This window comes from Chlamydotis macqueenii, chromosome W (assembly GCF_036417535.1).
Source record: "Chlamydotis macqueenii isolate bChlMac1 chromosome W, bChlMac1.mat, whole genome shotgun sequence".
NCBI classification, from domain to species: domain Eukaryota; kingdom Metazoa; phylum Chordata; class Aves; order Otidiformes; family Otididae; genus Chlamydotis; species Chlamydotis macqueenii.
This window is the reverse complement of record NC_141592.1, coordinates 46984651-47273008: the sequence shown is the minus strand read 5'-3', so window position 1 is coordinate 47273008 and position 288358 is coordinate 46984651. Positions and strand designations below refer to the sequence as shown.

Genomic DNA, 288358 nt, shown 5'->3' with positions numbered 1-288358 from the left:
TCATAGAATCATAGAATGGTTAGGGTTGGAAGGGACCTTCAAAGGTCATCTAGTCCAACCCCCCTGCAAGGAGCAGGGACAACTCCAACTAGATCAGGTTGCTCAGAGCCTCATCCAGCCTGGCCTTGAACATTTCCAAGGATGGGGCTTCCACCACCTTTCTGGGCAACCTGTTCCAGTGTTCTATAACTCACATTGTAAAAATTTTTTTCCTACTATCCAATCTAAATCTACCCCCCTCTATTTTAAAACCATTACCCCTTGTCCTATTGCAACAGGCCCTGCTGAACAGCCTCTCCCCATCTTTCTTGTAGGCCCCCTTGAGGTACTGGAAGACCACTATCAGGTCTCCCCAGAGCCTTCTCTTCTCCAGGCTGAACAGCCCCTACTCTCTCAGCCTGTCCTCATAAGAGAGGTGCTCCAGCCCTTTTATCATCTTCGTGGCCCTCCTCTGGACCTTCTCCAACTGGTCCATGTCCTTCTTGTGTTGGGGGCTCCAGAATGGGACACAGTACTCCAGGTGGGGTTTCACCAGGGCAGAGTAGAGGGGGAGAATCACCTCCCTCGACCTGCTGGCCACACTTCTCTTGACGCAGTCCAGGATGCAGTTGGCCTTCTGGGCCGCAAGGGCAAATTGCCTGCTCATGTTGAGCTTCTCATCTGCCAGCACTCCCAAGTCCTTCTCCTCAGGGCTGCTCTCAATCCGTTCTCCGCCTAGCCTGTATTTGTGCCTGGGATTGCCATGACCCAGGTGCAGGACCTTGCACTTGGCCTGGTTGAACTCCATGAGGTTGGCATGGGCCCACCTCTCCAGCCTGTCAAAGTCCCTCTGGATGGCATCCTTCCCTTCCAGCATGTTGACAGCACCACACAACTTGGTGTCATCGGCGAACTTGCTGAAGGTGTGCACTCTATCCCACTGTCCATGTCGCTGACAAAGATGTTGAACAGGGCTGGGCCCAACACAGACCCCTGAGGGACGCCACTCGTGACCGGTCTCCACATGGACATTGAGCCGTTGACCACCACTCTCTGAGTGCGGCCATCCAGCCAACTCCTTATCCACCAAGTGGTCCGTCCATCAAACCCATGTCTCTCTAGTTTAGAGAGAAGGATGTCGTGCGGGACAGTGTCAAAAGCTTTGCACAAGTCCAGGTAGATGATGTCTGTTGCTCGTCCCTTGTCCACCAATACTGTTACCCCATCATAGAAGGCCACCAAATTGGTCAGGCACGATCTGCCCTTGGTGAAGCCATGTTGGCTGTCACCAACCACCTCCTTGCTCTCCATGTGCCTTAGCATGGTTTCCAGGAGAATCTGCTCCATGACCTTGCCAGGCACAGAGGTGAGGCTGACTGGCCTGTAGTTGCCCGGGTCTTCCTTGTTCCCCTTTTTAAAAATTGGGGTTATGTTCCCTCTCTTCCAGTCATTGGGGACCTCACCAGACCGCCACGATTTCTCAAATACGATGGCCAGTGGCTTGGCAACTTCATCCGCCAGTTCCCTCAGGACCCGTGGATGGATCTCATCAGGTCCCATGGACTTGTGCACCTTTAAGTTCCTCAGATGATCCCGAACCTGCTCTTCGAGTACAGTGGGCGGTTCTTCATCCTCACAGTCCCTGCTTGTGCCTTCTACAGCTTGGGTGGCAGGACAAGAACTCTTATGGGTGAAGACTGAGGCAAAAAAGTCATTGAGTACCTCATCCTTTTCCATGTCCTGGGTAACCAGGACACCAGTTCCCTTCCGGAGGGGGCCTACATTTTCCTTGGACTTTCTTTTGTCCCCTACATACCTATAGAAGCTCTTCTTGTTGCATTTTATATCCCTGGCCAGATTCAGTTCTGCCAGGGCTTTGGCCTTCCTCACCTGATCCCTGGCCACTCGCACAGCCTCTTTGTAGTCCTCCCAGGCTCCCTGTCTGCACTTCCACCCTCTATAGGCTTCCTTTTTTACTTTCAGTTGGTCCAGGAGCTCCTTGCTCATCCACGCCGGCCTCCTGGCCTTTTTGCCCGACTTGTTCTTCGTCGGGATGCACCTCTGCTGAGCTTGGAGGAGGTGATCCTTGAATACGGACCAACTTTCCTGGGCCCCTCTTCCCTCCAGGGCTGCCTCCCATGGCACTTTGCCCATCAGGTCCCTGAAGAGGCTGAAGTCCGCCCTCTTGAAGTCTAGGGCAGAGAGCTTGCCATGTAGTTTCCTTGCTGCCCCGTGGATCTTGAACTCCACCGTGTCGTTGTTGCAGCAGCCAAGGCTGTCTTTCAGTTTCACATCCCCCACCAGTCCCTCCCTGTTGTTGAGAACAAGGTCGAGCATGGCACCCCTCCTTGTTGGCTCCTCTATCGCCTGCAGGAGGAAGTTGTCATCCACACATTCCAGGAACCTCCTGGACTGCCTGTGCCCTGCCATGTTGTCTCTCCAACCGATGTTGGGGTGGTTGAAGTCCCCCATGAGGACCAGGGCCTGTGACCGTGAGGCTGCTCCTATCTGCCTATAGAGCGCTTCGTCTGCTCTGTCTTCCTGGCCAGGCGGCCTGTAACAGACCCCCACCGTAATGTCCCCTGTCCGTCCCCATCCTCTAATCTTGACCCATAAGCTCTCTGTCAGCTCCTCCTCCATCCCCAGGCGGAGCTCCATGCACTCCAGCCGGTTGCTGACGTAGAGAGCGACACCCCCTCCTTGTCTCCCCTTTCTGTCCTTGGTAGATGATTGAGAGGGATCCTGCCGTAACATCTGCTAGCTCCTTCAGTACTCTGGGATGAATCCCATCAGGCCCCATGGACTTAGGAACATTCAGCTGCTACAGCTGATGCCTTACAATTTCAGTGTCTGCAAATGGAAAGTTACTGTTCCCGCAGTCGTGGTCCTCCAACTCAGAGGACCAGGCAACCCAAGATCTATCGGTATTATGAAAGACTGAGGCAATAAAAACCCCATTGAATGCCTCTGCTTTATCTTCATCCCTATTAGTCAGATGACCATCTTCAACAAGTATCGGTCCAATGTTTTCCTTGGACCTCATCTTGCTCTTAACATACTGTCGTAGTTTAGCCCTGCTCGGGACCAAGCTACGCAGACTCTCTCTCACTCCCCCCACCCTCCGAGGGAATAGGGAGAGATAATATAAGAAAAAAGTCTCGAGGTTTGAGATAAGAACAGGGAGAGATCCTTAAAGTTACCGTTATGGGCAAAACAGACTCGACCTGGGGAAAACTATTCATTTATTACTAAAAAACAAAGCTGGATAATGAGACAGAGAACAAGATAATCTCCCCCCACCCCTCCCTCTTCCCAGGCTTAACTTTATGTTCAATTATCTCTACCTCCTTCCCCTCCCAGAGCGGCACAGGGGGGAAGATGGAATGGGGGTTACGGTCAGTTCATCACTTGTCGCTTTATGCCACTCCTTCTTCCTCGGGGGAAGAACTCCTCACATTCCTCCCCTGCTCCAGCATGGGGTCCCTCCCACAGGCTACAGTCCTTGATGAACTGCTCCGTCATGGGTCATTTTTCCACTGGGTGCAGTCCCTCTGGAACGGCTGCCCCAGTGTGGGTCCTCCATGGGCCACAGCCTCCTTCAGGCATCCACCTGCCCCAGTGTGGGGTCCTCCACAGGCTGCAGGTGGATCTCTGCTCCTCTGTGGGCCTCCATGGGCTGCAGGGGGACAACCTGCTTCACCATGGTCTTCACCACGGGCTGCAGGGGAATTTTGGCCAGGAGCAGCATTACTCCTCCCCCTCCTTCTTCACTGACCTTGGCATCTGCAGCCGTTCCTCTCACAAGAGATTCTTCACTATCGGCTCAGACAGACACCTCTCAGGTTCTTTTCACATCTTCTTGCAGCCAGGCTGGGCCAAATTGGGCCCAGAGGGCTGCCTGGCAGGAGGCCCCAGAGGGTGAGGACTGCAAGGCCCACAAGGCTTGCACCTCCCCCTCTCTGCCCCTGTTTCAGCTTCTTCACATCATCTTTTTTTTTTTTTTTTTTTTACTGATGATTGCTTTGTTCTTTAAATGTCTTTCAGTAGCACCTAGTATGATCTTCTCCATAATTTTCCCAGGTACTGAGGTCAGACTAACAGGTCTGTAGTTTCAAGGGTCTTCCCTCACACCCTTATAACTTGAAGTAACGTTGGCTAGCTTCCAGTCAACAGGGACCTCCCCAGACTCTCAAGATCTTTGGTAGATGATTGAGAGGGATCCTGCCGTAACATCTGCTAGCTCCTTCAGTACTCTGGGATGAATCCCATCAGACCTCATGGACTTGTGAACATTCAGCTGATACAAATCGTCTGAGGCAAAAAAAAAAAAGCATTGAATGTTTCTGCTTTATCTTCATTTCTATTTGTCAGGTGACCATCTTCAACAAATATCGGTACAATGTTTTCTTTGGACCTCCTCTTAACCTCCTCCTTAACATACATTAAAAAAAATCCTTTCTTGTCTGATGCAACACTGGCCAGTTTCAACTCTAGTTGAGCTTTGACCTTTCGTGTCTTCTCCCTGCATATATGAGCCATGTCTCTGTAATCTTCCTGCAAAGCCTGACCTTGCTTCCAGAGACTGTACATTTTTTTTTTCCCTTTGAGTTCCAAGAGGAGCTCCCTGTTCACTTCAAGAATTTCCCAGACTTGCTCGTCACAGCAGTATGATATTCCCAGTTGATGCCTGGAAAGTTGAAATCTCCCATAAGGACAAGGGCTACCGATCCAGAGATTTCTCCTTGTTGCCTATAGAATAATGCATCAGTGCTATCATCCTGGCTGGGCGATTGATAGTAGACACCCACTATGACATCTGCTTTGTTTTCCATCCTCCTAATCCTCACCCAGAGTCTCTCAACCACATCATCCCTAACTGTAAGGGCTGTACAGTCTAACCTCTCCCTTACACAGTGCAACTCCTCCACCTCACCTGCCCTTCCTTTCCTTCCTAAACAGCCTATAGCCCTCCACCCCAGCACTCCAATCGCGGGACTCATACCAATGACATCAGAGATCTGGGAACTGACCAACACTTCCAGTTCATCCTGTTTGTTTCTCATACTGCATGCACAGATGTACAAGCATTTCAGAAGTGCTCCTAAGCCCTCAGTGCTCGCTGGAGCAGCATAAATATTCCCATTAGCATTGGCACCCTCAGGCGATTCCATGTCGATCCTTGGCTTACCTTCAGAGTTCCAGATGGTATCCCTTTCTGTTCTGAGTGTGGGGTAACGTTAGCAGGGCTGCATGTATGCAGGAGGGGCAGTCCGCGGTGATTCACACACTGGGCACGGATAAGTCCATGAGTGCAGGGGGCAGGTGTGTCCATGTACGTGGTGGGCACGGATAAGTCCATGAGTGCAGGGGGCAGGTGCGTCCATGTACGTGGTAGGCACGGATAAGTCCATGAGTGTAGGGGTAGGTGCGTGGCAGGCATAGATGGGTCCATGGGCACAGGGGGGTGGGTGTGTTCGCGTGCGTAGCGGGTGTACGGGTATTTAACCCTGTATTGTGCAGCATTAAATTGAAGGCTTAGCTTGACGGTATCCGTGTGATGCCCTGCTTTTGCCGGGGCGGGGCTCCGGTGCGTCCTGGGTTGGTTTGCTGGCAAGAGAGCTGGCACTGAGTATGTCTGACACGTGGCTGGGGGGAGTAGGGGAGGCCCTCCCGTTAAGTTACAAGGTTCAGAAAGGACCCCCTTGCTTTCTAAACTCCTTCTCAGAGAGGAGTCTAGATGCAGCTAGGTCCGGTCTTAGTTCCAGACTTGGTTAATGGACTGATGTTTGAACCAGCTGCAAGCTATTCCCACTGAAAATAGGGAAATGGGATGTTTTGAACTGTTGGTTTTATTTCAGCATTAGGTAAAATTAGTGTCTGTAATGGTGCAGGATATAAACTGAGCTAGAGGAAAATTTTTTAAAAAGATATAATAAAATTGATCAATATTTGCCCGTCAGAGCCCTGTCAAGGACTTTCTCTGAGACAGCTTTGCAAAGTTGAAAAGATAGATGATTTATTAAGGCAATAGATATAACAAATTTGGAGTTGCCATTGATAAATACACTTACTGCAAAAATCGAGCTCGAGATAATAATTCAGTGCTTTTGTTAACGATACTTTCCCAGGGATCTTTCTGGTTTTACTGAAGCAACATCGGGCTGCAAGGCCTTTGCCTCCCCCTAGACATCACTCAGTCAATTTGAGCATTAGACTGTGACCTACCATGTTTGTTTTTGCAAGATAAGCATGTTGTTCAAGTCTAACCATTGTTCAGATCTTACCCTGCTGTGGGGTAACGTTATCAGGGCTGCATGTATGCAGGAGGGACAGTCTGCAGTGATTCGTGCGCTAGGCGCGGATAGGTCCATGGGCGCAGGGGGCAGGTGCGTCCACGTATGTGGTGGGCACGGATAAGTCCATGGGCGCAGGGGCAGGTGCGTGGTGGGCACGGATAGATTCATGGGTGCAGGGGGCGGGTGTGTTCGCGTGTGTAGCGGGTGTACGGGTATTTAACCCTGTGTTGCGCAGCATTAAATTGAAGGCTTGGCTTGACGGTATCCGTGTGATGCCCTGCTTTCCCCGGAGCGGGGCTCTGGTGCGTGCAGGGTAGGTTAGCTGGCAAGAGAGCTGGCAAGTGGTGACCCTGACGTGTGACAGGTCCGGACGGTTTTGAGCTGGGGCCGCGCGGCAGTCGTGCCTGCCTGCTGTTAGGATGGCATCCATCTTTGATACAGTGAAGGCATTAAAGGCGTTGGGTAAAGATGTGAATTGTCCGGTGCACAGGGCACCGTTGACGGAGTTCATCCTATGGATGCAGAAAAGGGGCTTGATTAACAAGCCGGGAGAGGTGATGGACGTGGCGCGGTTACAGGCGGCGGGGAAAGAGTTACTGGAAGAAGGAGGGGTCGGAATGAAGGGTGTGGCGACGCGGCTGGAGATGTCAGGTTTGGTGAAAAGACTGCTGGCTAAGGCTCTTGAGGCACGCGAAGTGTGGGTTGCGGCTTTAACTGCAATCAAAGGAGAAGGGTGGCCCTCGGAAGGGGAGGGGGACAAAGGGACTCGAGACGGCGCGGAGGGGACGGGGGGTGGCGCTCTGGTGGTCTGCCTGGTTTGACCGGGAGCCTCTGATGGTGGTAAAGGGACGATGGAATTTGGGTGTACTCCCCCGTGTATCACGCCTTCCTTACCGGAGGAGCCTGACCCGAAAGAACAACCCCCCCAAATACGAGGACACAGAAATGCCCTCTGTCTCTCTTTCTGCCCCATCGGCTCCACCGCTTGTAAATTCGCGGAGGGGTGATAGTGAGGCGGGAGCCAGTTTCGAGGTGGCACCCGAGGACTCACAGGACGCTGAGCGGGGTCCTAGTGCTTTCTCGGTGGGGAAAAGAGCCGCGGTCCCCGAGACCAAGGATTGTTGACGCGGAAGTAACGGACACTGCTGACGACCAATATGATCAAGCAAATGCCAATTTATTGTTGATACATCCCGGTTAATATAGCCCTTCTAATTCCGTATCATGCGCAAGCTCTCTACTAATTGGTTAACTATATCATGCACGCGCTCCTAGCTAAAATATGATTCGTTAAGTCTCTATGTTCACGTGCACGGCTCTCTCCACCTGCACCCTGTATCACGTTCAGCCCCCAGTCACGTATGCCAGCTGTTTTCCTTCTTCTCAAGGTTGCTTCCTTTACTTTCTCACAGGGAGCTTCATTACTTTCTCACAGACGGCCTCATTATTTTCTCACAGGTGGCTTCAGTATTTTTCTTACAGGCAGCTTCAGTACTTTCTCACAAGCGGCCTTGTCGATGTCCTTGAGGCCTGCTACTCAAAAACAAAACAATTCCATTCGGTCTGGATTGTTCACTAAGTGCCCCTGGCTCTCCAGGTATCCAACAAATCCCCCTTTTTGTTCTTGAACAATCCAGACCCCAGTCATCATACGTTCCATAGCTTTCACAAAGCATTTTAAAATACACCCCAATATCATTAGTGCCAACAGCAAAGCCACTAATATTACCAGCCCATGTACTATCAAATCTTTTAGCCAACCTGTGACTCCCAATGATTTCAGCCAGTCCGAAAGTCCATTTTCCACTTGTATTGCATGCATGTTCCGGCGTAACTCTGCCAACTGATAGTGTATTGATTTAGAGTGAACAGAAACATTCATGCAACACATACCTTCAAAATCTTCACATCCATGTCCATGCGCTAATAACAAAAAATCAACGGCTGCCCGATTCTGCAAAATAGCATGACGCATACTATCCATGTCTTCTAACAATCCCGATAACATGCTAGAGGTTAAATTCATTTGCTTTTGTGCCCAACAAGCTAATCTATTTAAGCTAGCTAAAGCTTTTGCGGATGCCGCCCAAGGAACAAATATAGATAATGCTATACGCTCAGCTGTACCCAATAGGGTTAAATTGCCATCACAGTTGGGAGCTAATACTTTTAGTGATCTCCTTGCTCGAGTACGATTTCGCAATACTTTCATAGATGGAGCAAACATTATCAATTTTCCAAAATAACACGGTCCTCCTATAGCCCCTTTTGGCACTCCCGAACAGGCCCGATCCCCACAAATTAAGAAGTATCCCGGGGGTATGGCCTTGGCCGTGTCATTCACCCAAAGAGGCATCTTTGAACCTTTGATTTCTGCTCCCACTGCTCCATTACAATAATCTCCTGAGCTGTTTTGATAAGTATACACAGGTTTTCCTTGGGCGTCAGTCATTTTACTAGTTACATCAGTCCATTGGTTCCTGTTCCATGCTGTATTTACCCCCTTTTCTGTAAAAAGGGGACCTCCCAGCATAAAACAAGACCCTGAACCATTTAAGGATCCCATTAGATCTAACTCTTGTGGATCCCAAGGCAAACTGTGATTTAAATGCCTAATCACCAATGCTGCAGCTATTCCAATTTGATTGCTATTCCCAGAACAACACACCGGTTTCTGTCCAGGGCGGAGGCTGGCGCACTCCATCTTTGCGTGGCATGTTTGATTCACCACCGTCTCATTCAAAACAGTGTGATTATTGACCCATCCTTTCCAGTCATCCGGATTCCAATAGGGAGTACCAATCAGACACGTACGAAAAGGATCAGCAGGAGTAGCCATTGACACACAAAACGATGATTGGTTTGTAATGTTGGCAAATGTCAGCCACATGTTTGGTCTGGGGTCAATACGATGTAAGTCTACAGTCTCACCAACACACCCAGTTACCAGCATCAGGAGGACGATGATGATGCATCCTGCTGTCCCAGGTCTTCCTTCCAAGGTTTCACCCATCGACTTGGAACCCATCGTGGTCCTTCGTCTGTCAAAACACAAACATAACCTCGACCGGTCATTTTCACTTCTGCCGGACCTCTCCATTCCCCAGTTTTTAAATCCCGGTACTGCACCTTCACCGAATCACTTTTCTGCAGTCCAGATTGCAATGACATATGATGAATTACAATTGGAGGAGATTCACGGTCTCCTGTTAATCTCAGATAATTTAGCACATAAAGCGCTTTTGCAAGCCTTTCAGAGGGTGCCGGCTCTCCCCCTTTTTGTTTTTGCAAAAGCGATTTTAAGGTGGCATGTGCACGCTCTACAATGGCTTGGCCTGTAGGGGAGTGAGGAATACCTGTTACTCTGCAAATACCCCACAGTTGACAAAAGTGTACAAACGTTTGCGAAACATATGCAGGGCCATTGTCAGTTTTGATTTCTTGAGGAGCTCCTAGTGCAGCAATGGCAGCATGCATATGCTTCAGAACATGTTTGGCTGTTTCCCCTGTTTGAGCAGTGGCCCATATCGCATGCGAGTAAGTGTCAATACTGACATGCACATACTTCTGACGTCCGAATTCTGCAATATGAGTAACATCCATTTGCCATAATTGCAAGGCACCTAAACCTCGAGGGTTGACCCCAAGGCCTAGACCAACTCCCGATTTTTGACAAGCAGGGCAGGACTGCACTATTCCTCGAGCGTCTGAGAATTTTAAATCAAATTGTTTCACTAGCACTTTAGCAGATTGATGTAAGAAATTATGAGATAAACGAGCCTGCTCAAACAGGTTAACTGTTTGATTTTTCCATGCAGCAGCGACTAGCTTGTCTACTATGTTGTTTCCTATAGACAAGCCTTGGTTAAACTGATGACTACGAATGTGTGTTATAAAATAAGGTTCTCTGCGTTGATTTAGCAAAAACAACAGCTGCATCAATAACATATACAAAGTATTATTTTTTACTGTTTTTATCATGGCACGTTCTAAACGCTGTGTCGTGCCCACCACATATAATGAATCTGAAACAACATTTAGAGGCTCATCATGCCACTGTTGAAAGGCCCACACCACTGCTCTCAGTTCGAGCGTCTGCAGGGAGTCCGTGATGTAACCTGTAAGAATTTGATGATTCCATTGGTTATTACTGTACCAAGCGATGGCAGCTCGTTTAGATTTCCTCCCAGCATCTGTAAATACTGTGAGTCCTTCTACTGGCACTTCCGACCTGCGAGGGGCTTCTTCAAAGTCTTGATTTTGCAACAGTGACAAAAGTTTGGCTGAAGGATAATGATTAGTTACAGCACCTGGGTAGTCAGCTAAAGCGACTTGAAGCATCTCTGAAGTTGCTAACAGCCAGTCCAAATAATTTTGAGCTATTGGTACAAATAGCCTTGTAGGTTCTTGAGCTGACAGTTCCAAAATCCTTCTTCTGCCTTTTATAATCATGTTAGCTAACAGCTCGACCCTTGTACAAACTGTGGTTTTGGGTTGGTAAGATAGAAATACCCATTCCAAAATTCTAATGTGCTGTTCTTCTGCTTGCACTATGAGCCCTATTAAATGTTGTCGCTTGGGTGACAAATTAACAATCAAAAACTGTAAAGGTAAATCATTAATTTTTCTTTGTGTGGTAGCTGTTAGAATTTTTTCTACAATCTGGTCTAACACCTGTTTCTGTTCTACTGATAAAGTTCGCCGTTCATTTGGTTTGGTCGTAGTTCCCAGCAGGGGCATTAAAGGAGCTAAATCATCATTAGTGATTCCAGTGATGGATCTTACCCACTGTATGTCTCCCAACAATTTCTGAACATCTGAGAGGTTCTTAATGTCTGTATGAATTTGTATTTTTTGCGGTCGCACCGTGCTTCCAGTAATTACCCAGCCTAAATATTGCCATGGGCCTTTACGCTGTACTTTTTCAGGGGCAATTTTTAGTCCTTTTGGCTCTAAAATTTTTATTAACTCTTGTAATATTTTTTCTGCATTCATTTTTTCGCCTGCTATTAAGATGTCATCCATATAATGATAGATTAACAAAGACTGATGCTCTTGCCGAAATGGCTGCAGAGCCCATGCGACAAAATTCTGACACATTGTGGGGGAATTTTTCATGCCTTGGGGTAGCACCACCCATTGATACCTTTTAGCAGGTTCCTGCTTGTTAACTGCTGGTACCGTGAAAGCAAATTTTTCTGCGTCATCTGGATGTAAAGGAATGGTGAAAAAACAATCTTTTAAATCAATAATAAGTAAATCCCAATTTTCAGGGATCATTACAGGGGAAGGTAATCCCGACTGTAAAGTTTCCATATCCTGCATTACAGCGTTTACTGCACGTAAATCATGCAGCAGTCGCCATCTACCCGATTTCTTTGGAATAGTAAAAACGGGGGTGTTCCAAGGGCTTATGGATGGCACAATATGACCTGCTTCCAATTGCTCATGTACTAGGTTCTGTAATATTTGCAGCCTATCCTGCTTTAGCGGCCACTGGTCTACCCACACTGGGGTTGCCGCCGTCCAGGTGAGTTTTAAAATAGGCTGCTTGACCATGGCCGCCCCTAAAAAGGCTGGGTTACAAGCTGGGCTTTCATTTGGGACAGCACGTCTCGACCTAAAAGAGCTATAGGCATGTGCATTACATACGGCCTCGTGGTAACTACTGTACCATCTTGAAAATTAAATGACACTATTGATTTACTGATCATCGTGCACTGTGCGCCTCCCACCCCTACCACAGTGGTAACTGCCGGTACCAATGGCCAATTACAGGGCCACTTTGTTGCAGGAATAATGGTAACATCTGCACCCGTGTCAATTAGCATCGACAGCGCCAAGGATTGTCCATTAGGATGTTTAATTGTGACCTTTTCTTCTGGCTTTCCCCTGGCAATATCGATTGCCAATAAGACATTTGGCGCGCCGGTGGACCCAAAGCCTCCCCGGCCGCGGACGACCGAGTGTGCCCGAGGAACACATGCGCGAAACGGTACCAATTGTGCTATCTTTGATTGTGCTGGTATGGTAAGGGGTGGTGTTAGTGTATACACCATAATCTTTATAGTCCTGCAATAATCTGCATCAATAATTCCAGGCACTATAAATATGCCTTTTCGAGACACTGATGAACGGCCTATAAGTAATGCACTTAACCCATGCCCTAACGCTCCTTGCTGATCAGAATCAACTAGTTGAACCTCTGAAGTTGTTAATGTCACATCTACTGCTGTTGCCAAGTCCACTCCGGCACTGCCGACTGTGGCGGCCACGCAGCGGTCCAAGCACCCTGTACTTGTGTCGTTGCGCGTGGGTGGAACGCGCTCCGTGCCCTGTTTCCCGATCGCAAACAGTCCTTAGTGAAATGACCCAATTTGCCACAACTAAAACACCTTTTGTTCTTTCTCTTTGCCTGCTTTTTTGGAACCAAGGGTTTAACTGCTGCACCTATGACAGCAGCCATGACTGTAGGCTTTTCTTTTTATATATGTATTTTGATCTGTATTCCGTGTGTGTTGAAATATGTGCAGATTTTAATAGATAAAGCGTTGAAACAAGCCTCTTCTCATAAACAAAGAAGGGGGAGATGTGGGTATTTCTTGAGCCAGTACGGTGTCAGTGAAAGCAAACTGACCTTGGGGGAGGGATACAATCCTGCTCGCTGGAAGAAAGCCATGGAATGAGAAGGGAAGCTTTAAGATCCAAACCACTGTTAGCAGAATTTATGGCTTGTTTCAACAGAGGCTTGCAAAAAACTAGTCACTGGCCTTGTAGATAAGAAAGTTACTGGAGTTGTTACGTTTGTAATAGTAGAAGAATGCTATAGCAGAAAATTACTAGAAGGTAGTGAAACTTAGTTTTGGTTAGCAGTCATGAATATGTATAACGTGTGATCAGTAATTTTGTTGGCTAAGCTTGTGTGTGGCATAACTGGGTGGTTGCTATCCTTGGTTAAAATTGGAATTGTGATATAGGCATCATACTAGGTATAATCATTAATATTCCGTGCTTGGTCACCTGCCTACAAAAGTGATACAGAGAATACTACATCAGGGCGCGCACGCCATACGACGTCAGTTCCGACTGCCCATCTCACAGGCTCGGGCTATAGTTGCAGCGTGTCCAGCATGTCAAGCAGCAAAGCTGAACCAAGCCTTATACTACCCAGGCATTAACCCCGGGGGTATGCTCCGAACCAGGTATGGCAAGTGGATATCACAGAGTATGCGCCATTTGGCTGTCTCAAATACATTCATGTTGCAGTCGACACTTGCTCCCGAGCTCTCTTCGTGTCCATTCACGACGTCCACGACACAGAAATCCATCCTACACCGGAACCGGGCTTTTGCCTGCCTAGGGGTACCTCGGGAGATAAAGACCGACAATGGGCCGAATTATCGATCACGGGTATTTCGCCACTTCCTGCAGACGTGGGGAGTCCGTCATACGTTTGGCATTCCTCTGAACAGCACCGGGCAAGCGATTGTAGAATGCGCACACAAAACCCTGAAAGCACAGCTAACGTGCTTAAGAGAGGGGGGAGAGGGGTTCGCTGGGGGTCTTGGTCGGTGAAGCGCTTGTGGTACTGAATCATATGTCCTTTGCTGACCCCCAATCTGTTTCCCCTATCCAAAACCATTTTTCCTCGTGTCAGCTGCTGTTTGGGGGCAAGGCGCTCCTGGGGGTCCGGTACCACCTGCCGGAAGACCCACGTTGGGAAGGTCCTGCTGATCTGCTAATAGGGGGACGAGGGTATGCTTGTATCTCCACAGGTGCGGGGAACTGATGGATCCCGGCCCGTACAGCCATGGCTGGAGGCTCGGCAGAGTAACCGAGCGGCGCGGTGCTCTCCAGCTCACCCTAGTGGGATTGATCCTGATTGTGAGTCTTCCAATGCCAGTGGTAACGACTAATTTCTGGGAGCAGTTCTCGCATTACACAAACTCTACTCAGGTTTGCATAGCGCGTGGCCTGTTGGGCTCTTAAAAATGCCAACCGCACAGCCCTCACCATATCTGAACTGGCGACTGCTTTAGCAGCACACGACGAAGGACTGACACAAATGCAGTTGGCATTAGATTATGCCCTTGCGAGGCCTGGCATCAATTGCAGCGACCTAGAGGGAGTCCTAGGTCTCCAGGGTTACTGCTGTTTGGACTTCAGCAAGAACGCCTCCTCGGCCTTGGAGAAGACGCGTGCACATGCTGCCCAGTCAGTATTCAACGTCAAAGCCCTAAAGGACTGGGGGTAGTTTTCAGACCTGTTCGGTTTACCTAAATGGCTAAGAAATATTGTGTCTATAGGTCTGACGATCCTAGCAGTTGCTTTGATAATGCTTTGTTTGTTTCTGTTATTGTTACGTTTCTTGCATGCTGTGATTAAGGGGTCACTAGGCAACTATCCATGATCAACTGTGTTATGGCGGCATCCGCCCCAGGGTACCAGCCATTAGACCAGGATGATTTAGCATAGAGGGAGGGAATTGTGGGGTAACGTTAGCAGGGCTGCACGTATGCAGGAGGGGCAGTCTGCAGTGATTCGCGCGCTAGGCGCGGATAGGTCCATGGGCGCAGGGGGCAGGTGCGTCCACGTAAGTGGTGGGCACAGATAAGTCCATGGGCGCAGGGGCAGGTTCGTGGCGGGCGCAGATAGATTCATGGGCGCAGGGGGCGGGTGCGTTCGCGTGTGTAGCGGGTGTACAGGTATTTAACCCTGTGTTGCGCAGCATTAAATTGAAGGCTTGGCTTGACGGTATCCGTGTGATGCCCTGCTTTCCCCGGAGCGGGGCTCCGGTGCGTGCGGGGTAGGTTAGCTGGCAAGAGAGCCGGCACCCTGCTACTTCCTGCTGACTCACAGCGATGTTTGCATTTGGCACCAACAAGTCTGGACAAGGTCGGTGTCCCACACCTCCTCCGCATCGAGGAGTTTAAAGCCCTCTCAATCATTCCTGAAAGCTTACAAGCAAAGATGCATTTCCCCCATCAGGACAGGTGGATCCCATCAGACCTCAGCATTCCTTGTGTTTCAAAGACTTTTCCATGGTTATAAAGAACAAAGTTCTGGTGGAGGCACCAGTTCTGGAGCCAAGTATTGATGTTTTTCTTGGGCACGCCTGTTTCTTCCAAAGTCTCTACCCACTACTGGGAGGACTGAGGAAAATACTACCTGTGCTCCTGAATCTTTTAGCATTCTTCCCAAGGCCCTGAAATCTCTTTTGATCGAACTCGGACTTCTTGTTGCAACATCATTAGTACCCATGTGAAAGAGCAGGAGTGGATAACAGTTTGAAGGTTATACTAAGCTTGTCAGTCATCTGGTTACACCCCTGATACGAGCCCCAGGGAGGCAGCAAACTTCTCTGTGAAGAAGTAGCCACCTACTCCTGAAGCTCAACCACCAGGCAGAGCAGTTAATCTACCTGGGCACACTTCTCACAGATATACTTGCTATCACTGTTCATCTCCCAGAGTATCCCCACACACATCGTGCAGTCTGAAGCCTGTGTGATTGCTTGCTCTGGCAGGAGCTCTGTCTGTGTGGTTGCATTTGTTCTACTAGGTGCTAGGATAAGCAGAGGATGTAGCTTTTTGCTGGGTAGTCACCATGCTGCCACGTACCTGCCCACTGGGAAATATATATACACGTCCATTGCAATTAGCTGGGCTGATTGTTTTAGCCTGTTTAAATCACTTGTGCTGCCAGGTGCATGCTCCGCCTCTTGCTGGCACGTTCAATGAGTGGGTCCAGGCTCAGCCACTCGCAGGATGCCCCTTGTTCAGCCGTAGTCTCTTCCTGTCCTCCTATAACCCTCACCGGTGCCTGCTGCTGCCGCTGCTGGTGCTCCTAACACTGCTCCCGTGTCTGGTAATCGAGGGTTCAGGAAATGCTTGTCTCTGCCTGGAACAGGAGGATCAAGCCACCTGTTCTTTCAAGATAAGCTTTTGTTAAATTTTGGACTAGTGCAAGGCATTGACACTCTCCCGCACGACATCCTTCTCTCTAAACTAGAGAGGCATGGGTTTGATGGACGGACCACTCAGTGGGTAAGGAGTTGGCTGGATGGCCGCACTCAGAGTGTGGTGGTCAACGGCTCAATGTCCATGTGGAGACCGGTCACGAGTGGTGTCCCTCAGGGGTCCGTGCTGGGCCCGGCCCTGTTCAACATCTTTGTCGGCGACATGGACAGTGGGATAGAGTGCACCCTCAGCAAGTTCGCCGATGACACCAAGTTGTGTGTTGCCGTCGACACGCTGGAAGGGAGGGATGCCATCCAGAGGGACCTTGACAGGCTGGAGAGGTGGGCCCGTGCCAACCTCATGAAGTTCAACCAGGCCAAGTGCAAGGCCCTGCACGTGAGTTGGGGCAATCCCAGGCTGGGTGGAGAATGGATTGAGAGCAGCCCTGAGGAGAAGGACTTGGGAGTGCTGGTGGATGAGAAGCTCAACATGAGATGGCAACGTGCCCTTGCAGCCCAGAAGGCCAACCACATCCTGGGTTGCATCAAGAGAAGCGTGGCCAGCAGTTCGAGGGAGGTGATTCTCCCCCTCTACTCTGCCCTGGTGAGACCCCACCTGGAGTACTGTGTTCAGTTCTGGAGCCCCCAGCACAAGAAGGACATGGACCAGTTGGAGAAGGTCCAGAGGAGGGCCACGAAGATAAGAGGGCTGGAGCACCTCTCCTATGAGGACAGGCTGAGAGAGTTGGGGCTGTTCAGCCTGGAGAAGAGGAGGCTCCAGGGAGACCTGATAGCAGTCTTCCAGTACCTCAAGGGGGCCTACAGGAAAGACAAGGAGAAACTCTTCAGTAGGGCCTGTTGTGAAAGGTCTAGGGGTAACGGTTTCAAAATAGAGGAAGGTAGATTTAGATTGGATATCAGGAAAAAATTTTTTACAGTGAGGATGGTAGAACACTGGAACAGGTTGCCCAGAAAGGTGGTGGATGCCCCATCCCTGGAAACATTCAAAGCCAGGCTGGATGAGGCTCTGAGCAACCTGATCTAGTCAGGGATGTCCCTGCTCCTTGCAGGGGGGTTGGACTAGATGACCTTTGAAGGTCCCTTCTAACCCTAACCATCCTATGATTCTATGATCAATTTGGCCCGGCCCTCAGAGGTAAAAAGCCCCAAAACGGTGGAACTCCCACACAAAAAGTGCCAGTACTGAAAGATCTTTCAGCTCTTCACCATCCCTTGTTAGTGCATCTACAGGCCCTCAAACACTGGGGCTCTGCGCTTTCCTGGAAGACTAGTGCTCCAACATTCACCATAAACTGGATCCTAGTTTTGACAGGGATGGAGTTAATTTTCCTCTCAGTAGTCAGTGTGGTTTTAATTCCGTATATGAAGAGTGTTGATAAAAACACACTGATGATATGAGTTGTTGCTAATGAGACCGAGGACACTGTCCTGCTTTCCAAGTCTCGTTGATGTGCGGATGCAGGAAGCTGGGAGAAAGACAGACAGAATAATTGACCCAAGCTGGCCAAAGAGTGTATTCCATGCCATAAACATCATGCTCAGTATATAAGTGGGGGTTGCCCATGGAGGGGACATCCTATTCTTCTTGTCTCATTTTCTAGCTTGCTAGCATTGTTCCCTCTACCTTGCTGGCTCACTTTCACTCCTTTGCTTGCTGCTCATTTTTGTTTCCGTGTTCACTGCTCGGGATGGGCTGTATCGGTTATTCAGACATTGGGTGGTGAGAAATTGTACACTGTTCATTTTGTATATATTGATGTCCTTATATTCTGTTAGTTTCTATTTGCTGTTTTAGTAAACTGTCTTTATCTCAACCCACGTGTTCCTTTCTTCCCAATTTCTCTCCCCCATCCCACTGCGTAGGGAGAGGGTGAGAGAGAAACTGTGTGATGACGAGCGCTACACCACCACAGTCTTTTTGGTGCTCAACTTGGGGCTCAAATGGGCCTCACTAGGTCAGTCATGAGATCATCAGACTTCAATCTGAGGATCCAAGGTTTGAGCCCCTGGTCAGTTCCAAAGGGTTGAGATAAGGACAGGTTTGAACACAGTACGTTGAAACCAGATATGTTACAAGCGTTCATTATGTCGGTTTGGTCATCGCTAGTCACAGTGCTGTTTTAGTTGTTCTTGGAGTCTTTTTTAGAGCTGTATTGGGCAGCACCCTACTCGCTGCTTCTTGTTGGTGTTTATGCATGGCTTCTCTTTTCTGGGATTAAAGGTATCGCTTTGCTGTGCTATGTAGCACTGGCTAGTTTGGTGAGATCACTGGTAAAAGGACTGATTTTCTATTTGTATTCAATGGCGGTGGGCAGTGCACAGAGCGAGGAGGCAGAGGCAGCTCCACCCGGGTATTTCGGGAGCCATCTTGTGGGTGTTGTTTGGAACTATACCTGTTGTTTTGTTCTGGGAAGCCAGGCCGCAGGGGGAACATCTGTTTACAGCTTTCCCCACCTCACCAAGCTAATTTCAACAGCTTTTGAGAATTTTGAATACCCTTTGGATACCCCTACCATTGTGTTCATGTTGGCAGCTTTCTTGCAGCTATCTCAGATCTTGATCTCGATATTGATTAAGTTTAAACAGCTGTTTAAGAATACTGTGGCTGCCACAACCCCAGCAGAAGGCACTGCGGATGCCCCAACCCCAGCAACAGGAACTGCAGCTATTCCAAACCCCAGCAACAGACACTGTGGCTACTGCAACCCCTGCTGCAGATGCTGCAGTCTATTCAGCCCCTACGGCAGGCACCGCAGCTACCCCAGTCCCCACTACAGGCACTGCGATTACTTCAACCCCCACGACAGGCACTGTGGATACTCAAACCTCGGCAAGCAGTACCACAGATAAACAAAAAAAACCAACCTGAACCAGTATCAGTTGCCCCTGTACAGAAGAAATAGACAAAAAAAATCAGTTTGCATAGTGAAAGATGATGATGAACCAGGGCCATCACATGATCAGGGAGAGGCAAAAGGAGAGGTGGTTAGCCGATCCCTATCCCTGAGTGAGCTGTGAGATATGCGAAAAGATTTCAGCTGTAAACAAGGTGAGCAACTCGTCACCTGGTTACTCTGATGCTGGGACAGTGGAGCTAGTAGCCTGGAATTAGAAGGCAGGGAAGCCAGGCAGCTGGGATCTCTGTCTAAGGAAGTGGCCATTGACAAGGTGATCGGAAGAGAGTCAGAAGCTCACAGTCTCTAGAGGCGACTCTTGTCAGGAGTGAGGGACAGGTATGTAAGGAAGATATTGTATGCCAAGATATTGTAAGCAAGTGGACCACCATGGAGAGAGGCATACAGTTTCTGAGGGAATTAGCTGTTCGTGATTTATCATAACCTGGATGACCCACGGACATCCACAGATCCAGATGAAATTGAATGTTCCCGACCCATGGGGTGGAAGTTTGTACAGAGTGCACCATCCTCGTTTGCCAAGTCATTGGCAGTAATGAGTTAGAAAGATGATGAGGTACCACCAGTACATGCAGTGGCTAACCAACTCTGACAATATAAAGGCAATCTCTCTTCCCTGATACAGGCCTGTGTCTCAACTGTGGAAAGACTAACTGAAAAATCCAAAAGCCTATTCGAAAAACTGTTTGAAAAACTATCTGAGGGTTTTCAGAAACTTGAAGAGGATAGGTCTTACTCCCCACCTGCACAGACCAATATCTCAGCTGTTAGAAGACCTCCTCCTGCCCAAGGGAGATGGTACACGCGACGAGGTGACCTGTGGTTTACCTTGCATGACCAAGGAGAGGACATGAAGAAGTGGGATGGAAGGCCTACCACAGCCCTAGAGGCACGTGTATGTGAGCTGTGAGGAAAAACAATCACAAAGGGAGGTTCTTCCAGGAAAATTGATGCTCCAGTCTCCAGTGGGCAGTTCCCCAGACAGTGTAGAAGGGCTGATCTCACCTCTGATCCTATGGAAGGGACTTCTGATTCATATTCACAGAAAGTGAATAGAAAATATAAACAGGACTAGAGGGCCCTGCCTCCAGCCAGGCGGAGGAGAGGGACAACAGAGTTTACTGGACTGTATGGATTAAATGGCCTGGCACATCAGACCCACAAAAGTATAAAGCTCTAGTAGACACTGGTGCACTGTTCTGCTTTTTTTTAGTGAGGGGGGCTATGGTGGTAGCTTCTGGAAGAAGCTTCTAGAAGTAGTTTTCCCTTTGTCTAGCGGACTTGACTGGGCCTAGGGCGGACCCATTGCTGGCCAGGGCCAAGCCAATTGGTGACAGAATGTTCCCTGATAACGCCTCTGCGATAATGTATTTAAGAAGGGGAAAAACAGAAAAAAAAAAAAAAAAAAAAAAAAAAAAAGGGAAGAAGATGTGAAGACACTGAGCAGGGGCAGAGAGGGGCAGGTGCAAGCCCTGTGGTCCTTGTGGCCCTCATCCTCTGGCCTCCCGCTGGGCAGCTGTCTAGGCTCAACTCGGCCCAGCCCGGCTGCAAGAAGTGGAGAGGAGATGAGATGTGAAGAGAACCTGAGAGACGTCTGCCTGTCTGTTGTGAAGAATTTCTTGTGAGAGGAACGGCTGCAGATACCAAGGTCAGTGAAGAAGGAGGGGGAGGAGTAATGCTGCTCCCGGCTGTGATTCCCCTGCAGCCTGTGGTGAAGACCATGGTGAAGCAGATTTTCCCCCTGCAGCCCATGGAGGTCCACAGAGGAGCAGAGATCCACCTGCAGCCCGTGGAGGACCCCACACTGGGGCAGGTGGATGCCTGAAGGAGGCTATGGCCTGTGGAGGGCCTGCTGGGGCAGCTGTTCCAGAGGGACTGCACCCTGTGGAAGAGATTACCCATGCCGGAACAGTTTGAAGAAGGACTGTAGCCCATGGGTGGGACCCCACAATGGAGCAGGTGATGAATGTGAGGAGTTCTTCCCCCAATGAGGGAGCAGTGGCATAAAACAATGTGTGATGAACTGACCATAACCATCATTCTCTCTTCCCCTGCTGTGCCGCTCGGGAGGGGAAGGTGGTAGATATAATGTTAAGCCCGGGAAGAGGGAGAATGTTAAAGCCTATTGCCATGTTGTTGCTGCTAACTGAATTTGGAATACAGGTTCTCAGCTAAGTCCCCTGTACAGCCCTTAACGAGGCCTTCGCAAGACTGATCAAAGCTAATCAGTAGATAAATAGATAGACAATAGTTGATAAATTAATCCCTACAGGTGTGTTTGCAGACAATAGTTGATAAATTAATCTATATAGATGGGCTTGTGGTGCTAATGAATAGGGAAATAATCAATAGATCCATGCTTGAGTAAGTGTATTTTGAGTTTTACAGACCACAGGCCTTCAAAAAGAAAGATCATGGGACGTGGTGACCTGATGATAACTTCTTTGAAGCAGAGCAGGAACAAGACAGGAGAAGTTGTGCTGAGGATGTGAATTCTGTGTACATTAAGACTGATGAGTTCTAAGAACTGAAAAGGCCAGGTGGAAACTTCTGCAAATGATTAAACCTTATGTAATCATATAGAAATAGTATATAAGAAGATTGAGTATGTAGCGGATTTTGTCACTCACTGCGGTGGTGGCCCAACTTGGAGTTGTTGTGATTAAATAGCATACCTAGTGTTACCCTGCGTTTGAAATTTCCTTTTACAGATGGGTGGGGGGAAGTTATCTTGTTCTCGTTCTCATTATCCTGCTTTGGTTTTAGTAAAAAATGAATAGTTTTCCCCAAGTCGAGTCTGTTTTGCCCATAATGGTAACTTTAAGGATCTCTCCCTGTTCTTATCTCAAACCTTGAGCCTTTTTTTTTTTCTTACATTATCTCCCCCTATTCTCTTGGAGGGTGTGGGGAACGAGAGAGAGACTGTGTAGTCTGGTCCCGATCGGGGCTAAACTACACCATGCACATTGTACCCTAATACCATCAAGCTATAAAGGGACAGAACCCATTTGTATTTCTGGAGAGACAGGAGGATCCCAACAGCAAACTGTGCTGGAGGCCGAAGTGAGTCTAACAGGGAATGACTGGCAAAAGCACCCCATAGTGACTGGCCCAGATGCTCCATGCATTCTTGGTATAGATTACCTCAGGAGTGGGTATTTCAAGGACCCGAAAGTGCTTTTGGTATAGCCACTGTGGAGACGGAGGAGAATAAACAGCTGGCCACCTTGCCCAATCTCTCGAAGGACCCTTCTGTTGTGGGGTTGCTGAAGGTTGAGGAACAACAGGTACCAAGTGCTACCACCATGGTGCACTGGCAGCAATATTGCACCAACTGAGACTCCATAATCCCCATCCTCAAGCTGATTCATCAACTGGAGAGCCAATAAGTGATCAAAAAGACTCACTCACCCTTTAACAGTCCCATATGGCCAGTGAGAAAATCCAGTGGCGAGTGGAGACTAACAGAAGACTATCGCGGCCTAAATGAAGTTACGCCACCACTGAGTGCTGCTGTGCCAGACATGCTAGAACTTCAATATGAACTGGAGTCAAAGGCAGCCAAGTGGTACGTCACCATTGACATCGCTGATGCATTCTTCTCCATCCCTTTGGAACCAGAATGCAAGCCATAGTTTGCTTTCACTTGGAGAGGTGTCCAGTACACCTGGAATCAACTGCCCCAGGGGTGGGAACACAGCCCCACCATTTGCCATGGATTGATCCAGACTGCACTGGAAAAGGGTGAAGCTCTGGAACACCTGCAATGACATCATTGTATGGGGCAACACAGCAGCAGAAGTTTTTGAGAAAGGGGAGAAAATAATCCAAATACTTCTGAAAGCCTGTTTTGCCATAAAACAAAGCAAGGCCAAGGGGCCTGCACAAGAGATCCAGTTTTTAGGAGTAAAATGGCAAGCTGGACATCGTCACATTCCAATAGATGTAGTCAACAAAATAACAACTGTGGCTCCACCAACTAACAAAAAGGAAACTGTCGTAGTTCAGCCCCGATCAGGACCAGACTACGCAGTCTGTCTCTCGCTCCCCCCACCCTCCGAGAGAATAGGGGGAGATGATATAAGAAAAACAGCTCAAGGTTTGAGATAAGGACAGGGAGAAATCCTTAAAGTTACCGTCACGGGCAAAACAGACTCGACTTGGGGAAAACTATTAATTTATTTCTAAAATTAGCAGGAGAATGAGACAGGGAACAAGATAACCTCCCCCCACCCTTCCCTCTTCCCGGGCTTAACATTATCTCTACTACCTTCCCCTCCCGAGCGGCACGGGGGGGGGGGGGGGGGGGGGGAAGGGAATGGGGGTCGTGGTCAGTTCATCACATGTTGTTTTACACTGCTGTATCATCATCAGGGGAAGAACTCCTCGCATTCCTCCTCTGCTCCAGCGTGGGGTCCCTCCCACAGGCCACAGTCCTTCATGAAACTGCTCCAGCGTGGGTCATTTCTTCCACGGGGTGCAGTCCCTCTAGAACAGCTGTCCCAGCGGGCCCTCCATGGGCCACAGCCTCCTTCAGGCCTCCACCTGCTCTGGCGTGGGGTCCTCCACAGGCTGCAGGTGGATCTCTGCCCCTCTGTGGACCTCCATGGGCTGCAGGGGGACAACCTCCTCCACCATGGTCGTCACCACAGGCTGCAGGGGAATCTTGGCCAGAAGCCGCATTACTCCTCCCCCTCCTTCTTCACTGACCTTGGCATCTGCAGCCGTTCCTCACAACAGGCTGGCAGACACCTCTCAGGATCCTTTTTACATCTTATTCACTTCTCATCTCCTCTCCACTTCTTGCAGCCGGGCCGGGACGAGTTGGGCCCAGTCGGCTGCCCGGCGGGAGGCCAGAGGGTGAGGCCTGCAAGGCCCATGAGGCTCGCGCCTCCCCCTCCCAGCTGCTTCACATCTTCTCCTCCTCTTTTTCCTGTTTTCCCCTACTTAAATACGTTATCACAGAGGCATTATCACAGGACATTCTGCTACCAATTGGCTTGGCCAGCAGCAGGTCTGCCCTAGGCCCGGCCGAGTCCACTAAACAAAGGGGAGCAACTTCTAGCAGTTTCCTACAGAAGCTACCACCTTAGGCCCCCCCTCACTAAACAAAACCATGACATTCCACCCCTCGCCTCTGCAAATTACGTATTTAAGTATTATAAGTAAAATACACACACGTCAACAGAAGAAAATAGAATTCCCTGCACAAAAATCAAAATAATATCCTCACAACACCAACAGTGGGTAGACAATTAACAAACAATTCACCACTTATCCCTTCACCACAATCAGAACATAAATTCCCCATAATCATTTTGCTTTTTTGTCAAGTTCAATCCCTGTTTTACCCGTTACTGCTCCCAATTAAACTCAATCCTTATCTCAAATTCCTCAAGCCCCACGTTGGGCGCCAAAATAACTGTCATAGTTCAGCCCCAACGGGGACCAGACTACACAGTCTCTCTCTCACTCCCCCCACTCTCCGAGAGAATAGGAGGAGATTTGACAAACAAAAGAAAACCAGGAAAAAAAAACCAAACACGTAGGTTGAGATTGAACAAAAAGTAAATTTAACAGTAATGACAGAATAAAACAAGACAGTGATGGAACACAAATACAGTACAATAGCTCACAACAGATCTCCACAGCCAGTCTCTTCTAACTAGGAGGGCCTCCCTTCAGCACCCTCCTCACTTATATACTGAGCATGATGTCAGATGGGATGGAATAGCCCTTTGGCTAATTTGGGTAAATTAACCCCAGCTGTTAGCTAATTAGTTAACTATCCCAGCCATAGGGGCTACCAGCTTCAGTTCTCCACCCAGCTCAGGTAAATATTAACTCTATCCTGGCCAGAACCAGGACAGAAACACAAACCTTCTTAGGCATTGTGGGCTTCTGGAGAATGCATATTCCAAATTACAGTATGATTTTAAGCCCTCTATATGAAGTGACCCGAAAGAGGAAGGATTTTAAATGGGGCCCTGAGCAACGACAAGCCTTTGAACAAATTAAACAGGAGATGGTTCATGCAGTAGCTCTTGGGCCAGTCAGGACAGGGAAAGATGTTAAAAATATCCTCTACATTGCAGCCAGGGAGAATGGCCCTACCTGGAGTCTTTGGCAGAAAGCACCAGGGGAGACTTGTGATTGACCCCTAGGCTTTTGGAGCCGAGGATATAGAGGATCTGAGGCCCACTATATTCCAACTGAAAAAGAAATACTGACAGCATATGAAGGAAGGGGGAAGGGGATAAAGCCAGGCCTGCTAGAGATTGGCCTGGGGAAGTGGTATTGGGATTAGGAGAGAGGCGAGGGACTCAGCTGAGGTGCGTCTACACTAATGCATGCAGCATGGGGAACAAGCAAGAAGAGTTGGAAGCCATAGTGCGGCAGGCAAACTATGACCTAGTTGCCATAACAGAAACGTGGTGGGATTGCTCCCATGACTGGAGCGCTGCAATGGATGGCTACAAACTCTTCAGGAGGGACAGGCAAGGAAGGAGGGGTGGTGGTGTGGCCCTCTATGTTAGGGAATCCTTTTCTGCTACTGAGATTGTGACTGGGGATGATAACATTGAATCCCTATGGGTAAAGATCAGAGGAAGGGCTGACAAGGCAGACATCCTGGTGGGCGTCTGTTATAGACAGATGAGGTATTCTACAAGCAGCTGGCACGAGCTGCACGGTCGTCAGCCCTTGTCCTCATGGGGGACTTCAACTTCCCTGACATATGCTGGGAGTACAGCACAGCACAGAAGAAGCAGTCTAGGAGGTTTTTGGAGTGCATAGAGGATGCCTTCCTAATGCAGTTGGTCAGAGAGCCCACGAGAGGAACTGCCCCGCTAGACCTGCTGTTCGCAAACAGGGAAGGTCTGGTGGGAGATGTGGAGGTTGGGGGCTGCCTTGGACAGAGTGACCATGAAATGATAAATTTCTCAATTCATGGTGGAGCTTGGAGGGGGAATAGTAAAACTGCTACCTTGGACTTCCGGAGGGCGGACTTTGAATTGTTCAAGAGACTAGTAGGGGGAGTCCCCTGGCATTCAGTCTTAGCGAACAAAGGGGTCCAAGAGAGCTGGTTGCCCTTCAAGAAGGGAGTCTTAAGGGCGCAGGAGCAGGCGGTCCCCCTGAGCCACAAAATGAGCCGGCGGGGAAGAAGACCGGCGTGGATGAATAGGGAGCTATTCTTGAGGCTCCGGGAGAAAAAGAGAATCTACCGCCTGTGGAAGGAGGGACGGGCAACTGAGAATGAATACAAGGAAGTCGTTAGGATGTGTAGAGGTGAAATCAGAAAGGCAAAAGCCCAGCTTGAATTTAACCTGGCCACTGGGGTGAAAAGGAATAAGAAACTCTTTTATAAATACATTAACAGTAAGAGGAGGACAAAGGAGAATATCCACTCTTTGCTGGATGAGGCTGGGAATGTGACCACTGAGGATAAGGAAAAGGCGGAGGTTCTGAATGCCTTCTTTACGTCTGTCTTTAAAGGTCAGACCAGTTATCCTCAGGGTACTCCTCTCTCTGACCTGGTAGTCTCGGCTGGGGAGCACGCTAACCCCCCTGTGATTCTGGAAGAAACGGTCAGAGACTTACTACTCCAACTGGACTGCCACAAGTCCATGGGGCCGGATGAGATCCACCCAAGAGTGCTGAGGGAACAGGCGGAGGTGATAGCCGAGCCGCTTTCCATCATCTATCAGCGCTCCTTGTTGACTGGTGAGGTCCCGGAAGACTGGAGGATTGCCAACGTGACTCCCATTTACAAGAAAGGTTGTAAGGAGGATCCGGGGAACTACAGGCCTGTTAGCCTGACCTCGGTTACAGGGAAGGTTATGGAACAGATAGTCTTGAGGGAGATCATGCGGCATGTGCGGGATGGCCGGGGGATCAGGCCTAGCCAGCATGGGTTCATGAAGGGCAGGTCCTGTTTGACCAACCTGATCTCCTTTTATGATCAAGTGACCCATCTGCTGGATGAGGGAAAGGCTGTTGATGTGGTCTACCTAGACTTCAGCAAAGCCTTTGACACTGTCTCCCACGGTATTCTCCTGCAGAAGCTGGCAGCCCATGGCTTGGATGGGTACACTCTTGGCTGGGTAAGGAGCTGGCTGGAGGGCCGGGCTCAGAGAGTGGTGGTGAATGGAGTTAAATCCAGCTGGCTACCGGTCACAAGTGGTGTTCCCCAGGGGTCGGTGCTGGGGCCTGTCCTCTTCAATATCTTTATTGATGATCTGGATGAGGGCATTGAGTGCACCCTCAGTAAGTTCGCAGATGACACCAAATTGGCTGGGAGTGTGGATCTGCCTGGGGGTAGCGAGGCCCTACAGAGGGATCTGGACAGGCTGGAGAGCTGGGCTGAAGCCAATGGGATGAGGTTCAACAAGACCAAATGCCGAGTCCTGCACTTTGGCCACAACAACCCCAGGCAGCGCTGTAGGCTTGGGGCGGAGTGGCTGGAGGACTGTGTGGAGGAAACGGACCTGGGGGTACTGATTGATGCTCGGCTGAGCATGAGCCGACAGTGTGCCCGGGTGGCCAAGAAGGCCAACGGCATCCTGGCTTGCATCAAAAACAGTGTTACTAGCAGGAACAGGGAGGTAATTGTCCCCCTGTACTCGGCACTGGTGAGGCCGCACCTCGAGTACTGTGTTCAGTTTTGGGCCCCTCACTGCAAGAAAGACATTGAGGCCCTGGAACATGTTCAGAGGAGGGCTACAAAGCTGGTGAGGGGTCTGGAGCACAGGCCTTATGAGGAGCGGCTGAGGGAGCTGGGATTGTTCAGTCTGGAGAAGAGGAGGCTCAGGGGAGACCTTATAGCTCTCTATAACTTCCTGAAGGGAGGTTGTAGTGAGCTAGGGGTCGGCCTTTTCTCTCGTGTAGACAGTGATAGAACTAGAGGCAATGGTTTCAAGCTGCACCAGGGGAGATTCAGGCTGGACATTAGGAAATATTACTGTCCTGGTTTCAGCAGGGATGGAGTTAATTTTCTTCTCAGTAGCCGGTGTGTTTTGGACTTTGTGTGTGAAGAATGTTGATAAAAACATTCTGATGATACGAGTTGTTGTTAATGAGACCAAGGACACTGTCTGGCTTTCCAAGTCTCGTTAAGGTCTCGTTGTGATGGTTTAGCCCAAATCACCACACAGCTTCTCGCTCACTCTCCCCCTCCCCAGGGGGATGGGGGAGAGAATTGGGAAGGAAGGAGAACTCGTGGGTTGAGATGAAGACAATTTACTAAAATAAAAGGGAAAACTACAATAATAACAGAATATAAGGATATTAAAAATATACAAAGTGAACAATATGTGTTTTCTCACCACCCGATGTCCCAATGACCGATACAGCCCGTCCCGAGCAGCGATCACGGAAACAAACCCGAGCAGCAAGCAAAGGAGCAAAAGGGAGCCAGCAAGGTAGGGGGAACGATGCCAGCAAAAACAAGCAGGAAGGATGGATGCCAGGAAGGCAGATACCCACCCTCGCCTGCCCCCACTTATATACTGAGCATGACGTTTATGGCATGGAATACTCTCTTTGGCCAGTTTGGATCAATTATGCTGTCTGTCTTTCTCCCAGCTTCCTGCATCTGCAAATTAGCGAGACTTGGAAAGCAGGACGGTGTCCTTGGTCTCATTCACAACAACTGGTATCATCAGGGTGTTTATGAACATTCTTCACACACAAAATCCAAAACATACCAGCTACTGAGAGGAAAAATTAACTCCATCCCTGCCAAAACCAGGACACTCGTTAACGTGCAGATGCAGGAAGCTGGGCGAAAGACAGACAGAATAATTGATCCAAACTGGCCAAAGAGAGTATTCCGTGCCATAAACGTCATGCTCAGTATATAAGTGGGGGTTGCCCATGGGAGGGGGCATCATTTTCGGGTATTCCTTTTCTTTTCGGACATTCTTGTCGGGTATCCATTCGGGCACCCTTGGCATTCTTTTCTTCTCTCTTGCTTGCTGGCATCGTTCCCTCTATCTTGCTAGCTTGCTCTCCCCGCTTTGCTTGCTGCTTGGTGTTGTTCCTGTGATCGCTGCTCGGGACGGGCTGCGTCGGTCATTCGGACATCGGGTGGTGAGAAATTGTACATTGTTCATTTTGTATATTTTGTAGATATTAATATCCTTATATCCTGTTAGCTTTGTAGTTTTTAGTATTTTTAGTAAACTGTTTTTATCTCAACCCACGAGTTTTCCTTTCTTCCCAATTTCTCTCCCCTGTCCCACTGGGTAGGGGGAGGGTGAATAAGAAACTGTGTGGTGATCCGGGCTAAACCACCACAATTACTTCTCGGAAAGGGTAGTCAGGCACTGGAATGCACTGCCCAGGAAGGTGGTGGAGTCACCGACCATGGGGGTGTTCAAGAAACGTTTGGATGTTGTGTTGAGGGATATGATTTAGCTGAGAAGTATTGGTGATGGTTGGACTGGATGATCTTTTAGGTCTTTTCCAATCTTGATGATTCTGTGATTCTGTGAGTTTGAGATGACTCAGAAGTGATTGGTACCGAAGCACAGCTCCTCTTGGCACCCCGACTGCCAGTGCTGGGCTGGATGATCAAAGGGAAGGTCCCTTCTACACACCATACAACTGGTGCTACATGGAGTAAATGGGTTGCACTGATCACACAGCGAGCCCAAATAGGAAACCCCAGTCATCCAGGAATCTTAGAAATAATCACAGATTGGCCAGAAAGTAAAGATTTTGGAATTCCACCAGAGGAAGAGGTGACACATGCTGAAGAAGCCCCACCTTACAATAACCTGCCAGAAAATGAGAGGCGATATGCTCTGTTCACTGATGGGTCCTGTCGTATTGTAGGGAAACATTGGGAGTGGAAACCTGCTGTGTGGAGTCCTACAAGATGAGTTGAAGAAGCCACTGAAGGCCAAGGCGAATCAAGTCAGTTTGCAGAGGTGAAAGCCATCCAGCTGGCTTTAGACATCGTTGAACGGGAAAAATGGCCTGTGCTCTATCTCTACACCAACTCATGGATGGTGGCAAATGCTCTGTGGGAGTGGTTAAAGCAATGGAAACAGAGCAACTGGCAGTGCAGAGGCAAGCCCATCTGGGCTGACACATTGTGGCAAGATATTGCTGCCCGGTTAGAGAATCTGGTTATAAAACTACGTCATGTAGATGCCCACGTACCCAAGAGTTGAGCCATGGAAGAACATCAAAACACTCAGCGGGTGGATCAAGCTGCTAAGATTAAAGTTTCCCAAGTGGACCTAGACTGGCAACACAGAAGTGAACTGTTTTTAGCTCAGTGGGCCCATGATACCTCAGGCCATCAAGGAAGAGATGCAACATACAAATGGGCTCGTGATCGAGGGGTGGATTTAACCATGGACACTATTGCACAGGTTATCCACGACTGTGAGACATGCACTGCAATTAAGCAAGCCAAGCGGTTAAAGCCTCTGTGGTATGGAGGACGATGGCTGAAATATAAATATGGAGAGTCCTGGCAGATTGATTACATCACACTCCCACAAACCTGCCAAGGCAAGCGCCATGTACTTACAATGGTGGAAGCAACCACTGGGTGGCTAGAGACATATCCCATGGGTATATGTCCCATGGGATCCCATCCCATGCCACTGCCTGAAACACCATCCTGGGCCTTGAGAAGCAAGTTCTCTGGCGACATGGCACTACAGAAAGAATAGAGTCAGACAATGGGACCTATTTCCAAAACAACCTCATAGACACTTGGGCCAAAGAGCATGGCATTGAGTGGGTATATCACACCCCCTATCATGCACCAGCCTCTGGAAAAATTGAACGGTACAATGGACTGCTGAAAAATACACTGAAAGCAATGGGTGGTGGGACCATCAAAAACTTGGACTAACATCTAGCAAAAGCCACCTGGTTAGTCAACACTCAGGGATCCATCAATCGAGCTGACCCTGCCCAATCAGAACTTCTACGTACTGTAGAAGGGGATAAAGTCCCTGTGGTGCATCTAAGGAATATGTTAGGAAAGACAGTCTGGGTTATTCCTCCCCTGGGCAAAGGCAAACCCACTCGTGGGATTGCTTTTGCTCAAGGTCCTGGATGTACCTGGTGGGTGATGTGGGAGGATGGCGAAGTCAGATGTGTACCTCAAGGACATATGGTTCTAGGTGAATATAGCCAATAATTTGAACTGTATGGCATAATTTCTGTAGTTCTTATATGTCCTATCAAAGGTGTTGCAGCAAGAATCACCCTCATCAGTGAAGGATGAGCTTCGATGAAACCGAGAGATGTGCAGCAGTGATGGAACTAGAACTGGTGCCCAACAACTTCCTCGAGATCAACATCTTCAACTTGCAGACCATGGATGTGATACACCAGCTGCACCAGAGGTACCAGCTACGAATTCCAGGTGCAGTATGTAACAACCCCACACTACATACCATCTCTCCTGCTCTGAAAGAGCAGAGATCTGGCTCTATAGCCAGATAGGAGCAGCCTCACGGTCACAGGCCTTGGTCCTCATGGGGGACTTCAACCACCCCAACATCTGTTGGAGAGATAACACGGCAGGGCACAGGCAGTCCAGGAGGTTCCTGGAATGTATGGATGAGAACTTCCTCCTGCAGGTGATAGAGGAGCCGACAAGGAGGGGTGCCATGCTTGACCTTGTGGAGGGAGGGACTGGTGGGGGATGTGAAACTCAAGGACAGCCTTGGCTGCAGCGACCACGACATGGTGGAGTTCAAGATCCACGAGGCAGCAAGGAAACTACATGGCAAGCTCTCTGCCCTAGACTTCAAGAGGGCGGACTTCAGCCTCTTCAGGGACCTGATGGGCAAAGTGCCATGGGAGGCGGAAAGTTGGTCCACATTCAAGGATCACCTCCTCCAAGCTCAGCAGAGGTGCATCCCAATGAAGAACAAGTCAGGCAAAAAGGACGGGAGGCCTGTGTGGATGAGCAAGGAGCTCCCGGACCAACTGAAAGTAAAGAAGGAAGCCCACAGAGGGTGGAAACGGAGACAGGTAGCCTGAAAGGTCTACAAAGAGGCTGCGCGAGTGGCCAGGGATCAGGTGAGGAAGGCCAAAGCCCTGGCAGAACTGAATCTGGCCAGGGATATAAAATGCAACAAGAAGAGCTTCTATAGGTATGTAGGGGACAAAAGAAAGTCCAAGGAAAATGTAGGCCCCCTCCGGAAGGGAACTGGTGTCCTGGTTACCCGGGACATGGAGAAGGCTGAGGTACTCAATGACTTTTTTGCCTCAGTCTTCACCCATAAGGGCTCTTGTCCCGCCACCCAAGCTGTAGAAGGCGCAAGCAAGGACTGCGAGGATGAAGAACCGCCCACTGTACTCGAAGGGCAGGTTCGGGATCATCTGAGGAACTTAAAGGTGCACAAGCCCATGGGACCTGATGAGATCCATCTGTGGGTCCTGAGGGAACTGGCAGATGAAGTTGCCAAGCCACGGGCCATCATTTGAGAAATCGTGGCGGTCTGGTGAGGTCTCCGATGACTGGAAGAGAGGGAACATTTTTGAAAAGGGGAACAAGGAAGACCCGGGTAACTACAGCCCGGTCAGCCTCACCTCTGTGCCTGGCAAGGTCATGGAGCAGATTCTCCTGGAAACCATGCTAAGGCACATGGAGAGCAAGGAGGTGGTTGGTGATAGCCAACATGGCTTCACCAAGGGCAGATCGTGCCTGACCAATTTGGTGGCCTTCTATGACGGGGTGACAGCATTGGTGGACAAGGGACGAGCAACAGATATCATCTACCTGGACTTGTGCAAAGCTTTTGACACTGTCCCGCACGACATCCTTCTCTCTAAACTAGAGAGACATGGGTTTGATGAACAGACTACTCGGTGGATAAGGAGTTGGCTGGATGGCTGCACTCAGAGAGTGGTGGTTAACGGCTCAATGTCCATGTGGAGACCAGTCATGAGTGGTGTCCCTCAGGTGTCTGTGTTGGGCCCAGCCCTGTTCAACATCTTTGTCGGCGACATGGACAGTGGGATAGAGTGCACCCTCAGCAAGTTCGCCGATGACACCAAGTTGTGTGTTGCCGTCGACACGCTGGAAGGGAGGGATGCCATCCAGAGGGACCTTGACAGGCTGAAGAGGTGGGCCCATGCCAACCTCATGAAGTTCAACCAGGCCAAGTGCAAGGTCCTGCACCTGGGTCATGGCAATCCCAGGCACAAATACAGGCTGGGCAGAGAATGGATTGAGAGCAGCCCTGAGGAGAAGGACTTGGGAGTGCTGGTGGATGAGAAGCTCAACATGAGCAGGCAATGCGCCCTTGCGGCCCAGAAGGCCAACCGCATCATGGGTTGCATCAAGAGGAACGTGGCCAGTAGGTCGAGGGAGGTGATTCTCCCCCTCTACTCTGCCCTGGTGAGACCCCACCTGGAGTACTGTGTCCAGATCTGGAGCCCCCAACACAAGAAGGACATGGACCAGTTGGAGAAGGTCCAGAGGAGGGCCATGAAGATGATCAGAGGGCTGGAGCAGCTCTCCTATGAGGATAGGCTGAGAGAGTTGGGGCTGTTCAGCCTGGAGAAGAGGAGGCTCCAGGGAGACCTGATAGCGGTCTTCCAGTACCTCACGGGGGCCTACAGGAAAGATGGGGAGAGGCTGTTCAGTAGGGCCTGTTGCGATAGGACAAGGAGTAATGGTTTTAAAATAGAGGGGGGTAGATTTAGATTGGATATTAGGAAAATTTTTTTTCACAATGAGGGTTGTAGAGCACTGGCCCAGGTTGCCGAGAGAGGTGGTGGAAGCCCCATCCCTGGAAATGTTCAAGGCCAGGCTGGATGAGGCTGTGAGCAACCTGATCTAGTTGGGGATGTCCCTGCTCTTTGCGGGGGGGGGGGTTGGACTAGATGACCTTTGAAGGTCCCTTCCAACTCTAACCATTCTATGATTCTATGAAAGACTGTTACAGCAGATGGAGTCCAAAAGTCATGGACTAAATGAACTCCAACAGACTTTGGAGAGATAGCCCAATCATTGATGGAATGATATCTGTGCGTATATGTATAAGCATTGTGTAAATGGTATGGAATAAGGAGTGGATATTGTCCTGGTTTCGGCAGGGATGGAGTTAACTTTCCTCTCAGTAGCCAGTGTGTTTTTAATTCCGTATGTGAAGAATGTTGCTAAAAACACACTGATGATACGAGTTGTTGTTAATGAGACCAAGGATGCTGTCTGGCTTTCCAAGTCTCGCTGATGTGTAGATGCAGGAAGACAGACAGAATAATTGACCCAAACTAGCCAAAGAGTGTATATCATGCCAGAAATGTCATGTCCAGTATATAAGTGGAGGTTGCCCATGGGCATCCTATTCTTCGTCTCGTTTTCTTGCTTGAATCATAGAATCATAGAATCACATGGTTGGATGGGACCTATAAGATCATCTAGTCCAACCGTCTTCCCACTACCATTGCTGCCACAGCTACTAAACCATATCCTGTAGCTTCTCATCAAGCTGCCTCTTGAACACTGCCAGGGACGGAGACTCCACCACCTCCCTGGGCAGGCCATTCCAGTGCCTTACCAGTCTTTGAGAGAAAAAGTTTTTCCTCAAGTCCAATCTAAACCTCCTCTGGTACAACTTGTGGCCATTTCCTCGGGTCCTGCTTGTTGCCTGGAAGAAGAGGCCAAACCCCTGTTCATCACAACCTGCCTTCAGGAAGCTATAGAGTGCAATGAGGTCTCCCCTGAGCCTCCTCTTCTTCAGACTAAACAATCCCAACTCTCTCAGCCGCTCCTCATAAGACTTGTGCTCCAGACCCCTCACCAGCTTTGTTGCCCTTCTCTGGACACTTGCTTGCTGGCATCATTCCTTCTACCTTGCTGGTTCGCTGTCGCTCCTTTGCTTGCTGCTCATTTTTGTTTCCATGCTCATTGCTTGGGACAGGCTGTATCAGTCATTTGGACATTGGGTGGTGAGAAATCGTACACTGTTCTTATATACACTTCTATATATTAATGTCCTTATATTCTGTTATTACTCTAGTTTTCCTTTGCTATTTTAGTAAACTGTCTTTATCTCAACCCACGAGTTTTCCTTTCTTCCCAATTTCTCTCCCCAATCCCATTGGGTAGGGGGACGGTAAGTGAGAAACTGTGCGGTGACAATGGCTAAACCACCACAACTGAGCCAGGCCGCGCGGAGAAAAAAAGGCCGCAAAATGGAGGAAGTTAGATGATTGCTCCCACATGAGAAGTGCCAGCACTGAAAGCTCTTGCTGCTCATCACCAGCCCTTGGTAGCGCATCTACAGGCCCACAAACACTGGGGCTCTACAGTTTACTGGACGACTAGCGCTCCGACATTTATCATAAACTGGGCCCAACAGCACAGAGGAAAAAAGGACCCTAAACTGCAAACGTCGGATGATTGAACCCACATGATCATTGCCAGCACTGAAAGCCCTTGCCAGTCCATCTATAGGCCCACAAACATTGGGCCTCTCTGCTTTCCTGGATGACTAGCACTCTGATGTTTACCATTAGTTGGCCCCAGTCCCCCAAAAGAAAAAAGATCCCAAAACAGCGAACATCAAATGATTGCTCCTACACGAGAAGTGCCAGCACTGAAAGCTCTTGCTGCTCCTCAACAGCCCGTGCCAGTGCATCTACAGACCCAGAAACACTGGGACTCTGTGCTTTCCTGGATGACACGCACTCCAACGTTTACCATCAAATGGGCCTGGCTGCCAAGAGGAAAATAGACCCCAAAAAGGCAAACGGCAGACGATTGCTCCCACACAAGAAGTTCCAGCACTGAAAGCTCTTGCTGCTCGTCACCGTCCCTTGCCAGCACATCTACAGGACCACAACCATTGGGAGTCTCTGCTTTCCTGGACAATTAGCCCTCTGACATTTACCATCAATTGGCTTCGGCTGCCTTGAGGAAAGCAGGCCCCAAAAAGGGTGTCACAGTCCACTGGTGACTTGTGATGGTTCTTTTACTGCAATCTTGAAGTGCAAAATTAAGGCGAATACAACAATGGGGTTGGCTTCAATCAAAACAGTACAAACTTTATTACTTTGCCCATGAAGTGGCACACGATAGATAAAAGGGAGTGGAAAGGAAAGATAAGTAAAGATAGGAAAGAGGATTATAGCTACCACTGCGGATCCAAGGTGTCCTTATGGTCCCAGATCCAGGCAGCATCCCGTCGCTCTTCACGGTCAATGTCGGTCCTTGGCGGGGAGCGCTCCCTCGGGGGTCTCGTTGTTAGGGGTCGACCTTAGGGATCTCCGCCTTTCTCAGATTTCGTTATCCTGAGCAAAGGTCCGAGATGGCCGTTGCACTCCATCTTCTTTGATAGCAGCTATGCTGTTATCTTAGCAGCTCAGGTCCTTCCCTGACAACAGAGAATGCACAGTCCACTCAGTCCCCGCTCCAGGAGTGCTGCACCTCATTCAGTCCCTGTTCCAGGAGCGTTATGCCTCTGGCTTCCACAGAAACCGCACTCCACCCATGGAAGCAGAAACTGAGGCTTACAGCAACTCATCCATGGAAACTGCATTCCACTCATGGGAGCAGCAACTGCGTCTCAGGCAGACTGCTTGCAGCAACTCATGTCAAGGTGTGAGCCTAACTTTTGGGCCACATCAAATCCATAGTCCAACTGGAGAAGCCATGTGCCGTGTCTCCGAGGTGCTGTGTCTGTTGACGCACGACAACTAACCGACCCCCCTACTGGGATCCCATCCCGGGGAGACAGACACAGACACAGATGCCATGGAGTCAGCTCTCAATTTACTGCTGCGTCACATTGCAATATATACCCGTACACCTGCTACACAAGCCCGTACACCCGCTACGCACATGAACGCACCCGCCCCCTACGCCCATGTACCTATCCGTGCCTAGCACGAGGCATTGTGTCAGCAAGCGCACGAATCGTTGCGGACCGCCTTTCCTGTGTATGTGCAGCCCCACTCGTAGCCTTGTACCTACCTTGCAGGGCCCCACATCTCCCCCCTCCCTTTGCTCTTTACAATTGTCCCCGACATCCTGCTGCTGAAGGGGCTGATACCCCTGGGTGGATGCTGTCATAGTGAGATTGACTGTGAATATTCGTCTAGCGACCCCATCAACAATGCTGTGTAGATAAGCCATAACAATAGCGGAAACAAGCAGAGTGCTATTAAAGCAACAACTGTGATAGTTAAACCCATAAACACGATATTTCCCAGCCAATGGGGCAAAGCGAACAGCCCTGAGAACCACCCCCAGTCCTTTAGGACCCTGATGTTGAATACTGACTGGGCAGCATGCGCACGTGTCTTCTCCAAGGCCGAGGTGGCGTTCTTGCTGAAGTCCAAACAGCAATAGTCCTGAGTGGAGTTGGTGTAGTTAGTGAACTGCTCCCAGGAATTAGTCATTATCACTGGCATTGGAAGACTCACAATCAGGATCAATCCCACTAGGGTGAGCTGGAGAGCGCCGCGCCGCTCGATCACCCTGCCGATCCTCCAGCCACGGCTGTACCAACCAGGCTGGGATCCATCGGGTCCCCGCACCTGTGGAGATACAAGCATACCCTCGTCCCCATGTCAGCAAATCAGTGAGACCTTCCCAATGTGGGGTTTCTGGCAGGCGGTACCGGACCTTTGGGAGTGCCTTGCCCCCAAACAGCAGCTGACACGAGGAAAAATGGTTTTGGATAGGGGAAACGGATTGGGGGTCAGTGAAAGACATATGATTCAGTACCACAAGCGCTTTATCGACTAAGACCTCTGGCAAACCCCTCTCTCCCCCCTCTCTTAGGCGTGTTAGCTGTGCTTTCAGGGTTCTGTGCGCGCGTCCTACAGTCGCCTGCCTGGTGCTGTTCAGAGGAATGCCAAACGTATGGCGGATTCCCCACGTCTGCAGGAAGTGGCAAAACACCTGTGATCGATAATTCGGCCCATTGTCGGTCTTTATCTCCCGAGGTACCCCTAGGCAGGCAAAAGCCCGGTTCCGGTGTAGGATGGATTTCTGCGCCGTGGACCTCGTGAATGGACGCGCGAAAAGAGCTCGGGAGCAAGTGTTGACCGCAACATGAATGTATTTGAGACAGCCAAATGGCGCATACTCTGTGATATCCACTTGCCATACCTGGTTCGGAGCATACCCCCGGGGTTAATGCCTGCGTAGTATAAGGGCTGGTTCGGCTTTGCTGCTTGACATGCTGGACACGCTGCCACTATAGCCCGAGCCTGTAAGATGGGCAGTCGGAACTGACGTCATATGGCATGCGCGCCCTGATGTAGTATTGTCTGTATCATTTTTTGTAGGCAGGTGACCAAGCACGGAATGTTAATAATTATACCTAGTATGATGCCTAGTATCACAATTCTGATTTTAGCCAAGGATAGCAACCACCCAGTTATGCCACACACAAGCTTAGCCAATAAAGTTACTGATCACACATTATACATATTCATGACTGCTAAGCAAAACTAAGTTTCACTGCCTTCTAGTAATTTTCTACTATAGCATTCTTCTACTATTACAGTCATAACAACTCCAGTGACTTTCTTATCTACAAGGCCAGTGACTAGTTTTTTGCAAGCCTCTGTTGAAACAAGCCATAAATTCCGCTAACAATGTTTTGTGTCTTAAAGCTTCCCTTCTCATTCCATGGCTTTCTTCCAGCGAGCAGGATTGTATCCCTCTCCCAAGGTCAGTTTGCTTTCACTGACACCGTACTGGCTCGAGAAATAACCACATCTCTCTCTTCTTTGTTTATGAGAAGAGGCTTGTTTCAACACTTTATCTATTAAAGTCTTCACATATTTCAACACACACACGGAATACAGATCAAAATACATATATATAAAAAGAATGAATAAGCATCCTACAGCTATTTGTAATAAGCTTATATCAATCCACCAAAAAGATTTCTGAATATATCAAAACCATCACTTTGTTGCTGTTTTTGTACTCCTTTTTGCAAGTTTTGAATACTTTTGTGAATAGATTCCGAATGATCAGACAGATTCATGCAGCAAAGCCCATCAAAATCCTGACAACCATGATTTTGTGCTAATAATAAAAAATCTACTACTGGTCTGTTCTGTTACCAACCCGACTACGCCAAAGACACCGCTGAGCAAGAGGATGATTATCAGCCGGGTCAGAGCAGAGAAAGGAGGCAAGCACAGCACCTTCAGGGCGTCCCCTGTTGTTAATAGAGTGTGCTCTGAGTCCCTCCTCTCCCCTTCGCTCCGAGCCACCTTTGTTTATACCCTCAGCAGATTCAGTGGAAGAGTACTGACTAGATGTTGCTGCATGCGTGGCCAGCGCATACAACAAGGCCTGACCAGACGTTGCTGCACGCGTGGCCAGCGCATGCAACAAGGCCTGTCAAATATGTGCTTTGCAGGCTAACAGCGGTTCTGTTTTGTAAAGTAGCGTAGAGTATAGAATCTACATCACTTAGCAGCACTGATAGTACCGATACAGTTGCCAACAGTCCAATTTATTTAGCGTAGCTAACGCCTGGGCACTTGCCACATCAGGTGCAAAGACTGCAGCAGCAATAATTTCACTTGGTTTCCAAAACTCTATATTATCTTAGCAATCAGATTCAAAACTATGTGTACTTTTTTTAGGTCTTTTATGCTGTCTGGATTTTGATGTGTTAGTGCTTGCATGATTACACCATGCTGTATCGTTGCAATGTATAGGTCTTAAAGCATTTACAATCATTACCCCTCTAGAAACATTAGCTCTTGAATAGTTAAAAAAAAAAAAAATAGACAGAAGTCTATCTTTACGGATCCCAAAAGTTCCATCTCTTGTGGTTCATCACTCAGCATTCGTGGCTGCTGTTGTTTTACACAGAGTTGTCGTCCCACCAGTATCTGGCAGGTCAACCAAGCGTGTTCTGAAATGGTCACTTGCAGATGACACAGACAGACAAATATCGCTCCGCCCCGTGGCACCAGCCATAGTTACCCACACGTTTGTTCCCTCCGTGACCAATGTCCATGGGGCTGCCACACAGCTTGTTAACAGTCTGATGAATGCAAGGCAGCCTGGAGCGCTGGTCGTACCCATCGTGCAGGGATCCACTTGTTCACTGCTCCTGTAGAGACACAAACATATCCTTTCCCCCACGTCATAAGAGGAAATGGTCCTTCCCAATTACCTGTTTCCAGATTCTTAACCATCACCGGAGCTTGCCCTCGGATGGCATCATGTACAGTAGATGACCCAAAATGTTTCTGTATTGGGGAAGAATTGACACTCCATCGATTTAGAAAACTGAGCACATACATTGCTTTTGCTAACTTTTTGTTTGTAGATTTTCCTTCCATTTCCCTTTTTTTTTTTTTATTTTAACAGCATATTTTTAAGTGTACCATGGGCACATTCAATGACTGCCCATCTAGTGGGGTTATGTGGGATACAGTAACATGCTCGATGCCCCAAAGAGCAAGGAAGGTTTGGACTGCGCGAGAAGCATATGCTGGCTCATTATCTGTTTTTATATGCATGGGAACCCCCATGAAAGCAAACGCTGACGTCCAATGTTGGCAAACATCTCGAGCACGTTCTCCTGTATGAGCAGAGGCAAACAATAAGCTGGAATGGGTATCAGTAGTTATATGTACATATTTGTGTCGGCCTAATGGTGGGACATGAGTTATATCAGATTGCCATAATTCTTGAGACCACAAACCGCGCAGATTAACCCCATATAAAGATGGCATAGTTATGTTTTGGCAGCTGCTATAGGAACGCACAATTGCCCGAGCTTGTTCCCATGTCAGCTTAAATTGTCATTGAAGGGCTGTAGAGTTTTGGTGATAAAATTCATGGGATAACTTAGCTTGCATGAGTGTGTTTGCAATGAGGGCCGCATTAGTGAGAACATCTGCTCTTGTGTTACATTCTGTGACAGGTCCTGGAAGTGAAGTGTGAGCTCTCAGATGTACAATACAGTAAGGATGATCCCGCACATGGAACACCGACAATAGCTGTTGAAACTGATCATACAACAAAGAATTATTAATTTCCTTTAACATTTCCCATTCAACGCGTTGTATCACATTGACCACATAGGCAGATTCGGAGACAATATTGAGGGGTTCATCTTTCCATTTATACAAAGCTCGTAACACCACTGCAAGTTCTACAATTTGGGTTGAACCTTCTACCAATTGTACGTCATGATGCCACTTACCATTTTTCTTTCACACAATCACGGATTTGTGCGTTATTCCTGATCCATCTGTAAATATTGTTAAGGCCTTTTCTATGGGAGTGTAACTTAGATGAGTTGCTGGATACAACATTAATTCTCCTAAAAATTTCAGCAGTGGTTGCTTGGGCCAATGAATGGAAATCTGTAGCAAAACTGTTTGTAATGCAGTTTGTGCTTCTGGAGTCAGTCTCCTAGGGGAGGTTAAATCTGAGTCTCCTTTAAGTATTTGGAATAGTGGAGAAAGCAATTCTGTAGAGAGGCCTAATACCAGGCGTACCCAGTTGATAGCTCCCAGCAATTTCTGCAAATCGTTTAAGGTAAACACTGTTTGAGGGATTTTTAACTTCGGCAGCCTAATTGTTCTTTCCATAATTTGTCAGCCAAGATACTGCTAGGGACATACTTTTTGAATTTTTTCTTGAGCAATAACCAATTTAAATCGGGATAATGCACTGGTGATATCATCAAGAACTCTGTCCACCAGAGAATCATTGGGTGCTGCAATTAAGATATCATTCATATAATGATAAATGAGGCTATTCCTATGCAAGTGCCTTACTGGTGCTATGGCTTGTGTGACGTACCATTGGCAGATGGTTGGGCTATTTTTCATACCCTGCGGAAGTACCATCCAGTGATATCGCTGATTAGGTTCTCCTGCATTGATTGAAGACACAGAAAATGCGAATCGTGGAGCATCTTCAGGATGTAAAGGTATAGTGAAAACAAACAAACAAAACCCCAATCTTTTAAATCAATAATGATAATATTCCAATCTCAAGATATCATTGAAGGAGATGGTAACCCTTGTTGCAAAGGTCCCATATCCTCAATTACTGAATTTACTGCCCTTAAATCCTGTAAGAGTCGTCATTTACCCGATTTGTCTGTATTACAAACACAGGTGTATTCCAGGGACTGTCTGTTGGCTTTGTGAGATATGTTCACCTGATTCGTGTTAATGTGAAGCAATACTAGGGTTGCATGGTGAAATGTGACCCTCTCTGTATATGCAATCTTTGATTATCCTGTTTGTTCTTATATAGCCACAGGTTTAGGGGAAACAGGAAGATATGTACACAGTTCTATAAGTTTTGTTTGAAGTTATAAACGTCTTTGGGAGGTTTATTTAAGTTATTAAAAATGTGTTTGGCAGGATTCACTCCTGCCTTAGTAGTTTGACATAATTAAGGATGTTACCTGCTTAACAGCGCTGTTTGCATAAGAAGGACACTTGACAATGGAGCAAACAAAAGGCGGGAAAGGCGGGCTGGGGGCTGATGACCACGGGCACGTAAACAACCCCAAATATGGGACCAGCCGCTTCTGTACTTTTAGCCAATTAACACCTGTATAGTGGCTAGTGATACGCTCTTGGCCAATCAGTACCTGCCGCGAACGGTGTGAGTAACCAATGGAATGTAGATTGTGAGCTCCCAAAAAGGAGACAGGCACGATGGGGGAACCGGGAGAGGTTATAAATACTGTAATTGTAAACAAAGGGGTGTGCGTCTTGGTGGAGCGAAGACTCCCAGCGCACCCAGCGCTGTTTGCTTGTTTCTATTCAATAAATTGGAAACTATAATTGGAATCCTGTTTTGGGACGCAACTCATTTATAACAGCTTTATGTCCTAGTTGTAATCGCTCGTCAACTCACTCATTCAAATGTTGCAGCTTTTCTCTTGCTAAAGGCCACTGGTCAACTCAGACGGGAGTATCCGTAACCATGGCAGGTTTTGGGTAAGCTGTCCCCGCCCCGCCGGATGGGGGGGGGGGGGCGGGTGGTAGTGTGGGCACCTGGCGGCGGCCGCGGCGAGAAATCCTTAAAGCCACCGTCACAGGCAAAACAGACTCGACCCGGGGAAAACCACTCACCTGTTACCAAAACCAAAGCAGGACAATGAGAAAGGGAACAAGACAACCTACTCCCCACCCCTCCCTCTGCCCGGGCTCAACACCATCTCGACCTCCTTCCCCTGCCCCCTGAGCGGGACAGGGTGTGGGGGGGAAGGGGCGGGAAGAGGGAATGGGGACCACGGTCAGCCAATCACACGTTACCTTATGCTGCAGTTTACTAAGAGGAAACCTACAACAGAAGAACAAAACAATGTAGAAGAACATTAATATATACAAAATGAACAGTGTACAATTTCTCACCACTCGATGTCCAAATGAACGATACTCTGTCTGTTTTGGGTTTTTTTGGTTGGTTTTTTTTGTTTGTTTGTTTGGTTTTTTTTTTTGGCCCAGCTTCCTGCACCTGCTCGTTAACGAGACTTGGAAAGCCAGACAGTGTCCTTGGTCTCATTAACAACAACTCTTATCATCAGAGCATTCTTATCAACATTCTTCACGTACAAAACCCAAAACTACTGAGAGGAAAACTAACTCCATCCCTGCTGAAACCAAGACAGTATTCATCCCTTATTTCACACCATTTACTTCATGCTTATATGCACACACACACAAACACGCCACCTCTATAACAAGGAAGCTCCAAAGACTGAAGTCTCCTTTTCTGGATCTATGGGACCTGGATCAAAGGGATTTTCCGGCTCGCTGTTAGTCTTTGTTTCCATGGACGAAGGAGTGGACGGGGTAACGGGTGCTCCGACATTTACCATAAACTGGTCCCAACCGCACAGAGGAAAAAAGGACCCTAAGCTGCCTCAAAATGACAAACGTCAGACGATTGCTCCCACTCGAGATGTGCCAGAACTGTCAGCTCCTGCTGCTCCTCACCGTCCCTTGTCTTGCTTTTACAGGCTGTTCTGGTTTTGTTAGTGAGGGGGGGCCTAAGGTGGTAGCTTCTGTAGGAAACTGCTAGAAGTCGCTCCCCTTTGTTCAGTGGACTCGGCCGGGCTTAGGGCGGACCCGCTGCTGGCCAAGGCCGAGCCAATTGGTAGCAGAATGTCCCATGATAACGCCTCTGCGATAACGTATTTAAGTAGGGGAAAACAGGAAAAAGAGGAGGAGAAGATGTGAAGCAGCTGAGCGGGGGGCAGAGAGGGGGAGGCGCGAGCCTCATGGGCCTTGCAGGCCTCACCCTCTGGCCTCCCGCCGGGCAGCCGACTGGGCCCAACTCGGCCCGGCCCGGCTGCAAGAAGTGGAGAGGAGATGAGAAGTGAATAAGATGTAAAAAGGATCCTGAGAGGCGTCTGCCAGCCTGTTGTGAGGAACGGCTGCAGACGCCAAGGTCAGTGAAGAAGGAGGGGGAGGAGTAATATGGCTCCTGGCCAAGATTCCTCTGCAACTCGTGGTGAAGACCATGGTGGAGCAGGTTGTCCCCCTGCAGCCCATGGAGGTCCACGGACGGGCAGAGATCCACCTGCAGCCCGTGGAGGACCCCACACTGGGGCAGGTGGAGGCCTGAAGGAGGCTGTGGCCTGTGGAGGGCCCGCTGGGACAGCTGTTCTAGAGGGACTGCACCCCGTGGAAGAGATGACCCACGCCGGAGCAGTTTCACGAAGGACTGTGGCCCGTGGGAGGGACCCCACGCTGGAGCAGAGGAGGAATGCGAGGAGTTCTTCCCCTGACGATGATACAGCGGCGTAAAACAACGCGTGATGAACTGACTGCGACCCCCATTCCCTTTTCCCCCCCCGTGCCGCTCGGGAGGGGAAGGTAGTAGAGATAATGTTAAGCCCGGGAAGAGGGAGGGGTGGGGGGAGGTTATCTTGTTCCCTGTCTCATTCTCCTGCTAATTTTAGAAATAAATGAATAGTTTTCCCCAAGTCGAGTCTGTTTTGCCCGTGACGGTAACTTTAAGGATTTCTCCCTGTCCTTATCTCAAACCTTGAGCTGTTTTTTCTTATATCATCTCCCCCTATTCTCTCGGAGGGTGGGGGGAGCGAGAGACAGACTGCGTAGTCTGGTCCTGATCAGGGCTGAACTACGACACAGGCCCACAAACATGGGGGCTCTGTGCTTTCCTGGACGACTAGCGATTTGACGTTTACCATTCTCTGAGTCAAACTTCCCAGACCCCTAGACTGCGAACATTGGACAATTGCTCCCACTCAAGAAGTTCCAGCACTGAAAGCTCTTGCTGCTCGTCACCGTCCCTTGCCAGCACATCTACAGGCCCACAAATTTTGGGGCTCTGCACTTTCCTGCACAATGAGCGCTCCGACATTTACCATAAACTGGACCTGGCTGCCCAGAGGAAAAAAGGCCCCAAAATGAGCGCTCCGACATTTACCATAAACTGGACCTGGCTGCCCAGAGGAAAAAAGGCCCCAAAATGACGGAAGTCAGACAATTGCTCCCATATGAGAATTGCCAACACTGAAAGATGTTTGCTGCTCCTCACTGACCCTTGCCAATGCATCTACAGGCCCACAAACACTGGGACTCTGCACTTTCCTAGACGAGTAGTGCTCCAAGGTTTACAATCAATCGTTTTTGGCCGCCTTGAGGAAAACAAGCCTCAAAAAGGGGAACGTAGGACGATTGCTCCCACACGAAAAGTGCCAGTACTGAAAGCTGTTTCAGCTCTTCACCGTCTCTTGTCAATGCATCTACAGGCCCACAAACATTGGTGCTCTTAGCATTCCTGGATGGCTAGTGCTCCGACATTTGCCATAAACTGGGCCAGGTTGCGTGGAGGAAAAAATGCCCCAAGACAGCGAACGTCAGGTGATTGCTCCCACTCGAGATGTGCCAGCACTGAAAGCTCTTTGCTACTCTTATCTCTTGCCAGTGCATCTACAGGCCCACAAACATTGGGGCCTTGCATTTACCTGGATGACTTGTGCTCCAACTTTTACCATCAAGTGGGCCTGGCCTCCTAGAAGAAAATAGACCCCAAAAAGCCAAATGTTGGATGTTTTCTCCCACATGAGAAGTGCCAGCAATGTAAGCTCTTGCTGCTCCTCACTGTCCCTTCCCAGTGCATGTACAGGCCCACAAACATTGAGGCTCTCGGCTTTCCTGGGCAACTACCACTCTGAATTTTACAATCAGCTGGCCCCAGACGCCCAAAGGAAAAAAGGCCCTAAAACAGTGAACGTGGGACAATTGCTCCCACACGAGAAATGCCAACACTGTCAGCTCTTGCTGCTCCTCAGCATTCCTTTTCTCGCTTTTACAGGCCCACAAACACTGGGGCTCTGCGCTTTCCTGGACAACTAGCGTTCCAACATTTACCATCAATTGGCTTCAACTGCCTTGAGGAAAAAAGCCCCAAAAAGGCGAACGTGGCACGATTGCTCCCACATGAGAAGTGCCAACACTGAAAGCTCTTGCTGCCTCTCACCATTCATTCCCAGAGAATCTACAGGCTGAAAAACATTGGGGCTCTTAGCGTTCCTGAACAACTAGTGCTCCAACATTTACCGTAAACTGGGCCAGTACGCAAAAAGGAAAAAATTTTCTAAGATGGCGAACGTGGGACTATTTCTCCCACATGAGAAGGGCCAGATTTTGCGTCTCCTCACCATCTGTTGCCAGCGCATCTACAGGCTCAAAAATATTGGGGCTTTTCACTTTCCTGGACGACTAGTCCTCCGACATTTACCGTCAAATGGGCCTGGTCATCTTGAGGAAAAAAGACCCCAAAAAGGGGAACACTGGACGATTGCTCCCACATGAGAAGTGCCAGATCTGAAAGCACTTGCTGCTTCTCACAAGCCCTTGACAGCACATCTTCAGGCCCACAAACACTGGGGCTCTGCGCTTTCCTGGATGACTTGCGCTCTGAGGTTTACCATCAGTTGGTCCCAGCTGCTCAGAGGAAAGTAAGCCCCAAAACGTTGAACGTCAGACCACTGTTCCCACATGAGAAGTGCCGGCACTGAAAGCTCTTCCTGCTCCTCACTGTCTCTTGCCAGGTAAAAAAAAATTGGAGCTCTGTGCTTTTCAGGACAAGTCGCACTCCGACGTTTACCATAAGTTGAGCCTGGCCACTCAGAGATAAAAAAAAAAACCAAAATGGTGAAAGTGGGACAATTGCTCCCACAGGAGAAGTTCCAGCAGTGAAAGCTCTTGCTGCTCCTCACTCTCTCTTGTCAGCGCACCTTCAGGCCCACCAACATTGCAGCTCTGTGCTTTCCTGGAAGAATAGCGCTCCCACCTTTACCAGGGCCTTGGCCGCCCTGAGGAAAACAGCCCCCAAAACTGCAAACGTTGGGTGATTTCTCCCATACGAGAAGTACCAACACTGAAAGCTCTTGCTGCTCCTCACCAGCCCTTGCCAGCGCACCTACAGGCCCACAAACATGGGGGCTCTGTGCTGTCCTGGACGACTAGCACTCTGAATTTTACCATCAGCTGGCCCCAGTCACCCAAAGGAAAAAGATCCCAAAACACCAAATGTCGGACGATTGCTCCCACACGAGAAGTGCCATCACTGAAAGTAATTTGTGCTCCTCACCATTTCGTGCCAGCGCATCTACAGGCTCAAAAATATTGGAGCTCTGCACTTTCCTGGATGACTAGCACTCCGACCTTCACCATCAATTGGCTTCGATCGCCCTGAGGAAAAAAGGCCCCAAAAAGGGGAATGCTGTAGGATTGCTCCCACAAAAGAACTGCCAGCACTGAAAGCTCTTGCTGCACCTCACCGTCTGTGGGGTAGCATTAGCAAACTGGTGGGTGTTGCAGGGCAGAACTTACAGCCTAGCAACAAGGCTACGAGCGGGAATGGGCTGCACGTGCGCAGGAAGGGCTGCGAGCTGGGCTGCACGTATGCAGGAAGGGCGGTCTGTGGTGATTCACGCGCTAGGTGAGGATAGGTCCATGGGCGCAGGGGGCGGGTGCGTTCACGTGCCTGGCGGGTGTACGGGTATTTAACCCTGTGTTGCGCAGCATTAAATTGAAGGCTTGGCTTGACGGTATCCATGTGACGCCCTGCTTTCCCCGGGGCGGGGCTCCGATGCGTCCTGGGTTGGTTTGCTGGCAAGAGAGCCAGCAAGTGGTGACCCCAACGTGATACAGGTCCGAATGGTTTGAGCTGAGGCTGCGTGGCGGTCATGCCTGCCTGCTGTTAGGATGGCATCCATCCCAGATACAGTGAAGGTATTAAAGGCGTTGGGTAAAGATGTGAATTGTCCAGTGCATAGGGCACCGTTGATGGAGTTCATCCAATGGATGCAGAAAAGGGGCTTGATTAACAATCCGGGAGAAGTGATGGATGTGGTGCAGTTACAGGAGGCGGGGAAAGAGTTGTCGGAAGAAGGGGAGGTCGGAACGAAGGGTGTGGCGACACGGCTGGAGACGTTAGGTTCGGTGAAAAGACTGCTGGCTAAGGCTCGTGAGGCATGCGAAGTGTGGGTTGCGGCTTTAACTGTAATCAAAGAAGGGTGGCCCTCGGAAGGGGAGGGGGACAAACGGGGTCGAGACGGCATGGAGGGGATGGGGGGTGGCGCTCCGGTGGTCTGCCTGGTTTGGCTGGGAGCCTCTGATGGTGGTAAAGGGACGATGGAATTTGGGTGTACTCCCCCGTGTATCACGCCTTCCTTGCTGGAGGAGCCTGAACCGAAGGAGCAAGCCCCAAATACGAGGACACAGAAATGCCCTCTGTCTCTCCTTCTGCCCTGTTGGCTCCACCGCTTGTAAATTCGCGGAGGGGCGAGACCGGCTTACCACCTCTCCCTGAGGATTCATGGGTTGCAGACAAGGGAGGGGGCAGCAAAGTGGGAGTAGTGGACGCTTTAATCCGAAGGTTCGAGCGGTTGGCGGCGGATGTAGAAAAGACATTGAGTCAAGTAGAGGGGTCAGCGCGGAAGATGGAGGCAGCGGCTGAACCGGGGACGGGTCGTGGATTTATGGATTGGACATTGATTGCTAAAAATTGCATATTGGAAGGGGTATCTCTAGGGCCATCAGACGGAGATGGGGGTATAATGGTGTGCCCGGTGACACAGGGGCAGCAGGGTCGGCAGTGGAGCCCGTTGGATTACAAGTTGCTCAGAGAGTGGCAGAAGGCAGTGAAGGAGGAAGGTGTTAATGGGGTGGCGACTCGAGCGATTTTGGATGTGATCTGGGCAGCAAACCCGCTTCCTTTCGACTGTAGGCAGCTGGCTAGAGTGGTTTTTACAGCCCCCCAAATGGTGCTGTGGGAGGCTGCGTTAAAGGAAGAAGCGGACGAGGTGGTTTTAGAAGCTTTAGATCCGAATCACCCCTTGCACGGGATTAGTATGGAGAGGTTTCTAGGGTCGGGTAATTTTGCTGATCCGGCCGCACAGGCTAATATGCGGGGCAGGGACATCAACGCCGCCGCACAGGCGGCACGGGTGGTGTTTGCAAAAATGGGTAAATATGAGGGCAAGAAGCGGCCGTACACTCAGGTGAGGCAGGGCGTAGGAGAGTCGTATACCTCTTTCTTGGAAAGGCTACAGAAGGCGATTGAGAATTCTGATTTGCCAGAGGATGTGAAACCTATATTGGTGAAAGAACTAGCTAAACAGAATGCAAATGAGGTAACTCAACAAGTTTTAGCGCAATTGCCTGGGGATGCAGGTGTGGCGCAGATGATTAAGCAGGTTATGGAGGCAGAAGCGTTGCAGCAAGCAAAACTGCTCATTGCAGCAGTTTCCACTATGCGATCACCCCCCGTGAGCCCCACCTGCTTTGGTTGTGGGGGTTCCTGCTCTGAAACAAGCCCAATTATCTCATCAGTTCTTCCATCAAGGGGCTCGAGCGCTGGCCAGAACTTTTGGGGTGTCCTTAGCGGATGCGCGAGCAATTATCGCTGCTTGCCCTAGCTGCAAATCCACCTCTTCCATAGTGATGGGTATTAACCCGTGGGGCCTTCAGGCAAACCAGATCTGGCAGCAAGATATTACAGAATATCCCCCCTTCGGACGGTTTAAATATCTCCATGTAAGCATGGACACTTGTAGCGGCTGCATCCATGCTACCGCGGAAACCAAAAGTAATGCGCGTGCTGCTATCCGACATTGTTGTGCTGCGTTTGCTGCATTGGGGGTGCCTCAACAGATAAAAACAGATAATGGGCCTTGCTATAAAAGCAGCTTGTTCAACAATTTCTTACAGAACTGGGGAGTGGAACACCGTACTGGCATCTCGGGCAATAGTGGCGGCCAGGCCATAGTGGAACAGGCACATCAGACACTCAAGCGTCAGCTTGATCAGGTTAGAGGCGGGGAGAAGGTGTCCCCTGGGGAGCATCATGAGTTCCTAGCAAGAGCCCTGGTAGTAATCAATCAAATGGCCGGAGCAGAGATATCCCCAATTTCCCAGCATTTTTCGACTACATTGTCTTCCCGCTTAGCGGGAGCTCAGGTGTGCTTCCATGACCCAGACACCTTAGAATGGCGCGGGCCGGTACCACTACTGCAGGTGGGCCGAGGTTATGCGTGTGTGCAAACTGCAAGTGGTCCTCAGTGAGTGCCAGCTAAATGGATTCGTCCAGTAGTAAAGGGTTTGGACGCATGTCCGATGCCCAAGTGAATCTTCCCTGCGCGGGGATATCCTACTGAACATGTGTTAAGCTTCTTTTTCAAATCACTAACACGGGGACGAGAGCATGTTTTTATCTCGACAGGTGCAGGCCAGGGAAGGCTGGAGCAGAGACGGCACCTATTCACCCTGGTGGGGTTGATCCCGATTGTGGCTATTCTGACACCAGTGGTAACAACAAACTTCTGGGAGCAGTTCACGCATTACACAAACTCTACTCAGGTTTGCATAGCGCATGGCCTGTTGGGCTCTTAAGAATGCCAACCGCACAGCCCTCACCATATCTGAACTGGCGACTGCTTTAGCAGCACACGACGAAGGACTGACACAAATGAAGTTGGCATTAGATTATGCCCTTGCGAGGCCTGGCATCGGTTGCAGCGACCTAGAGGGAGTCCTAGGTCTCCAGGGTTACTGCTGTTTGGATTTCAGCAGTAACACCACGTCGGCCATCGAGAAGGCGCGTCAACATGCCACGGAAATAGCCCAGTCGGTATTCAACATCAAAGTCCTAAAGGACTGGGGGTGGTTTTCAGGCCTGTTCAGTTTACCTAGATGGCTAGGAAATATTGTGTCTATAGGTTTGACGATCCTAGCAGTTGCTTTGATAATGCTTTGTTTGTTTCTGTTATTGTTACGTTTCTTGCATGCTATGATTGAGGGGTCACTAGGTGACTATCCATGATCAACTATGTTATGGCGGCATCCGCCCCAGAGTACCAGCCATTAGACCAGGATGATTTAGCATAGAGGGGGGAAATTGTGGGGTAACGTTAGCAAACTGGTGGGTGTTGCAGGGCAGAACTTACAGCCTAGCAACAAGGCTACGAGCGGGAATGGGCTGCACGTGCGCGGGGAGGGCTGCGAGCGGGGCTGCACATATGCAGGAAGGGCGGTCCGTGGTGATTCGCGCACTAGGTGAGGATAGGTCCATGGGCGCAGGGGGCAGGTGTGTTCGTGTGCCTGGCGGGTGTACGGGTATTTAACCCTGTGTTGCGCAGCATTAAATTGAAGGCTTGGCTTGACGGTATCCATGTGACGCCCTGCTTTCCCCAGAGCAGGGCTCCGGTGCATCCTGGGTTGGTTTGCTGGCAAGAGAGCCGGCAACCGTCCATTGCCATTGCATCTATAGGCCAACAAACATGGGAGCTCTGCCCTTTCCTGGACAACTAGCGCTTCGACATTTACCATAAACTTGATCTGGCCGCCCAGAGAAAAAAAAAAAACAAAACAGCAAACGTGGACGATTACTCCCACATTAGAAGTGCCAGCACTGAAAGCTCTTCCTGCTCCTCATCGTCCATTCCCAGGGCATCTACAGGCCCACAAAAATTGGGGCTTATAGCATTCCTGGGCGGCTAGTGCTCCGACATTTACCATAAACTCGACCAGGCCACCCAGAGGAAAAAAACTCTGAAAACGCAAACATGGGACGATTGCTCCCATATGAGATGTGCCAGCACTGAAAGCTTGTGCTGTTCCTCACCATCCATTGACAGCGCATCTTCAAGCCCAGAAACATTGGGGTTCTGCGCTTTCCTGGAAGACTAGCTCTCTAACATTTTCCATCAATTGGCCTCGGCCGCCCAGAGGAAAACAGGCCCCAAAACAACAAACGTTTGGCGATTGCTCCTGTACGAGATGAAAGCTGTTGCTGCTCCTCACCGTCTCTTGCAAGTAAACCTATAGGACCAGAAACATTGGGACTCTGTGTTTTCCTGGATGACTAGCACTTCGACATTTACCATAAACTGAGCCCTGCCGCCCAGAGGAAAAAATGCCTCAAAACAGTGAACGTCACACGACTACTCCCACATGATAAGTGCCAGCACTGAAAACTCTTGCTGCTCCTCATCATTCTTTGCTAGCGCATCTACAGGCCCACTAACGTTGGGGCTCTGTGCTTTCCTGGATGACTAGTGCTCTAACATTACCATAAACTGAGCCCACGCTCCCAGAGGAAAAAATGCCCCAGAACGGCGAATGTCGGACAATTGGTCCCACGTGAGAATTGCCAGCACTGAAAGCTCTTGCTGCTCCTCACCATCCCTTGACAGCACATCTACAGGCCCAAAAATAGTGAGACTCTGCGTTTTCCTGGACGACTAGCACTCCGAGGTTTACCAGCAATTGGCTTCGGCCGCCTTGAGAAAATAAAGCCCCAAAAAGGGAAATGTCACACGATTGCTCCCACACGAGAAGTGCCAGCACTGAAAGCACGTGTTGCTCCTCATTGTCTCTTGCCAGCGCATTTCCAGGACCACAACACTGGGTCTGTGCATTTTCCTGGGTGACTAGTGCTCCTATATTTACCATCCACCATTACTGTTGCCAAGGCAAGAGCTTCAGTGCTGGCATGATCCGCAGCGCCATGTCGCAGTGCAGCGCACAGAGGGGATTCCCTAACTGAGGAACCTCAAGGGGGAGACGAGAGAGGCGCCATTGTTACATGACATAAACATTGAAAATTAAATATCAATATGAGGTGATTCTTGCTAACTGTAGAACTGTAGTCACATAGGTTAAATTTTATATGAAATCTATTTGTCCTTAGAGGGAATGGGAATCTTAGAGATATTATAATACCTCGTTTGTTAGAAGTTAGTCTAGCATGTCTGGGGTAGTTAAGAGGAGTGGTAGAACAATGATAGGTCCCAAACACCACCTGTAAAAATAGGCCCTGAGCCATCATTTTGGAGCCAGAAAACTCAAGGACAACACGACCTTGTGCTCAAGACCATATATGGAGATTTCAAGGAGGAGTTTGACCAGCGAATTCGAGGAGGGGGCATTTTGACGACCACCAAGACCACCAAAAGACCCTAGACTCAAAAGACTGAGCATGCGCAAGTGGGAGGGGAATATTATAATGATTTCTCTGAAAGTTGATGTTTATGTGTAATATTTCTCAGAAATTTAGTGATTATGTATAATTAATGTGTATTTAACCTGTGCTGTTGATTGAACAGGTGTGCACGCTAGGTGGAGTGATCCTCCTTGCGCCCAGCGCTGCAATAAAGAAGTGCCTGCTTCTTAACTTCTCATTGCTGTTAAGGAGTTTTGTTCCGGATTTCGGTAACACCATGAGCCCCCAGGAGCCCGCAGCTCGCGCGACAGCGGATGATGAGACCTGGGCAGAGCAAGGAAACACCAGCAGTCCAGCCCTTCTCCACGTATAAAGCAGGCCCTAGGGAGCACCAGTGACCAGGAGCGCCGTGAACAGGGCAGACAAACAGGGTGTGGTAGGTCAGCAAGGGAGTGGCGCTGCAGTTTGTGCGGCAGTTCGTGAGGGCAGGGCGCGCAGGGAGGGCGCCGACCCAGGGCAATTGCCATACCAACTCTCAAGGCAACATGGTGAACGCTCGCCTGAGAGCAAAGGCTACAGCTCCGGCCAGGAGGCCTGCACCAGCTATCCCAGTGGTGGACGATGCCTCTGTGCAGATGGAGCAGCTGAAGGGAGAGGCTGCAGGCAGTGCCTGGACCCTACTCCTGGGGCAGGAACAGGTGGCAGCCCTACCTGCAGAAGGTGTGCCCAGGTGGAGGAGCTCCTGCAGCAGGTGGCTGAGCTGAAGGAGGCAGTCAGGAAGCTGTGCAACATCAGGGAGGCTGAGAGGGAGCTGGATACTTGGTTTCAAGCACGATCTGCACCAGAACCACAGTGCCTGATCAATCACACAAAAACTCCCCCACCCGACACACACAGTAAGTAAGCAGGCAAACAATACAGAAGAATGGAAGCTCCCGAAGGCAAGGCACAGCAGGAGGAAGAGGCTTCCCCCGAACCCTGAGGTGCCCCTGCAGAACCGCTTTGCCACTCTGCAGGCCAAAGAAGTAAGACCTAGCACCTTGGGAGAAGCACTGGAGCTGAGCAAGGTAGCCCGACTGGCTTGCGTGATAACTAGTGCTACCAAGAAAAGGAGACGCGTGGTAGTAGTGGGTGACTCTCTCCTGAAAGGTACAGAGGCACCCATCTGCCGACCCAACGCGCTCTCTAGGGAGGTGTGCTGTCTTCCAGGGGCTCATATCAGGGATTTTACTAAGAGAGTAACAAACCCGATACAGTTCACGGACTACTATCCACTGCTGGTGTTTCACGTGGGTGCCAGCAGGGTACAGGGGACATTACGGTGGGGGTGTGCTACAGGCCACTTGGCCAGGAGGACAGAGCAGACGAGGCCCTCTACAGGCAGATAGGAGCAGCCTCGTGGTCACAAGCCCTGGTCCTCATGGGGGATTTCAACCACCCTGACATCTGTTGGAAGGACAACACAGCAGGGCACAGACAGTCCAGGAGGTTCCTGGAATGCGTGGATGACAACTTCCTCCTGCAGGCGATAGAGGAGCCAATGAGGAGGGGTGCCATGCTCGACCTTGTTCTCACCAACAGGGAGAGGCTGGTGGGGGATTTGAAATTCAAGTGCAGCCTTGGCTGCTGTGACAACGACACGGTGGAGTTCAAGATCCACGGGGCAGCGAGGAAACTATGCAGCAAGATCTCTGCCCTGGACTTCAGGAGGGCGGACTTTGGTCTCTTCAGGGACCTGATGGGCCAAGTGCCATGGGAGGCGGCCCTGGAGGGAAGAGGGGCCCAGGAAAGTTGGTCCATACTCAAGGAGCACCTCCTCCAACCTCAGGAGGGATGCATCCCAATGAAGAGCAAGTCGGGAAAAAAGGACAGGAGGCCCACGTGGATGAGCAAGGAGCTCCTGGACCAACTGAAAGTAAAGAAGGAAGCCTATAGAGGGTGGAAGCCAGGACAGGCAACCTGGGAGGAATACAGAGAGGCTGTGTGAGCGGCCAGGGAATCAGGTGAGGCAGGCTAAAACCCTGACGGAATTGAATCTGGCCAGGGATGTCAAAAGCAACAAGAAAGGATTCTCTAGGTACATTGGGGACAAAAGGAGGTCCAGGGAGAATGTAGGTCCCCTCTGGAAGGAAACGGATGTCCTGGTTTCCTGGGACATGGACAAGGCTGAGGTGCTTAACGACTTTTTTGCCTCAGTCTTCACCGATAAGGGCTCTTGTCTCTCCACCCAACTTGTGGAAGGCACAAGCAGGGACTGCGAGGATGAAGAACCGCCCACTGTACTGGAAGAGCAGGTTCGGGAACATCTGAGGAACCTGAAGGTGCACAAGTCCATGGCACCCTATGAGATGCATCCATGGGTCCTGCCCAGCCGCTGGCCATTGTATTTGAGAAATCATGGTGGTCTGGTGAGGTCCCCAATGACTGGAAGAGAGGGAACATAACCCCCATTTTTAAAAAGGGGAACAAGGAAGACCCGGGTAACTACAGGCAACTACAGCCTCACCTCTGTGCCTGGCAAGGTCATGGAGCAGATTCTCCTGGAAACCATGCTAAGGCACATGGAGAGCAAGGAGGTGGTTGGTGACAGCCAACATGGCTTCACCAAGGGCAGATTGTGCCTGACCAATTTGGTGGCCTTCTGTGATGGTGTTAAAGCATCAGTGGACAAGGGACGAGCAATGCATATCAACTACCTGGACTTGTGCAAGGCATTTGACACTGTCCCGCATGACATCCTTCTCTCTAAACTAGAGAGACATGGGTTTGATGGACGGACCACTCGGTGGATAAGGAGTTGGCTGGATGGCCGCACTCAGAGAGTGGTGGTCAACAGCTCAATGTCCAAGTGGAGACTGGTGACAATTGGTGTTCCTCAGGGGTCCGTGTTGGGCCCGGCCCTGTTCAACATCTTTGTTGGCGACATGGACAGTGGGATAGAGTGCACACCTTCAGCAACTTCGCCGACGACACCAAGTTGTGTGGTGCTGTCAACACGCTGGAGGGGAGGGATGCCATCCAAAGGGACCTTGACAGGCTGGAGAGGTGGGCCCGTTGAAACCTTCAACGAGGCCAAATGCAAGGTCCTGCACCTGGGTCATAGCAATCCCAGGCACAAATACAGGCTGGGTGGAGAATGGATTGAGAGCAGCCCTGAGGAGAGGGACTTGGGAGTGATGGTGGATGAGAAGCTCAACATGAGCCGGCAGTGCGCCCTTGCAGCACAGAAGGCCAACCACATCCTCGGCTGCATCGAGAGAAGTGTGGCCAACAGGTCGAGAGAGGGGATTCTCCCCCTCTACTCTGCCCTGGTGAGACCTCACCTCGAGTATTGTGTCCAGTTCTGGAGCCCCCTGCAGGCTTCTCTTGCCGGCTCACCTACCCCGCACGCACCGAAGCCCCGCTCCAGGGAAAGCAGGGCATCACACGGATACCGTCAAGCCAAGCCTTCAATTTAATGCTGCGCAATACAGGGTTAAATACCCGTACACCCGCTACACACGCGAACGCACCCGCCCCCCTGCACCCATGGACCCATCCATGCCCGCCACGCACCTACCCCTACTACACTCATGGACTTATCCATGCCTACCATGTACGTGGACGCACCTGCCCCCTGCACTCATGGATTCATCCGCGTCCAGTGCGTGAGTCGCCACGGACCGCCCCTCCAGCGTACGTGCATCCCTTTTAACGTTACCCCACACCCCCAACACAAGAAGGACATGGACCAGTTGGAGAGGGTCCAGAGGAGGGCCACGAAGCTGATAAAAGGGCTGGAGCACCTCTCTTATGAGGACAGGCTGAGAGAGTTGGGGCTGTTCAGCCTGGAGAAGAGGAGGCTCCGGGGAGACCTGATAGCCGTCTTCCAGTACCTCAAGGGGGCCTACAGGAAAGACAAGGAGAAACTCTTCAGTAGGGCCTGTTGCAATAGGACAAGGGGTAATGGTTTTAAAATAGAGGGTGATAGATTTAGATTGGATATTAGGAAAAATTTTTTACAATGAGAGTTGTAGAGCACTGGCCCAGGTTGCCCAGAGAGGTGGTGGATGCCCTGTCCCTGGAAACATTCAAAGCCAGGTTGGATGAGGCTCTGAGCAACCTGATCTAGTTGGGGATGTCCCTGCTCCTTGCAGGGGGGTTGGACTAGATGACCTTTGAAGGTCCCTTCCAACCCTAACCATTCTATGATTCCCCCAAGAGAACTCTCCCCACCAGGGATCATCATCAATTGTGAAGACCGGCAGGACGGTGCCTGGATCTGGGACCATAGGGGCGTGTTGGACTCGCGGTGGTAGCTATAATCCTCTTTCCTCTCTTTACTTATCTTCCCTTTCACTTCCTTTCATCTATCGTGTTCCGCTTTATGGGCAAAATAGTAAAGTTTGTGCTGTTTGATTGAAACCAACCCCTTTGGCGTGTTTGCCTTAATTTTGCAGTTTGAGATGGCAGTAAAAGAACCATCACGAGTCCCGAGTGGACCGTGACATTTTTAAAGTGGTGTCACGGACAGGATCCTGAAAGACAGAGGGGTGCAGATTGTGTGTGTTCTGTAACAGGAGAAGGACGGTCCGGTCCAGCCGCACCTAGCCCTACATCCATTCGGATGAGAGGTGTCTAGAAAGCAAGGGGGCTGATCCGAATTTCCCGCACACCTCACACACCTAATGGACTTGGTGCACTCGAACTCAAGCTGAGATTTGGACTCTGTCTAACAGGAGTTAATAATAAGATCTCTTAGTGCAAAAGGGGGATCTGTCATCATATGAATGAGGTTGACTACTCGGGGAAGTGAAGGGCAACTGCAGAGAGTCTACATTTGTGGAAACAGAGTTTGGCCTCCCCGTACTAGATTTTGGTCCCTTCAACCACTCGGGGAAGAAAAGGGGGACGCAGGGGAACTGCATGTGTGGAAACTAAGTTTAGCCTCTCCGAAGTGGGTTTGGTTCCTTCGTAATGGCAGAAAAAGTTGATGATCCGTACCCTTTGTTAGTGAAAAATCGAGACTCGCTCTATGAGCTCTTGACACAGCATGGTGCCCGGTGTAACCGGTTCGTAGGTTTCCTATGCACATAAATCACCCAACACAGGATATTTATAAGCACAACAGTATTTATTGCTCTATTATAGCCTTGCATAAGCAGTTACCAGCATAAGCAGTTACAGTTCCTAGCATAAGCAGTTACTAGCGTATTTTTCTCCCTTTATGAGAGTCTTACCAACCCAACTATGCCCGAGACACTGCCAAGCAGGAGGATGATGATCAGCGGGGTCAGAGCAGAGAAGGGAGGTAGGCGCAGCACCTTCAGGGCGGCCCCTGTTGTTAATAGAGTGTGCTCTGGGTCCTTTCTCTCTCTTTTCCACTCTGAGCCGCCTCTGTTTATACCCTCAGCAGATTCAGTGGAAGAGTACTGACCAGGTGTTGATGCACGCGTGGCCAGCGCATGTAACAAGGCCTGCCAAGTACGTGCCCTGCTGGCTAACAGCGGTTCCCGGATAGCAGCAACATCCTGCTCCATAACAACCCTCCTAGTTCCCCTCTCTGAGATAACAACCCTCCTGGCTCCCCTCTCCAAGGTCGCGTTCTCACAGCTGTGTGCAGCTTGTAATTTTCCATAGTGGCCCTACATGGACCATCACTGAAATACCTCACACACCCAGCCGTCCCTAACTGGGCAAGATTGGACTCGAGATAACTGGACAAATTTGCAGAGCGTAGTAGATTGAGTGAATTCCTTGCAGAAGGGGGCGAAGGTAAAATCTGGCAAAGCAAAGCCATAGTTTGTGCTGTTCTGGGTGCAAGTCTGGTAGCGGCAGTAGAGGACCACCTTAAGTGGCGAGACCAGGAGCCACAGATTATTGAGTCGCTCCAGCGTTTGGTGTAGGCCCTTCAGGGGACATTATCTAACCTCCAAGAGCAGTTGGAGAAAGAAAAAGAATAAAATCTTTTGCTAAAAACTCTCTTGAGGGAAGAACATCCAAAGAATTCAGAATTGGTGAGTGAGATAGATCTGAAGCTTGAGGAGAGAGGTAGTCAACAGATAAGCCCGATATACCCTCAGAAGGAATTAGAGGAAGTGAGGGATTGCTTCAGGGATCACCTTCGGGTGAGGCCTTTGATTAAAACAGAATATTTTTATGTGAATGATGAGGATAGCGACCCACAGATAACAACTAAGGAGTCACCGTATACCACCACTGAGCTTGCCAAACTGAAGCGGGAGTATGGGTATCTTGCCAAAGAATCCGAGACGGAGTATGTGTGGCGTGTGTCTCTAACTGGGGGGAGATCAAATTCAGTTAAGTGAAAAGGAGGCTGAGGGATGTTGGGGTCCTGGAGTCTTTTTGACCACAGGAGATAATTGTGCCCCATGGTCCTTAACTCAGTGGGCTGCTTATTGGGCTGGGGGGTTGAACCCTTTGGAGAGAGGGGATCCCCTGGCAATCACCGGCACGGTTGATCATTTGGTGGAAAGTGTCCAAAAAGCTGCTTGTTTGCAAATGATGAAGGAAAGAAAATTAACTCCTAGATGTGAATCCCCAATGATGCTGCCAGTTAACCCTGAGAGCATGACTCCCTTAATAAGGGGACTTCCAGAGTCGCTTAAATCTATGGGGATTCAACTTCAAAAGACCATTGAGGCACTTGGTCCCTTAGAAAGATTGGAGGGCTTTATGAGAGGCTGTGGAAATGCAACTGATACTCCCACGAACATGCCGCCCCCCCGATCTCAGTCCAGCTCAGTCCCTGTTAGGTGATAAAGCAAAGGTGTGGGCCTGGGGAGAGGTAGCACAGGAACTGATAAATTATGGAAGAAAATATGGTCCAGTAAAACTCCCAGAGGACAGACCAAAAGGAATCCATCAGATAGGAATTAGAAACTCACCCCGTGTCATCAGTCAATTTGGCCCTCGTTTTAAAACAGTGGGGGGAGGACAGCCCATGACCCGTCAACAATGGTGGCTTTTGGGAAATAAAAAGGGAGTTCCAAGGGATGTAATGGATGGTTTACCCCTTGAAAAGCTGAGCAAGGTGGTATCAAAATGGTCTAACCAGAAACGATACCCACCTAAAGGAAAAGAAATCTCACCCATCACACCCACAGCCCCACCTTTGGGAGACACAGGCAACAGAAACAGTGGGATTTTTTTCCCAGAAGCAGGGAAAATGCACCGAATCAGCACCCGATGGATAATATCCTCCTTTTAACTAACCCTGCCGGTTGCATCCTCAACCGAGCATGTTTCTCTTCTTTTCTCTTCCACAGGAATTCAGAATGAGCTGCACATGGATAACAATTTGGAAGCCTAAACACTAAAAATGACCAATCGTTTAATTGCATTTATGATTGGACTTATAATATTTTTCTGCATCTTACCACTAACCTGTAAACAACAGAACACAGAATGGCCATGGTCCCAAGCTCTCGTTTGGCATAAAAGTCTTACAGGACGTTATTCCAACGATGGCCACCCAAATTTAGCTACCGTAGTAATGCATGACACTGATGCGTACCACCCCCTTGAGTGGTACTCACCAGAGTGAGTTGTACTTTTATTGGCCTGGCTTGGTAATTTTTCATCAATAGGAGGGGCGTTTTATCTCCTGCCACCGCGCAGTTATTCAGCACACGCATGGCGGTGGGCAGATGATCTACCCATCGCATGCATTTTGTACCTCCTAATCTACACAGTTGCTGTTTCAATAGACCATTAAGGCGTTCCACCAATCCTGCACCCTGTGGGTGGTAAGGTAAATGTCACACCCACTGTATCTCTCTTTCAGTGGCCCAATTTGCTACTTTATGATTTTTAAAATGAGAACCGTTGTCTGATTATATTTCGATTGGTGTTCCATAGTATGTTTCAATCATATCCAGACAGCAAATAGTAGTAGAAGTATTTGCATATCTAGTAGCCACAGCCACTATTACTCCGGAAAAGGTGTCTGCATCCACACACACATGCTGCTGTCGCCTGTGTTCGGGCAGTGGGCCTATGTAATCGATTTGCCGTACTTCTGCCGGACATAGGCCACGCTTTATGAGACCAGTAGGTTGTATGAAAACCAATTCCTTCGACTGAGAGCACACATTGGTGTATAACGTCTGTGACCACATCTTGCAGCAAATGAACGCCACGTTGTCGGGCCCACGCTAGTATAACATCCCGGCCTGCATGCCTCGCTTGGTCATGAGCCCATTGCGCTAGCAGCCTCTGCTCGTCGCTGCCACACATAGCGGCTTTTACTCTCAATCGTGCTATCTGATCTACCTCAGCATTCATTGTCCTTTGACATGTGCATCCACGTGGAAAACTCGTACTTCTCGGGTTTGCAACAATTCCCAAGTTTTTATCCAGTAGTCTTTCCCCCATACTTCTTTGCTACCAATATGCCATCCATCTGCATGCCATTTGCCTAGCCAATTTACCAGTCCCTGGGCTACTGCCCAGGAATCTGTATATAGATAGCAAATGGTGTTCTCTGGAGTGGCATCTATGGCTTGCCACACGGTGACCAATTCAGCTAGCTGCCTTCACTCCCTTCCATAACCAATTGCATTTTAGAACTAGGCTGTAAGGCAACTGTGCACCACATGGGTTTGCCTTGTTTTGTTCCAGCACTACCATCTGTGAACCAGGCATGCTTCTTTTGACTTTCAGTTAGCTGTTCATAGGGTACTCCCCAGCGTCCAATCTGATAATTGTATAGAACATGTTTTTTCTCTGCTTCTCCCGTTAGGCTCTGACCTACTAATTCGTGCAATTGGTGTACACCTCACATCCCAGGTTTTGCTCGCTCTTGGATGTACCACTTCATCTTGACTATAGTAGACTCTCGGGCGTGTCCTATTTTGTGACTCTCTGTGGGTGCCAAGGCCCATGAAACTATAGGTCCTGCTGATCGCACTAATACCTCATGTCCCACTGTCCTGTCTTCTGTATCTAGCAAGGCCCAATAAACCGCTAACAATGCCTTTTCAAAGGCGGTATACCGCTCTTCGGCTCCTGTAAGGCGTCGTGACCAGAATCCTAGAGGCCGTCTCCGCCCCTCTTGTGACTGCCACAGGCTCCAGAGGGCCGCGTTCTACTCCAGCGTTACTTGGAGTTCTACCAGACCCACCTGGATAGGGTGTAGTTCCATGTGATGTTGGATAAGCTCATGAACTTGTTCAAAAGCCTGCTGGTGTATATCGGCCCACTCAAAGTGCGCCTTCTTTTGAGTGATTCTATACAGTGGTTTTAACAATACTGCCAGCCCTGGAACATAGGACTGCCAATATCCTAATGCGCCCAGAAACCTTTGCACTCCTTTTTTTATCTTCAGGTCTGTCCTGGTTCTGGCTAGGACAGAGTTAATATTCACCTGAGCTGGGAGTAGAACCTGAGCTGGTGGCCCCTATGGCTGGAGCACCCAGCTGGGATAGGTTACTAATTATCCCACAGCTGGGGTAAGTTTACCCAAATTAGCCAAAGGGCTGTTCCATCCTATCTGACATCATGCTCAGTACAGAAGTGAGGAGGGTGCTAAGCAGAGCCTCCTGCTACATGGGAAGAAACTGGGTGTTGATATTTGTTGTGAGCCATTGTACTGTATTTGTTTTCCATCACTGTTTTGTTTTCTTCTGTTGTCTTTCTTAAATTTACTTTTTGTTTCATCTTAACCCATGTGGTTTTTTGCTGCCTTTTGTTTACCAGTTCTTCCTTCTGTCCCACTGGAGGGTGGGGGGAGTGAGAGGGAGACTGTGTAGTCTGGTCCCGATCAGGGCTAAACTACGACAAGGCCGCGGCCAGTTCCTAATGGTATCCAGAGCTTTGTCGGGAATGCATTGTATCCCGTGACTCCAGACAATGCCTAAATATTTGACTTCTTGTGCCGGGCCTTGTATCTTCTGAGGGTTGACAGCCCATCCTTTCTGACGCAACAATTTTAGTATCTGTCGTAGTTCAGCCCCGATCGGGACCAGACTACACAGTCTCTCTCTCACTCCCCCCACCCTCCGAGAGAATAGGGGGAGATAACATAAGGAAAAACGGCTCAAGGATTGAGATAAGGACAGGGAGAAAATCCTTAAAGTTACCGTTACGGGCAAAACAGACTCGTCTTGGGGAAAACTATTCATTTATTACTACAAACAGCAGGATAATGAGACAGAGAATAAGATAAAGAAGAAGATGAATAACAAGTCAGGCAAAAAGGCCAGGAGGCCGGCGTGGATGAACAAGGAGCTCCTGGACCAACTGAAAGTAAAAAAGGAGGCCTATAGAGGGTGGAAACGGAGACAGGTAGCCTGGGAGGTCTACAGAGAGGCTGTGCGAGTGGCCAGGGATAAGGTAAGGTAAGGAAGGCCAAAGCCCTGGCAGAACTGAATCTGGCCAGGGATGTAAAATGCAACAAGGAGAGCTTTTATAGGTACGTAGGGGACAAAAGAAAGTCCAGGGAAAATGTAGGCCCCCTCCGGAAGGGAACTGGTGTCCTGGTTACCCGGGACATGGAGAAGGCTGAGGTACTCAATGACTTTTTTGCCTCAGTCTTCATCGACAAGAGCTCTTGTCCCACCACCCAAGCTGTAGAAGGTGCAAGCAGGGACTGCGAGAATGAAGAACCGCCCACTGTACTCGAAGAGCAGGTTCGGGATCATCTGAGGAACTTAAAGGTGCACAAGTCCATGGGACCTGATGAGATCCATCTGCGGGTCCTGAGGGAACTGGCGGATGAAGTTGCCAAGCCACTGGCTATTGTATTTGAGAAGTCGTGGTGGTCTGGTGAGGTGCCCAATGACTGGAAGAGAGGGAACATAACCCCAATTTTTAAAAAGGGGAACAAGGAAGACCCGGGTAACTACAGGCTGGTCAGCCTCACCTCTGTGCCTGGCAAGGTCACGGAGCAGATTCTCCTGGAAACCATGCTAAGGCACATGGAGAGCAAGGAGGTGGTTGGTGACAGCCAATATGGCTTCACCAAGGGCAGATCATGCTTGACCAATTTGGTGGCCTTCTATGATGGGGTGACAGCATCGGTGGACAAGGGACGAGCAACAGACATCATCTACCTGGACTTGTGCAAGGCTTTTGACACTGTCCCGCATGGCATCCTTCTCTCTAAACTAGAGAGACATGGGTTTGATGGACGGACCACTCGGTGGGTAAGGAGTTGGCTGGATGGCCGCACTCAGAGAGTGGTAGTCAATGGCTCAATGTCCATGTGGAGACCGGTCACGAGTGGCGTCCCTCAGGGGTCCGTGCTGGGCCCGGCCCTGTTCAACATCTTTGTCGGCGACATGGACAGTGGGATAGAGTGCACCCTCAGCAAGTTCGCCGATGACACCAAGTTGTGTGGTGCCATCGACACGCTAGAATGGAGGGATGCCATCCAGAGGGACCTTGACAGGCTGGAGAGGTGGGCCCGTGCCAACCTCATGAAGTTCAACCAGGCAAAGTGCAAGGTCCTGCACCTGGGTCATGGCAATCCCAGGCACAAATACAGGCTGGGCGGGGAATGGATTGAGAGCAGCCCTGAGGAGAAGGACTTGGGAGTGCTGGTGGATGAGAAGCTCAACATGAGCAGGCAATGCGCCCTTGCGGCCCAGAAGGCCAACCGCATCCTGGACTGCGTCAAGAGAAGTGTGGCCAGCAGGTCGAGGGAGGTGATTCTCCCCCTCTACTGTGCCCTGGTGAGACCCCACCTGGAGTACTGTGTCCAGTTCTGGAGCCTCCAACACAAGAAGGACATGGACCAGTTGGAGAAGGTCCAGAGGAGGGCTATGAAGATGATAAAAGGGCTGGAGCACCTCTCTTATGAGGACAGGCTGAGAGAGTTGGGGCTGTTCAGCCTGGAGAAGAGGAGGCTCCGGGGAGACCTGATAGCCGTCTTCCAGTACCTCAAGGGGGCCTACAAGAAAGATGGGGAAAGACTGTTTAGTAGAGCCTGTTGCAATAGGATGAGGGGTAATGGTTTTAAAATAGATGGGGGTAGATTTAGATTGGAAATTAGGAAAAATTTTTTACAATGAGAGTTGTAGAGCACTGGCCCAGGTTGCCGAGAGAGGTGGTGGATGCCCTGTCCCTGGAAACGTTCAAGGCCAGGCTGGATGAGGCTCTGAGCAACCTGATCTAGTTGGGGATGTCCCTGCTCCATGCAGGGGGGTTGGACTAGATGACTTTTGAAGGTCCCTTCCAAGTCTAACCATTCTATGATTCTATGATTCTATAACCTCCCTCCACCCCTCCCTCTTCCCAAGCTTAACATTATCTCTACCACCTTCCCCTCCCGAGCGGCACGGGGGTAGGGGGGGTGGGGAAGAGGGAATGGGGGTTGCGGTCAGTTCATCACGCGTTGTTTCACGCCGCTGCTTCATGGTCGGGGGAAGACCTCCTCACATTCCTCCCCTGCTCCATCGTGGGGTCCCTCCCACAGGCCACAGTCCTTCCTGAAACTGCTCCGGCATGGGTCATCTCTTCCACGGGGTGTAGTCCCTCCAGAACGGCTGTCCCAGCGGGCCCTCCATGGGCCACAGCCGCCTTCAGGCATCCACCTCCCCCAGTACGGGGTCCTTCACGGGCTCCAAGTGGATCTCTGCTCCTCCGTGGACCTCCATGGGCTGCAGGGGGACAACCTTCTCCACCATGGTCATCACCACAGGCTGCAGGGGTATCTTGGCCAGGAGTCACATTACTCCTCCCCCTCCTTCTTCACTGACCTTGGTGTCTGCAGCTGTTCCTCTCACAAGAAAAGTTCTTCACAACAGGCTGGCAGACGCCTCTCAGAATCTCTTCACATCATCCAGCTCATCTCCTCTCCACTTCTTGCAGCTGGGCCGGGCCGAGTTGGGCCCAGTTGGCTGCCTGGCAAGAGGCCAGAGGGTGAGGCCTGCAAGGCCCATGAGGCCTGCGCCTCCCCCTCTGCGCCTCTGCCCCTGCTCAGCTTCTTCACATCTTCTCCTCTCTCCTTTTTTTTTTCTGTTTTCCCCTTCTTAAATACGTTATCGCAGAGGCGTTATCACGGAACATTCTGCTACCAATCGGTTCGGCCTTGGCCAGCAGCAGGTCCGCCCTAGGCCCGGCCGAGTCCACTGAACAAAGGGGAGCGACTTCTAGCAGTTTCCTGCAGAAGCTACCACCTTAGGCCCCCCCTCACTAAACAAAACCACAACAGTATCACATTTAGGTGGTGTTTTACATGATCAAAACTGCTACTTTGTATTAGTACATCATCAATATACTGCACAAGTTGCACGCTAGCCTCCATGTGATGCTTTTTTAAAGTCCGATGTATAGCCTGGTGACAAAAGGTCGGGCTGTGTTTATACCCCTGTGGCAATCTGGTAAAAGTATACTGATTGCCATCCCATGTAAAAGCAAATTGTTCTTGTGTTTCAGGGGAAATGGGTATGGTAAAGAATGCGTTAGCCACATCTATTACTGTGTTCCAGGTGCCCTTGTGTGTCTGGATCTGGTGTACCAAAGTAGCTACCTCTGGCACTGCTGCTGTTATGGGTGGAGTATGTTTATTGACTGCTCTGTAATCTACTGTCATTCTCCAACTACCATCAGGTTTCTTCACCGGCCAAATCGGGCTATTAAATGGTGAATGAGTATATCGAACATCTCCGGCTAATAGTAAATCATTAATAGTATCCTGTATTTCTTTCATTCCTCCAAGTATCTTATATTGCTTTGTATTTACTATTTGGGAAGTAATAAGAATTGCAGCGCGGGCCTGGATTTTTCCCACAGTAATCACCTGGGCATAGAGCCACCGGGTTGACCCAAAGGCCCATAACGTCCCTTCTATCATCATGGTTGCCCCCTTCAACACATCCATCCCTATGATATATTCCCCAATCTCAGCTACTAATACCTGATACATATGGGGGTCCCAATCACCAATCTGCAACTTTAATTTTGTCAATGTTCCCACCACTGGCTGGTCCCCTAGCCCCCATACAGGACTAGTAGCCCCTCGCATCTTGCGTGGATTTCCATGTATGATAGTGACCTCTGCCCCCGTATCGACTAATGCTTTGACCCCTTGTTTGTTGGTGGACGACCACCAGATAATACAGCGGGTAAAGGGTCGAGGGTCATAGTGCAATACATGGCAATCCAATGCGGGGACTTGGTCTAATCCCTAATCCTCTTTAAGGCGCCGCTGCACCTTCCTAGCATCGGTCCACAGATACATGGAATTTTCAAACTCTGGGCGTGCAGATGGTTGTGTGTGCCCGAATGATGGAATGTCTGGTTGTCCCAAGGACAGCTCCTGGGTTTTATGTGTAAGGGGTGCTATGGAACTCATATTTTGCTCATCACAGGCAATCTTTTGTATCCGTTTCTGGTGGATTTCTTGTGCCATGCGCCGCAGCACCTGGAGTGGCTTGTCATCTATCTCTCTCCTATCAACGCCCCTGTCTAAAAGCAAGCAAAACAATTTAGCACGCTCCCCTGGCTCCCCGTCTTCTCTCCACAATCGTGTATTCTGCTTATCTCCTTCTATGTCCCCAGTAGAGGACTCCAAACCAGGCAAATCTCCCAGTTGGCTTAATTTTTCAGTAATTTGGTCAGTGAGATTCCCTTGCTCTGCTAACAAAATGGGAATTAAACATGGTTTCCAGCCCTTTGGGCAGCCCTCTAGGAGTGTATTTCGTATTTCTGGAGTTAGCAGTTGGCTCGTGTAGAGTTCGGGAGATCCCATCATTACTGCCAGCTTCATGCCTTCTGTTTTTAAAAGAGTACAGGCTTGTCGTAGGGTTACCCACTCCCGAGGGCCAACTGGCCAGGCCCCATCGTTAGTATACTGATCTGACAAGCCTTCTGCCACCACCGCAACCATATTTAACCAAGCTGCCACCGAGGCGTCGCAGTGCAGATTGACCATAGAGATCGGAAGTGAGGGCCATAAATTTCTTGGCGTCCATCCCATCTAGCAACACAGTGTCTGCCCCTTCTTCCATTAATCATACTAGCCAATTCTGCGGCCGCTCCCCAGGACATTGCTTATACTTGTCTAGTAAACTTTTAATTTTGTCCGGACTATAATCCGTTAAGTCATCTGTTTGCACTGCCTGTCCATTTCTGCCCAAAACTAGCCGGCGCTTAAATACTGGGGCTGCTCGAGCCCCTTTGTCCATAGGGATCTTAACTTCTTTCCCTTCATCATCACTAGTTTCCTCTCCTTTGCTCGTGCTCCATATGTTCCCATCCCATGTCTCAGGATCCCAAATGGGGTCTTTCACTATTGCCCTCACTCGCGGTCTCACGTCTCGAGTCTTATTGTCCTTTTTGCACTGCCGTCTCATGGCCCGTACAGCGTGCTTCTGTGCCAACGCTGCACATTTTCCTTCCAACTGTTCCTGCCACTGTTCCCCCTACTTTACTGCCGTCATGAATGTTTGCCTTTGCAGCAATATTTCAGCCTTTAAGTGCTCATTCTCCTGGGTGACATCCTGTACTCTTTGCTTCAATTCTCCTACTCAATCTGCCATAATCTTATAGGCAAACAACAAGCAACCAGTCATGCGTCCAGCGTGTGTAAGCCGGTCTCGGGAAGGCATATGGGAAGTTTGTATAAATTCCTCCCAATACTTCAATACCTCCATAGATTCCACAGCCCCCCATGGTTCGGGTCCCACACGAGTACACGTCTCTAATTTGTCCCAAAAAGTATACCAGGGTTCTGTTGTCCAGCCAGGTCTATCAACTGGAGGGACGTTTGCACCCCCTGTTTCTTTCCGCTTAAACATCTTATAAATTGATGTGACGCCTTGCACAGCAACAATACCAAACTGGATGTATCACTTGTTCCAATGGGGTTGACCTGTGACACTGCACACACCAGAACACTAAGCTATAGTGCAAATATAAATCAGATGGAATAAGCTTACGACCACACCAACAACACTGAGCGGTAACTAAAGTATGACACTATCGACACAAAGGATACACAAACACACCACCTCTATCACGGAGAGTCAAAGCTCCAAAGGTTGAGGGCTCCTTGCCCCCCACACACAGGACAGCGTACTCTTGGTGCAGCTGTGCACTCCACTGACCAAGCCCTGTCCACTCCCTGGGTCATTTGTGCTACAGGAATCCCATCCTTGTCGCTAATTTATGTAACCAGTTTTTAGGATTCCTATGCACAAAATTCACCCAGCACATGATATTTTAAAAACACAACAGTATTTATTGCTCTGTTATAGCCTTGCATAAGCAGTTACTAGCATATTGTTTTACCTTTATGAGAGTGTTACCAACCCGACTACTCCGGAGACACCGCTGAGCGGGAGGATGATGATCAGCGGGGTCAGAGCAGAGAAGTGAGGTAGGCACAGCACCTTCAGGGCGCCCCCTGTTGTTCGTAGAGTGTGCTCTGGGTCTTCTCTCTCTCCCTCTGCTCCGAGCTGCCTCTGTTTATACCCTCAGCAGAATCAGTGGAAGAGTACTGACTAGGTGTTGATGCATGCAACAAGGCCTGCCAAGGACGTGCTCTACTGGCAAACAGCGGTTTCTGGATTGCAACGACATATTGCTCAATAATAACCCTCCTACTTCCCCACTCCGAGATCACGTTCTCACAGCTATGTTCAGTGTGTAATTTTCCATACTGGCCCTACATGGACCATCATCTGAAATCCCTCATAGACCAGCACTTAAAAGCTCTTGTTGCTCCTCACTGTGTCTTCCCAACACATCTACAGGCTCACAAACAATGGGGCTCTCCACTTTTCTGGACGACTAGCACTCTGACGTTTACCATCAAATGAGTCTGGCTGCCTAGAGGAAAATAGCCCCCAAAAAGCCGAACGTTGGCTAATTGATCCCGTACGAGAAGTGCCAGCACTGAAAGCTCTTGCTGCTCCTCACCACACCTTGCCAGCACATCTACAGGCCCAAAAATATTAGGGCTCTGTGCTTTCCTGGACAACTATTGCTCTGACGTTTACCATCAACTGGCTTCAGCTGTGTTAAGGAAAAAAGGGGAACATTGGACTATTGCTCTCACATGAGAAGGGCCAGCACTGAAAGCTCTTGCAGCTTCTCACCGTCCCTTTTCTGTCCATCTACAGACCCACAAACATTGGGGCTCTTGCACTTTCCTGGACGACTAGCACTCTGACGTTTACCACAAACAGGGCCAAGGTGCCCAGAAGAAAAAAACATCCCAAAAAAGTGCATGTCGGACAATTGCTCCCACACGAGAAGGGCCAGCACTGAAAGCTCTTGCTGCTCCTCATCGTCCCTTGCCAGTGCTTCTACAGGCCCATAAACATTGCAGCTCTGTGCTTTACTGGACGAGCAGTGTTTCAAAGTTTACCATCAGCTGGTCCTGGCCGCCCAGAGAAAAAACACCCCAAAACAGCGAATGTGAGACAATTGATCCCACATGACAGGTACCAGCACTTAACACTCTGCTGCTCCTCACCAACTCTTGCCAGTGCATCTACAGACCCAGAAATATTGCTACTTTGCGCTTTCCTGGACGAGTAGTGCTCCAAAATTTCCTGTTATTTGGGCCCGGCTGCACAGAGGAAAAATATCTCAAACTGCGAACATGGGACAATTGCGCCCATACAAGACTGTGGGTATTTCTCGAGCCAGTTTGACAGTGTCAGTGAACAGAGACCGACCTTGGGAGAAGGATACAATCATGCTCGTTGGAAGGAAGCCATGGGAATGAGAAGGGAAGCTTTAAGATATGGAACATTGTTAGCAGAATTTATGATTTGTTTCAACAGATGTTCACAGAAAGACTAGTCAGTGGCCTTGTAGATAAGAAAGTTGCTAAAGTCACTATGTCTGTAATAGTAGAAGAATGCTGCAGTGGAAAATTACTAAGAAGTATTGAAACTTAGTTTTGCTAAGCAATCATGAATATGTATAGCGTGTGATCAGTGATTTTATTGGGTAAGTTTACGCATGACATAACTGTTGATTGGGCAAGAATGAAATGAGGAAGTTAATGCTTAAGAAGAGAAACATATAAAAACCCACTTGTAAAAACAAACTTGGTCTTGCTTACTCCACAAGTCAAGTCCGTGTGTCAATACGCCACACGAGATGTGCCAGCACTGAAAGCTCTTCCTACTTCTCACTGGACCTTGCCAGTGCATCTACAGGCCCACAAACATTGCGACTGTTCACTGTCCTGGACGACTAGTGCTCCAACGTTTACCATCAGGCTGGCAATGGCACCCAGAGGAACAAAGGCCCCAAAACGGCGAACGTCAGACCATTGCTCCCACACGAGAAGTGCCAGCACTGAAACCTCTTGCTGCTCCTCAACATCTCTTGCCAGAGCATCTACAGGCCCCAACAATATTGGGGCTTTGCACTTTCCTGAATGACTAGTGCTCCGAAGCTTAACCATTCAATATGACCTGGACACCCAGAGGAAAAAAGGCCCTTAAACTGCGAATGTTGGATGACTGCTCCTCTACACGAAGTGCCAGCACTGAAAGCTCCTGCTGCTCCCACCATCCCTTGCCAGTGCATCTACATGCCCTCAAACATGGGGGCTCTGTGCTTTCCTGGAAGACTAGCGCTTTGACGTTTACCATAAACTGGACCTGGCCGCCGAGATATAAAAGGCCCCAAAACGGCGAACGTGGGACACTTGGTCCCACACGAGAAGTACCACTACTGAACACTCTCTGCTACTCCTCACTAACTCTTGCCAGCGCATCTACAGGCCCCAACAATACTGGGGCTCTGTGCTTTCCTGGATGACTAGCACTCCGACTTTTACCATCAAGCCACCAACGCCACCCCAGAGGAACAAAGGCCCTAAAATGGCGAAAGTCCAACCATTGCTCCCACACGTTTAGTGCCAGCCCTGAACACTCTTTGCTGCTCCTCACCTCCATTGACAGTCCATCTACAGGGCCACAAACATTGGGGCTCTCCAGTCTCCTGGATGACTAGCACTCTGACATTTACCATCAGCTGGCCCCAGTCGCCCAAATAAAAAAAGGTCCCGAAACATTGGATGATTGCTCCCACACGAGAAGTGCCAGCACTGAAAGCTTTTGTTACTCCTCACTGATCCTTGCCAGTGCAAGAGCGCTTTGACATTTACCATTCTCTGAGGCAGACCGCCCTGCGGAAAAAAGACTCCTAAATTGCAAACATTGGATGATTGCTCCCGCACAAGCAGTATCAGTGTTGAAATCTCTTGCTGCTCCTCACCGTCCCTTCCAGCGCATCTACAGGCCCACAAACATTGCGACTGTGCACTTTCCTGGACGACTAGTGCTCTGACGTTTACAATCAAGCTGACAATGACACCCAGAGGAACAAAGGCCCCCAAATGGTAAACATATGGCCATTGTTCCATCAATAACCACCTTTAATGCTTTATTTCAAAATTAGTTGTGTCAGTTTTTCCATTCTGGTAGTAGGGGTGCCTCCTCTGAGAGACCAAACCCACTTGATGGTAAATGTCAGCGCTGTATTCATCCAGAAAAGTGCAGAGCCACAGTGTTTTTGGGCCTGTAGATGCGCTGGCAAGGGATAGTGAGGAGCAGCAAGAGCATTCAGTGCTGGCACTTTTAATGTGGGAGGAGTTGTCCGACTTTCGCTGTTTTGGGGTCTGTTTTCCTATGGGCGACCGGACCCAGTTTATGGTAAATGTCGGAGCGCTAATCGTCCAGGAAAGCGCAGAGCCCTAATGATTGTGGCTGTGTAGATGCGCAGGCAAGCGACGGTGAGGAGCAGCAAGAGCTTTCAGTGTTGACCTTTCTCATGTGGAACAATCATCCCATGTTCGCTATTTTGAGATCTTTTTTCTTATGGGCGACTGGGGCCAGCTGATGGTAAATATCAGAGTGCTAGTCATCTGGAAAAGTGCAAAGCCCCAGTGTTTGTGGACCTGTAGATGGACTGTCAATGGACGGTGAGGAGCAGCCAGAGCTTTCAGTGCTGACACTTCACATGTGGGAGCCATCGGCTGACGTTCGCCATTTTGGGGCTTTTTTCCTCTAGTTGGCCAGGTCCAGTTGATGGTAAACATCGGAGCACTAGTTGTCCAGGAAAGTGGAGAGTCCCAGTGTTTGTGGGCCTGTAGATTCACTGGGAAGGGCTGTTGAGGAGCAGCAAGAGCTTTCAGTGCTGGCACTTCTCATGTGGGAACAATTGTCCCACGTTCGCTGCTTAGGGTTTTTTTTTCCTCTGCGTGGCCAAGCTCAGTTTATCATAAATGTCGGAGCGTTAGTCATTCAGGAAATAGCAAGGCCCCAATATTTGTGAGCCTGTAGATGCGCTGGCAAGGGACAGTGAGGAGAAGCAAGAGGTTTCAGTGCTGGCACTTCTCATGTGGGAGTACTTGTCAGACTATTCGGGACTGAGGGAGTTAATGTGTGTTGATGTCTCAAACATTGTTGTGGCTGTGTTGAAGGGTGCAATCTGCATAGGGGTGATAGGAGGCTGGTAACACAGGAGGTGGAGGTGAAGGCTGCATGGGGGATGTGCAGTTCCCCAGGCCCCTGTTATCAACTTGCCAAATATGGCCAGGGATCACACCGGAGGTCATCTGAGGAAGGGGCTTCTGACCACCCCTCACATTTAGCGCTCGCTTCGCGCCTGCGCAGAGGACTCTGAGGAACTTAAAGGTACACAAGTCCATGGGACCTGACGAGATCCATCCGCGGGTCCTGAGGGAACTGGCAGATGAAGTTGCTAAGCCACTGGCTATCGTATTTGAGAAATCGTGGCGGTCTGGTGAGGTCCCCGATGACTGGAAGAGAGGGAACATAACCCCAATTTTTAAAAAGGAGAATAAGGAAGACCCGGGTAACTACAGGCTGGTCAGCCTTGTGGAGTAACGTTAGCAGGGCTGCATGTATGCAGGAGCGGCAGCCTGCGGTGATTCGCGCGCTAGGCACGGATAAGTCCATGGGCGCAGGGGCAGGTGCGTGGCACGGATAGATTCACGGGCGCAGGGGGCGGGTGCATTCGCCTGCGTAGCGGGTGTACGGGTATTTAACCCTGTGTTGCGCAGCATTAAATTGAAGGCTTGGCTTGACGGTATCCGTGTGATGCCCTGCTTTCCCCGGAGCGGGGCTTCGGTGCACGCGGGGTAGGTGAGCCGGCAAGAGAAGCCTGCAAGTGGTGTCCCCGACGTGATACAGGTCCGGACGGTTTTGAGCTGGGGCCGCGCGGCGGTCGTGCCTGCCTGCTGTTAAGATGGCATCCATCTCTGATACAGTGAAGGTATTGAAGGCGTTGGGTAAAGATGTGAATTGTCCGGTGCATAGGGCACCGTTGACGGAGTTCATCCTATGGATGCAGAAAAGGGGATTAACAAGCCGGGAGAGGTGATGGACGTGGCGCGGTTACAGGCGGCGGGGAAAGAGTTACTGGAAGAAGGGGGGGGTCGGAACGAAGGGTGTGGCGACGCGGCTGGAGACGTCAGGTTCGGTGAAAAGACTGCTGGCTAAGGCTCGAGAGGCGCACGAAGTGTGGGTTGCGGCTTTAACTGCAATCAAAGAAGGGTGGCCCTCGGAAGGGGAGGGGGACGAACGGGGTCGAGACAGCGCGGAGGGGACAGGGGGTGGCGCTCTGGTGGTCTGCCTGGTTCGGCCGGGAGCCTCTGATGGTGGTAAAGGGGAGATGGAATTTGGGTGTACTCCCCCGTGTATCACGCCTTCCTTGCCGGAGGAGCCTAAACCGAAAGAAAAAAAACCCAAATACGAGGACACAGAAATGCCCTCTGTCCCTCTTTCTGCCCCATCGGCTCCACCGCTTGTAAATTCGCGGAGGGGTGATAGTGAGGCGGAAGCCAGTTTCGAGGTGGAGCCCCAGGAGTCGCGGGGCGCGGAGCAGGGTCCTAGTGCTTTCCCGGTGGGGAAAAGAGCCGCGGTCCCCGAGACCAAGGATAAAGCGGCTGGTGATAGAGCCGTGGTCCTCCAGACCAGAACAACGAGAAGCACTGCTTCAAAGGAACATAAATCAGTTTTAACGAGTCTAACAAAAGTGTTAGAAGAACAGAACTGTGCTATTAATAACACTGACCTGAAGAGCTTGTTGACTTGGGTGTCCGTTCATGTATCAAACGCAAACCTCTGTCATATCTATACAGTGGGCTCCTGGAACACCATAGGTATTAGACTGTGGGACTGTGTAACGGGGGTGACCCTGCTGTTCAAAAGTTATGACCGGTGTGGCGTGTAATGTTTGAAGCCTTGAAGAATCACACGCAGAAAGGAGATCCAGCAGCACCCGTTACCCCGTCCGCTCCTTCGTCCATGGAAACAAAGACTAACAGCGAGCCAGAAAAATCCCATTGATTCAGGTCCCATGGATCCAGAAAAGGAGCCTTCGGTCTTTGGAGCTTCCTTGTTATAGAGGTGGCGTGTTTGTGTGTGTGTGTGTATAAGCATGAAGTAAATGGTGTGAAATAAGGGATGAATACTGTCTTGGTTTTAGCAGGGATGAAGTTAATTTTCCTCTCAGAAGCTTTGGATTTTGTATGTGAAGAATGTTGATTAAAATGCTCTGATGATAAGGGTTGTTGTTACTGAGACCAAGGACACTGTCTAGCTTTCCAAGTCTCGTTAATGAGCAGGTGCAGGAAGCTGAGCCAAAAAAAAAAAAAAAAAGTGAAAATAAGAATCTGGAAACAGGTAATTGGGAAGGACCATTTCCTCTTATAACGTGGGGAAAAGGATATGCTTGTGTCTTTACAGGAGAAATAAAAAAAAAAGTGGATCCCAGCATAATGGGTACGACCAGCGCTCCAAGCTGCCTTGCGTTCATCGGATTGTTAACAACCTGTGTGGCAGCTCCATGGACATCAGTCACGGAAAGAACAAATGTGTTGGTAATTATGGTTAATGCCACAGGACAGGACATCATTTGTTTGTCTATATCATCTTCAAATAACCCTTTCAGAACATGCTTGGTCAATCTGCCAGATCAGATAGCGGTAGGACGACAATTCTGTGTAAAACAACAGCAGCCGTGAGTGCTGAGTGCTAAATTACAAAAGATGGAACTTTTGGGATCCCTAAAGATGGACTTCTGCCTATTTTCTTTAACTATTCAGGAGCTAATGTTACTAGAGGGGTAATGATTGTAAATGCTTTAAGACCTATACATTGCAATGATACAGCATGGTGTAATCATGCGAGCACATATCAAAATCCAGACAGCATAAAAGACCTAAACGAAGTACATATAGCTTTGAATCTGATTGCCAAGATAATATAGAGTTTTGGAAACCAAGTGAAATTATTGCTGCTTCAATCTTTGCACTTGATGTGGCAAGTGCCTAGGCGTTAGCTACACTAAATAAATTGGGCTTTTGGCTTGCTAAGTAAACACATGCAATTATATCAGTACTATTAACACTGTTAATTGATGTAGATTCTATACGCTATACTATTTTACAAAGCAGAACCGCTGTTAGCCTGCAGAGCACATATTTGACAGACCTTGTTGCATGTGCTGGCCACACATGCAGCAACGTCTAGTCAGGCTTTGTTGTATGCGTTGACCACGCGTGCAGCAACGTCTAGTGGCTACTCTTTCACTGAATCTGCTGAGGATAAAACAGGGGTGACTCGGGGCGGGGAGGGGGAGAGGATCCGGAGCACACTTTATTAACAACAGGGGACGCCCTGAAGGTGCTGCGCCTGCCTCCTTTCTCTGCTCTGACCCCGCTGATAAACATCCTCTTGCTCAGCGGTGCCTTTGGCGTAGTCGGGTTGGTAACAGAATAGATCAGTAGTAGATTTTTTTATTACTAGCACAAAATCATGCTTGTCAGGATTTTGATGGGCTTTGCTGCATGAATCTGTCTGATCATTCGGAATCTATTCACAAAAGTATTCAAAACTTGCAAAAAGGAGTACAAAAACTGCAACAAAGTGATGGTTTTGATATATTCAGAAATCTTTTTGGTGGATTGATATAAGCTTATTACAAATAGCTGTAGGATGCTTATTCATTCTTTTTATATATGTATTTTGATCTGTATTCCGTGTGTGTTGAAATATGTGCAGACTTTAATAGATAAAGTGTTGAAACAAGCCTCTTCTCATAAACAAAGAAGGGGGAGATGTGGGTATTTCTTGAGCCAGTACGGTGTCAGTGAAAGCAAACTGACCTTGGGAGAGGGATACAATCCTGCTCGCTGGAAGAAAGCCATGGAATGAGAAGGGAAGCTTTAAGATCCAAAACATTGTTAGCAGAATTTATGGCTTGTTTCAACAGAGGCTTGCAAAAAACTAGTCACTGGCCTTGTAGATAAGAAAGTTACTGGAGTTGTTACGTTTGTAATAGTAGAAGAATGCTATAGTAGAAAATTACTAGAAGATAGTGAAACTTAGTTTTGGTTAGCAGTCATGAATATGAATAACGTGATCAGTAATTTTGTTGGCTAAACTTGTGTGTGGCATAACTGGGTGGTTGCTATCCTTGGCTAAAATCGGAATTGTGATACTAGGCATCATACTAGGTATAATCATTAACATTCCGTGCTTGGTCACCTGCCTACAAAAGTGATACAGAGAATACTACATCAGGGCGCGCATGCCATACGATGTCAGTTCCGACTGCCCATCTCACGGGCTCGGGCTGTAGTGGCAGCCTGTCCAGCATGCCAAGCAGCAAAGCCGAACCAGGCCTTATACTACCCAGGCATTAACCCCCGGGGGTATGCTCCGAACCAGGTATGGCAAGTGGATATCGCAGAGTATGCGCCATTTGGCTGTCTCAAATACATTCATGTTGTGGTCAACACTTGCTCCCGAGCTCTCTTCGTGTCCATTCACGACGTCCACGACACAGAAATCCATCCTACACCGGAACCCGGCTTTTGCCTGCCTAGGGGTATCTCGGGAGATAAAGACCGACAATGGGCCGAATTATCGATCATGGGTATTTCGCCACTTCCTGCAGACGTGGGGAGTCCGTCATACGTTTGGCATTCCTCTGAACAGCACCGGGCAGGCGATTGTAGAATGCGCACACAAAACCCTGAAAGCACAGCTAACGTGCTTAAGAGAGGGGGGAAAGAGGGGTTCGCTGGGGGTCTTGGTCGGTGAAGCGCTTGTGGTACTGAATCATATGTCCTTCGCTAACCCCCAATCCGTTTCCCCTATCCAAAACCATTTTTCCTCGCGTCAGCCGCTGTTTGGGGGCAAGGCACTCCCAAAGGTCCGGTACCGCCTGCCAGAAAACCCAGGCTGGGAAGGTCCCGCTGATTTGCTAACATGGGGACAAGGGTATGCTTGTATCTCCACAGGTGCGGGGAACTGATGGATCCCAGCCTGGTTGGTACAGCTGTGGCTGGAGGATCAGCAGGGTAACTGAGCGGCGTGGCACTCTCCAGCTCACCCTTGTGGGATTGATCCTGATTGTGAGTCTTCCAATGCAAGTGATAATGACTAACTTCTGGGAGCAATTCACGCATTACACCAACTCTACTCAGGTTTGCATAGCGCATGGCCTGTTGGGCTCTTGGGAATGCCAACCGCACAGCCCTCACCATATCTGAACTGGCGACTGCTTTAGCAGCACACGACGAAGGACTGACACAAATGAAGTTGGCATTAGATTATGCCCTTGCGAGGCCTGGCATCGGTTGCAGCGACCTAGAGGGAGTCCTAGGTCTCCAGGGTTCCTGCTGTTTGGACTTCAGCAAGAACACCTCCTCGGCCTTGGAGAAGATGCATGCGCATGCTGCCCAGTCAGTATTCAACGTCAAAGCCCTAAAGGACTGGGGGTAGTTTTCAGACCTGTTCGGTTTACATAGATGGCTAAGAAATATTGTGTCTATAGGTTTGACCATCCTAGCAGTTGCTTTGATAATGCTTTGTTTGTTTCTGTTATTGTTACGTTTCTTGCATGCTATGATTAAGGAGTCACTAGGTGACTATTCATGATCAACTATGTTATGGCGGCATCCGCCCCAGAGTACCAGCCATTAGACCAGGATGATTTAGCATAGACGGGGGGGGAATTGTGGGGTAACGTTAGCAGGGCTGCATGTATGCAGGAGGGGCGGTCCACGGTGATTCGCGCGCTAGGCACGGATAAGTCCATGGGTGCAGGGGTAGGTGCGTGGAGGGCACGGATAGATTCATGGGCGCAGGGGGCGGGTGCATTCGCGTGCGTAGTGGGTGTACGGGTATTTAACCCTGTGTTGCGCAGCATTAAATTGAAGGCTTGGCTTGACGGTATCCGTGTGATGCCCTGCTTTCCCCGGAGCGGGGCTTCGGTGCGTGCAGGGTAGGTGAGCCGGCAAGAGAAGCCTGCAAGCCTCACCTCTGTGCCTGGCAAGGTCATGGAGCAGATTCTCCTGGAAACCATGCTAAGGCACATGGAGAGCAAGGAGGTGGTTGGTGACAGCCAACATGGCTTCACCAAGGGCAGATCGTGCCTGACCAATTTGGTGGCCTTCTATGATGGGGTTACGGCATCGGTAGACAAGGGACAAGCAACAGACATCATCTACCTGGACTTGTGCAAGGCTTTTGACACTGTCCCCCACGACATCCTTCTCTCTAAACTAGAGAGGCATGGGTTTGATGGATGGACCACTCGGTGGATAAGGAGTTGGCTGGATGTCCACACTCAGAGAGTGGTGGTCAACGGCTCAATGTCCATGTGGAGACCGGTCACGAGTGGTCTCCCTCAGGTATCCGTTCTGGGCCCGGCCCTGTTCAACATCTTTGTCGGCGACATGGACAGTGGGATAGAGTGCACCCTCAGCAAGTTCGCCAATGACACCAAGTTGTGTGGTGCCATCGACATGCTGGAAGGGAGGGATGCCATCCAGAGGGACCTTGACAGGCTGGAGAGGTGGGCCCGTGCCAACCTCATGAAGTTCCACCAGGCCAAGTGCAAGGTCCTGCACCTGGGTCATGGCAATCCCAGGCACAAATACAGGCTGGGCGGGGAATGGATTGAGAGCAGCCCTGAGGAGAAGGACTTGGGAGTGCTGGTGGATGAGAAGCTTAACATGAGCAGGCAATGCGCCCTTGTGGCCCAGAAGGCCAACCTCATCCTGGGCTGCATCAAGAGGAGCGTGGCCAGCAGGTCAAGGGAGGTGATTCTGCCCCTCTACTCTGCCCTGGTGAGACCCCACCTGGAGTACTGTGTCCCATTCTGGAGCCCCCAACACAAGAAGGACATGGACCAGTTGGAGAAGGTCCAGAGGAGGGCCACGAAGATGATAAAAGGGCTGGAGCACCTCTCTTATGAGGACAGGCTGAGAGAGTAGGGGCTGTTCAGCCTGCAGAAGAGAAGGCTCTGGGGAGACCTGATAGCAGTCTTCCAGTACCTCAAGGGGGCCTACAAGAAAGATGGGGAGAGGCTGTTCAGTAGGGCCTGTTGCAATAGGACAAGGAGTAATAGTTTTAAAATAGTGAGGAGTAGATTTAGATTGGAAATTAGGAAAAAATTTTTTACAATGTGAGTTATAGAACACTGGAACAGGTTGCCCAGAAAGGTGGTGGAAGCCCCATCCCTGGAAACGTTCAAGGCCAGGCTGGATGAGGCTCTGAGCAACCTGATCTATTTGCGGATGTCCCTGCTCCTTGCAGGGGGGTTGGACTAGATGACCTTTGAAGGTCCCTTCCAACCCTAACCATTCTATGATTCTATGATTCTATGAGTCAGAACTCTCTGGAACCAGACCATACAAGTCTTCCAGGGGCAGAACCGGAGGCGGGGATTAGACTATAAAAGACCCTGCCTCAGGCAGCCTCGTGACAAGCCCCCCACCGGAAGACCATCACAGCCGCCTGTCATCGCGCCCCCGCCACCAGAATATGCGTGCCCACCACCCCACCAGAGGATCTGCGTGCCCGCCCGTCATTGTTGCCGCTGGATCCAAGGGTGGTGATAACTCTTTCTCTATTTTCCTTTTCCTTCTTAGAAATATTCCGATAAGAGCCCCGGCTATCAACCTCTTTTATGCTTGCCAAGTTTTCAAAGTTAAGTCGTTCCACTAAATGTTAAATAAAATCCTAAATTGATCGTTTGGTGTCAGTTCACCTTAATTTAGTCCGAGGGAATCACAAACCTGCTACAGCCCTGGGCCGTAATACCAACATTCCCCTTTTTGTGACTTTTTTTCCTCAGGGTGGCCGAAGACAATTGATGGTTGTCCTGGTTTCAGCAGGGATGGAGTTAATTTTCTTCTCAGTAGCCGGTGTGTTTTGGATTTCGTGTGTAAAGAATGTTGATAAAAACATTCTGATGATACGAGTTGTTGTTAATGAGACCAAGGACACTGTCTGGCTTTCCAAGTCTCGTTAACGTGCAGATGCGGGAAGCTGGGTAAAGACAGACAGAATAATTGATCCAAACTGGCCAAAGAGAGTATTCCATGCCATAAACGTCATGCTCAGTATATAGGTGGGGGTTGCCCATGGGAGGCGGCATCATTTTCGGGTATTCCTTTTCTGTTCGGGCATTCTTGTTGGGTATCCGTTAGGGCACCCTTGGCATTCTTTTCTTCTCTCTTGCTTGCTGGCATCGTTCCCTCTACCTTGCTAGCTTGCTCTCCCCGCTTTGCTTGCTGCTTGGTGTCGTTCCTGTGATCGCTGCTCAGGACGGGCTGCGTCGGTCATTCGGACATCAGGTGGTGAGAAATTGTACATTGTTCATTTTGTATATTTTGTAGATATTAATATCCTTATATCCTGTTAGCTTTGTAGTTTTTAGTATTTTTAGTAAACTGTTTTTATCTCAACCCACAAGTTTTCCTTTCTTCCCAATTTCTCTCCCCCGTCCCACTGGGTAGGGGGAGGGTGAATAAGAAACTGTGTGGTGATCCGGGCTAAACCACCACAGTCTTTTTGGCGCCCAACGTGGGGCTCGAAGGGGCCTCACTAGATCAGTCGTGAGATCATCAGACCTTAGTCTGAGGATCCAAGGTTCAAGCCCCGGTCAGTCCCGAAGGGTTGAGATAAGGGCAGGTTTGAACACAGTGTGTTGAAAACAGATTTGTTACAAGTGTTCATTAAGCCGGTTTGGTCATCGCTGGTCACAATGTTGTTTTATTTGTTCTCGCAGTTGGTTTTAGAGCTGTATTGGATAGCACCCTACTTGCCGTATTTTCTGTTTGTCGGTATTTGTGCACGCTTTATCAATGATGTGTGTTGGATCAAAGGTATCGTTCTGCTGTGCTATGCAGCACTGATTTGTTTAGTGAGATTGCTGGTAACAGGACCATTTTCATATCTGTACTCAATGGCGGCGGGCAGTGTGCAGAGCGAGGAGGCAGAGGCAACTCCACCCGGGTATTTCGGGAGCCATCTTGTGGGTGTTGTTTGGAACTATACCTGTTGTTTTGTTCCGGGAAGCCAGGCCGCGGGGGGAACATCTGTTTACAGCTTTCCCCACCTCACCAAGCTAATTTCAACAGCTTTTGAGAATTTTGAATACCCTTTTGATACCCCTACCACCATGTTCATGGTGACAAGTCTCTTGCAGCTATCTCAGATCTTGATATTGATTAAGTTTAAACAATTTTTTAAAAGTATTATGGCTCCTCCAATCCCCGCAACAGACACTGTGGCTACTCCAACTCCTGCTACAAATGCTGCAGCTACTTCAGCCGCTGCGGCAGGCGCTGCAGCTACCCCAGCCCCTGCTACGGGCACTGTGATTGCTTCAGCCCCCACGCCAGATACTGTGGCTACTCAAACCTCGGCAAGCAGTACCAAAGAGAAACCAAAAAAGCAATCTACACCAGTATCAGTTGCCCCTGTACAGAAGAAATACACCAAAAAATCAGTTTGCATAGTGAAAGATGATGATGAACCAGGCCCATCACATGATCAGGGAGAGGCAGAAGGGGAGGTAGTCACCCGATCCCTATCCCTGAGTGAGCTGCGAGATATGCGAAAAGATTTCAGCCGTAATCAAGGTGAGCAACTTGTCACCTGGTTGCTCCGATGCTGGGACAGAGGGGCCAGTAGCCTGGAATTAGAAGGCAGGGAAGCCAGGCAGCTGGGATCTCTGTCTAGGGAAGCAGCCATTGACAGGGCGATTGGAAGAGAGTCAGCAGCCTGCAGCCTCTGGAGGCGACTCCTGTCAGGTGTGAGGGACAGGTATTTCTTTAAGGAAGATATTGTATGCCACCCAAGCAAGTGGACCACCATGGAGAGAGGTATCCAGTTTCTGAGGGAATTAGCTGTTCGGGAGCTGATTTATCATAACCTGGATGACCCACGGACATCCGTAGATCCAGATGAAATTGAATGCACCCGACCCATGTGGTGGAAATTTGTAAAGAGTGCACCATCATCGTATGCCAACTCATTGGCAGCAATGAGTTGGAAAGATGATGAGATGCCACCAGTACGTGCAGTGGCTAACCAGCTCCGACAATATGAAGACAATCTCTCTTCCCCAATGTGGGCCTGTGTCTCAGCTATAGAAAGACTGACTGAGAAATCTGAAAGCCAGTTTGAAAAACTGTTAGAAAAACTATCTGAGGTGTGTCAGAAACTCGAAGATTCTTGCTCCCCACCTGCACGGACTAATATCTCAGCTATTAGAAGACGACCTCATCCTCCTCCTGCTCAAGGGAGACGGTACACCCGACGAGATGACCTATGGTTTACCTTGCGTGACCAAGGAGAGGATATGAGGAAGTGGGATGGAAAGCCTACCTCGGCCCTAGAGGCACGTGTACGTGAGTTGCGAGGTAAAACAATCACAAAGGGAGGTTCTTCCAGGCAATTTGCTGCTCCAGTCTCCAGTGGGCAGTTCCCCAGACAGCGTAGAAGGGCTGATCTCACCTCTGATCCTATGGAAGGAACTTCTGATTCATATTCACAGAAAGTGAATAGAAAATATTATAAACAGGACTAGAGGGGCCCTGCCTCCAGCCAGGCGGAGGAGAGGGACAACAGAGTTTACTGGACTGTATGGATTAAATGGCCTGGCACATCAGACCCACAGAAGTATAAAGCTCTAGTAGACACTGGTGCACAGTGTACCCTAATACCATCAAGCTATAAAGGGGCACAACCCATTTGTATTTCTGGAGTGACAGGAGGATCCCAAGAGCTGACTGTATTGGAGGCTGAAGTAAGTTTGACTGGGAATGAGTGGCAAAAGCACCCCATAGTGACTGGCCCAGATGCTCCATGCATTCTTGGTATAGATTACCTCAGGAGTGGGTATTTCAAAGACCCAAAAGGGCACCGGTGGGCTTTTGGTATAGCCACTGTGGAGACAGAGAAAAATAAACAGCTGTCCATCTTGCCCAGACTTTCAAAGGACCCTTCCGTTGTGGGAAAGCTGAAGGTTGAAGAACAAAAGGTACCAATTACTACTACCACGGTGCACCGGCGGCAATATCGCACCAACCGAGACTCCATAATCCCCATCCTCAAGCTGATTTGTCGACTGGAGAGCCAGGGAGTGATCAGCAAGTCCCGTTCACCCTTTAACACTCCCATATGGCCAGTGAGAAAATCTAACGGAGAATGGAGACTAACAGTGGACTATCGTGGCCTAAATGAGGTTACACCACCAATGAGTGCTGCCGTGCCGGACATGCTAGAACTTCAGTATGAACTGGAGTCAAAAGCAGCCAAGTGGTATGCCACCATTGATATTGCCAATGCGTTCTTCTCCATTCCTTTGGCACCAGAATGCAGACCACAGTTTGCTTTCACTTGGAGGGGTGTCCAGTACAACTGGAATCGACTGCCCCAGGGGTGGAAACACAGCCCCACCATTTGCCATGGGCTGATCCAGACTGCATTGGAAAAGGGTGGAGCTCCAGAACACCTGCAGTACATTGATGACATCATCGTACGGGGCAACACAGCAGAAGAAGTTTTTGAGAAAGGGGAGAAAATAATCCAAATCCTTCTGAAAGCCGGTTTTGCAATAAAACAAAGCAAAGTCAAGGGGCCTGCACAAGAGATCCAGTTTTTAGGAGTAAAATGGCAAGATGGACGTCGTCACATTCCAATGGATGTGGTCAACAAAATAACAGCTATGGCTCCACCAGCTAACAAAAAGGAAACACAAGCCTTCTTAGGCGTTGTGGGTTTCTGGAGAATGCATATTCCAAATTACAGTATGATTGTAAGCCCTCTCTATGAAGTGACTCGAAAGAAGAATGATTTTAAATGGGGCCCTGAGCAACAACAAGCCTTTGAACAAATTAAACAGGAGATTGTTCATGCAGTAGCCCTTGGGCCAGTCCAGACAGGGCAAGATCTTAAAAACATCCTCTATACCACAGACGGGGAGAATGGCCCTACCTGGAGTCTTTGGCAGAGAACATCAGGAGAGACTCGAGGTCGACCCCTAGGCTTTTGGAGCCGGGGATATAGAGGATCCGAGGACCGCTATACTCCAACTGAAAAAGAGATACTGGCAGCATATGAAGGAGTTCGAGCTGCTTCAGAAGTGATTGGTACTGAAGCACAGCTCCTCCTGGCACCCCAACTGCCAGTGCTGGGCTGGATGTTCAAAGGGAAGGTCCCCTCTACACATCATGCAACTGATGCCATGTGGAGTAAATGGGTCGCACTGATCACACAGCGAGCCCGAATAGGAAACCCCAATCGCCCAGGAATCTTAGAAGTAATCACAGATTGGCCAGAAGGCAAAGATTTTGGAATGCCACCAGAGGAAGAGGTGACACGTGCTGAAGAAGCCCCACCATACAACAACCTCCCAGAAAATGAGAGGCGATATGCTCTGTTCTCTGATGGGTCCTGTCGTATTGTAGGAAAACATCGAAAGTGGAAAGCTGCTGTGTGGAGTCCTACACGATGAGTGGCAGAAGCCACTGAAGGCCAAGGTGAATCAAGTCAGCTTGCAGAGGTGAAAGCCATCCAGCTGGCTTTAGACATCGCTGAACGGGAAAAATGGCCTGTGCTCTGTCTCTACACTGACTCATGGATGGTGGCAAATGCTCTGTGGGGATGGTTAAGCAATGGAAGCAGAGCAACTGGCAGCGCAGAGGCAAACCCATCTGGGCTGCTGCACTGTGACAAGATATTGCTGCCCGGTTAGAGAAGCTTGTTGTAAAAGTACGTCACGTAGATGCCCATGTACCCAAGAGTCGAGCCACTTAAGAACATCAAAACAACCAGCAAGTGGATCAGTCTGCTAAGATTAAAGTTTCCCAAGTGGACTTAGACTGGCAACACAGGGGTGAACTATTTTTAGCTTGGTGGGCCCAAGACACCTCAGGCCATCAGGGAAGAGACGCAACATACAAATGGGCTCGTGATCGAGGGGTGGATTTAACCATGGACACCATTGCACAGGTTATCCACGACTGTGAGACATGCGCTGCAATTAATCAAGCCAAGCAGCTAAAGCCTCTGTGGTATGGAGGACGATGGCTAAAATACAAATATGGAGAGTCCTGGCAGATTGATTACATCACACTCCCACAAACTCGCCAAGGCAAACGCCATGTGCTTACAATGGTGGAAGCAACCACTGGATGGCTGGAAACATATCCTGTACCCCATGCCACTGCCCGAAACACCATCCTGGGCCTTGAGAAGCAAGTTCTCTGGCGACATGGCACTCCAGACAGAATAGAGTCAGACAATGGGACTCATTTCCGAAACAACCTCATAGACACCTGGGCCAAAGAGCATGGCATTGAGTGTGTATATCACATCCCCTATCATGCACCAGCCTCTGGAAAGATTGAACGGTACAATGGAGTGCTGAAAACTACACTGAGGGCAATGGGTGGTGGAACCTTCAAAAACTGGGATAAACATTTAGCCAAAGCCACTTGGCTAGTCAACACTCGGGGATCCATCAATCGAGCTGGCCCTGCCCAATCTGAACTTTTACATACTGTAGATGGTGATAAAGTTCCTGTGGTGCATGTAAGGATATACTGGGGAAAACAGTCTGGGTTATTCCTCCTCTGGGCAAAGGCAAACCCATGCATGGGACTGCTTTCGCTCAAGGACCTGGATGTACTTGGTGGGTGATGCAGGAGGATGGGGAAGTCCGATGTGTACCTCAAGGAGATTTGATTCTAGGTGAAAATAGCCAATAATTTGAACTGTATATAATCATGTCTGTAGTTCTTTCATGTTCTATCAGAGGTATTGCAGCAAGAATCACCCTCATCAGTGAAGAACAGGCTTTGATGAAACCGAGCAACGCGCAGCAGTGATGGAGTCAGAACTGGCGACCAACAACTTCCTCGAGATCAACATCTTCAACTTGCAGACCATGGATGTGATACACCAGCCGCGCCAGAGGTACCAGCTACGAGTTCCAGATGCAGTATGTAACAACTTCACACTACATACCATCTCTCCTGCCCTGAGAGACTGCTATCACAGATGGGGCCCAAAGTCATGGACTAAATCAACTCAACAGACTTTGGAGGGATAGCTCATAGATTGAGATAGTGATATCTGTGTGTATATCTATAAGCATGACGTAGATGGTATGGAATAAGGGGTGGATACTGTCCTGGTTTCAGCAGGGATGGAGTTAATTTTCTTCTCAGTAGCCAGTGTGTTTTGGATTTCGTGTGTAAAGAATGTTGATAAAAACATTCTGATGATACGAGTTGTTGTTAATGAGACCAAGGACACTGTCTGGCTTTCTAAGTCTCGTTAACGTGCAGATGCGGGAAGCTGGGCGAAGGACAGACAGAATAATTGATCCAAACTGGCCAAAGAGAGTATTCCATGCCATAAACGTCATGCTCAGTATATAAATGGGGGTTGCCCATGGGAGGGGGCATCATTTTCGGGTATTCCTTTTCTTTTCGGACATTCTTGTTGGGTATCCGTTCGGGCACCCTTGGCATTCTTTTCTTCTCTCTTGCTTGCTGGCATCGTTCCCTCTACCTTGCTAGCTTGCTGTCCCCCCTTTGCTTGCTGCTTGGTGTCGTTCCTGTGATCGCTGCTTGGGACGGGCTGCGTCGGTCATTTGGACATCAGGTGGTGAGAAATTGTACATTGTTCATTTTGTATATTTTGTAGATATTAATATCCTTATATCCTGTTAGCTTTGTAGTTTTTAGTATTTTTAGTAAACTGTTTTTATCTCAACCCACAAGTTTTCCTTTCTTCCCAATTTCTCTCCCCCGTCCCACTGGGTAGGGGGAGGGTGAATAAGAAACTGTGTGGTGATCTGTGCTAAACCACCACAATGGTAAACCTTGTGTCACCGAAATCGAGAATCAAACTCCTTAACACCAATGTACTATTAAGAAGCAGGCATTCTTTATTGCAGCGCCAAATGCACGGGGGATCCTTCCACCTAGCATGCATTCCGGTCTGGAAATCTGGACAGAATATATTTATATTTATATATATAGAGAGAGTGTGCTCTGTGTCCCTTCTCTCTCCTCCGCTCCGAGCCACCTCTGTTTATACCCTCAGCAGTTTCAGTGAAAGAGTACTGACTAGACGTTGCTGCACGCATGGCCAGCGCATGCAACAAGGCCTGTCAAATATGTGCTCTGCAGGCTAACAGCGGTTCTGTTTTGTAAAGTAGCATAGCATATAGAATCTACATCAGTTAGCAGCATTGATAGTGCCGATGCAGTTGCATTTGCTTAGCAAGCCAACAGCCCAATTTATTTAGCATAGCTAACGCCTGGGCACTTGCCACACCACGTGCAAAGATTGAAGCAGCAATAATTTTACTTGGTTTCCAAAACTCTATATTATCTTGGCAATCAGATTCAATGCTATGTGTACTTCGTTTAGGTCTTTTATGCTGTCTGGATTTTGATATGTGCTCGCGTGATTACACCATGCTGTGTCATTGCGATGTATAGGTCTTAAAGCATTTACAATCACTACCCCTCTGGTAACATTAGCTTCTGAACAGTTAAAGAAAATAGGCAGAAGTTCATCTTTACTTATCCCAAAAGTTCCATCTCTTGTAGTTGAGCACTCGCGGCTGCTGTTGTTTTACACAGAGTTGCCGTCCTACCGTTATCTGGCAGATTGCCCAAGTATGTTCTGAAAGGCTTATTTGCAGATGATACCAACAGACAAATGGTGTCCTGTCCTGTGGCATTAGCCATAGTTACTGTCGTAGTTTTGTTAGTGAGGGGGGGCCTAAGGTGGTAGCTTCTGTAGGAAACTGCTAGAAGTTGTTCCCCTTTGTTCAGTGGACTTGGCCGGGCCTAGGGCGGACCTGCTGCTGGCCAAGGCTGAGCCAATTGGTAGCAGAATGTTCCATGATAACGCCTCTGCGATAATCTATTTAAGAAGGGGAAAACAGAAAAAAAAAGGGGAGAAGATGTGAAGCAGCTGAGCGGGGGGCAGAGAGGGGGAGGCGCAGGCCTTGTGGGCCTTGCAGGCCTCACCCTCTGGCCTCTCACCAGGCAGCCGACTGGGCCCAACTCAGCCCAGCCTGGCTGCAAGATGTGGAGAGGAAATGAGATGTGAATGAAATGTAAAAAGATCCTGAGAGGCGTCTGCCAGCCTGTTGTGAAGAATTTTTCTTGTGAGAAGAATGGCTGCAGACGCCAAGGTCAGTGAAGAAGGAGGGGGAGGAGTAATGCGGCTCCTGGCCAGAATTCCCCTGCAGCCCGTGGTGATGACCATGGTGGAGCAGATTATCCGCCTGCAGCCCATGGAAGTCCACGGAGGGGCAGACATCCACCTTCAGCCCATGGAGGACCCCACACCAGAGCAGGTAGATGCCTGAAGGAGGCTGTGGCCCATGGAGGGCCTGCTGGGGCAGCTGTTCTAGAGGGACTGCACCCCATGGAAGAAATGACCCATGTTGGAGCAGTTTGAAGAAGGACTGTGGCCTGTGGGAGGGACCCCACGATGGAGCAGGGGAGGAATGTGGGGAGTTCTTCCTCCGACGAGGAAGCAGCGACATGAAGTGACGTGTGATGAACTGACCATAACCCCTATTCCCTCTTCCCCGCTGTGCCGCTCGGGAGGGGAGGTAGTAGAGATAATGTTAAGCCCGGGAAGAGGGAGGGGTGGGGGGAGGTTATCTTGTTCCCTGTCTCATTCTCCTGCTAATTTTAGAAATAAATGAATAGTTTTCCCCAAGTCGAGTCTGTTTTGCCCGTGACGGTAACTTTAAGGATTTCTCCCCGTCCTTATCTCAAACCTTGAGCCATTTTTCTTATATCATCTCCTCCTATTCTCTTGGAGGGTGAGGGGAGTGAGAGAGAGACTGCGTAGTCTGGTCCCGATCGGGGCTGAACTACGACAACTGTAATACCTCCCCAGGTGGCCCAGTTGCTCTAGGCATGGTGCCGGTCATGTGCTGTGCTCTCTCCACACTGCAGCTTTGTTCTCCCAGTCCCTTTTCCTGCCATGCACTGAGTGGGACCTGAAGTGAGAACCTTACAGCAGCAAGGCTTCCCCCTATACCTGAGTCCTGTTTTACTCCACCCTGTCTCTTCCTTCTGCTCATCGATTTAAATCAATCCTTGGAGCACTCTTAAAATTTGGCAGAGATGTATTTTCCCTCCTCTTTCCAGTGGTTGTACTTACGATGGCACCATGCACGGCCAGTATCATGACACCACTGTGCAAACCAAGGTTGACTCACTGCCATAGCTACATTCCAGGTTTCTTCCTTCAGTGTGCTCACTTGTGAACCTACTGCAGCTTGTGGGGTCAGGGAAGATGACTGCTTTCTTGGCTTCTTAGTTCACTCATGGCCATCTTTGTTTCCTCCTAGTTTTTTGAGGAGGCCTCCCAGAGTGGTGGACTATCAGCCCAGCAAGTTAATGTAGGATATCTTTGTGGTCTTGCTTCCTAGTTTCTTTCTGTTCTGCAAAAAATAGTGATTCAGGAACATATGACAGGACAAATTATGGAGAAATGGTCATTATAGGGTTTCAACACTTCTGAATTATGCTGAATTAGTGCAGTTACACAACCTAAGGAAGTCCTTACGTAGACAGATAAATTTCAGGAATCCTCTTAGTTTCAAGAAGTTAACAAAAAAGACAACAATTAGAGTAGTGGTACTCAAGTTAGGGGTCCACCAAAAAGGGGTGAAAGTCAACACAAATTCAATAGCAAAATGAGGATTTGCAAAAAGGATTGGGATTACAAATCTGGATGTGAAAACAGAAAAACTGAGGTCCCCAGCAAATAAATTTGGAATGCTAAAATGCATCTCCAAGTATGTACTCCTAGGCCAAATAACACTATTTTACTTGCGGGATATTTCAATTACAGCAAGGAATAAGGGATTGCAGAAAGAATCATAGAATCATAGAATGGTTAGGGTTGGAAGAGACCTTCAAAGGTCATCTAGTCCAACCCCCCCCCCCTGCAAAGAGCAGGGACATCCCCGACTAGACCAGGTTGCTCAGAGCCTCATTCAACCTGGCCTTGAACGTATGCAGGGATGGGGCATCCACCATCTCTCTGGGCAACCCTGTTCTACAACTCGCACTGTAAAAAATTTTTTCCTAATATCCAATCTAAATCAACCTCCTTCTATTTTGAAGCCATTACCCCTAGTCCTGTCACAACAGGCCCTACTGAACAGTCTCTCCCCATCTTTCTTGTAGGCCCCCTTGAGGCACTGGAAGACCGCTATAAGGTCTCCCCGGAGCCTCCTCTTCTCCAGGCTGAACAGCCCCAACTCTCTCAGCCTGGCCTCATAAGAGAGGTACTCCAGCCCTTTTATCATCTTTGTGGCCCTCCTCTGGACCTTCTTCAACTGGTCCATGTCCTTCTTATGTTGGGGGCTCCAGAACTGGACACAGTACTCCAGGTGGGGTCTCACCAGGGCAGAGTAGCGGGGAAGAATCACCTCCCTCGACCTGCTGGCCACGCTCCTTCTTGATGCAGCCCAGGATGCGGTTGGCCTTCTGGGCCGCAAGGGCGCATTGCCTGCTCATGTTGAGCTTCTCATCCACCAGCACTCCCAAGTCCTTCTCCTCAGGGCTGGTCTCGATCCATTCTCCGTCCAGCCTATATTTGTGCCTGGGATTGCCACGACAATCAGTCACCCATTACTGCATATCTAATGTAGTTCTGTTTAAAAGAAACAAACACTGTTGTGCTGTTATTTGGCTCTTCAGTATCTTTATTATGAAAATAACATAATAGAGGATTCAATCTATTTTTTGCTTTCTGAAGTGGGCTATAATAATTGCACTCATGCGCAAGTTGAACTGCTCTCCATATTTAAGGGTGTATTTTATGCCTTGTAGACTGGTGTCGCCATCATACTCACTTGGAAAAAACAGTTGTTAGTTTAAAGGACAGAAAGATTTGATTTTATTTGTTTTCCCGTAGGAATAAATTAATAAAAATGTTTCACCAAGGGAAAATCTGTAAAATTTTGCATTTAATTGTATTTTTTGATGTATGAACAATCAACTCAGTCATATAAAAGCCCTAATTCAGCATATACTTTAAAATATGTGGCTAAATTTAACCACAGAGCAGTGTCACTGAAGTTAAGATGAAAGCATTAAATAACCTTGTTGATCTAAATAAACTGTAAAATCCAGTATATAAAAACCAAATGTGTAAAAAGAAAGTTAACAGTTTCAGGATTTCCAGTTTGCTAAGCTCGTATAATTAAAAAATGCAACTGAGCTACTGAATGGATAAGACAGTGTTTCCAGAGAAGATAAAGAAAACTAAACATACACCATCAGAGTCATTACTTTTTGCATTGTTTCACTGATTTAATAAAAAAAATGTATTGTCATTTTAACCTTTGACTCTAAATCCTAGCTGCATCTGTGTAAAATAATCAGATAGCTGCGGGTAACCAATCTCTTTAATTTGACATGTTCCAGACAATCTTTTATTGTGTTTAAATACAGAATATTTTACTTATTGCAAAGTATCCTGCATATTACAGGTGCTCTTGCTTATAATTAAGTCATTCTAAATTTAAAATATCATTATACAGTAGTAAAACCTCCAGTTGAATTTTAATATAAAAATATCAGCACAAAACTCCTTTTTAAAGTCTGTTTATTGTGAGCAACCCAAATGTCTGTTTAATTATTATTAGCTGTAGTATATTAATAGACTTTGAACCCCTACAGTTGCTAATTCATACCATCTCAGGTATTTTGATGAGATAAGAAATAGTAAGAAAACAGTAAGTATTTAAAGGGTAAATTTGCTTAGAATAATAATAATAAATTAATTTTTTGCATCTTCTTCAGTTCAAAATCCAGCTTTGAGACTGAGGAAGGCTTTCAAATCACATCAGTTAAATAAGAGTGGTCCTTTTAACCAGTAGCAGTTTGATTGCCAATGACTCGAAGAATCTCTTTATGAATGCTTGGTTCCTGTGTATTTATACTTGTATCACCCACTTGACCATCTTCATAACTAAAAAAAGAGTGCAGAGAATAAAATTAAATTAATATTTTGTACTCTACCTAAAACCATCTAAACCACTGTTTCATTCAATACTCTAGAGTGTTCATTCCATATGTTAACATATTTCCTTTTAAAATGCTCTGCTGCATTTCACCGTTATATGTAGATCCTAAATTCTATAGAGAGTGAAGGGTGGTAGGGCTGCCATTGTCATTGAAACCCTGAGGCTGAATAACCCACTAGGACCCAAAGGGAACTTCTGCCAGCACCTGTCCCACCAAGGCACATTAGCAGCTTTCCTCTTGCTGAAGGTATAAAGGAAAGGGCTGTTTCTGTTTCTACAGCTGCTCCCAGACCACCTCACGTGAGGCTGGTACCAAAGCATGCACAATGTACTGCAATGTCTGCGGTACCCAAGTGGGCCTCCACTTAGTGGTGACACCATGACAACCTCTAGGGTTTTTCTCCTTATGAGAACTCATCTGCATTAAGGATTTGCATGGATCAAGCAGCCCTGATCACTGAAATCCCCAATGCTGGTTAATCTGAAGTCAATGTGCTCCTCCACTGGTCTGCATGACTCTCTTTGCAGGGCTGAAATTTATGTTGACATATAATTACAAGTCACAGTTGGAAGGGGAAATGCTCACATCATAGACAGGAAGCCTTTAATGAATTCCTCAGCTTTAAAATATACACCCAAATAGAAGAGATATTTTATGACACATGGATAGACTTACTGTAGCATGAGGTAATGCTATAGAGTGGGTAAAATCAGTAACTCTCCATTCATTTATTCTGTAACTAAACATCTACTAAACCTTTGTCACTAACTTATACATACATTTCCTAACAAAAGTAAGTACAGAGATAAATAAAAAGTGAAGTGCTACTTTAAAGAATTAGGAAGAAACATCTTTTATCTACTTCATTAACAACTATTGGAGGGAACATGGGGAAAAAGGCCTAGAATGGACAGATGTTGAATGTTAAAAGAAGCTTTGTACTCACACAAAGAAAAATCTTGTACACACGTGATCCGTATTGGGAACTACCCATACCTCTCCATGTTTGTGCAAATTGGGTGAAGTTATCACTATAAGGGAAAGAATAAATTTCATAGTGATGAAAACATGCCTGGAAAATATTCCTTTAAAAGATTTGCTTTTTAAAACACTTTAAATAGCCTTTTGGGAATGTGTAGTTTTCCAGTGCATGTCTGTGGCATGACATAGACTCCGAGTTGGTTGCTAGTACAAACAGGAAGATGAACTTGATTCTTGTTTCCAAAATATGTTAGATTTTCCAGAAAACACAGATGTATGGGAGCCAGTTCTTAATTGGAATGAAAAATAAAAAAGTATATTTATTTTAAAAAATTTTAAATGGCCATAGGGCTGTTAAGGAGCATCTGAGTCAACTAATTGGCCTTTGGAATAGTGATATTTGTGTTTGATGATGGGTAAGCCAAAAATAAGATGTGAAAGATAAAGCCTGAAACCAAGATACCACAAACTTGGGATTTGCAATACTACCAAATATTTTTTTAAAATTAGCATAGCAATTATGACTCAAGGGGATCACAAAGCTTGCCAAAACTTGCTCAACATTTAGAAAATAGCGATGCATTTGATGATAGGTTATTTACCAGCAGAATTAGGACAATATAGGAAAGAATATTTTTATTGCTAGGTAGAATCTTTACTATCAGTCTGTATTTGAAAAGATTTCTATAAATGCATTTAAACACTACCATGAATAAATGCATATTCAATTTTTATACCATTTCTTCCATGAACTGTAATTTTTAACAAACATTTTTCTCTTGTAATTAATTTTATTTAAACTCTATATTAACTACCTCCCCATAACACTTATTTTCACAGAAAAATGAAGTGAATATGAATGACATAAAATATATTTTACCAAATATTTAAAATTTTCCCTTATAAGATCGATAATCCATTAATAAATGTGAGGAAAGAATGACAAAGATTAAAAAGTTATTGGGAAAGATGTAATTTATATTTAGAAACATCAGGCATTAAAGGCCAAGTAAATTCTAGCAAATCCTAGATTAATTTCATATCTTCTTCTGAAAGTTTTAAACTAAACTCATGTATTTTTCTGTTCAGATCAAATTGCATTTTCATGTTGACTGACATCTCCTTAAACATATTAAATATTTCACTTGAATATTTTCAAAAAAATATACATTTAAAAGTAGCATATGCAGCTTAAAGCTTCCATTTTGAAAGAACATCTTTTCTTCTGTCTGTCTGAATTTTTACTTTTAAAAATGAACAAATGCTCAAAATGGAGGGCAAACTGAGTTTAATAAAATTTATTTTTGTTTGGCCAATGAGACTAATTACCGGTACAATTCTTATTCAAAGTTCATAATTCGTTGTTCTCAAAATCTGCTGAGGTTTCATTAGTTATTAAATAACCAATAAGCAAATCTTTCAAGAATGACTGTACCCATATGCACTGGATTTTAACTTCATGAAAATTCTGTAGCCATCAGAGAGAACAGACTGGTTACCAGATGAACAGTATATTTGCCTGAGAAGTTAAAAGTTATTTGGAAATTCAATAGGAAAGCTGTTTTTCTGACTTATAGGTGTTTAATGCATCAGTCAAGAGCTTGCAAGAAGTCACTGTTTCAAATAAAGACCATGACTTGGGTTATATTGATGTCTTAAGAATATGAGTGCATTTGAAAGACACCAGATGATCAGTTGCTATGTGCATATGATTATTTAATGAAAATAAATGTTACATGTGTTACAGGTTTTGTTTGAAGAGGGAAACATTCCGAGCTGAAATATCAAGGTCAACTATTTAGCTAGTACTTGTAAGCCTGCCAGCAGTCTCTTACCTAAAAACAACCAATACTGGAACTAAAGGTCTCACTGATTTGCATCCAGTAACACTGTGTCCATGAATAAAACAGTTTTTCAAGGACTTTCAGCTTACCTTCACATAAGGCTATGCATTTTAAGTTACGACTTTGCAAAAATTGTGACTGTTGTCTTTTCTTCTGTGACTGAGATGTAAAAAACATGAGAAAACTTAATTAGTGCAGTAAGATAAACTGAGTGAAAAAGTAACAAAGGAGACAGCTGCTATTTTCAGTGGTTTATTAATGAACAAAGATACAGGTAGTCTTTCTAAAACATTTATATTGTATTTCTAAATGTAATAGATTTTCTAAAAACATTTATATTAAATTTTTATTATTATAGGAGGGATTAGAACTCCTTCATCCAGAAAGAAAAGTTCCTAATTTCTACAGAATGAATAATATTATTAGAAATATCAGTGTGTTACTGACAAACAAATTGATAGCAGAAAAAAAAAAAATAATTACAAGGTGAATTTGATCAACAATTCTTTGTCCACTACCCTGATATTTTACCGGCCTTCTCATTTCTGAGGGCTTCTGCTGTTACATACCAATCTCTCTCCAAAGCCAGATTATTCTGTAGTTTTTACATGTCAACAAGAGACAGATGTAAGATTTCTTTCTCTTCCCAAATACTGCTACTTGGAAAAGAAAGGCACAGGGACCTGCAGTAATTGTTACTAAAAGCAGTTGGACTGCATTTGATGGTTGCAGTCTCTGAAGTTGTTGATTTCATTCAATAAAATAAAACTGTTAGCTTTCACAAAAGGAACATTGCCTCCTTTTCAGCTATCAAGTTCCCGAACATAACACCATAAATCTTCCAGAGATGGTTGATGCACTGTACCTGTGATGTAACCTTACTGCCTGAAGCTGGTTCATCTTTAGCTGACACCTTCTGCTGCTTCTTGTTCATCCCTAAGAATATTGAAATCATGTAAAATACCCTGGCATATAAATACCTTCAAAAGCAAAGTTACGTATGGAGAATGAAACAGGCAGCACAGTGGGAATCACAGTCCTTTGCATGGCGGTCAAAAAGCTAGTTAACTTTGTCACAGAATATTTCCATTTAATCCTGCAAATTACCAACACATCTACATGTGTTGCAAAGACCTTAGGAAAGTCAAATTAGCATTAAAAGCAGGTGCAAAAGAAGGTAAACATGAGCTTAACTGCCACTGAATTCAGCTCAGGAATGCTCTTAGGTGGTTGCTTAACAGAGCTGTATGTCAGCATGTCTTGAGTTTAACTGTCCCTATTCAGGTTGAAGTAACACGGTCTGATTTACGGTGGGTGAGACAGTAAAAACATGAGAGAAAGAACTTTAGATATTAATCTATAACAATTTATTTAGACTTATTAAAAGTCTAAATAATTTTTAGAAGTAGATAACTTATTTAAAGGTAATTTTAAAGTCTACCTTGGTTTAATTAATTTATCTACAGGTAAAAGTATTAATTATTTGTCAGCCACCTTTGATCCAATTTCCATCTTAGAAATAACACTTACATTTGTGTCTTACATCTCTCTTATATTCCTCATCTTGGTTTATATAAAATTCCTATATTGCATGCTACTACAGGCTTCCTTACTTTTCCAGTATCCCATATTTCTTATCAGTTTGCAAACACAGACTGAATTATGGAGAAGTTTAAGTCTTTGAAGTAACAGGGAGTGTAGGGCTCCTTTGTGGCATCATTTTTATTGGCATCAAGTATTATATACTTTATGGGAATATAGGCCTCCTTTCTGGAGGAGACTGAATGGGAGGGACCAAAGACGGTAGAGATGAGAAAAAAACACATTGAAGCTGACAAAGCAATGTGGTCCAGCAAGAAGGGCATTTTGTTAGATAATGATACTGCAATCTGCACTTTTAGTGAGTCCTAAAGAGCTTCCTTACTTGTGCAATCTCTAAAAAGCTAAAAGTGCATTTAGAAATTACTGATATTGAAATTCAATAAATACTAGTAAAAAATGCTGAGCTCTTAAAATGAATCGTGACATTACCTAAAAATACTGAAAATCAGAAAGCATAACTAAAAGTCTCGGAATTAAATTTATCTACATGCACACAAACATACATTCGACTATACCAACACTTTCATATGTGAGGAAATGGAGAGACATGCATTTGGTGGATAAGGAATTAGCTAGATGGTCACATTCAAAGAGTTGTGGTCAACGGCTTGATGTCCGGGTGGAGGCCAGAGACGAGTGGTGTCCCTTAGGGATGCGTATTGGGACCAGTATTATTTAACATTTTTGTTGGCAACATGGACAGTGAGATATAATGCACCCTCAACAAGTTTGCCAACAACACCAAGCTGTGTGGTGTGGTCGACACGCTGGAGGGAAGGGATGCCATCCAGAGGGACCTTGACAGGCTGGAGAGGTGGACCAATGCAAACCTCATGAAGTTCAACCAGGCCAAGTGCAAGGTCCTGCACATGGGTCGTGGCAATCCCAGGCAAAAATACAGGCTGGGCGGAGAATGGATCAAGAGTAGCTCTGAGGAGAAGGACTTGGGAGTGCTTGTTCTGGTTTTGTTAGTGAGGGGGGGCCTAAGGTGGTAGCTTCTGTAGGAAACTGCTAGAAGTTGCTCCCCTTTGTTTAGTGGACTCGGCCGGGCCTAGGGCGGACCCACTGCTGGCCAAGGCCGAGACAATTGGTAGCAGAATGTCCCGTGATAACGCCTCTGCGATAACGTATTTAAGTAGGGGAAAACAGAAAAAAAATGGGGAAGAGATGTGAAGCAGCTGAGCGGGGGGCAGAGAGGGGGAGGCGTGAGCCTCATGGGCCTTGCAGGCCTCACCCTCTGGCCTCCCGCCGGGCAGCCGACTGGGCCCAACTCGGCCTGGCCTGGCTGCAAGAAGTGGAGAGGAGATGAGAAGTGAATAAGATGTAAAAAGGATCCTGAGAGGCGTCTGCCAGCCTGTTGTGAGGAACGGCTGCAGACGCCAAGGTCAGTGAAGAAGGAGGGGGAGGAGTAATATGGCTCCTGGCCAAGATTCCTCTGCAACTCGTGGTGAAGACCATGGTGGAGCGGGTTGTCCCCCTGCAGCCCATGGAGGTCCACGGAGGGGCAGAGATCCGCCTGCAGCCCGTGGAGGACCCCACACCGGAGCAGGTGGAGGCCTGAAGGAGGCTGTGGCCCATGGAGGGCCCGCTGGGACAGCTGTTCTAGAGGGACTGCACCCCGTGGAAGAGATGACCCACGCCGGAGCAGTTTCACAAAGGACTGTGGCCCATGGGAGGGACCCCACGCTGGAGCAGAGGAGGAATGCGAGGAGTTCTTCCCCCGACGATGATACAGCGGCGTAAAACAACATGTGATGAACTGACCGCGACCCCCATTCCCTTTTCCCCCCCCGTGCCGCTCGGGAGGGGAAGGTAGTAGAGATAATGTTAAGCCCGGGAAGAGGGAGGGGTGGGGGGAGGTTATCTTGTTCCCTGTCTCATTCTCCTGCTAATTTTAGAAATAAATGAATAGTTTTCCCCAAGTCGAGTCTGTTTTGCCCGTAATGGTAACTTTAAGGATTTCTCCCTGTCCTTATCTCAAACCTTGAGCTGTTTTTCCTTATATCATCTCCTCCTATTCTCTCGTAGGGTGGGGGGAGCGAGAGAGAGACTGCGTAGTCTGGTCCCGATCGGGGCTGAACTACGACAGTGCTGGTGGATGAAAAACTGAATACGAGATGGCAATGTGCGCTTGCAGTCCAGAAAGCCAACCACATCCTGGGCTGCATCAAAAGAAGCATGGCCAGCAGGTCAAGGGAGGTGATTCTCCCCCTCTACTCTGCTCTCGTGAGACCCCACCTGGAATACTATCTTCAGCTCTGGGGCTGAAGACAGATATGGACCTGCTTGAGTGGGTCCAGAGGAGGGCCACAAATATGAGCTGGAGCACCTCTCCTATGCGGACAGGCTGAGAGAGTTGAGGTTGTTTAGCATGGAGAAGAGGAGGCTCCGGGGAGACCTTATAGCAGCCTTCCAGTACCTAAAGGGAGCTTACAAGAGAGCTGGAGGACTCTTTATCAGGGAGTATAGTGATAGGATGAGGAGTAACGATTTTAAATTGAAAGAGGGTAGATTTAAATTAGATATTAGGAAGAAATTCTTTACTGTGAGGGTGGTAAGACACTGGCACAGGTTGCCCAGAGCGGTTGTGGATGCCCCATCCCTGGAAGTGTTCAAGGCCAGGTTGGATGGGGCTTTAAGCTACCTGGTCTAGTGGAAGGTGTTCCTGCCCATGGCAGGGGGGTTGGAACTAGATGATCTTTAAGGTCCCTTCCAACTCAAACAATTCTATGATTCTATTTATGATTTTATTCTTACATGGAAAACTCTGCATTACTCATTTTTGGATTTATTAGTGGGACAAATTATGTTCCCTCCCCTTCTCATGCTAAAATGAACATACTGTCCTGTACTTTTTATGTAACCCTGACATGGCGATACTTGAGAATATTCTTAAACATACACAATTGAACATGTCTATTAATGAAAATTTTGTCAGATCAGGTCCTAAAAGCCCATGAATACGTAGATAATGTTAGATCGACTTAGACAGATACTGACAAAAAATCAGAAACACAGAATTGGATTTCCACTGCATAATCAGGACCTACTCCATTACACACAGCATGCGGTATTGGCTACTATTTACTTCAAGCATAGTGCCAAGATACTCAGTACCTTGGAAAATGAGGACAGATATTTAATAAGGGAACTGAGATTTTATCTTTTTAAAATAAACTAAATCTTGGCCTACAAAGATAAAATTTACTACAGTGTTGTAAACAGTGAAGCTGACAAGTAAAGCAGTAGACTACGATATCCCTCTATATTTGTCCAACTCTAGAGTGATTTATAAATATCACCTGAATAACCAAATGATATGCTTGACAATGGACTAAGGTAGATTCCACTTCCAAACATTGCACCATGGAGCTGAAAAAGAGTGAAGTGATTGCTTAACATTAACTTGGTTATCTGGACAAAATAATAATGATAGGCACACGTCCTAATGTAGATAAGCATCTGCCCCACTGCACTAATTTATTGTCTGGTAATAAATGATTTTCAAATAAATCTTTTAAAAAATCATGCTGTGAATATACAACTAAGATACTGTATATTCTGGAAACCATGTCCAAATGCCCAAAGATAATTTTACATCAGATTTATTTATAAAATTGCATTTTCTATTTTTAAATCTAACATTACCATGGAAGATGCCTACAGAAGTTGTTTCTGTAGATGGCCTTCTGTAGAACCTTAGCCTTAACAAGGCTGAGCAAGCTCAGCATGTGTCTCACATCAAAACCTTGGCAGGAACCACAGCCTAAGCCAGCTTTGGTGAATTATCATCAGCAACAACTGCTTTTCTTTAAGGTAAGAAATGAAGAGATGGTGATAACACTGCTCATATGGTATAGAAAAATTCATTCACTAATTCAGCGTGAGTACTGGAAGAATGGGTTCAATCAAGCTTTTGCCTGAGCCAATTCAGACATGCATATCCCATCACTGCAGGACTGTGCTTTAGCCACAAACCTACCAGCTGTCTGAAAAGAATAGAGGAAAGGGAAGACTCTTCTTCACCAACATCACTGCTCTGTGCCATGGAACTTGAGTTAAGCAACAAAAGTGAGCACTTTTTATTAGTGCTGTGGTCATTTTCTTGTCTGGAAAGGGGGAAGTATGGGTTTCACTTCTCCTCTAGGGACTGACTGCTTTATGTGGAAAAGTCTTTAAAGAAAACACACAAAGTAGTTGTTGGAGAACAAACGAGAACCCAGAGTATCTCCTACCCAGGTAGATATTATGACCACTGGGCTTCAGAGTCATGCTCACCCATATTTCTTTCCTCTGACCCAATAACATTTACATCATCTCTGTAATGTGCCAGAGCTCCTATAGGAATGTGCAATCATGTTCTCACTCCTCCAGATCCTACAATGTTGTATGGGATCCTTGGTGAGTAGATATTTTTTTCCTGACTGGTTGGTATTGGGGTAAGCAGACTGAACTAGGCTCAGGATATGCCCTAGTTGTGTGAGAGATTTAAAAATGATGACTTGTATAAACCAGAGCTTTACTGTTTCCTCCTCTTCCCAGTATTTCAACCATGAACAAAAAAATAAGCATGAACAAAGAGTTCTACTTTGTTGCATTTTGGTGTGTAAATCCTGCTTTCTTGGGCAAGTATCTTACAAAGATGCTAATAAAAACACTAAAACCACTAAGAGGAACAGCAGAGATTTCCATTCCCTTTTTTTCAGTGTTTCCTGTTCCCCCATCCTTTGTCAGAACCCTGCAACTCTATTCCAAGGTATCATGGACTCAGCTCCAGGGAAAGAGCTGTCAAAACCCTGATGCTAAAATACTCCAAATTACAACTCCCCAGTCCCTCTGATACTGCCTACTTTGTTTAGTGGTCTCCTGATGATCCAGTCTGAGAAAACGGACTGAAGTTTGCAATAGCTCCCTCCTGGCCAGTACACTCATATTCCCTTCCCAAGGAAACCAGAGCAGAAGAGAAGATGCTGTAAACCCAGCTTCTGTAAATCTAGTATGCTCTTGGATCCTATAACATAGACATAGTTTATGTAGCTGTAAATTTTAATCCCCGAGACTGCTTTTAAGCAGTACCGAGCTAAGCCTCCTGGAGGTGCTGCTGTGCAATGTAAAATTGAAACACTGATTTCACCCATGGGATTTTTTAGCCATTTTAGGAGACATTATTTCATTTTAATTGCTTCAGAAAAGTACCTTTTCCAGGAAACATGAAGGTATTTGAAATAATCTCTTTTTGCCACCTATATGACTACCAGAACCACATCCTTTGAAAACTTGCCTATGCTTAATATGTAATCAAACGTGCACAGGCTAGCTAAAGTCTATTTAGTCTACTATTTACCTGCAGCCTCGTATTGGAAGCAACAACTAAGCCGTTTCTCAGGATGGAATGCCAATTTTCAATGTGTGAACCACTGAAAAAATTAAAGAGATTGCGTTGAAATCAACATTGTAAAATGCAAAATGATATCAGTAATCCTTTAAAACAATAAATTCCCAGCTGTAAACCTCAAATGGCAAGAACAAAAAAATAGCATGGCATTTTGGTAACCTTTGATTAATATGAATATATGTACTCACTGAAATGCAAAGGTACTTCCATAGAGATTTTTAGCAGCTCTGAAATTGGATTCTTTGGCTGGTGGACTGCTGAGAAGTAGAAACTGGTGGGGAGTGTGCATAAACTTCAGCTGCTATAAAATATAACAGTGTACAAGTGAAAACAAGTTGATTAACACAAAAGCATTTTATTTCCATAATAGTAGTTCTTAAGATACCATGCTTTTTCACACAATATATGACTGTATCTAAATAACTACATGAACTAAGTTGAAATTGGTCTCATTATCATAGTTTTTACCTGAAATCAAACAGTAAAAATGTCCTTCAGTTTCTGAAACATGCGTAAGTTTCTGAAACATATTCCAGCATAATATGGCTCTAGTTAAGTAATTAAATTGAACAATTTCATCATAGTATTCTGATCAGAGTTGACTTTGAATTAAGGTTCAGATTTGAAAGGTTGCAGATTATTATGCCCTTAATCAGAGAATCAGAGGCACACATACTCAGAAATGAATCTCACTACAATCCGTCTAAAGTTCTAGAGCTATATTCTTTATACAGTGTACTCATATGTGTATCTCCTGGTGCATCATGTTTGTGTGCACTGCTTTTTGTACAATTCTGTATCTAATATTCTATATGGTAACAAAACAAATAGTGACATTATTCTCACCCAATCTCAGATGACTACAAGGTAAACACTTGCATTTGAGCTACTCACCTCAAATGGGCTTTTTCTGAGTATTATTCCTTTGATCTATTTTAGATATTCACAACATGATTCTATGAGTCATGACCTGAAACTGCCTATTTCTCTCCCCTGTCTATTAATAGAGCTCATGTGATTAATTTGGTAGGCATCTACATTTGGACAGGAGAATCCCACCTAAAATGCTAATACGAGCCATGAGAAAATAATAAAGAACCCACAGGCACTTACCCTATTCACTGGTAGCTTCACAATATGTGATCTATTACTAGAAATAACCCTAAAATAAGAAACAGTTAGATGTGTTAGACATGATAACCAAACAACTTTTCTTCTTAATCATGAATGACCACCACAAAGCACCCAACTGCAGGCCTTTAAACCTATCAGATGGAGGTAGACCAAATCTTGACTAGAAAATCAGATCTGAGGCCATAAAAATAAGCTGAAGTCTTTCTAGTGTTTTCAAAGGGCGCAGATGAGGTCCAGAAACAAACGCAGTTGCAAATGTCAACCCTGATGTTAATTCTTAGGGTGAATTTATGTCAAATTAAACTGATGAAGTGATTATTCATTCAACTTGGTACTTTAATAATTATAATTACCCCATTTTTAAAAAGGGTAACAAGGAAGACCCAGGCAACTACAGCCCGGTCAGCCTCACCTCTGTGCCTGGCAAGGTCATGGAGCAGATTCTCCTGGAAACCATGCTAAGGCACATGGAGAGCAAGGAGGTGGTTGGTGACAGCCAACATGGCTTCACCAAGGGCAGATCGTGCTTGACCAATTTGGTGGCCTTCTATGACGGGGTAACAGCATCGGTGAACAAGGGACGAGCAACGGATATCATCTACCTGGACTTGTGCAAAGCTTTTGACACTGTCCCGCAAGACATCCTTCTCTCTAAACTAGAGAGACAAGGGTTTGATGGACGGACCACTCAGTGGATAAGGAATTGGCTGGATGGCCATACTCAGAGAGTGGTGGTCAACGGCTCGATGTCCAAGTGGAGACCGGTCACGAGTGGCGTCCCTCAGGGGTCCGTGTTGGGCCCGGCCCTGTTCAACATCTTTGTCGGCGACATGGACAGTGGGATAGAGTGCACCCTCAGCAAGTTCGCCGATGACACCAAGTTGTGTGTTGCCGTCGACACGCTGGAAGGGAGGGATGCCATCCAGAGGGACCTTGACAGGCTGGAGAGGTGGGCCCATGAGAACCTAATGAAGTTCAACCAGGCCAAGTGCAAGGTCCTGCACCTGGGTCATGGCAATCCCAGGCACAAATACAGGCTGGGTGGGGAATGGATTGAGAGCAGCCCTGAGGAGAAGGACTTGGGAGTGCTGGTGGATGAGAAGCTCTACATGAGCAGGCAATGTGCCCTTGTGGCCCAGAAGGCCAACTGCATCCTGGGCTGCATCAAGAGGAGCGTGGCCAGCAGGTCAAGGGAGGTGATTCTCCCCTCTACTCTGCCCTGGTGAGACCCCACCTGGAGTACTGTGTCCAGTTCTGGAGCCCCCAGCACAAGAAGGACATGGACCAGTTGGAGAAGGTCCAGAGGAGGGCCACAAAGATGATCAGAGGGCTGGAGCACCTTTCTTATGAGGCCAGGCTGAGAGAGTTGGGGCTGTTCAGCCTGGAGAAGAGGAGGCTCCGGGGAGACCTTATAGCGGTCTTCCAGTACCTCAAGGAGGCCTACAAGAAAGATGGGGAGAGACTGTTCAGTAGGGTGTGTTGTGATAGGATAAGTGGTAATGGTTTTAAAAGAGGGAGGTAGGTTTAGATTAGATATTAGGAAAAATTTTTTTACAATGCAAGTTATAGAACATTGGAACAGGTTGCCCAGAGAGGTGGTGAATGCCCCATCCCTGGAAATGTTCAAGGCCAGGTTGGATGAGGCTCTGAGCAACCTGATCTAGTTGGAGATGTCCCTGCTCCTTGCAGGGGGGTTGGACTAGATGACCTTTGAAGGTCCCTTCCAACCCTAACCATTCTATTATTCTGTGATTCTATGATCCCATGTGAGTCAATTTTATACCACTGTAGAAGAGGATGTGCAAGCGGGTCTTGTTTATCCATCTGCTTCTTTATTTCCAAGTAAGGTGCCTAGAAAAGAGTAATTATGTTCTTTATTTTGATTTAAAATCATAAGATTAAATTTTGTATGTTACATTGCCCATGATTTCATCTATTTAAATGAATACATGGAACTTATTATTAGGCTTAAATCACAGTTTTACTGACGTTTAGCATTGTACAGTTATAAATATGTTTTGACAACAATAAGAATTAATGTAGCAAATATTTTCCTTGGAGTAAAATTGTAAGCATATATTTAGCATAAAAATGGATATATTATAGCAAACATTGGTGTCTTGGTTTCGGCAGGGATGGGGTTAATTTTCCTCCCAGTAGCTGATGTGTTTTGGATTTCATATGTGAAGAATGTTGATAAAGACACTGATGTTGTTAGTTGTTGCTAAAGAGACCAAAGTCACTGTCTGGCTTCCCAGGTTTCACTAATGTGCAGGTACAGGAAGCTGGGAGGGATATAGCCAGAATAGTTGACTCAAACTTGACAAAGAGAGTATTCCATGCCATAAACGTCACGCTCAGTACTTAAGTGAGGGATGGGCTGGTGAGGTGAATCTTTTTTTCTCTCTCGCTGTTTGGAGAGATCGTTCACAGATTTTTTTTTGTTATGTGATTGCTGCTCCGGGACAGGCTGTATCGGTCATTGGGTGGTCAGGTGGTGAGAAATTGTGCATCATTCATTGTTTTTATTTGTTTGTTTGCTTTGTTTTTTTAAATTCTTCTTCTTTTTCTATTAGTATTATTGTTATTTTATATATATATATAATTATCTTTTCTTTTGCTTTCCTGGTAAACTGCCTTTATCTCAACCCACGAGTTTTCTTTTCTTCCCGATTCTCTCCCCCGTCCCCTGGGGAGGGGGAGGGTGATTGAGCAGCTGTGTGGTCCTCGATTGCTGACTGTAACTAAATCACTACAATTGGTGATCTCAGAGATAACAGTAAAAGATATCTATTTATGTTTGGCTCTTGGAATAAAAACTTGGACTGAAACTTCACAAAATTATGTCTCTCAAAATACCCCAAGAAATGCATCAGTTGGTGATTATCTTGTTACAATGTCCCATTTTGCTGTTATTATCTCTTATTTAAACTTCAAAAGATCTGAGTTCTACTTCATCATTTTTATTTGACTGCCATTATGGATACTTTAGGTTTGTTATTTTTAATGTACATTTTAATATTATTACAGCTCTATAGGGAAGAGATTACTTCCCCACTCATCATAGGCAAGTAATAAAAACATTTTCCTAGTTCTAGAAATGGTGATTAAGTTATGAAAAGATTTTTAAACTCACCTGCGTCATCTCTCTAATAGAAGTGATACTATCCAATGCTTTCATGACTCGGTCATAATTCTTCTTCTGATGTGGCATAAAATAAGCAAATAAATTAAAATAATATTGATCTTTGACTCTACAATAACCTGAATTCTTTGAGTGCCTATAAAACCAAAGTTAGGATAAATGTTCAGCAAACCAATCCTTTCAAACATTTCTAACCACCTTACACACAGACTCTCTCATTCATAGTCCAGGAAAATTCCCTGAAAAATCATTATGATGGTTTTTCTTTGAATTTCACTGGAATCCCCAGCACACAATGATGTGACTCACTTAAAAAATTAGGTCACTTTTTAAACAAATATTTGTAACTAAACACAGGCTCTGACAGTTGTTTGCACAATATGCTATTAAGTTAAATAATGCAGTGAACAAATACGTTTTAATACAAATGCTAAATAAGCAGATGTGTTTACTTTACTAACAACTCTATAAACTTCAGAGATCCTTCAGTTGTCCCTCTGCTTCACCCTGACCATTGTCTACCTTCTGACTGGGAACCACTACCAGAGGGCTTGAACTTTTCTGAGTGGATAAGCTTAACAGTCCATGCTTCACCAGCTCCACATGCCACATGGCCTTCAGGAGCCTCATTATTCCCCATCTTTGGGTCTTGACAACTTCTGCCCATGGGCTTTCACATCGCCCATGCTGGCAAGAATCTGGGAGGAGGTGTGGGCCCTGCCAGCCCAGGGGCTCTCCCCACTCCTCTTCTGATGTGATTCCTTTTCACATTCCCTCATCTGCTTCAACCTCCCACCCTGCCTAGCCGCCAGACTAGCTGTGTTCTCATCAGTCCCTTTCCAAGCACCTCCCGGCAAGTTTTCCTTCCCACAACTACAGAACACACTCGCCTCTTCCTCTGAGAAAGACCACCACTAACTGGCCTTTGTTCAGTAAAAATGAAATGCATCACAATGCAGGACATCCAGAGTTCTCATTTACACCCTTGAGGGTGGCTCAACTGAGCTGTAATAGTTCACGGCTTCCCTGAGAGGCAGCATTTGCAGCCTGAGGAGCAAGTAGTGCAAGCACAATTCTTTACTTCAAAATTCGATGCTTGTACAAACTTGACTGTTATGTCCAACATTTGTTAAAATTAAGGTTAAGGACATAATTGTTTGCAAAGAGAAAATGAGATTACAGCAATAATCACTTTAAGAATAAAAAGATGGACTGGAAATCCCCCAGTCTACATGGTCTACACCTCCCAAAGGCCATCTTTCTCTGTGTCCAATGTGTACACTGAGAGAAAGAAACTAAGAATATAAATTTTTTTACCTAGGATTTGTACCCTAAAAATGTTATTGGCTTCAACATAACTTTGAATGCAACTTACAGTTTATTCACAAATACCTTCTCAGAGACAATTTAAAAAAACTACCAAGTTCTGAAAATAGTCCCATGTTTGTGCTATATTCTGAATCTGTATTTCCTACAGTAAAGGAGACTCCTCCAGAAGAAGGCTTTGCTTTGAAATCTAACACATTACTGAAACCAAGCTATGACATAATGAAAGATAGCTACTTACCCTGGGGTTAAAGGCCAGCATCTGAGGATCATTAGGATCAACTACAGAAGGATATGGCTCAAAAATGACAACTTTCCTAGGTGACTCTAACGCAGATCGACACATTGATACTAACAGATCAACCACCTAGGGATAAAGAAAAATATTTATTTAATATATGTACTTTCATATTGTATCATCCAGTCTACTTTTTATACACATTACAGTAATATCATATTTCGTTCTTATCTATATTACCCAAACCATGTTATCCACAGAACATAGTTTAGGACTGAAATTTTTCCATTGATCTCAACAGGCTTTGGGTCCAGCCCTGGTACATTATTCCAGGTGCATAAGTAGGACCAGTATCTGGTCCTAAATGCATTATCACATCAAATACATTGTTTGCAGTCCTGCTTTCTCTTGTGTACATGTGCTAATTCCTGGATGAAATTAATTCTCTAGGGAAATAAGTTGTGCTGGATCTGTGTATCTTTGTGCCAGTGAAAAATCTTGCTCAAGAAAGAGGAAGGGATTGTGAATCTGTACCACTGCCCACTGTTCTCCTGAAGACTGTAATCATGGAAGCAGTAGCAAACATTGCTTCTGCTAAAGCCAGAACAGTGCAGTGATTTAACCGTCATTTGCACAGCTCACACTGGGAGATCCTCTTCCTTCCTTCCTGTTGTACAAAAATATGACATGGCTTTGAATATCTATGATTTCCAAGATTTCACCATAAGATCATGCGTGTAATGTGTACACAGGCATGTATTCATGTATATGCATGTAGGCGCATATACAACTTAGCAACAGATTTCTGTATAATTGTTTCAAAATTTGTAACTCAGGTTAAAAATATACTACAGTAATCACAAAACAGAGAGAATGCAGCTTTCTGGCAATTGTGAAACCTAAATGCAGCTCATAATGAAATCCAAAGTTGCTACATAAAAATGTAGCTGCAAATTAGCTAATTTCCCCCCGGTTTCTCTGTCTTCTGAAAACATTCCTGTGTGAAAATGGACTTTTCCATGAAAGAAAGGAAAAGTTGAGATGAGCTGTACTTAGTAGGCATCCCCGGTTCCTGCCACAGTTCCACATGGATCAGATCTCATCTCACAGCTCAAGCTGTTCTAGAAGTTATTTTATATCTGCCATTGTATCTGACCATTTGGAGTAAAAAAAAAAAGTTGATGATCCTTTAGAGAAGTAGAATGAAAATAAGAATCATGATGAAAGGGAAAAGGAACTGTGCTGCAGTGAGTCATACTGCTGCCATTCTCCTCTGCTCATTTAGCATGAATGGATAATTTTCTCCATCTGTTTAAAAATATTCTGTTAGCTCCAGTTACTAAATATCCCACATATATTGAAAAATTAAGTTATTTAAATAATGATTCCTTACTCCATGGTGCTCTGATTTCTTTCCAGTTTATAATACCTACAAGTGTGATAAATGTTTCAAAATAGAGCATCCACATTAGAATTTGCAAAGGAGACCAGGAGCCTTCACACACAGCCAGGTCAGGCAACTGACCTGCAACTGTGTAAATGTATTTCCATGAAACTGAGCCTGAGTTCATACACTTTGCTTCTCAGAAGCACTTCTTAGCCTCCAGTTGCGAAACACTACTAGGGAAGAACAACTGTTGGCTCCTATATTGTTTCTTACCATGATACCAGTACATTGTTCTGACATGGGGAAAAACATGGATAGATCAGGATTAATTAAACCCCTGATTTCCCCTGAGATCATTGTTTTGAGCTGATGGAATGCAGAGCAACTTAAACTGGGAGGTAAGTCTAATACAAACATTATAATACAAATTTGCATGTGCGTTCCTTGGTAATAGGAAGTGCTGTGAACTTCTGGACCTGAACTTCTCCTTAACAGTAGATACTGAAGTACATAAGTTAGGATTTAAATATTTTCAAGGAGGGCAAGATAACACTTACTGATAACAATTCTCTCTTACGACATCAGTCTCTCAGACCTCAAACAGTGCCTCTCTCTCTCTCCAGAGACTCTCTACAGGGAGTCTAAACTATCAACAAATCGGACATTTTTCAGGCATTTTGACTATATGACTAAAATAAGGCAAGGTGAATTAATTCAGGCTTGAAAGTTTTAGAAAGTACAATTTCTTATTATTAAGAAGGAGCCATCAGACTATTGGGAGTGACAAAGTAGGTGTGTGTACCTTCAGAAATTAGCTGAAAGCACAGCAGAAAGAACAGGATATGATTTCTAATAATGGGAACCTATATTTAGACTCTTTCACTACACAAAATTATTTGGAGGAAGATTCATCTGATGAAATGTAGAGATTCACAATGTGAACATCTACCTCTTACTAGTCAGCCTAGACTATCTTTATAATCAATGGAGAAATGGAGAAAATAACCACTATGCTGATAGTCTATGCTGTGATTCACACCATCCTAAACTAATGTCAAAAATAGCTCAGATGAATCAAACTCTAAAAATGTTGAATTCTTTCTGCAAACAGGAATGGGAGCTCAGCCAGATCAGATGTAGTGAGAAAAAAAATCTAGCAACATCAGTAAGGACTTTCCCACTGTTATTTAATGGTCAAAACAACAGATGCTCAGTGGATAGCTGCATCCCAACATCATGAACAGGAAGCAGCTTATTAATTGCATGAGAGTAGTAATGGCTCATTAGGTGAAAATAAATGGGAATTATCTCCAAATGACAATGCTGCCTTTATTAACAACCCAGAACAAGAAAACAGAGTTCTTCTAATTACATGGAAGCAAAACAATGGAAGCACCTCATTAGTACTGTCTGAAAATGCCTTGCATAAACCAGTGTATTTACAGCTATAAGAGTGGACAAATAAATAATACTTACCAAAGAGTACTCATATGGAGAATACAAGTCAAAATAAATACTAGAAGAGATTGAGAAGACTGAGTATACTATAGAAAATCAGACATGTAATAAGCATAAGATAATTCTACCTGAGCCCCAGTTGCAATTTCATCAGCAGCTTCGTTCATCACTCCTAATGTTTGGAAAGCAAATACACAGAGCTCCCGTTCACAAACAGTGGGCTACACAGAGAAAGTAAGTTAATTATATTTTTGCTCTAGTTTTGGGTTTTTTGTTTTATCATGAAATAACTAAAACAAAAACTAAACACATTTAATGTTTTTTTTCTTCAAATATTATCTGCAACATTAATTTCAAATTATGAATATATGTCAATTATTGAGGAAGATACATTAGAGAAATATTTTAATAATCTGAAGAACAAGTGTTAAGAACTCTAAGACTCATAAGTATTCACAGAGGCTAAACTTAAAAGAAATCCAAACAGACTACAAAATCAAAATTACAGTCATGGTACCGAAATGTCCTTAACACTGTCCTATCAGACTCTGAAAACTTTCTACATAATTAAAATTAATGGAGAACAAATCCAGAAACTAATGGGGGCACACTCCTTCATAAATGCAGGTTTAGTCTTCACAGATTGTTATTCTGCTGTTGAAAACACACATAAAAATATGATCCAGAAGACAAATTTATTGAAGAAGTTACTTTTAATTTAATTTTTAACTAGTTGTACAGGGTTTGCGTGGCAAGGTTTTGGTAGCGGGGAGGCTACAGGAGTGTCTTCTGTGAGAAGATACTAGAAGCTATCCCCATGTCGGACACAGTCAGTTCCAGCCGGCTCCAAGATGGACCCACCGCAGGCCAAAGTTGAGTCAATCAGTGATGGTGGTAACGCCTCTGTGATAACATATTTAAGAAGGGAAAAAAACCTGCTGTGGAACAACAGTCAGAAGAGAGGAGTGAGAATGTGAGAGAAACAACTCTGCAGGCACCAAAGTCAGTGAAGAAGCGGGAGGAGGTGCTCCAGGCACTGGAGCAGAGATTCCCCTGCAGCCCATGGTGGAGACCATGGTGAAGCAGGCTGTCCCCCTGCAGCCCATGGAGGTCCATGGGGGAGCAAATATCCAACCTGCAGCCTGTGGAGGACCCCATGTCAGAGCAGGTGGATACACCTGAAAGAGTCTGTGACATCATGGAGAGCCTACACTGGAGCAGGCTCCTGGCAGGACCTGTGACCCCATAGAGAGGAGCCCATGCTGGAGCAGATTTTCTGGTAGGACCTACTCCAGAATAGCAGAGCAATCTAAGTTTAGCCATGCTTGCCATGAAGAAAAGCATTAAGAAAACACTTACTGTTGTAATTTTGTTTATAACCTCAACAAAGTAAGTTAACCTGAGACTTAAAAATGGCAAATGGAACACAGGATTTGTCATTTTTGCTCTTTTTTCTTCCTTCCTGTGCTATGATCCCAGAAATGTCTGAGTATCTGGAGGAAGGAATTTAGGAAAATGGTCATTGTACTTATGCTTGACATTTGAAAGGCCTTTTTTTCTCTCAGGTGGACACGGGGGCTAAGATCTTAAGGCTGGAGAACTGTAGGTACGAGCAGCAAGACAGCAAAATTTGAGCTCTGAAGAGGAACAGACATTAATGTTAGGGTTTATAAAACTATTTTGATTTTATGCATTTGATGAAACTTTATGCCCACTGAATATTTTTCAGAACAAAGACTTCACAAGACAACGCTGATAAAATAACTTTTGAGGCAATGGAAAGAGTGACGGATCACTATGTTTCCAAGTTACTCACAGCCTAGTATCTATTTCAATATTCAGACAATACATGTACAGAAGATACCTTAAAATTGAACAGAAAATCATTCAAGAGCTCCAAAAACATTCACTAGAACCTCACATTCTAGTAAGTATGATATAATATACAATAAATGATGTGGTAATACAACTAGAGGAACTACTTTGCTATCTTTGTCTACCTCCTTCAAAACACAAGAAAAAAACAACTTTTCTCAGTAATGGGAATGAGTTTCACCAAACCTATTTCTATTTGAGAAACACTTCAGGAAGCTACAGAGCTTTGCTGCACAAAATTCTAGTAAATAATAAACACCATTTCCAGATTATTTTCTCCGATGTTTAAACTTGCTATTAAAACATTTAAGGTATCTCTAGTCTGAATTTGTCTCCCTTGACTCACTACATCTTTAAAGCATTTCTATGATAGATTCTATCTAATTTCAAAAATCATTAAATCCTTGTTTGCCACAGTAAACAAACAACAACAACAGTAACACATTTATAAATGCTAAGTTGTTCCAGTGTCATTTCTGGATACTCTTATTTTGGTTCAAGTCCACATACTATTCAGCAAGCTGAACTATCCAAGAACTTTCGTGTACGTACATGAAGGTATAGACATGTTCTTACCGATGTGGATCAATATCCACAAAGGTACACAATAGCCAACTTCTATTAGATTACTAGTTTCCATTGTTTTCAAAGGGAAAATACATGACTAAATAGGATTTATACACTTAAGTATATGTTTCTGTCCTGGTTTCGGCAGGAATGGAGTTAATTTTTCTTCTCAGTAGCCAGTGTGTTTTAGATTTTGTGTGTGAAGAATGTTGATAAAAACATTCTGATGATATGAGTTGTTGTTAATGAGATCAAGGACACTGTCTGGCTTTCCAAGTCTCGTTAAAGTCTCGCTAACGTGCAGAAGCAGGAAGCTGGGCGAAAGACAGACAGAATAATTGACCCAAACTGGCCAAAGAGAGTATTCCATGCCATGAACGTCATGCTCAGTATATAAGTGGGGGTTGCCCATGGGAGGGGGCATTCTTTTGCATCCTTGGCATCCATTATCCTCATCTTCCACCTTTCTCTCTTGCTTGCTGACATCATTCCCTCTACCTTGCTGGCCCACTTTTGTTCCTTTGCTTGCTGCTCAGTTTTCATTACTGTGATCACAACTTGGGACGGGCTGTATCGGTCATTGGGACATTGGGTGGTGAGAAATCGTGCATTGTTAATTTTGTATATATTAATATCCTTATATTCTGTTATGATTGTAGTTTTCCTTTGCTATTTTAGTAAACTGTCTTCATCTCAACCCATGAGTTTTCCTTTATTCCCAATTTCTCTCCCCCATCCCTCTGGGTAGGGGGAGGGTGAGAGAGAAACTGTGTGGTAATTCAGGCTAATCCACCACAGTTTCCAAATGTGAACCTCAGGTGCATGTAGAATTTTACAGATTGCAGCCATCACCTTGAAGGCACAGAGAGCTGACTAGCTGGGCAACTTTGTTCCTGCTACCTAAAGAGGGCAGTTGTAACTGCCCTTCAACAACAGCAGTCAGTGGCCTCATATATACTTTACTTTTAACTTGAAAGGAGAAGATTAATGTAAGGCTATTAGCTTCCACAAAACTATTAGCTAAGTGAAGATCATTAGTGCTGAAAGACTATTTAGAAGGATAATTATTCCAATGGGGAAAAGACAGAGGAAAATAAGAGCTGGACAGTTAACCTGAGACCGCTAATGCTCGGAAGCAGAAGGCAGTGACAGAAGCAGAAAGCATTTTTTGAGCAGAGCAAGGTTTTCGGAGTTTTCCTTTAGCCATCTCCATTCTTTGCGCTCTCAGTAGCACCCCCCTCCCAACTGGTACTGTGACAAAAAAGTGTTCAATCAGAATTTCCGCATGCAACAATGCACATGTCACTTCTTATAGCAGTGACTGTATATGGCAGACAGGCAAACCACCTAGCTACTATGACATATTCTGGTTCCTGGACTTAAAATATTTTCCAGACATTCTTTCAATTCAAAAAAGTTTAAACTTTCATAGCCGATAGTGATCTATCTTGCTGCTTTCTAATGTGTGCTACAGCTATGCTCAGAAGAGCAATGTGACACCCTCTCCCGTATCCTGAAGGATGTCACACAGATAATGAGGCTGCAACATGACTGACACACCTAAAAACTCTTGGTCTAAAAGGAGAAGCTCAGGGAAGGCTCATAGCCTTGCTTACAGCAAATGTAACAAATGATAAAGGTGAAACCATTAGCAATCATCTCACTTCTAATGAAAGCAACAGACAGTGGAGATTAAACATATCTTCAAATCCCTGGTAATTGTCAGGTTTACCATAGGAGAAACTTTTCTCTATCTGTTCGTTACACTCACCAGAAGGATGAGGATATAACACAGCAGCAATAATATTGAAGATGTGGATAGACAGATGTGTATGATGTGTGGACTTAAATCACTACTGAAACCATTCAAAATTCCCATTTACTGTAACATAAGGTTCATCAAGCTTCAGAGTTTAAGTAATTTTTAATTATTAATGATCAAGATTATTTTGAAAGGCAAATTAAATGCACATCTGCCTACTCTGCCATGGTTTACACTTCCAAGTGAAGCATCTAGAACTAGCTCATAGTGGATTAAAAATCCTTTGATTTATTACAATTAAAATTCATCTTTGTGTTTTAATATCTTTTTGACAAGTTTTTGCTTTATAATATAATGCATATATTCAAATACACTTATTCAAAATTAAATATTTTATGATAGCATTGTATACTATGTCCTAAAATTACATGGATTTAGGAATTGCTTTAAAACTAGATAATTACCAAGAAGTACACATGTGTCCTGAATTTTCAAATGAAGTCAAACTACTGACTCAAGTTCTATATGGGTATACACACTGCCAAAGAGCAGGAATAACTGATTTAATAATCTGTATCGCTATAAGTCTGTAAGGTAAGGTCTCTGAACAATCTCACAATATTCACGTGATACATGGTACACACTGCTGAAAGACAGTGGTAATACATGAGAGATATCACTTGTTTTCTGGTTTTATTTTGTCTGATCCAGATTTTATTTTCTACTTTTTTTTTTTCTGCATCCTTGGACAGCTTAGACACTTTTTAAAAATTACTTTTACTTGTGTCGTAGTTTAGCTCCGCTCTGGACCAAGCAACGCAGTCTCTCACTCACTCCCCGCACCCTCTGAGGGAATAGGGGAGAGATAATATAAAGAAAAGGCTCGAAGTTTGATATAAGGACAGGGAGAGATCATTAAAGTTACCGTTATGGGCAAAACAGATTCAGTTCGTTCCGAACGGAGCATCGGGTGAGATCAGTCTTTTTGCACCCTTGCAAGGGATGCCGGCAGGAGGGGCCGGGGATTTGAATCCAATAGCGCAATGGAAAGAGGTGATTCGAGATGCTTTGATAGAAGGAGAGCCTTTGCCCATGGCATTTCCAGTTGTGACCAATAATACTGGGAGAGGTGTGTGGCAAGCATTAGACTGGAAAATATTGAAGGAAGCTAAAAGTGCAGTTACTCAGTATGGGCTAAAATCATCATATACTCAATCTGTGTGGCAGCATATTTTTTTGTCACAGTTGTTAACTCCTTATGATATTGGAATGATTGTCCAGATGCTTTTGCTATCGTCACAGCAGCTGCAGTTCTTTCAGCACTGGCAGACTGCTTGTGATAGGGCAGCTGCAATGCCTCGACAACAGGGTGATCCATTATTCGGGGTGCAAACTCAAATGCTGATGGGAGCGGGACCCTACACACGATCTGATTGGCAAGCGCAATTTGCTACTGAAGTGTTACAACTGGGCCAAGATTTGGCTTATAGAGCGCTTGCTAGGGTGCACGATGAAAAGTCTGGACCTGCCTTTACGTCAGTAAGGCAAGGTCCCACAGAACCATATGGGAAATTTATTGATCGGTTGCACACTGCAATTATGGCTCACCCTGATCTGGATGATGACATGAAAGCAAAGTTCTTAGATATGCTTGCCTTTAATAATGCTAATGAGAAAAAAAAAAAAAAACAACAAAAAAACCCCCAAAAAAACTAAGAGAGCCCTTAGTGTGCTGCCAAAAGGATCTAGTACAGGGCAACTGCTGGAAGCTGCCAAGCAAATGTTAGAACAAGAAAAGGCTACAGTCATAGCTGCTGCTGTAGGTGCAGCAGTTAAACCGTTGATATCAATAAAGCGGTGCGTGATTAACTGTCTGTAACCCCCATTCCCTCTTCCCGCCCCCCATCCCTGTCCCGCTCAGGGGAGGGAGGTAGAGATGGTGTTAAGCCCGGGAAGAGGGAGGGGTGGGGGGAGGTTGTCTTGTTCCTTTTTTCATTATCCTACTTTGGTTTTAGTGATGGTCTGTTTTGCTTGTAGCGGTGGCTTTAAGGATCTCTCCCTATTCTTGTCTTAAACCTCAGGTTTTAGTTTTCTTTCCTCCTATAGGCCCGGGGCCACAGCCGCCGCCAGGCGCCCCCACCCCCCCGCCCCTGACATGGTTAACAGATACTCCTGTCTGAGTCAAGCTTTGTATAAGTGGAAGGACCGTTCCCTCTTATAACACGGGGGAAGGGATACGCTTATGTCTTTACAGGAGCAGTAAACAAGTGGATCCCTGTCTGTATCATCTGCGGGTATTTCAGAACATGTTTGGTTGACCTGCCGGATACCGGTAGGACAGCAACTCTGTGTAAAACAGCAGCAACCACGAGTGCTGAGTGCTAAAACTAGAAAAGATGAAACTTTTTGGGATCAGTAAAGATGGACTTCTGTCTATTTTTTAACTATTCAAGAGCTAATGTTACTAGAGGGGTAATGATTGTAAATGCTTTAAGATCTATACATTGCAACGTGGCGTAGTTCAGCCCCAACGGGGACCAGACTACGCAGTCTCTCTCTCACTCCCCCCACTCTCCGAGAGAATAGGAGGAGATTTGACAAACAAAAGAAAACCAGGAAAAAAAAAAAACCAAACACGCGGGTTGAGATTGAACAAAAAGTAAATTTAACAGTAATGACAGAAGAGAACAATAGAGTGATGGAACACAAATACAGTATAATAGCTCACAACAGATCTCCACATCCAGTCTCTTCCAGCTAGGAGGGCCTCCCTTCAGCACCCTCCTCACTTATATACTGAGCATGATGTCAGATGGGATGGAATAGCCCTTTGGCTAATTTGGGTAAATTAACCCCAGCTGTTAGCTAATTAGTTAACTACCCCAGCCATGGGGCTACCAGCTTCAGTTCTCCACCCAGCTCAGGTAAATATTAACTCTATCCTGGCCAGAACCAGGACATTATCCACCCCTTATTCCATACCATCTACATCATGCCCAGATCCTACACTTTCCAATTAATCATCAACTTTTTCTTCCTTTTATCTACTTGTATGCAGACACACAGATGTAACTCTCTTAGTCCATGGTCCATCCTTTCAAAAGGTCTGTTGAGTTCATCCAGTCCATAACTTTGGGCTCCATCTGTCATAACAGGCTCTCAGCATAGGACAGATGACACAGTGTTTCCTCAGGTAGTCTGTCTGGTGCAAGTGACTTAGCAAGTTCATAGTCCGGAGACTGAAGATCTGTTGGCAGGTGCTAGTAGCAAGAGCCAGTTCTGGTTGCATCACTGCTGCAATTTTTCCTATTTTATTAAAGTTCATTCTTTGTTGGTATAAACGATTTTACTATAATACTTTTGACACAACATAAGTATCTCAGGGCGTGGAGCAGGAAGAAGCAAGGAGGGACACATAATAGCTAGATAATGACATACAGTACTGTATAGTAACCGACATCAAGCACTTCAAATTATTGGCTCTTTTCACCTAAAATCAAATTTCCTTGAGGTACACATCGGACTTTCCCATCCTGCTGCATTACCCACCAAGTACACCCAGGTCCTTGAGCAAAAGCAGTCCCATGCATGGGTTTGCCTTTGCCCAATGGAGAAATGACCCAGACTGTCTTCCCCAGTATATTCCTTACATGCACCACAGGGACTTTATCCCCTTCTACAGTATGTAGAAGTTCAGATTGGGCAGGGCCAGCTCGGTTGGTGGACCCCCGAGTGTTGACTAGCCAAGTGGCTTTTGCTAAATGTTTATCCCAATGTTGGAAGGTTCCACCACCCATTGCTTTCAGAGTTGTTTTCAGCAGCGCATTATACCTTTCAATTTTTCCAGAGGCTGGTGCATGATAGGGGATGTGGTATACCCACTCGATGCCATGCTCTCTGGCCCAGGTATCTATGAGATTGTTTCGGAAGTGGGTACCATTGTCTGATTCAATTCTTTCTGGAGTGCCATGTCGCCATAAGACTTGTTTCTCAAGGCCCAGGATGGTGTTTCGAGCAGTGGCATGGGGTACAGGATATGTTTCCAGCCATCCAGTGGTTGCTTCCACCATTGTAAGTACATAGCGCTTGCCTTGGCGAGTTTGTGGGAGTGTAATGTAATCAATTTGCCAGGCCTCTCCATATTTATACTTCAGCCATCGTCCTCCATACCACAGAGGCTTTAACCGCTTGGCTTGTTTGATTGCAGCACATATTTCACATTCAAGGATAACCTGTGCAATAGTGTCCATGGTTAAATCCACCCCTCGATCACGAGCCCATTTGTATGTTGCATCTCTCCCCTGATGGCCTGAGGTATCATGGGCCCACCGAGCTAAAAATAGTTCACCCTTATGCTGCCAGTCCAGATCCACCTGAGCCACTTCAATTTTAGCAGCTTGATCCACTTGCTGGTTGTTTTGATGTTCTTCAGTGGCCCGACTCTTGGGTACGTGGGCATCTACGTGACGTACTTTTACAACCAGATGCTCTAACCGGGCAGCAATATCTTGCCACAGAGTGGCAGCCCAGATAGGTTTGCCCCGACGCTGCCAGTTGCTCTGCTTCCATTGCTTTAACCATCCCCACAGAGCGTTTGCCACCATCCATGAGTCAGTGTAGAGATAGAGCACAGGCCATTTTTCCCGTTCAGCAATGTTTAAAGCCAGCTGGATGGCCTTCACCTCCGCAAACTGACTCGATTCACCTTGGCCTTCAGCAGCTTCTGCAACTCGTCGTGTAGGACTCCACACAGCAGCTTTCCACTTCCGATGTTTTCCTACAATACGACAGGACCCATCAGTAAATAGGGCATACTGCTTCTCATTTTCTGGGAGGTTGTTATATGGTGGGGCCTCTTCAGCACGCGTTACCTCTTCCTCTGGTGGCTTTCCAAAATCTTTGCCTTCTGGCCAGTCTGTAATTACTTCTAATATGCCTGGGCGATTGGGGTTTCCTATTCGGGCCCGCTGTGTAAGTAGTGCAACCCACTTGCTCCATGTAGCATCCGTTGCATGATGCGCAGAGGGGACCCTTCCTTTGAACATCCAGCCCAGCACTGGCAGTCGGGGTGCCAGGAGGAGCTGTGCTTCAGTACCAATCACTTCTGAAGCAGCTCGAACTCCTTCGTATGCCGACAGGATTTCTTTTTCGGTTGGAGTATAGCAGGCCTCAGATCCTTTATATCCCCGGCTCCAAAACCCAAGGGGTCGACCATGAGTTTCCCCTGGTGCTTTCTGCCAGAGACTCCAGGTAGGGCCATTCTCCCCAGCTGCGGTGTAGAGCACATTTCTTACCTCTTGCCCTGTCCGGACTGGCCCGAGAGCCACCGCGTGAACAATTTCTTGTTTAATTTGTTCAAAAGCCTGCTGTTGTTCAGGGCCCCATTTAAAATCATTCTTCTTTCGGGTGACTTTATACAGAGGGCTTACAATCATACTATAATTTGGAATATGCATCCTCCAGAAACCCACAACGCCCAGGAAAGCTTGCGTTTCCTTTTTGTCAGTCGGTGCAGCCATAGCTGTTATTTTGTTGACTATATCTATTGGAATCTGACGACGCCCATCTTGCCATTTTATCCCCAAAAACTGTATCTCTCTTGCAGGTCCTTTCACCTTACATCGTTTTATGGCAAGCCCAGCTTTCAGGAGGATTTTAATTATTTTCTCCCCTTTTTGAAAAGCTTCTGCTGCTGTGTTGCCCCATACGATGACGTCATCAATGTACTGCAGGTGCTCTGGAGCTCCACCCTTTTCCAGTGCAGTCTGGATCAGCCCATGGCAAATGGCGGGGCTGTGTTTCCACCCCTGGGGCAGTCGATTCCAAGTGTACTGGACGCCCCTCCAAGTGAAAGCAAACTGCGGCCTGCATTCTGGTGCCAATGGGATTGAAAAGAACGCGTTGGCAATATCAATGGTGGCATACCACTTGGCTGCCTTGGATTCCAGTTCATACTGAAGTTCTAACATGTCTGGCACAGCAGCACTGAGTGGTGGTGTTACCTCATTCAGGCCACGATAGTCCACTGTTAACCTCCACTCTCCACTTGATTTTCTCACTGGCCATATGGGACTGTTAAAAGGTGAGTGGGACTTGCTGATCACTCCCTGGCTCTCCAGCTGATGAATCAGCTTATGGATGGGCATCAGGGAGTCTCGGTTGGTGCGATACTGCCGCCGATGCACAGTTGTGGTAGCAATTGGCACCTGTTGTTCTTCAACCTTCAGCAACCCCACAACAGAAGGATCCTCTGACAGACCAGGCAAGGTGGACAACTGTATAATTTCCTCCATCTCCAAAGCACCTACACCAAAAGCCCACCGATACCCTTTTGGGTCCTTGAAATATCCCCTTCTGAGGTAATCTATACCAAGAATGCAGGGAGCATCTGGGCCAGTCACTATGGGGTGCTTTTGCCACTCATTCCCTGTCAGGCTCACTTCAGCCTCCCATACAGATAGCTGTTGGGATCCTCCTGTCACTCCAGAAATACAAATGGGTTCTGCCCCATTATATCTTGATGGCATCAAGGTACATTGTGCACCAGTATCCACTAGAGCTTTGTACTCTTGTGGGTCTGACGTGCCAGGCCATCGGATCCACACAGTCCAATAAACTCTGTTATCCCTCTCCTCCACCTGGCTGGAGGCAGGGCCTCTCTAATCCTGGCCACAGTATTCGTCATTCATTTCTTTTAAATATGCACGAGAGGTCCCTTCAAGAGGGTCAGAACTAAAGCTATTCCTTCTACGCTCCCTATTGGAGACTGGTGCAACAATTTTCTGGGGAGAACTTCTATTTACAATGGTTTTTCCACGCAACTCACGTACCCGCGCCTCTAGGGCAGAGGTAGGCTTCCCATCCCACTCCCTCATGTCCTCTCCTTGGTCACGCAAGGTAAACCACAGGGTACCTCGCCGCGTAAACCATCTCTCTTGAGCAGGGAAACGTTTACTCCTAATAGCTGAAATATTGGCCCGTACCGGTGGGGAATGGGACATATCTGCTTTGAATTGCTGGAACTCCTGGGATAGTTTCTCCACAGCCGAGACACAGGCCCTTAGAGAGGAAGACAGGCTTTCCTCGTACTGCCGGAGTCGGCCAGCCAGTTCATCCACTGTTTCTTCCTCTCCATCTTTCCAGGTCATAACTGCCAATGAGTTGGCATATGATGATGGTGCACTTCGAACAAACTTCCGCCACATTTGTCGTGTGCACCTGACTTCATCTGGATCCTTAGGTAACTGATCATTGTCCAGGTCATCATAAATAATCTCCAGCACAGATAATTCCCTCAGGTACTGGATACCCTTCTCCATGGTAGCCCACTTGCCTGGATGACACATTATATCCTCCTTGAAAGGATACCTCTCCTTCACACCTGACAGGAGTCGCCTCCAGAGGCTGAGGGCTTGTGTCCCTTTTCCAACTGCTTTGTCAATGCTTGCTTCTCTAGAAATGGATCCCAGTTGCCTAGCTTCTCTGCCTTCTAATTCCAAGCTATTGGCCCCATTATCCCAGCACCGCAGCAGCCAGCTGATAATGTGCTCCCCGGGATGACGGCTAAAATCTTTTCGCATGTCTCGCAGCTCGCTCAGGGATAGAAATCTGGTGCTCACTGTCTCCTTTAGGAGTTCTTCCCCTGAGGAAGAGCCTGCCTGCCGAGTTCTTCCTAGGCATGTAGCAAATAAACCTTCCTCTTCTTCCTCCTGCTCCGTCCTAAAAGGGGCTTCTTCTTCCCTCACTAAACGAGCTGACTTCCGCTTCCAAGTCTTCTTGGATACAGGGGCAACTGAAACTAGCACAGGTTCACCCTCTGATTCAGCTGCAATGCCTGTTGCTGGGGTTTGAGTCCCTACATTGCAGGTCAGTTTGTTCTCCCTCACACCATGCCACGTATTAGTATCTTGCCTTAAGGTAAATCTCGGGAGGAGATTCCCAAAAAGTGGGTTTGCAGCTCTAGACAAGACTTGGCACACATTCAAAATACATAACAACAACATCATAGTGGCTTGAATATCCCCCAGATCTTTAAAGTTCTCAAAAAGTGGCTTAACTACCCTGGAAGTGAAAGAATTCGGGAAGCTGTCCACATAGGAAAACCAATTTATCTCTAAGGCCATTGATGTCACCATGTCATAGATGTATATGGCATAGTATAACAGAAGGATAATTCTCATCATTTTCCCTGAGGTGATAAACACCACCACTGGGAACACATAGTACATATAAGAGCGTAGACAATACAACAACATAACCAACCACTGCAACATCATGACCAATAACTGACAACCAATACAACAAGCACATATAAACAAATTTGTTTCAAGCAAAAAAAAAGAAAAAAAAGTCAGATCTGTTATTATCTCAACCCTTCGAGCCCCACGTTGGGCGCCAAAATAACTGTCGTAGTTCAGCCCCAACGGGGACCAGACTACACAGTCTCTCTCTCACTCCCCCCACTCTCCGAGAGAATAGGAGGAGATTTGACAAACAAAAGAAAACCAGGAAAAAAAAAAAACCAAACACGCGGGTTGAGATTGAACAAAAAGTAAATTTAACAGTAATGACAGAAGAAAACAATAGAGTGATGGAACACAAATACAGTATAATAGCTCACAACAGATCTCCACATCCAGTCTCTTCCAGCTAGGAGGGCCTCCCTTCAGCACCCTCCTCACTTATATACTGAGCATGATGTCAGATGGGATGGAATAGCCCTTTGGCTAATTTGGGTAAATTAACCCCAGCTGTTAGCTAATTAGTTAACTATCCCAGCCATAGGGGCTACCAGCTTCAGTTCTCCACCCAGCTCAGGTAAATATTAACTCTATCCTGGCCAGAACCAGGACAAACGACACAGCTTGACGTAATCATGCGAGCACATATCAAAATCCAGACAGCATAAAAGACCTAAACGAAGCATACATAGCATTGAATCTGGTTGCCAAGATAATACAGAGTTTTGGAAACTAAGTAAAATTATTGCTGCTTCAGTCTTTACACCTGGTGTGGCACGTGCCTAGGCATTAACTATGCTAAATAAATTGGACTGTTGGCTTGTTAAGCAAATAAATACAACTGCATTGATACTATCAATGCTGTTAACTGATGTAGATTCTATATACTATGCTACTTTACAAAACAGAACCGCTGTTAGCCTGCAGAGCACATATTTTGACAGGCCTTGTTGCATGTGCTGGCCACACATGCAGCAACGTCTAGTCAGGCCTTGTTGTATGCGTTGGCCACGCATGCAGCAACACCTGGTCAGTACTCTTTCACTGAATCTGCTGAGGGTATAAACAGAGGTGGCTCGGAGCGAAGGGGAGGGGACGGACCCAGAGCACACTTTATTTACAACAGGGGATGCCCTGAAGGTGCTGTGCCTGCCTCCCTTTTCTGCTCTGACCCGGCTGATAATCATCCTCTTGCTCAGCGGTGTCTTTGGCGTAGTTGGGTTAGTAACAGAATAGATCAGCAATAGATTTTTTTATTATTAGCACAAAATCATGATTGTCAGGATTTTGATGGGCTTTGCTGCATGAATCTGTCTGATCATTCGGAATCTATTCACAAAAGTATTCAAAACTTGCAAAAAGGAGTACAAAAACAGCAACAAAGTGATGGTTTTGATATATTCAGAAATCTTTTGGTGACTTGATATAAGCTTGTTACTAATAGCTGTAGGATGCTTATTCATTCCTTTTATATATGTATTTTGATCTATAATTCTGTGTCTTAAAATGTGTGCAGACTTTAATAGATAAAGCGTTGAAACAAGCCTCTTCTCATAAACAAAGAAAGGGGACATGTGGTATTTCGCTGAGCCAGTTTGGTATCAGTGAAAGCACACCGATGTTGGGGGAGGAATGCAATCATGTTCTCAGGAAGAAAGCCATGGAATGAGAAGGGAAGCTTTAAGATACAAAACATTGTTAGCAGAATTTATGGCTTGTTTCAACAGAGGCCTGCAGAAAACTAGTCATTGCTCTTGTAGATAAGAAAGTTACTGGAGTTGTTATATCTATAATAGTAGAAGAATGTTATAGTAGAAAATTACTAGAAGGTAGTGAAACTTAGCTTTGCTTCATAATCATGAATATGTATAACGTGTGATCAGTAATTTTATTAACTAAGCTTGTGTGTGGCATAACTGGGTGGTTGCTGTCCTTGGTTAAAATCGGAATTGTGATACTAGGCATCATACTAGGCATAATCATTAACATACCATGCTTGCAAAAAATGATTAACAACTCAATACAGACAATCTGGCTCATATAAAAAAAAAAAAAAAAAAAAAGGAGATTCAGTAGTTGATATTGTAGTAAAATAAGGTCAGGAGTACCAAGAAGGGCCATAGGAGTACCATGTTATTTTGGAAAATTGATAATGTTTGCTCCATTATGGAATCATACTCGAGCAAGAAGATCGCTAAAAGTATTGACTCCCCATTGTGACAGCAATTTAACCCTGTTGGGTACGGCTGAGCGGATAGCATTATCTTTATTTGTTCCTTGGGCAGCAACTGCAAAAACTTTAGCTAACTTAAATAAATTAGCTTGTTGGGCACAAAAGCAAATGAATTTAACCTCTAGCATGTTATCAAGATTATTAGAAGACGTGGATAGCATGCATCATGATATTTTTGCAGAATCTAGCAGCCATTGAATTTTTGTTATTAGCGCATGGACATGGATGTGAAGATTTTGAAGGTATGTGTTGCATGAATGTTTCTGATCACTCTAAGTCGATACGCTATCAGTTGGCAGAGTTATGATGCAACATGCATGCAATACAAGTGGAAAGCAGGTTAACACACTGGTTGAAATCCTTGGGGGTCACAGGCTGGCTGAAAGATTTGATAGTTTATGGGTTGGTATTATTGACAGGTTTGCTGTTGACACTGATGATTTTGGGGTATATTTTAAAATGCTTTGTGAAAGCTATGGAACGTATGATGAAAGTGGGTCTGGATTGTTCAAAACAAAAAGGGGGATTTGTTGGATACCTGGAGTACCAGGGGCACTTAGTGAACAATCCAGACCAAATGGAATTGTTATGTTTGTGAGCAGCAGGCCTCAAGGACATCACTGAAGCCGCTTGTGAGAAAGTACTGAAGATGCCTGTAAGAAAGTACTGAAGCCACCTGTGAGAAAATAATGAGGCCACCTGTGAGAAAGTAATGAAGCTTCCTGTGAGAAAGTAAATGAAGCAACCTTGAGAAGAAGGAAAACAGCTGGCATACGTGACTGGGGGCTGAATGTGAAGCAGGGTGCAGGTGGAGAGAGCCGTGTGTGTGAACATAGAGACTTAACGAATCATATTTTAGCTAGGAGCGCGTGCATGATATAGTTAACCAATTAGTAGAGAGCTTGCGTATGATACAGAATTAGAAGGGCTATATTAACCGGGATGTATCAACAATAAATTGGCATTTGCTTGATGATATTGGTCGTCAGCAGTGTCCATGACTTCCGCGTCAACACCCGATCAGGGCTGAACTACGACACCCTCCCTCTTCCCGGGCTTAACTTTATTTTCAATTATCTCTACATCCTTCCCCTCCACCCTGAGAGGCACAGAGTGGAAATAGGGAATGGGGATTATGGTCAGTTCATCACATGTCACTTTATGCCGCTCCTTCCTCCTCGGGGGAAGAACTCCTCACATTCCTCCCCTGCTCCATCGTGGGGTCCCTCTCATGGGCTACAGTCCTTCATGAACTGCTCCAGCACAGGTTATTTTTCCACTGGGTGCACTACCTCTGGAACAGGCTGCCCCAGCATGGGCCCTCCAAGGGCCACACCCTCCTCTGGGGATCTGCCTGCCCCAGCGTGAGGTCCTCCACAGGTTGCAGGTGGATCTCTGCTCCTCAATGGACCTCCATGGGCTGCAGGGGGACAGCCTACTTCACCATGGTCTTCACCACAAGATGCAGGGGAATCTGTGGCAGGAGCATCATCACTCCTCCCCCTCCTTCTTCACTGACCTTGGTGTCTGCAGCCATTTCTCTCACAATAAATTCTTCACAATCAGCTCAGGCAGATGCCTCTCAGGTTCTCTTCAGATTTCCTCTCTTCACTTCTTGCGGCTAGGCTGGGTCAAGTAGGGCCCAGATGGCTGCCTGGCGGCAGGCAAGAGAGTGAGGCCTGCAAGGCCCACAGGGCTTGCGCCTCCCCCTCTCTGCCCCTGCTTCAGCTTCTTCACATCTTTTTCTTCTCTCTTTTTTAAAAATATTTTAAAATTTCTTTTTGTTTTTCCCCTTCTTAAATACGTTATCGCAGAGGTGTTTTCAGGGAACATTCCATCACCAGTGAGCTCTGCCCTGGCCAGCAGCAGGTCCGCCCTAGACCCAGCCAAGTCCACTGGACAAAGGGGAAACTTCTAGCAGCTTCTTGCAGAAGCTGCCACTATAGCCTCCCCCTCTCACTAAACAAAACCAACACAACTTGCCAGATACATAAATAGATTGCAAATAAGCGTTATGGAGTGCTAGCTGGGCAAGGCAAGCTTTGGTTAAGTTCTTGGCAACAGGACAGGCTATACTGCAGCCATTTTACTCTTTCAGTAAACAATAAAGTCCATTCTACTAAAGTACTGATTGTAACTGGAAAGCTTTTTTTTTCATAAAAAGAGAGAAAATCAAGTTATATCATGGACTAAGGATAAGAAGGATCATGGCATTATTCCACAAGAATCTCAGAATTCCACGAGCATCTTGGCTAAAATTCAGCCTGACTAAATATATTTGTACACCTACACTGTTCTCCATAGTTTAATTATGTTTATTCTACTCCAAAAACTCCCCACCCCCTAAGTGGTGTACTTTTTCTGGAACATCCTTGCTACTGTATTTCAGTGGTAGCTAAGAAACTTATATTCAAAGGACAGAGAAATCCAAGGCATATTCAAGTGAACAGGAACTCACTGAGGCCAAGATTTCACCCGTAATGTATAAATCATAACTGAGCACTTCAGGATGAAAAACATTCTGAAAAATGTAAGATTATTAATATAAGTATACATATACCAGAATTACCAAATTGTACTTATTTTTACAGCTATATACAGGTATTTCAAATATTGTTTTACAATATTTTACCATTCATATTTGATGGAAAAAACTTTAAAGAGCAGAGATGTCTGAAACAGTACAAATTTCAAAGAAACTAGCTCCAATATTTAGTTTTCTGAGTTTTTTTACTATTTACTGCTTTGTTCTAAAGAGGTCTCAGTCTGAGGTTTCAACACAAGATGTCACTCTAAAGAGACTTCTTGACTGAAAGAACAATCATTGATACTCAGAGGGTTTTTTTATCTTATTGAACACATTTCCAGAATTTTTTGTCCTGTATAATTGTCTCACAGGTCTTTAAGATCCATTCTATGATGCTGTGCAGTGCGGTTGACACGCTGGAGGGAAGGGATGCCATCCAGAGGGACCTTGACAGGCTGGAGAGGTGGGCCCATGAGAACCTAATGAAGTTCAACCAGGCCAAGTGCAAGGTCCTGCACCTGGGTCGTGGCAATCCCAGGCAAAAATACAGGCTGGGTGGGGAATGGATTGAGAGCAGCCTTGAGGAGAAGGACTTGGGAGTGCTGGTGGACGAGAAGCTCAACATGAACAGGCAATGCACCCTTGTGGCCCAGAAGGCCAACTGCATCCTGGGCTGCATCAAGATAAGTGTGGCCAGCAGGTTGAGGGAGGGGATTCTCCCCCTCTACTCTGCCCTGGTGAGACCCCACCTGGAGTACTGTGTCCAGTTCTGGAGCCCCCAACACAAGAAGGACATGGACCAGTTGGAGAGGGTCCAGAGGAGGGCCACAAAGATGATCAGAGGGCTGGAGCAGCTCTCTTATGAGGACAGGCTGAGAGAGTTGGGGCTGTTCAGCCTGGAGAAGAGAAGGCTCCGGGGAGACCTGATAGCAGTCTTCCAAGACCTAAAGGGACTTTATAAGCATTATGGGGAGAAACTCTTTAGCAGGGCCTGTTTTGATAGGAAAAGGGAATACTAAACACTTCTCCTTGTTGAACTGCATGAGACTCTTGTCAGTCCATTTCTTCAGCCTGTCGAGTTCCCTCTGAATGGCAGCACAACCCCCTGGAGTATCATCCACTTCTCCCAGTTTTGTGTCATCTGAAAACTTGCTAAGGGTACACTCTCTCCATCATTCAGATCATCAGTGAGGATATAAAACAGTACTGGATCCAGGATTTACCCCTGGGGTACTGTCGTAGTTTAGCCCCGATCAGGACCAGACTACGCAGTCTCTCTCTCACTCCCCCCACCCTCCGAGAGAATAGGAGGAGATGATATAAGAAAAAACAGCTCAAGGTTTGAGATAAGGATGGGGAGAAATCCTTAAAGTTACCGTCACGGGCAAAACAGACTCGACTTGGGGAAAACTATTCATTTATTTCTAAAATTAGCAGGAGAATGAGACAGGGAACAAGATAACCTCCCCCCACCCCTCCCTCTTCCCAAGCTTAACATTATCTCTACTACCTTCCCCTCCCGAGTGGCACGGGGGGGGAAAAGGGAATGGGGGTCGTGGTCAGTTCATCACGCGTTGTTTTACGCCGCTGTATCATCGTCAGGGGAAGAACTCCTCACATTCCTCCTCTGCTCCAGTGTGGGGTCCCTCCCACGGGCCACAGTCCTTCATGAAACTGCTCCGGCGTGGGTCATCTCTTCCACGGGGTGCAGTCCCTCTAGAACAGCTGTCCCAGCGGGCCCTCCACGGGCCACAGCCTCCTTCAGGCCTCCACCTGCTCCGGTGTGGGGTCCTCCACGGGCTGCAGGTGGATCTCTGCCCCTCCGTGGACCTCCATGGGCTGCAGGGGGACAACCCACTCCACCATGGTCTTCACCACGAGTTGCAGAGGAATCTTGGCCAGGAGCCGCGTTACTCCTCCCCCTCCTTCTTCACTGACCTTGGCGTCTGCAGCCGTTCCTCACAACAGGCTGGCAGACGCCTCTCAGGATCCTTTTTACATCTTATTCACTTCTCATCTCCTCTCCACTTCTTGCAGCCGGGCCGGGCCGAGTTGGGCCCAGTCGGCTGCCCGGCGGGAGGCCAGAGGGTGAGGCCTGCAAGGCCCATGAGGCTCGCGCCTCCCCCTCTCTGCCCCCTGCTCAGCTGCTTCACATCTTCTCCTCCTCTTTTTCCTGTTTTCCCCTACTTAAATACGTTATCGCAGAGGCGTTATCACGGGACATTCTGCTACCAATTGGCTCGGCCTTGGCCAGCAGCGGGTCTGCCCTAGGCCCAGCCGAGTCCACTGAACAAAGGGGAGCAACTTCTAGCAGTTTCCTACAGAAGCTACCACCTTAGGCCCCCCCTCACTAACAAAACCAGAACAGGTACATTGCTAGTTACTGGCCTCCAACTAGACATTGTGCTACTGAGCACCACCCTCTGAGGCCAGCCATCTAGCCAGTTTTCAATCCATCTCACTTTTTGCTCATCCAGTCCATATATCAACAGCTTCTCTATGAGGATCTTATGAAGGGCTGGAGCACCTCTCCTATGAGGACAGGCTGAGAGGGTTTGGACTGTTCAGTCTGGAGAAGAGGAGGCTCTGGGGAGACCTTATAGTGGCCTTCCAATACCTAAAGGGAGCCTACAGGAAAGATGGGGAGAAACTCTTTAGCAGGGCCTGTTGTGATAGGATGAGGGGTAATGGTTTTAAAATAGAAGGAAGCAAATTCAGACTGGATATAAGGAAAAAAATTTTACAATGAGGGTGGTAAAACACTGGCACATGTTGTCCAGAGAGGTGGTGGATGCCCCATCCCTGGATACATTCAAGGCCAGGTTGGATGAGGCTCTGATCAACCTGATCTAGTTGGAGATGTCCCTTCTCCTTGTAGGGGGGTTGGAGTAGATGACCCTTCCAACTCAAACTATTCTATGATTCTATGATTCTACAGAACTGCAAACTCCGTAATTGCTTATTGAGTCCAATGTTGCCTATTGAGTCTTTCAAACATACACAGAGCATTCTAGATTTCCACCTGCTGTCTCCTTCTCTCTGGGTTATATAAGGACATCCTCTCATTATTGCAAAGCTTGCTAGGTTATGCTGCTTGCAAAGGCACTGATAAATATGTGTTTAGTGGCAAACATTGTCCTGGTTTCAGCAGGGATGGAGTTAATTTTCTTCTCAGTAGCCGGTGTGTTTTGGATTTTGTGTGTGAAGAATGTTGATAACAACATTCTGATGATACGAGTTGTTGTTAATGAGACCAAGGACACTGTCTGGCTTTCCAAGTCTCGTTAAGGTCGCGTTAACGTGCAGATGCAGGAAGCTGGGCGAAAGACAGACAGAATAATTGATCCAAACTGGCCAAAGAGAGTATTCCATGCCATAAACGTCATGCTCAGTATATAAGTGGGGGTTGCCCGTGGGAGGGGGCATCATTTTCAGTTATTCCTTTTCTTGTCGGGTATCCGTTCGGGCACCCTTGGCATTCTTTTCTTCTCTCTTGCTTGCTGGCATCGTTCCCTCTACCTTGCTAGCTTGCTCTCCCCCTTTGCTTGCTGCTCGGTGTTGTTCCTGTGATCACTGCTCAGGACGGGCTGCGTCGGTCATTCGGACATCGGGTGGTGAGAAATTGTACATTGTTCATTTTGTATATTTTGTAGATATTAATATCCTTATATCCTGTTAGCTTTGTAGTTTTTAGTATTTTTAGTAAACTGTTTTTATCTCAACCCACGAGTTTTCCTTTCTTCCCAATTTCTCTCCCCTGTCCCACTAGGTAGGGGGAGGGTGAATAAGAAACTGTGTGGTGATCCGGGCTAAACCACCACAGTCTTTTTGGCGCCCAACGTGGGGCTCGAAGGGGCCTCACTAGATCAGTCGTGAGATCATCGGACCTTAGTCTGAGGATCCAAGGTTCAAGCCCCGGTCAGTCCCGAAGGGTTGAGATAAGGGCAGGTTTGAACACAGTGTGTTGAAAACAGATTTGTTACAAGTGTTCATTAAGCCGGTTTGGTCATCGCTGGTCACAATGTTGTTTTATTTGTTCTCGCAGTTGTTTTTAGAGCTGTATTGGATAGCACCCTACTTGCCGTATTTTCTGTTTGTCGGTATTTGTGCACGCTTTATCAATGATGTGTGTTGGATCAAAGGTATCGTTCTGCTGTGCTATGCGGCACTGATTTGTTTAGTGAGATTGCTGGTAACAGGACCATTTTCATATCTGTACTCAATGGCGGCGGGCAGTGTGCAGAGCGAGGAGGCAGAGGCAGCTCCACCCGGGTATTTCGGGAGCCATCTTGTGGGTGTTGTTTGGAACTATACCTGTTGTTTTGTTCCGGGAAGCCAGGCCGCGGGGGGAACATCTGTTTACAGCTTTCCCCACCTCACCAAGCTAATTTCAACAGCTTTTGAGAATTTTGAATACCCTTTTGATACCCCTACCACCATGTTCATGGTGACAAGTCTCTTGCAGCTATCTCAGATCTTGATATTGATGAAGTTTAAACAGTTTTTTAAAAGTATTATGGCTCCTCCAATCCCTGCAACAGACACTGTGGCTACTCAAACTGCTGCTACAAATACTGCAGCTACTTCAGCCGCTACGGCAGGCGCTGCAGCTACCCCAGCCCCTGCTACGGGCACTGCGATTGCTTCAGCCCCCACGCCAGATACTGTGGCTACTCAAACCTCGGCAAGCAGTACCAAAGAGAAACCGAAAAACCAATCATCTACACCAGTATCAGTTGCCCCTGTACATAAGAAATACACCAAAAAATCAGTTCGCATAGTGAAAGATGATGATGAACCAGGCCCATCACATGATCAGGGAGAGGCAGAAGGGGAGGTAGTCACCCGGTCCCTATCCCTGAGTGAGCTGCGAGATATGCGAAGAGATTTCAGCCGTAATCAAGGTGAGCAACTTGTCACCTGGTTGCTCCGATGCTGGGACAGTGGGGCCAGTAGCCTGGAATTAGAAGGCAGGGAAGCCAGGCAGCTGGGATCTCTGTCTAGGGAAGCAGCCATTGACAGGGCGATTGGAAGAGAGTCAGCAGCCTGCAGCCTCTGGAGGCGACTCCTGTCAGGTGTGAGGGACAGGTATTTCTTTAAGGAAGATATTGTATGCCACCCAAGCAAGTGGACCACCATGGAGAGAGGTATCCAGTTTCTGAGGGAATTAGCTGTTCGGGAGCTGATTTATCATAACCTGGATGACCCACGGACATCCGTAGATCCAGATGAAATTGAATGTACCCGACCCATGTGGCGGAAATTTGTACAGAGTGCACCATCCTCGTTTGCCAAGTCATTGGCAGCAATGAGTTGGAAAGATGATGAGATGCCACCAGTACGTGCAGTGGCTAACCAGCTCCGACAATATGAAGACAATCTCTCTTCCCCAATGTGGGCCTGTGTCTCAGCTATAGAAAGACTGACTGAGAAATCTGAAAGCCAGTTTGAAAAACTGTTAGAAAAACTATCTGAGGTGTGTGAGAAACTCGAAGATTCTTGCTCCCCACCTGCACGGACTAATATCTCAGCTATTAGAAGAAGACCTCATCCTCCTCCTGCTCAAGGGGGACGGTACACCCGACGAGATGACCTATGGTTTACCTTGCGTGACCAAGGAGAGGATATGAGGAAGTGGGATGGAAAGCCTACCTCGGCCCTAGAGGCACGTGTACGTGAGTTGCGAGGTAAAACAATCACAAAGGGAGGTTCTTCCAGGCAATTTGCTGCTCCAGTCTCCAGTGGGCAGTTCCCCAGACAGCGTAGAAGGGCTGATCTCACCTCTGATCCTATGGAAGGAACTTCTGATTCATACTCACAGAAAGTGAATAGAAAATATTATAAACAGGACTAGAGGGGCCCTGCCTCCAGCCAGGCGGAGGAGAGGGACAACAGAGTTTATTGGACTGTATGGATTAAATGGCCTGGCACATCAGACCCACAAAGGTATAAAGCTCTAGTAGACACTGGTGCACAGTGTACCCTAATACCATCAAGCTATAAAGGGGCACAACCCATTTGTATTTCTGGAGTGACAGGAGGATCCCAAGAGCTGACTGTATTGGAGGCTGAAGTAAGTTTGACAGGGAATGAGTGGCAAAAGCACCCCATAGTGACTGGCCCAGATGCTCCATGCATTCTTGGTATAGATTACCTCAGGAGTGGGTATTTCAAAGACCCAAAAGGGCACCGGTGGGCTTTTGGTATAGCCACCGTGGAGACAAATATACAGCTGTCCATCTTGCCCAGACTTTCAAAGGACCCTTCCGTTGTGGGAAAGCTGAAGGTTGAGGAACAAAAGGTACCAATTGCTACTACCACGGTGCACCGGCGGCAATATCGCACCAACCGAGACTCCATAATCCCCATCCTCAAGCTGATTCGTCGACTGGAGAGCCTGGGAGTGATCAGCAAGTCCCGCTCACCCTTTAACAGTCCCATATGGCCAGTGCGAAAATCTAATGGAGAATGGAGACTAACAATGGACTATCGTGGCCTAAATGAGGTTACACCACCAATGAGTGCTGCCGTGCCGGACATGCTAGAACTTCAGTATGAACTGGAGTCAAAAGCAGCCAAGTGGTATGCCACCATTGATATTGCCAATGCGTTCTTCTCCATTCCTCTGGCACCAGAATGCAGGCCACAGTTTGCTTTCACTTGGAGGGGTGTCCAGTATACCTGGAATCGACTGCCCCAGGGGTGGAAACACAGCCCCACCATTTGCCATGGACTGATCCAGACTGTATTAGAAAAGGGTGGAGCTCCAGAACATCTGCAATACATTGATGACATCATCGTATGGGGCAACACAGCAGAAGAAGTTTTTGAGAAAGGGGAGAAAATAATCCAAATCCTTCTGAAAGCCGGTTTTGCAATAAAACGAAGCAAATTCAAGGGGCCTGCACAAGAGATCCAGTTTTTAGGAGTAAAGTGGCAAGATGGACGTCGTCACATTCCAATGGATGTGGTCAACAAAATAACAGGTATGGCTCCACCGACTAACAAAAAGGAAACACAAGCCTTTTTAGGTGTTGTGGGTTTCTGGAGAATGCATATTCCAAATTACAGTATGATTGTAAGCCCTCTCTATGAAGTGACTCGAAAGATGAATGATTTTAAATGGGGCCCTGAACAACGACAAGCCTTTGAACAAATTAAACAGGAGATTGTTCATGCAGTAGCCCTTGGGCCAGTCCGGACAGGACAAGATGTGAAAAACATCCTCTACACCGCAGCCGGGGAGAATGGCCCTACCTGGAGTCTTTGGCAGAGAACATCAGGAGAGACTCGAGGTCGACCCCTAGGCTTTTGGAGCCGGGGATATAGAGGATCTGAGGCTCGCTATACTCCAACTGAAAAAGAGATACTGGCAGCATACGAAGGAGTTCGAGCTGCCTCAGAAGTGATTGGTACTGAAGCACAGCTCCTCCTGGCACCCCGATTGCCAGTGCTGGGCTGGATGTTCAAAGGGAAGGTCCCCTCTACACATCATGCAACTGATGCCACATGGAGTAAATGGGTCGCACTGATCACACAGCGAGCCCGAATAGGAAACCCCAATCGCCCAGGAATCTTAGAAGTAATCACAGATTGGCCAGAAGGCAAAGATTTTGGAATGCCGCCAGAGGAAGAGGTGACACGTGCTGAAGAAGCCCCACCATACAACAACCTCCCAGAAAATGAGAGGCGATATGCTTTGTTCACTGATGGATCCTGTCGTATTGTAGGAAAACATCGGAAGTGGAAAGCTGCTGTGTGGAGTCCTACACGACGAGTGGCAGAAGCCACTGAAGGCCAAGGTGAATCAAGTCAGTTTGCAGAGGTGAAAGCCATCCAGCTGGCTTTAGACATCGCTGAACGGGAAAAATGGCCAAAGCTCTATCTCTACACTGACTCATGGATGGTGGCAAATGCCCTGTGGGGGTGGTTACAGCAATGGTAACAGAGCAACTGGCAGCGCAGAGGCAAACCCATCTGGGCTGCCGCACTGTGGCAAGATATTGCTGCCCGGTTAGAGAAGCTTGTTGTAAAAGTACGTCACGTAGATGCTCATATACCCAAGAGTCGAGCCACTGAAGAACACCAAAATAATCAAAGGGTGGATCAGGCTGCTAAGATTAAAGTTTCCCAAGTGGACTTAGACTGGCAACACAGAGGTGAACTAATTTTAGCTTGATGGGCCCATGACACCTCAGGCCATCAGGGGAGAGATGCAACATACAAATGGGCTCGTGATCGAGGGGTGGATTTAACCATGGACACTATTGCACAGGTTATCCACGACTGTGAGACATGCGCTGCAATTAAGCAAGCCAAGCGGCTAAAGCCTCTTTGGTATGGAGGACGATGGCTGAAATACAAATATGGAGAGGCCTGGCAGATTGATTACATCACACTCCCACAAACTAGCCAAGGCAAGCGCTATGTGCTTACAATGGTAGAAGCAACCACTGGGTGGCTAGAGACATATCCTGTACCCCATGCCACCACCCGAAACACCATCTTGGGCCTTGAGAAGCAAGTTCTCTGGCGACATGGCACTCCAGACAGAATAGAGTCAGACAATGGGACTCATTTCCGAAACAATCTCATAGATACCTGGGCCAAAGAGCATGGCATTGAGTGGGTATATCACATCCCCTATCACGCACCAGCCTCTGGAAAGATTGAACGGTACAATGGAGTGCTGAAAACTACACTGAAAGCAATGGGTGGTGGGACCTTCAAAAACTGGGACAAACATTTAGCAAAAGCCTCTTGGTTAGTCAACACTCGGGGATCCATCAATCGAGCTGGCCCTGCCCAATCTGAACTTTTACATACTGTAGATGGTGATAAAGTCCCTGTGGTGCATGTAAGGAATATGCTGGGGAAAACAGTCTGGGTTATTCCTCCTCTGGGCAAAGGCAAACCCATCCCTGGGACTGCTTTTGCTCAAGGACCTGGATGTACTTGGTGGGTGATGCGGGAGGATGGGGAAGTCCGATGTGTACCTCAAGGAGATTTGATTCTAGGTGAAAACAGCCAATAATTTGAACTGTATATAATCATGTCTGTAGTTCTTTCATGTTCTATCAGAGGTAGTGCAGCAAGAATCACACTCAACAGTGAAGAACAAGCTTTGATGAAACCGAGAGATGTGCAGCAGTGATGGAGTCAGAACTGGCGACCAACAACTTCCTCGAGATCAACATCTTCAACTTGCAGACCATGGACGTGATACACCAGCCGCGCCAGAGGTACCAGCTACGAGTTCCAGATGCAGTATGTAACAACTTCACACTACATACCATCTCTCCTGCCCTGAGAGACTGCTATCACAGATGGGGCCCAAAGTCATGGACTAAATTAACTCAACAGACTTTGGAGGGATAGCTCATAGATTGAGATAGTGATATCTGTGTGTATATCTATAAGCATGACGTAAATGGTATGGAATAAGGGGTGGATACTGTCCTGGTTTCAGCAGGGATGGAGTTAATTTTCTTCTCAGTAGCCGGTGTGTTTTGGATTTTGTGTGTGAAGAATGTTGATAAAAACATTCTGATGATATGAGTTGTTGTTAATGAGACCAAGGACACTGTCTGGCTTTCCAAGTCTCGTTAAGGTCGCGTTAACGTGTAGATGCAGGAAGCTGGGCGAAAGACAGACAGAATAATTGATCCAAACTGGCCAAAGAGAGTATTCCATGCCATAAACGTCATGCTCAGTATATAAGTGGGGGTTGCCCATGGGAGGGGGCATCATTTTCTGGCATCCTTTTCTGTTCGGACATTCTTGTCGGGTATCTGTTCGGGCACCCTTGGCATTCTTTTCTTCTCTCTTGCTTGCTGGCATCGTTCCCTCTACCTTGCTAGCTTGCTCTCCCCCTTTGCTTGCTGCTCGGTGTTGTTCCTGTGATCACTGCTCAGGACGGGCTGTGTCGGTCATTCGGACATCGGGTGGTGAGAAATTGTACATTGTTCATTTTGTATATTTTGTAGATATTAATATCCTTATATCCTGTTAGCTTTGTAGTTTTTAGTATTTTTAGTAAACTGTTTTTATCTCAACCCACGAGTTTTCCTTTCTTCCCAATTTCTCTCCCCTGTCCCACTAGGTAGGGGGAGGGTGAATAAGAAACTGTGTGGTGATCCGGGCTAAACCACCACAAACATGTTTGTACTTTCCTCTGTTTTGAAACACTGACAAATTCTCAAATGGATAGCTAAAATGACCCCTCTTTAAGCTGAAGACAGAGAAAAGTCATTCTGAGGGATTTTGATCTCTAAGGTGGGAAAGCAAGAACTACATTTTTTTTAGTTTACAGGTGTCGTAGTTTAGCCCCAATCGGGACCAGACTACACAGTCTCTCTCTCACTCCCCCCACCCTCCAAGAGAATAGGGAGAGATAATATAAGGAAAAAGGCTCGAGGTTTGAGATAAGGACAGGGAGAAATCCTTAAAGTTACCGTTATGGGCAAAACAGACTCGACTTGGGGAAAACTATTCATTTATTACTAAAATCAAAGCAGAACAATGAGACAGAGAACAAGATAACCTCCCCCCACCCCTCCCTCTTCCTGGGCTTAACATTATCTCTACTACCTTCCCCCCACGAGCAGCACAGCGGGGAAGAGGGAATAGGGGTTATGGTCAGTTCATCACATGTCACTTCATGTTGCTGCTTCCTCGTCGGAGGAAGAACTCCCCACATTCCTCCCCTGCTCCATCGTGGGGTCCCTCCCACAGGCCACAGTCCTTCTTCAAACTGCTCCGGCGTGGGTCATTTCTTCCATTGGGTGCAGTCCCTCCAGAAGGGCTGCCCCAGCGGGCCCTCCAGGGGCCACAGCCTTTCAGGCATCTGCCTGCCCCTGCGTGAGGTCCTCCACGGGCTGCAGGTGGATCTCTGCTCCTCCATGGACCTCCATGGGCTGCAGGGGGACAACCTGCTCCACCATGGTCTTTACCCCAGGCTGCAGGGAAATCTTGGCCAGGAGCAGCATTACTCCTCCCTCTCCTTCTTCACTGACCTTGGTGTCTGCAGCTGTTCCTCTCACCAGAAATTCTTCACAACAGGCAGGCAGACGCCTCTCAGGTTCTCTTCACACCTCCTCTCCACTTCTTGCAGCTGGGCTGGGCTGAGTTGTGCCCAGACAGCCGCCCGGTGGGAGGCCAGAGGATGAGGCCTGCAAGGCCCACAAGGCTCACACCTCCCCCTCTCTGCCCCCACTCAGCGTCTTCACATCTTTTCCTCTCTTTTTTTTTCTATTTTTCCCCTTCTTAAATATGTTATCACAGAGGCGTTATCAGGGCACATTCTGCTACCAATTGGCTCGGCCTTGGCCAGCAGCAGGTCCACTGAACAAAGGGGAACAACTTCTAGCAGTTTCCTACACAAGCTACCACCTTAGGCCCCCCCTCACTAAATAAAACCAGAACAACAGCAAATGATTTTCCATTCTGTTTTCTTTTAGTAGTTCATCATGTGAACAGGAATAAATCCTACTGTTGGCTTTGTCCTATGGACAACAGATAAATCCCAATAATTTAAATAATTATATTATCCAAGCTTTGCATATTATTCAATTCCTCTTATGTCATCCTGTCACAGGTAATATGCATAGCAGTGCATTCAAAGATGAACAACAAGGAACTGCTGCCTTTTCTATAGGCTTCTAATCAGGGTTTGGTTGCTGATAAATGTGGCAGAAAAAACATGTTTTTAAAAGGCAGATATGAGCTTGAAGAGGCAAATAAACACCTGATAGTATTTTCCAAAGTACAGAGGTTTAATCATGACTTTAAATGGTATTAAATGAATATGTGGATGCTTTTTGCAAATCCTATTAGCAGCTTATCTACATACCCTGCCTACAGTCAGAATGTCTGACTGTGGTGCCACTGAATGTCATGGGGGATGACACTGAGATGACTTCTGCTACCATGTAAGCAATAACCCTCCTGAATTTAGTTCCATGGAACTATCATAGATTATGTTTGTTTCATCTTATATGTTGCTCACCACACTGTGGAGAAATTGGCAGATGAGATGTCAGACCATTTACACACTGATATTAACCAGTTTTCCATGGTTTTAATCTTTTAAAGGTTACTCAGGTTTCTATAGGATACAGGACAGGTGAAACAAGAAGGATTCTAAATTGCAAGGTCAGGCCTGAAGGTAAGAATTTTATTCTCCTATATACTATTTTACAAAGCTACATTGATCCATAACTCCAGGCAGGATGTGTCTTTCATGACCAATCTTATTCTTTTTTACTATGCAGCATGAGAGGATGCAACAATGCAACGTTCAGCATGCAAAATTCCTGGTTCCCAGTTATACAGAAATGAAAGGAAGGAAGAGCTGTGTAACTGGCCAGTCCTTGGGCATACTGAACCACAACAGTGCTCCTGGACTATGTCACTGCTAGACCAGACACTTCACAGAGCATCTCCTTCTACTGCCTTTTTTATCACATTATGGAGAATGGTTCATTCCAGTGTCTCATGAGTAAAAGAGTGTCAGAAGAACTTCATGACCTTGTAGCATTAACATCCATGTATCTGAATACCCTGGTCATGGCTTGATAGGAGCTAAAGGACTGAGGTGATCCTAAGCTTTTAAAAGAGTGCCAGAGGACCAGGAATGCACTCTAATGTGCTTTCGCTAGCTTATCCAGCTATGACTACTCTAGCACAATAGTGTTCAGTGAAATACAACCCCCCTTTATGTTTCTATGATTATTATACAAGTCTACTTTCCATCTCTTGCACATGTAAATTTTCATGTAATACATGTACATTTTCAAATTTACAGTAAAATCTAGTTAAAATGCATTACATTTTTGCATCTTAAAAAGATATTAGGATGAAATACATCTGAAATAATACAATAGTTTTATAACAGGTTTTTATGTTTGTATCATCCATTGCTATTTAAGGCATTTGAAAATGCATTGTTTATCCCAGCAAGCACACCACTTACCCTCAGCAGAGGGCCATTCTGGAACACATGGGGTTCATCACAAACTACACAGTATTCATTCAATACTGGTATTCGCTGCTCAGCAAATTCAATAGTCTGAGAACAACGAAAATGAAAAAAACAACATCTGCTTAAAAATAATTAACAGTCAGCTCATGCTCCACAGTGTTTCATAAATGGGTAAGATATGGCATCCTACCTGCACAAGAAAGCCACGGTCTCGTACCAGAATGCATTTTGCACCATAATTTTGCTGCAAGGAAAAAGTTCAGGCAACTTCAGTGTTGGTAGGCTAATTATAAGGAAATGGTAAAACATTTGTATTTTTGCATGCAAATATGTTAAACAATATTTGCATCTAAAAAGATCTCTCCTTTGCATAAATTAACCATTAAAAATAATCAATCCTTTTACTGTTTGCTGAGTGTGGGGTAGATTTTTAGCATTTCTTTTTAGTTTAGTTGTGATGAGATTTTGTATCTCAGCATACCAAAAACTTTAATCTCAAATGGAAATAGCAGTGCCTTCACTCCATTCTATATAAGCTGGCATTTGGTAACTTCCTTTAAATTTTAACTGCATATTGTCTGTCCAAATATGGGCTATATGCTTAGGCTCGAATGACTAACGTGTATCTCAAAACAGCTGAAAATTTTTTCTTTCATATATTTACTAAGATCTCACTTCTATGAGCATCACGCTAACAGACTTCTGTACTCAGATCCCACTCAGATTCTTTCTGCCTTTTTATTTCAATATAGAACAAATAAATTAGAAGGAATTTTTGTTATAGGAGTCAATAAAGTACAAAATGGGGTGTTTTACACAGCACTGGGCCTGCTGGCAGCAGCAGGAGTTAGGCTGTCTCCAAGGGGGAAAAGGATTCTCGCCCATGAGCTGGTGGGGCTAATTGAGAGGACTTTAAACTAGGCTTGAAGGGGGAAGGGGATACAACCAGACTCACTAGAGATGAGCCTTGGGGTGACGTGCCAAGGTTGGGGGTGAAATCAATAGCCCAGCTCAAGTGCATCTACACCAATGCACGCAGCATGAGCAACAAGCTAGAGGAGTTGGAAGCCATTGTGCAGCGGGATAGCTATGACTTAGTCACCATCACAGAAACATGGTGGGATGACTGTCATGACTGGAGTGCTGCAATGGACAGCTACAAGCTCTTCAGAAGGGATTGGCAAGGAAGGAGAGGCGGTGGGGTGGCTCTGTATGTCAGGGAGTGGTTTGACTGCATAGAGCTCAATGATGGTGACGATAAGGTTGAGTGCTTATGGGTAAGGATGAGGGGGAAGGCCAACAGGGCAGGTATCCTGCTGGGAGTCTGTTATAGACCACCCAACCAGGATGAAGAGGTAGATGAGGTCTCTCGTGAGACCTCACCTGGAATACTGTGTCCAGTTCTGGAGCCCCCAACATAAGAAGGACATGGACCAGTTGGAGAAGGTCCAGAGGAGGGCCACAAAGATGATCAGAGGGCTGGAGCACCTCTCCTATGAGGACAGGCTGAGAGAGTTGGGGCTGTTCAGCCTGGAGAAGAGGAGGCTCCGGGGAGACCTTATAGCGGTCTTCCAGTACCTCAAGGGGGCCTACAAGAAAGATGGGGAGAGGCTGTTCAGTAGGGCCTGTTGTAATAAAACAAGAGGTAATGGTTTTAAAATAGAGGGCGATAGATTTAGCTTAGATATTAGAAACAAAATTTTTACAATGAGTGGTAGAACACAGGAACAGGTTGCCCAGAGAGGTGGTGGATGCCCCATCCCTGGAAACATTCAAGGCCAGGTTGGATGAGGCTCTGAACAACCTGATCTAGTTGGAGATGTCCCTGCTCCTTGCAGGGGGATTGGACTACATGACCTTTAAAAGTCCCTTCCAACCCTAACAATTCTATGAAACGTTCTACAAGCGGTTGGCAGAAGTCTCACAATTGCTAGCCCTTGTTCTTGTGGGGGATTTTAACTTACTGGACGTCTGCTGGAAATACAACACAGCAGAGAGGAAAAAGTCTAGGAGGTTCCTGGAGTGTGTGGAAGAGAACTTCCTGACACAGCTGGTGAGTGAGCCTACCAGGGGAGGTGCCTCGTTTGACCTGCTGTTTACAAACAGAGAAGGGCTGGTGGGAGATGTGGTGGTTGGAGGCCATCTTGGGCTTAGCGAGCACAAAATGATAGAGTGTTCAGTTATTGGAAAGGTAAGGAGAGGGGTTAGCAAAACCGCTTCCATGGACTTGCAGAGGGCAGACTTTGGCCTATTCGGGACGCTGGTTGAGAAAGTCCCTTGGGAGACAGTCCTGAAGGGCAAAGGGATCCAGGAAGGCTGGACATTCTTCAAGAAGGAACTCTTAAAGGCACAGGAGCAGGTTGTCACCATGTGCCAGAAGACGAACTGGCAGGGTAGACGACCAGCCTGGCTGCACAGGGAGCTTTTGCTAGGACTCAGGGGAAAAAAGGAGAGTCTACCACTCTTGGAAGAAGGGGCACGCAACTCAAAAAAAGTACAGGGAGCTCATAAGGTCATGTAGAGAGAAAATTAGAAAGGCAAAAGCCCAGCTAGAACTCAATCTGGCCACTGTTGTTAAGGATAACAAGTGTTTTTACAAATATATTAACAACAAAAAGAGAGCCAAGGAGAATCTCCATCCTTTAATGGATGTGGAGGGGAACATTGCCACCAGGGATGAGGAAAAGGCTGAGGTACTTAATGCCTTCTTTGCCTCAGTCTTTAATAGTCAGACCAGTTATCCCCAGGGTGTTCAGCTCCCTGAGCTGGAAGACAGGGACAGAGAGCAGAATGAACCCCCTACAATCCAGGAGGAAGCAGTTAACGACCTGCTACGCCACCTGGCTACTCACAAGTCTATGGGGCCGGATGATATCCACCCGAGAGGACTGTGGGAGCTGGCGGAGGAGCTTGCCAAGCCACTCTCCATCATCTATCAGCAGTCCTGGTTAACAGGGGAGGTCCCAGATGACTAGAGGCTTACCAATGTGACGCCCATCTACAAGAAGGGTCAGAAGGAGGATCCGGGGAATTACAGGCCTGTCAGACTGACCTCGGTGCCAGGGAAGATTATGGAGCGGTTCATCTTGAGTACGCTCACCTGGCATGTGCAGGACAACCTGGGGATCAGGCCCAGTCAGCATGGGTTCATGAAGGGCAGGTCCTGCTTGACCAACATGATCTCCTTCTATGACAAGATGACCCACCTAGTGGATGACAGAAAGGCTGTGGATGTTATCTAGCTGGACTACAGCAAAGCCTTTGATACTGTCTCCCACAGCATTCTCCTCGAGAAGCTGGTGGCTCATGGCTTGGACAGGCGTACCCTGCGATGGGTTAAAAACTGACTGGATGGCCAAGCCCAGAGAGTTGTGGTGAACAGAGTTAAATCCAGTTTGTGGCCAGTCACAAGCGGTGTTCCCCAGGGCTCAGTCTTGGCGCCAGTCTTATTTAATATCTTTATCAATGATCTGGATGAGGGGATTGAGTGCTCCCTCAGTGAGTTTGCAGATGACACCAAATTGGGTGCGAGTGTCGATCTGCTCGAGGGGAGGAAGGCTCTGCAGAGGGATCTGGACAGGCTGGATCGATGGGCCGAGGTGAACTGTATGAGGTTCTACAAGGCCAAGTGCACTTGGGTCACAACAACCCCATGCAATTCTACAGGCTTGGGGAAGAGTGGCTGGAAAGCTGCCCGGCAGAAAGGGACCTGGGGGTGCTGGTAGACAGCTGGCTGAACATGAGCCAGCAGTGTGCCCAGGTGGCCAAGAAGGCCAACAGCATCCTGGCTTGTATCAGGAAGAGTGTGGCCAGCAGGAGTAGAGAAGTGCTTGTGCCCCTGTACTCGGCACTGGTGAGGCCACACCTCAAATACTGTGTTCAGTTTTGGGCCCCTCACTACAAGAAAGACATTGAGTTGCTGGAGAGTGTCCAGAGAAGGGCAACAAAGCTGGTGAGGGGTCAGGAACACAAGTCTTATGTGGGAACAGAGAGTGCAGCACAGCTGTCTGATATTGAAGAATTTGAGCTATGTCCTTGAACACCACTTGCTCAATAACAAAAAACAGCAATTAGAACAAGATAAGTAAATACCAAAGGCAAAAATAGTAAAGACAACTAAAAATCTATAACCAATCCAAATGAAGTTTAAGGCGCGTGAACAGTATATTGCTACCAATTGAATTAGATGATTAAGCGCGTGCATTCCGCGTGTAACTGAGAAAAGATATAAAAGACTTAGGCGGACGGACAATAAAGGTGTCTGGAACACCATCCATGGAGTCCGTGCCCTTACTGCAACAGTCTTATGAGGAGTGGCTGAGGGAACTGGGATTGTTTAGTCTGGAGAAGAGGAGGCTGAGGGGAGACCTCATTGCTCTCTACAGCTACCTGAAAGGAGGTTGTAGGGAGGCGGATATTGGTCTCTTCTCCCAAGTAACTAGCAATAGGGCGAGAGGAAATGGCCTCAAGTTGTGGCAGGGGAGGTTTAGGTTGGATATTAGGAAACACTTCTTTACTGAAAGAGTGGTCAGGCACTGGAACACGCAACCCAAGGCAGTGGTGGTGTCACCATCCCTGGAGGTGTTCAAAGAACATGTAGACGTGGCACTTCAGGACATGGTTTAGTGGACATGGTGGTGTTAGGTTGATGGTTGGACTTGATGATCTTGGAGGTCTCTTCCAACCTTAAGATTCTATGATTCTATTCTATGATTCTACAAAAAAATCAAAATTATCTATTTCAATCAATCCTTATTTTGAATAAGAGTCAGATCAGCTCCATTTACAGCTTTTTGGGGTTTTGTTTTTGTTTATAGTCTTATTTCCTTTCATTTCTCTAACTGCTTATTTGGGAAACTTTTCCCTTTTTTCTCCTGGGAAGTAGTCCTCCTAATTGTATTCATATATGAGATTCAAATATTTAAATGGATAACTGAAGAGAAGTTAGGATCCTGATTCATCGCTTCCACAGTCCACTGACTTCAAATCACAGTTAGGCATCCAGGTTACCCATATATCTGGTGCCTGCATGTAAAATGTGAAATAGACTCTTGATGTCCTTCTGCTAACATCAGTCAAACTGCACCTGACCTTGTATGTGATGATTTCCCCTCAAAGTAAATGTATTATAGCAATAAATTACTGGTAGCTTTTATAGACTGTCAAGTAGGGCTTGCATTTTTTCCATATCAGCTGATAACATCAGTAATGAAACCACTTCATTATATTATCAAAGCCAATGAGACTTTTTATTAACTTCAGGACAGAAAAGTTTGCTAAGTTAAGACATCCTTTGCTGATTCAGAAAAAAAAAGAATTGTGAGAAGTAAAAAGTCTATTGGCTCATCTTAAATTAATTTTGCTGTGCACATTACTGGAACCAACCACACAGCATGTATATAAATGATTTTATTATAGTATATCACTGCTTTTAGATTTGATGAGTATAGTTCACAGCTTATTAAACTAATTTACCACGAGACATAACACACTCAATGTAACTTTAGTATGCAGCATATACTATTTTGAATATATGCATGATATTTCAAGCAAGAATCAGCTTTTGCATGCTGAGAACATCAAGGTACCATCAGGCTAAGGGAGTGGAGAGGACTGTCTCCTAAGTGTCTCTCCCCAAGTCTAACAGAAAACAGACTGGTGCCTTGAAAGAGCACAAACAGATTCACTCTTTCCTCTAAAATATAAAAGCCATCTTTTAAGAGGCAGAAGAATTATTTTTGAGAACTCTTTCTTAAATTTAAAAATATGTGCTACCCTTTGTTTTCCCAATCGATCATGTCTTTGGGGAAAGAAAGGGGGCCAGTGTGGGCCTAATTCCTTCCCCGATCTCTAGCTGCCACCATCACATTTGAAGGTTAAACCTTTCACAAAGCACAAATGCACAAGAGGTGAGCTGAATCATGACTGCATTCCTTCCAGTATGATGATGATCACAGCTGAAAAGACCAGGAGAGGTGACTTGGCACACAAATGAGACAACAGACAGTTGCTTCTCCCATGAAGCAAACAGGGAAATGAGAAAAGACCTGTGTGACCAATCCAATTTTGCAGCACAGAAGCTCACATTCTCCTGTCTTCCTGCAGCAAGAAAGGAGGCAGGGAAGGAAGTGGATGACAGAACTTTTCCCATGGCCAGCAGCTGTACACTGAGCTGTATTCAATGTGAGATGTAAAATCTCTGTCTTGACCTAAGCAAATTCTGTTTTTATAACTTAAATATATGTGCATGCACAGTTGTTTAAATTCTCCTTAAAAAAACTGACTCCATTGCTCTTGCCTTCCAAGATATTAAATATATCCACTAATGTATGTCCTAAGTATTAATGCCTTTGCATAATAAGCATAATAGTACATTTGGAAAATAATAGGAGGAAAATAAGTAGAGTAAAAAAATTATTACGCACAGCAGCTTGTGAAGGTGATGAAGATGATGTTAAGATATCAATAAGCCCTGAGGTAAGAGAGAGACTCCTGCCCTCTGCTATGGTGGACTCCTTGAAAGGCTCCATTTTGGATGATTTAGGGGCATTGGAGTAAGTCTTGCTGAGTAACTTGTGATTCTTCAATCCATCCAATTCTTCCATTCTAAGATTACTGGAGTAGGACCCACTTAAAAGTTTGTGAGGCTTCAAGGTACTGTTGTGCTCACATCGAGGGTCCCCAGAACATGACCTACTTAATAGCTTATGGGGCTTTAAAGTGATGCACTCCTCCTGCTTGATGGCTGCAGAGCAAGAACGGTTCAACAGTTTGTGCGATTTAATAGCTATTGTCTGTTCAGCCCTAGGGTCACTTGACAACAAACAGCCAAAGGTTCTGTGAGATTTTGTGGCACACACATCTTCTGCCTTAACTGTGCTAGAGTAAGTCCTTCTCAGTAGCTTGTGAGTTTTGGAGATCCCATCCTGTTCTGACTTCAGTTTTGATTTATTTTTACCACAGCCAGGTGGAGGATAACTTGGTGACCTTAAAAATAAAGAAGAGGAAAATGTAGTTGGAGAATAATCAGTCTTGTGCAAGTCAAAGAAGTAAGTCCAGACATATACACATTTTTAAGTACCACCTGGCTTTATGTATTTGATTAGTGATAAACACAGCCCAACATTAAAAAAATGAACAGTTGTATACCAAATAGACATCTTACTCCTATTTATACAGAAACCCATTGTCCTAGTTTCAGCTGAGATAGAGTTAATTTTCTTCCTAGTAGCTGATATAGTGCTGTGTTTTGGATTTAGTATGAGAATAATGTAGATAACACACTGGTGTTTTAGTTGTTGCTAAGTAGTGCTTACATTAAGTCAAGGACTTAGCTTCTCATGCCCTGCCAGTGAGTAGGCTGGAGGTGTGCAAGAAGCTGGGAGGGGGCACAGCTGGGACAGCTGACTCAAACTGACCAAAGGGATACTCCATACCATATGATGTCATGGTCAGCATATAAACTGGAGGGGAGGGGGATCACTGCACAGGGTCAGGCTGGGCATCGTTGATGAGTAATTGCACTGTGCATCACTCATTTTGTATATTATTATTATTATTATTATTATTATTATTATTATTATTATTATTATTATTTTATCTTCCTTTGCTGTCCTATTAAACTATCTTTATCTCAACCCACAAGTTTGTGGGGTTTTTTTATTCTCCTCCCCATCCCACTGGAGGAGAAGTCAGAGGAGTGAGCAAGTGGCTGCATGGTGCTTAGTTGCTGGCTGGAGTTAAACCACAACACCCATCCATTGAAAAAAATATTAAATACTTAAGTTAGAATGATATCCTTACAACTCTTTGTAAAAGTCTCTATGTCTCTAAAAAAAACATTTATTCAGATTATTTTTGAAATGAAAGCCACATATTTCACACAAGATTATATCACATTTTTCTTATCAAAATCTGTCTTTCCTATGTAATCATCATATGATCCCATTAAAGTTATTGTCTTCTGAACACAGTATAACAAATTCTATGTCCAGATCCAATGGAAGATATAATGACCAGTGAAACTTGCAGGCAGTAACTCAAATTTATTTCAGCTGAAATGAACATTTTTTTTTTTTAAAATAACAATAATCGGAGTGCTTTGTGGAAGACAATTTGATGCCCTTCTCTCCTGTTTTAGAGAAATTCTAGCTCTGTAACACTAGAAATAAGAATGTGAGGGACTTCAATTGTGAGTGCAGAAAGTAGAGAACAAAAAGTTTTTATGAAACAACATTCACACGAACTGTCACATTTCTATAAGGTTCATGTTCACCTGTCCTTGCAAAGCAAGAATCAGTATCAGGTATGCTGAATCATTTTTCTACACTTTACAAGCAACCCTAATCTTTGGAGGTTTTTTCTGAGCTTCAATCAAATAGAAAATAAGTGAAACTCCAGGGGGAGAGGCTAACATGTTTCACCACCCTGTTAGCAAGTGGTGACAGTGGAAAATGGATGTGGAGGTTGCTGACTCACTGTTGCAGTTGGCTCATTACCACCCTTGGGCAAACAGGAGCTAGGAATGGTGCTCTAGGGAGAGAGAGAGGGTCTCTGTGTTTGGGCTGAGCAGTCTTTGGACAGGCACCGCAGTAGCAGATAAATCAAGAGGAGAAAGATCCGGCTGGCTTTTGTATGTCCTTTCTGAATAAAAAACAAACCCCAAGTTACAGCCTGTGCTAGGCAATGGTGCTTTGCATGGTTAGGGAATGGGTAAGCTTTCTACTTAGCACACCATCTTCCTCTTCTACCTTTGAAAAGACAAATAATCTTTTGTTATCTTTGACATTCCTCCCTTCTTCAATATGAGTGATCACTGTACTCCCTCTCTTTTTTATACATGGAATTTAGAATGTCAAAATTCATCAAAAAGAAGGAATGTTCAAAGAAGCATTCCATTCAAATGTACAGAAGGGGTGATATGTCAACCCTTCATAAGAAGGAAAACACACTAGAGTAAATAGTCACATTCTTGAAAGAGGTAAAATCAGAGCCTGATTTTACAGATACTTTTAAAAGAGTATGAGTAACTGGCAGAAGTCATAATGAATTCAAATGAACTGTTCACAAACTACTTCTTATGTTTTTAATGTTTTTGTTCTTTGAAATTCTGTGCCTGCATGTCAGAAGTGGTGAACATTCATGTACTCAAACAGTGGAGAGGGGTGATTGCTCAGCAGCTCTAAAGATCAGTCTTTCATTAATGATTATTCTGGTTTTAAAAAATTAAAAATATACACAGCTGTGGAAAGAACAGCTAGACAACCACAAAATTGTATATCTATATATATAAAATATATAATACATATATAATATATATATTCTTGCTATTCAAGACAGGCTGAGAGAGTTGGGGCTGTTCAGCCTGGAGAAGAGAAGGGTCCGGGGAAACCTTATAGTGGTCTTCCAGTACCTCAAGGGGGCCTACAGGAAAGACAAGGAGAAACTCTTCAGTAGGGACTGTTGTGACAGGACTAGGGGTAACGGTTTCAAAATAGAGGGAGATAGATTTAATTTAGATATTAGGAAAAAATTTTTTACAATGAGAGTGGTGGAACACTGGAACAGGTTGCCCAGAGAGGTGGTGGATGCCCCATCCCTGGAAACATTCAAGGCCAGGTTGGATGGGGCTCTGAGCAACCTGATCTAGTCGGGGATGTCCCTGCTCCTTGCAGGGGGGTTGGACTAGATGACCCTTGAAGGTCCTTTCCAACCCTAACCAGTCAAATGCTACCAAGTTAGTAAAGGTACAAATACAACCAAGTAAAGTAACATAAAATGAATTATTTCCAGCTCTAGATGAATCATGACTGTTTCAGCACTGAAATGATCTGCCTTCAAATAGTCTTAGAAGTTGCAATAGTACCTAGTTTGCTTTTGATGTCGTGCAAGGCAAGGACTGGAAACTCATGAGGTAAGATATAAATAGAGCACTTCTCTGTGGAGAAAAGTCAACATTTCACCTTGTGAAGTCTGCTGTGGATTTTTAACGGGATATGGTGTTAACAGCTCATTTTCCTTGCTATTACCTGCGTAACGTAGAAAAGATGTGCAGAGGGGATTTCACCCTTTTGTCAGACACCTTCTTATTGTGCGTACAATTAGATTTCTCTTTGCTGTTCTTCCACTGTTGCGTAACAAATGTCTGCATGATTCTGCAAATTAAGAAAGAAAAAAAGATTTTCTTATTCTAGACAAGACATACTCACTTTACTACTAGAGTCTCTCAGTTGCAATGTCCTCAGACAGAGTTTCTCTGTCAAATATGTGGACTGATGATTGGGTGCTTCAGCTCCTCAAAAATGCCTTTTTTTTTTCCCCGCATAAAACTAATTCACATGGAATTCTTATTAAGAATACAATCTGTGTAAACAACCACTGCAAGACTTATATAATTATGCCTCTCATGGAGATATAGAGACAAATTGATTCAAAGGCATTCTATCCAACTATAGGCGTCTGTCTCTCCAGTGACTACAGAGATAGGTTACAGTATCCACACTACTCAAGTAGGAGCATGTTCTCCTAAAGCACAAACATGAAGGTAGGGATGTCGAATATTACACTACCCAAAGGGATTTACAGAGAAGATAGAGCCAGACACTTCCCAGAGATGCACAGCAAAAGGCAGCGGTCACAAGTTGTAGCAAGTGAAGCTAAAAAACATAAAGGCTATAAAAAAAAGACATCCATAGAGGAGTGGTTAAGTACAACAGAATGCCCACAAAGGCTGGAGATTTTCACAGCTCAGTTGTCTGAGGCCCTGAAGTGAACAAATCCAACTTTGAAGTCAGTGTTACTTGGAGCAGGAGGTTGCACTAGGTGATCTCCAGCAGTCCCTTCTAAGCCAAATTACTCTATGACTCTAATCTAGCAGTGGGGGTCTATGAGTGATAAAGTCAAAGTGGAGGTTGGTATGGACTATATAAAAATTTTACTGACTCTTCAAAGATTAATATCCTGTTGCTCAGAGCCATGAGAGGTCATAGAGTTCATCGGTATTCTGACTTCTGCTCAACTGTGAATTATGCAAATATGTACCTGAAAATGTCTTATGGGAACCTTTGGTAATTATGCAGTGCACAAATCAGAGATGGTGTAAGTACTGAAATGTTTTAAGAGACTTTTCATGCCTGGGGAGCTTTTAATTTTTTTTCTCCAAAGTCATGTACCATAGAGATGTTAATAACATTGCTTCATTTGTATGACTACAAAAACGCTGCACTGAATTTCTTTAAAAACCAAACAGCAAAAGATTTTTTTTTTCTTAAGGGACTCTTACTGTTGTAAGGGTCAGATATTAAAGCCTATATTCTTGTCATTTTATTACACATACACAAGCATATGTGAAAAGACGACTCAGCAGAATGTTATTAAATTGAATTGTGCCATGAACATATGAAATTGCTAATTTTTTCAACTATTCTTCCCTCTTGTCCTCAAAACATGGATGGCCTAATGACTGTGATACATCCTAGAGGTCACCATGAAAGCATAGCCCCCTTAAGCTATACATGATGCTAAAAAAGATTCCTGCTCCAGAGGCTTCACAGTCCAAGGAAAAATTGACTGGATGGCCACAGTCAGAGAGCGGTGGCCAACAGTTCAACGTCCAGGTGGAGACCGGTGACGACTGGTGTCCCTCAGGGATCTGTGTTGGGCCCAGCCCTGTTCAACATCTTTGTCGGCGACATGGACAGTGGGATAGAGTGCACCCTCAGCAAGTTCGCTGACAACACCAAGCTGTGTGGTGCCGTCGACATGCTGGAGTGAAGGGATGCCATCCAGAGGGACCTTGACAGGCTGGAGAGGTGGGCCCATGCCATCCTCATGAAGTTCAACCAGGCCAAGTGCAAGGTCCTGCACCTGGGTCATGGCAATCTGTTGTGGTTTTGTTTAGTAGGGGGGGCCTAAGGTGGTAGCTTCTGTAGGAAACTGCTAGAAGTCGCTCCCCTTTGTTCAGGGGCCTAGGGCGGACCCACTGCTGGCCAAGGCCGAGCCGATTGGTAGCAGAATGTCTCGTGATGACGCCTCTGCGATAACGTATTTAAGAATGGGAAAATAGAAAAAAAGAGAGAGAAGAGAAGATGTGAAGAAGCTGAGCGGGGGCAGAGGCGCAGAGGGGGAGGCGCAGGCCTCATGGGCCTTGCAGGCCTCACCCTCTGGCCTCTCGCCAGGCAGCCGACTGGGCCCGACTCGGTCCAGCCCAGCTGCAAGAAGTGGAGAGGAGATGAGAAGTGAATGAGATGTAAAAAAGATCCTGAGAGACACCTACCAGCCTGTTGTGAGGAACAGCTGCAGACGCCAAGGTCAGTTCAGAAGGAGGGGGAGGAGTAATGCGGCTCCTGGCCAAGATTCCCCTGCAGCCTGTGGTGACGACCATGGTGGAGCAGGTTGTCCCCCTGCAGCCCATGGAGGTCCACAGAGGAGCAGAGATCCACTTGGAGCCTGTGAAGGACCCCACACCGGGGGAGGTGGATGCCTGAAGGCAGCTGTGGCCCGTGGAGGGCCCGCTGGGACAGCTGTTCTGGAGAGACTGAACTCCGTGGAAGAGATGACCCACGCCGGAGCAGTTCCACGAAGGACTGTGGCCCGTGGGAGGGACCCCACGCTGGAGCAGGGGAGGAATGTGAGGAGTTCTTCCCCCGACCATGAAGCAGCGGCGTAAAACAACATATGATGAACTGACTGCAACCCCCATTCCCTCTTCCCCCCTGTGCCTCTCGGGGAGCGGGGGAAGGTAGTAGAGATAATGTTAAGCTTGGGAAGAGGGAGGGGTGGATGGAGGTTATCTTGTTCTCTGTCTCATTATCCTGCTGTTTGTAGTAATAAATGAATAGTTTTCCCCAAGTCGAGTCTGTTTTGCCCGTGACGGTAACTTTAAGGATTTCTCCCTGTCCTTATCTCAAACCTCGAGCCGTTTTTCCTTATATTTTCTCTCCCTGTTCTCTCAGAAGGTGGGGGGAGTGAGAGAGAGACTGCGTAGTCTGGTCCAATCGGGGCTGAACTACGACACAATCCCAAGCACAAATACAGGCTAGGCGGGGAATGGATTGAGAGCAGCCCTGAGGAGGACTTGGGAGTGCTGGTGGATGAGAAGCTTAACATGAGCAGGCAATGCGCCCTTGCGGCCCAGAAGGCCAACTGAATCCTGGGCTGCATCAAGAGAAGAGTGGCCAGCAGATTGAGGGAGGTGATTCTGCCCCTCTACTCTGCCCTGGTGAGACCCCACCTGGAGTACTGTGTCCAGTTCTGGAGCCCCCAACATAAGGAGGACATGGACCAGTTGGAGAAGGTCCAGAGGAGGGCCACAAAGATGATCAGAGGGCTGGAGCAGCTCTACTATGAAGACAGGATGAGAGAATTGGGGCTGTTGAGCCTGGAGAAGAGAAGGCTCTGGGCAAACCTTGTAGCATCCTTCCAGTACCTAAAAGGGGCTTATAGGAAAGATGAGGAGAAACTCTTTAGCAAGGCCTGTTGTGATAGAACAAGGGGTAATGGTTTTAAAATAGAGGGAAGTACATCCAGATTAGACATCAAGAAAAATTTTATTACAATGAGGGTGGTGAAACACTGGCACAGGTTGCCCAGAGAGGTGGTAGGTGCCCCATCCCTGGAAACATTCAAGGCCAGGTTGGATGAGGCTCTGAGCAACCTGATCTAGTTGAACATGTCCCTGCTCCTTTCAGGAGAGTTGGACTAGATGACCTTTAAAGGTCCCTTCCAACCCTAACTATTCTATGATTCTATGACACTATGAAAAACATGAAATTGAACACTCCTAGCTACAGTCTTTTTGAACTTTTGTAACTTACTTCCTGAATGGCAGTAAACCCTAGCAGGTAAGACAAATAAAGTTCTCTCCAACAGCTGTCAACATTGAACTTAAAAAGGTAAAATCTGTTATTTTTTTTTTTAAAAAAAAAACAAGTTCAAAACACTTTGATCCAACTAACCTGACAACCTGTGAATTTTACCCTACTTGACATGATCTGGTAACAAAAAGAGCATAATATTTACTTAAAAACAGATGTTTACACTTTTACAGACTTACTTTTTCAGCTGATGTCCCAGGCCAAATCTTTCCTTAGTAGAGATCTGAAATACATCCACGGTTGGCACTATGGAAAAGGAGATATTGTTGATATATGAATTAAAAGGAATAATCAAGAACTCATGACCATAGAAGTCATATTTAAGGAAATTGTTCGATCTGGACCTTTACTATAGGCAATGTCATTGAAGCAATGGTGAAAGCAGGCATGTCATATAAGTCTATGAAGAAATGAATGGCCCTTTTTGGAATATTAGTCAATATAATTTGTAATTTTACAAATGAGTATTTTAGAAATTTAATTTCCCCAAATGTATCTCTTCCCACTAACTTTAATTACACAAATGTACAAATGTATCTTTTTTTTGTTTTTAATGTTACCGAATTACTAGAAAGCAGCATCAGATTAAATGTATCTGGACTGGTAATTAATCTCATCTAATATCTTAAACTTTCTTTCAAGTAAGCAGTCTTTACACATTACAGTTCCTGTGACAATGAAGACAATCCAGAGTGGAATAAATTGAATTATATAGAATCATAGAATCATAGAATCATAGAATGGTTAGGGTTGGAAGGGACCTTCAAAGGTCATCTAGTCCAACCCCCCTGCAAGGAGCAGGGACATCCCTGACTAGGTCAGGTTGCTCAGAGCCTCATCCAGCCTGGCCTTGAACGTTTCCAGAGATGGGGCCTCCACCACCTTTCTGGGCAACCTGTTCCTGTGTTCTATAACTCGCATCGTAAAAAATTTTTTCCTAATTTCTAATCTAAATCTACCCCCCTCTATTTTAAAACCATTACCTCTCGTCCTATTGCAACAGGCCCTACTAAACAGCCTTTCCCCATCTTTCTTGTAGGCCCCCTTGAGGTACTGGAAGACCGCTATAAGGTCTCCCCGGAGCCTCCTCTTCTCCAGGCTGAACAGCCCCAACTCTCTCAGCCTGTCCTCATAAGAGAGGTGCTCCAGCCCTCTGATCATCTTCATGGCCCTCCTCTGGACCTTCTCCAACTGGTCCATGTCCTTCTTGTGCTGGGGGCTCCAGAACTGGACACAGTACTCCAGGTGGGGTCTCACCAGGGCAGAGTAGAGGGGAAGAATCACCTCCCTCGACCTGCTGGCCACGCTTCTCTTGATGCAGCCCAGGATGCGGTTGGCCTTCTGGGCCGCAAGGGCGCATTGCCTGCTCATGTTAAGCTTCTCGCTACCAGCACTCCCAAGTCCTTCTCCTCAGGGCTGCTCTCAATCCATTCCCCGCCCAGCCTGTATTTGTGCCTGGGATTACCATGACCCAGGTGCAGGACCTTGCACTTTGCCTGGTTGAACTTCATGAGGTTGGCACGGGCCCACCTCTCCAGCCTGTCAAGGTCCCTCTGGATGGCATCCCTCCCTTCCAGCGTGTCGACGGCAACACACAACTTGGTGTCATCGGCGAACTTGCTGAGGGTGCACTCTATCCCACTGTCCATATCGCCGACAAAGATGTTGAACAGGGCCGGGCCCAGCACGGACCCCTGAGGGACGCCACTCGTGACCGGTCTCCACATGGACATTGAGCTGTTGACCACCACTCTCTGAGTGCGGCCATCCAGCCAACTCCTTATCCACCGAGTGGTCCGTCCATCAAACCCATGTCTCTCTAGTTTAGAGAGAAGTATGTCGTGTGGGACAGTGTCAAAAGCTTTGCACAAGTCCAGGTAGATGATGTCAGTTAATCATATAATATGTGGTCTTTCTTTCTGAGGGTGTTTTAATACAGGATTCATAATCCTCATCTAAGTGTCTGATGTATGAATTCCAGTGGCCAAGGATTACACTGAATTTTCTTCAAGATCTGTCCCAACAGTGGTATATCATAGAATCATGGAATTATAGAATCATAGAATCTTAAGGTTGGAAGAGACCTCCAAGATCATCAAGTCCAACCATCAACCTAACACCACCATGCCTACTAAACCATGTCCTGAAGTGCCACGTCTACACGTTCTTTGAACACCTCCAGGGATGGTGACACCACCACTGCCTTGGGTTGCGTGTTCCAGTGCCTGACCACTCTTTCAGTAAAGAAGTGTTTCCTAATATCTAACCTAAACCTCCCCTGCCACAACTTGAGGCCATTTCCTCTCGCCCTATTGCTAGTTACTTGGGAGAAGAGACCAACACCTTCCAGGTAGTTGTAGAGAGCAATGAGGTCTCCCTTCAGCCTCCTCTTCTCCAGACTAAACAATCCCAGTTCCCTCAGCTGCTCCTCATAAGACTTGTGCTCCAGACCCCTCACCAGCTTCGTTGCCCTTTTCTGGACATGCTCCAGCAACTCAATGTCTTTCTTGTACTGAGGGGCCCAAAACTGAACACAGTATTCGAGGTGCAGCCTCACCAGTGCCGAGTACAGGGGCACAAGCACTTCCCTACTCCTGCTGGCCACACTCTTCCTAATGCAAGCCAGGATGCTGCTGGCCTTCTTGGCCACCTCGGCACACTGCTGGCTCATGTTCAGCCAGCTGTCTACCAGCACCCCCAGGTCACTTTCTTCCAGGTAACTTTCCAGTTACTCTTCCCCAAGCCTGTAGTGTTACATGGGGTTGTTGTGACTGAAGTGCAGGACCCGGCACCTTGGCCTTGTTGAACCTCATACAGTTCACCTTGGCCCATCGATCCAGCCTGTCCAGATCCCTCTGCAGAACCTTCCTCCCCTCAAGCAGATCAACACTCACATTCAACGTGGTGTCATCTGCAAACTCACTGAGGGAGCACTCAATCCCCTCATCCAGATTGTTGATAAAGATATTAAACAGAACTGGCCCCGTATTCATCTGTCAGAAAATTGAAAATGTAAGGAGTGAAAGCTGGAAATTAGCTCTTGGTATTACTAAAATCATTTAATAACACTTACTAGATAGAAGTGACAGATGGAATCCAGCACTTGTTGAGAGTCTCAGGTCCTCGAGGCAGGACAATCACCAACACATATGACAAGCAAAAATATACTTTATATTTTGTATGACATAAGGAAGTAATGACTGTAGTAAAATAAAATGAATGAAAGGTAAGAAGGTAGTGGGACTGGCCCTATTTAACATCTTTGTCGGAGACATGGACAGTGGGATAGAGTGCACCCTCAGCAAGTTCGCTGACGACACCAAGCTGTGGGGTGTGATCGACATGCTGGAGTGAAGGGATGCCATCCAGAGGGACCTTGACAGGCTGGAGAGGTGGGCCCATGCCATCCTCATGAAGTTCAACCAGGCCAAGTGCAAGGTCCTGCACCTGGGTCATGGCAATCCCAGGCACAAATACAGGCTAGGCGGGGAATGGATTGAGAGCAGCCCTGAGGAGAAGGACTTGGGAGTGCTGGTAGCGAGAAGCTTAACATGAGCAGGCAATGTGCCCTTGCGGCCCAGAAGGCCAACCGCATCCTGGGCTGCATCAAGATGAGTGTGTCCAGTAGGTTGAGGGAGGTGATTCTCCCCCTCTACTCTGCCCTGGTGAGACCCCACCTGGAGTACTGCGTCCAGTTCTGGAGCCCCCAGCACAAGAAGGACATGGACCAGTTGGAGAAGGTCCAGAGGAGGGCCACAAAGATGATCAAAGGGCTGGAGCACCTTTCCTATGAGGACAGGCTGAGAGAGTTGGGGCTGTTCAGCCTGCAGAAGAGGAGGCTCCGGGGAGACCTTATAGCGGTCTTCCAGTACCTCAAGGGGGCCTACAAGAAAGATGGGGAGAGGCTGTTCAGTAGGGTGTGTTGCAATAGGACAAGGAGTAATGGTTTTAAAATAGAGGGAGGTAGGTTTAGATTAGATATTAGGAAAAATTTTTTTACAATGAGAGTTGTAGAACATTGGAACAGGTTGCCCAGAGAGGTGGTGAATGCCCCATCCCTGGAAATGTTCAAGGCCAGGTTGGATGAGGCTCTGAGCAACCTGATCTAGTCGGGGATGTCCCTGCTCCTTGCAGGGGGGTTGGACTAGATGATCTTTAAAGGTCCTTTCCAACCCAAACTATTCTATGATTCTATGCAAACGAAAAATCTGAGGTCGGTTCAAATTTTGTTAGAAAAAGAAAATTAGTATTTTAATATCTATATTATTCTTATAAGTCAGAAAGCCATATTTTATTCAGAATGTCAAAGTTTATCCTTTAATTTCACTTTAATAAATGAATTTTAAAAATAAAATACAATACATATATAACCTGGGCATCCAATTTCACTTACTTCAAAGCACTGTGTATATAATTTCTCTGATGTTATTATTCAATCTCACCTTTTAAAGACAAAATGATGAATTTTTCAAAAGGGATAAATTATTTGATTAGGAGTAGCAATGTCTTTAGACTGACAAATTTAGGACACATGATAGTGGGAGAATATTTTCAGCGAGAATCATCATACCTAGATAAAAAAATCTTAAATTCTGACATCTAGACTACAATTGTTGTCTAAGCTCTACAGCCAGAGGAGATAGCCCAGTACCTCCAAAGGCTGATTCATCCTAATGTAAGACAGGTTTCTAAGGCACATGGGAGAAACTGCCCACAGGTACAATTATGAGACAAGGTATTAACTAGAAGAATGACTATCTAAAATCAGGATATTAAAAAGCTACAATGTGGCATGTATACCTCCCATTGTGCTTTTGGAATATACTGCATTTCTGTTTCTTTTATCAATGAACAGAAAGTACTATAGGAGAAAAATATGTAGCATAAAGTTATGGTCCAGCTAGTCTCATAACAAAATAATTAAGGGGGAAGAGGAATACACAGAAAAAGGGTTTTGTTAACACAAAAGATGGTGGATCTCATTGTCCTTTTCTGGTAAATAAGCAAACATGGCTGCAACAGCAGCTGAGCTCATAAAACCAGTAGCAGCAAAGCACTTGCCTCTGGCCCTGATCTTGCTTTTTTCAGTATTCAGGCACTCTCACAATCATTCAGCTGCAGGACTGGGAACTAAGCTTCCTTTTTTAACCTTGTCAATGGTGCAGAACATATCTTGTTGTTACTTCTCATTTCACTAGATCATTTCTTACTGCATGCTGCTCTTCACACTTCATCCTCTCTTATTTGCTGCACTTTTTTATTTTGACAGATTTTGATAAACCTATTATGACTGTAAATATCTATTCATTTTCCAGAGGCAGAATTCTCCCACAGACACAAGCCTGAACTGATAGCTTGCACTGGAAGCCTCCAAAGCCAGGCAAGTTATGACCCAAATTGCACAGTTCTTACTTCCCATTGTAAAAATATATCTGAAGTTGACTTTTGCATATGAATGTTTCCAAATCTTCAGTCTCAGTTGATTCTTCATGAGTTTGACCATTTTTACGTTCATGAGGAAGGTTTACTCACATAACAACCAGAGAGTAGGTTATCAACATAACATTTAAAATTCTCATTCAAATTTAAAGATCCCCAGAGTTCATACAGTCATATAGAAGCTGACAGGATAATTATCACAGCCTGATTCTTTGAAGGTGCATGAAAAAGGGCATATTAATATGCTGCACAGATCTATGTATGTATACCTTATCAGCGATATCTGCATCTGTGAAGATGATCTCTGATTTCCAAAATCAGGAAAACACATATTAGAAACTGTCAATCTGTATACCTTAACCCCTGGTTCCTAGGTGAAACAGCTGCATTTCAAAGGATATTAAGAAAACAAGTTCTAAAACTCAACCTATGAAAGTTTAAACTAGATGCCCACATCATTTCTGAGGGCCTAGCCATGCAAATATATGTAAGCATAATTTTAAATCAGTAAGACTGCTCTCAGCAGTAGATTTAAGCACATACGGGGTCAAAGATCTGGCAGTGAATGAGTATCTATCACCTAGAACGTGGCTCAGACCAAGACACCATACAAGGCACATGAAGAATACACAGATGACTAACCTGGACCATTTAAGTATTGTGTAAGTGAACAGTGCAATCGCACTATTATAGGCTCTGTGCGAATTACATCCCAAGCCACAGCAATCTCTTCCTAGTTCAAGATAAAAAGAAAACAACAAACACCATCAGCCATCATGAGGAACTGTTGCATTTTGTCAGTCTACCTTAGGATTGTTATAAACACCATCCATCCATTTACCCAGTCATGGAATATCTACTCAAACTTTAAACTTGAGACTTAGGACAAACTTACCTGCTGATGACCCTAAGAGCAGTGTTAAACTGTTTCCAGTTCTTGAGTATGCTCATTTAAACTGAGCACAGATTTCTACACAACACTACATCTGCAGTGCAGGTAGACATGTTCCCATCTATCAAGAGATACTGCTTCAAAGCTGAGAAGCAAAGGAGCAAATAAAGATGGAAAGGAAACTCATCCCATAACATAGGGCAAAGGAAACATTTGCTCCTTCTTAAGACTAATTAAAATAATTCAAAGTATGATCAGATTTTCTTAAATTTTAGAAGAGCCTGAGAACTTATGTGCTGACCTGAGAATATGACATATCTGTGCAAAAGCTAGTGATGCCCCTAAAAGCACTAATTTTCATTCTGCATCTAGAGGACAGGAAGATACTGCACAGATGAGGTGAGGAACTGTGGAGTTAATGACAGCATAACTGTTACAGAAGCCATGCTGCCAGTTGACAGCACCGCTGTCCTGTCTCCTTTGCCACTCAAGCCTCTCCCTAATCAGCTGCAGATGTTGAGAAGCACACAGGAAAGCTCCAGCCAAGGTCTTCTTCCCTCCAGGACTCTATGAAGTGCTTTCACTTAAGTAATGTCTAGGATAGCAAAAAAAAAATATGTATTTCATTTATATCAGTTAAAATATTTACCATTCACAAAGCATGTTTGAAAGGAAACACATATGCAGTAAATAAAAGCCTACAAAACATTTTAACAATGTGCTCATAAAAGGAAAAGGAAATCTTTCCACTGAGAAGCAATCAATAATGTGACAGCCAGTTGTGAAGATCAAGCTTCTGAAAAAGGAACGTCTCAGTGGTTGCCTAGAGAGTCTGATGTGTAGCAGAATTAAATGGGTATTAATGTTCATTATGTAATCCTGTGATTAGATTACTTACATCAAGAAAGCTAACATCAATATGCAGATCAATATCTACATCATCAATGGTTCCATATTCCCTGAAAGGAAAGAATTAGATTACATTAGAGCTCTTTAAGATACTCCTCAGCCCAGAAGTACTTAGAGAAGATTTTATAAAGGATAATCTTATCTGTAAAATCAGAATGATGATAAAATACACATCTACATAGATTGGATCAATATTCCCAGTGGGTGACTGTCTGCTGCACTGAAACCTTCTTTCAGTAGATTTTGCTTAAATAGGCTAAATCTTTTTTCTACTAATTCCCCCAAATTGTCTCTCCATTGCTGCTATATATTTTTTTCTCACATATTGCACAAAAAAAAATCCAAGAAAACCATAATGGTCACATGTTGCTCCTATTTATGACAAAAGAAAACCCTAGTTAATTTTCAAAAGTATTTTAGGTTAACAGCCAGCAATCTAAGGAGAGACTTGAGATAAATCATTGAAGACAAATACAATATAGCCTAGAGGGTGGCATATTATACCTGTGGTATTGCTTCATACATCCAAGAATTTAATAGAATCATAGAATCATAGAATGGTTAGGGTTGGAAGAGACCTTCAAAGGTCATCTAGTCCAACCCCCCTGCAAGGAGCAGGGACATCCCCAACTAGACCAGGTTGCTCAGAGCCTCATCCAGCCTGGCCTTGAACGTTTCCAGGGATGGGGCATCCACCACCTCTCTGGGCAACCTGTTCCAGTGTTCTACAACCCTCATTGTAAAAAATTTTTTCCTAATATATAATCTAAATCTACCCCCCTCTATTTTAAAACCATTACCCCTCGTCCTATCACAACAGGCCCTACTGAACAGTCTCTCCCCATCTTTCTTTTAGGCCCCCTTGAGGTACTTCTTTGTCAAAACATAAAGATTACCCTATAATGCACTCAAGGCAATAGTTACCTTATTTTATCTGTTACGTGTAGTATTGCTGGAATCCCCAAGGTGTAGATTTAACTTATGCTCATAGGTGTTTCATTGCTGTCTGAAATCTTACATTAAAGTGTTACTTTTCTGCCTCATTGTTGTGGTTTTGTTTAGTGAGGGGGGGCCTAAGGTTTTTGCTTTATATGCTTGTTCTCACAATGACTTCCACGTTTTTCTATTAAACTAGACTAAGACAGTGCACAGTAGCAGTTGTGCATAAATAAGTTGATAAGGTAATTTTGAAATACAAAAATATTTTTGTGAATAGAATTATCTCCTAACAAAGTGGCCTCTCAGTCCATGGTAGGTAGGACCTAGCTTGCACTGGAAATGCCTTGACCTCTTGTGAAATTTTGTGGAGGGAACTCCTTCCACCAAACCTCAGCATCCCAGTGGCTGTCTTTGGTTAACCCCAAAGTCTCTCTCTAGATCAGACACGTCCACACATGGCACACACGGGGCAGGTGAATGGCTGACCAGGGCTGCATTACCTGGAGGCTTCCCAGCCACCCTTATGGCTCCTCCAGAGTCTGCTCACTCAGAGCCGTACAGGCGCTTGCTGACCTCCTACAGCTCACTGAAGACCTGAGTTTGAAACAGAGAAATTCTCCACCTACTGAATGGCTTAGCCACTATGCTACACAACAGTAGCCTCAGATTTTTTAAAAAATTTTCCAGAAGATCCAAAGAACAGATTGCTATGAACTCCTAAGTAATATTTATTAATGCAGGCTGCTGTTATTCACATGACTGAGATTCAAAAGGTTGTGAGCAGGCATAATTTTATAAATTAAACAGAAACATAGTTGAATTAACTAAACAAAGAAATATTAGTGGAAGAAAGGATAAGATAAAAATAAGTTACAACTGTGGAATTTCCATACTCACTGAAATCCCTTTTGCCCCCACTCCATAAATTTTAGACACATGATACTGACTCTAGTTTTACTTCTCCAAGCTGAAAGGGAGGAAGAAATCATGTTTAATGTATTAATATCGATGAAAATATACCAAAAACATCACCGCTGAGATGTTTGTTGGCACATTGGGGTGAACTACATGATGATTTACGTAAGAGTCAAATGATTGAATATTGCAATCACTGGTGGTCTTTATATGTCTTGGAAGACCAGGAGAAGTGGCCAGCTAATGGGACTCTGAGCTATAATACTATTTTACAGTTAATGTCGTTCTGTAGGAGAGAAGGTGTTCTGGTTTTGTTAGTGAGGGGGGCCCTAAGGTGGTAGCTTCTGTAGGAAACTGCTAGAAGTTGCTCCCCTTTGTTTAGTGGACTCGGCCGGGCCTAGGGCGGACCCGCTGCTGACCAAGGCTGAGACAATTGGTAGCAGAATGTTCCGTGATAACGCCTCTGCGATAACGTATTTAAGTAGGGGAAAACAGAAAAAAAAAGAGAAGGAGAGAAGATGTGAAGCAGCTGAGCGGGGGGCAGAGAGGGGGAGGCGCGCGCCTTGTGGGCCTTGCAGGACTCACCCTCTGGCCTCCCGTTGGGCAGCCGACTGGGCCCAACTCGGTCTGGCCTGGCTGCAAGAAGTGGAGAGGAGATGAGAAGTGAATGAGATGTAAAAAGGATCCTGAGAGGCGTCTGCCAGCCTGTTGTGAGGAACGGCTGCAGACGCCAAGGTCAGTGAAGAAGGAGGGGGAGGAGTAATGCAGCTCCTGGCCAAGATTCCCCTGCAGCTCGTGGTGAAGACCATGGTGGAGCATGTTGTCCCCCTGCAGCCCATGGAGGTCCATGGAGGGGCAGAGGTTCACCTGCAGCCCATGGAGGACCCCACGCCAGAGCAGGTGGAGGCCTGAAGGTGTCTGTGGCCCATGGAGGGCCCGCTGGGACAGCTGTTCTAGAGGGACTGCACCCCGTGGAAGAGATGACCCATGCCGGAGCAGTTTCACGAAGGACTGTGGCCCGTGGGAGGGACCCCATGCTGGAGCAGAGGAGGAATGTGAGGAGCTCTTCCCCCGACGATGACACAGTGGCGTAATACTTGTAACAGTGGGAGCAGGGGATACCACTCATCACCAGTCTCCATCTGGGCATTGAGCCATTGACCACTGCTCTCTGGATGAGACCATCCAACCAATTCCTCATCCACTGAACAGTCCACCCATCAAATCTATCTCTCTCCAATTTAGAGAGAAGGATGTTGTGGGGGATCGTGTCAAAGGCCTTAAAGAAGTCCGGATAGATAACATCCATAGCTCTTCCCTTCTCCACTGATGTAGTCATTCCATCATAGAAGGCCACTAGGTTGGTCGGGCAAGACATGCCCTTAGTGAAGCCATGCTGGCTGTTTCAAATCACCTCCCTGTCCTCCGTGGGCCTCAGCATAGCTTCTAGGAGGATCTGTTCCATGATCTTCCCAGGCACAGAGGTAAGACTTGACAGGTCAGTAGTTTCCAGGGTCCTCCTTTCTACCCTTTTTAAAGAATGAGTGCAATGTTTCCCTTTTACCAGTCAGCGGGGACTTCACCTGACTGCCGTGACTTTTCAAATATCATGGAGAGTGGCTTGGCAACTACATTAGCCAATTCCCTCAGGACTCTGAGATGCATCTTGTCAGGTCCCATAATATCACAGGCGAGCCTGATATTATCCCACTCCCCCTTCAAGTCTAGTTTAAAGCTCTGTCAATGAGCCCCGCTAGCTCCTGAACAAAGAATGAGATATTCAAGCAAATGAATGAGGTAAGTGTTTAGTTGTCAAACTGATAACTATGAAATTGAGAATACCTTGATAATAGGCTCTCTCAGGCTCCTAAAATTGAAACATTATATGAAACCTTTCAAAAACTTTAATGCATCTAATTTATTGAATCAGCTGTTTCATTGGAAGCATTGTGATCTCCTTGGGCTCACTGTAGTAGAAAATGGCATCTTGGCTGCTTTTGGCATGTGGAAAACTTTAATGCTTCTTCCACTCTGCTGCAGTTGAAAATATTCATAAATTCTTCAAAATGACAAACACAGCATTAAGCATTCAGTTTCATCCCTCTCCTGCAGTCCCACTTCTGTTACTGTAGCAAGTCTGTCTGAGTGACACCTGTTGGATACCTGGAGTATCAGGGACACTTAGTGAACAATCCAGACCGAATGGAATTGTTATGTTTGTGAGCAGCAGGCCTCAAGGACATCACTGAAGCCGCTTGTGAGAAAGTAATGAAGCCGCCTGTAAGAAAGTACTGAAGCCACCTGTGAGAAAATAATGAGGCCGCCTGTGAGAAAGTAATGAAGCTTCCTGTGAGAAAGTAAACGAAGCAACCTTGAAGAAGATCGCAAACAACTTTGAGAAAGTGAAAACATGAAAAGTACGGGACTTTTCAGGTTAGCTAACTGCAAGTAAGAAGGATATGCAAATGTAACCATTAGAGCTTAAGCCAATCACGCAATGACTAGTAGGCATATTTTATCTTAGCAATATAAATATGCGCACCCGGGACTAATAAATCGAACTACGCTTATTACTCATATTGAGTCTTTGTCGTACGTTCCTCCGTCGCTCGCAGACACCCACTAAGATGCATATTTCCTAGACAGTTGACACTCTTTTAGTAGTCTCCTGCTGTCAGAATCAACTGTGCATATAAAAGGGAAATTCCAACAGGTCCACATCCTTCTTATGTTGGGGGCTCCAGAACTGGACACAGTACTCCAGGTGGGGGGTCTCACGAGAGAGGAGTAGAGGGGCAGAATCACCTCCCTTGACCTGCTGGCCATGCTTCTTTTGATGCAGCCCAGGATGTGGTTGGCTTTCTGGGCTGCAAGTGCACATTGCCAGCTCATGTTGAGCTTCTCATCAACCGACACCCCCAAGTCCTTATCCTCAGGGCTGCTCACAATCCATTCTCTGCCCAGCCTATATTTATGCTTGGGATTGTTCTGACCTATGTGCAGGACCTTGCTCTTGGCCTGGTTGAACCTCATGAAGAAGAACTGTTCAGCCAGCAGTGCCCCAGACTGCAGAGAAAGCATCAATGGAAGCAGTAATGCAGCTGCAAGTGCTTGTCATCCTATTTGCTGAGGCCATTGTACTGAGAAACCTAAATATAGAGATTCAAAAATCTAATACAGACATCTACATCTTAAAATTTGGTCCAGTTTTACCAAGATCCAAACTGTCTTCTCAGGCATGTTGGGATATATAAAATAATCACTGTTCCAGACTACTATGCTACACAGTTGCAAGGATTGCTTGCAAACCTGAGAGGTTGGCTCATCCTGCTGTTCCATTACACATGGTCAAAACCACACCATTTTCTATGGTTAGAGACACAAAAGGAGGCACTATGGCTATCTACAAGTACATCAGGCTTTGCCTCCTCAGTCCAATAGACCCAAGAACTACAGTGGTGCAAGGGACAATGTGAAGCATGAGAGCGGGTCAAACTGTCATCCCTGGAGCCATACTGGGATATCTGTAACATCTCTACCACTATACCACAGTCATGAACAGCAAATAAAATGTAAAATTCAGTATGAAATGACAACTAAAAAACAACAATATTTTTTCTTTTCAGCTTTAACAGTTTCAGTTTGATGGCACAGTTGAAGTAACACTTCAAATACAACATTCAGTCCTGGGTGTCCTTAGCATTAGAAAGATGTTGTGGTGGTTTAGCCCGGATCACCACACAGTTTCTCACTCACCCTCCCCCTACCCAGCAGGACGGGGGAGAGAAATTGGGAAGAAAGGAAAACTCGTGGGTTGAGATAAAAACTACAAAGCTAACAGGATATAAGGATATTAATATCTACAAAATATACAAAATGAACAATGTACAATTTCTCACCACCCGATGTCCAAATGACCGACGCAGCCCGTCCTGAGCAGTGATCACAGGAACAACACCGAGCAGCAAGCAAAGCAGGGAGAGCAAGCTAGCAAGGTAGAGGGAATGATGCCAGCAAGCAAGAAAGAAGAAAAGGATGCCAAGGGTGCCCGAACGGATACCCAAAATGGAATGGATGCCCAAAAAGAATGCCCCCTCCCATGGGCAACCCCCACTTATATACTGAGCATGATGTTTATGGCATGGAATACTCTCTTTGGCCAGTTTGGATCAATTATTCTGTCTGTCTTTTGCCCAGCTTCCCACATCTGCACGTTAATGAGACTTTAACGAGACTTGGAAAGCCACACAGTGTCCTTGGTCTCATTAACAACAACTCGTATCATCAGAGTGTTTTTATCAACATTCTTCACACACAAAATCTAAAACACACCGGCTACTGAGAAGAAAATTAACTCCATCCCTGCTGAAACTAGGACAGATGTCAATAAATTGGGAGGAGTTCAGGAATCATCAAGAAACAATTGCCAATCTGGCAAAAAATGCTGGCAAGGAAAAAAAATTAAATGGATTCAGACAGCTAGGTATACAGAGTGTGGTAAATCAATGAGCAAGTGTGGTAGGAAATGTGATGACTGCTGAGACGTTTTCCAGAGTGCAAACATGAAGATGGATATCATATTTACATGACGGCCCAAGGGAAAATGGCAAGCCATATTCAGGTGAAGTTAGAGGAAAAAATATAACTTATCTGAAAATCAGATATGGAGAACTCCATTAAACAGTGAATTAGTCTCTCAGGGAAGGGGTAGAGGGCTAATCATATAGCCATTTAAAGTCAGGTTGGAAAAGGAGCTTAAATAAAATTTATGGAAAAAATTTGCATTGGCAAAGTTACTAATATGTTTCCCATTGCTAGTTTTAATGAGTTATGAATGAGTAAAATATTACTTGCCTTTCTAAGTAGTAGCTCAGAGAACAAAGTTGTAGGCTGAATATGTCATTGATGACTCTAAATGTTACTCGTGGGAAAAAATTCAAAGCATACCCCTGTACTATATTTCAATAGTGAACAAAATAATAGCAGCAGGGAATTTCAGTTCAAGAGCTCTTTATGCATTTGAAGTGGCAGCTTTGGCTAAGATCTGAAACAGTTCTTGCACTAACTTCTCATGAATTTTAGATGCTCTTGAATATCACACTCTCTGATTTCTTCTTCATGACAGAATGCAACAGAAAGCATACTACTCTAATTTATTTGCATTTAGGCATATTTATTAACAGCTCATCTAATAAGGAACAATTCTTAAATATATGGGCTGTTCTTGGGCCAAATAATGCTTCTAGATCCATCACTGCTCACAGAATATTAATTTCATACTATACACAGACAATCATACCTGAATATAGTCTGTCAGACATTCCTACAGAAAATGCTAAGCAAACTACAGAACAAATAACAAAAAATAATGTTAGTACTCTACCCCAACACATAGTTAGATTTTGAATACCGTTTTAATTTGTAACGATACAATTAAAAAATCCCTCCACTAGTCTTAATTAGATCCCTGTCTTCCCATAAAACAAACTACATGTCAGATGAAACACCGGCTTAGGAAGCCCCTATATTCTTGCAAAGGCAGAGATAGTTCTATTCCCAGCTCTGTTACAGTGACTTGCTATATGCCTCCCAGGAAGAAAAAATGCACATATTTTCAAAAGGCAATCAGTAACTACAAAGTGTTCTAGACACTGATTTACTTTCATGTGTGCTGAACCTCTACATCTCCAACAGAAATCAGAGGGAACCATCAGTAGTTTTGAAAAATAAGGCTTTATAGTCCAGATTTAAAAAATAATTAGTGTCGTAGTTTAGCCCCGCTCGGGACCTAGCTACGCAGTCTCTCGCTCACTCCCCCCACCCTTCGAGGGAATAGGGAGAGATAATATAAGAAAAAAAGGCTCGAGGTTTGAGATAAGGACAGGGAGAGATTCTTGAAGTTACCATTACAGGCAAAACAGACTCAACTTGGGGAAAAACTATTTATTTGTTATTAAAACCAAAGCAGGATAATGAGGAAGAGAACAAAAACCCAACTTCCCCTCACCCCTCCCTCTTTCCAGACTTAACTTAATCTCAATTATCTCTACCTCCTTCCCCCCCACGAGCGGCACAGGGGGGAAGAGGGAATGGGGGTTATGGTCAGTTCATCACGTCCCTTTCCATCACTCCTTCCTCCTTGGGGGAAGAACTCCTCACATTCCTCCCCTGCTCCATTGTTCGGTCCCTCCCACGGGCTACAGTCCTTCACGAACTGCTCCAGCATGGGTTGGTTTTCCACTGGGTGCAGTTCCTCAGGAACAGGCTGCCCCAGCGGGTCCTCCAAGGGCCACAGCCTCCTTCAGGAATCTGCCTTTCCCAGTGTGGGGTCCTCCACAGGCTGCAGGTGGTTCTCTGCTCCTCCATGGGCTGCAGGGGGACAACCTGCTTCACCATGGTCTTCACCACAAGATGCAGGGGAATCTCTGGCAGGTGCAACATTACTCCTCCCCCTCCTTCTTCACTGACCTTGGCGTCTGCAGCTGTTCCTCTCGCCAGAAATTTTTCACAATCAGCTCAGGCAGATGCCTCTCAGGTTCTCTTCACATCTCTCCACTTCTTGCAGCCAAGCTGGGCCAAGTTGGGCCCAGACGGCCGTCCGGCTGGAGGCCAGAGGGTGAGGGCCCCAAGGCCCACAAGACTCGCGCGTCCCCCCTCTCTGCCCATGCTTCAGCTTCTTCATTTCTTTTCTTTTTATTATTTTTTTTTGTTTTTCCCCTTCTTAAATACATTATCGCAGAGGCATTATCACTGAACATTCTGTCGCCAATTGGTTCGGTCCTGGCCAGTGGCGGGTCCAATGTAGACCCGGCGAAGTCCACTGGAGAAAGGGGAAACTTCTAGCAGCTTCCTGCAGAAGCTGCCACCATAGCCCCCCCTACTAAACAAAATCAACACAATTAGGCAACAAAATTTGTGCAAAAGGAATTTGGCTACCTAAGCACCTTTTATGAGGCCAGCATGTAAATACCTTGAAGAAAACAGTAAAATAAGATTCACGCTAAGGCACTCAAAAATTGGTACATAGTTTTCAAAACACACAATGAAATCCTGGCCCTATGAAATTCAATTGGCAAAACTTAAAAAAAGTGAAAGTTTAGCTTTATCTCAGCTTCTTCAACAGTAAATCTGCAATTAAAAAAATTCAGATTCCTTCATCCCTTCCTTACCCCTTGCTCTATCTGTACAGTTTAGCACACTCAGCCACCAAAATGATCACCAAAATTTGGAAAGCATCCTGAAGACAGGAAATGACCTCTAAGTGATAAGACATTCTGTTATGAAATATTTCTGGTAAATCTAGAGAATGAGAGTAAACATGAACAGAAAACTTCAGTCTTCTGCTCATGTGAGATTAAAATCAGTAAGTCTTTCACTAATACAGAGCTCTTAATCTGAAGATCTCCTCAGAGCCTTTAATAAAGACAGAGATACGAAGAATACTGTAAAAAATGAGATAGTATAAAGAGAACAAAAACAATTAACCTATAGAATGAAATAGAAAAAGGATCAAACACCAAAGAATAACTCCTCCTTTCTTGATGCTTCACTGACATCATATGCACTTGCAATGACTTAGAATCATAGAATCATAAAATGGTTTGGGTTGGAAGGGATCTTAAAGATCATCTAGTTCCAATCCCCCTGCCATGGGCAGGGACACCTTCCACTAGACCAGGTCGCTCAAAGCCCCATCCAACCTGGCCTTGAATTGGCTGGATGGTCACACTCAGAGTCGTGGTCAATGACTCAGTGTCCAAGTGGAGACCGATGACAAGTGGCATTCCTCAGGGACTGCCATATTGAGACCGTCGCTGTTCATCATCTTTGTCGGTGACATGGACAGTGGGATTGAGTGCACCTCAGCAAGTTTGTCGACAACGCCAAGCTGTGTGGTGTGGTCGACATGCTGGTGGGAAGGGATGCCATTCAGAGGGACCCTGACAGGCTGGAGAGGTGGGCCCGTGCCAACCTCATGAAGTTCAACCAGGCCAAGGTCCTGCACATAGGTCAGGGCAATCTCAAGCACAAATACAGGCTGGGCGGAGAATGGATTGTGAGCAGTCCTGAGGAAAAGGACTTGGGGATATTGGTTAATGAGAAGCTCAACATGAGCAGGCAATGCGCCCTTGCAGCCCAGAAAGCCAACCGCATCCTGGGCTGCATCAAAAGAAGCATGGCCAGCAGGTCGAGGGAGGTGATTCTCCCCCTCTACTCTGCCCTGGTGAGAACCCACCTGGAGTACTGTGTCCAGTTCTGGAGCCCCCAACATAAGAAGGACATGGACCAGTTGGAGAGGGTCCAGAGGAGGGTCACGAAGATGATCAGAGGGCTGGAGCACCTCTCCTATGAAGATAGGCTGAGAGAGTTGGTGGTGTTCAGCCTGGAGAAGAGGAGGCTCTGGGAAGACCTTATAGTGGCCTTCCAGTACTTAAAGGGGGCTTATAAGAAAGATGGAGACAGGCTGTTTAGCAGGGCCTGTTGTGATAGGACGAGGGGTAATGGTTTTAAAATAGAGGGAGGTAGAGTCAGACTGGACATAAGGAAGAAATTTTTTACGATAAGAGTGGTGAAACACTGGAACAGGTTGCCCAGAGAGGTAGTGAATGTACCATCCCTGGAGACGTTCAAGGTCAGGCTGGACCGGGCTCTGATCAACCTGATCTAGTTGGAGATGTCCCTGCTCCTTGCAGGGGACTGGACTAGATGACCTTTAAAGATCCCTTCCAACCCAAACTATTCTATGATTCTATGATTTCCTAAACCCATATTTAACTATTTGAATTTTAATTCCCCAGGTCCTCAAAATGTAATGAATTTCCACTTAATTTGAAATTATATAGTGCAGAATAGTTGCAGACATGCTCTCTCTTCTTAGACCAAAATAAAAGAGCTTAATGGGAATTGTTACTTGCAATATATGTATGCCTAAGATTATTATCTTCTCTGTATTTTATTACTTGGTTTGTATGACAACTTTGATATTTTCTTTGCAATACATCTGACAGGTGTGTTCCATGTTGCCTACCTGTTATTTTTATGAAATTATTAAGATTACATAGATGGAAAATGAAGTTATAAAAGACCTGAAGCATATTGGAAATATCATATAGCTATGCCCTATGGCAGAATCATGCACCCTCATATATGCCAAACAAAATTTTGGTGTAATTACTCTTTGCATTCCACCCTAGACTGAGTTGTCACCACTTTCCTTTGTAGGATACTTTAGTTTCCCACAATTAGAAAGCTTTCCTAAAATCTAATTAAATTCTTGTTTGTTGTTAAGAAAGTTAGTTTCTTATTGTCTCTCTCATGACAATAGAGAAAATTGACCACTCCTCCTATCTACCTACAAATAACTTTATGTTTTGAAGAACTGTTATTATGTCCTCTCCATCTGTCTTTTTTCCAGACTAGATAAATCCAATTCCTTCAGTCTTTCCCTAGGGAAAACATTTACTAAATCTCCTATTATTTCTCTTGTTCTCCTCCAGGGTAAAAGACAGAATATGACAGAAAAGAAGTTTAACAGGGGTTTAGAGTAATGCTGAATAGTAATTTTCAACAAAATACAACAACCTGATCAAATACTGACTGAACTACAAAAGGCAATGATGTTTTAGAACAGGCTTCCAGGGCTTTTTCTCAGCATAGCCAGTTGTATCAGTACTCAGTCACAAAAAGAAGAAACAAAACCAGCATTATTGCTAGCCAGCAGTGCTCCTTCCCTTTGCTACAATATACAGAAATAATCAGACACTTGGGTTTTGGTAGTGAGGGAAGGTCCACATGGAAGTCAATCTCCAAAATGTTAAAGGTTCCACAATACAGAAGGGTCAAAGACATACCTGAGAGATACTGCATTAGGTCCATAGATCTCTCTCACTGCTGTCAAATCAGCTTCCAGCTGTGGGTGCTTGTGAAGTTCTCCATCATAGCTAACCTACCGAAAAAAAAATATTCTAGGAGTTCTTATTTATTTAATTACTGGCACCTAATCTAGGCTCTTGAAAGTTCCCCCTGCAAAATATGCTGCAAAAAGATTCCTTAATACCATGCTCAGAAAGGACCCTGTGTTGATAAGTTGAAGCACTGAGGTGGTCTAACTCTCCTAAGCAATGTGATTTGCAAAGCAGGCATTTATGCATCAAAATTCCAGAGGGTCCCGCTCCTATTTGTGGGAAGAGAAGCTGCAAAGGACTCATCCCTGTCCTGTCTTGTCCTGGGGTCTGTTCTGGACCACTTGTGCATTTTAAAACTGGCAAATAGGATAAGAATCAGATCTCTTGAGTCATAGCATCCCAGTCCAACCACTACAGGACAAAGGTTTGCTCCCTCTTGCTTGTTGTCACACTCTCATATATTTTAGACACAGAATGGCTTGGGCTCAACAAGAGAAGCACAAGCCTATACTATATACTAAGTGTCTCAGCCTCTAAGTTACATTTTCAATCTACTCATTGGCTGTATTTGATTATTCTATCTACCAATGTAATTATATCAGATCAAAAAGAAAAATAATTAAAGAACACTTGCCCATTTTAAGTATTTTACCAGAGAAGGTGTAAACAATCATGTGTTTCTTAAACATTTTTTAAAACTCTGCATGGAAAGTGGAAACAGTTATGTTAGTGTTCATACTATAAAGAAAAATTGTGAGTTGGTTTGGTTGGGCTGTATGAAGTCAAAATAATTAATATCCTCCTGTCTTCTACAAGGACCAAAATACCTTTTTAGGCTTTAAAAGCCTAATACTTTTTTAGGCATATTAAAAGCCCATTACTACTTTCTCTTTAAGCAATATGCTACTCATTGTGTAAGCCTAATTCTACTTCTTTACATCAATTAGAATGACAATAATTCCACAAAAGTCAATGAACTCCCTAGATTTGGACAGATTCAGAAATGAGAGTAAGATTTGGCTTGTACCTTTGACAAATTCAGAGAGCAAAATACAAGTGTGTAATTTATCCCTTTAGACATATATACATCCTTATACATGAATTCCTGCTGAGAATTCTTGCTATTGCAGAATCATATCAAACTGCAGTACTGTTTTTTCCATGTGTACATCCAAATCTGTAGGAGACCAGTGCTGTAACACTTTCAGCTCCGATACCTAGAGATGTACTTTTCAATCTAATTAAATACATTTCAAAATAATTAGAATAACAATCAGCTGATCACTTTTTTTTTCATGTGAAAATTAGCAAAGAGAAATTTGTTTAGACTTTGAATTTTTCAAAATATAAGGCACAGAATTCATCATCACAGCATGATGTCCTGGTTCCAGCTAGGATAGAGTTAATTTTCACCTGAGCTGGGAGGGGAACTGGAGCTGGTGGCCCCTGTGGCTGGGGGGACACAGCTGGGATAGTTTACTAACTAGCCAACAGCTGGGATAGTTTACCCAAATTGGCCAAAGGGCTATTTCATACCATGTGACATCATGCTCAGTATATAAAGTGAGGACAGTTACTTAGGAGGAACATGGGTATCAGGATCCAGTGTGTATTGTACAATAAATTGCATGTTTAAGTGTTTGCTGTTATTGGGGTTTTTTTGTTGGTTAGTTTTCCAACTGTGTTTTCTTTTCTTATGTTGTTCTCTTAAACATTTTTTAATTGAGACTCATGAATTTTCTCTTCTCTTCTCTTCTTTACCATTTCTTGTACCTGTCTCACTATAGGGGATGGGGATGAGGGACTGACTGATTGACTGTGTAGTGTTTTAACTGCTGGGTAGGGCTAAATGACAACAGTTATTTTGGAGCTCAATGTGGGGCAATGAAGGGTTGAGATAATTACAGATCTGATTTGAGTAACTTGAAACAAAACTTGTTATACCCACTTCTTGTATTAGTTATTAATTGCTGGTCATGTTGTGTTATCTACACTCTTATATGTACTCTGTGTTCCTGGTGATGCTGTTTATAATCTTGGGGAAAATGATAAGAACTATCACTTTGTTGTACTATGCAATATCAATTTATGATATGGTAACATCAATGGCCTTGAAGATAAGTCGGTATTTGTATTTCTATGTGGATGACTTTCCCCACTCTTTCACCTCCAGAGTAATTACAACAGTTTCTGAGAACTTTGAATATCTGGAGGATATTCAAGCCAGCATGATGTTATTACTATGTCTCTTGAATGTGTGTTAAGTTTTGTTTAAGGCTACAAAACCCCTTTTTAGGAATAACCTCCAGAGATCTGCCCTGAGTCATGTGTGACATGATCTGTTAAGGGCTACAAGCAGAAACATGCTAAATCTTTGGTTATTCTTTTTCTTATGAGTTAATACTGCAATAATTCTAGTATAACTACATAATACTGTTTTGTTTGTTTCAAGATCTTGTTTGTCACTACATAGGACTAAAATGCTCTTAAGATAAAAAAAACTAAGGTACAATTTGCCCATTTTTTTAATTTTTCCCAATGAAAAATACCATTTAGCAATAATTTATATACCTTATCAAGCCACTAGTGGTTTTGCTAATGTAAATATGACCTATATTCATTTCATACTTTTAGTGTTCTTTTATGTGAAGGTAGGTGGTACACTAAATATTTCCAAACAGATCCTTAAAATACTACTGCTTTTCTCTTCTTCAGTTTTCTTTGTTATTTTAGGAGGTCTATATTTGGGGTACGTGCCTCAGAAGTCTACACTTTTTGTGTTCGTAGGTAGCCACCTGTGGTGGGTTGATCCTGGCCAACAGCCAAATACTCACACAGCCACTTGCTTAATCTACACTCCTGTGAGACAGGGTGTCCTGGTTCCAGCTAGGATAGAGTTAATTTTCACCTGAGATGGGAGAGGAACTAAAGCTGGTTGCACCTGTGGCTGGGGGACACAGCTAGGATAGTTTACTCATTAGCCAACAGCTGGAGTAAGTTTACCCAAATTGGCCAAAGGGCTATTCCATCCCATGTGACATCATGCTCAGTATATAAGTGAGAACTGTGAAGAGGGGAGGTTTTTGCTATTCAGGAGGAAATTGGGCATCAGGATCCATTGTGAGCTATTGTACTGTAAATTACATGCTTATGTATTTGTTATTGTTGGTCTGTTGGTGGGTGTTTTTTTGTTTGCTTTCCATCTGTTTTCTTTTCCTCTATTGTTCTCTTAAACTGTTGTGGTTTTGGTTTTTTGTTTGTTTGTTGTTTTTTTTTTTTTTCTCAGCTCAAGAGTTTTGCCTTCTTTTTTTTTTACCAATTCTCCTCTCTATCCCATTGTGGGGGGCAGTGAGGGGGGAGTAAGTGACTGTGTGGTATTTCAGCTGCTGAGTGGGGCTAAACCGTGACAGTTATTTTAGTGCCTGATGTGGGGCAATGAAGGGTTGAGATAACTACATATCTGACCAGAGTGGCTTGAAACAAAATTTGTTATACACGCTTACTGTTTTGGTTATTAGTTGCTGGTCATGATGTTGTATTGCCTGCACTCTTATATGTACTATGTGTTCCCAGGGGTGCTGTTTATCATCTCGGGGAAAATGATGAGAACTATCATTTTGTTGTACTATGCAATATCGATTTATGGCATGGTAACATCAGCGGCCTTGAAGAGAAGTTGGTGTCCTTACGTGGATGATTTCCCCCACTCTTTTACCTCCAGGGTAGTTACAACAGTTTCTGAGAACTTTGAATATCTGGGGGATATTCAAGCCAGCATGATGTTATTGCTATGTCTCTTTAATGTGTGCCAAGTCTTGTTTAAGGTTACAAAACCACTTTTTAGGAATATTCTCCAGAGATCTGTCCTGAGGCGAGATAGTCATGTGTGGCATGGCATGTGGGAGAACATGGGCAGGTATCTGGAGAACTTTGCACCTCCTGTGGTTTGGAATGTTAGTCCTGAACAACTGAAGTACCCTGATGAAGTGACAGAATACTTGAAGAAAAAAAATGTTGTGGCTATTCTCAAGAGGCACAACTTACTGGCCAGGGCCCAGCACAGTGCAGTATCTACCAAACACTGCTCAATGTTATGCAGCATCCCTCAAGGGAAAGAGAGGGAAAACACTGACCTGCACTGTGGCTACTCAAACCCCAGCAACAGGCACTGCAGCTGAATCAGAATGAACCTGTGCTGGTATCAGTTGCCCCTGTATGCAAGAAAAAAACTTGGAAGTGAAAGTCATCTTGTTAAGTAAGGGATGAAGAAGCTTCTCCTAAGAGAGAGAGCAGGAGGAAGAAACATACTGCTCCTTTAGGGAGGAGGCAAACTACTCTGAAGCAGGGCCATCACAAAAACAAGAGGCAGAAGAGGAAGAATTACCTGCTTCACCCCAAGGAAGAACTTGGCAGGAGGAGGACTCCTCTTCCTCAGAGGAAGAACTCATAAATGAGATGGTAACCACCCGATCTCTATCCCTGAGTGAGCTGTGAGGTATGTGAAAGGATTTCAGCTGTTGTCTGGGTGAGCACACTGTCAGCTGGCTGCTCTGGTGCTGGGATAATAGGGCCAGTAGCCTGGAATTAGAGGGCAGAGAAGCCAGGCAGCTGGGATCCCTTTCTAGAGAAGGGAGCATTGACAAAGCAATGGGAAAAGGGACACCAGCTCTCAGCCTCTGGAGGGGACTCCTGTCAGGTGTCCTTTCAAGGAGGCTGTAATATGTCACCCAGGCAAGTGGGCCACCCTGGAGAGGGGCATGTAGTACCTGAGGGAATTAGCTGTGCTGGAGGTCATTTATGATGACCTGAGCAATGAGCAGTTATCTAAGGATCCAGATGAAGTCAGGTGCACATGACCAATGTGGTAGAAGCTTGTTCAAAGTGCACCATCGTCCTATGCCAACTTATTGGCAGTTATGAGCTGGAAAGATGGAGAGGAAGAAACAGTGGATGAACTGGTGAGTCAACTCCAGCTGTATGAAGGAAGCCTGTCTTCCTCCCTATGGGCCTGCGTCTCAGATGTGGAGAAACTGTCCTGGGAGTTCCAGCAATTCAAATAGGATATGTCCTATTCCCCTGTGGATTTCAGCTATGAGGAGTAAACGTTCCCTCTGTTCAAGAGAGATGGTACATATGGTGAGGTACCCTGTGGTTTACCTTGTGTGACAAAGGAGAGAGGATATGAGGAAGTGGGATGGGAAACCTACCTTGGCCCTAGAGGCATGGGTACGTGAGTTACAGGGAAAAACAACTGCAAACTGAGGTTCTCCCTGAAAAATTGCTGCACCAGTCTCCAATAGGCAGAGTAGAAGGGATGGCATTACTTCTGACCCTTTCAAAGGGACTTCTGATGCATATTTACCAGAAATGAACAGTGAATAGTGTGGCCAGGATTAGAGGGGCCCTGCCTCCAGCCAGGTGGAGGAGAGGGACAACAGAGTTTGTTGGACTGTGTGGATCTGATGGCCTGGCACATCAGACCCACAAGAGTATAAAGCTGTAGTGGATACTGGTGCACAATGTACCTTAATGCCATCAAGGTATAATGGGGTAGAACTCATCTGTATTTCTGGAGTGACAGGGGGATCTCATAAAGGAATATTTCAAGGACCCAAAAGGGAACCAGTGGGCTTTTGATATAGGTGCTTTGGAGATGGAGGAAATTAAACAGTTGTCCACCTTGCCTGGCCTCTTGGAGGATCCTTCTGTTGTGGGGTTGCTGAGGGTTGAAGAATAACAGGTACTAATTGCTACCACAATTGTGCACTGGTGGCAATATTGCAACAACTGAGACTCTCTGATCCCCATCCATAAGCTGATTCATCAACTGGAGAGCCAGGGAGTGATCAGCAAGAATTGCTCATGCTTCAACAGTCCCACACGGCCAATGCAAAAATCTAGTGGAGAGTGGAGGTTAACAGTGGACTATTGTGGCCTGAATGAGGTTACACCACCACTGAGTGGTGCTGTGCCAGACATGCTAGAACTTCAGTATGAACTGGAGTCCAAGGCAGCCAAGTGGTATGCTACCACTGATATTGCCAATGCGTTCTTCTCCATCCCTTTGGCAGCAGAATGCAGGCCACAGTTTGCTTTCACTTGGAGGGGTGTCCAGTAGACGTGGAATCAATTGCCCCAGGGGTGGAAACACAGCCCCGCCATTTGCCATGGGCTGATCCAGACTGCACTGGAAAAGGGTGGAGCTCCAGAGCACCTGCAATACATTGATGACATAATCGTATGGGGCAACACAGCATCAGAAGCTTTTGAAAAAGGGGAGAAAATAATTAAAATTCTCTTGAAAGCCGGGTTTGCCATAAAATAAAGCAAGATCAAAGGACCTGCACGAGAGACCCAGTTTTTAGGAGTAAAATGGCAAGATGGACATTGTCACATTCCAATGGATGTGGTCAACAAAATAACAGCTATGGCTCCACCAACTAACAAAAAGGAAACAGAAGCTTTCTTAGGTGTTGTGGGTTTCTGGAGGATGCATATTCCAAATTACAGTAGGGTTGTAAGCCCTCTTTATGAAGTGACCTGAAAGAGGAATGTTTTTAAATGGGGCCCTGAGCAACGACAAGCCTTTGGACAAATTAAACAGGAGGAAAAACTGGACAAGAGGTATTAGCTACATATGCAGGAGTTTGAGCTGCTTCAGAAGTGGTTGGTACTGAAGCACAGCTCCTCCTGGCACCCTGACTGCCAGTTCAGGGCTGGATGTTCCAAGGGAGGATCCTACATGAGGAGTCACAGAAGCCCCTGAAGGCCAAGGAGAATCAAGTCAGTTTGCAGAGGTGGAAGCCATCCAGCTGGCTTTAGATATTGCTGAAAGGGAAAAGTGGCCAATACTTTATACTGATTCATGGATGGTGGCAAATGCTCTGTGGGGGTGGTTAAAGCAATGGAAGCAGAGCAACTGACAGCGCAGAGGCAAACCCATCTGGGCTGCTGCAGTGTGGCAAGATCTTGCTGTCCAGCTAGAGAAGCTGGTTGTAAAAGTATGTCATGTAGGTGCCCATGTGCCCAAGAGTTGAGCCACAGAAGAACATCAAAACAACCAACAGGTGCATCAGGCTGCTAACATTGAAGTGGCTCAGGTGCATTTGGACTGGCAGCATAAGGGTGAATTATTTTTAGCTCAGTGGGCCCATGATACCTCAGGCCATCAGGGAAGAGATGCAACGTACAAATGGGCTCGTGATTGAGGGGTGGACTTAACCTGTGCAATAGTGTCCATGGTTATCCAATGAATGTGAAATGTGCTGCAATTAAGCAAGCCAAGTGGTTAAAGCCTCTGTGGTATGGAGGACGATGGCTGAAATATAAATATGGAGAGGCTTGGCACATTCATTACATCATGCTCCCACAAACCTGCCGAGGCAGGTGCCATGTGCTTACGAGGGTGGAAGCAACCACTGGGTGGCTAGAGACATATCCCGTACACCATTCTGGGCCTGGAGAAGCAAGTTCTTGGTTGACATGGCACTCCAGAAAGAATAGAATGGGACTTATTTCCAAAACAACCTCATAGACACCTGGGCCAAAGAGCATGGCATTGAGTGGGTACATCACATCCCCTATCACACACCAGCCTCTAGGAGATTTGAAGAGTACAATGGACTGCTGCAAACTACACTGAGAGCAATGGGTGGTGGGATCTTCCAACACTGGAATACATGTTTAGCAAAAGCCACCTGGTTAGTCAACACTCAGGGATCCACCAGTTGAGTTGGCCCTGCCCCATCAGAACTTCTACATACTGTAGAAGGGGATAAATTCTCTGTGGTGCATGTGAGGAATATGTTGGGGAAGGCAGTCTAGGTTATTCCTCCCTTGGGCAAAGGCAAACCCATGCATGGGATTGCTTTTGCTCAAGGACCTGGGTGTACTTGGTGGGTGATGCAGGGAGGATGGAGGAAGTTCAAGGTCTACTTTAAGGAGATCTGATTTTAGGTGAAAAAAGCCAATAACTTGAACTATGTGGTGTTAATTACTGTATAATATTGTATATCATTACTTCTCTAGCTGTTATATGTCATATCAAAAGTATTATTGTAAAAATCACCTAGATCAACAAAGAATGAACTTTGATATAACTGAGCAAAATGCAGTGGTGATGGAACCAGAACTGGCTTTAGCAACTAGCACCCAGCAACTTGGGATTGACATCTTCAGCCTACAAACCATGAACATGATAAACCAGTTGCACCAGGTACACCAACTGAGCAAGCACTGTGTCATCCCTCCTGCCCTGAGAGACTGTTATGACAGATGGAGCTCAAAGTCAAGGACTAAGTGAACTCAACAGATACTTCAGAAGGATGGCCCATAGACTAAGGGAGTGATATCTCTATGTATATATGTATATCAAAGGAAAACATTGGTGATGATTAATTGGAAGGTGTAGGATCTGGGCATGATGTAGATGGTATGGAATAAGGGGTGGATACTCTCCTGGTTCTGGCTAGAGTAGAGTTAATTTTCACCTGAGCTGGGAGAGGAACTGGAGCTGGTGGCACCTGTAGCTTGGGGACACAGCTGGGATATTTTACCCAAATTGGCCAAAGAGCTATTTCATACCATGTGACATCATGCTCAGTATATAAAGTGAGGACTGTAGTGAGGGGAGGTTCTTGCTATTCAGGAGGAAATCAGGATCAGGATCTGCTGTGAGCTGTTGTACTGTAAATTACATGCTTAAGTATTTTCTGTTATGGGTTTTTTTATTTATTTGTTTTCTTTTCTTCTGTTGTTCTCTTAAACTTTTTTAAAATCTGAACCCAGAGTTTTGCCTTCTTTTCTTTAGTAATTCTCCTCCCAGTCACACTGCAGTGTGGGGGTGGTGAGGGGGGAGTGAGCAACTGTGCAGTATTTTAGCTGCTGAATACGGTTAAACCATGACACATGGGCTTGTATTTATCAGAGATATCAATGATATTTATGACCAGAAGGGTATAAGCCAAGTATCCTTGCCTTGTTTGGGCAGGTATGTCAGAATAATTTCCCAAGTAGAAGAGCACAGGAACAAAACTTTTATTATGATTTTTTTTCCACTTACGGTAGGAGCAAATCAATCCTTTTTACGTGCTCATTGCTCAAAGATAAATTCTTTAAAGATGCATCAATAATTGCTGTCCTGCTTCCAAAGAGAACAGCACTCATTTCACAAATTGTAGCTGTGGCTCACCCATCAAACCACATTTTTTAAGCAATCTTTTGTATCAACAGTAGTAAAATCCAAAAGGAACACTATGCAGAACACAGAACTGCTCCAGAATAATGCTTTCTCCAATCTATTTCCTGATGGTAAGAGGTTATTAACTCAAAGAAACAAAGCAGTATTCTAGCAAATTTTAAGATCACAGCATGATATTTTCTACCCCTGAACTAGTGCCACAGCCATGCTGATGTACGTAGAGGAGATTGACAGAGTTTTATATATCTGCATTTGCAATTATGTCCTGTAACTGAACACGAGAGATAGAGAGTGCCAGAGGCAGTAGTAGTATTACTGTTTTGATATCCTGTTCTCTTTTGCAAATATATAAGACAAAGATTCAAAGAAAGAATTAACAGAGTCTTAGATAAAGTGAATATAAAACTAAAAAAAATGTTATAACTTTGCTGTCTGAAGGATCTGTGTCTAGAAAGTCTCAGTTTTTAATCTGAGACTTAATTCAGTTTGTCCCACATAATGACCCATGGAAAATCAACAGGATATTGAATCACTTAGCTACTTTAAAGTATTTATCCATTAAATCCTTAGGGAGGATTACAAGCAAGTGCCTAGGAAGCAGATACAAACTTTTAATTTATGAACAAAAGGTCGTATCTTGTTTTCAGTGCCCATCAAATGCCTTTTTCCATGGTCCTTGTTAGAATTATCCCTGACCTTCACCTTTTCCAAGTGTATTGCACATAATTATACTAGCATTTATTCCCTCCAGTTGCTGAAGTCAGCATTCTTGTCCCTTTTCTCTGTGGCACAGCACACACTTGTCTCAAATGAAGCAGCTTACCTTACTGATTCCCCATATAGTAGTATTCAACAGTCAACTACTGTGTTTTCCAATACACCTGGTGCTCACTTAACAACTCTTACAATCAATTTCTTTTTTAAAAAATTCTTCTTTAGAATTTTATCTTTTTGACCATGATATTTCAAATTAAAAATTTAAATATACTTTGTGATATCTTTGGATTTTTTGTTTGTTCTCATTTTGCTTTTTGAGTATTCTATATTCAAGACATTCACACTCATCTGATATTTTATATTTATTGTTGATTTATTTGTAATTTTACTGCTTTTTTGCCAGTTACCATTCCTTCAATTAAATGCACTATAGTGTATTTTCCACTTCAAATGTAAGGCAACTAAATTCTAACCAGTATTTCCTATTACACAGCTCTTTTACACTTTGCACTGTTCTCTGTGTTCATATTGCATAGGCAGAGTTAATATTTATTCATTCATTTGGGCACTGGCAGGCATCCTTTACTAAATGTATTTGTGCTGGTTCAAGAAGTAAACACTCCCAGTCATTTGTTGCCTTTTCCTTCACCTTAAGATTATTGTCCTTTCTGTAAAGTTGAAAAATGAAACCAGTACATATAACTCATCACTACAGGGCAAAATGAGAAGATTTTTCCTTTCAGGCAGATTAAAATAAGACACCAGTCTTTGCACTGAAGTATGTGTTCACAGTCCTTTTCATCTCTCTGTGGGGCCATAGGAGTCAGTAGTTGAAGGGAGGCATTTCCTGCAGTCATTTCTGAAGTGAACATGAGTCAATATCCCATGTCAGTTATTTTCTGACACTGAAAATACATTCTTTTGATTCCAGTTTCAATATAACTTTTAATAGCTTTTTAGGGGCATGCTTTTTTTTTTCTTTTAGAATAAAGCACCTCAACATGTATTTTGTGTTCAAATCCCACCACACTATTGGCTCTGCAAGAGGAGAGGCTCAGCGATATCTTGCTCATCAGCATCCCGTGCTCTCTGCACTGACCCAACTGCTTGATACTGCTGGCACACTCCTGCAGCCTCAGCTCTGCACACTCAGGTCATGGACAGCTTCAGCCTCAAGGCTGAAGCAGTGACAACTTTCATAAATAGCGACCATGATTTGTTAAAAGCCATGAAGATGATCAGAGGGCTGGAGCACCTCTCCTATGAGGACAGGCTGAGAGTTGGAGTGGTTCAACCTGGAGAAGAGGAGGCTCCAGGGAGACCTTATAGCGGTCTTTCAGTACCTCAAGGGGGCTTATAGGAAAGATGGGGAGAAACTTTATAGCAGAGTCTGTTGTGATAGGGCAAGGGGTAATGGTTTTAAACTAAAAGAGGATAGATTCAGACTGGACGTAAGGAAAAAATTTCTTACAATGAGGATGGTAGAACAAGTTGCCCAGAGAGGTGGTGGATGCCCCATCCCTGGAAACATTAAAAGTCAGGTTGGACAGGGCTCTGAGCAACCTGATCTAGTTGGAGATGTCCCCGTTCATTGCAGGGGGGAGTTGGACTAGATGACCTTTAAAGGTCCCTTCCTTTTACGAAATAAACAGTTCTAATAACATAAGTGAGGAATGATTCCTTTGGGGCTATAGACTAAAAAGATTAGAAAAATCTGAATAAAGTGACTAGCAGTGTGAAGTGCTCTATTGATGTTTCAAAAGGAAAAAATATGAAGAGATTTTATTTCCCAATACATAAGTGTCCTGGTTCTGGCCAGGATAGAGTTAATATTTACCTGAGCTGGGTGGAGAACTGAAGCTGGTAGCCCCTATGGCTGGGATAGTTAACTAATTAGCTAACAGCTGGGGTTAATTTACCCAAATTAGCCAAAGGGCTATTCCATCCCATCTGACATCATGCTCAGTATATAAGTGAGGAGGGTGCTGAAGGGAGGCCCTCCTAGTTGGAAGAGACTGGCTGTGGAGATCTGTTGTGAGCTATTATACTGTATTTGTGTTCCATCACTCTATTGTTTTCTTCTGTCATTACTGTTAAATTTACTTTTTGTTCAATCTCAACCTGCGTGTTTGGGTTTTTTTTTCCTGGTTTTCTTTTGTTTGTCAAATCTCCTCCTATTCTCTTGGAGAGTGGGGGGAGTGAGAGAGAGACTGCGTAGTCTGGTCCCTGTTGGGGCTGAACTACGACAGTTATTTTGGCGCCCAACGTGGGGCTCGAAGGGTTGAGATAATAACAGATCTGACTTTTTTTTTCTTTTTTTTTGCTTGAAACAAATTTGTTTATACGTGCTTGTTGTATTGGTTGTCAGTTATTGGTCATGATGTTGCAGTGGTTGATTATGTTGTTGTATTGTCTACGCTCCTATATGTACTATGTGTTCCCAGTGGTGGTGTTTATCACCTCAGGGAAAATGATGAGAATTATCCTTCTGTTATACTATGCCATATACATCTATGACATGGTGACATCAATGGCCTTAGAGATAAATTGGTATTCCTATGTGGACAGCTTCCCGAATTCTTTCACTTCCAGGGTAGTTAAGCCACTTTTTGAGAACTTTAAAGATCTGGGGGATATTCAAGCCACTATGATGTTGTTGTTATGTATTTTGAATGTGTGCCAAGTCTTGTCTAGAGCTGCAAACCCACTTTTTGGGAATCTCCTCCTGAGATTTACCTTAAGGCAAGATACTAATACGTGGCATGGTGTGAGGGAGAACAAACTGACCTGCAATGTAGGGACTCAAACCCCAGCAACAGGCATTGCAGCTGAATCAGAGGGTGAACCTGTGCTAGTTTCAGTTGCCCCTGTATCCAAGAAGACTTGGAAGCGGAAGTCAGCTCGTTTAGTGAGGGAAGAAGAAGCCCCTTTTAGGACGGAGCAGGAGGAAGAAGAGGAAGGTTTATTTGCTACATGCCTAGGAAGAACTCGGCAGGCAGGCTCTTCCTCAGGGGAAGAACTCCTAAAGGAGACAGTGAGCACCAGATTTCTATCCCTGAGCGAGCTGCGAGACATGCGAAAAGATTTTAGCCGTCATCCTGGGGAGCACATTATCAGCTGGCTGCTGCGGTGCTGGGATAATGGGGCCAATAGCTTGGAATTAGAAGGCAGAGAAGCTAGGCAACTGGGATCCATTTCTAGAGAAGCAAGCATTGACAAAGCAGTTGGAAAAGGGACACAAGCCCTCAGCCTCTGGAGGCGACTCCTGTCAGGTGTGAAGGAGAGGTATCCTTTCAAGGAGGATATAATGTGTCATCCAGGCAAGTGGGCTACCATGGAGAAGGGTATCCAGTACCTGAGGGAATTAGCTGTGCTGGAGATTATTTATGATGACCTGGACAATGATCAGTTACCTAAGGATCCAGATGAAGTCAGGTGCACACGACAAATGTGGCGGAAGTTTGTTCGAAGTGCACCATCATCATATGCCAACTCATTGGCAGTTATGACCTGGAAAGATGGAGAGGAAGAAACAGTGGATGAACTGGCTGGCCGACTCCGGCAGTACGAGGAAAGCCTGTCTTCCTCTCTAAGGGCCTGTGTCTCGGCTGTGGAGAAACTATCCCAGGAGTTCCAGCAATTCAAAGCAGATATGTCCCATTCCCCACCGGTACGGGCCAATATTTCAGCTATTAGGAGTAAACGTTTCCCTGCTCAAGAGAGATGGTTTATGCGGCGAGGTACCCTGTGGTTTACCTTGCGTGACCAAGGAGAGGACATGAGGGAGTGGGATGGGAAGCCTACCTCTGCCCTAGAGGCGCGGGTACGTGAGTTGCGTGGAAAAACCATTGCAAATAGAAGTTCTCCCCGGAAAATTGTTGCACCAGTCTCCAATAGGGAGCGTAGAAGGAATAGCTTTAGTTCTGACCCTCTTGAAGGGACCTCTCGTGCATATTTAAAAGAAATGAATAATGAATACTGTGGCCAGGATTAGAGAGGCCCTGCCTCCAGCCAGGTGGAGGAGAGGGATAACAGAGTTTATTGGACTGTGTGGATCCGATGGCCTGGCACGTCAGACCCACAAGAGTACAAAGCTCTAGTGGATACTGGTGCACAATGTACCTTGATGCCATCAAGATATAATGGGGCAGAACCCATTTGTATTTCTGGAGTGACAGGAGGATCCCAACAGCTATCCGTATTGGAGGCTGAAGTGAGCCTGACAGGGAATGAGTGGCAAAAGCACCCCATAGTGACTGGCCCAGATGCTCCATGCATTCTTGGTATAGATTACCTCAGAAGGGGATATTTCAAGGACCCAAAAGGGTATCGGTGGGCTTTTGGTGTAGGTGCTTTAGAGATGGAGGAAATTATACAGTTGTCCACCTTGCCTGGTCTGTCAGAGGATCCTTCTGTTGTGGGGTTGCTGAAGGTTGAAGAACAACAGGTGCCAATTGCTACCACAACTGTGCACCGGCGGCAGTATCGCACCAACCGAGACTCCCTGATGCCCATCCATAAGCTGATTCATCAGCTGGAGAGCCAGGGAGTGATCAGCAAGTCCCACTCACCTTTTAACAGTCCCATATGGCCAGTGAGAAAATCAAGTGGAGAGTGGAGGTTAACAGTGGACTATCGTGGCCTGAATGAGGTAACACCACCACTCAGTGCTGCTGTGCCAGACATGTTAGAACTTCAGTATGAACTGGAATCCAAGGCAGCCAAGTGGTATGCCACCATTGATATTGCCAACGCATTCTTTTCAATCCCATTGGCACCAGAATGCAGGCCGCAGTTTGCTTTCACTTGGAGGGGCGTCCAGTACACTTGGAATCGACTGCCCCAGGGGTGGAAACACAGCCCCACCATCTGCCATGGGCTGATCCAGACTGCACTGGAAAAGGGTGGCGCTCCAGAGCACCTGCAGTACATTGATGACATCATCGTATGGGGCAACACAGCAGCAGAAGCTTTTGAAAAAGGGGAGAAAATAATTAAAATTCTCCTGAAAGCTGGGCTTGCCATAAAACGATGTAAGGTGAAAGGACCTGCAAGAGAGATACAGTTTTTGGGGATAAAATGGCAAGATGGGCGTCGTCAGATTCCAATAGATATAGTCAACAAAATAACAGCTATGGCTGCACCGACTGACAAAAAGGAAACGCAAGCTTTCCTGGGCGTTGTGGGTTTCTGGAGGATGCATATTCCAAATTATAGTATGATTGTAAGCCCTCTGTATAAAGTCACCCGAAAGAAGAATGATTTTAAATGGGGCCCTGAACAACAGCAGGCTTTTGAACAAATTAAACAAGAAATTGTTCACGCGGTGGCTCTCGGGCCAGTCCGGACAGGGCAAGAGGTAAGAAATGTGCTCTACACCGCAGCTGGGGAGAATGGCCCTACCTGGAGTCTCTGGCAGAAAGCACCAGGGGAAACTCGTGGTCGACCCCTTGGGTTTTGGAGCCGGGGATATAAAGGATCTGAGGCCTGCTATACTCCAACCGAAAAAGAAATCCTGTCGGCATACGAAGGAGTTCGAGCTGCTTCAGAAGTGATTGGTACTGAAGCACAGCTCCTCCTGGCACCCCGACTGCCAGTGCTGGGCTGGATGTTCAAAGGAAGGGTCCCCTCTGCGCATCATGCAACGGATGCTACATGGAGCAAGTGGGTTGCACTACTTACACAGCGGGCCCGAATAGGAAACCCCAATCGCCCAGGCATATTAGAAGTAATTACAGACTGGCCAGAAGGCAAAGATTTTGGAAAGCCACCAGAGGAAGAGGTAACGCGTGCTGAAGAGGCCCCACCATATAACAACCTCCCAGAAAATGAGAAGCAGTATGCCCTATTTACTGATGGGTCCTGTCGTATTGTAGGAAAACATCGAAAGTGGAAAGCTGCTGTGTGGAGTCCTACACGACGAGTTGCAGAAGCTGCTGAAGGCCAAGGTGAATCGAGCCAGTTTGCGGAGGTGAAGGCCATCCAGCTGGCTTTAAACATTGCTGAACGGGAAAAATGGCCTGTGCTCTATCTCTACACTGACTCATGGATGGTGGCAAACGCTCTGTGGGGATGGTTAAAGCAATGGAAGCAGAGCAACTGGCAGCGTCGGGGCAAACCTATCTGGGCTGCCACTCTGTGGCAAGATATTGCTGCCCGGTTAGAGCATCTGGTTGTAAAAGTACGTCACGTAGATGCCCACGTACCCAAGAGTCGGGCCACTGAAGAACATCAAAACAACCAGCAAGTGGATCAAGCTGCTAAAATTGAAGTGGCTCAGGTGGATCTGGACTGGCAGCATAAGGGTGAACTATTTTTAGCTCGGTGGGCCCATGATACCTCAGGCCATCAGGGGAGAGATGCAACATACAAATGGGCTCGTGATCGAGGGGTGGATTTAACCATGGACACTATTGCACAGGTTATCCTTGAATGTGAAATATGTGCTGCAATCAAACAAGCCAAGCGGTTAAAGCCTCTGTGGTATGGAGGACGATGGCTGAAGTATAAATATGGAGAGGCCTGGCAAATTGATTACATTACACTCCCACAAACTCGCCAAGGCAAGCGCTATGTACTTACAATGGTGGAAGCAACCACTGGATGGCTGGAAACATATCCTGTACCCCATGCCACTGCCCGAAACACCATCCTGGGCCTTGAGAAACAAGTCTTATGGCGACATGGCACTCCAGAAAGAATTGAATCAGACAATGGTACCCACTTCCGAAACAATCTCATAGATACCTGGGCCAGAGAGCATGGCATCGAGTGGGTATACCACATCCCCTATCACGCACCAGCCTCTGGAAAAATTGAAAGGTATAATGGGCTGCTGAAAACAACTCTGAAAGCAATGGGTGGTGGAACCTTCCAACATTGGGATAAACATTTAGCAAAAGCCACTTGGCTAGTCAACACTCGGGGGTCCACCAACCGAGCTGGCCCTGCCCAATCTGAACTTCTACATACTGTAGAAGGGGATAAAGTCCCTGTGGTGCATGTAAGGAATATACTGGGGAAGACAGTCTGGGTCATTTCTCCCTTGGGCAAAGGCAAACCCATGCATGGGATTGCTTTTGCTCAAGGACCTGGGTGTACTTGGTGGGTAATGCAGGAGGATGGGAAAGTCCGATGTGTACCTCAAGGAGATCTAATTTTAGGTGAAAAGAGCCAATAATTTGAAGTGCTTGATGTTGGTTACTATACAGTACTGTATGTCATTATCTAGCTATTATGTGTCCCTCCTTGCTTCTTCCTGCTCCACGCCCTGAGATACTTATGTTGTGTCAAAAGTATTATAGTAAAATCGTTTATACCAACAAAGAATGAACTTTAATAAAATAGGAAAAATTGCAGCAGTGATGCAACCAGAACTGGCTCTTGCTACTAGCACCTGCCAACAGATCTTCAGTCTCCGGACTATGAACTTGCTAAGTCACTTGCACCAGACAGACTACCTGAGGAAACACTGTGTCATCTGTCCTATGCTGAGAGCCTGTTATGACAGATGGAGCCCAAAGTTATGGACTGGATAAACTCAACAGACCTTTTGAAAGGATGGACCATGGACTAAGAGAGTTACATCTGTGTGTCTGCATACAAGTAGATAAAAGGAAGAAAAAGTTGATGATTAATTGGAAAGTGTAGGATCTGGGCATGATGTAGATGGTATGGAATAAGGGGTGGATAATGTCCTGGTTCTGGCCAGGATAGAGTTAATATTTACCTGAGCTGGGTGGAGAACTGAAGCTGGTAGCCCCTATGGCTGGGATAGTTAACTAATTAGCTAACAGCTGGGGTTAATTTACCCAAATTAGCCAAAGGGCTATTCCATCCCATCTGACATCATGCTCAGTATATAAGTGAGGAGGGTGCTGAAGGGAGGCCCTCCTAGTTGGAAGAGACTGGATGTGGAGATCTGTTGTGAGCTATTATACTGTATTTGTGTTCCATCACTCTATTGTTTTCTTCTGTCATTACTGTTAAATTTACTTTTTGTTCAATCTCAACCCGCGTGTTTGTTTTTTTTTTTCCTGGTTTTCTTTTGTTTGTCAAATCTCCTCCTATTCTCTTGGAGAGTGGGGGGAGTGAGAGAGAGACTGCGTAGTCTGGTCCCCGTTGGGGCTGAACTACGACAATAAGATAATGTCATAACTAATTCTGCTGAGGGAACAAGAAGTAAAGACACAGAGCAGTACATTCATCTAAAAATATGCAACATTTTTCAAGGTGAATTTAACTGTAGATCTCAGAAAATTAATGTGCTATTGCCTAGATTGTAATAGCCTTTTTACTATTAAATTCCAGTGCTCTTGACTACAAAATGCAATCCTCCAGAAGGAAACAGATTTGGATCCAGTCTGACTTCCCATTTGTATCAGTAATGGGATATGCTTTAAAGACTGAATATCTATTTCCTGGAAGTAAGCAACTGGCTTCTATTTTCAAACGTCCTGAAGAGCACTTGGTTTTTCTATTCTTACAGCTTTACAAATGTAAACAAACACATCTTATTTTAAATCTTATATAATTATACAGTATAACATATTCAATCTTCTACCATAAAATACTATGTATATATACACATTACATTATATTCTATGTTGAATAACCATAAGAAATTAATTATTATCACAAATTTATAATGGAATGAACCACAGAAGCTTTCAAATATTAATTTCTTGAAACTTGTGCAAAAATATCCTCCATTACCTGTCCTCCATAATAAAATTCCTCAGAATCATTATCCCCTTCAGAGTCATCTTCAACTGTGCTGTTGTGCTGTGACTCCTTAATGGAAAAGGAAAGTTAACAATGATACAAGTGATGATATGTTTATCTTGCATTTGTAGTTCTAATTATCTCCTAGGATGGGAGCATCCCTATCCCAACTAAGTGATTCACTGGTTAATCCACATATGAAACCCAGAGAACTATGTTCACTTTATAAAATGTGTAAACCTACAGTTTGGATAAGCATAGATTTGACAGGAAGTCTAGAGTAAATATTCATATTTTATTATTTTCTGTTGTTTCTTAAAATAACTTGTTAAAATATACATACAAGAAATACATACCTCTCCATTCTCCCTCTGTAATTTTGATTTAATTGATAAGCAATAGTTGACATCACTGGTTTTTCTTAATTCTTAAAAGAAATGGGAAAATAGGAAACGTGAAAAATGTAAAATAATTTTGCATATGAAGACTTGAAATACTTGGAGTAGTAGAGTAAATAAGGAACAAAAAGATACAGATATGAAAAGCACCAGAGTTTACAATACAACAGTCTAAAATTAAGAAGCCCCAACATCTCAGAAGACTCATATTTTTAACTGTGAAATGAAACTCAGATGGTCCATCTAGGAGATTTGTTTTTCCCAATCTGTAATTTGCACTTCAGTGTTGTTCACTAATTTTGTATACTTTATAAAAGAACAAAAAAAATCAAAATCCCTCAGCAAAATTAAATCAGATCATCCTCTATACAAAATATAGATTTTAATCCTATTTTAAATGATAGGCTTTGTTTCTTTTTAAATTACAGAAATATTTGCAAGTAAAACTTATATCTTAAACTTCTGACTATAATGGCCAGTTTTTGTTTGGGTGCCACTCTACTGACTTCAATAAAATGATTTTTTATTTACATTAGTATAAATGAGATCAGAGACTGAAGATCATATTGGTTTCCCAGTGGAATTCAAAGTAATTGTGTTACACAAAAAAATCCCTAAAGTATTGTAATAATAATAAAAAGTCTGCAAAGTCAAGTGTTCCTATCTGAAGAATTGCCAGAATTAAGAGTGCTCTATGCAGTTTCTCCTGTAGCCTGAAATCATCAGGGAATTTGGCTGCTAAAATCTAAAAAATCTCTATGGAGTATGCACAAATCTTGATTATATATTGTATAAATGTGCCTAGATGTCTGAAAAGCATGCCCTTTCATGTATCAAATAGTTTTTAAAAGTATGGAAATAATTTCATAGAATCATAGAATGGTTAGGGTTGGAAGGGACCTTCAAAGGTCATCTAGTCCAACCCCCCTGCAAGGAGCAGGGACATCCCCAACTAGATCAGGTTGCTAATTTCAAATGAAGAGGTTCCCAAAATCAGTGGGAAAAAAATTATTTTTTTCTGTAGTCTAATTTAGTGAAACAGCTGAACCATTTTGTTTGAAATTTCCTGAAATAATTCACCAGAGGCAATGGTAGTTGTAGACTGTTTCATCCCCAATGGTGAAGATTTAGTTAAGTTTTAAGCAAGTGAGCACAAAAAGTTATAATTGGGAAGTATTAAGCACCTCTAACTGCATTCCAGGAGAATTGCTTTAGCATAGACTGCAAGACATTAAAATAATAAAATACATTCTGACTACACAATTGTGTTGATCTCCAAAATAAATATTTTCATTTATTATATTCTGAAATGTAGGACAATTTACTACAGCAAGACTGTGAGAAAATAGCAAACTGTATACACATTAACATATCTCCCTTTAAGTACAGGCAACATCTTGTCTTTCCTCACAAAATATGAACTTGATAAAACACTCAGAACATAAGATTACCTGTAGCAATTTGGTGGAAAATTACTGGAATTGGCTCTGTTGTAACTAACACATCTTCATCGTTATCAGAACTGGAAACATAAGTGTTATCTATAAAAGAAAAACACTTTGCATGGTGAAGTCCAATTGTGCTCTGACAACCCCTTCTGATGTTACCCATCCCACTCTTGTACCATAAGGAACCACTTCACATGTGGTTAGGGAAGCCCAGCATTATCATCTAGGTGTGTTTTCTTCTGCTGAGCTTGCCAATGAAAAGAAAGATTCGGACTCAAATTTTATAAAAGTAAACCCTCGGAGTCCAATGTCATGGCTTTCAGGAATCACACCAAGCGCTGCTCTGAACTGTCCCACAAGGTTTATGGAAGTTTGAGCCAACCTTTTCCAAAATGAAGACGTTCTATGCTTTTTGTCATGCCTGACACTAAAACTCAAGCTAGGTCTACTGTGCAGAGTGAAGGCTGCATTCAGAGCTGGGTGTTAACAGCTCATTATGCAAAATACCTGTGCCTCATTTTGCCTAGTCACATAAAGGATGTTTCAAATATCTTCTAATCAGTGGATAACCTTTCCTGTTCCTAAGAGGTGCAGAGGGGGAGGCGCAGGCCTCATGGGCCTTGCAGGCCTCACCCTCTGGCCTATCGCCAGGCAGCCGACTGGGCCTGACTCGGTCCAGCCTGGCTGCAAGAAGTGGAGAGGAGATGAGAAGTGAATAAGATGTAAAAAGGATCCTGAGAGACATCTACCAGCCCGTTGTGAGGAACGGCTGCAGATGCCAAGGTCAGTGAAGAAGGAGGGGGAGGAGTAATGTGGCTCCTGGCCAAGATTCCCCTGCAGCCTGTGGTGACGACCATGGTGGAGCATGTTGTCCCCCTGCAGCCCATGGAGGTCCACGGAGGAGCAGAGATCCACTTGGAGCCCGTGAAGGACCCCATACCAGGGGAGGTGGATGCCTGAAGGCAGCTGTGGCCCATGGAGGGCCTGCTGGGACAGCTGTTCTAGAGGGACTGCACCCGTGGAAGAGATGACCCACGCCGGAGCAGTTCCACGAAGGACTGTGGCGTAGGGGTGGGACCCCACAACGGAGCAGGGGAGGAATGTGAGGAGTTCTTCCCCCAACCATGAAGCAGCGGCGTGAAACAACATATGATGAACTGACCGCAACCCCCATTCCCTCTTCCCCCCTGTGCCGCTCAGGGAGGGGAAGGTAGTAGAGATAATGTTAAGCTTGGGAAGAGGGAGGGGTGGGGGGAGGTTATCTTGTTCTTTGTCTCATTATCCTGCTGTTTGTAGTAATAAATGAATAGTTTTCCCTAAGTCGAGTCTGTTTTGCCCGTGACGGTAACTTTAAGGATTTCTCCCTGTCCTTATCTCAAACCTTGAGCCGTTTTTCCTTATATTTTCTCTCCCTGTTCTCTCGGAAGGTGGGGGGAGTGAGAGAGAGACTGCGTAGTCTGGTCCCGATCAGGGCTGAACTACGACACAGTAGCTTTAAAAATCTCTCCCTGTTCTTGTCTCAAAACTCAGGCCTTTTTTTTTTTCTTATGTGCCCGGGGAGCGGCTGCAAAATTGGCTAGTAGATATGTAAATGCTTATACCACTATTCGCTGCCTGGATATGATTGAAACATACTATGGAACACCAATCGAAATACAATCAGACAACGGTTCTCATTTTAGAAATCATACAGTAGCAAATTGGGCCACCAAGACAGAGAGATACAGTGGGTGTGGCATTGACCTTACCACCCACAGGGTGCAGGATTGGTGGGACGCCTTAATGGCCTATTGAAACAGCAATGGCATAGATTAGGAGAAACAAAATGCATGTGATGGGTAGATCATCTGCCCACCGCTGTGCGTGTGTTGAACAACCGCACAGTGGCAGGAGATAAAACGCCCCTCCTATTGATGAAAAATTACCAAGCCAGGCCAATAAAAGTACCACTCACTCTGGTGCAATACTCTGAGTGGCACTCAATTTGCATTGACCACCGAGCAGGGATTATTTCTTTATTCTGATCCCTGCAGGCCTTTTGGCATCTGTGTATTTTTGGATGATGCCTCCACTCCACATTGAACCCACCATGTATCACAAATGTTTGCGGGTGCAAGTGTTTGATATCACCCCCCTGGGCAGCCAGGACCAGTTACAGCTGAAGTGGTGGCTTCTGATGATTCACAGGCTGTCACCATCGCCCTTATGGGTGAATCAAACTGGTTGCATGTACCTGTGCAGCAATTACGATGCAGGGAATGAAGGAAAAAAAAAAAAAAAGACAAAAGGTGGGGTGGGGGGGTGTTAATCTTGGTTTTGTCTGTTTTTTGTTTTGACAGGTTTATGCATACATGTTTCCCCCCGTGAGTAAAACGTATGGGTGACACTGGCAGAGGTGACCGGACAAGATACCCACAGCAACTCCCCGGAACCCGTTTATGACGTGCTTGGTAGGAGCACCCCTCACCGCAAGCGAGTTCACCGAAACAGTTACACAGTTGCCCGAACTCATAAAAACACCAGGGGTTGCCTGAACTTATAAACCAGTGGGACAGCTGGCTGCCGTGTCTGGGTAAATCACCTGCATTACCCCCACAAGAACTTCGAATCCTGGGAACATTGGACGCAGACAATTGTACCTATTTCAAATGTACTAGTAACGCTACTAGTATAGCTTTTTCTGATTTGTTACTTGATGTAGATAGTATATGCCACACTACGCTTCAAAAACGTGCTGCTATTGACTTTTTACTCCTAGCTCGTGGATGTGGATGTGAGGACTTGGATGGTTTGTGTTGCATGAATTTAAGTGACCACTTGGAGTCCATCCATGCACAATTGCAAGAGATACACCGATTGGACCAGCAATTAGTGGAAGCAACTGGATGGAACCTGTTCGCTGGATGGACATGGGGGTGGGGTTGGTTAAAACACTTATTGTTGTGGACTGTTGTTGTTACAGCTTGTCGTGGTTTTGTTAGTGAGGGGGGGCCTAAGGTGGTAGCTTCTGTAGGAAACTGCTAGAAGTCGCTTCCCTTTGTTCAGTGGACTCGGCCAGGCCTAGGGTGGACCTGCTGCTGGCCAAGGCCGAGCCAATTGGTAGCAGAATGTCTCGTGATAACGCCTCTGCGATAACGTATTTAAGAAGGGGAAAACAGAAAAAAAAAGAGAGAAGAGAAGATGTGAAGAAGCTGAGCGGGGGCAGAGGCGCAGAGGGGGAGGTGCAGGCCTCATGGGCCTTGCAGGCCTCACCCTCTGGCCTCTTGCCAGGCAGCCGACTGGGCCCAACTAGGTCTGGCCCAGCTGCAAGAAGTGGAGAGGAGATGAGAAGTGAATAAGATGTAAAAAGATCCTGAGAGACATCTACCAGCCTGTTGTGAGGAACGGCTGCAGATGCCAAGGTCAGTGAAGAAGGAGGGGGAGGAGTAATGCGGCTCCTGGCCAAGTCCAAGATTCCCCTGCAGCCTGTGGTGACGACCATGGTGGAGCATGTTGTCCCCCTGCAGCCCATGGAGGTCCACGGAGGGGCAGAGATCCACTTGGAGCCTGTGAAGGACCCCGCATCAGGGCAGGTGGAGGCCTGAAGGAGGCTGTGGCCCGTGGAGGGCCCGCTGGGACAGCTGTTCTAGAGGGACTGCACCCCGTGGAAGAGATGACCCACGCTGGAGCAGTTCCATGAAGGACTGTGGCCCGTGGGAGGGACCCCACGCTGGAGCAGAGGAGGAATGCGAGGAGTTCTTCCCCCGACGATGATAAGCGGCGTAAAACAACATGTGATGAACTGACCGCGACCCCCATTCCCTTTTCCCCCCCCGTGCCACTCGGGAGGGGAAGGTAGTAGAGATGATGTTAAGCCCGGGAAGAGGGAGGGGTGGGGGGAGGTTATCTTGTTCTCTGTCTCATTCTCCTGCTAATTTTAGAAATAAATGAATAGTTTTCCCCAAGTCGAGTCTGTTTTGCCCGTGACGGTAACTTTAAGGATTTCTCCCCGTCCTTATCTCAAACCTTGAGCTGTTTTTTCTTATATCATCTCCTCCTATTCTCTCGGAGGGTGGGGGGAGCGAGAGACAGACTGCGTAGTCTGGTCCTGATCAGGGCTGAACTACGACACTGCTGAAATCACCAAGTGAAAGGAGAGCATGGGTGAATGACTAAAGTTTATCTAGAGGAAGATAAGACCCCTGAAGAAGTAAACGACCACCAGAGACAGATCTGAAATGCTAATGCAAGTGTTTTTTTAATAACCCCACCTCACTTATGCATATGCATGTCTGTATTGTGCAATCCTATGAATATGTATACCTGCACCATATACATTTTTGGAAAAACGTGCTGTCGGTGTGCGTGCTTTCGGAGGAGCGATCCCCCATGCACCCGGCGCCGAATAAACATGCCTGCTTTATAACTCTCTCCGAGTTGTAGAGTTTGATCTGCGTGTCAATTTGGCGACCCAGATGGGACCCTCTCTGCTCGATCGTAGGACCAGCTGAGAGGGAGATGTCTTTGGCGCGCCCCGAGCCTTCCTTGGAAGAGCTCCCTCCCTCGTCCGATCACTGCAGGAGTAGACAAGGACCATCATCAGCGGACCAGGTATGTCAGAGAGGGGGTACCTGTAAGTCATGAGGAGACGTCCTACGTGAGGGAAAGGAGCTGTTGCTCACCCCTGGGTAGTTCGGACCCGGGGAGGTGGGGGGGAACTTTGCGGGAATCCCTGAGGGCAGTATGCAAGTCATTGTGGGGACTTTGAGGGAATCCCTCAGGGCAGTACGTGGGTCCCCACGGTGAACTGGGTGCTTCTCACTGGAGTGTGGGAGCCCTGTGTGGGATTGAGAGAAGGAGTTAAAGAAATCTTAATAGATATGGCATTGATTAATTATTGCTGTGCATCCTAAGGAATCAAGTTGATAAATAGTGCTTAATGTTTTGTTAACTACTTGCTTAATAATTTGCTAACCATTGTGCAAACTATTTGAAGCAGAAAGTCTTGCAATTCTTCACGAGAGACAGTTCCCGGTAAGGACTAGGGGGGTCGCTTCAAGAACCAGCTAAAACCGACCCTGCAGCTTGAATGAAAGCCAAGGGATAACTGAGTTTGCGCAAGAACAAAAGTTTACTAGCGGTGACGAAGAGGAGTCACCTGCCTTCATCCTCACGACCCCCGACGACCACCACCAGGAGGCACTGCGCAAGCCCAGACAGGAGGAGTTTATGAAAATGACCCCTTGGGACTAATTTTAATACGAAGCGGGGATAGGTCATGCATATGTATAGGCATATTGTGAAACTTTATGTATATGTAACACTTGGTTGTATAAATTTAAAGTGAGTTGCCACGTAAGGCGTGCACGGTTTTGGTGGGACTACCCCCCTGTGCTGCCCAGCGCTGAATAAACATACCTACTTTACAATCTTACAGATTGTGGAGTCCGTTTTCTGCACGTCAGTTTGGCGAGCCAGGCAGGAGGCACTCTGCTTGGCTGTGGGATCGCCTGCGGAGCGGACGCCCCTAGGCGCGCCCCGAGCACTTTCCTCGGAGGAGCCTCCACTGCCAGCCGCTCACCGCAGGAGCAGACAACAACCTCCTGAAGCCGCGGACCAAACAGTATGTTTTACTGAAGGGCCTGTCACGCGTGGCCAGGGCAGCTGGTAAATCGCGCAGAGACGTCTGGCGTGCAGCATAGTCCCTGTTGGGTGGGTACCCAGGTTAGTTTGGGGCATCAAAGGGGGACTCGCTGACCGATAGAGCGGCCGCTAGCGATCTTGGGAGTAGATCGAGCGAGTCCGAGGTAACCGCTGCATCCCATTGTCGGGAGCCAGGACGGACCTGCTGATGATCGGCATATGAGAAGCAGGAGAAGGGTAAGCGGGCCTCTTGCAATTTTGAAGGCTATATTTTGCAGCTGCTAAAAGGGATGTCAATTGGAGTGTTAATTAAGTGTCCGGACAAATTCATGTGTGTGCGAAGAATGTTCTGCTGTGGGAGTGCCTGTGTTGTGAGAGAGTGATTGAGTCATGAGAATTCAAGCGAGACTGCAACTGTGTGTGTGTGGTGTGAGAGGCTGGTCTAGCCGCCCCTAGCCGCCCAGCTTGTCTGAGGTTGGTTAGAACGCAAGGGGGCCATCCTCTCATCCAAATTTAGTAAATGTCCTTGTATGTCAGGATGGAGAGAAACATTCCTGAGTTGGTTTGGACTTGAACCGTAGGAATACGTGTACATTACTGGATTTCCCCAAATTCCTTGGAGTAGGGGATATCTGGGGAATATCCCCTGTTTTGTCCGGAAATTTAGGATGTGTGGAGAGGAAAATTAGGAGAAAACTGTAGGGGTTTGCAGGAAGTGATTTGCGTGGAGACCTTACAAGATGGGTAATACACAAGGAGATATATCAAAGAAAAGCCCTCTGGGGTGTGTACTTGCCCACTGGAAAGATATTGTTGGGACTGGAGGTACGGAAAGTAAAAAGACCCTTATCAAATACTGTAATCAGTGGTGGCCGTTGTATAAGCTAGGAGGCGAGGCTAAGTGGCCACTCAATGGGTCAATACATTATAATACTCTGTTACAACTAATGCTCTTTCTAAGAAGAGAAGGAAAATGGGATGAGGTTTCATATGCAGATATGTTTTTCACCCTCTGAAACCACCCAGAGTGGCAAAGGGACTGTGGAATGGTACCCCCACAGGACCCTATGGTACTCGCACTCGAGCGAGAAAACAACAAGGAACTTAGAGGTAAACTGAGGCGGTGTTGTTCGGCATGTCGTATTGGACAAAGATGTACTAAGGCAAATAAGATTCACCAGGCACCAGAACAAGATTTAACTGATTTGTTTAAGCCTCCCCCTCGACCACAGGAACAGGATGCGGACTCGGACAGAGCTTCAACCCTCCCGGACAGTCCCATATCTTCCCGTACCAGGAAGAAATCTGCTCCAACAGTTTTGCAAGCACCTCTCCGGGAGGCGGTGGGGCCGGATGGTGGGACGATGTTAATTAAAGTACCCTTTTCTACTGCTGACCTAGGGGAATGGAAAAAGGTTGCAAAAGATTATAGGAGTGACCCGGTAAGTGTAACTAAGCATTTTCAATTTATTGTAAAACAGCATAATCCTGATTGGAAGGATATACAACTATTATTGGAGTATATGACCGAGACAGAGAAACAGCTGATTTTAAAGACAGCAGGGAATCTGGCCGAAGACCATTATAAGATTACAGGAGGGGACGTTAAGGAATATTTCCCTCTCCAAGATCCAAAGTGGGATGTTAATAGATCTGTACATATGGAAAGATTGCAGGAGTATCAGGAGTGGATTTCAAAGGGAATGGAGAGGGCAATCCCCAAAACTATAAATTGGTCAGCTTTATATGCAGTCAAACAAAGTCCTTCCAAGTCCCCATCTGAATTCCTGGATCGACTGAGGGACGTGATGCGCCGCAGCACACCGCTGGATCCTGGATCAAAGGTAGGAGTACAACAATTAGTCTCCCTATTTTTGGGTCAATCTACAGGGGATATAAGGCGCAAACTTCAGAAATTACGCCCCACAGAAAGTAGGAATTTAGAAGTACTGTTAGATGAAGCATGGAGAGTATTCAGTAACAGAGAGGAAGGATATAGACAAGAGCAAAAGAAGCTGATAGCTGTTATCCAGGAAGAGGGAGGAAGAAGGATTAGACGAGACCTGCCCCGACTGGGCAAGGATCAATGTGCTTTGTGTAAAAATTCTGGTCACTGGAAAAAGGAATGCCCAAGGAACAAGAAAGAAGGTCAAAGGGCTCAAACAGGAAGAACGATAGCCCATGTGAAGAAAGACTGACGGGAACCTGGGGAATCTACCCTAGCGGATCCACTGGTTATAATTAAGCTAGGGGAAAAATAACAACAAGTAGAATTCTTAGTAGATACAGGGGCAACATATTCGGTTCTGAATCAAGCTTTGATGCCCCTGGGAAATGATTATGTCATGGTAAAAGGAGCGACTGGCCAAAGTGAAAAGGCATATTTTTGTAAGCCTCTAAAATACAAATTGGGAAAACAATGGGGTATCCACAAATTTTTATATATGCCCAACTCCCCAAAAGCACTTTTGGGAAGAGATCTATTGGAACAATTGGGAGCAAAGATTATATTTGAAAAAGGAGAAATTACTCTGGAGGTAAAAGATCAGCAATATATTCAGATATTGAGTCTAACCTTAACCAGTCTCCCCTCAGAAGGAAAAATTAATGAGGAAATCCTAAACCAAGTGTACCCGGGGGTATGGGCTACCGATGTACCTGGAAGGGCGAAAAGTGCTCCACCTGTTGAAGTTAAGGTTAAGGAAGGCCGACGACTGGTAAGAATTAAACAATATCCCCTAAAGAAGGAAGACAGAGAAGGAATCCGGCCAGTGATAGAAAAATTTCTACAGTTAGGACTATTAAAGGAGTGTGAGTCAGAATTCAATACCCCTATATTACCTGTTCGGAAACCCGATGGGTCATATAGGGTGGTCCAAGACTTACGGGCAGTGAATAAGATAACTGAAGACCTCTACCCAGTAGTGGCCAATCCATATACTGTTTTAGATTTGAAGAATGCTTTCTTTTGCCTCCCTCTCCATGAAGCCAGTCAAAAATTGTTTGCGTTCGAATGGGAAAACCCTAAAAGTGGTCGGAAGACCCAGCTCACTTGGACGGTGTTGCCACAAGGATTTAAAAATAGTCCTACCATTTTTGGGAATCAGCTTGCAAAAGACTTAGAATCCTGGGAAACCCCATCTGAGGAAGGAAAATTGTTGCAGTATGTAGATGATATCCTGATTGCCACGAAAACAGAGGAAGACTGTATGGCATGGACGGTGAGTCTGTTGAATTTCTTGGGACTCCAGGGATACCGTGTCTCCAAGAAGAAAGCCCAGGTAATGCAACGTAAAGTGAATTATTTGGGCTATGAAATTAGCGCGGGGCAGAGAACTTTGGGACAGGCCCGCAAAGAGGCAATATGCCAAACTCAGAGACCTCAGACAGTAAAGGAGTTACGGACTTTTCTGGGAATGACCGGGTGGTGCCGATTGTGGATCTATAATTATGGACTGCTTGTTAAACCACTGTATGCTCTGACAGCTACTGAGCAGAAGCACCTTGAGTGGAACAAAGAGACCGAACGAGCCTTTGAGCTACTGAAAAAGGCGTTGATGTCGGCCCCGGCCTTAGGACTCCCAGATGTGAGTAAGCCGTTTCTTCTTTTCTCCCATGAGAAACAGGGTATTGCCCTGGGAATATTAGCACAAGATCTGGGTCCATATCGACGGGCAGTTGCCTATCTCTCTAAGCAGTTAGACGCCACTGCAAAGGGTTGGCCTGGATGCCTACGGGCGGTTGCAGCTGTGATACTGAACATACAGGAAGCCCGAAAGTTTACCCTGGGCCAGAAAATGACTGTTTTGGTGTCTCATACAGTATCAGCAGTACTGGAAGCAAAGGGTGGGCACTGGCTCTCTCCACAAAGATTTCTGAGATATCAAGCTGTATTAGTAGAACAGGATGCGTGGTCACTAACATTGTCAACCCAGCTTCTTTTCTCAGCGGGAACACAGGAGAACTGGTGCATCATGCAACATATGCAAGCCGCCCAGACCTGAAGGATAGCCCCATGGAAAACGGGGAAAACTGGTTCACAGACGGGAGCAGTTATGTCTTAAATGGCAATTGACATGCGGGATATGCCATCACTACCAGTCAGCAGGTAATAGAGTCAGGGCCTTTGCCCATGAACACCTCCGCACAGAAGGCAGAAATAATTGCCCTAACCCGAGCCCTGGAGTTGGCCCAGGGCAAAACTGTGAACATTTACACGGACTCAAAATATGCCTTCGGAGTTGTGCACGCACATGGAGCAATTTGGAAAGAAAGAGGACTATTGAACTCCCAGGGGAAAATTATCAAACATGCAGAAGAAATTCTGAAACTACTAGAAGCTGTCCAGCTCCCTGAGAAAGTGGCAATTATGCATATTAAGGCACACCAGAAAGTGAGCTCAGATTTGGAAAAAGGGAATGAGCTGGCGGACAGAGAGGCAAAACAAGTGGCCAAAACAAAGGTGAAAGTAGAAGGGGCTCTAATTCCTGATAGGCAAATCTCTCTAGAAGGTAAGCCAGAATATACCAAGGAAGATCAGAAACTTATCACAGACTTAGAAGGGTCATATAATGAAGAGGGGTGGGCTTATACCCCACAGGGAAGACTAATTATTCCCTCTTGTTTACTGTGGCACTTGATACGGGAGGAACATAGGAAAAGGCATTGAGGAACAGAGGCTCTGTATAAACTTTTAGTAAGAGAAATTGTGGCCAGAAATTTATATACCACGGTGAGACAGGTGACTCAACAGTGTGACCTTTGCCTCCAAACTAACCCTAAAAATACCCCCAAACCAGAAATGGGCCAGATTGGAAAAGGCAATGGGCCTGGACAACAATGGCAGGTTGATTTTACAGAACTTCCAAGAAAAGGGGGGTATCGATATTTGCTGGTATTAACCGATACCTTTTCCGGTTGGCCAGAAGCATTCCCAACTAGAACAGCTAAGGCTCGGGAGGTAACTAAAGTATTGGTACAAGAGATAATACCACGTTTTGGGGTTCCAGCAACCATATCCTCTGATAGAGGACCACATTTTGTCTCAAAAATAGTACAACAAATTAGCCACCATTTGGGAATAGATTGGCAACTTCATACCCCATACCGCCCTCAGTCGAGTGGCCAAGTGGAGAAAATGAACCACTTAATCAAACAGCAAATTGTGAAATTGGGACAAGAAGCAAACTTGACGTGGCCTCAGTCTCTCCCTTTAGCCCTTTTGCGTATAAGAACGAGACCAAGGGCAAAGGAAGGACTGAGTCCCTTTGAAATTCTGTATGGATGACCCTATGGGATACAGAGGGGGATGTCTATGCAAGCTGGGGATGAAATTATGACTTCCTACATGGTGGCATTGAGCAAACAGCTCAATAGAATTGGAAAGCATGTAATTGGTACCCGGGGAAGAGGTCTAGATGAACCTGTGCATGATATACAACCTGGAGATTATGTATATGTAAAGTCTCTTGCAGAAAAAACCTTGGAACCACAGTGGGAAGGACCATACTAGGTACTCCTCACCTCCTTTACAGCAATCAAGATCAGAGAGCAGAATGCCTGGATACACCACACTAGGGTAAAAAAGGCACCACAAAAACTCTGGACTTCTGAAGTTCAGGGACCCCTAAAGCTTAAACTGAGAAGGTAGAATGTGGATTAAGGTTTGTGTAATCCTGGTAAATCTACAAATGATGAACATAGCTGCTTGGCAAGGGAATTTGTATGTTCAGCTGACTCAAAACATCACTAAAATCTTAAACAAGACCGATTGTTGGGTTTGTACCCAAATGCCAAGGCATTCTGGTCATGGAGTGCCTTTAATAGGTATCCCATTGTCGTTGAATGTCTCCTGGACAAATAGGATCTTTTGGGAAAGTACCACTCTTAGTAAAGATACTCAAGCCACGTGGGGCCGGGAGTTGGAAATAAACACAATAGTAACCAATACCTCAGGAGACCGCTGCCTGGTAAGCTCGGGAAACGGTACGTTTGTTGGGGAGTATCTAAATTGTAACAAAACTATCTCATTGAACATGACGAATATTGACCCAGTATTTCAATAGTTTAATTATACTGGTCTTCCGGTTCCACTGGGAACAGGATGGTACTGGTTGTGTGGCACAGTGGCCCATAAGACTCTGCCTCTAGGATGGCGAGGAGCCTGTACTTTAGGCGGTCTGGTCCCCAACATCACTATTATTGACAAAACAACACGGAGTCCCGTAAGGAGAAAACGGAGAATCAATTCAATTAGGAGCCGGAGGACAAACAATCCCCTAATAGAAAGGCCAACGGGTTTTCATAGCTTTGTGCGGTGGCTGATCCCTTCTCTAGGGGTAAGCGAATTGGAAAAGGCCATAGTAAATATTTCAGCTGTAATAGAAATAATAGAGAACAGAACAATAGATGCTATTCTTGCACTCCAAGAAGAAGTGACTGGGTTATCAAAGATAATATCACAGAATCGCATGGCCTTAGATTTATTATTGGCCTCACAAGGAGGAGTATGCACAGCAATCAACGTTGACTGCTGTATGTATGTAGACCAGAGTGGGCGGATTACTGATGACCTCCAGGAGATCAGGAGGCAAGCAAAGATCCTACATGAGATAACACAAGATGACACCTCTTGGAGTTTTTCCGAACTCTGGGAGAAGTTAACCTCCTGGCTGCCAAATTTAACATGGTTAAACCAATTGTTTGTTACAATAATAGCAATCATCCTTTTATCCATAATCCTTTGTATAGCAATTTGATGCGGCTTGTGGTGTTTTAAGAATACAGGGGATTCCTACAGTGAATGGAAAAGAAACCGATTACGACAAAGGCTTGAGTCTAACAAATATTTTGAAAAAATGTTAGATAGAGAAACACTATACTAGAATTAAATTAAATACAGTAAAAGAATTTACTAATTTTCTAGAAAAGGGGGGACTGAGAGAAGGAGTTAAAGAAATCTTAATAGATATGGCATTGATTAATTATTGCTGTGCATCCTAAGGAATCAAGTTGATAAATAGTGCTTAATGTTTTGCTAACTACTTGCTTAATAATTTGCTAACCATTGTGCAAACTATTTGAAGCAGAAAGTCTTGCAATTCTTCACGAAAGACAGTTCCTGGTAAGGACTAGGGGGGTCGCTTCAAGAACCAGCTAAAACCGACCCTGCAGCTTGAATGAAAGCCAAGGGATAACTGAGTTTGCGCAAGAACAAAAGGTTACTAGCGGTGACGAAGAGGAGTCACCTGCCTTCATCCTCACGACCCCCGACGACCACCACCAGGAGGCACTGCGCAAGCCCAGACAGGAGGAGTTTATGAAAATGACCCCTTGGGACTAATTTTAATACGAAGCGGGGATAGGTCATGCATATGTATAGGCATATTGTGAAACTTTATGTATATGTAACACTTGGTTGTATAAATTTAAAGTGAGTTGCCACGTAAGGCGCGCACGGTTTTGGTGGGACTACCCCCCTGTGCTGCCCAGCGCTGAATAAACATACCTACTTTACAATCTTACAGATTGTGGAGTCCGTTTTCCGCACGTCAGGATAGCTGTCGTTAGTCTGTTGTAACCCATGGGAATTGGAATTTATATCATTGCAGCTGTAATTGATTTATGATAGTCGTTATAGGGTGTCTACTTAAGAAGTTTTGTGTGTCCGGTACCGCGGGTTGTGGGATGAGTGTTTTATTGTATTGTTAATGTTTCATGTTGCTGTCTGAAGTAAGCTGGGTGAGTGTTTGAGTGAGTGAGACGCAGTCTGACTGCAGAGCGAGTGTGGAGTCCTGATCCGCGGTTCCGTGCTCTCCGTGAGGAGAGCAGCCAGAGAGGGACAAAGGGTATGACAGACTTTGAGACCATGTTAGTCGAACCGATTGTTAACCCTTTATTGTCCTGTAAATGTGCATAAGGATTTTTCATGCAATCCAATATATGTTTTTGAATGCTTTGGTTGTAAACAGAACATTGAGGTACTGTTTGGGGATGATTTTTGTGTGGTAAATGTCAAGGGAACTGGCCTGACTGGGATAGAATCAGGCGTTCAGACGAGCTTGGTGGAAACTTAAAAGGGTGTAAGGAATCAGTAAGAATGGCACTGGTGTAGAGCAGAGTAGTGTCGGGTTTATTTGGTGTGGAGCACGGACGAGTGCCACCGGTGTGCCATCAGTGTTGCTTGATTGTTCATGCTAAGTGTTTGAAGTGTCATAAGTACATTATTTTTTAACGGGAAACAGGAATCTCAGTAATTGTCTTGGCGAGAATTTTGGTAATTGTCTTGAATTGAGGTGCATTTGCTGTGGGGCGAGTACGCCCTTGTATTTTTGGCCTTGGATAAGGTATTATTGTTGTCAATTTAATCAGGTTGTATTCTTTGGCTGAAGAATAAGCAGAGTGTCTGTTATGGGAGGCAAACAAAGCAGCGGAATAGTGAAAAGGAGCCCTCTGGGCTGCATTTTAGCTCACTGGAAGGAGATAGGAGAGCTGCCAGGGGGAAGTGTGAACAAAAAGACTTTAATAAAATATTGCAATCAATGGTGGCCTTTGTATAAATTAGATGATGACAAGAAATGGCCCATTAACGGAACATTGAATTATAATACCTTGTTGCAATTGATGTCATTTTTTTGAGGAGAGAAGGGAAATGGGATGAGGTCTCGTATGTGGACATGTTTTTCACCCTCCGAAATCATCCCGAATATCAAACGGACTGTGGATTAACACCCCCACAGGACCCAATGGTGATGGCTTTGGAAAAGGAAAATAAAAAAGAGGGAGAAGGAAAGCGAGGTACAAAGTTGGGGAAAATAAGAGGTCCTGGGATGGGAGACCTGCCGGAGCATTATAAACCACCGGTAGGAGCACAACAAGGAGGAAATGAAGGTTCCAATTTGGAAGCCCCTCCAGATAGTCCAGTATCCTCTCGCACCCGAAGTAAGAAAGAACAGATAGTGGTGCAGGCACCCCTCAGGGAGGCGGTGGGGCCAGACGGAGGCCCTGTTTTAATAAAGGTCCCCTTTTCCTCATTTGATCTTGAAACATGGAAAGCAGTAGCAAAAACCTACAGTAGTGATTCTGTAGGGGTCACTAAACATTTCCAGTTTCTAATAAAACAACATAATCCCAACTGGAATGATATCCAATTGCTACTGGAACACATGACAGAAACTGAAAAACAACTGATATTAAAGACGGCCCAGGATTTAGCTAGTGACCAAATTAAGAACACAGGGGAGGACATAAAAGATCACTTCCCCTTAAAAGACCCACATTGGGACCCTAATAGAAGTGCCCATATGGAATTACTGAATAAATACAGGGATTGGGTCGCAAGAGGAATGGAATGGGCCATCCCAAAAACAATTAACTAGTCAGCCTTATATGCTGTTCGACAGGGTCCGAAGGAAACCCCCTCAGAATTCTTGGACAAGTTACGAGAACACTATGAGGCGACACACTCCTCTGGACCCAGGGTCGGAAATAGGAATACAACAGCTAGTGTCTCTATTTATAGGACAGTCAGCAAGAGATATTCGGAGGAAGCTGCAGAAATTAAGACTGACAGAGAGCAGAAATTTGGAGACTCTGTTAGATGAAGCTTGGAGAGTGTTTAGCAATAGAGAAGAGGAGGATCAGAGGAAGGATAAACAGATGCTGGTAGCGGCACTACAAGAGAGTCAGGGATCTAGAGGTGTGGGACCTGGGAGACCTTTGGAAAGAGACCAATGTGTGTGGTGTAAACAAAGGGGACATTGGAAAAGTGAATGTCCAAAGAGAAAAGGGAAAGGAAGGATACAGGCCCACACCAAAGAAGATTGACGGGGACCTGGGGAATCTACCCTAGCAGATTCACTGGTTATATTAAAGCTAGGGAAACAACAACAGAATATAGAATTTCTAGTTGATACTGGGGCAACATTTTTGGTTTTAAACCAAGCTTTAACACCTATGGATGATGACTTTGTAATGGTAAGGGAAGCTACTGGCCAAAGTGAGAAGGCGTACTTTTTGAAACCTCTTAAATTTAAATCGGGAAAACAATTGGGAATACGCTAATTCTTATATATGCCTAACTCGCCAAAACCCCTATTAGGGCAAGACCTATTGGAACAACTAAAGGCAGAAATAAAATTTGAAAAAGGAAAAGTGGAACTCTGAGTGGGAAATGACCAGCTAATTGAACTTCTGAGTTTGGCCCTCATAGATACGGATATTCCTGTTAACTCAGGAATACCTGAGGAAGTCCAGAACCAAGTATATCCAGGGTTATGGGCCTCAGAAATACCAGGAAAAGTGAAAAATGCCTCCCCAATAGTAGTCAGACTCAAACCAGGGGCACAGCCTGTAAGAATCAGGCAATACCCCCTCAGGACGGAGGATAGGGAAGGAATCCAACCAATAATCAGCCGGTTTATCAAACACAGGCTGTTAACAGAGTGTGAGTCAGAGTATAACACTTCCATTCTACCAGTCAAAAAGTCAGATGGTAGTTACAGAATAGTACAAGATCTCAGAGCTATTAATAAAATTGTTGAAGATCTGTACCCTGTCGTAGCAAACCCATACACATTATTAACTAAATTGGCACTTGAATTGGCCTGGTTTACCATACTGGACCTGAAGGACGCCTTCTTTTGCCTACCCTTGAGCCCAGAAAGCCAGCTGCTGTTTGCATATGAATGAGAAAACCCCGATTCTGAAAGAAAGACACAACTGACATGGACTGTGTTACCACAGGGGTTTAAGAATAGCCCCACTCTTCTCAGAAACCAATTAGCTAAAGACTTAGAGCGGTGGGAGTGACCACATGGAAATGGAATAATATTACAGTATGTAGATGATCTATTGATAGCCACTGAAACGAAAGAACTACGTATAATATGGACAGTCAGTCTGCTAAGTTTCCTTGGACTTAATGGCTATCGAGTCTCTCCACAGAAAGCGCAGGTGGCTCAACGGCAGGTGACTTACCTCGGATACGAGATAACTGCTGGCCAAAGGACCCTAGGAACAGCAAGAAAGGAGGCCATCTGTCAGACTCCTTGACCACTGTCGTGGTTTTGTTTAGTGAGGGGGGGCCTAAGGTGGTAGCTTCTGTAGGAAACTGCTAGAAGTTGCTCCCCTTTGTTCAGGGGACTTGGCCAGGCCTAGGGCGGACCCACTGCTGGCCAAGGCCGAGCCGATTGGTAGCAGAATGTTCCGTGATAATGCCTCTGCGATAATCTATTTAAGGAGGGGAAAACAGAAAAAAAAAAGAGAGAGAAGAGAAGATGTGAAGAAGCTGAGCAGGGGCAGAGGCGCAGAGGGGGAGGCGCAGGCCTCATGGGCCTTGCAGGCCTCACCCTCTGGCCTCCCGCCAGGCAGCCGACTGGGCCCGACTTGATCCGGCCCGGCTGCAAGAAGTGGAGAGGAGATGAGAAGTGAATAAGATGTAAAAAGATCCTGAGAGACATCTACCAGCCTGTTGTGAGGAACGGCTGCAGACACCAAGAAGGAGGGGGAGGAGTAATGCGGCTCCTGGCCAAGATTCCCCTGCAGCCTGTGGTGACGACCATGGTGGAGCAGGTTGTCCCCCTGCAGCCCATGGAGGTCCACGGAGGAGCAGAGATCCACTTGGAGGCCATGAAGGACCCCACACCGGGGGAGGTGGATGCCTGAAGGTGTCTGTGGCCTGTGGAGGGCCCACTGGGACAGCTGTTCTGAAGGGACTGCACCCGTGGAAGAGATGACCCACGCCGGAGCAGTTCCACGAAGGACTGTGGCGTAGGGGTGGGACCCCACAACGGAGCAGGGGAGGAATGTGAGGAGTTCTTCCCCCAACCATGAAGCAGCGGCGTGAAACAACATATGATGAACTGACCGCAACCCCCATTCCCTCTTCCCCCCTGTGTGATGCTCAGGAGGGGAAGGTAGTAGACATAATGTTAAGCTTGGGAAGAGGGAGGGGTAGAGGGAGGTTATCTTGTTCTCTGTCTCATTATTCTGCTGTTTGTAGTAATAAATGAATAGTTTTCCCCAAGTCGAGTCTGTTTTGCCTGTAACGGTAACTTTAAGGATTTCTCCCTGTCCTTATCTCAAACCTCGAGCCGTTTTTCCTTATATTATCTCTCCCTATTCTCTCGGAGGGTGGGGGGAGTGAGAGAGAGACTGCGTAGTCTGGTCCCGATCGGGGCTGAACTACGACACCACAGACAGCTAAAGAACTCCGCATGTTCTTAGGAATGACGGGATGGTGTCGCCTATGCATATATAACTATGGACTCTTGGTAAGGCCACTTTATGAACTGTTGAAATGTAATCCAAAAGACCTCACCTGGAATGAGGAGAGGCAGAAAAAGCATTCCAGCAACTGAAGAGGAAGCTAATGGATGCCCCTGCCTTGGGGTTACCAGATACTACTAAGCCATTCTGGCTGTTCTCTCACGAGAAGCAGGGAATAGCCCTGGGAATCCTAGCCCAAAACTTGGGACCATATGGAAGGGCAGTGGCATACTTCTCCAAACAACTTGATGAAGTAAGTAAAGGTTGGCCTAGCTTCCTAAGGGCGATAGCAGCATTGGTGCTAAATATCCAAGAAACACGTAAATTGGCATTAGGCCAAAAGATTACAGTGTTGATATCTCATACTGTATCCACAGTATTAGAGATAAAAGGGGGGCACTGGCTTTCACCACAAAGGTTCCTTAAATACCAGGCCGTTCTGGTGGAACAGAATGATGTGGAAATAGTGGTTACTAACGTTGTCAACCCAGCATCTTTCCTCAGCGGAACCACAGGAGAACCACTATCACATGACTGCCTGGAAACGATTGAAGCAGTCTATTCCAGCTGACCGGACCTGAAAGAGGAGCCACTGGAGGATGCTGAAGACTCTTGGTACACAGATGGAAGCAGCTTTGTTCGACAGGGCGTCCGCAAAGCAGGGTATGCGGTAACCACTATGGATCAGGTAATAGAATCTGCAGCCCTTGCCCCAAATACCTCGGCACAAAAGGCAGAAATAATAGCTTTAACCCGAGTGTTGGAACTAGCTAAAGGCAAGAAGATTAATATCTGGACAGACTCCAAATATGCTTTTGGGGTAGTCCATGCCCATGGGGCGATATGGAAAGAAAGGGGACTCCTATCCACCCAAGGGAAACATATAAAATATGCTGAAGAAATTCTTAGGCTTCTGGAAGCAGTGCAGCTACCCAAAAAAGTAGCCATCATGCATTGCAAGGCTCATCAGAAAGGAAATACCGCTCAGGAACTGGGCAATGCTATGGCGGATCGGGAAGCCAAAAGAGCGGCTGAAAGGGGTGAATTAGAGGTGCAGTCTTTGGTCCCAGACGGTAAAATACAAATTTGTTGGATACCTGGAGTATCAGGGGCACTTAGTGAACAATCCAGACCGAATGGAATTGTTATGTTTGTGAGCAGCAGGCCTCAAGGACATCGCTGAACCTGCCTGTGAGAAAGTACTGAAGCCACCTGTGAGAAAATAATGAGGCTGCCTGTGAGAAAGTAATGAAGCTTCCTGTGAGAAAGTAAATGAAGCAACCTTGAGAAGAAGGAAAACAGCTGGCATACGTGACTGGGGGCTGAACATGAAGCGGGGTGCAGGTGGAGAGAGCCGTGCGCGTGAACATAGAGACTTAATGAATCATATTTTAGCTAAGAGCGCGTGCATGATATAGTTAGCCAATTAGTAGAGAGCTTGCGCATGATACGGAACTAGAAGGGCTATATTAACCGGGATGTATCAACAATAAATTGGCATTTGCTTGATCATATTGGTCGTCAGCAGTGTCCGTGACTTCCGCGTCAGCACAAATTGATTGTGAACCCAAGTATTCCAAAGAGGATCAAAAATTAGTTGAAGATTTAGGTGGAAAAATAGAGAAGGGTAGGTGGGCAAAGACTCCACGAGGCAGAATTATAATTCCATTTGCATTATTGTGGGCCATAGTTATGGCAGAACACAGAAAATCCCATTGGGGAGCTGAAGCATTGTATAAATACCTGAGTCAGCGTATAGCTGCCCGGAACCTCTGCACTACTGTTAAACAAGTGACACAGCAGTGTGAAATATGTTTGCAGAATAATCTTAAGACAAGCCCTAAAGTCCAACTCGGACAAATAGGGAAAGGAAACTATCCAGGGCAGCAATGGCAAATTGATTTCTCAGAACTCCCAAGAAAAGGGAGGTTCTGCTATCTGTTAGTCCTGACAGACACCTTTTCAGGCTGGCCAGAAGCATTCCCTTGCCGAACCAATAAAGCTAGAGAGGTAACTAAAGCATTATTACAAGAAATTGTACTGAGATTCGGGATTCCTGCAACAATCTCCTCAGATAGGGGACCACATTTTATTGCAAAATTTGTTCAACAAGTTAGTAAGTTCTTAGGCAGATTGGCAGTTACATACTTCATATAGACCACAAGCAAGTGGTCAAGTGGAAAAGATGAATCACTTAATTAAGTTACAGATTGTAAGACTAGGGCAAGAGGTCGGGTTATCTTGGCCACAATCTTTAACTTTGGCACTCCTGAGGATCAGAACAAAGCCCAGAACTAAAGAAGGATTGAGTCCTTTTGAAATATTGTACGGGAGGCCCTATATCATACAGGCAGGAATATCAACTCAGATTGGAGATGAAACATTATCTGATTATGTGATAAGTTTGCAGAAACAACTTCAAGAGGTAGAGAAACTGGTCTTAGGAACCAGAGCCCGAGGTCTTGATGGGCCGGGGCATGATGTTAAACCTGGCGATTATGTGTATGTTAAGTCCTTTACAGATTCACCTTTGGAACCAAAGTGGGAAGGCCCATTCCAGGTGCTGCTGACATCCCATACAGCAATCAAGATTAAAGAACAGACCTCATGGGTGCATCACACCAGAGTGAAGAAAGCTCCTAAGCCACGATGGGAATCGACCCCTATGGGACCATTAAAGCTTCACATCCAAAAACGATGATGCGCATTCTCATGACTCTGCTGAACTGTAACTTAGTGAGTGCTTGGGAATGGCCTTGGACAAATGCTCATTTTGAGTATATGGGAAGTGAGGGAAAAGATCTGAAAGGGATGAATTTGGCAACTGTTGTAGTATATAATAACAACATGACACTGGAACCAGCTGGAGAAGAAAGAATAAATTCAATCTATACCTGGATGGTTGAAGAAGGAAAGGAGGTTTAGATAGGTTGTAGACTCCTTAATGTAAATAATCCACCTCCTCTCTTAACTCAAATTACGGTCAGGAACCCCCACAATTGGGAACTGGGATTCGAGATAGGTGAAATGGCATGCAGAGGAAAGGAGATTTGTTGGTATCCCTTCAATGTAACTCAAACAGTGTCTATTGTATGTTTGGGGGCAACTCAAAAGGAGAATCAAGCTTTATCTTTCAGATTTTGGTTACAGATACCGAAAAGGATCACTACTCCTCCTACTTACACTACTCTGACTCAGGCTACTGAATCAAGTTTTGCAGAGCCCAAGCAGTTGGAACCATATGTGTATCCAACAGGGCCATATGTAATTAAATATATCGGCCAACAACAGGTAATATTTAATCCAACGTGGTCTCTTAAACAAGTTGAACTGTCGATGCAGAACAATATCTCCACCATTCAACCGGCCTGCACACCATTTCTAAAACCCTCATATGCGAGATGGATGACAGGGGTATATAATAGAACCCAGATGAGAACAAAGAGAGATTTGACTGGTGCATTAGGAACAAGACTGGAAGTTCTGAATAGTATAGATACTGAGATAATAAAGAACAAACTCACCACGGCAATCAGTGATTTGAACAAAATACAATACCCTTTAAGATCTTCTCTCCTCACTTTAGGAAACAGTCAATGGCTTATGGCAAATGCATTACCACAATGGGAAAAGCTTAATGAAAAGGATAATGAATTAATTGTAGATGCGTTAGACATAGTTCAAACTAATATTTCTAAAGCACTCAGTTGTATCCAAGCTCAGTTATGGATACAATCAATAGCAGCTGCAATCATCAGGGAAGGAGAGGACGGAATTCTGCCAAGAGAAATCCAAAAGGTAATTTGGGATAATGCAACTGAATTTGAAAAGAAATTCCAGTCATGGTGGCACTTAATTAATTTTACCTTTGACCCTACTAGCAACACAGCCACAGCCTTTGTACTAACTGTATATAAAGCCTTGGTGTACAATATATATCCGATTGTTGCACTAGGATTAAATCACCATGGAGCTGTACTGTATCCCTTAGAACATAGAGTATGGGCTATGAAAAATGGAAAGAAATGGCAAACCATTGATGTCGAGGCCTGTGCTGTGCGAGACCAACAGGGATTTATTTGTGAAGGTAATACCATAAAAGCGCAGGATATTTGTCTGGATACGGAACAAAATGTTTGTCACTTTGAGATACACCCCAATGAAACCCTAGAAACCATTGTAATTTACAGGGGTATGGGATGTGTTTGTTTAAGGACTCTATGTGATTTTGTACAAGTTGATGACCTAATAGTGGACATGAGTAACCATTCAAATATTTGCATCTGTAATTTATTAGTCTCACAGGATGTGATTTTAATTATACTGCTCCTGTCATTACCTATCAATTGATACGATCTAGTCATGAATTGATTCAAGATTTGCAGCCCACCCCTATTGGAATGAATCTTGCTCTGGTAAGGGAACTACTGCATCATGAAAATTTAGAGAGATTGATAAAGCAAGTCCAGGAAAGTGGCCGAAATACTTTAATTACTATCCGACATGATGCAGAAAGAATACACCAAATAATGGAACGAGTGAAGTCAGACGGAGAGCACTATTGGTGGGATGAGTTCATGGGTTATTCCCCATCTGCTACCAAGATCTTAAACATACTGACCCACCCAATACTGATATTACTGATAGTCATGGCAATGTTAACAGTAGTAAATCTTATCTTTTGGTACAAACTGAAGAAGCTTGCTGAACAAATATGGGCCTTAAAAACAGTAATGAAATATAATGAAGCACTTTTAACAGCAAAAGAATTTGCTTAGGGGAAAGAAAAGGGGGGAATTGATACAGGGAGTTAACGGTTAAAATATTGCTTGATTTAAGAGACTGTCTGCTAGACAATGCCTAACAATCCTGTTTGCCTTGAAACTCACTTAAGCTTATCAGGGACTGGTATTTGTCAAGGATTAATATGTCTAGCAAAGGATGGAATGTTAGTTCCACCACAAATTCGGTCAGAAGTCGGGAAACTGCTGAAATCACCAAGTGAAAGGAGAGCATGGGTGAATGACTAAAGTTCATCTAGAGGAAGATAAGACCCCTGAAGAAGTAAACGACCACCAGAGACAGATCTGAAATGCTAACGCAAGTGTTTTTTTTAATAACCCCGCCTCACTTATGCATATGTATGTCTGTATAGTGCAATTCTATGAATATGTATACCTGTACCATATAAATTTTTTGAAAAATGTGCTGTCGGTGTGCGTGCTTTCGGAGGAGCGATCCCCCACGCACCCGGCGCCGAATAAACATGCCTGCTTTATAACTCTCTCCGAGTTGTAGAGTTTGATCCACGCGTCACCCTCCGCATCCAATAAAGGATGGAGTTTCTCTTTGGCTCTCTTTTTGTTGTTCATGTATTTGTAAAAACATTTCTCCTTTTCCCCCTTGGAGACAGTCGAACTCCTGCTGCTGCCAGCAGGCCCGGTGCCTTGTAAACCTCCCCATGATCAAAAAACCCAAATTTCCACCAATTGCACCAGCCCCTGAACCACACATTAGTCAGTTGAGTTTTCCTGTTCCTCTCAGTATTCTTCCCTTACACTGACAGGACTGAGGAAAACACAACCTGTGCTCCTGATCCTTCAACCAATCGCCCCAGTGCCCTTGAAGTCCCTTTTGATCACTCTTGGGCTTCTCTCTGCAACCTCATTGCTGCCAACCTGCATAACCAATAGCGGGTAATAATCAGAGGGTTGTACCAGGCCAGGAAGTTTCCTAATAATGTCTCTGACCCGGGCCCCAGGGAGGTAGCAGACTTCCCTGTGGGATGGGTCTGATTGGCATAGGGGCCCCTCTGTTCCCCTCTGAAGGGAATCACCTACGACAATTACCCTCCTTTTTTTCTTAACAGCAGCAGTCATAATGCGTGGGACTGACTGACTCACCCTAGGCAACCCCCTGGATGGACCTCCCCACATCCTCATTTGCCTGGCCCTCAAGTTCCAGAGCCCCATAACTGTTGTGTAAGGCAACTGGGGAGGTGAGGGAAGCCAGGAGGGCGCTCCCCTGCTGCCCTGGGCAGGGATCTCTTTCCATTCCCCTCCGTCTCTTAGGTCTCCTCCTTCTGCATGGTGGCAAGAGGATAGGGGATCCTCTGCTTCTTGTGGAGCCTCCATCTGCTGCCTTGGCCTCAGGGATAGTAGGGTGTGGCTCCACTAATCTATCTCCCTCTCAAGCTCCCTGATACTCAGCCTTTCCACTTCCTCTTTCAGCTCTGCCACCAGGCTGAGCAGATCATCCACCTGGTAACACGGAAAACAGCTGTTGTCTCTGCTGCCCTCCGGCACAAGTGACAGGCTCAGGCACTCCCTGCAGCCAGAGACCTGGACGGCTACGTCTTTGTGTGGGAGCGCCGTCTGGGTCGCCACATCCATTCTGGCGATGGCTCTCGGGCAAGTGGAAACCATAGCTGGGTCCTCTAATGGGAGGGCAGTGACTACCAGTTAAGTATCCTCTGGAGCCAGAAGAGGGGACTACGCCCTGCCCGCGCAAACTGACGCGCCACGCTCCTGGTCGCTCCCGTTCCCTGGGGGCTGCTCTTGTGTGCGTGGGGGGTTTGGCCGGCATCACTGTAGTCCCCGCCCACGCTGAGTCAGAGCTGCCGCTCGTCAGGGGCTCACTCTGGCCCGCTCGGGGTGGGAGGGGGGGAGGCGGGGAGAGGGCTGGGTTAGCCTCTCTCTCCCTGCGGTTTTGCCTTCGCGGTTTGGCCGCTTTAGGAAGGGTTCCCCCGGCGCGATCCTCTGCTTCGGAGCCCTTCGCCTCAGTGACTTCGCTGAAATGGCGGGTACAACTGAAGCTAGAGTATACACAGTACCCAAAGCTATTCTTATAATATCTAAAATTTACTTGTGGTGGTATCACTTTCGACTGAATGAACATAATTTCTATGGTAACTTAATCTTTTCTATTTTCATATATTTATTGCATACATTAGCAATTTATCTGATGATCAACTCTGACAGCCTTCTCACAGATTTCCAAATTTGATCCAATGTGTATTACACACTCTTAATCTCCAAAGGATACAACTTTGATATAGCTACACACTAATGGACTTCAACCTTGATCTGTAAAGACTTATCCTGTGAGAAATTTAATTTGATGAGCATATGCTGCTCTGAACTCTAGCAACTAGCAGCAATATTTGAAGATCATCTTCCAGTTGAGGATACCAGCACAGAGCTTCCCAGGTTTGACACCATCACACTCTGACATGTTCCTGAAACATCCCTTAAAATACATACCAGAGAAGAGATAGCCACAGTCAGCAGTAATGTTAAGTTAGAAATTTAGCACAAAAAGAGGAGACAAAGAATCTGGCTCACCACGTCAAAGCGAGTATTTTTAGGATCAAAGCTGTAAAATGGCAGAGTCATTATCTTTCCTAACACACTAAACATCTCTTCATCACAAAGCAAACATACATACTGCAAAAGCTTGAGATATGAATGAAATCAGCTCTTCCAAAGGCTTGAAGGGTTAGATTTTTAATCAGTAAACATGCACAGCTGGTTTACCCTCCCTCGCCAAGTTAGCTATAGTGTAAAACGTTCAAATTCTATCTGGTTTTAAAATATAGTGGGTGATGGAAGAGAATATTCATTAGGTTTTAGAGCCACCAAAGTCACTCAGGCTTGTAGGCCATCAGGGCATGCTGCAAACAGCATCTGCAAGGGAAGTTTGAGGTCTGACAGACAGAAGAGTTTGCCAGATGAGATCTTATGTGCTATGGGAGTAACTGCTGGTTCAGTGCTCCAGCTTGCCATTTAGTTTAGGGTTTCATAGAGATCAAGTTCAGTGCCTTCATAATAGCTTAATTCCTGAAATGAATAAATCCATTACTGACATCTAACAAAACAAACTGTTAATAAAATATGATGCAGATTTTTTTCAACTATTTGTCCCTCCTTTCATTGTCAGGTCAATGGAGTAATCAACGAATCAATTTATCACTGGTATGACTGTATTTTATGAATCTCAATTTCTCTGCTTACTACATGTTGAATAGACTATTATTAGGAGCAGGTTTTCCTCCAGTTTTTACTGGTGAAAAAAAAATATCTCTCACAAAGGTTGTGAGCATTCTTTCACATAATCCATTGTATTTAGCATCACTGCTGATGCTGATTTCTCTCTGCATCTGCTTCAAACACTGGTGTTTTGAACAGACATAGTCTACTCCTGCTTATCAGTGAAGAAGATCAAAGCTTCACTTCTTTAGAAATTCTAAAAGAAACAAGAAATATTTATTTTAGAAATATTACAGAGATGTTATGTTATGGATAATGATAAAAAAAGGCCAGAGGGTTTCATATAATTTGTGGTACTTACACTATTAAATACTCCCAGGTGCAAAATACACAATGTGGTATAATTCAACAGTACTACCATGTACTTTTACTTGCACAGTGCCTGTCTGCCCTCACCCTTGCTTCCCTCTTCTGCTTCTGCTAACCTCTGTGCCACCTGAATTATCTGTGCAGTCTCTTTGTGAAGGGAATCAGGGAAACAAGCTAGCTGAAAACTAACTTTTGCTCTTTCCTGATTGTCTTTCATATGGATAATTCTCCTTGTCTGGATTGGCCATATGGTAATACAAATGCTTTTGCCAACCCAGCTCAGGGTATGACAGGGAGGCAGGACTGAACAGCTGGGAACAGCTTTGCAAGCTTATGTTACCAAAGGCATACCCATACACAAACCGTTGTCTGCAACAGACCCTGAGAAGCTTCAATGTACAGTCCACAGGCTTAACTTTAAGAATATGAGTAGTCTCATTAAGATCTAACATAGAAGTGCTTTGCTGGCCCCATGCCAGACTGTGCAGCTTCTTGAAAGATCAAGCTTTATCTACCATGCCAAAGAGGAGTTGAGCACTTTCTCACTCCTATCAATGTTGGCTCCATACATGGAAAGCATCACAAGCTCCGGTCTCTGTAAACTCGTGAACTAGGTTTTCTCACCCTGACCCAGTTGATAAATGATGCCTGAAAAGGAGAAATTACTATGAAAATAATCTAACTAATGGAAAATGATTAGCACAAGGATGTACCTAGAAGACATTAACACCCTTTCAGAAATTCTCATCTGAATATTGCAAATTGCAGTAACATGCATACAAGTGTTATGAACAAGAACATTGCACTGTACCTGGGTAATCCTCAGAGACATGCACTGAATAGGATACACTGTAAAAAGAAACAACAGAATTAATAACAACAACATTAACTGCTGGCATAAGATTCATTTCTTGATCCTGTATTATGTATGTATGACAGTTTCCAGGACAGAAGGTAACTTTGAAGTGTGCAGCTAAAAAAAAATGTCATGCCCATTTTGAAAGCCTACTTTGCTAAACTGGCACATCCCTATTTCAACCTTCGTAAAAAGAATATCAAGACTACATTATATTCACTTTAGAGTAATATTTCACAATGTCTGTACTTATGCTTAAAAAAAAATAAAAAGTTTCTCTTTGAACATAAGAACTAGAAAAGCCCAGTTTTCTCTGCATCTGTTTCTGGGGTTCACTCAAGGCTCAGTAGTACTTCTGTACATTCCTGTTAGTCTCAGCAAAGGCTCTGTATGGTTTGGACTCCTTCCTCTCATCAAACCCCCATATCTATAACAGCTGTGACAATCTTATTTGACACCTCTACCTCTTCATCATGCTGAGTTCAAATCAAATTTGAGCGAGCCATGGTCACACTAAAGGGTAGCTTCACTACATGGATTACCTGAATCTGTTTCATCAGAAAACGGACATACAAACATACTGTTCCAGTGATGTCCAGCTCAGCCCACATGTGCTTTCCCTACCACCCAATGAGATGTTCACAAAACTCACTGCTAAGAGCAAGACAAATGGGCATGAAGGTCTGCTCAGTTATCTAAGTACCCACCAAGTCCCTTTGTTTTTTTTTTTAAGGTTAATGTGTGTCTTAATTTTGCATTAAAAACATTAAACTCTGTAGCACACTGAAAGCTTTCTGTTGTATAATTCATGTTCTTTCCACTTCTAAATCCTATAAATTGTATGTGTCAACCCACACATTTAAATAACACATGATGTGTGTTCATGTCTGTAGTGAGTTAAGCAGATAGACAATGGCAAGATGGCACAGTCTTCAATAAATTTTGGTATTTATTGTACATTGCTGAAAATTGATTCAGTGGATCTTTCTAAATTACATTCATATAACTTCCATGTAGATTATAAAATAAAACTATGGATTTTTCTTTTTTTTTTCTCTCTCAAGGACTTCTGTTAAATGAGGTCTACTTTCACTATCCAATGACTGGAAGAGGCAATCAATACAAAAAAGTAGGTCTCATACTTTCTTCCATAAGTCAATCTATTACTGCACACAGCTCTGTCACCTGTTTTTGCATATAATCTATTCTAGCATAATTCATTTTATGTATTGTTTGACTAAGAAGCAAAGATGCCTGTTTCTTCAACAGCTGCAAATGTTCACATAAATTGAAGCAGAGTGTTTATTACAGCTGACAACAGATTTAGCCACGCAACTCTTGATAGCCTCAGTCAAGTCAGAATTAAATATTCCAAAATAAGGAAATGTTATATCTCAATGCAGTCATGTGTGGAGAATTTTGTCCTGTGGTGCAAAAAAAAAATCCACCAAAAAAGCCCCTAAGAAGTTAACTAAGGGCCTATTCCTACCAAAAATTATCTTCGAGACATTGTGTTTGTAACCATGACTTCTTCCTTCTACTACCAAAATAAGTACTTCAGTCTTATTCTTTTAGAGTGACTGCTTGCAACATCTCTTTGCTGCCTCCAAAATTGCTGTGTATAGGTTTGTTTGACTATTGTTATACAGGATTATCTTCAAGTGTGGACTTTTATTCTAAGAAAAGGAAAATCTTTCTAGAACTCAGGAATTACTCCTATGAGAGACTGAACTGTAGAGTTTTTGTCTGAAAGGATTGCTTAGTCAAGCAAGAAATTCCTCCAACTACCAGATAAGATAAAGGACCACAGAGACCTCTGTTTTGGAATTGTTTATCTAAGTGGGAGATTCCTCTGACTGCTAGACAAGAAAAGGACCACTGCAAGGCCACAGAGACGTCTTGTTTGTGATTTATGTAACAATTGTGTGAAGAGCGAGGCCAGGGTGGTGAAGTGTGTGCACAGGTACAGAAATATGAAGACATGCAGCTGGTCAGAAGCCGCAGCCCTTGAGCAGGGATAAAAGGACTGTTGAGACAAGCCCTCACTGCAATCACCCACCGCTGAAGCCAAACACCAACGCAATTGCCACTGCCGAAGACAAACCCTGATGCGATCACCCACTGATGACGACAAACCCTGGTACGATTGCCCGTTGCTGAACTGTTATGATAAAATGACTAATCAGTATAATTTTAGAATATGATTTTTGAAAATTAAATATCAATATAAGGTGATTCTTGCTAGCTATAAAAACTGTAGTTACATGGGTTAGATTTTATATTAAATCAATCTGTTCTTAGAGGGAACAGGGGGTCTTAGAACTGTTACAACATCTCATTTGTTAGAAGTTAGCCTAGCATGTCTGGGGTAATTAAGAAGAGTGGCAGAACAAAGGTAGGCCTCAAACACCAGCTGTGAAGATAGGCCCTGAGCCATCACTTTGGAGCCAGAAAATCAAGGAGCAACGCGACCTGTTCCCAAGACCATATATGGAGATTTTAAGGAGGGATTCGACCAGCGAATTTGAGGAGGGGGCGCTCCGATGACCCTCAAGACCACCAAAAGACTCTCAACTCAAAAGACTGAGCATGCGCAAGTGGGTGGGGAATATTATAATGATTTCTAGGAAAACTAATGATTATGTATTAGTATTCCAGGAATTATTAATGATTATGCATGAAATCACTAAATATATTCTGTCCAGATTTCCAGACTGGCATGCACGCTAGGTGGAAGGATCCCCCGTGCATCCGGTGCCGCAATAAAGAATGCCTGCTTCTTAATGCTACACTGGTGTTAAGGAGTTTGATTCCCAATTTCGGTGACAGTTTCTGGCGACCCAGGTGGGACTCTGCTTCTGAACCTTGACGGATCCGAGGGATCACAAGATCTCCAGCCAGCACCGAAGGATTCTCGAGGAGAACCTCCGATCCCTGGACCGAAGAGCTCGAAGCAAGATCCCTGGGAAAAGGTAAAGGCATTCTTATTTTTAATTTGAAGGGGTACCCACCCGTAAGTCGTGGCGAGAGCTTCGCAGGGTTGGGATGAAAAGGTACCTTGGTAAGGGAAGGTAAAGGGGTGCCTGCCCATAAGTCGCGGCAAGAGCTTCGCAGGATTGGGCTAAAAGGGTAAAAGTTGCCTACCCGTAAATCGCGGCAAAAGCTTCGTGGGGTAGGGTTGACCCGGGTATTGGTAAGGTTTGTACATAGCTTGGAAAGGGGCCCCAGGGTGTTTTAGAAGTGATTTACAAGCTGGTAATTGTTGCTTCAATGCTGGTTTTTGAAGTCTGTATGCATGTGTTGCGGGACTTGAATGTTATACAGCATTGCATTTGGGGTTTTAAACTTTCCTTGGTGATGGGATTGACTTTGTCTGTAGAACAGTATTATTGTCTTTTTGGTACCAGAAACTCTTTTGTAAAATATGGGAAAACACATACCTTCTATGTCTACCTCGATGGTAGGGGAAATATTAATGAAGTCTCCACTGGGATGTGTTCTTAAACATTGAGAGGATATAAGGGGAGACCAAATGACTAGGAAAAAATTGATAGAATATTTTACAGTTGATGTTATCTTGTAGAAGGGAAGGAAAGTGAGATGTGGTCCCCTATGTTGATTTGTTCTTTACTTTGGGAAATCATCCCGAGTGGCAGAAAGCTTGTGGATATGTCCCCAAGGATCCGATGGTTTTGGCATTAGAGAAAGAAAAAAAGGAAAAAGGTTGAAAAGATCTTGTTCTCCTTGTAGCATAGGAAGTGGTGAAGTGGTGAAGAGAAGGACATAGAATTTATGTGTTAGAATTTATGTGTTAAATTTATGTGTTGTCTTTAAGTGTTGATGCAGGTTTAACAAATGAAGCAATAGAAAAGGGGGCAGAACACCGAACCCCTGGTGGAAGCTATAGAGTGGGACAGTTGAATTATGAGGGATTCAGTCCTATTGCAGGGAGAACTGGAAGCCAACAAAGCCAGGCAGAACAAGAAGTGGTTCAAGGCCCTCCCCCCTGCCCCCCCACTTTGACAAGCAGTAGGGGAACAAACCGGGGATGAGGTCGGGGGTGTGGTAGAGGAATGGATAAAATAACTGCATTAGGAAAGAGATTGGGAAAAATCAGTGTGCAAAGTGTAAAGAAGGGTGGCATTGGAGAAACAAATGTCCTTATTCTGAAAAAGAAACAAAACTGGCAGCACAGCAGATGCCTTTATCAGAAGTATGAAGAGGATTGGGGGAGAATTTCCCCAGCAGAACCCCTGGTTACAATCCAGCTGGGGACCCAAACCATGGATTTTCTAGTTGATACTGGAGCTACCTGTTCAGTTTTAAATACTTGTAGAAGAAAATTGAGTAAAAAGCATGTAGACATAATTAGTGCCACAGGGAAAGCTGAAAATAATTTTTTCTTTCAATCTTTAACTTTTAAGGTGGGTAAACAATGGGGAATTGGCCAATTTTTATATATACCAGAGTGTCCTGTTTCCTTATTGGGGAGAAATTTATTGAGCAAATTGGAAGCACAAATTAGGTTTTAAAACTGTGAAATTCAATTAAATATTCCTGAACCAAAAGCCAGAGAGGCAAGATTTTTATGTTACAGACAACTTCAGAGCCATATGAAATCCCTCAAGAAGTGGACAATGCAGTAACTCCTTTGGTGTGAGCTGGTGAAGTTCCTGGACATTCAAAAGCAGCAGAACCGGTAAAGATTTTTCTAAAGGAAAGCACCAAACTGGTAAGACAAAAACAGTACCCTTTAAAATTAGAAGCTAGAAGAGGCCTTGAGAAAATAATTGAATTTTTTTTTAAAAATATTGACTATTAGTCGAATGTGAATCAGAATTCAATACTCCCATTTTAGCTGTGAAAAAGCCAGGAGGTGAGGAATATAGGTTAGTAAAAGATTTAATAGTAATAAATTTAATAGTTTGAGATATTCACCCTGTAGTGGCAAACCCGTATACCTTGTTGACAGCTTTAAAAGAAAATCACAAGTGGTTCACTGTATTGGACTTGAAGGATACCTTTTTCTGCATTCCCCTTGACAAAAATAGTCAGGCATATTTTGCCTTTGAATGGGAAAATCCCACAATGGGTCAGAAGACTCAGCTCACCTGGACAGTGTTACCTCCAGGATTTAAAAATAACACAACAATCTTTGGAAATCAATTGGCTAAGGAACTAGAAACATGGAAAAGAATTTATCCTGAAAGACTGGTGTTGCAATATGTAGATGATATTTTAATAGCCACAGAAACCAGAGAAGAATGTTTCAACTTGACTGCTAACCTGTTAAATTTCTTGGGCCAAAGTGGTTACAGAGTTTCCAAGAAGAAAGCACAGATTGGAAAAGAGACTGTCATGTATTTGAGATTTGAGATTACACAAGGACAAAGATGACTTGGAAATGAGAGAAAGGAGGCAATTTGTCAAATGCTGGAGCCAGAAGGAGCTAAGGAGCTGCAAACATTTCTGGGAATGGCTGGCTGGTGTCACCTGTGGATTAAAGGAATCGAAGGAGGGACCCCTCCTGTGGGAACCTGAAGCTCGAAAGGTATTCCAGAATGTAAAGGTAGCTCTGATGTCCACTCCTGCTCCAGGGTTGCCTGATTTAACCAAACCCTTTGAACTGTTTGTGCATGAAAGACAACACTTGGCTCTTGGGATCATTTCTCAGAGGACTGGAGAATGAAGAAGACCGGTTGGTTATTTCTCCAAACAATTGGACAATGTTAGCCAAGGATGACCAGGTTGTCTATGAGCTGTAGCAGCAACTCTCCTCCTGACTTAAGAAGCTCGTAAGCTGACAACGGGACAGCCAAGAACAGTTTATGTACCGCATATGGTACTTTCTGGTCTGGAACAGAAAGGAGGACACTGGTTATCCCCAAGCAGGATGCTCAAACATCAAATTGTCCTGTTGGAACAAGATGATGTCAAATCGAAAACAACTACAACAATAAATCCTGCCATCTTTTTAAGTTCAATAGAAGAAGAAGTTCTAAGTCATGACTGTCTACAGACCATCAAACAAGTTTATTCCAGCAGAAGTGACCTTAAGAGTGAACCTATACCTGACCCAGAATTCGATATATTTACTGATGGAAGCAGCTTTGTGAGAAATGGAAGATTGGCTGGACATGTAATAACAATAACAAATTCTGTTACTGATGCAAAGCCACTTCCATTGAATACCTTGGCACAAAAGGCTGAATTGATAGCCCTCATAAAAGCCCTAAAATGGACAGAAGGTAAAAGAGTGAATATATGGACTGATTCAAAGTATGCTTTTGGAGTAGTACATGCCCATGGAGCCATATGGAAAGAAAGAGGAATGCTGACAGCACAAGGAACATCCATTAAACACCGAGAAGAAATTCTGCAATTGCTCCAAGTGGTGCAGAAACCCAAAGAACTCGCAATTATGCATTGCAAAGCCCACCAATTTGGGAATTCCCCAGTGAATATTGGAAATAGATCAAACGGCAAAGGAGGCAGCAGAAAAAGGCATCATGGCAATTATACCAGTTAAAAAAAAAATGAGATTTGAACAACAAACCCCAAATTACAGTAAGGTTGATTTGGAATTAGCTAAATCACTTAATTCAAATAAAAATGAAAAATGATGGATGATTACTCCTAAAAATCAAGTTGTGGACTTACCACAATCGATGCTAAAAACATAGAGAAATTAATTGGGAAATAGAGGCAATGATTAGTGATTTAAGAATAAAGGTTATTAGTGTTAGGATGATAAAATTAGTGAAATCAGTAGTAGAAAAGTGTGAAATTTGTTTAAGGAATAACCCTACAAACACTAAACGACCACCCCCAGGAACCACATATAAAGGAAACTCGCCTGGAAACTATTGGCAGATTGATTTTTCAGAATTGCCATGACAAAATGGATATAGATATCTATTATTATTAGTAGATACGGCCAAAAGTTTTTCCCTGTCGCACCAATAGGCAAGAGAGGTGGCTAAAAATCTGTTAAAAGAAATAATACCACGGTTTGGAATCCCCAAAAGAATGTCATCAAATAGAGGTCCTCATTTTGTAACTGAAATTATTCAAATATTGAGCAAAATTCTGGGAATTAAATTGGATTTACACACTCCTTGAAGGCCACAATCTAATAGATAAGTAAAATTTGTCAGGAAACAACTTTAAAATGGCCTCATGCTCTTCCTTAAGCACTTTTGAGAATCAAGATTCAACCCAGATCTAAGACTAAAATTAGTCCATATGTTAATGTATGGAAAATCTTATCAGACTCCAACCCTTGTTCAAAATTTGACTGTTACTGGGGATAATGAAATGAAATTGTATTTGATATCCCTTGGAAGAACTCTGAATGCTTTAAAAGGATATGTAACTGTCACAGAGCCTTTTTCGTAGTTTCGTAGATCGCGACCAGACTACACAGACTCTCTCTCACTCCCCTCACCCTCCGAGAGAATAGGAGGAGATGATATAAGAAAAACAGCTTGAGGTTTGAGATAAGGACGGGGAGAAATCCTTAAAGTTACAGTTACGGGCAAAACAGACTCGACTTGGGGAAAAATACTCTTTTATTTCTAAAACTAGCAGGAGAATGAGACAGGGAACAAGATAACCTCTCCTCAACCCCTCCCTCTTCCTGGGCTTAACATTATCTCTACTACCTTCCCCCTCCCTGACCGGCACAGTGGGGAAGAGGGAATGGGGGTCGCGGTCAGTTCATCACGTGTTGTTTTACGCCGCTACTTCGTTGTCGGGGGAAGAACTCCTCGCACTCCTCCTCTGCTCCATTGTGGAGTCCCTCCCATGGGCCACAGTCCTTCGTGAGACTGCTCCGGTGTGGGTCGTCATCTCTTCCATGGGGTGCAGTCCCTCCAGAACAGCTGCCCCAGCAGGCCCTCCACGGGCCACAGCCTCCTTCAGGCCTCCACCTGCCCCAGCGTGGGGTCCTCCACGGGCTGCAGGTGGATCTCTGCTCCTCTGTGGACCTCCATGGACTGCAGGGGGACAACCTGCTCCACCATGGTCATCACCACGGGCTGCAGGGGAATCATGGCCAGGAGCAGCATTACTCCTCCCCCTCCTTCTTCACTGACCTTGGCGTCTGCAGCCATTCTTCTCACAAGAAAAATTCTTCACAACAGGCTGGCAGATGCCTCTCAGGATCTTCTTACATTTCATTCACATCTCATCTCCTCTCCACTTCTTGCAGCCAGGCCGGGCCGAGTTGGGCCCAGTCGGCCGCCTGGTGGGAGGCCAGAGGGTGAGGCCTGCAAGGCCCACAAGGCCTGCGCCTCCCCCTCTCTGCCCCAACTCAGCTGCTTCACATCTTCTCCCCTTTTTTTTTCTGTTTTCCCCTTCTTAAATAGATTATCGCAGAGGCGTTATCATGGGACATTCTGCTACCAATTGGCTCAGCCTTGGCCAGCAGCGGGTCCGCCCTAGGCCTGGCCAAGTCCACTGAACAAAGGGGAGCAACTTTTAGCAGTTTCCTACAGAAGCTACCACCTTAGGCCTCCCCTCACTAAGCAAAACCAGAACATCTTTATATTCTCCAGTTCACCATTTTCAACCACATTATGTGTACCTGAAAATTTGAGAATCAGAACCTCTTCAACAAAAATGGAAAAAAACATATAAGGTGCTTCTAAGAACATATACAGCCCTTAAATTTGAAGATATTGATTCTTGGATTCATTATTTGAGAGTCAAGGAAGCAGCGTCTCCAGAACAGAAACAATGAATTTCTAAAGAAACATGTCCTTTAAAGTTAACACTCTCTCATTTTAAATAAATTATAGAAAATCATATCAAAATATGGAATCTATCATGGGAATTTTAGTAGTAATGTGTTGGATACCTGGAGTACCAGGGGCACTTAGTGAACAATCCAGACCGAATGGAATTGTTATGTTTGTGAGCAGCAGGCCTCAAGGACATCACTGAAGCTGCTTGTGAGAAAGTACTGAAGCTGCCTGTAAGAAAGTACTGAAGCCACCTGTGAGAAAATAATGAGGCCGCCTGTGAGAAAGTAATGAAGCTTCCTGTGAGAAAGTAAATGAAGCAACCTTGAGAAGAAGGAAAACAGCTGGCATACATGACTGGGGGCTGAATGTGAAGCAGGGTGCAGGTGGAGAGAGCCATGCGCGTGAACATAGAGACTTAACGAATCATATTTTAGCTAGGAGCGCGTGCATGATATAGTTAACCAATTAGTAGAGAGCTTGCATATGATACAGAATTAGAAGGGCTATATTAACCGGGATGTATCAACAATAAATTGGCATTTGCTTGATCATATTGGTCGTCAGCAGTGTCCGTGACTTCCGCGTCAGCAAAAAACTGCCAAAGGCTTTTCACCACCATCAGATGTACCACCACCAGGCACCCCGCCACACTGCGTCAGCGCAGGCTCAGAGTCACGAGCCTTTTCGCCGGCGCCAACAACTCCGGTTTATCCCCCATTACCACCTTCTTCCCTGCCACCACGGCATGAGGAAGAGGGGGATGAACATTCATCCGGCTTGAAGGATGCACAGCTGCAAGAGACACTAAAAAGGCTGGAAGCCCTAGAGGTTCGCCTAGAAGCGTCGCTGGGAAACTTGTCAATTCCTTCGCCTGTGCCACATCGAGACCTGCCAGCGTCCAACCTATTCCTTCCAAACGGAGCATCGGGTGAGATCAGTCTTTTTGCACCTTTGCAAGGGACGCCGGCGGGAGGGGCCGGGGATTTGAATCCGATAGTGCAGAGGAAAGAGGTGATTTGGGATGCTTTGACAGAATGAGAGCCTTTGCCCATGGCATTTCCAGTTGTGACCAATAATACTGGGAGAGGTGTGTGGCAAGCATTAGACTGGAAAATATTGAAGGAAGCTAAAAGTGCAGTGCAGTGCTAAAATCATCATATACTCAATCTGTGTTGCAGCATATTTTTTTGTCACAGTTGTTAACTCCTTATGATATTGGAATGATTGTCCAGATGCTTTTGCTACTGTCACAGCAGCTGCAGTTTTTTCAGTACTGGCAGACTGCTTGTGATAAGGCAACTGCAACTCCTCGACAACAGGGTGATCCATTATTCGGGGTGCAAACTCAAATGCTGATGGGAGCGGGACCCTACACACAATCTGATTGGCAAGCGCAATTTGCTACTGAAGTGTTACAACTGGGCCAAGATTTGGCTTATAGAGCGCTTGCTAGGGTGCACGATGAAAAGTCTGGACCTGCCTTTACGTCAGTTAGGCAAGGTCCCACAGAACCATATGGGAAATTTATTGATCGGTTGCACACTGCAATTATGGCTCACCCTGATCTGGATGATGACATGAAAGCAAAGTTCTTAGATATGCTTGCCTTTAATAATGCTAATTAAAAACCTAAGAGAGCCCTTAGTGTGCTGCCAAAAGGATCTAGTACAGGGCAACTGCTGGAAGCTGCCGAGCGAATGTTAGAACAAGAAAAGGCTACAGCCACGAGTGCTGAGTGCTAAAACTACAAAAGATGGAACTTTTTGGAATCAGTAAAGATGGACTTCTGTCTATTTTTTTTTAACTATTCAAGAGCTAATGTTTCTAGAGGGGTAATGATTGTAAATGCTTTAAGATCTATACATTGCAACGACACAGCATGACGTAATCATGTGAGCACATATCAAAATCCAGACAGCATAAAAGACCTAAAGGAAGCATACATAGCATTGAATCTGGTTGCCAAGATAATACAGAGTTTTGGAAACTAAGTAAAATTATTGCTGCTTCAGTCTTTACACCTGGTGTGGCAAGTGCCTAGGCGTTAACTATGCTAAATAAATTGGACTGTTGGCTTGCTAAGCAAATAAATACAACTGTATCGGCACTATCAACGCTGTTAATTGATGTAGATTCTATATACTATGCTACTTTACAAAACAGAACCGCTGTTAGCCTGCAGAGCACATATTTGACGGGCCTTGTTGCATGCGCTGGCCACGCATGCAGCAACGTCTAGTCAGGACTCTTTCACTGAATCTGCTGAGGGTATAAACAGAGGTGGCTCGGAGCGGATGGGAGAGGACGGATCCAGAGCACACTTTATTTACAACAGGGGATGCCCTGAAGGTGCTGCGCCTGCCTCCCTTCTCTGCTCTGACCCCGCTGATAATCATCCTCTTGCTCAGCGGTGTCTTTGGCGTAGTTGGGTTAGTAACAGAATAGATCAGCAATAGATTTTTTATTATTAGCACAAAATCATGATTGTCAGGATTTTGATGGGCTTTGCTGCATGAATCTGTCTGATCATTCGGAATCTATTCACAAAAGTATTCAAAACTTGCAAAAAGGAGTACAAAAACAGCAACAAAGTGATGGTTTTGATATATTCAGAAATCTTTTGGTGACTTGATATAAGCTTGTTACTACTAGCTGTAGGATGCTTATTCATTCCTTTTATATATGTATTTTGATCTATATTCTGTGTCTTAAAATGGGTACAGACTTTAATAGATAAAGCGTTGAAACAAGCCTCTTCTCATAAACAAATAAGGGGGACATGTGGTGTTTCGCTGGGTCAGTATGGTATCGGTGGAAGCACACTGACCTTGGGGGAGGAATGCAATCATGCTCTCAGGAAGAAAGCCATGGAATGAGAAGGGAAGCTTTAAGATACAAAACATTGTTAGCAGAATTTATGGCTTGTTTCAACAGAGGCCTGCAGAAAACTAGTCATTGCTCTTGTAGATAAGAAAGTTACTGGAGTTGTTATATCTATAATAGTAGAAGAATGTTATAGTAGAAAATTACTAGAAGGTAGTGAAACTTAGCTTTGTTTCGTAATCATGAATATGTATAACGTGTGATCAGTAATTTTATTAACTAAGCTTGTGTGTGGCATAATTGGGTGGTTGCTGTCCTTGGTTAAAATCGGAATTGTGATACTAGGCATCATACTAGGCATAATCATTAACATACCATGCTTGCAAAAAATGATTAACAACTCAATACAGACAATCTGGCTCAGAAAAAAAAAACAAACAAAAACAGACAAACAAACAAAACAAAACAAAACAAAACAAAACCCAAACAACCATGAACCTAGTTGATATTGTAGTAAAATAAGGTCAGGAGTACCAAAAAGGGCTATAGGAGGACCATGTTATTTTGGAAAATTGATAATGTTTGCTCCATCTATGAGAACATTATGGAATCATACTCGAGCAAGAAGATCGCTAGAAGTATTGACTCCCCATTGTGATGGCAATTTAACCCTGTTGGGTACAGCTGAGCGGATAGCATGATCTTTATTTGTTCCTTGGGCAGCAACTGCAAAAACTTTAGCTAACTTAAATAAATTAGCTTGTTGGGCACAAAAGCAAATGAATTTAACCTCTAGCATGTTATCAGGATTATTAGAAGACATGGATAGCATGCGTCATGATATTTTTGCAGAATCTAGCAGCCATTGGATTTTTTGTTATTAGCGCATGGACATGGATGTGAAGATTTTGAAGGTATGTGTTGCATGGATGTTTCTGATCACTCTAAGTCGATACGCTATCAGTTGGCAGAGTTATGATGCAACATGCATGCAATACAAGTGGAAAGCAGGTTAACAGACTGGTTGAAATCCTTGGGGGTCACAGGCTGGCTGAAAGATTTGATAGTTTATGGGTTGGTATTATTGACAGGTTTGCTGTTGACACTGATGATTTTGGGGTATATTTTAAAATGCTTTGTGAAAGCTATGGAACGTATGATGAAAGTGGGTCTGGATTGTTCAAAACAAAAAGGGGGATTTGTTGGATACCTGGAGTACCAGGGGCACTTAGTGAACAATCCAGACCGAATGGAATTGTTATGTTTGTGAGCAGCAGGCCTCAAGGACATCACTGAAGCCGCTTGTGAGAAAGTACTGAAGCTGCCTGTAAGAAAGTACTGAAGCCACCTTTGAGAAAATAATGAGGCTGCCTGTGAGAAAGTAATGAAGCTTCCTGTGAGAAAGTAAACGAAGCAACCTTGAGAAGGAAAACAGCTGGCATACGTGATGGGGGGGGCTGAACATGAAGCAGGGTGCAGGTGGAGAGAGCCGTGCACGTGAACAAAGAGACTTAACGAATCATATTTTAGCTAGGAGCGTGTGCATGATATAGTTAACCAATTAGTAGAGAGCTTGCATATGATACGGAATTAGAAGGGCTATATTAACCGGGATGTATCAACAATAAATTGGCATTTGCTTGATCATATTGGTCGTCAGCAGTGTCTGTGACTTCCGCGTCAGCAGTAATGTTAATAATACGTTTTGTTTTACTGATTATGGAGATTAGTTATAAGTTAATGAGACTTATTGAAGGAAAATTAAATAATTCTCAAAGGGGGGAAATGTTATGATAAAATAACTAATCAGTATAATTTTACAATATGATTTTTGAAAATTAAATATCAATATGAGGTGATTCTTGTCAGCTATAAAAACTGTAGTTACATGGGTTATATTTTATATTAAATCAATCTGTTCTTAGAGGGTGTCCTGGTTTTAGCAGGGATGGAGTTAATTTTCTTCTCAGTAGCTGGTGTGTTTTGGATTTTGTGTGTGAAAAATGTTGATAAAAACACTCTGATGATATGTTGTTAATGAGACCAAGGACACTGTCTGGCTTTCCAAGTCTCGTTAAAGTCTCATTAATGTGCAGATGCGGGAAGCTGGGCAAAAGACAGACAGAATAATTGATCCAAACTGGCCAAAGAGAGTATTCCATGCCATAAACATCATGCTCAGTATATAAATGGGGGGTTGCCCATGGGAGGGGGCATTCTTTTCGGGCATTCTTTTCGGGCATCCATTCCTTTTGGGTATCCGTTTGGGCACCCTTGGCATCCTTTTCTTCTTTCTTGCTTGCTGGCATCGTTCCCACTACCTTGCTAGCTTGCTCTCCCCGCTTTGCTTGCTGCTCGGTGTCGTTCCTGTGATTGCTGCTCAGGACAGGCTGCGTCGGTCATTCGAACATCGGGTGGTGAGAAATCATACATTGTTCATTTTGTATATTTTGTATATATTAATAACCTTATATCCTGTTAGCTTTGTAGTTTTTAGTATTTTAGTAAACTGTTTTTATCTCAACCCACGAGTTTTCCTTTCTTCCCAATTTCTCTCCCCCATCCCGCTGGGTAGGGGGAGGGTGAGTGAGAAACTGTGTGGTGATCCGGGCTAATCCACCACAGTCTTTTTGGTGCCCAACGTGGGGCTCGAAGGGACCTCACTAGATCAGTCATGAGATCATCAGACCTTAGTCTGAGGATCCAAGGTTCGAGCCCCCGATCAGTTCTGAAGGGTTGAGATAAGGACAGGTTTGAACACAGTGTGTTGAAACCAGATTTGTTACAAGTGTTCATTAAGCTGCTTTGGTCATCGCTGGGCACAATGTTGTTTTATTTGTTCTCGCAGTTGTTTTTAGAGCTGTATTGGATAGCACCCTACTTGCCGTATATGCTGGTTGTCGGTGTTTATGCATGGCTTATCGATTCTGGGATTAAAGGTATCACTCTACTGTGCTGTGTGGCACTGGTTGGTTTGGTGAGATTGCTGGTAACAGGACTGTTGGATACCTGGAGTACCAGGGGCACTTAGTGAACAATCCAGACCGAATGGAATTGTTATGTTTGTGAGCAGCAGGCCTCAAGGACATCACTGAAGCCAGTAGTGAGAAAGTACTGAAGCTGCCTGTAAGAAAGTACTGAAGCCACCTGTGAGAAAGTAATGAGGCCGCCTGTGAGAAAGTAATGAAGCTTCCTGTGAGAAAGTAAAGGAAGCAACCTTGAGAAGAAGGAAAACAGCTGGCATACATGACTGGGGGCTGAATGTGAAGCAGGGTGCAGGTGGAGAGAGCCATGTGCGTGAACATAGAGACTTAACGAATCATATTTTAGCTAGGAGCGCGTGCATGATATAGTTAACCAATTAGTAGAGAGCTTGCGCATGATACGGAATTAGAAGGGCTATATTAACCGGGATGTATCAACAATAAATTGGCATTTGCTTGATCATATTGGTCGTCAGCAGTGTCCGTGACTTCCGCGTCAACACAGGACCATTTTCATACTTGTACTCAATGGCGGCGGGCAGTGTGCAGAGCGAGGAGGCAGAGGCAGCTCCACCCGGGTATTTCGGGAGCCATCTTGTGGGTGTTGTTTGGAACTATACCTGTTGTTTTGTTCCGGGAAGCCAGGCCGCGGGGGGAACATCTGTTTACAGCTTTCCCCACCTCACCAAGCTAATTTCAACAGCTTTTGAGAATTTTGAATACCCTTTTGATACCCCTACCACCGTGTTCATGGTGACAAGTCTCTTGCAGCTATCTCAGATCTTGATATTGATGAAGTTTAAACAGTTTTTTAAAAGTATTATGGCTCCTCCAATCCCCGCAACAGACACTGTGGCTACTCAAACTGCTGCTACAAATACTGCAGCTACTTCAGCCGCTACAGCAGGCGCTGCAGCTACCCCAGCCCCTGCTACGGGCACTGCGATTGCTTCGGCCCCCATGCCAGACACTGTGGCTACTCAAACCTCAGCAAGCAGTACCAAAGAGAAACCGAAAAACCAATCATCTGCACCAGTATCAGTTGCCCCTGTACAGAAGAAATACACCAAAAAATCAGTTTGCATAGTGAAAGATGATGATGAACCAGGCCCATCACATGATCAGGGAGAGGCAGAAGGGGAGGTAGTCACCCTATCCCTATCCCTGAGTGAGCTGCGAGATATGCGAAAAGATTTCAGCCGTAATCAAGGTGAGCAACTTGTCACCTGGTTGCTCCGATGCTGGGACAGAGGGGCCAGTAGCCTGGAATTAGAAGGCAGGGAAGCCAGGCAGCTGGGATCCCTGTCTAGGGAAGCAGCCATTGACAGGGCGATTGGAAGAGAGTCAGCAGCCTGCAGCCTCTGGAGGAGACTCCTGTCAGGTGTGAGGGACAGGTATTTCTTTAAGGAAGATATTGTATGCCACCCAAGCAAGTGGACCACCATGGAGAGAGGTATCCAGTTTCTGAGGGAATTAGCTGTTCGGGAGCTGATTTATCATAACCTGGATGACCCACGGACATCTGTAGATCCAGATGAAATTGAATGTACCCGACCCATGTGGCGGAAATTTGTAAAGAGTGCACCATCATCGTATGCCAACTCATTGGCAGCAATGAGTTGGAAAGATGATGAGATGCCACCAGTACGTGCAGTGGCTAACCAGGTCCGACAATATGAAGACAATCTCTCTTCCCCAATGTGGGCCTGTGTCTCAGCTATAGAAAGACTGACTGAGAAATCTGAAAGCCAGTTTGAAAAACTGTTAGAAAAACTATCTGAGGTGTGTCAGAAACTCGAAGATTCTTGCTCCCCACCTGCACGGACTAATATCTCAGCTATTAGAAGAAGACCTCATCCTCCTCCTGCTCAAGGGAGACGGTACACCCGATGAGATGACCTATGGTTTACCTTGCGTGACCAAGGAGAGGATATGAGGAAGTGGGATGGAAAGCCTACCTCGGCCCTAGAGGCACGTGTACGTGAGTTGCGAGGTAAAACAATCACAAAGGGAGGTTCTTCCAGGCAATTTGCTGCTCCAGTCTCCAGTGGGCAGTTCCCCAGACAGCGTAGAAGGGCTGATCTCACCTCTGATCCTATGGAAGGAACTTCTGATTCATATTCACAGAAAGTGAATAGAAAATATTATAAACAGGACTAGAGGGGCCCTGCCTCCAGCCAGGCGGAGGAGAGGGACAACAGAGTTTACTGGACTGTATGGATTAAATGGCCTGGCACATCAGACCCACAGAAGTATAAAGCTCTAGTAGACACTGGTGCACAGTGTACCCTAATACCATCAAGCTATAAAGGGGCACAACCCATTTGTATTTCTGGAGTGACAGGAGGATCCCAAGATCTGACTGTATTGGAGGCTGAAGTAAGTTTGACTGGGAATGAGTGGCAAAAGCACCCCATAGTGACTGGCCCAGATGCTCCATGCATTCTTGGCATAGATTACCTCAGGAGTGGGTATTTCAAAGACCCAAAAGGGCACCGATGGGCTTTTGGTGTAGCCACTGTGGAGACGGAGGAAAATAAACAGCTGTCCATCTTGCCCAGACTTTCAAAGGACCCTTCTGTTGTGGGAAAGCTGAAGGTTGAGGAACAAAAGGTACCAATTGCTACTACCACGGTGCACCGGCGGCAATATCGCACCAACCGAGACTCCATAATCCCCATCCTCAAGCTGATTCGTTGACTGGAGAGCCAGGGAGTGATCAGCAAGTCCCGCTCACCCTTTAACAGTCCCATACGGCCAGTGAGAAAATCTAATGGAGAGTAGAGACTAACAGTGGACTATCGTGGCCTAAATGAGGTTACACCACAGAGTGCTGCCGTGCCGGACATGCTAGAACTTCAGTATGAACTGGAGTCAAAAGCAGCCAAGTGGTACGCCACCATCGATATTGCCAATGCGTTCTTCTCCATTCCTTTGGCACCAGAATGCAGGCCACAGTTTGCTTTCACTTGGAGGGGTGTCCAGTACACCTGGAATCGACTGCCCCAGGGGTGGAAACACAGCCCCACCATCTGCCATGGACTGATCCAGACTGCACTAGAAAAGGATGAAGCTCCAGAACATCTGCAATACATTGATGACATCATCGTATGGGGCAACACAGCAGAAGAAGTTTTTGAGAAAGGGGAGAAAATAATGAAAATCATTCTGAAAGCCAGTTTTGCCATAAAATGAAGCAAAGTCAAGGTGCCTGCACAAGAGATCCAGTTTTTAGGAGTAAAATGGCAAGATGGACGTTGTCACATTCCAATGGATATGGTCAACAAAATAACGACTGTAGCTCCACCAACTAACAAAAAGGAAACACAAGCTTTCTTGGGCGTTGTGGGTTTCTGGAGAATGCATATTCCAAATTACAGTATGATTGTAAGCCCTCTCTATGAAGTGACTCGAAAGAGGACTGATTTTAAATGGGGCCCTGAGCAACAACAAGCCTTTGAACAAATTAAACAGGAGATTGTTCATGCAGTAGCCCTTGGGCCAGTCCAGACAGGACAAGATGTGAAAAACATCCTCTACACCGCAGCCGGGGAGAATGGCCCTACCTGGAGTCTCTGGCAGAGAACATCAGGAGACCCTGTCTCCACTTTTACATGCCCCAGACAAAACTCTAGTACAAAACAAACTCTGCTTTTTCTCCAATTTCAAGCACTATTTGCTAGTCACCAATACAGCAAATCTCATTGATGTCTGTAGATAGTGAGCTCTGAGAGGTGGAACATTTAAAGGATCAATACCATTCCACTCTTACAGCATAAAGCACAATGCTACACTTCCAGTAAGCTTCCTTAAAATGACACAGTAATTTCTAAATGACTCTGTGGCATTTAAGTCTGAAAACATAAGCACTAAGTTGTGAGAGATGTAGGAGCAATACTTAGTTGTTCCCATCAACAGACAAGTGACACAAAGCATAAAAAAATGTTTGGCTTGAAACTTTAGTATAATTTTCACCAGAACTCTGTTATTAGCAGCTACAATCTAATATTCTGATGTAAGATAATATTCAAGTAAATACTCTGAGTTTATAGTTAATTTTCTTTAAGGCTGTTCAATTTTTAGACAGATTTCAAGGCAACTGCCTTCTATACCACTGCTCTTAGTTGTCCTTCAAAGTAGTCATTGCCACTCTATGTAGCCACAATCCTCAGCCAAAGCAGTCCATAAAAGCCACTCAAATCATGGTGAAGTTATGAAATTTTTTTAATAAATATTAGTAGATTGGCTTCTCTGGGTCATCACTGTAAGTCTGTGATGACTTGGGTTAAAAACACACTAGCATGGTGAGCCTATCATGATTTAAGAGTGAATTTCACTGTGAATAAAGCATCCTAACTGATTTTTTTTGAGTGGATTAGCACTGGTCCATTGATAAAAAGCCATAGCATTTTTAAAAAACCATGCCAGTTAAAATGGAATTAATAACATGAGTTAAAATACTGCTTAAGAGTTAATAAAAGCTTTAAAAATTTTTGTGTGATAAGAACTGAAGTAATGACTTAGATTACAATAAGAAACGATAGCTTAAACTATCATCTGTCCAATCCACTATAAGGTTTTAAAAATTATTTTAAGCCTTCTCACTGTGTTGGTTTTGTTTAGTGAGGGAGGGGCTACGGTGGCAGCTTCTGCAAGAAGCTGCTAAAAGTTTCCCCTTTGTCCAGTGGACTCGGCCAGGCCTAGGGCGGATCCACTGCTGGCCAAGGCCGAGCCAATTGGTAGCAGAATGTTCCCTGATAATGCCTCTGCAATAACATATTTAAGAAGGGGAAAAAAAAAAAAAAAAAAAAAAAAAAGGAGATGAGACAAGATGTGAAGAAGCTGAAGCGGGGGCAGAGAGGGGGAGGCACGAGCCTTGTGGGCCTTGCAGGCCTCACCCTCTGGCCTCCTGCTGGGCGGCTCTCTGGGCCCAATTTTTGGCCCAGTCTGGCTGCAAGAAGTGGAGAGGAGATGAGATGTGAAGAGAACCTGAGAGGCGTCTGCCTGCCTGTTGTGAAGAATTTATTGTGAGAGGAACGACTGCAGACGCCAAGGTCAGTGAAGAAGGAGGGGGAGGAGTAACGCAGCTCCTGGCCAAGATACACTGTGGCCGGGGAGAATGGCCCTACCTGGAGTCTCTGGCAGAGAACATCAGGAGAGACTCGAGGTTGACCCCTAGGCTTTTGGAGCCGGGGATATAGAGGATCTGAGGCCCGCTATACTCCAACTGAAAAAGAGATACTGGCAGCATATGAAGGAGTTTGAGCTGCTTCAGAAGTGATTGGTACCGAAGCACAGCTCCTCCTGGCACCCCGACTGCCAGTGCTGGGCTGGATGTTCAAAGGGAAGGTCCCCTCTACACATCATGCAACTGATGCCACGTGGAGTAAATGGGTCGCACTGATCACACAGCGAGCCCGAATAGGAAACCCCAGTCGCCCAGGAATCTTGGAAGTAATCACAGATTGGCCAGAAGGCAAAGATTTTGGAATGCCACCAGAGGAGGAGGTGACACGTGCTGAAGAAGCCCCACCATACAACAACCTCCCAGAAAATGAGAAGCTATATGCTCTGTTCACTGATGGATCCTGTCGTATTGTAGGAAAACATCGAAAGTGGAAAGCTGCTGTGTGGAGTCCTACACGATGAGTGGCAGAAGCCACTGAAGGCCAAGGTGAATCAATTCAGTTTGCAGAGGTGAAAGCCATCCAGCTGGCTTTAGACATCGCTGAACGGGAAAAATGGCCAAAGCTTTATCTCTACACTGACTCATGGATGGTTGCAAATGCCCTGTGGGGGTGGTTAAAGCAATGGAAGCAGAGCAACTGGCAGCGCAGAGGCAAACCCATCTGGGCTGCTGCACTGTGACAAGATATTGCTGCCCGGTTAGAAAAGCTGGTTGTAAAAGTACGTCACATAGATGCTCACGTACCCAAGAGTCGGGCCACTGAAGAACATCAAAACAACCAGCAAGTGGATCAGGCTGCTAAGATTGAAGTTTCCCAAGTGGACTTAGACTGGCAACACAGGGGTGAACTATTTTTAGCTCGGTGGGCCCATGACACCTCGGGCCATCAAGGAAGAGATGCAACATATAAATGGGCTCGTGATCGAGGGGTGGATTTAACCATGGACACTATTGCACAGGTTATTCACGACTGTGAAATATGTGCTGCACGTAAGCAAGCCAAGCAGCTAAAGCCTCTGTGGTATGGAGGACGATGGCTAAAATACAAATATGGAGAGGCCTGGCAGATTGATTACATCACACTCCCACAAACTCGTCAAGGTAAGTGCCACGTCCTTACAATGGTGGAAGCAACCACTGGGTGGCTAGAGACATATTCTGTACCCCTGCCACCGGCCGAAACACTATCCTGGGCCTTGAGAAGCAGGTTCTCTGGCGACATGGCACTCCAGACAGAGTCAGACAATGGGACTCATTTCCGGAACAACCTCATAGACACCTGGGCCAAAGAGCGTGGCATTGAGTGGGTATATCACATCCCCTATCATGCACCAGCCTCTGGAAAGATTGAACGGTACAATGGACTTCTGAAAACTACACTGAAAGCAATGGGTGGTGGAACCTTCAAAAACTGGGACAAACATTTAGCCAAAGCCACTTGGTTAGTCAACACTCGGGGATCCATCAATCGAGCTGGCCCTGCCCAATCTGAACTTTTACATATTGTAGATGGTGATAAAGTCCCTGTGGTGCATCTAAGGAATATGTTGGGGAAGACAGTCTGGGTTATTCCTCCTCTGGGCAAAGGCAAACCCATCCCTGGGACTGCTTTCGCTCAAGGACCTGGATGTACTTGGTGGGTGATGCGGGAGGATGGGGAAGTCCCATGTGTACCTCAAGGAGATTTGATTCTAGGTGAGAACAGCCAATAATTTGAACTGTATATAATCATGTCTGTAGTTCTTTCATGTTCTATCAGAGGTATTGCAGCAAGAATCACCCTCATCAGTGAAGAACAAGCTTCAATGAAACCGAGCGACGTGCAGCAGTGATGGAACCAGAACTGGCGACCAACAACTTCCTCGAGATCAACATCTTCAACTTGCAGACCATGGATGTGATACACCAGCTGTGTATCTTATGTGAACATAAGAACAAAACCTCATAGTGAGACTGGATTATCACCATACGAAATGTTGTACGGAATGCCATATTCTCAGGGGATGCCCCTGGGAAACAATATAATTGAAGATTATGATATGCAAAAATATATAACTGCTATTGGGGAGAGACTAAAGGAACTAAGGGAAATGGGAATGATGGCTCAAACGCCACCCTTGGGATTTGCCATCCATCAATTTAGACCTGGGGATAGAGTTTTAATAAAAACATGGAAAGGAGAAACCTTATCTCCCCTATGGGAAGGACCTTTTCTTGTCTTGTTAACAACAGACACTGCCATCCGGACTGCAGAGAAGGGGTGGACTCACATATCACGAGTTAAAGGACCCATTTCTGAGTGGACCGTGGCTTCGACACCAGGGGAGACCAAAATAGTGTTACAACGAAAGTGAACCTGAATCGAGGCTGCTGACAACAGAATTCAACACCTCAATAAGCTAAGTAACTGGGAAATTTCATTGTGGCAACTCCTGTAGCAATCTGAAAAGGTTCTTAGCAAACATTATAATAACAAAGGTTCTTTTAAAATAGATTAAAGGCTGGTGTAAGGGGAGTATAAACTTTTGGGACATAACATACAGGTTAACAGCTGCACAGAAAATTACCTGACCCTTAAAGGAACCACCCCCTTTGAAACACCAGAGGTAAAGGAGAGGGCAAGACCGGAGTGGGAACTGGTGCTGCGGTTTAAAGAAGTCTGCCAAGGGCTGCAACCCCTTCGGGCCGTGACTACCGAGCACTATGGCCCTAACCGGACCTCTTCTAACCGTGTTAGGGGTGAGCTTCCTGACTCTGGTGACGACAGCGAGTAACTGTAGTCAGTGTGTAGTGACCACAGGGAGGGGAAGAATAACCTCCCTGACTTTGGTCTATCATACTATTTATGACTGTAAGGGTCAGAAGCTGGGAAACTGTATTAATAACCGGATGTAGTATACCTTGTGAAACAAAACTGTATGCTATGATCCAAAAGAACTTCCTTATCAATATTGGGTGGAAATTAGAACAAATGACCAAAATGGGAGATTAATGGGATCAAGTGAGATAATTACCATACCCGTCTGGGTGTCCTTTGATGCATGTGATGCAATTGATGATGACCCAGATACAAATTGTGGAAATGTAGAGGGGAGAAAGTGTTATTCAAGCCAACCAAAATATTTATGTCCAGGAGCCAGACATTGCTATATTGATGCGAGCTATCAACGTTCTGTAACAGCGAAATATCAATCTGCCTACTTATGTGGCAGGAGAGGGTGGGGGTGTGTGTGCTGGGCAACCCATAATTGGGGATATGAAAGCCTTTATAAGGAAATATAAGCCTCCATAACCATGAGGTCTGTAAATCAAGAGTGTAGAACCTGTAACTGTAATCCTGTCGACATAACCATTAAAAATCCAGAAAAATGGAAGCAGAAACAAATAGCTTACCTTGGGCTTAAAATCTATGGGACAGGAGGAGACCCAGGCATTGTTTTGAATTTACAAATTAAAGAAAAGTCTAGAGAATCAATACAGCACCAGTTATTGTTTAACTCTTTTTATCACGAGATGGAAACAGCAGTGAAATATGAAATTCCCAAAGTTGCTAAAAATATATTTGTGAATCTTGCAGAAAACATAGCTAAATCATTAAATGTAACTAACTGTTATGTTTGTGGTGGAACAAATCAAGGTGAACTATGGCCATGGGAGGCTATGGAAAGCAACATAAGTGAACCCCAAATATGGAAAACAATGGGAAAAGGTGATAGGAAACAACGATGGGTACTCCAAACAAGTATAATTGGAAAAAGTTGTTGGCAAAATTTAAGGGACAATGGGAGTCAAGTAGGTAACCTGGAGTGTGAAGGAGGTTACCTATGGAATGAAACTCGGAATAATTGGGATAAGTGGGGAAGCCCCCTGGAAATAAATAATCAATTTAAGAATTGGACCAATGGAACAAATATACCAAATGGTTGGCCAACTCCTGAAGGACATTATTGGATTTGTGGCAAATCAGCTTATGCATATTTGCCAAAGAATTGGACAGGATCCTGTGTTTTAGGAACTATAAGACCCAGTTTTTTCCTGTTACCCATAAATAGGGGAGAACGGCTAGGGGTTCAGGTGTATACTGAAGCCGAAGAGTTAAGAAAAAGGCGCCATAAGCGAGGCGTACAGATTAGAAATTGGAAAGATAACGAATGGCCTCCTGAAAGAATCATTGCCTCTTATGATCCAGCTACATGGGCAGAAAACGGATCCTGGGGCTACAGAACCCCAATATATATGCTTAATAGAATAATAAAGTTACAAGCTGTAGTAGAAATAGTTGTAAATAGAAACGGAGATGCACTTGGATTAATTGCAAAACAGAACACCAAGATGAGAACTGCCCTATATCAAAATCGCTTAGCTTTGGATTATTTGCTAGCACAAGAAGGGAATGTTTGTGGAAAATTTAATCTTAGTGATTGATGTCTAGAAATTGATGATGAAGGAAAAGCTATAACTGAGCTTGTAAAGGAAATGAAGAAAATTGCGCATGTTCCAGTTCAGATTTGGAATGGAATCAATTTAGGGGAAGTATGGGAGACTTTATGGGCGGTGATTGGCTTACGAAAATTGGAATAGTTATATTGGGGATATGTGGAGGATTATTAATAATTCCATGTTTAATACCTTGCTGTACTAAGCTAATACATTCAGTGATACCTATTGATCCAGAACCAGGGAAAGAAAGAAACCATTCCCTGAAGATAATAAAAACAAAATAGGATCCAGAATTAACATCAATTCAGCAAGTGTTAGCACAATTGGAAACAAAAAACACGAATCAATACCAACAAAAAAGAAGATGGGGGATTGTGAGATATGTTCACCTGATTCGTGTTAATGTGAAGCAATACTAGGGTTGCATGGTGAAATGTGACCCTCTTTGTATATGGAATCTTTGATTATCCTGTTTGTTCTTATATAACCACAGGCTTAGGGGAAACAGGAAGATATGTACATAGTTCTGTAAGTTTTGGTTAAAGTTATAAACGTCTTTGGGAGGTTTATTTAAGTTATTAAAAATGTGTTTGGCAGGATTCACTCCTGCCTTAGTAGTTTGACATAATTAAGGATTTTACCTGCTTAACAGCGTTGTTTGCATAAGAAGGACACTTGACAATGGAGCGAGCAAAAGGCGGGAAAAGCGGGCTGGGGGCTGATGACCACAGGCACGTAAACAACCCCAAATATGGGACCCGCCACTTCTGTACTTTTAGCCAATTAACACCTGTATAGTGGCTAGTGATTCGCTCTTGGCCAATCAGTACCTGCCGCGAACGGTGTGAGTAACCAATGGAATGTAGATTGTGAGCTCCCCAAAAAGGAGGCAGGCACGATGGGGGGACCGGGAGAGGTTATAAATACTGTAACTGTAAACAAAGGGGTGTGCGTCTTGGTGGAGCGAAGACTCCCGGCGCACCCAGCGCTGTTTGCTTGTTTCTATTCAATAAATTGGAAACTATAATTGGAATCCTGTTTTGGGACTCAACTCATTTATAACAAGGTGATCGAATCTGCAGGATTCTCTTGATCCAGCCGCCCCTAGCCTCCCAGACTCGTCAGAGGTCAGCTAGAACGCAAGGGGGCCTTCCTCTCGTCCAATATCGGATCGTAACATTGGCATCACGGACAGGATCCCTTGAGATGAAAGTGCCATGTTTGATATTGAGATAAGTGAGACCTCTCAGGGACATAGGGGCGCGGATGATATATATTGTGAGTTTATGATAAAATTATACGTGTTACCTCCCTGAGACAATCGTCCCCCTCTCTGTGAGAAATGAATAATGAAGCAGTTGCCCCTCTGGGGAAAGATGCCTTGATAGATTTTTTGAAAAGTTATGGTGCATGACCCTCTGTGCCTGGGATGGATTGGGTCCGGGAGAACTGGCAAATTTTGCAGTGTAGTGGATAGAATGAATGTCCTGCAAAAGGATGCGAGAGTGAAAACTGGTAAGGGAAAGTCAATTGTTTGTGCTGTTCCTGGTGCCAGTTTGATTGCTGCTGTAGAGGCAAGGAATTTCAAGCGGGCAGCAGAATCCTTGACTATTGAGACTGAGTTGGCTCCAAACTAATGAATAATGTGTTCCAATTGTAACCACTATGTTCTGCATAGCAATGTAATCCTTGTGTGAAAATGTAAACTAACCTTGAGAGAAAGAACAACAGAGTCGTAAAATTTAACGTAACAAAGTACTTTCAGCAGACACTAGCTGAAACCAAGATAAGGGGGGCTTAAGGAATTTACAAGCAGAGCAATGAGCCAAGACAAGGCCCTGTATAGAAGAGAGACTCAGAGTTCAACTAGCGAATACAGTGAGGAGTATTTACTTCATCCCTGGACCACCAGAGGACTCGCAAAGACCACCAGAAAGAACCTCTGCACATGCGAAGATGAACATATATTAATGAGTTCCAGGAAATATTATGTTTATGTAAATTAGTTCTCAGAAATCTGTTGAATATGTATGGTTTTGCAACATGTATTCTCTGTGATTTCGCCTGTTTGTTGGAGCACTCGTGGTGGAGCAATCCCCAGTGCTGCCCAGCACTGCTAATAAAGAATACCTGCTTAACAGTCATATTGGATTCTGACTGTTGAGTGAACTTCTTTGTTTCAAGAGACCACTGTGCTCCGTGGTCTCTCACGCAGCGGGCAGCCTATTGGGCTGGGGGGCTAAATCTCCTGGAATGAGGTGATCCCCTTGCAATCATAGGGACTGTTGATCAAATAGTGGAAAGTGTACAGAAAGCGGCTTGTTTGCAAACGATGTATAACTGGAAATTGGAGTCTAGGCAGGAGTCCCCAGTGCTGATGCCGGTGGATCCTGAAAGAATGACTCCCCTTATAAGGGGACTCCCTGATTCTTTAAAACCAGTCGAGGGAAAATACAAGCAATGCCCCAGGGCAAAAAAGTTGCAGCTGCCTTAGAGGGGCTCACACTTGATCGGCATTGCCGAGCCCTGGATAGGAAGATGTGGACTTGGGGGGAGGTAGCTCAGGAGTTGATTAAATACGGGCGCGATTATGGCCCTGTTAACCCTCTAGCTGATAAAACAGACTCTAGGAACCTGAGGTGAGCCGAAGCAAAAATGGTTCCACATCCTGGAGGTGACCAGAGAACTCCCCTTGCCAAACCGCCTGGAGGAAGGGACATCCCGAACAAGCGCAATTAAAATTTAAAATTTACTTTCCCTCTAGGTGCTGAAGCTTATCAAAGTAGGTATTTCGACTCTGAGTGATCAGACTCTAACTCAAATGAGAATTCACATTCTGCACTGTAAGTAATTCATGGAAAAAATATGCCAACAGATATCTTCAGCTCTTTATTTATGAGTCATTAAAACCATGGGAAATTATTAGAGACTAACAGGGAAAAACCAGAAATGTCATAAGTCCCAATACAGAGAAAAGTGATCTAAATTTATTTTGTCAGAGTGAACTCTGCTTTCAAATGTATTTGTCTTATCACATTAACAATGACACCCTACGGGTCTATTTTTAAGTACTTAATATGTTAAAATATGTGATGAAAGCAGAGAAAGAAATTGTTACTGAAAACATTTTCTGCAAAGACATTCAAGTACACTTCCCAGCTCTGTGCTGGTGAATCATTCAAACAACAGTGCGTACATTTGTATGACAAACACTCCTGCATAAAGAACCTGTTGCTTTTTAAAAGTGCTAAGCAATGCACAGTAATACTGAGACCACTATGTGGTGTGGCACTTGTCAAAACTAGGCCATTCATTTAAGTGCCTAAAATTACTTTTTTTCTCAAGAAAGGTAGATGTTCACAATTTGAAGGTATTGTTCTTAGTATCAGTACAGTATGCAGTTGAAAAAGGATAGCCCCTCACTTCACCAGACTAGAAAGAGATTTCCACAAGTCCATAATATCCCTGAAGTATATAATTTTTACAAGATGCATGGATTGGGATTGGGTTAACTTCAGACACTGCTGATTTTCTAACAGCAAGGCAAGAAGGATCTATCAAAAACAAGATCATCAAAAAAAGGCGAGCTCAATGAGACTGAGAGAATTGTGTTGATTTATTTTGCTTTTCACAAACCCTCAACATTGCCTATTTTTTAAAAGTACTCAAGGCTGTGTTCAACATTACTTCATCCACATAATCTTTAATGAAGAAATTAAAATCACAATGATTTCTATGTTATATCTAAACTAGATTTCCTGTTTCATATTACAGATTTGTCTTCCAGGAAATGGTGCTGTCTGGGCAAAAATGTTAAGCCCTATTTGATAGAGAAGTTAAAATTGAAAGACGATGTACAATCTTCCAGATATTCTGAAAAAGCAATAAACAGAGGGCAAAGTACAAGCTGTGTATCTAGTTTTCATCCCTATCTTACTGTAGTAGAGGTAGGTTTTAGGAATTTAATGACATATTTAATAACCTGAACACAAAGTTAAGCGTAGCCATCAGCAACAGAAGATGACCTGTACTCGTGCTAGCCCTTTCTAAGCCCTGTATAAAAATGGTTCTAACTAAACTAAAACCATTCAGAGCAATGGAGTCCATAAAAATTGTTTTTTTCCTCTTTTTAAGTCCTACTTTCATGGACATGTTCATTTTATGTAAGCCAGTGAAAGAAGGGGTTAAAGAAATTCTAATAGATATGGCATTGATTAGTTACAGTTGTGCATTACTAAGACAAATGGTGCTATTTGTTGTGTAAATTATCTGAGGTGGGAAGTCTTGCATTCCTCACAAGGACAGTTCCTGATAAGAACCAGGGGGCCCCCTCCAAGAACCAGCTAAACCGACCCTACAGCTTGGATAAGAGCCAAAACATAACTGCGTCTGCACAAAAACAAAAGGTTACTAGCGGTGACGAAGAGGAGCCACCTGTCTTCATCCCCACGACCCCCGACGACCACCACCACGAGGCACTGCGCAGGCGCGGATAGGAGGAGTTTATGGAAATGACCCCTTGGAACTAATTTTAATACGAAGCGGGGATAGCTCATGCATATGTATAGGCGTGTTTTGAAACTTCATGTATATGTAACACCTGGTTGTATAAATTCAAAGTGAGTTGCCGCATCAGGCGGGCACAGTTTTGGCGGGACTACCCCCCCCCCTCCCCCCCGTGCTGCCCGGAGCCGAATAAACATACCTACTTTACAATCTTACAGATTGTGGAGTCCGTTTTCCGCACGTCAGTTTGGCGAGCCAGGCAGGAGGCTCTCTGCTTGGCTGCGGGATCAACTGCGGAGCGGACGCTCCTAGGCGCGCCCCGAGCACTTTCCTCGGAGGAGCCTCCGCTGCCAGCCGCTCACCACGGGAGCAGACAACAACCTCCTGAAGCCGCGGGCCAAACGGTATGTTTAACGGAGGAGGGCTTGTAAATCGTACACGTGGCCGAGGCAGCTGGTAAATCGCGCAGAGACGTCTGGCGTGCAGCATAGTCCCTGTTGGTTGGGTACCCAGGTTGGTTTGGGGCTCCAATTGGGGACTCACTGATCGAGTGAGTCCGAGGTAACCGCTGCATCCGAGGGACCTGCTGATGACCGGTATATGAGAAGCAGGAGAAGGGTAAGCGGGCCTCTTGTAACTTTGGTTTGGGGCTCCAACTGGGGACTCGCTGACCGATAGAGCGGCCGCTAGCGATCTTGGGAGTAGATCGAGTGAGTCCGTGTTTTGCCGGTATTGATTTTTGGCTGTTGTAATAAGGCATTTGGTGTTGGCTACTGATTTGGACTCGTTGAACCATAGTGTTTATATAAAGGATTTTTGTGTGTGTGATCTTCTATGCTGTGTGGTAAAAATTCTGTGTTGTGTGCGGGACCTTCTATGGTGTAAATGCCTGTGGTGTTGTTGTGGTTTTGTTAGTGAGGGGGGGCCTAAGGTGGTAGCTTCTGTAGGAAACTGCTACAAGTTGCTCCCCTTTGTTCAGTGGACTCAGCCGGGCCTAGGGCGGACCTGCTGCTGGCCAAGGCCCAGCCAATTGGTAGCAGAATGTCCCATGATAACGCCTCTGCGATAACGTATTTAAGAAGGGGAAAACAGAAAAAAAAAGAGAGAGAAGAGAAGATGTGAAGAAGCTGAGCAGGGGCAGAGGCGCAGAGGGGGAGGCGCAGGCCTCATGGGCCTTGCAGGCCTCACCCTCTGGCCTCTCGCCAGGCGGCCGACTGGGCCCAACTCAGCCTGGCCCAGCTGCAAGAAGTAGAAAGGAGATGAGAAGTGAATAAGATGATGTAAAAAAAGATCCTGAGAGACATCTACCAGCCTGTTGTGAGGAACGGCTGCAGATGCCAAGGTCAGTGAAGAAGGAGGGGGAGGAGTAATGCGGCTCCTGGCCAAGATTCCCCTGCAGCCTGTGGTGACAACCATGGTGGAGCAGGTTGTCCCCTTGCAGCCCATGGAGGTCCACGGAGGAGCAGAGATCCACTTGGAGCCCGTGAAGGACCCCGTACCGGGGGAGGTGGATGCCTGAAGGCAGCTGTGGCCCGTGGAGGGCCCGCTGGGACAGCTGTTCTGAAGGGACTGCACCTCGTGGAAGAGATGACCCACGCCGGAGCAGTTCCACGAAGGACTGTGGCGTAGGGGTGGGACCCCACGCTGGAGCAGGGGAGGAATGTGAGGAGTTCTTCCCCCGACCATGAAGCAGCGGCGTGAAACAACATGTGATGAACTGACCACAACCCCCATTCCCTCTTCCCCCCTGTGCCGCTCGGGAGGGGAAGGTAGTAGAGATAATGTTAAGCTCGGGAAGAGGGAGGGGTGGGGGGAGGTTATCTTGTTCTCTGTCTCATTATCCTGCTAATTTTAGAAATAAATGAATAGTTTTCCCCAAGTCGAGTCTGTTTTGCCTGTGACGGTAACTTTAAGGATTTCTCCCTGTCCTTATCTCAAACCTCGAGCCGTTTTTCCTTATATTTTCTCTCCCTGTTCTCTCGGAGGGTGGGGGGAGTGAGAGAGAGACTGCGTAGTCTGGTCCAATCGGGGCTGAACTACGACAGTTGTGAAAGCGTGAGTGAGTCCTGGGAATCTGAGCAAAGCTGTGACTGTGTGTGTGGCGTGAGGTCTGTCCAGCCGCCCTCAGCCGCCCAGATTCTTCTGAGGTGGGCTAGAAAGCAAGGGGACTTTCCTTTTTACGAAGTTTCTTGTATGATTGTGTGACCACTATGAGTGTGCGGATGTCCATGAGAGTGTGGACACTGTGAGTACCTTTGTATGTCGGCACGAAGAGAGCTTATATAGAAGTGTGAGAGATGATTGTCTGTGTGGATTGTATTGTTTGTGTGCAAAGATTGAATTGGATCCAAAGCGTGTGTGTGTTTGTAACCGCGGTAGTAGTTTATTGTGTTTTGTCATTGTAGATTCCTTTGTTCCCTTGTGGTGGGACCCCGACGGTCCTGAATGGTGTCCTTTACACCACGATAACTCTTGTAAACCTATATTTGTTCCAGAGTGTAAGTTGTAGTGGAAAGTTGTGGGTAGAGTTTGGCTGGAATTTTGAGTGTCCTAGGTGCAAAATTTAGACAGAGATTGTAATAGGAAAGAGAGGGCTGTGTTTGTGTACGGTGGAAAAGAGGAAGTTCCAGCTCCAGAGTCATCTTAGACTGAGGAGAAAGAGGAAGTAGTTGCCCAGTCAGACTCTGGGGGAGTGGCAGCACCCGTCAGACTCTGGGGAAGGGGTAGTACAGCAACTGAGTTGCTGGACACGGAGCAAAGACAGGATCAGATAATAAATCAATAAATATGGGAGGGGGTCAGAGCGGAGGAATATTAAAGAAGAGTCCTCTGGGTTGCATACTCACTCACTGGAAAGATATTGTTGGGACTGGAGGTATGGAAAGTAAAAAGACCCTTATCAAATATTGTAATCAGTGGTGGCCGTTGTATAAGCTACAAGGCAAGGCTAAGTGGCCACTCAATGGGTCAATAGATTATAACACCCTTTTACAACTAATGCTGGTTTTAAGGAGAGAAGGGAAATGGGATGAGGTTTCGTATGCAGATATGTTTTTCACCCTCCGAAACCATCCGGAGTGGCAAAGGGACTGTGGGATGGTACCCCCACAGAACCCTATGGTACTCGCACTTGAGCGAGAAAACAACAAGGAGCTTAGAGGTAAACTGAGGCGGTGTTGTTCGGCATGTAGTATTGGACAAAGATGTACTAAGGCAAGTAAGAGTCACCAGGCACCAGAACAAGATTTAATTGATTTGTTTAAGCCTCCCCCTTGACCACAGGAACAGGATGTGGACTCGGACAGAGCTTCGACCCCCCCGGACAGCCCCGTATCTTCCCGTACCAGGAAGAAATCTGCTCCAACAGTTTTGCAAGCACCTCTCCGGGAGGCGGTGGGGCTGGATGGTGGGACGATATTAATCAAAGTGCCCTTTTCTACTGCTGACCTAGGGGAATGGAAAAAGGTTGCAAAAGATTATAGGAGTGACCCGGTAAGTGTAACTAAGCATTTCCAATTTATTGTAAAACAACATAATCCTGATTGGAAGGATATACAACTATTACTGGAATATATGACTGAGACAGAGAAACAACTAATTTTAAAAACAGCAGGGAATCTGGCTGAAGACCATTATAAGATTACAGGAGGGAACGTTAAGGAATATTTCCCTCTCCAAGATCCAAAGTGGGATGTTAATAGATCTGTAAAGATTGCAGGAGTATCAGGAGTGGATTTCAAAGGGAATGGAGAGGGCAATCCCCAAAACTATAAATTGGTCAGCTTTATATGCAGTCAAGCAAAATCCTTCCGAGTCCCCATCTGAGTTCCTGGATCGACTGAGGGACGTGATGCGCTGCAGCACACCGCTGGATGCTGGGTCAGAGGTAGGAGTACAACAATTAGTCTCCCTATTTTTGGGTCAATCTACAGGGGATATAAGGCGCAAACTTCAGAAATTACGCCCTACAGAAAGCAGGAATTTAGAAGTACTGTTAGATGAAGCATGGAGAGTATTCAGTAACAGAGAGGAAGGATACAGGCAAGGGCAAAAGAAGCTGATAGCTGTTATCCGGGAAGAAGGGGAAAGAGGGACTAAATGGGACCTGCCCCAGGTGGGTAAAAATCAGTGTGCTTTCTGTAAGAAGTTCGGTCACTGGAAGAAGGAATGCCCAAAGAACAAGAAAGAAGGTCAGAGGGCTCAAACAGGAAGAACGATAGCCCACGTGGAAGAAGATTGACGGGAACCTGGGGAATCTACCCTAGCGGATCCACTGGTTATAATTAAGCTAGGGGAAAAATAACAAGTAGAATTCTTAGTAGATACAGGGGCAGCATACTCGGTTTTGAATCAAGCTTTGATGCCCCTGGGGAATGATTATGTTATGGTAAAAGGGGCAACTGGCCAAAGTGAAAAGGCATATTTTTGTAAGCCTCTAGAATACAAACTGGGAAAACAATGGGGCATTCATAAATTTTTATATATGCCCAACTCCCCGAAAGCACTTTTGGGAAGAGATTTGTTGGAACAAGTGGGAGCAAAGATTATATTTGAAAAAGGAGAAATTACTCTGGAGGTGAAAGATCAGCAATATGTTCAGATATTGAGTCTAAACTTAACTAGTTTCCCCTCAGAAGGAAAAATTAATGAGGAAATCCTAAACCAAGTGTATCCAGGAGTATGGGCTACTGACGTACCTGGAAGAGCGAAAAGTGCTCCACCTGTCAAAGTTAAGGAAGGCCAACGACCGGTAAGAATTAAACAATATCCCCTAAAGAAGGAAGATAGGGAAGGAATCCAGCCGGTGATAGAAAAATTTCTACAGTTAGGATTATTAAAGGAGTGTGAGTCTGAATTCAATACCCCTATATTACCTGTTCGGAAACCCCATGGGTCATATAGGGTGGTCCAAGACTTATGGGCAGTGAATAAGATAACTGAAGACCTCTACCCAGTAGTGGCGAACCCATATACCCTGCTGACTGTGTTAACACCTGAACTAAGTTGGTTTACTGTTTTAGATTTGAAGGATGCTTTCTTTTGCCTCCCTCTCCACGAAGCCAGTCAAAAATTGTTTGCGTTCGAATGGGATAACCCTAAAAGTGGTCGGAAGACCCAGCTCACTTGGACGGTGTTGCCGCAAGGATTTAAGAATAGTCCTACCATTTTCGGCAATCAGCTTGCAAAAGACCTAGAATCCTGGGAAACCCCATCTGAGGAAGGAAAATTGTTGCAGTATGTGGATGATATCCTGATTGCCACGAAAACAGAGGAAGATTGTATGGCATGGACGCCACTGAGCAGAAGCACCTTGAGTGGAACAAGGAGACTGAACGAACCTTTGAGCTACTGAAAAAGGCTTTGATGTCGGCCCCGGCCTTAGGACTCCCAGATGTGAGTAAGCCGTTTCTTCTTTTCTCCCATGAGAAGCAGGGCATTGCCCTGGGAATATTAGCACAAGATCTGGGTCCATATCGACGGGCAGTTGCCTACCTCCCTAAGCAGTTAGACGCCACTGCAAAGGGTTGGCCTGGATGCCTACAGGCGGTTGCAGCCGTGATATTGAACATACAGGAAGCCCGAAAGTTTACTCTGGGCCAGAAAATGACTGTCTTAGTGTCTCACGCAGTATCAGCAGTACTGGAAGCAAAGGGTGGGCACTGGCTCTCTCCACAAAGATTCCTGAGATATCAAGCTGTATTAGTAGAACAGGATGATGTGGAAATCGTGGTCACTAACATTGTCAACCCAACTTCTTTTCTCGGTGGAAACACAGGAGAACCGGTGCATCATGACTGTTTGGAAACCATCATGCAACATACGCAAGCCGCCCAGACTTGAGGGACAGCCCCATGGAAAACAGGGAAAACTGGTTCACAGACGGGAGCAGTTATGTCTTAAATGGCAATCGACATGCGGGGTACGCCATTACCACCAGTCAAGAGGTAACAGAATCAGGGCCTTTGCCCATGAACACCTCCGCACAGAAGGCAGAAATAATTGCCCTAACCCGAGCCCTGGAATTGGCCCAGGGCAAAGTTGTGAACATTTACACGGACTCAAAATATGCCTTTGGAGTTGTGCACGCACATGGAGCAACTTGGAAAGAAAGAGGACTATTGAACTCCCAGGGGAAAATATCAAACATGCAGAAGAAATTCTGAAACTACTAGAAGCTGTCCAGCTCCCTGAGAAAGTGGCAATCATGCATATTAAGGCACACCAGAAAGTGAGCTCAGATTTGGAAAAAGGGAATGAGCTGGCGGACAGAGAGGCAAAACAAGTGGCCAAAACAATGGTGAAAGTAGAAGGGGCTCTAATTCCTGATAGGCAAATCTCCCTAGAAGGTAAGCCAGAATATACCAAGGAAGATCAGAAACTTATTACAGACTTAGAAGGGTCATATAATGAAGAGGGGTGGGCTTATACCCCACAGGGAAGAATGATTATTCCCTCTTGTTTACTGTGGCACTTGATACGGGAGGAACATAGAAAAAGGCATTGAGGAACAGAGGCTCTGTATAAACATTTAGTAAGAGAAATTGTGGCCAGAAATTTATATACCACGGTGAGACAGGTGACTCAACAGTGTGACCTTTGCCTCCAGACTAATCCAAAAAATACTCCCAAACCAGAAATGGGCCAGATTGGAAAAGGCAATGGGCCTGGACAACAATGGCAGGTTGATTTTACAGAACTTCCAAGAAAAGGGGGGTATCGATATTTGCTGGTATTAACTGATACCTTTTCCGGTTGGCCAGAAGCATTCCCAACCAGAACAGCTAAGGCTCGGGAGGTAACTAAAGTATTGGTACAAGAGATAATACCACGTTTTGGGGTTCCAGCAACCATATCCTCTGACAGAGGACCGCATTTTGTCTCAAAAATAGTACAACACATTAGCCACCATTTAGGTATAGATTGGCAACTTCATACCCCATATTGCCCTCAGTCAAGTGGCCAAGTGGAGAAAATGAACCACTTAATCAAACAGCAAATTGTGAAATTGGGACAAGAAGCAAACCTGACATGGCCTCAGTTTCTCCGTTTAGCCCTTTTGCATATACGAACAAGACCAAGGGCGAAGGAAGGACTGAACCCCTTTGAAGTTCTGTATGGACAACCCTATGGAATACAAAAAGGGATATCTATGCAAATTGGGGACGAAATTATGACTTCCTACATGGTGGCATTGAGCAAACAACTCAATAAAATTAGAAAGCATGTAATTAGTACCCAGGGAAGAGGTCTAGATGAACCTGTTCATGATATGCAACCTGGAGATTATGCACATGTATAGGCGTGTTTTGAAACTTCATGTATATGTAACACCTGGTTGTATAAATTCAAAGTGAGTTGCCGTGTCAGGCGTGCACGGTTTTGGCGGGACTACCCCCCCCGTGCTGCCCGGCACTGAATAAACATACCTACTTTACAATCTTACAGATTGTGGAGTCCGTTTTCCGCACATCACCAGCACTGTTTCTAAAAGGATCCTTCTCTTCCCAAACCTTGCATAGCCAGTAAACACATTGCCATGCAATGAATCAGACAGAGGAGTTAGGTTAAAACTAACCTATCCAAAAAAGATTGGTCTTAAATTAGATAATTTTGGAAAGGAAAGAAAAAAAAATTAAAATGTTCAGGAAAGTGTTCCGTTTTTATATTTTCAGATGGACACATTTTTATGTTTCAGTTTTAAAAATTATTTTCAATTCTCTCTCTCCTTTTTCTGCTACAGTATATATAAATTGAACATACATTTTCAAATAAAAACGCACATCAATTAGCCTGAAACCATTTTTCTTCACCATTTTTTAAGACTTTCAGCGTTCTCAGAGTGACACCAGAGTTTCAAAATTATTCACCAAATGAAATCTTCCTATGTAGCAATAGGGCATACCACTAAAGGGGAAAAAAACATTATCTATATGTATTTATCATCAAGTGGTTCAAACATCTGGTGGACATAATGCGCTAGGACTTCAGACAGTGGTTTTCATCTCTAGCTGTAGAAATTTAGTTACTCTTTAGTTACTCTTTCCATGGCACATCTCCTCAGCTGTGAAATGTTTCACTGCTACAGTGAGGTGGGAATTAATTAAGTAATTTACATGAGAATTTCTGATACTACAATATTAAGCACTATGTATAACCCCTTGGATAAAAACAAAGAGCCAAATATTAAAAATCAAAACAGCGTAAGTTAACAATTTGTCATTATTTTAAGCAAAAATAAACAATTACTTCAGACTAAAATTCAAATTTCCTTGCATCTACAGGACTGCCATTATTATAATCATTGTGGCTCATGTAGGGAAAGCAGAACACAACAGGGAACTTTGCTGACAAAATTAATCTGTGTGATTAGTTCTTACAGGTCTTATCTAGTTTCTTTACAATATGCTGCAGTATTAGATCTGTTCTCTTGCACAGCCTTATTGTCACTGGCCCTCACTGCCAATGAGAGTTAAGTACATATTTGAATAAAGAGGTATTTCAGAACTGATATGATGTCCTTGTTTAGCCTCAGAAAAAAAAAGAAGGTGAGAAAAACACTAAAAAAAAAAAGGAAACACTTTTTTTTCAGGACAACCAAGCACTACTTTTGTGTAAACCATGTCAAATGACATATAAAGTGAAAACAACTTCAGGGTATCACGCATATCTATTTGAAAGATGACAGATCGGCAGTTCTGTTTGGTCTACAGGGTTTCCGGAGGAGTAATGTTTTATACAGGGGCAGATAATAGGAAAAATTAAATGAGATTATTAAAAAAAAAAAGAAAACTCGACATGTTCACACTGTAATATCCTTTTTAGATCCTGCAGTAAAAAGCATAAAGAATCCAGTCATTTCTGATATTCTGACAGATGTAGTTAAAGGAGAGTAAATCTTGTATAGTCACAGCATTCGAATGACCACCTCACTTTATAAGAAATCTATCACCCTACCTATCACTTTCTGACAATTAAATTAAAAATTGTTAAATTGATAAACAATCTGTTCCATATTTATTGTCCACGTTATGCACAAAGATATGCTTCACTAATAAATTTCTTATTACAACCTTCCCAAACCAGGAAGAATCTCTGCAATGTCAAACAGCTCTAATAATTTAGAAGTGTGAACATAGTGTATTTAAAAAAAAACCCAACAAACTGAACTACATAGACAAAGGATTATTTATGATAATTCACACAATACAAATATGTTTGTACTTAAAGAGATTCTTCCCTTCTAACATTTCAAGAAAAAACCTGCAAATGCAGAATCTCCTTAAAGCATATTTATGCTCATCCAGTGATCATTTACACATATATTATTATTATTAGCTTAATATCACCTACAGGTCAAATGTTGGAACAGGTCTATATAATGAATAAAAAAATAATAATTCTCAGTTGGTTTCACTGGTACCTCTGTACTTGAACAAAAGCTAAGTCATGCCCTCAGGGTTTGGTTCGGGACTTTACTATGGGAATACAAGTTAACTCCACTGAAGCTATGATAAATGTGCTCTGGATCAGGTCTATCTATTTGGATCGATCTGCAGCGTGGTTATGTACCCATTGTGTGGGGCAAAAAGTCAGAAAGAGTATTTGAGAGGGGAAAAAAAGTGATTCAGAATCTTCTGAAAGCAGATTTTGCCATAAAAAGCAGCAAGGTCAAGGGATCTGCACAGGAGATTCAGTTCTGGAGAATAAAATGGCAGGATGGACGCTGTCATGTGCCTATGGATGTGGTCAACAAGATAGCAACTATGTCTCCACCAGCTAACAAGAAGGAAACACAAGCTTTCCTAGGCCTTGTGCAATTCTGGAGAATGCATGTTCCAGGTTATAGTCAGCTTGTGAGCTTTCTCTATGGAGTGATCCAGAAGAAGAACTATTTTGAGTGGGACCTTGAGCAACAGCAAGCCTTTAAGCATATCAAACCGGAAATAGCTTGTGTGGTAGCTCTTGGGCCTGTCCTGACAGGACCAGCTGTGCAAAATGTGCTCTACACTGCAGTCAGGGAGCATGGTCTCACCTGGAGCCTCTGGCAGAAAATATCAAGAGAAACTTGAGGTCGACCTCCAGGGTCCTCTTTTGGAGCTGGGGGTATCGAGGATCAGAAGTCCACTATGCTTCGACTGAAAAAGAAGTATTAGCAGCATATGAGGTGGTTTGAGTTGCTTCAGAAGTTGTTGGTATAGAAGCATATCTCCTCTTGGCACCACGATTGCCTGTGCCGTTCAAAGGAAACATCCCCTCTGCACATCACACAACCAGCGCTACATGGAGTAAGTCAGTAGTGTTGATCACGCAATGGGCTCGAACAAGGATCCCCAATCACACAGGAATCCTGGAAAAGATCATGGACTGGCCATAAGGCAGAGATTTTGGAGCATCGCCTGAGGAGGTGGCTCATGCCCAAGAGGCACCACCATATAATGAGTTATCAGAAGATGAAAGATGTTATGCTTTGTTTACTGATGGAACCTGTTGTGTGGTAGGAAAAAAATGGAAGTGGAAAGTTGCTGTGTGGAGTCTCACATGACAAGTAATTGAAGCCACTGAAGGAGAAGGGGAGTCAAGTCAGTTTGCAGAAGTGAAAGCCATCCAACTAGCCCTAGAGATTGCTGAACGAGAAAAGTGGTCAATACTCTGTCTCTGTACTGACACCTGGATGGTGGCTAATGCCCTATGGAGGTGGCTACAGCAGTGGAAGAAGACCAATTGGCAGTATAGGGGTAAACCCATCTGGGCTGCTGCATATCAAACCGGACATTGCAAGACATCGCTGCCTGGGTAGAAATCATCACTCTAAAGGTATGTCATATAGATGCTCATGTGCCCAAAAGCTGCACCACTGAAACAATTAACAGGTAGACAAGGCTGTCAAATTGAAGTAGCTCAGCTGGGCCTGGACTGGGAATGTAAGGGTGAGCTGTTTGTAGCTCGATGGGCCCACAAAACTTCGGGACATCTAGGGAGATATGCAACATACAGATGGGCTCGTGATCCAGGGGATGGATCTGACCATGGAGGCCATCACACAGGTCACACATGAATGCGAAATATATGTCGCAATCAAGTGAGCCATATGAGTAAAGTCTCCCTGGAACAGAGGGCGGTAGGTGGATATGGTGGGACTTGGCAAATTGACTATATTGGACCACTGCCATGAACATGCCAAGGCAAGTGCTACATATTCATCATGGTGGAAGCAGCTACTGGTTGGCTAGAAACATGCCCTGTAAACCACGTCACTACCTGAAACACCATCTTAGGCATTGAAAGGCAAATTTTGTGGTGACACGCTACCCCAGAAAGAATTGAATCAGACAATGGGACTCATTTCCGAAGTAACCTCATAAACTCCTGGGCAAAGAACCATGACACTGAGTGGGCATATCACATCCCCTTTCACCCACAAGCCTCTGGAAAGATTGAGAGATATAATGGACTGATAAAGACTATGTTGAGAATGTTGAGCAATGGGGCATGGAAGCACAAATTTAGCAGAAGTCACTTGGCTGTTAAACACCAGAGGATCTGCTAACCATCCTGGTTCTGCCCAAACAAAATCCTGACATTCTGTGGGAGGAGATAAGATCCCTGTAGTGCATATAGGGAAGTGACTGGGGAAGGCAGTGTGGATTGCTCTTCTGTCATGCCCTAGTCACCACAGAGTTGCTCGCTCTCCTCCCCCCCCCCCAGTGGGATAGGAGAGAGAATTGGGAAGAAAGGAAAACTCATGGGTTGAGATAAAGACAGTTTACTAGAATAGCAAAGGAAAACTACAAAAATAACAAAATATAGAGATACTAAAATATACAAAATGAATGATGCACCGATACAGCGTGTCCCGAGCAGCAATCATGGAAACTAAATGGAGTAGCAAACAAAGGAGAGAGAAAGAGAGTAAGATATGCCCCCCCTGGTCAACTCCCACTTATATACTGAGCATGTTTATGGCATGGAATACTCTCGTTGGCCAGTTTGGGTCAACTGGGCTATATCCCTCCCAGCTTCCTGCACATGCACATTAGCGAAACCTGGGAAGCCAGACAGCATCCTTGGTCTCTTTAGCAACAACTAGCATCATCAGTGTGTTCATCAACATTCTTCACATACAAAATCCCATACTAAATGAAAAACATGTCAGCTACTGAGAGGAAAATTACTCCATCCCAGCCAAAACTAGGACATCCTCCCATGGGAAAAGGCAAACCCATTTTTAGGATTGCCTTCGCTCAGGGACCTGGGTGTACTTTGTGGGTAATGCGGAAGGATGAGGAGACATGGTGTGTGCCTCAAGGGGATTTACCCTTGGGGGAAAATAATCTGTGATGTGAGTTGCATGTTGTAGAAGTAATGTTGCAGGAATGACTTGAAGCAATGAAGACTGAGTTTTGCAAGGAACCAGACGAGTGTAACATTGACCCAAACAAAGCTCATGCTGGTGCTCAAATAGCGAACGTATTGCTTCTCCTGTCCTGAGCACTCGTCCTGACACGTGGGCCTCAAGTCATAGCCCGTTCTTATGAACATTTAGAGGAGTGGAAGAAGCCCATGGAATGGGAGAGTAATATCTATCTGTTAAAGGACAAGGGATAGTAGTTAATGAGAATGTATAAATCTGTATGTTTGGTATAAAGATGGTTTAAGTATGTAGTATAAGTTGTAAGTGTTGGTAAGAAGGGATTTCAGTAATGAGAATTAAATATAATGGGATGGTTTGAAGATATATATATGTATTAAAATATGTGGGACCTGAGCATGACTCAAATTGTATGAAATAAGGGGTGGAGATTGTATTGAGTCTGGCTGAGATGGAGTTAATTTTCCCCATAGCAGCCCTCATAGTGCTGTGCTTTGTATTGGTAGCTAGAAAGGTGTTGATAATACACCAGTGTGTTGGCTACTGCTGAGCAGTACTAGCACAGCATCAAGGGTGTTTCTCCAACATTTGCCCTACCACCACCAGTGGGCTGGGGATGGGCAAGATATTGGGAGGGGACATAGCCAGGACAGCTGACCCAAACTGACCAAAGGGATATTCCATACCATATGATATCTGCTCAGCAATAAAAGCTAAGAGTGCCCGAATGCTGCACATGGTACAACATAGCTGCTGCTCAACAAGCACCTTCTCTAAGAAGAAACCACTAACTCTTCTTCAATGTGAGAAAGAAAAGTTTGGCCCTTAATGGTGAAGGCTTAGAGTTTTCATTTTATGTACTTCACAAGAGAGCTTACTACCATAAACTTGCCACTCAGTACATCACTGTATACTAAGAATATTGTAAAATATCTTTCTAAAACAAAATACAAACAAGTAGAGAACATGAAACCCTTCTCTCAAAGGATGCCTTTTAAATGCCCTTAAAATGTCAAAAGGAAAATGAAATTTGAGCATGCTCTAAGTAACAACCCACTTTCATCAATTTCTCTAAGCATAACTTTTATTTCTCAATTCATTTTGAATTTTCAAGATCCTGAGACTAATTTCCAGTCAACAGTTTCCTTAAGCAAGGCTGTGGGATATAAAGCCATCTTCCATCTCTCGTTGTAGAAGTGACAATGTTTTGTTTCAACTTTTATAAACCAGTTTGGTTTACATCAGCTATGCCCTTAGGCTTTTTACTTTATTCAGTTTGGAAAATGGAAACAACAGACAGGTTTCACTTCATGGTTTCTTGCTGCAATATTTGTTTTAGAAAACAGTGCAAATTAACTTTCAAATTTGATTGTTTTAATTACATTATAAATATTTCTGTTAGAAATTTTTACTGTATCAAGTCTTTCAAAACTGTCTTTTAAAACAGGACCAAAACAAAACATATACTAAAACCCTAAATTAAAGATTATACTACAAGCAACCAGAAAATACATCTGATTCTCAGCTACTAGGTGAACTGAACTATTCTACTGCACTGAAAATGATAGAAGTTGTCTTTTCCTGTAGTAGGAAGAGGCAGGATAGTGAGGTGGTGTTCTGGTTTTGTTAGTGAGGGGGGGCCTAAGGTGGTAGCTTCTGTAGGAAACTGCTAGAAGTCGCTCCCCTTTGTTCAGTGGACTCGGCTGGGCCTAGGGCGGACCCGCTGCTGGCCAAGGCCCGTGATAACGCCTCTGCGATAACGTATTTAAGTAGGGGAAAACAGGAAAAAGAGGAGGAGAAGATGTGAAGCGGCTGAGCGGGGGGCAGAGAGGGGGAGGCGCGAGCCTCATGGGCCTTGCAGGCCTCACCCTCTGGCCTCCCACCGGGCAGCCAACTGGGCCCAACTCGGCCCGGCCCGGCTGCAAGAAGTGGAGAGGAGATGAGAAGTGAATAAGATGTAAAAAGGATCCTGAGAGATGTCTGCCAGCCTGTTGTGAGGAACGGCTGCAGACGCCAAGGTCAGTGAAGAAGGAGGGGGAGGAGTAATATGGCTCCTGGCCAAGATTCCTCTGCAATTCGTGGTGAAGACCATGGTGGAGCGGGTTGTCCCCCTGCAGCCCATGGAGGTCCACGGAGGGGCAGAGATCCACCTGCAGCCCGTGGAGGACCCCACGCTGGAGCAGGTGGAGGCCTGAAGGAGGCTGTGGCCTGTGGAGTGCCCGCTGGGACAGCTGTTCTAGAGGGACTGCACCCGTGGAAGAGACGACCCACGCCGGAGCAGTTTCACGAAGGACTGTGGCCCGTGGGAGGGACCCCACGCTGGAGCAGAGGAGGAATGCGAGGAGTTCTTCCCCCGACGATGATACAGCGGCATAAAACAACGCGTGATGAACTGACCGCGACCCCCATTCCCTTTCCCCCCCCGTGCCGCTCGGGAGGGGAAGGTAGTAGAGATAATGTTAAGCCCGGGAAGAGGGAGGGGTGGGGGGAGGTTATCTTGTTCCCTGTCTCATTCTCCTGCTAATTTTAGAAATAAATGAATAGTTTTCCCCAAGTCGAGTCTGTTTTGCCCGTGACGGTAACTTTAAGGATTTCTCCCTGTCCTTATCTCAAACCTTGAGCCGTTTTTCTTATATCATCTCCCCCTATTCTCTCGGAGGGTGGGGGGAGCGAGAGAGAGACTGCGTAGTCTGGTCCCGATCGGGGCTGAACTACGACAGGTGGGAAAGCATTTTTCTGAGCAGTCTTGCAGCCTGGGGACCATCTGGGAGCCTGATTCTGCAGCCAGGCCCTGAAGCATGCACAGGGGAGAACCGATGGCTGTAGGAGCGTTGCCTGCACTGAAAGGTTCACTTGCAAAGAATACACTTTAACCTGACGGACCCTGGTAAAGAAAAACAATCACCAAAGATATCACATGAACTATCTGAGAAAAAAAAATAAAATAAAAAAAAACCCCAAGACTTTTTGTCAAATATAATAAAATTATGCTAAAAGATAAGAGGATGACGTAGCATATACTGTAAATATCATATTAAGTAAAAGGTAACTAAGAGCCAGGGAAACAAAAAGGATGTGTGTTCAAACTTTTACAAATATTTCTTTTTAAAAACACAACGAATGGCAAAATATAATAAAAACTGTGTACATGCACAATCCAGTTTATAACCAAAAGCTCGTAACCACTTAGAAATAATATTTAAACTACCATTCAATAAAATATTTTTTTAGCCTTAGAAGCTATATTGACATTTCACTTAATGTCTCAGTATTAAGTTGGTCAATTGCAGACAGTCTAGCATCTGTCATGGAACTAAACATGGCTCTCATGCAAGAGAATAAGGTGCTGATGTGAAATTTGGCCTATTTTTTATTAAAATAATATATTTTTCCAGTTTTTTAAGATGAATTAACTTTATATGTTATATGTTGATGCCTTTGCTGCATTTCTGTTAAGTTTACAGACAGTAGAAATTCTACATATACACATAAATTCAAAAAAGAGAAACGGTGAAGTGCCACAGAGCAGCACTCAGAGGAACAAGCCTCCAACAACTAGGATCACCTTTCTGATCACCTCCCTCAACACTTCCTCCTCAGTTTATATTTGCACGAAGGCAGATGATTTATTGATCCTCCTTGCAAAAGGAAAGGAAACGAAAATGTCTGCCACAGTATTGAACCACTACACCTTACTGCCAGGAGGAAATGAAGGGAGTCATTACTGTAAAAAAAAGTACCTTTTGGAGTCTCCAATATAGGTGAAGGTAAAGGTGGAGTCTGAGTACCTGAAATCTGAAATACAAAGAGCTGCGTTATTACAACTTGTTTTTATTTTGGCTGAAATAGCTGAGGTTTTGCAGACCAGCATTCTGCTACCGACATGGGATTGGGGGGGGGGGGGGCGGAGCGGCATGAATCAGAGGAAATGCAGCAACTCCCCCCCTCAGCCCCTCGCAACAAGTGCCTGGTGCTATGGCAACGGCAGGGATTTCCATTGTCAGAAACGGCAACAGGCAGCCACAAGCCGAGCTCCTGCGACGACAAATCACTGCCGGCACCTCACTGTCCCCGCCAAGGAAGCTGCGAAACCCCGGGGTTTTTTTTTGCACGGCAGAGGGGAACGTTTACCGCTTGCCATGCCCCCAGTCCCGAAGCCAGGCGGGCGTGCGGGGATAAAGGCACGCACCGAGGATGGCAGGAAAACAGCCGTGTAGTGCCCGCCGGAGCAAAAAGCACCAGGGCTGCGCTCGGCTGGGCGCTCGCCCCAGCAGCTGCAGGTTGCGCCAGGCAGCGGGGGGCACGCACACTCGCACACAACACACCTGATTTTGCGTGTGGCCACTGCCACGCTCCCTGACTCGAGATGTCCCTCTGCTTTCCCAGCCGGCGCCTGGTCTCATTTGCCCTCAAATGCCCTCGGAAGGAGAGGAGGAAGAGGAAGAAGAGGGCTGAGGGTAGGCACAAGCCGACTCGGCGGCGGTCCTCGCTCCCGGGAACGGCGGTGAAGGGCATGGGCAAAGCCCAGACAGCTACGCCATGGCGGGCGTGGGGTCTGGGACGGGCGGGCGGCGGCCGCAGCCTCCACGCCGCCAACCTGCCGCCCGGGAAAGAAACTCACCTGCAAACAGGCAGTCCTTCTCCGCCTTGCACTTTTGGATCACAACGTCAATATCCTTCTGAATCCTCTCTTGTCTTGAACACATCCCCATGAAATAAATCCCGGGGGGGGGGGGGAGGGAAAGCAGCCTTTATTTCCACCTCACCCTCCGTGCTGTCAGTCTTAATGTTCAGTCCGAAAGACGGACCCTGAGGCTGGCGAGCAGAAGTCTCCCCGAGTCCCGGAGCGATCCGCTCGGCCAGCTGGAGGACGGAGGAGGAAGGCGGCGGGAGCCAATGTTGCATGCCCAGATGTGCCTGCCCAGATGTGCCGCCGCTGCCGACGAATGGCAATTTCCTCACAATAGATCCAGCGGAGGGTGGCGGCGGCGACACGGGATGCCCCCACGCCCTCTAGGTTTTTGGAGGGTTGGTTGGCTAGTTTGATCTTTTTTTGGAAGGAAAAAAAAATAAAGTGGGAGGGCAAATCGACCCGACCGCTCACATCCCTGCCCCTCCCGCCAGCAGCGGCGATCGCCGCACAGGAGCAGCGCGGAGAGCCGTTGGCGGCGCCCGCACCCGGTCCCTGGCGGCGCGGCGGGGCCGGCGCTGCTGCAGAGACGCCGAGCCGCAGACCCTCCCCTCGCTCCCGGCCCGGCACGTACGGCCCCCGCCGGCTCCCCAGGCGGAGGCGGTGCGGGGGAAGGAAGAGGCGGATGCACAGAGCCGTGCGGGCAGCCTGTGAGGCGGCGGTTTAATGACTCCGGCCTTGCTGCCGGCCCTCGCCTCCTCCCCCCGTCCCGGCCCCGGGCATAGGCTTTCGCCTCCTCCCGAGCAGCGGAGAAATGCAAATAGCAAGTGATCCGAGTGGCGGGGCGGTTCCCAGGCCTGCACTGGGAAGGAAGCAGGCAGCGCTATGCTGCGCAAGGCCGGCGGCGGCGAGGCACGGGGGAGGGGGGCACTTCCCGGACGGGCAGGGCCCCGCGGGGCCCGGCAGCGAGGGCCGCTCGCCGTTTGTCCCGAGGGGGACGCCGTCTGGCTCTGAGCGGGGCGGGCGCTGCGGGCGGCCCCCTGCGGCTCGCCCCCTCCGTAGCTCTCCTTCCGCCTGCGTCCGCGGTCCTTCTACCCCCCGCGGCGAGTGCGCTCCTACCCGCCACTGAGGGCGGGCGTCGGCAAGCGGTACTCCGGATCCACCACAGGCAGAACTCCTCTGCCTGACCTTTCCCCGGGCAGGAAAATCGGGCAGCCCACCCTTACCAGAGTGCCATCCCCTGCCTGCCTCCGTGTCCGTCCTATCGACGGGGATGTGTGCCCATTGAAACAATAAAAAGAGAATTAACGTGTTTATAATCCGTCTCTAACTACCGTGATTTTTAATCACCCTCCTCTCCCGTCAATCTTCAGCAAACCTGTCTCTCAAACCTTAGGGCTTCGGGAGAGCATTCGAGCTGTTAGTACAGTGCTTAGCAGTCAGCACTAATCCAGGCTAGAGGCTTTGGGTGCTAATGCAATACAAGTAATGACCGTAATATAACTCAGAAGGAATGGTCAAGTCTGCAAAGCTAAATATTTTTCATCAGACAAAGAGCAAAGGGATTAAAAAAAAACCAAACAACATGAGTGTGAACACAGTGGAAACAGATTTGGTTTTAAAAATCAAAAGAATGTTCATAAAATTCATTTTTATGTTTTCGCTCAGCTCTAAACAGCTCCTGTGGATTATTCATTATTGACCCCAGTAGTTTTAATGTTTTTTCACTAAGCAAATCTATATTAATCATGTATTGTTGATTTCAAACACAGAGGAGAAACACAATCCTTATTTTGTTATTTGTTCTTAAGTGGAAATAACTTAAAAAGTGAGGATTCCATATTTATTCCTATCTTGAAAAGATTTTGTGTCTGAAGGAGGGAACAGAAGGGAAATTATAAGAAAAAGCAGGTAGTGTTTAAAGAGAACAAAAATCCATCATGTGATATAACTCTCTGCCTCTAAGAAAATAATTTATCTTTGAAGAGAGATTTCCAGATTACTTTTCAGTGCTGTTCACTAAATTCTCTTCTACTGCAGCAAGACTTTTCCAAAGTAGGATACAGAACTTGTCATTGTAGTCAGAAATACAGTGTAATACAGTAAAACTGCCATTCTGTCAAGTTATGCCAGCTTGGTCAATGAGTGATGCTTTTCTAGAGGTTTTTCTAGCTATTCAAGCTAGGACATCAGCAGCCATGCTTGCTGCCTTCCCCTTAATCATAGTTAGAAGATGTAATCAGAACTTGATTTATTCTAGTGGGGTTTTGGTCCTGAACCTTGTAGAAAAAGGTCTCTGTTATGTGGATCAGGAAGGGGCAAGGTTATTAGATAGTTACAGGGTATTTATGCTGACAATTCTGCTCATGGTTTATTCTGACCACAGGATTCTTTTCAGTGTAATTCATGTCAGTTAACACAAGTGTTGACTGCTTCTTTAAGCCTTAGACTATTTTCATAGACTTGGTAACAGTGAATTAAAAAGTCATCCACAAAGAAACACTACTGTCTTCAGGAAAACTAATATGGTTGGTATCTGGTTTCACAGCATCAACTGAATAGAACAAGAAGTCTGGAAATATTGTTGATTATTTATTCCATTTATTATTATTTATTGTTAGTGGCTCTTAAACTTCTAGATTCTTAACCAATTTGGCCCTTGATTTATCTGATTACTCTAGTACTGTTACAGCAGGAATGGTTTATTTCAGTGAGGAAAAGCTAGATTATATATTGAGATTATTCTGTTGATTAAAATACTGAAAATGGAAGTGTTAGAAAATCAAGGTGAATCTTTAGATTTAAAGTTGATCCTTAAATTTGCACAGCTTGACAAGCTGCTGACATTGTTGATATCCAAGTACCCCTAAGTGTTATTGCAACAGTGTCCGTATGCATGCTGTAATCCCTATAACAATGTAAATTACAGAAGAAACTTTCTGAGGAGTTTTACAAGTAATTTCATGAACGATAGGACAGTTGATCTTGGAAGTAATGGTCTCGACTCAAGGGAATTCAATGTATGTCTTTCCAATTGCCTTCTAGTCTTGAAAATCAGCTCATGTAGTTTCTAGTTTTGTCTCAGGTTCAGTGCAGCTCAGTTAGATTGTACTGAACTGATTACCCCAATTAAGTAAAAAAGAAACAGAAGTAACTTTTATGCTTGTATTCCTGGGAACTTGATAACATTTACAGAGGTGTAAATCAGGTAAAAAGAAATTGAAATCTGTGGAGTTACATGATTATAAAATTTATGTGAGAAGATTGACTCAAAATGTAATGGGCAAGCTATATAAAGAAATAGAAACAACATAGCGAATGTGTTTCAATGTGTGAGCAGTGACTGAGAAAGTTATTGAGGAAATGCACAGGTCAACCAATTTCTACTTATTCCGATTAGCCAATTTCTGCCTCCTTTAGACTAAGCAGATTTTTTTTTAATTTTATGCAGAGAAAGAAAACTCATTTCCACCAATTAGTAAAGCTGTTAAAAATGTTTCAGTAAGCATCAGGACATCCTCTTCTGTATTTTCTTTATATATTTTTCTAAACATGTTCCTCTTACATATAAACATATTAGAAGTCTTAAGAAAAATAAAAAATATGCAGACTTGCCATTGAAGGGAATATACAGAACTCAGGGCAAAGAGATAATTTGGTAGATATTCTATATTTATAATATGGGAGAGCGTTCAAAAGGGCAGAGAGAGGGAAAAGAATTCAAACCCTTCCAAAACACAAAACTGCCATCAACCCTCCAAAACAATTAAAAAACCCTGTCTCCACTTTTACATGCCCCAGACAAAACTCTAGTACAAAACAAACTCTGCTTTTTCTCCAATTTCAAGCACTATTTGCTAGTCACCAATACAGCAAATCTCATTGATGTCTGTAGATAGTGAGCTCTGAGAGGTGGAACATTTAAAGGATCAATACCATTCCACTCTTACAGCATAAAGCACAATGCTACACTTCCAGTAAGCTTCCTTAAAATGACACAGTAATTTCTAAATGACTCTGTGGCATTTAAGTCTGAAAACATAAGCACTAAGTTGTGAGAGATGTAGGAGCAATACTTAGTTGTTCCCATCAACAGACAAGTGACACAAAGCATAAAAAAATGTTTGGCTTGAAACTTTAGTATAATTTTCACCAGAACTCTGTTATTAGCAGCTACAATCTAATATTCTGATGTAAGATAATATTCAAGTAAATACTCTGAGTTTATAGTTAATTTTCTTTAAGGCTGTTCAATTTTTAGACAGATTTCAAGGCAACTGCCTTCTATACCACTGCTCTTAGTTGTCCTTCAAAGTAGTCATTGCCACTCTATGTAGCCACAATCCTCAGCCAAAGCAGTCCATAAAAGCCACTCAAATCATGGTGAAGTTATGAAATTTTTTTAATAAATATTAGTAGATTGGCTTCTCTGGGTCATCACTGTAAGTCTGTGATGACTTGGGTTAAAAACACACTAGCATGGTGAGCCTATCATGATTTAAGAGTGAATTTCACTGTGAATAAAGCATCCTAACTGATTTTTTTTGAGTGGATTAGCACTGGTCCATTGATAAAAAGCCATAGCATTTTTAAAAAACCATGCCAGTTAAAATGGAATTAATAACATGAGTTAAAATACTGCTTAAGAGTTAATAAAAGCTTTAAAAATTTTTGTGTGATAAGAACTGAAGTAATGACTTAGATTACAATAAGAAACGATAGCTTAAACTATCATCTGTCCAATCCACTATAAGGTTTTAAAAATTATTTTAAGCCTTCTCACTGTGTTGGTTTTGTTTAGTGAGGGAGGGGCTACGGTGGCAGCTTCTGCAAGAAGCTGCTAAAAGTTTCCCCTTTGTCCAGTGGACTCGGCCAGGCCTAGGGCGGATCCACTGCTGGCCAAGGCCGAGCCAATTGGTAGCAGAATGTTCCCTGATAATGCCTCTGCAATAACATATTTAAGAAGGGGAAAAAAAAAAAAAAAAAAAAAAAAAAGGAGATGAGACAAGATGTGAAGAAGCTGAAGCGGGGGCAGAGAGGGGGAGGCACGAGCCTTGTGGGCCTTGCAGGCCTCACCCTCTGGCCTCCTGCTGGGCGGCTCTCTGGGCCCAATTTTTGGCCCAGTCTGGCTGCAAGAAGTGGAGAGGAGATGAGATGTGAAGAGAACCTGAGAGGCGTCTGCCTGCCTGTTGTGAAGAATTTATTGTGAGAGGAACGACTGCAGACGCCAAGGTCAGTGAAGAAGGAGGGGGAGGAGTAACGCAGCTCCTGGCCAAGATACACTGTGGCCGGGGAGAATGGCCCTACCTGGAGTCTCTGGCAGAGAACATCAGGAGAGACTCGAGGTTGACCCCTAGGCTTTTGGAGCCGGGGATATAGAGGATCTGAGGCCCGCTATACTCCAACTGAAAAAGAGATACTGGCAGCATATGAAGGAGTTTGAGCTGCTTCAGAAGTGATTGGTACCGAAGCACAGCTCCTCCTGGCACCCCGACTGCCAGTGCTGGGCTGGATGTTCAAAGGGAAGGTCCCCTCTACACATCATGCAACTGATGCCACGTGGAGTAAATGGGTCGCACTGATCACACAGCGAGCCCGAATAGGAAACCCCAGTCGCCCAGGAATCTTGGAAGTAATCACAGATTGGCCAGAAGGCAAAGATTTTGGAATGCCACCAGAGGAGGAGGTGACACGTGCTGAAGAAGCCCCACCATACAACAACCTCCCAGAAAATGAGAAGCTATATGCTCTGTTCACTGATGGATCCTGTCGTATTGTAGGAAAACATCGAAAGTGGAAAGCTGCTGTGTGGAGTCCTACACGATGAGTGGCAGAAGCCACTGAAGGCCAAGGTGAATCAATTCAGTTTGCAGAGGTGAAAGCCATCCAGCTGGCTTTAGACATCGCTGAACGGGAAAAATGGCCAAAGCTTTATCTCTACACTGACTCATGGATGGTTGCAAATGCCCTGTGGGGGTGGTTAAAGCAATGGAAGCAGAGCAACTGGCAGCGCAGAGGCAAACCCATCTGGGCTGCTGCACTGTGACAAGATATTGCTGCCCGGTTAGAAAAGCTGGTTGTAAAAGTACGTCACATAGATGCTCACGTACCCAAGAGTCGGGCCACTGAAGAACATCAAAACAACCAGCAAGTGGATCAGGCTGCTAAGATTGAAGTTTCCCAAGTGGACTTAGACTGGCAACACAGGGGTGAACTATTTTTAGCTCGGTGGGCCCATGACACCTCGGGCCATCAAGGAAGAGATGCAACATATAAATGGGCTCGTGATCGAGGGGTGGATTTAACCATGGACACTATTGCACAGGTTATTCACGACTGTGAAATATGTGCTGCACGTAAGCAAGCCAAGCAGCTAAAGCCTCTGTGGTATGGAGGACGATGGCTAAAATACAAATATGGAGAGGCCTGGCAGATTGATTACATCACACTCCCACAAACTCGTCAAGGTAAGTGCCACGTCCTTACAATGGTGGAAGCAACCACTGGGTGGCTAGAGACATATTCTGTACCCCTGCCACCGGCCGAAACACTATCCTGGGCCTTGAGAAGCAGGTTCTCTGGCGACATGGCACTCCAGACAGAGTCAGACAATGGGACTCATTTCCGGAACAACCTCATAGACACCTGGGCCAAAGAGCGTGGCATTGAGTGGGTATATCACATCCCCTATCATGCACCAGCCTCTGGAAAGATTGAACGGTACAATGGACTTCTGAAAACTACACTGAAAGCAATGGGTGGTGGAACCTTCAAAAACTGGGACAAACATTTAGCCAAAGCCACTTGGTTAGTCAACACTCGGGGATCCATCAATCGAGCTGGCCCTGCCCAATCTGAACTTTTACATATTGTAGATGGTGATAAAGTCCCTGTGGTGCATCTAAGGAATATGTTGGGGAAGACAGTCTGGGTTATTCCTCCTCTGGGCAAAGGCAAACCCATCCCTGGGACTGCTTTCGCTCAAGGACCTGGATGTACTTGGTGGGTGATGCGGGAGGATGGGGAAGTCCCATGTGTACCTCAAGGAGATTTGATTCTAGGTGAGAACAGCCAATAATTTGAACTGTATATAATCATGTCTGTAGTTCTTTCATGTTCTATCAGAGGTATTGCAGCAAGAATCACCCTCATCAGTGAAGAACAAGCTTCAATGAAACCGAGCGACGTGCAGCAGTGATGGAACCAGAACTGGCGACCAACAACTTCCTCGAGATCAACATCTTCAACTTGCAGACCATGGATGTGATACACCAGCTGTGTATCTTATGTGAACATAAGAACAAAACCTCATAGTGAGACTGGATTATCACCATACGAAATGTTGTACGGAATGCCATATTCTCAGGGGATGCCCCTGGGAAACAATATAATTGAAGATTATGATATGCAAAAATATATAACTGCTATTGGGGAGAGACTAAAGGAACTAAGGGAAATGGGAATGATGGCTCAAACGCCACCCTTGGGATTTGCCATCCATCAATTTAGACCTGGGGATAGAGTTTTAATAAAAACATGGAAAGGAGAAACCTTATCTCCCCTATGGGAAGGACCTTTTCTTGTCTTGTTAACAACAGACACTGCCATCCGGACTGCAGAGAAGGGGTGGACTCACATATCACGAGTTAAAGGACCCATTTCTGAGTGGACCGTGGCTTCGACACCAGGGGAGACCAAAATAGTGTTACAACGAAAGTGAACCTGAATCGAGGCTGCTGACAACAGAATTCAACACCTCAATAAGCTAAGTAACTGGGAAATTTCATTGTGGCAACTCCTGTAGCAATCTGAAAAGGTTCTTAGCAAACATTATAATAACAAAGGTTCTTTTAAAATAGATTAAAGGCTGGTGTAAGGGGAGTATAAACTTTTGGGACATAACATACAGGTTAACAGCTGCACAGAAAATTACCTGACCCTTAAAGGAACCACCCCCTTTGAAACACCAGAGGTAAAGGAGAGGGCAAGACCGGAGTGGGAACTGGTGCTGCGGTTTAAAGAAGTCTGCCAAGGGCTGCAACCCCTTCGGGCCGTGACTACCGAGCACTATGGCCCTAACCGGACCTCTTCTAACCGTGTTAGGGGTGAGCTTCCTGACTCTGGTGACGACAGCGAGTAACTGTAGTCAGTGTGTAGTGACCACAGGGAGGGGAAGAATAACCTCCCTGACTTTGGTCTATCATACTATTTATGACTGTAAGGGTCAGAAGCTGGGAAACTGTATTAATAACCGGATGTAGTATACCTTGTGAAACAAAACTGTATGCTATGATCCAAAAGAACTTCCTTATCAATATTGGGTGGAAATTAGAACAAATGACCAAAATGGGAGATTAATGGGATCAAGTGAGATAATTACCATACCCGTCTGGGTGTCCTTTGATGCATGTGATGCAATTGATGATGACCCAGATACAAATTGTGGAAATGTAGAGGGGAGAAAGTGTTATTCAAGCCAACCAAAATATTTATGTCCAGGAGCCAGACATTGCTATATTGATGCGAGCTATCAACGTTCTGTAACAGCGAAATATCAATCTGCCTACTTATGTGGCAGGAGAGGGTGGGGGTGTGTGTGCTGGGCAACCCATAATTGGGGATATGAAAGCCTTTATAAGGAAATATAAGCCTCCATAACCATGAGGTCTGTAAATCAAGAGTGTAGAACCTGTAACTGTAATCCTGTCGACATAACCATTAAAAATCCAGAAAAATGGAAGCAGAAACAAATAGCTTACCTTGGGCTTAAAATCTATGGGACAGGAGGAGACCCAGGCATTGTTTTGAATTTACAAATTAAAGAAAAGTCTAGAGAATCAATACAGCACCAGTTATTGTTTAACTCTTTTTATCACGAGATGGAAACAGCAGTGAAATATGAAATTCCCAAAGTTGCTAAAAATATATTTGTGAATCTTGCAGAAAACATAGCTAAATCATTAAATGTAACTAACTGTTATGTTTGTGGTGGAACAAATCAAGGTGAACTATGGCCATGGGAGGCTATGGAAAGCAACATAAGTGAACCCCAAATATGGAAAACAATGGGAAAAGGTGATAGGAAACAACGATGGGTACTCCAAACAAGTATAATTGGAAAAAGTTGTTGGCAAAATTTAAGGGACAATGGGAGTCAAGTAGGTAACCTGGAGTGTGAAGGAGGTTACCTATGGAATGAAACTCGGAATAATTGGGATAAGTGGGGAAGCCCCCTGGAAATAAATAATCAATTTAAGAATTGGACCAATGGAACAAATATACCAAATGGTTGGCCAACTCCTGAAGGACATTATTGGATTTGTGGCAAATCAGCTTATGCATATTTGCCAAAGAATTGGACAGGATCCTGTGTTTTAGGAACTATAAGACCCAGTTTTTTCCTGTTACCCATAAATAGGGGAGAACGGCTAGGGGTTCAGGTGTATACTGAAGCCGAAGAGTTAAGAAAAAGGCGCCATAAGCGAGGCGTACAGATTAGAAATTGGAAAGATAACGAATGGCCTCCTGAAAGAATCATTGCCTCTTATGATCCAGCTACATGGGCAGAAAACGGATCCTGGGGCTACAGAACCCCAATATATATGCTTAATAGAATAATAAAGTTACAAGCTGTAGTAGAAATAGTTGTAAATAGAAACGGAGATGCACTTGGATTAATTGCAAAACAGAACACCAAGATGAGAACTGCCCTATATCAAAATCGCTTAGCTTTGGATTATTTGCTAGCACAAGAAGGGAATGTTTGTGGAAAATTTAATCTTAGTGATTGATGTCTAGAAATTGATGATGAAGGAAAAGCTATAACTGAGCTTGTAAAGGAAATGAAGAAAATTGCGCATGTTCCAGTTCAGATTTGGAATGGAATCAATTTAGGGGAAGTATGGGAGACTTTATGGGCGGTGATTGGCTTACGAAAATTGGAATAGTTATATTGGGGATATGTGGAGGATTATTAATAATTCCATGTTTAATACCTTGCTGTACTAAGCTAATACATTCAGTGATACCTATTGATCCAGAACCAGGGAAAGAAAGAAACCATTCCCTGAAGATAATAAAAACAAAATAGGATCCAGAATTAACATCAATTCAGCAAGTGTTAGCACAATTGGAAACAAAAAACACGAATCAATACCAACAAAAAAGAAGATGGGGGATTGTGAGATATGTTCACCTGATTCGTGTTAATGTGAAGCAATACTAGGGTTGCATGGTGAAATGTGACCCTCTTTGTATATGGAATCTTTGATTATCCTGTTTGTTCTTATATAACCACAGGCTTAGGGGAAACAGGAAGATATGTACATAGTTCTGTAAGTTTTGGTTAAAGTTATAAACGTCTTTGGGAGGTTTATTTAAGTTATTAAAAATGTGTTTGGCAGGATTCACTCCTGCCTTAGTAGTTTGACATAATTAAGGATTTTACCTGCTTAACAGCGTTGTTTGCATAAGAAGGACACTTGACAATGGAGCGAGCAAAAGGCGGGAAAAGCGGGCTGGGGGCTGATGACCACAGGCACGTAAACAACCCCAAATATGGGACCCGCCACTTCTGTACTTTTAGCCAATTAACACCTGTATAGTGGCTAGTGATTCGCTCTTGGCCAATCAGTACCTGCCGCGAACGGTGTGAGTAACCAATGGAATGTAGATTGTGAGCTCCCCAAAAAGGAGGCAGGCACGATGGGGGGACCGGGAGAGGTTATAAATACTGTAACTGTAAACAAAGGGGTGTGCGTCTTGGTGGAGCGAAGACTCCCGGCGCACCCAGCGCTGTTTGCTTGTTTCTATTCAATAAATTGGAAACTATAATTGGAATCCTGTTTTGGGACTCAACTCATTTATAACAAGGTGATCGAATCTGCAGGATTCTCTTGATCCAGCCGCCCCTAGCCTCCCAGACTCGTCAGAGGTCAGCTAGAACGCAAGGGGGCCTTCCTCTCGTCCAATATCGGATCGTAACATTGGCATCACGGACAGGATCCCTTGAGATGAAAGTGCCATGTTTGATATTGAGATAAGTGAGACCTCTCAGGGACATAGGGGCGCGGATGATATATATTGTGAGTTTATGATAAAATTATACGTGTTACCTCCCTGAGACAATCGTCCCCCTCTCTGTGAGAAATGAATAATGAAGCAGTTGCCCCTCTGGGGAAAGATGCCTTGATAGATTTTTTGAAAAGTTATGGTGCATGACCCTCTGTGCCTGGGATGGATTGGGTCCGGGAGAACTGGCAAATTTTGCAGTGTAGTGGATAGAATGAATGTCCTGCAAAAGGATGCGAGAGTGAAAACTGGTAAGGGAAAGTCAATTGTTTGTGCTGTTCCTGGTGCCAGTTTGATTGCTGCTGTAGAGGCAAGGAATTTCAAGCGGGCAGCAGAATCCTTGACTATTGAGACTGAGTTGGCTCCAAACTAATGAATAATGTGTTCCAATTGTAACCACTATGTTCTGCATAGCAATGTAATCCTTGTGTGAAAATGTAAACTAACCTTGAGAGAAAGAACAACAGAGTCGTAAAATTTAACGTAACAAAGTACTTTCAGCAGACACTAGCTGAAACCAAGATAAGGGGGGCTTAAGGAATTTACAAGCAGAGCAATGAGCCAAGACAAGGCCCTGTATAGAAGAGAGACTCAGAGTTCAACTAGCGAATACAGTGAGGAGTATTTACTTCATCCCTGGACCACCAGAGGACTCGCAAAGACCACCAGAAAGAACCTCTGCACATGCGAAGATGAACATATATTAATGAGTTCCAGGAAATATTATGTTTATGTAAATTAGTTCTCAGAAATCTGTTGAATATGTATGGTTTTGCAACATGTATTCTCTGTGATTTCGCCTGTTTGTTGGAGCACTCGTGGTGGAGCAATCCCCAGTGCTGCCCAGCACTGCTAATAAAGAATACCTGCTTAACAGTCATATTGGATTCTGACTGTTGAGTGAACTTCTTTGTTTCAAGAGACCACTGTGCTCCGTGGTCTCTCACGCAGCGGGCAGCCTATTGGGCTGGGGGGCTAAATCTCCTGGAATGAGGTGATCCCCTTGCAATCATAGGGACTGTTGATCAAATAGTGGAAAGTGTACAGAAAGCGGCTTGTTTGCAAACGATGTATAACTGGAAATTGGAGTCTAGGCAGGAGTCCCCAGTGCTGATGCCGGTGGATCCTGAAAGAATGACTCCCCTTATAAGGGGACTCCCTGATTCTTTAAAACCAGTCGAGGGAAAATACAAGCAATGCCCCAGGGCAAAAAAGTTGCAGCTGCCTTAGAGGGGCTCACACTTGATCGGCATTGCCGAGCCCTGGATAGGAAGATGTGGACTTGGGGGGAGGTAGCTCAGGAGTTGATTAAATACGGGCGCGATTATGGCCCTGTTAACCCTCTAGCTGATAAAACAGACTCTAGGAACCTGAGGTGAGCCGAAGCAAAAATGGTTCCACATCCTGGAGGTGACCAGAGAACTCCCCTTGCCAAACCGCCTGGAGGAAGGGACATCCCGAACAAGCGCAATTAAAATTTAAAATTTACTTTCCCTCTAGGTGCTGAAGCTTATCAAAGTAGGTATTTCGACTCTGAGTGATCAGACTCTAACTCAAATGAGAATTCACATTCTGCACTGTAAGTAATTCATGGAAAAAATATGCCAACAGATATCTTCAGCTCTTTATTTATGAGTCATTAAAACCATGGGAAATTATTAGAGACTAACAGGGAAAAACCAGAAATGTCATAAGTCCCAATACAGAGAAAAGTGATCTAAATTTATTTTGTCAGAGTGAACTCTGCTTTCAAATGTATTTGTCTTATCACATTAACAATGACACCCTACGGGTCTATTTTTAAGTACTTAATATGTTAAAATATGTGATGAAAGCAGAGAAAGAAATTGTTACTGAAAACATTTTCTGCAAAGACATTCAAGTACACTTCCCAGCTCTGTGCTGGTGAATCATTCAAACAACAGTGCGTACATTTGTATGACAAACACTCCTGCATAAAGAACCTGTTGCTTTTTAAAAGTGCTAAGCAATGCACAGTAATACTGAGACCACTATGTGGTGTGGCACTTGTCAAAACTAGGCCATTCATTTAAGTGCCTAAAATTACTTTTTTTCTCAAGAAAGGTAGATGTTCACAATTTGAAGGTATTGTTCTTAGTATCAGTACAGTATGCAGTTGAAAAAGGATAGCCCCTCACTTCACCAGACTAGAAAGAGATTTCCACAAGTCCATAATATCCCTGAAGTATATAATTTTTACAAGATGCATGGATTGGGATTGGGTTAACTTCAGACACTGCTGATTTTCTAACAGCAAGGCAAGAAGGATCTATCAAAAACAAGATCATCAAAAAAAGGCGAGCTCAATGAGACTGAGAGAATTGTGTTGATTTATTTTGCTTTTCACAAACCCTCAACATTGCCTATTTTTTAAAAGTACTCAAGGCTGTGTTCAACATTACTTCATCCACATAATCTTTAATGAAGAAATTAAAATCACAATGATTTCTATGTTATATCTAAACTAGATTTCCTGTTTCATATTACAGATTTGTCTTCCAGGAAATGGTGCTGTCTGGGCAAAAATGTTAAGCCCTATTTGATAGAGAAGTTAAAATTGAAAGACGATGTACAATCTTCCAGATATTCTGAAAAAGCAATAAACAGAGGGCAAAGTACAAGCTGTGTATCTAGTTTTCATCCCTATCTTACTGTAGTAGAGGTAGGTTTTAGGAATTTAATGACATATTTAATAACCTGAACACAAAGTTAAGCGTAGCCATCAGCAACAGAAGATGACCTGTACTCGTGCTAGCCCTTTCTAAGCCCTGTATAAAAATGGTTCTAACTAAACTAAAACCATTCAGAGCAATGGAGTCCATAAAAATTGTTTTTTTCCTCTTTTTAAGTCCTACTTTCATGGACATGTTCATTTTATGTAAGCCAGTGAAAGAAGGGGTTAAAGAAATTCTAATAGATATGGCATTGATTAGTTACAGTTGTGCATTACTAAGACAAATGGTGCTATTTGTTGTGTAAATTATCTGAGGTGGGAAGTCTTGCATTCCTCACAAGGACAGTTCCTGATAAGAACCAGGGGGCCCCCTCCAAGAACCAGCTAAACCGACCCTACAGCTTGGATAAGAGCCAAAACATAACTGCGTCTGCACAAAAACAAAAGGTTACTAGCGGTGACGAAGAGGAGCCACCTGTCTTCATCCCCACGACCCCCGACGACCACCACCACGAGGCACTGCGCAGGCGCGGATAGGAGGAGTTTATGGAAATGACCCCTTGGAACTAATTTTAATACGAAGCGGGGATAGCTCATGCATATGTATAGGCGTGTTTTGAAACTTCATGTATATGTAACACCTGGTTGTATAAATTCAAAGTGAGTTGCCGCATCAGGCGGGCACAGTTTTGGCGGGACTACCCCCCCCCCTCCCCCCCGTGCTGCCCGGAGCCGAATAAACATACCTACTTTACAATCTTACAGATTGTGGAGTCCGTTTTCCGCACGTCAGTTTGGCGAGCCAGGCAGGAGGCTCTCTGCTTGGCTGCGGGATCAACTGCGGAGCGGACGCTCCTAGGCGCGCCCCGAGCACTTTCCTCGGAGGAGCCTCCGCTGCCAGCCGCTCACCACGGGAGCAGACAACAACCTCCTGAAGCCGCGGGCCAAACGGTATGTTTAACGGAGGAGGGCTTGTAAATCGTACACGTGGCCGAGGCAGCTGGTAAATCGCGCAGAGACGTCTGGCGTGCAGCATAGTCCCTGTTGGTTGGGTACCCAGGTTGGTTTGGGGCTCCAATTGGGGACTCACTGATCGAGTGAGTCCGAGGTAACCGCTGCATCCGAGGGACCTGCTGATGACCGGTATATGAGAAGCAGGAGAAGGGTAAGCGGGCCTCTTGTAACTTTGGTTTGGGGCTCCAACTGGGGACTCGCTGACCGATAGAGCGGCCGCTAGCGATCTTGGGAGTAGATCGAGTGAGTCCGTGTTTTGCCGGTATTGATTTTTGGCTGTTGTAATAAGGCATTTGGTGTTGGCTACTGATTTGGACTCGTTGAACCATAGTGTTTATATAAAGGATTTTTGTGTGTGTGATCTTCTATGCTGTGTGGTAAAAATTCTGTGTTGTGTGCGGGACCTTCTATGGTGTAAATGCCTGTGTTGTTGTTGTGGTTTTGTTAGTGAGGGGGGGCCTAAGGTGGTAGCTTCTGTAGGAAACTGCTACAAGTTGCTCCCCTTTGTTCAGTGGACTCAGCCGGGCCTAGGGCGGACCTGCTGCTGGCCAAGGCCCAGCCAATTGGTAGCAGAATGTCCCATGATAACGCCTCTGCGATAACGTATTTAAGAAGGGGAAAACAGAAAAAAAAAGAGAGAGAAGAGAAGATGTGAAGAAGCTGAGCAGGGGCAGAGGCGCAGAGGGGGAGGCGCAGGCCTCATGGGCCTTGCAGGCCTCACCCTCTGGCCTCTCGCCAGGCGGCCGACTGGGCCCAACTCAGCCTGGCCCAGCTGCAAGAAGTAGAAAGGAGATGAGAAGTGAATAAGATGATGTAAAAAAAGATCCTGAGAGACATCTACCAGCCTGTTGTGAGGAACGGCTGCAGATGCCAAGGTCAGTGAAGAAGGAGGGGGAGGAGTAATGCGGCTCCTGGCCAAGATTCCCCTGCAGCCTGTGGTGACAACCATGGTGGAGCAGGTTGTCCCCTTGCAGCCCATGGAGGTCCACGGAGGAGCAGAGATCCACTTGGAGCCCGTGAAGGACCCCGTACCGGGGGAGGTGGATGCCTGAAGGCAGCTGTGGCCCGTGGAGGGCCCGCTGGGACAGCTGTTCTGAAGGGACTGCACCTCGTGGAAGAGATGACCCACGCCGGAGCAGTTCCACGAAGGACTGTGGCGTAGGGGTGGGACCCCACGCTGGAGCAGGGGAGGAATGTGAGGAGTTCTTCCCCCGACCATGAAGCAGCGGCGTGAAACAACATGTGATGAACTGACCACAACCCCCATTCCCTCTTCCCCCCTGTGCCGCTCGGGAGGGGAAGGTAGTAGAGATAATGTTAAGCTCGGGAAGAGGGAGGGGTGGGGGGAGGTTATCTTGTTCTCTGTCTCATTATCCTGCTAATTTTAGAAATAAATGAATAGTTTTCCCCAAGTCGAGTCTGTTTTGCCTGTGACGGTAACTTTAAGGATTTCTCCCTGTCCTTATCTCAAACCTCGAGCCGTTTTTCCTTATATTTTCTCTCCCTGTTCTCTCGGAGGGTGGGGGGAGTGAGAGAGAGACTGCGTAGTCTGGTCCAATCGGGGCTGAACTACGACAGTTGTGAAAGCGTGAGTGAGTCCTGGGAATCTGAGCAAAGCTGTGACTGTGTGTGTGGCGTGAGGTCTGTCCAGCCGCCCTCAGCCGCCCAGATTCTTCTGAGGTGGGCTAGAAAGCAAGGGGACTTTCCTTTTTACGAAGTTTCTTGTATGATTGTGTGACCACTATGAGTGTGCGGATGTCCATGAGAGTGTGGACACTGTGAGTACCTTTGTATGTCGGCACGAAGAGAGCTTATATAGAAGTGTGAGAGATGATTGTCTGTGTGGATTGTATTGTTTGTGTGCAAAGATTGAATTGGATCCAAAGCGTGTGTGTGTTTGTAACCGCGGTAGTAGTTTATTGTGTTTTGTCATTGTAGATTCCTTTGTTCCCTTGTGGTGGGACCCCGACGGTCCTGAATGGTGTCCTTTACACCACGATAACTCTTGTAAACCTATATTTGTTCCAGAGTGTAAGTTGTAGTGGAAAGTTGTGGGTAGAGTTTGGCTGGAATTTTGAGTGTCCTAGGTGCAAAATTTAGACAGAGATTGTAATAGGAAAGAGAGGGCTGTGTTTGTGTACGGTGGAAAAGAGGAAGTTCCAGCTCCAGAGTCATCTTAGACTGAGGAGAAAGAGGAAGTAGTTGCCCAGTCAGACTCTGGGGGAGTGGCAGCACCCGTCAGACTCTGGGGAAGGGGTAGTACAGCAACTGAGTTGCTGGACACGGAGCAAAGACAGGATCAGATAATAAATCAATAAATATGGGAGGGGGTCAGAGCGGAGGAATATTAAAGAAGAGTCCTCTGGGTTGCATACTCACTCACTGGAAAGATATTGTTGGGACTGGAGGTATGGAAAGTAAAAAGACCCTTATCAAATATTGTAATCAGTGGTGGCCGTTGTATAAGCTACAAGGCAAGGCTAAGTGGCCACTCAATGGGTCAATAGATTATAACACCCTTTTACAACTAATGCTGGTTTTAAGGAGAGAAGGGAAATGGGATGAGGTTTCGTATGCAGATATGTTTTTCACCCTCCGAAACCATCCGGAGTGGCAAAGGGACTGTGGGATGGTACCCCCACAGAACCCTATGGTACTCGCACTTGAGCGAGAAAACAACAAGGAGCTTAGAGGTAAACTGAGGCGGTGTTGTTCGGCATGTAGTATTGGACAAAGATGTACTAAGGCAAGTAAGAGTCACCAGGCACCAGAACAAGATTTAATTGATTTGTTTAAGCCTCCCCCTTGACCACAGGAACAGGATGTGGACTCGGACAGAGCTTCGACCCCCCCGGACAGCCCCGTATCTTCCCGTACCAGGAAGAAATCTGCTCCAACAGTTTTGCAAGCACCTCTCCGGGAGGCGGTGGGGCTGGATGGTGGGACGATATTAATCAAAGTGCCCTTTTCTACTGCTGACCTAGGGGAATGGAAAAAGGTTGCAAAAGATTATAGGAGTGACCCGGTAAGTGTAACTAAGCATTTCCAATTTATTGTAAAACAACATAATCCTGATTGGAAGGATATACAACTATTACTGGAATATATGACTGAGACAGAGAAACAACTAATTTTAAAAACAGCAGGGAATCTGGCTGAAGACCATTATAAGATTACAGGAGGGAACGTTAAGGAATATTTCCCTCTCCAAGATCCAAAGTGGGATGTTAATAGATCTGTAAAGATTGCAGGAGTATCAGGAGTGGATTTCAAAGGGAATGGAGAGGGCAATCCCCAAAACTATAAATTGGTCAGCTTTATATGCAGTCAAGCAAAATCCTTCCGAGTCCCCATCTGAGTTCCTGGATCGACTGAGGGACGTGATGCGCTGCAGCACACCGCTGGATGCTGGGTCAGAGGTAGGAGTACAACAATTAGTCTCCCTATTTTTGGGTCAATCTACAGGGGATATAAGGCGCAAACTTCAGAAATTACGCCCTACAGAAAGCAGGAATTTAGAAGTACTGTTAGATGAAGCATGGAGAGTATTCAGTAACAGAGAGGAAGGATACAGGCAAGGGCAAAAGAAGCTGATAGCTGTTATCCGGGAAGAAGGGGAAAGAGGGACTAAATGGGACCTGCCCCAGGTGGGTAAAAATCAGTGTGCTTTCTGTAAGAAGTTCGGTCACTGGAAGAAGGAATGCCCAAAGAACAAGAAAGAAGGTCAGAGGGCTCAAACAGGAAGAACGATAGCCCACGTGGAAGAAGATTGACGGGAACCTGGGGAATCTACCCTAGCGGATCCACTGGTTATAATTAAGCTAGGGGAAAAATAACAAGTAGAATTCTTAGTAGATACAGGGGCAGCATACTCGGTTTTGAATCAAGCTTTGATGCCCCTGGGGAATGATTATGTTATGGTAAAAGGGGCAACTGGCCAAAGTGAAAAGGCATATTTTTGTAAGCCTCTAGAATACAAACTGGGAAAACAATGGGGCATTCATAAATTTTTATATATGCCCAACTCCCCGAAAGCACTTTTGGGAAGAGATTTGTTGGAACAAGTGGGAGCAAAGATTATATTTGAAAAAGGAGAAATTACTCTGGAGGTGAAAGATCAGCAATATGTTCAGATATTGAGTCTAAACTTAACTAGTTTCCCCTCAGAAGGAAAAATTAATGAGGAAATCCTAAACCAAGTGTATCCAGGAGTATGGGCTACTGACGTACCTGGAAGAGCGAAAAGTGCTCCACCTGTCAAAGTTAAGGAAGGCCAACGACCGGTAAGAATTAAACAATATCCCCTAAAGAAGGAAGATAGGGAAGGAATCCAGCCGGTGATAGAAAAATTTCTACAGTTAGGATTATTAAAGGAGTGTGAGTCTGAATTCAATACCCCTATATTACCTGTTCGGAAACCCCATGGGTCATATAGGGTGGTCCAAGACTTACGGGCAGTGAATAAGATAACTGAAGACCTCTACCCAGTAGTGGCGAACCCATATACCCTGCTGACTGTGTTAACACCTGAACTAAGTTGGTTTACTGTTTTAGATTTGAAGGATGCTTTCTTTTGCCTCCCTCTCCACGAAGCCAGTCAAAAATTGTTTGCGTTCGAATGGGATAACCCTAAAAGTGGTCGGAAGACCCAGCTCACTTGGACGGTGTTGCCGCAAGGATTTAAGAATAGTCCTACCATTTTCGGCAATCAGCTTGCAAAAGACCTAGAATCCTGGGAAACCCCATCTGAGGAAGGAAAATTGTTGCAGTATGTGGATGATATCCTGATTGCCACGAAAACAG

General features: G+C 45.4%; 1 protein-coding gene and 1 pseudogene across 2 annotated transcripts; one reads left to right on the top strand and one right to left on the bottom strand.

Annotated features, from left to right (window-relative positions):
- Positions 1-93772: 93772 nt before the first annotated feature.
- LOC147596756 (protein mono-ADP-ribosyltransferase PARP8-like) lies at positions 93773-268864 on the bottom strand. 2 transcript variants are annotated; one of them, XM_086769533.1, is made up of 26 exons: positions 268768-268864; positions 267887-267941; positions 223044-223081; positions 195990-196079; positions 194497-194567; positions 194132-194209; positions 175447-175541; positions 163731-163791; positions 162583-162673; positions 156681-156747; positions 152656-152781; positions 149053-149614; positions 142818-142871; positions 142619-142714; positions 112570-112662; positions 109600-109725; positions 108024-108089; positions 106671-106738; positions 104867-104915; positions 103942-104054; positions 103703-103775; positions 101661-101730; positions 97622-97692; positions 96846-96915; positions 94878-94962; positions 93773-93875 (listed from the first exon to the last, which is right to left on the bottom strand). In XM_086769533.1, exons 1-26 carry the CDS (start codon positions 268856-268858, stop codon positions 93773-93775), a joined length of 2562 nt encoding a protein of 853 aa, XP_086625659.1. In that variant the 5' UTR covers positions 268859-268864. The 2 variants fall into 2 exon arrangements, with proteins under 2 accessions (XP_086625659.1, XP_086625658.1); XM_086769532.1 differs by lacking the exon at positions 109600-109725 and having other exon boundaries at positions 268768-268858.
- LOC147596757 (syncytin-2-like) lies at positions 198076-208492 on the top strand (annotated as a pseudogene).
- Positions 268865-288358: the final 19494 nt, after the last annotated feature.

Excerpts from the sequence above, each read along its gene's own strand:
- LOC147596756 (XM_086769533.1), bottom strand. The coding sequence starts at position 268,858 with ATGGGGATGTGTTCAAGACAAGAGAGGATTCAGAAGGATATTGACGTT. Across the intron at positions 104,916-106,670 it reads GCACATCCTCTTCTACAGTG|GGTTATTTCTAGTAATAGAT; the intron begins GTATAAAATTGA and ends TTCTTATTTTAG. Across the intron at positions 101,731-103,702 it reads CTTCCAATACGAGGCTGCAG|CTCCATGGTGCAATGTTTGG; the intron begins GTAAATAGTAGA and ends ACTCTTTTTCAG.